Source organism: Erythrolamprus reginae, unplaced genomic scaffold, assembly GCF_031021105.1.
Source record: "Erythrolamprus reginae isolate rEryReg1 unplaced genomic scaffold, rEryReg1.hap1 H_4, whole genome shotgun sequence".
Taxonomy (NCBI): Eukaryota; Metazoa; Chordata; class Lepidosauria; order Squamata; family Dipsadidae; genus Erythrolamprus; species Erythrolamprus reginae.
Genome location: NW_027248495.1, coordinates 1,154,640 through 1,442,997, shown reverse-complemented (window position 1 = coordinate 1,442,997; position 288,358 = coordinate 1,154,640). Strand labels below are relative to the sequence as shown.

The window sequence follows — 288,358 nt, the reverse complement described above, 5'->3', positions numbered from 1 at the left end:
AGGGTTAAAGATAGGTTTAGGTTTAGGGTTAGGGTTGGGATTGGGTTAGGGTTAGGGTTGGGATTGGGTTAGGGTAAAAGTTAGGGTTAGGGTTAGGGATAGGGTTAGGGATACGGTTAGGGTTAGGATTATGGTTATGGTTAGGGATAGGGAGATGGTTATGGTTATGGTTAGGGTTAGGGTTAGGGTTGGGATTGGGATTTTGATTGGGATTGGGATTAGGGTTATATTTAGGGTTAGGGTTAGGTTTACGGTTGGGTTGGGTTGGGATTAGGGTTAAAGTTAGGGTTAGGGTGTGGGTTAGTGTTAGGGTTGGGATTGGGTTTGGGTTAGGGTTAGGGTTCAAGTTAGGGTTAGGTTTAGGCTTAGGGTTAGGGTTAGGTTTAGGGTTAGGATTAGGGTTAGGATTAGGGTTGGGATTGGGTTAGTGTTAAAGTTAGGGGTAGGGTTAGGGATACGGTTATGGTTAGGATTAGGATTAGGGATATGGTTAGGGTTAGGGTTAGGGTTGGGATTAGTGTTAGGGTTGGGATTGGATTAGGGTTAAAGTTAGGGTTAGGGTTTGGGTTAGTGTTAGGGTTGGGATTGCCTCTGGGATTCCATGTACCAGGAAAAGCTAAAACAAACAAGTTGTATAGGAGAATTTGTCTCTGGGACTCAACGTAACAGGAAAGGGTAAAACAGCAATCAAATGAATGGTGACAGAAAACTCTGGATGGCGAGCTGAGAAATGAAAAGCGGTGACACTTTAGGGTTCTACAGGGGTCATTCCAGTCGACATCAGACAACCCTTTGTGATCTGAGCACTCCCCGAGGAGTTTACCCATGCCGTATAGGACAATTTGCCTCTAGGACTCCACGTAACAGGAAAAGCTAAAACGAACGGCAACAGCTAACTCTGGATGGAGGGCTGGGAACTGAAAGCAGTGACACCTTTGCGTTCTACAGGGGTGCAGCCAGTCATAATTAGACCGCCCTTTGCGATCGAGCGCTCTCCGAGGAGTAAACCCACGCCGTATAGGAGAACTTGTCTCTGGGACTCCACGTAACAGGAAAAGCTAACATGAACGGCGACAGCTAACTCAGGACGGAGGGCTCAGAAACTAAATGTGTTGACACTTTTGGTTTCTATAGGGGTGGGGCCAGTTGTAAACCGACCACCCTTTGCAATCTGAGCACATGCCTAGGAGTTAACCCAAGCCGTATAAGAGATTCTACCTTTGGCATTCAACCTAACAGGAAAATATAAAACAGCTATCAAACGAACAGCGACAGATAACTGTGGATAGAGGGCTCAGAAACAAAAAGCGTTGACACTTTTGCTTTTTACAACAGGGGGAGCCAGTCATAATCGGACCACCCTTTGCAATCCAAGCGCTCCCCTAAGAGTTAACCCATGCCGTATAAGAGATTTTGCCTTTGGGATTCAACCTAACAGAAAAAGCTAAAACCTCAATCAAACAAACGGCGACAGATAACTGAATGGAGGGCTCAGAAACGAAAAGCGGTGACACTTTTGGGATTTAAAGGGGTGGGGCCAGTCGTAATCGAAACACACTTTGCAATCCGAGCACAATTTAGGAGTTTACCCAAGCCGTGTAAGATATTTTGCCTTTGGGATTCAACCTAATAGGAAAAGCTAAAACGAATGGCGACAGCTAACTCTGGACAGAGGGCTGAGAAATGAAATGCACTGACACATTTGCGTTCTACAGGGGTGGGGCCAATCGCAATCAGACGTCCGTATGCAATCCAAGTGCTCCCCTAAGAGTTAACCAAAGCCGTATAAGAGATTTTGCCTCTGGGATTCAACATAACAGGAAAAGATACTACAGCAATCAAACTGTGGATAGAGGGATCAGAAACGAAAAGTGGTGACACTTTTGAGTTCCACAGGGTTGGGGCCAGTCGTAATCGGACCTCCCTTTGCGATCCAAGTGCTCCCCGAGGAGTAAACTGAAGCCGTATAGGAGAATTTGCCTTTGGGATTCAACCTAACAGGAAAAGCTAAAACAGAAATCAAACGAACAGCGACAGATAACTGTGGATGGAGGGCTCAGAAACGAAAAGCGGTTACACTTTTGGGTTCTACAGGGGTCAGGCTAGTTGTAATGGGCCCGCCCTTTGCGATCTGAGCATTCCCCTAGGAGTTAACCCAAGCCGTATAAAAGATTTGCCTCTGGGACTCAACGTAACAGGAAAAGCTACTACAGCAATCAAACGAACGGCGACAGCTAACTCAGGAAGGAGTGCTCAGAAACGTAAAACAGTGATACCTTTGCATTCTACAGGGGTGCAGCCAGTCATAATTAGACCACGCTTTGCGATGTGAGCGCTCCCCGAGGAGTTAACCCAAGCCGTATAGGAGAATTTGCCTCAGGGACGTCACTTACCAGGAAAAGCTAAAATGAACGGCAACAGCTAACTCTGGACGGAGGACTAAGAAATGAAAAGTTGTGACACTTTTGGTTTCCTCAGGGGTGGGGCCAGTCATAATCGGACCACCCGAGGGCTCTCATAGGAATTAACCCAAGCCGTATAGTAGAATTTGGCTCTGGGACTGCCTTCTGCTGCACGAATCCCAGCGACCGGTTAGGTCCCACAGAGTTGGCCTTCTCCGGGTCCCATCGACTAAACACAAGCCGTATAAGAGATTTTGCCTTTGGGATTCAACCTAACAGAAAAAGATAAAACCTCAATCAAACAAACGGCGACAGATAACTGAATGGAGGGCTCAGAAACGAAAAGCGGTGACACTTTTGGAATGTAAAGGGGTGGGGCCAGCCGTAATCAAAACACACTTTGCAATCCGAGCACAACAGGAAAAGCTAAAACGAACGGCCACAGCTAACTCTGGACAGAGGGCTGAGAAATGATTTTTGCCTCTGGGATTCAACGTAACAGGAAAAGCTACTACAGCAATCAAACTGTGGATATAGGGCTCAGAAACGAAAAGTGGTGACACTTTTGGGTTCTACAGGGGTGGGGCCAGTCGACATCAGACCACCCTTCGCGATCCGAGCTCTCCCCGAGGAATTAACCCAACCCGTATAGGAGAATTTGCCTCTGGGACTCCACGTAACAGAAAAAGCTGAAACGAACTGCGACAGCTAACTCAGGATGGGGGGCTCAGAAACGGAATGTGGTGATACTTTTGGGTCCTACAGGGGTGGTTCCAGTCATAATCCGACCACCCTTCACCATCCAAGCAGTCCCCTATGAGTTTACCCAAACCGTATAAGAGATTCTGCCTTTCGGATTCAACCAAACAGGAAAAGCTAAAATAGCAATCAAATGAATGGCGACAGATAACTCTGGACGGAGGGCTCAGAAACGAAAAGTGGTGAAACTTTTGGGTTTTACAGGGGTGAGGTCAGTCGTAATCGGACCGCCCTTTGCGATCCAAGCACTCCGCTACGAATTAACCCAAGCTGTGTAGGAGAATTTGCCTCTGGGACTCCTAGTAATAGCAAAAACTAAAACAAACGGCAACAGCTATCTCTGGACAGAGGGCTCAGAAACCAAAAGTGGTGACACTTTTGAGTTCTACAGGGGTTGGGCCAGTCGTAATCGAACCAACCTTTGCAATCCGAGGACTCCCCTAGGAGTTAACCCAAGTTGTATAAGAGATTTTGCCTTTGGGATTCAACCTAACAGGAAAAACTAAAAGAGCAATCAAAAAAACGGCGACAGATAACTGAATGGAGGGCTTAGAAACGAAAAGAGGTGACACTTTTGGAATGTAAAGGGGTGGGGCCAGCCATAATCGAAACACACTTTGCAATCCAAGCACAATTTAGGAGTTAACCCAAGCCATATAAGATATTTTGCCTGTATAAGATATTTTGAGGTCTGGCACTCCCAATTTGGAAAGACTATTACATTGCCGCATCCCTAACTTCGATGAGAGAATGGATGAGTTTATCCAACATCAGATTACTTAGCTTAGAAGGTCACGACCTCCACTCAGGATGGCATTACTATCTTTGGGACGAGAAGTCGAGGACCCATAAATATTTTACTAATCATCTGATTAGGAAATCATTAATAAATACCTGGAAAAAAATTAAGTCTAAACTTTACAAAGGAATCCCCACATGGTATGCCCCATTAGAAGCATATGTGCATCCTAACTTCCAGAAAAAAAACAATATAATAAGGTACAAGGATATATTAAATTCCAATGGTGAAATTAGATCAAGAATAGAATTAGAAAACTTTGGACAAAAAACGGAATGGTGGGAATACTTACAGATACAACTAAATCCAACAAGGATAAAAGTAATCCTGTAATAATTAAAAATGCCCTGTTAGACAAACTCTGTACAGATTCCCAGGAACAATTAATAAAAAAATTCTACTGTTACTTAAACTATAACGAATTGGACAATATTATCACAAAAATTAACGTAAAACAATGGAATCTGGACCTCAAAAAAGAGATTAAAGAAGAGGAATGGCAAATACTTTGGAGCAGAAATTATAAATTGACTATTGCCACATCCTACAAAGAGAAAATGTTTTACAGGTGGCATATTACCCCGATTAAATTAACCAAACTAAATAATAAACTCTCACCTTATTGTTGGAAGTGTCACCAAGAAATAGGCACCTACTTCCATTTATGGTGGCAATGCACAAAAGCTAAAACCTATTGGAATAAAATCGGAACCTGGATTGACGAAATACTTAATCTGACAATAGAAAAAACCTCTGAATGTTTTCTTCTGGGCATCATTAGACAAAAGCTACCTAAATTCCAAATTCATCTAATTGTCCATTTAACAACAGCAGCCAGATTAACCTTTGCGCAGTGGTGGAAGAATGAGGAGATACCGCCGAATGACGCAATAATAAAAAAAAATTACATACTGCGCAGAGATGACGAAATTAACTATATTAGTAAGAAACAAAACTATGGCTACATTCAATAACTGTTGGGATCCTTTCTACAACTGGTTAGGAAAAAAGAGTGAGAATAACCCGTCATAAGATTGATACGTTGGATATAAACACCACCAGTTACAAATCTGGTATATAGCTATTTTATATTTTATATAGTATTAAGAGACTTTATATATATATGGATAGTATCTTCACTACTACTTCTTAAAATCACATAACTTGATTAACTCAACACAAGCTTCTACCAAGCTAGATAAACAAACCGAACCATGGTAACGAGCTAATGAAATAGGAATCAGTTCTCGTTTTTAGTACAGCTCCCCCGGACATTCGCCAATCTTTTATCTTTCCTATCTTTTCTCTCTGTTCTTTCTATCTTTTTCCCTCCTCCTCTCTACCCTTTCCCTACCTACCTCTTTCCCTCCCTCTTTCTAGTTTTTAAGTTTGTATTTTGTTAATTGATATGTTATTTGATTATTCTCTATTATTACGACCACTATTTTCATGTTTTGTATACAATGTTGTATTTTGTATTATTTGCATAATAAAATTTTTTTAAAAATTTAAAAAATAAAAAATAAGATATTTTGCCTTTGGGATTCAACCTAACAGGAAAAGCTAAAACGAACGGCGACAGCTAACTCTGGACAGAGGGCTGAGAAATGAAATGCACTGACACATTTGCATTCTACAGGGGTGGGGCCAATCGTATTCAGACATCCCTATGCAATCCAAGCGCTCCCCTAAGAGTTAACCAAAGCCATATAAGAGATTTTGCCTCTGGGATTCAACGTAACAGGAAAAGCTATTACAGCAATCAAACGGTGGATAGAGGGCTCAGAAACGAAAAGTGGTGACACTTTTGGGTTCTACAGGGGTGGGGCCAGTCGACATCAGACCACCCTTTGTGATCCGAGCTCTCCCTGAGGAATTAACCCAACCCGTCTAGGAGAATTTGCCTCTGAGACTCCACGTAACAGAAATAACTGTAACGAACTGTGACAGCTAACTCAGGATGCGGGGCTCAGAAACGGAATGTGGTGATACTTTTGGGTTCTACAGGGGTGGTTCCAGTCATAATCCGACCACCCTTTGCCATCCAAGCAGTCCCCTAGGAGTTTACCCAAATTGTATAAGAGATTCTGCCTTTTGGATTCTACCTAACAGGAAAAGCTAAAATAGCAATCAAATGAACGGCAACAGATAACTCTGGACGGAGGGCTCAGAAACGAAAAGTGGTGACACTTTTGGGTTTTACAGGCGTGAGGCCAGTCGTAATTGGACCGCCTTTTGCGATCCAAGTGCTCCCCTACGAATTAACCCAAGCTGTGTAGGAGAATTTGCCTCTGGGACTCCTAGTAATAGCAAAAGCTAAAACAAACGGCGACAGCTATCTCAGGACAGAGGGCTCAGAAACCAAAAGTGGTGACACTTTTGAGTTCTACAGGGGTTGGGCCAGTGGTAATCGAACCAACCTATGCAATCCGAGGACTCCCCTAGGAGTTAACCCAAGTTGTATGAGAGATTTTGCCTTTGGGATTCAACCTAACAGGAAAAACTAAAGGAGCAATCAAAAAAACGGCGACAGATATCTATGTATTGATACTTTTTTTTTCTACATGGGTGGGGCCAGTTCTAAACGGACGTCCCTATGCAATCCAAGCGGTCCCCTAAGATTTAACCCTAGCCGTATAAGAGAATTTAGGTCTGGGACTCAATGTAACAGGAAAGGGTAAAAGAGCAATCAAATGAACGGCGACAGATTACTCTGGACGGAGGGCTCAGAAACGAAAAGCGGAGACACTTTTGGGTTTTACAGGGGTGGGGCCAGTCGTAATCGGACCGCCCTTTGCGATCCGAGGACACCCCTAGGAGTTAACTCAAGACGTATAGGAGAATTAGCTTCTGGGACCCCACATAAGAAGAAAATCTAAAATGAACGGTGACAGCTAATTTAGGATGGAGAGGTCAGAAACAAAAAGTGGTGACACCTTTGCATTCTACAGGGGTGCAGCCAGTCATAATCTGATATCCCTTTGCGATCCGAGCACTCCCCGAGGAGTTAACCCTAGCCGTATAAGAGAATTTGCCTCTGGGACTCAATGTAACGGGAAAGGGTAAAAGAGCAATTAAATGAACGGTGACAGATAACTCTGGATGGCGGGCTCAGAAACTAAAAGCGGTTACACTTTTGGGTTCTACAGGGTTGGGGCCAGTCGTAATCGAACCAACCTTTGCAATCCAAGGACTCCCCTAGGAGTTAACCCAAGTTCTATGAGAGATTTTCCCTTTGGGATTCAACCTAACAGGAAAAACTAAAAGAGCAACCAAACAAACGGCGACAGATACTTGTGGGTTCTACAGTGGTAGGTCCAGTCATAATTTGACCACCCTTCACCATCCGAGCATTCCCCTAGGAGTTATCCCAAGCCACATAAGTGATTCTGCCTTTGGGATTCAACCTAACAGGAAAAGCTAAAACAGCAATCAAATGAACGGCGACAGATAACTCTGGATGGAGGGCTCAGAAATGAAAAGTGGTGACACTTTTGGGTTTTACAGGGGTGAGGCCAGTCGTAATTGGACCGCCTTTTGCAATCCAAGCGCTCCGCTACGAATTAACCCAAGCTGTGTAGGAGAATTTGCCTCTGGGACTCCTAGTAATAGCAAAAGCTAAAACAAACGGCGACAGCTATCTCAGGTCAGAGGGCTCAGAAACCAAAATTGGTGACACTTTTGAGTTCTACAGGGGTTGGGCCAGTGGTAATCCAACCAACCTATGCAATCCGAGGACTCCCCTAGGAGTTAACCCAAGTTGTATGAGAGATTTTGCCTTTGGGATTCAACCTAACAGGAAAAACTAAAGGAGCAATCAAAAAAACGGCGACAGATATCTATGTATTGATACTTTTTTTTTCTACATGGGTGGGGCCAGTTCTAAATGGACGTCCCTATGCAATCCAAGTGGCCCCCTAAGATTTAACCCTAGCCGTATAAGAGAATTTAGGTCTGGGACTCAACGTAACAGGAAAGGGTAAAAGAGCAATCAAATGAACGGCGACAGATTACTCTGGACGGAGGGCTCAGAAACGAAAAGCGGAGACACTTTTGGGTTTTGCAGGGGTGGGGCCAGTTGTAATCGGACCGCCCTTTGCGATCCGAGGACACCCCTAGGAGTTAACCCAAGATGTATAGAAGAATTAGCCTCTGGGACCCCACATAAGAGGAAAATCTAAAATGAATGGTGACAGCTAACTTAAGATGGAGAGGTCAGAAACAAAAAGTGGTGACACCTTTGCATTCTACAGGGGTGTGGCCAGTCATAATCTGATATCCCTTTGCGATCCGAGCACTCCCCGAGGAGTTAACCTTAGCCGTATAAGAGAATTTTCCTCTGGGACTCAATGTAACAGGAAAGGCTAAAACAGCAATCAAACGGAAGGTGACAGTTAACTCTGGGCGGAGGGCTCAGAAACAAAAAGCATTGACACTTTTTGGTTCTACAGGGTTGGGCCAGTCGTAATCGGACCGTCCTTTGCAATTTGAGCGCTCCCCGATGAATTAACCCAAGCCGTATAGGAGAATTTGCCTCTGGGACCCTATGTAACAGGAAAAGATAAAATGAACGTCGACAGCTAACTCAGAATGGAGAGCTCAGAAATGAAAAGCGGTGACACCTTTGCGTTCTACAGGGGTGCGGCCAGTCATAATCCGATATCCGTTTGCGATCCGAGTGCTCCTTGAGGAATTAACCCAGGACGTATAGGAGAATTTGCCCCTGGGACTCAACGTAACAGGAAAAGCTAAAACAGCAATCAAACGAAAGGTAACAGATAACTCTGGACGGACGACTCAGAAACAAAAAGCGTTAACAGTTTTTGGTTCTACAGTTGTGGGGACAGTCGTAATCCGACCAACTTTTGCAATCCGAGCGCTGCCCTAGGAGTTAACCCAAGCCGTATAAGAGACTCAACGTAACAGGAAAAGCTAAAACAGCAATAAAACGAACGGCGACAGATAACTGTGGATAGAGGGCTCAGAAACGAAAAGCGGTGAAAATTTTTGGTTCTACAGAGGTGGGGCAATTCGTAACTGGACGTCCGTATGTGACACGAGCACTCCCCGAGCTATTTACCCAATCCGTATAGGAGAATTTGCCTCTGGGACTCAATGTAACAGGAAAAGCTAAAGCATCAGTCAAACGAACGAACGGCGACAGCTAACTCTGGACCGAGGAGGCCTCAGAAACGAAAAGTCATGACAACTTTGCGGTCAACAGGGGTGCAGCCAGTCAAAATCGGACCACCCTTTGCGATCTGAGCGCTCCCTGAGGAGGTAACCCTAGCCATATAAGAGATTTTGCCTCTGGGATTTAACGTAACAGGAAAATCTTTCAGAGCAATCAAACAAACAGTGACAGATAACTCAGGATGCAGGGCTCAGAAAAGAAAAGCAGTGACACCTTTGCAGTCAACAGGGGTGCAGCCAGTCAAAATCGGACCACCCTTTGCGATCTGAGCGCTCCCTGAGGAGGTAACCCTAGCCATATAAGAGATTTTGCCTCTGGGATTTAACGTAACAGGAAAATCTTTCAGAGCAATCAAACAAACGGTGACAGATAACTCAGGATGCAGGGCTCAGAAAAGAAAAGCAGTGACACCTTTGCAGTCAACAGGGGTGCGGCCAGTCAAAATCGGACCACCCTTTGCAATCTGAGCACTCCCCGAGGAGGTAACCCAAGCCATATAAGAGATTTTGCCTCTGGGATTTAACGTAACAGGAAAATCCTCCACAGCAATCAAACGAATGATGACAGATAACTCAGGACACAGGGCTCAGAAACAACAAGCAGTGACATCCTTTGTGTTCTACAGGGGTGCGGCTAGTTGTAATTGGACCGCCCTTTGCGATCCGAGAACTCTCCGAGGAGGTAACCCAAGTTGTAACAGAAATTTTGCCTCTGGGATTCAATCAGGAAAAACTACCACAGCAAGCAAATGAACAGCGACAGATACCTCTGGACGTAGGGCTCAGAAACGAAAAGCGGTGACATTTTGGGTTCTACAGGTATGGAGCCAGTCATAATCAGATGTCGATTTGCAACCCGAGCCGTCCCCGTGGAGGTAACCCAAGCCGTATAAGAGAATTTGCCTCAGGTACTCAACATAACAGGAAAAACTAAAACAGTAATCAAATGAACGGCGACAGATAACTCTGGACGGAGGGGTGAGACACGAAAAGCGGTGACCCTTTTGGGTTCTACAGGGTTGGGGCCAGTCGTAATCAGACAACCCTTTGTGATCCGACCACTCCCCTAGGAGTTAACCCAAGCCGTATAAGAGATTTTGTTTCTGGGACTCCTCGTAACAGGAAATGCTATATCAAACGGCAACAGCTAACTCAGGACGGAGAGCTCAGAAACGAAAAGCGGTGAAACTTTTGGGTTCTAGATAGGTGGTGCCAGTCATAATTGAACCGCCCTTTGGGAACCAAGCGCTCCCCTACGAATTAACCCAAGCCGTATAGGAGAATTTGCCTCTGGGTCTCCTCGTAACAGGAAAAGCTAAAACAAACGGTGACCGCTAAATCAGGACGGATGGCTCAGAAACGAAAAGCAGTGACACCTTTGCATTCTACAGGGGCGTAGCCAGTCATAATTAGACCGCCCTTTGCGATCCGAGCGCTCCTCGATGAATTAACCCAAGACGTATAGGAGAATTTGCCTGTGGGACTCCACGTAAGAGGAAAAGCTAAAACGAACGGCGGCAGCTAACTCAGGACAGAGGGCTCAGAAATGAAAAGCGGTGACACCTTTGCATTCTACAGGGGTGTGGCCAGACATAATCGGATGGCCTTATGCGACCCGAGTGCTCCCCGAGGAATTAACCCAAGTCGTATAGGAGAATTTGCCTCAGGGATTCTACGTAACAGGAAAAGATAAAATGAACGGCGACAGCTAACTCACGATGGAGGGCTCAGAAACAAAAAGTGGTGACACCTTTGTGGTCAAAAGGGGTACGGCCAGTCGTAATTGGACCACCCTTTGTGATCCGAGTGCTCCCCTAGGAGGTAACCCAAGCCATATAAGAGATTTTGCCTCTGGGATTTAACGTAACAGGAAAATCTTCCACAGCAATCAAATGAACGGTGACAGATAACTGTGGATAGAGGGCTCAGAAATGAAAAGCGGTGAAAATTTTGGGTTCTACAGGGGTGGGGCAAGTCGTAACCGGATGTCCCTAGGCAAACCCGAGAACTCCCCAGGCAGTTTACCCAAGCTGTTTAGGAGAATTTGCCCCTGGGACTCAACGTAACAGGAAAGGGTAAAACAGCAATCAAATGAACGGCGACAGATAACTCTGGATGGTGGGCTGAGAAAGAAAAAGCGGTGACACTTTTGTGTTCTACAGGGTTGGGGCCAGTAGACATCGGACCACCCTTTGTGATCTGAGCGCTCCCCGAGGAGTTTACCCAAGCCATATAGGACAATTTGCCCCGGGACTCCACATAACAGGAAAAGCTGAAACGAACGGGGACACCTAACTCTGCACGGAGGGCTGAGAAATGAAAAGCAGTGACACCTTTGCGTTCTACAGGGGTGCAGCCAGTCATAATTAGACCGCGCTTTGCGATCCGAGTGCTCCCCGATGAGTTAACCGAAGCTGAATAGGAGAATTTGCCTTTGGGACTCTACGTACCAGGAAAAGCTAAAACGAACGGTGACAGCTAACTCAGGACGGAGGGCTCAGAAACAAAAAGTGGTGACACTTTTGGGTTCTACAGTGGTGGGGCCAGTCTTAATCGGACCACCCTTTGTAATCCGAGTGCTCCACTAAGAGTTAACCCAAGCCGTATAAGAGATTTTGCCTTTGGGATTCAACATAACAGGAAAAGGTAAAACATCAATCAAACAAACGGCGACAGATAACTGTGGATGGAGGACTCAGAAATGAAAAGCAGTGACACTTTTGGGATCTAGAGGGGCCAGGCCAGCTGTAATTGGCCCACCCTTTGTGGTTCGAGCATTCCCCTAGGAGTTAACCCAAGTCATATAAGAGAATTGCATTCTGTGACTCAAAGTAATAGGGAAAGCTAAAACAGCAATCAAACGAATGGCAACAGATAACTCTGGATGGAGGGCTCAGAAACGAAAAGAAGTGACACCTTTGCGTTACACCGGGGTGCAGCTAGTCATAATTGGACCACCCTTTGCGATCCGAGCGCTCCCCGAGGAGGTAACCAAAGCCATATAAGAGATTTTGCCTCTGGGATTCAACCTAACAGGAAAAGCTACCACAGCAATCAAATGAACAGCGACAGCTAACTCAGGATGGAGGGCTCAGAAATGAAAATCGGTGACACATTTGCGTTGTACAAGGGTGCGGCAAGTCGTAATCGGACGTCCGTTTGCGATCTGAGTGCTCAACGTAATAGGGAAGGGTAAAACAGCAATCAAATGAACGGCGACAGATAACTCTGGATGGTGGGCTCAGAAAGAAAAAGCGTAACACTTTTGGGTTCTATAGGGTTGGGGTCAGTCGACATCGGACTACCCTTTGCGATCCGAGTGCTCCCGGAGGAGTTAATCCAAGCCGTATAGGAGCATTTGCTTCTGGGACTCCACATAACAGGAAAAGCTAAAACGAATGGTGACAACTATCTCAGGACGGAGGGCTCAGAAATGAAATGTGGTGACCCTTTTGGGTTCTACAGGGGTGGGGCCAGTCGTAATCCAACCACCCTTTGCAATCTGAGCGATTCCCAAGGAGTTAACCCAAGCCGTATAAGAGTTTCTGCCTTTGGGTTTAAACCTAACAGGAAAAACTAAAAGAGCAATCTAACGAACGACGACAGCTAACTCTGGACCGAGGGCTTAGAAACGAAAAGCGGTGACACTTTTGGGTTCTAAAGGGGTGGGGCCAGTCGTAATCAGACCACCCTATGCGATCCGAGCGCTCCTCTAGGAATTAACTCAAGCCATATGGGAGAATTTGCCTCTCGGATTCCACCTAACAGGAAAAGCTACTACAGCAATCAAACAAACGGCGACAGCTAACTCAGGATGGAGGGCTCAGAAACGAAAAGCTGTGACACCTTTGCGTTCTACAGGTGTGCGACCAGATGTAATCGTACGTCCCTATGCGACACGAGTGCTCCCCGAGGAGTTAAACTGAGCCATATAGGAGAATTTGCCTCTGGGACTCAACGTAACAGGAAAAGCTAAAACAGCAATCAAGCAAACAGCGACAGATAACTGTGGACGGAGGGTTCAGAAACAAAAAGTGGTAACATATTTGCGTTCTACAGTTGTGGCACCAGTCGTTAGCCGACCAACCTTTGCAATCCGAGCGCTGCCCTAGGAGTTAACCCAAGCCATATAAGAGACTCAACGTAACAGGATAAGCTAAAACAGCAATAAAACGAACGGTGACAGATAACTGTGGATAGAGGGCTCAGAAACTAAAAGCGTTGACACTTTTTGGTTCTACAGGGTTGGGCCAGTCGTAATCGGACCGTCCTTTGTGATTTGAACGCTCCCTGATGAATTAACCCAAGCCTATAGGAGAATTTGCCTCTGGGAGTCTATGTAAATGGAAACGACAAAATGATCGGCGACAGCTAACTCAGGATTGAGGGCTCAGAAACGAAAGGCGGTGACCCTTTTGCATTCTACAGGGGTGCGGCCAGTCATAATCTGATATCCCTTTGCAATCCGAGAACTCCCTGAGGAGGTAACCAAAGCCATATAAGAGATTTTGCATCTGGGATTCAACCTAACAGGAAAAGCTACCACAGCAATCAAATGAACAGCGACAGCTAACTCAGGATGGAGGGCTCAGAAATGAAAATCGGTGACACATTTGCGTTGTACAAGGGTGCGGCAAGTCATAATCGGACGTCCCTTTGCGATCTGAGTGCTCAACGTAATAGGGAAGGGTAAAACAGCAATCAAATGAACAGCGACAGATAACTCTGGATGGTGGGCTCAGAAAGAAAAAGCGTGACACTTTTGGGTTCTATAGGGTTGGGGTCAGTTGACATCGGACTACCCTTTGCGATCCGAGTGCTCCCGGAGGAGTTAATCCAAGCCATATAGGAGCATTTGCTTCTGGGACTCCACATAACAGGAAAAGCTAAAACGAACGGTGACAACTAACTCAGGACGGAGGGCTCAGAAATGAAATGTGGTGACCCTTTTGGGTTCTACAGGGGTGGGGCCAGTTGTAATCCAACCACCCTTTGCAATCTGAGCAATTCCCAAGGAGTTAACCCAAGCCGTATAAGAGTTTCTGCCTTTGGGTTTAAACCTAACAGGAAAAACTAAAAGAGCAATCTAACGAACGACGACAGCTAACTCTGGACCGAGGGCTTAGAAACGAAAAGCGGTGACACTTTTGGGTTCTAAAGGGGTGGGGCCAGTCATAATCAGACCACCCTATGCGATCCGAGCGCTCCCCTAGGAATTAACTCAAGCCATATGGGAGAATTTGCCTCTCGGATTCCACCTAACAGGAAAAGCTACTACAGCAATCAAACAAACGGCGACAGCTAACTCAGGATGGAGGGCTCAGAAACGAAAAGCTGTGACACCTTTGCATTCTACAGGTGTGCGACCAGATGTAATCGTACGTCCCTATGCGACACGAGTGCTCCCCGAGGAGTTAAACCGAGCCGTATAGGAGAATTTGCCTCTGGGACTCAACGTAACAGGAAAAGCTAAAACAGCAATCAAGCAAACAGCGACAGATAACTGTGGACGGAGGGTTCAGAAACAAAAAGTGGTAACACATTTGCGTTCTACAGTTGTGGCGCCAGTCATAATCCGACCAACCTTTGCAATCCGAGCGCAGCCCTAGGAGTTAACCCAAGCCGTATAAGAGACTCAACGTAACAGGATAAGCTAAAACAGCAATAAAACGAACGGCGACAGATAACTGTGGATAGAGGGCTCAGAAACTAAAAGCGTTGACACTTTTTGGTTCTACAGGGTTGGGCCAGTCGTAATCGGACCGTCCTTTGCGATTTGAACGCTCCCTGATGAATTAACACAAGCCTATAGGAGAATTTGCCTCTGGGAGTCTATGTAAATGGAAACGACAAAATGATCGGCGACAGCTAACTCAGGATTGACGGCTCAGAAACGAAAGGCGGTGACCCTTTTGCATTCTACAGGGGTGCGGCCAGTCATAATCTGATATCCCTTTGCAATCCGAGAACTCCCTGAGGAGGTAACCAAAGCCATATAAGAGATTTTGCCTCAGGGATTTTTTAACCTAACAGGAAAAGCTACTACAGCAATCAAACAAACGGCAACAGCTAACTCAGGATGGAGGGATCAGAAACGAAAAGCGGTGACACATTTGAGTTCTACAGGGGTCCGGCCAGTTGTAATTGGACGTCCCTATGCGACCCGCGCGCTCCCTGAGGAGTTAACTTAAGTTGTATATGATAATTTGCCTCTGGGACTCCACGTAACAGGAAAAGCTAAAACGAACGGCGACATCTAACTCAGGACGGAGGGCTCAGAAACGAAATGTGGTGACACTTTTGGGTTCTACAGGGGTGGGGCCAGTCGTAATCCGAGCACCCTTTGCAATCTGAGCGCTGCCCTAGGAGTTAACCCAAGACATATAGGAGAATTTGCCTCTGGGACTCCACGTAACAGGAAAAGCTAAAACAGCAATAAAATGAACGGTGACAGATAACTCTGGATAGGGGGCTCAGAAATGAAAAGCGGTCAAAATTTGGGGTTCTACGTAGGTGGGGCAAGTCGTAACTGGACGTACCTAGGCGACCCGAGCGCTCCCCGAGCAATTTAACCAAGCCGTATAGGAGAATTTGCCTCTGGGACTCAACGTAACAGGAAAAGCTAAAGCAGCAATCAAACGAACGGCGACAGCTAACTCTGGACCGAGGAGGCCTCAGAAACAAAAAGTCGTGACAACTTTGCGGTCAACAGGGGTGCAGCCAGTCATAATCGGGCCACCCTTTGCGATCTGAGTGCTCCCCGAGGAGGTAACCCAAGCCATATAATATACTTTGCCTCTGGGATTTAACGTACCAGGAAAATCTTCCACAGCAATCAAACGAACGGTGACAGATAACTCAGGACGCAGGGCTCAGAAACGAAAAGCAGTGACACCCTTTGTGTTCTACAGGGGTGCGGCCAGTCATAATAGGACCGCCCTTTGCGATCCGAGAACTCTCCGAGGAGGTAACCCAAGTTGTATCAGAGATTTTCCCTGTGGGATTCAAACTAACAGGAAAAACTACCACAGCATGAACAGTGACAGATAACTCTGGACGGAGGGCTAAGAAACAAAAAGCGGTGACCCTTTTGGGTTCTACAGGGGTGGGGCCAGTCATAATCAGACCACCGTTTGCAATCCGAGCACTCCCCTAGGAGTTACCCCAAGCCATATAAGAGATTTTGCCTTTGGGATTCAACCTAACAGGAAAAGCTAAAACGAACGGTGACAGGTAACTGTGGATAGAGAGCTCAGAAACGAAAAGTGGTGACACTTTTGGGTTTTACAGGTATGGAGCCAGTCATAATCAGATGTCGATTTGCGACCCGAGCGGTCCCCGTGGAGGTAACCCAAGCCGTATAAGAGAATTTGCCTCTGGTACTCAACATAACAGGAAAAGCTAAAAGAGCAATCAAATGAACGGCGACAGATAACTCTGGACGGAGGGCTGAGAAACGAAAAGTGGTGACCCTTTTGAGTTCTACAGGGGTGGGGCCAGTCGTAATCGGACCACCCTTTGTGATCCGACCACTCCCCTAGGGGTTAATCCAAGCCGTATAAGAGATTTTGCTTCTGGGACTCCTCGTAACAGGAAATGCTATATCAAACGGCGACAGCTAACTCAGGACGGAGGGCTCAGAAACGAAAAGCAGTGAAACTTTTGGGTTCTAGAGAGGTGGGGCCAGTTGTAATTGGACCGCCCTTTGGGAACCAAGCACTCCCCTACGAATTAACCCAAGCCGTATAGGAGAATTTGCCTCAGGGTCTGCTCATAACAGGAAAAGCTAAAATAAACGACGACCGCTAAATCAGGACGGATGGCTCAGAAATGAAAAGCAATGACACCTTTGCGTTCTACAGGGGCATAGCCAGTCATAATTAGACCGCCCTTTGCGATCTGAGTGTTCCCCGAGGAGTTAACCCAAGCCGTATAGGAGAATTTGCCTCTGAGACTCCACGTACCAGGAAAAGCAAAAACGAACTGCGACAGCTAACTCAGGACGGAGGGCTAAGAAACAAAAAGTGGTGACACTTTTGGGTTCTACAGGGGTGGGGCAAGTTGAAATCGGACCACCCTTTGCAATCCGAGCACTCCACTAGGAGTTAACCCAAGCCATATAAGAGATTTTGCCTTTGGGATTCAACCTAACAGGAAAAGATACTATAGCAATCAAATGAACGGCGACAGATAACTGTGGATAGAGGGCTCAGAAATGAAAAGCAGTGACACTTTTGGGTTTTACAGGGGTGGGGCCAGTCATAATCGGACCGACCTTTGTGATCCGAGCACTCCTCGATGAATTAACCCAAGACGTATAGGGGAATTTGCCTGTGGGACTCCACGTAAGAGGAAAAGCTAAAACGAACTGCGACAGCTAACTCAGGACAGAGGGCTCAGAAATGAAAAGCGGTGACACCTTTGCATTCTACAGGCGTGCGGCCAGACATAATCGGACGGCCGAGTGCTCCCGGAGGAATTAACCTAAATCGTATACGAGAATTTGCCTCAGGGATTCTACGTAACAGGAAAAGATAAAATGAACGGCGACAGCTAACTCACGATGGAGGGCTCAGAAACAAAAAGTGGTGACACCTTTGTGGTCAAAAGGGGTGCGGCCAGTCGTAATCGGACCACCCTTTGCGATCCGAGAACTCTCCAAGGAGGTAACCCTAAGTTGTATCAGAAATTTTGCCTCTGGGATTCAAACTAACAGGAAAAACTACCACAGCAAACAAATGAACAGCGAGAGAGAACTCTGGACGTAGGGCTCAGAAACGAAAAGCGGTGACACTTTTGGATTCTACAGGTATGGAGCCAGTCATAATCAGATGTCGATTTGCGACCCGAGTGCTCCCCGTGGAGGTAACCCAGGCCGCATAAGAGAATTTGCCTCTGGTACTCAACATAACAGGAAAAGCTAAAACAGCAATCAAACGAACGGCGACAGATAACTCTGGACGGAGGGCTGAGAAACGAAAAGCGGTGACCCTTTTGGGTTCTACAGGGTTGGGGCCAGTCGTAATCGGACCACCCTTTGTGATCCGACCCTTCCTTTAGGCGTTAATCCAAGCTGAAAAAGAGATTTTGCCTCTGGGATTCAACCTAACAGGAAACCTAACCTAACAGGAAACCTAACTAATCGGACTGCCCTTTGCGATCCGAGCACTCCCCAAGGAGTTAATTTAAGCCAAATAAGAGATTTTGCCTCTGGGATTCCTGTTCAATGTAACAGGAAAATCTACCACAGTAATCAAAGAAACAGTGACGTCTATTTCTGGATGGAGGGGTCAGAAACGAAAAGCGGTGACACCTTTGGGTTCAACAGGGCTGGGGCCAGTCCTAATTGGTCATATCTTTGAAACCCGAGCGCTCCCTGAGGAGTTAACCCAAGCCGTATAAGAGAATTTGCCTCAGGGACGCCATGTAACAGGAAAAGATAAAACAAACGGTGACAGCTAACTCAGGATGGAGGGCTCAGGATGGAGGGCTTTCAATGGAAAGCGGTGACACTTTTGGGTTCTACAGGGGTTGGGCCAGTCCTAATTGGATGTCCCTTTGCGACCCGAGTACTCCCTGAGGAATTAACCCTAGTTGTATCAGAGATTTTACCTCTGGGATTCAAACTAACAGGAAGTTACCACAGCAAGCAAACATATAGTGACAGATACCTCTGGATGTAGGGCTCAGAAACGCAAAGCAGTTACACTTTTGGGTTCTACAGGGGTGGGACCAGTCATAATCAGATGTCCCATAGCGACCAGAGCGCTCCCAAAGGAGTTAACCCAAGCCGTATAAGAGGTTTTGCCTCTGGGATTCAACCTGACAGGAAAAGTTACCACAGCAAGCAAACAAGCATAGATGGAGGCCTCAGAAACCAAAAGCGGTGACACTTTTGGGTTCTACAAGGGTGAGGCCAGTCATAATCGTACATCCCTTAGCGATTCGAGCACTCCCCGAGGAGTTAACCCAAGCTGTATTAGAGGTTTTGCCTCTGGGATTCAACCAAACAGGTAAAGCTACTACAGCAATCAAACGGCGACAGCTAACTCTGCACAGAGGGCTCAGAAACGAAAAGTGGTGAAACCTTTAGGTTTTATAGGGGTGGGGCCATTATAATTGGATGGCCCTTTGTGATCTGAGCACTCCCCCAGGTGTTAACCCAAGCCATATAAGAGATTTTGCCTCTAGGACTCAACGTAACGGGAAAAGTTAAAACAGCAATCAAACGAACGGCGACAGATAACTCTGGACGGAGGGCTCAGAAATGAAAAGTGTTGACATGTTTCGGTTCTACAGGAGGGTAGCTGATCCGAGCACTCCCCGAGGAGTCAAGCCAAGCCATATAAGAGAATGTGTCCCTTGGACTCAACGTAACAGAAAAAGCTAAAATAGCAATCAAATGAACGGCGACAGCTAAATCTGGAAGGAGCGCTGAGAAACGAAAATCGGTGACACTTTTCAGTTCTACAGGGGTGGGGCCAGTCATAATCGGACCGCCCTTTGCAATCTGAGAGCTCCCCGAAGAGTTAACCCAATCCGAATGAAAGATTTTGCCTCTGGAATTTAATGTAACAGGAAAATCTGCAACTGCAATCAAACGAACGGAGACAGCTAACTCTGGAAGGAGAGCTCAGAAATGAAAAGCGGTGAAACCTTTGAATCCTACAGGGGTGGGGCCAGTGGTAATTGGATGCCCTTTGAGATCCGAGCACTCCCCGGGAAGTTAACCCAAGCCGTATAAAATATTTTGCCTTGGGGATTCAACGTAACAGGAAAAGCTAAAACAGCGATCAAACCAACGGCGACAGCTAACTCTGGATGGAGGACTCAGAAATGAAAAGCTGTGACACCTTTGGGTTCTACAGGGGTCGGGTCAGTGATAATCGGACGCCCATAGAGATCCGAGCGGTCCCAAGAAGTTAACCCAAGCCGTATAAGAGATTTTGCCTCTGGGAGTCAACCCAACAGGAAAAACTACTACAGCAATCAAACAAATGGCGACAGATAATTCTGGACGGGGGACTTAGAATTGAAAAGCGGTGACACTTTTGGGTTCTACTGGGGTGGGGCCAGTCATAATTGCACCGTCCTTTGCGATCCTATAACTCCCTGAAGAGTTAACCCAAGTCGAATAAGATATTTTGCATCTGGGAGTCAACCCAACAGGAAAAACTACTACAGCAATCAAACAAATGGCGACAGATAATTTTGGACGGGGGACTTAGAATTGAAAAGTGGTGACACTTTTGGGTTCTACAGGGCTTGGGCCAGTCATAATCGGATTGCCCTATACTATCCGAGTGCTCCCCGAGTGTTGTGGTTAGCTCTGGCCCAGCTCCTACCCCAAGGAATGTGGAGGTGGATGTGCGGGAGACATCCACATCCCGCAGGCCTGTTTTGCTTCCAGTGGAATCTGCCGACGAAGTCTCCTCTAACCAAGGAGACATGAGTGACAGGGAGGAGGGGAGTTAGGCAGACAGCCCAGGAGAAGATCAATCATCTGTAACATCCTTGGATTCTGAACAAGAATTAATGACACATCCAAGCATGCGTAGAGTGATTCATAGGAAGCAACAACTGAAGGATTATTGCAAGAGAAAATGAGGCCACCTGTGGTTGGGTGGGGCTCCAGTAATTAGTGCTGCTGCTATAAATAGCAGTGTATGGGTTTGGCCTTTGGGGAAGATTATCTGATCGTTGTGTTTCAGGACTGCCTTGCTGACTCCGGACTTTGTTTGTTGATTTTTCACGCCTTTGAAACCAAAGCAGAGCAAAGTGTGTGTCTGTTTCAGTTCATGGAAGAAGAAGCGCTGTGACTTATCTTCACAGCTGCAAGCTAAGTACTTAATGACTGATTAAGGGACTTGTACAAACTACCAGGTTGTTTTGGGATGAGTGCTCTTTGCAATACAAAAAGAGTGCTTAGTTTATTTTGAATTTTGTGATAAAGAACATTGTTTTGAATTTTCAAACGTGTGTGTGTCTGAAATTTGTACCCTTGAATTTTCGGGAGGCTCATAACAGAGAGCTCGGCAGAAAACCGAGGAGTTAACCAAAGCCATATAAGAGATTTTGCCTCTGGGATTCAACCAACAGGAAAAGCTACCACAGCAATGAAATCCCAGAGGCAAAATCTCTTATTCGGTTTGGGTTAACTCCTAGGGGAGCACTCAGAGCACAAAGGCAATCAAACGAACGGCGACAGCTAACTCTGGACGGAGGGCTCAGAAACGAAAAGTGGTGATACCTTTGAGTTCTAGAGGGGTGGGGCCAGTTGCAATCGGACCACACTTTGCGATCCGAGTGCTCCCTGAGGAGTTAACCCAAGCCGTATCAGAGATTTTGCCTCTGGGATTAAACGTAACAGGAAAAGCTACCACAGCAATCAAACGAACGGCGACAGATAACTCTGGACGGAGGGCTCAGAAACAAAAAGCGGTGACACCTTTGGGTTCTACGGGGGTGGAGTTTGAAAGGCATACTCTCACATATGCCTGTGGCTAGCTCCTCATGGAGAACTCAGATCCCCAAATGCTGCCAGTTTCCATCTTCCCCACCCCTCGTGGAACGTTTTGAGGCTACTCTTTTCTGTGTCTGAGTTCTCCATCCAAAGCTAGCTGTCCCCATTCGGTTGAGTTGTAAAGTAGCTTTTCCGGCTCAATGGAGTTTGTAAGGCAAAGTCTCAAATCTGACTGGGGCTACCTTCTCAGGGAAAGCTCTGATCCCAAAATGCTTCCAGATTCCGTCTTTCCCAATGTCCGTGGAATGTAATGAGGGTTCTCTTTTCCATGTCTGAGCTCTCCATCCAAAGCTAGCTGTCCCCGTTTGGTTGAGGAGTAAAGAAACTTTTCCAGCTCAATGGAGTTTGTAAGGCAAACTCTCATGTGTGGAGCTAGCTCCTCAGAGAAAGCTCAGGTCCCCAAATGCTGCCAGAATCTGTCTTCCCCAACACACATGGAAAATAATGAGGCTACTCTTTTCCATGTCTGAGCTCTCCGTGCAAAGCTAGCTGTCCCCGTTCGGTTCATTTGTAATGTAGCTTTTTGGGCTTAATGGAGTTTGTAAGGAAAACTCTGACCTATGCCCGGGGCTAGCTCCTCAGGGAAAGCTCAGATCTCCAAATGCAGCCAGATTCCATCGTCCTCACCCCCCGTGGAATGTAGTCTCGCCTCTGCCTTGGTCTAGCTCCTTAAGGAAAGCTCAGATCTCCAAATGCTGCCAGATTCCATTCTCCCCACCCCCCATGGAATGGAATGAGGCTACTATTTTCCATGTATGTGCTCTCCATTCAAAGCTAGCTGTCCCTGTTAAATTGAGTAGTAAGGTAGCTTTTCTGGCTCAATGGAATTTGTAAGGCAAAGTCTCACCTATGCCTGGGTCTAGCTCCTTAGGGAAAGCTCAGATCCCCAAAGGCTGCCAGATTCTGTCTTCCCCACCCTCCTTGAAATGTAATGAGGCTACTCTTTTCAGTGTCTGAGCTCTCCATCGAAAGCTAGCTGTCCCCATCCAGTTGAGTTGTAAGGTAGCTTTTCTGGTTCAATGGAGTTTGTAAGGCAAACTCTCACCTATGCCTGGGGCTAGATCCTCAGGGAAATCTGAGATCCCCAAATGCTGCCAGATTCCGTCATCCCCATCCGCCGTGGAACGTAATGAGGCTACTCTTTTCGGTGTCTGAGCTCTCCGTCCAAAGCTAGCTGTCCCTGTTCGTTTGAGTTGTAAGGTAACTTTTCTGGCTCAATGAAGTTTGTAAGGCAAAATATCACTTATGCCTGTAGCTAGCTCCTCCGGGAAAGCTCAGATCCCAAATTCTGTGAGATACCATATCCCCACCCCCCTTGGAACATAATGAGGTTATTCTTATCTGTGTCTGAGCTCTCCGTCCAAAGCTAGCTGTCCCCGTTCGGTTTAGGTGTAAGGAGGCCTTTCCAGCTCAATGGAGTTTGTAAGGCTATATCCTCAGGGAAGGCTCATATCCCCAAATGCTGCCAGATTCCGTCTTCCCCACCCCCCCTGTGGAACATAATGAGGCTACTTTTTTCCATGTCTGAGCTCTCCGTCCAAAGCAAGCTGTCCCCGTTCGGTTGAGTTGCAATTTAGCTTTTCCAGCTCAATGGAATTTGTAAGGCAAAGTCTCGCCTCTGCCTTGGTCTAGCTCCTTAGGGAAAGCTCAGATCCCCAAATGCTGCTAGATTCCATTCTCCCCCCCCCCCCATGGAATGGAATGGGGCTACTATTTTCCATGTATGTGCTCTCCATTCAAAGCTAGCTGTCCCTGTTAAATTGAGTTGTAAGGTAGCTTTTCTGGCTCAATGGAATTTTTAAGGCAAAGTCTCGCCTTTGCCTGGGTCTAGCTCCTTAGGGAAAGCTGAGATCGCCAAATGCTGCCAGATTCTGTCTTCCCCACCCTCCTTGAAATGTAATGAGGCTACTCTTTTCAGTGTCTGAGCTCTCCATCGAAAGCTAGCTGTCCCCATCCAGTTGAGTTGTAAGGTAGCTTTTCTGGTTCAATGGAGTTTGTAAGGCAAACTCTCACCTATGCCTGGGGCTAGATCCTCAGGGAAATCTGAGATCCCCAAATGCTGCCAGATTCCGTCATCCCCATCCGCCGTGGAACATAATGAGGCTACTCTTTTCGGTGTCTGAGCTCTCCGTCCAAAGCTAGCTGTCCCTGTTCGTTTGAGTTGTAAGGTAGCTTTTCTGGCTCAATGAAGTTTGTAAGGCAAAATATCACTTATGCCTGTAGCTAGCTCCTCCGGGAAAGCTCAGATCCCAAATTCTGTGAGATACCATATCCCCACCCCCCTTGGAACATAATGAGGTTATTCTTATCTGTGTCTGAGCTCTCCGTCCAAAGCTAGCTGTCCCCGTTCGGTTTAGGTGTAAGGAGGCCTTTCCAGCTCAATGGAGTTTGTAAGGCTATATCCTCAGGGAAGGCTCATATCCCCAAATGCTGCCAGATTCCGTCTTCCCCACCCCCCCTGTGGAACATAATGAGGCTACTTTTTTCCATGTCTGAGCTCTCCGTCCAAAGCAAGCTGTCCCCGTTCGGTTGAGTTGCAATTTAGCTTTTCCAGCTCAATGGAATTTGTAAGGCAAAGTCTCGCCTCTGCCTTGGTCTAGCTCCTTAGGGAAAGCTCAGATCCCCAAATGCTGCTAGATTCCATTCTCCCCCCCCCCCATGGAATGGAATGGGGCTACTATTTTCCATGTATGTGCTCTCCATTCAAAGCTAGCTGTCCCTGTTAAATTGAGTTGTAAGGTAGCTTTTCTGGCTCAATGGAATTTTTAAGGCAAAGTCTCGCCTTTGCCTGGGTCTAGCTCCTTAGGGAAAGCTGAGATCGCCAAATGCTGCCAGATTCTGTCTTCCCCACCCTCCTTAGAATGTAATGAGGCTACTCTTTTCAGTGTCTGAGCTCTCCATCCAAAGCTAGCTGTCCCCGTCCAGTTGAGTTGTAAGGTAGCTTTTCTGCCTCAATGGAGTTTGTAAGGCAAAGTCTCACCTCTGCCTGGGGCTAGCTCTTCAGGGAAAGCTCAGATCCCTAAATGCTGCCAGATTCCATCCTCCCCACCCCGCATGGAATGTAATGAGCAGACTCTTTTCCATTTCAGAGCTCTCCGTCCAAAGCTGGCTGTCCCCGTTCGGTTGAGTTGTAAGGTAGCTTTTCCGGCTCAATGGAGTTTGTAAGGCAAGCTCTGCCTGGTGGCTAGCTCCTCAGGGAAACCTCTGATCTCCAAATGCTGCCAGATTCCATCCTCCTCACCCCTCATGGAATGTAATGAGCAAACTCTTTTCCGTTTCAGAGCTCTCCGTCCAAAGCTATCTGTCCCCATTCGGTTGAGTTGTAAGGTAGCTTTTCCGGTTCAATGGAGTTTGTAAGGCAAACTCTCACCTATGCCTGGGGCTAGCTCCTCAGGGAAAACTTAGATCCCCAATTGCTGCCAGAGGAGGTAGAATGTTTTGGAAGCAGTACTGCCCTGATGCTTTACTATATTGTTCCAGGAGATGGGGGTTTGGGGAAGAGGTCCGCCACCTGACATAGTAACAGCGATAAGGATATGGAAGGAGTGAGAGAGAGAGAGAGAGAGAGAGAGAGATTGGCACCATGGCACATTCCTTGTGCAGAGCCCTAGATCGACTGAAAAAGGAAAGAAGCCAGCATTCCCGTCCCCAGATTGGTACATGTGATGCACTTGTGGTTGTGTGTTGTGAAAATGAACTTTAACCTAAATAATTACGGAAGTGAATTCCAGTGTTGGTATTCACGGCGACGAATCAAGACATCGCTGTGAAAATAAATGAATCTTTCTTTGTTTACACAGCAGTGGATTGGGATTTATTTCTCAGATGCTAGTTGGTTCATTGACCCTGAATACAAGGAGTTGAGAGAGAGAGAGAGAGTGAGAGAGATTTATACCCTCTCTTGGCCTTTGCCCATGTCCTTTCTTTTCCTTGCAAGAAATGTATTTTTGGTTGCTGTCAGACTCCCAGGGGGCTATGCAGAGGTCATAGCTAACATTTTAGGGTGTCTGAATTAAGTTACATTGAAGCTGTGGAGTTATAGAATTCAGCCGGACATAAAACAAGCGGGGATGGTAGAGATAGTGAGTAGTCAAAGGGGAAATTTACTAGATACAACCAAAGATTCCTTTCTTCAAGCCAAGGTCACCATTTGTTCTGCCTCAACTGAAGAGGAGAGGAAGTTGATAAGCCCCTGCACATGGACTGGCTCTCGTGATGAACTTGTGGGTGTGGGGGATGTAAGATGAATCTTAACCTAGGTGGGATTCTGGGAACTATTCAGAATCAGAAGGACAATGGCGTAGCCAACATGGTTCTGTTAATAAATTGAGCTCTGATTGAGAGAATTGGACTGGGATTGATATATTTCTCAGGTGCTATTTGGAACGCTGACAGCAAATTCCGATTCCCATCTTCTTCAGGGGGCCTGAGCTCCTCTCCCTCTGCTACCAGCTACCAGCATAGGAGTAAACTCAGGAGAAATGCAAAAGAAGGAGTTAACCGAAGTCCCTAAGGAAGGAGGGCTTGGAATTTCCAGAACCTCTCCTCCAGATGTAGCAAAAAGAGACTAAGGCACGGGAGGGGCATGGCAGAAGAGAGCTGCTGCTGAAATTACCCCCCCCCCTCAGGATTTATCTCTTATTGGAGCCATGGGAGGCCAGGACCCTCTGACCAAGAGAATTGAGACACAATTCAGTGCCAACTGGTCGCCCCCCCCCCCCCGGATTGGAGATAGCTGAGAAGCCAAGATGTCGACCAGCCTGAATTTGACAGCCTGCAATCGGTGTCCAGGAGCTAGTATTTAGCAGATCTCCCTGACTATTTTGGACATCTGACTGTAAGTGGAACAACCCCTAAACAGAGCCCCCAGTCCCACGGATGGGTCTTGAAAGCGCCAGGGGATTATAATGCTGGGTTAGGGAATGAGACCCGGTGAAGTGAAGAAACCCTTTCTTTCCACATGGCTGTGAGTGAAACCCCTAAAGGTGCTCCAGCAGAATTGAAAACTACCTGGGTGACCCTTCCTTCTGAGCCCAGGCTGGCACCCAGATCTGATGTGGGAGGCCCCAAGCAGGGGAGACAAGAGCCTGGGCAATGCCTTGAGATGAAGACGCCTGGGACTGTGTATATTCCGGGGATAGGATGGGCCCAATGCCAGTGGGGCCCTTACCTCCCCCCTGCTCAGAAATTCCAGCAGCCAAGCGTTTTTCAGTGAAACTTTGAGAACAACTGTCATTTCTTTTCCTCCCCAACCTCCTCCCCCTGTGCCTCCCCCTGCCAGCGGAATGAGACTGAGACAGGAGCCCACTCCTCAGTGCGGGTGGGGGGGGGTAAACCAGTGAGGGGTATGTATCCATTGTTTAACACCCCTTTGCCTGCTGCCTTGCCTGCTGCAGCCACCCCTGGATTGCCTGGCCCACTTTCCTTCCAGGCAAAATATGATGGGGATCTGAAGAAACTTAATTACTTTCTCTACAGAGTTGGGGCATTTGTAAGGCAATACGGCCATTTGTTTCCAACAGATCGTGAGCTGATTGAGCCCATTTCCGAGGCTTTAAATAAAGGGGAAGCAGCTGAATTTATAACTGAACTATTTGATGACGCCACTGCTGAGCTAAACAATGTGGCGAGGTTTGTTGAGTTAATGAGATTGAAATTTCAAGACGTTGCAAGCCAGGTAGATGCAGAAAAACAGATTGGTTTGCTAAAACAAGCAGGCCGACCAGTGAAGGAATTGGTGTGCGAGTTCAGGAGAGCTGCAGGAAAATTAAGGGACTGGCCTGAAATATTATTAATCCATAGTTTAAAAAATGCTCTTGACCCAGAATTAGGAAGGCCATGTGAAATCCGGGGAATCCATTGGGCCGTTCAGAATTGGTACACCACAGTGATTATTTTGGATGAGGTGGTTCGCACTGAAAAGAAACTACCACCCAGCCGGGCCTTTAACAGACCTCCAGGACGTTGCCCTCTCCTTTGCCAGCTGGGGCCTTCTCGTTCAGAGGCCATGAGGGGAATAAATTACTACCAGTGCGGTAAACAAGGACACAGAGCATCTGAGTGCCTGGCACCAGCCCCCCACTCTCTCCCAAGAGCCAAATCTCACCCAATGGCAAGGAGAAGACCTGGAAGACCCTCTTGAAAAGCATTGGGCTTTTCAAACAATGGAGCTATTCCCTCCTGAGGATACTCCTGGGGCCGAAGAAGCCATCCCTTCAGGACCCAGTCCCAACTGGAATGAGGAACCTGCTTGAGAAGATGACCCAATGGTGAGTGAAGCCATTCCCCAATTCTTCCTTAAGGCAGAGATTAAATTAATCACCATTGGGGAGGAGGGGGAAGTAAAGGCCCTGCTAGACACAGGATGCTCCAGATGTCTAATCAGCAAAGCAGTAGTGCAAAGATTAAAAATCCAAACCAAACCTTTAGCCAAATCCATCCAGTTCCAACAAGTGGATGGTTCCCTCGTAGGCAGAACACCGGCCACGCTCCTGGCAGAACTAGTTGAGTTACAAATAGGTGGACACCATGAGTTCCTGTGGTTCATAGTTGCCCCCAAAATATCAGAAGTCATCATCCTGGGTTTGGTTTGGTTGGATAAATGGACCCCTACTATAAAGTGGGAGGATGGATATCGCAAGCTTTTCCTCCGCATAGGGTCTACTCCTCAGAGAAAATGACAGGAAAAGTCCTTTCCTCCAAGAGAGAGCAGATGGCCCCTTAGTTCAGTCTGACACAACACAAGGGGGGAAGATAGGGGTAGTGAGTAGTCAGAGGGGAAAGTTACTAGACACAACCAAAGATTCCTTTCTCCAAGCCAAGGTCACCGTTTGTTCTGCCTCAACTGAAGAGGAGAGGAAGTTGATAAGCCCCTGAACACGGACTGGCTCTTGTGATGAACTTGTGGGTGTCGGGGATGTAAGATGAATCTTAACCTAGGTGGGATTCTGGGAACTATTCAGAATTGGAAAGACAATGGCCTAGCCAACATGGTTCTGTTAATAAATCAAGCTCTGATTGAGAGAATTGGACTGGAACTTGATTTATTTCTCAGGTGCTATTTGGAATGTTGACACCTGGACCGTTATGTATGGATGGATGTTGGACATATTTGCATAGCCACCACTGTGTTTAGCACAGCGACGGGAAATTTAAATGACTATCAGTGGCCGGCCGACTGCATAGTACATACAGCTAGGAGAATTAAAGTGCTGAATTGTTGCTGTGACTTGTTTCCTCATTTACAGGGAAATCTAACATGTTCTATCTTGATGTAATGAGGAGGCTTGTGTTCTAAAAGGATGTCTTACTGGCTTTCCTTATTTGGATATTGACTGAGGGCTGATCCTACCATTCTCTCTTTGTTCAAAATATCTTATCTTGAATGGATTTTCAAATCTACATTTCTAAAAGCTGACCTCAGCTTAGTATCTAACTGAAAGCAGGGAACGGTGGCTCTGAATTTCTGTTTCCATTAATATTTCTATTTCTTTTAGGGGGAAAACAATATTCTGCCTTTTTAAATGTTTCTCAGAATAATTCATTCTTTTAGGAAAGGGTTGGGTGCTAACTTTCTACAGGAGTTTAGGCTATTAGAAAGGGACGACAAAATTTTGGAAGAATATATTGCAAAAACATCATTGGGTAAAAGATCTTTTAATTTTTAGTCCTGAGAGTTCCCCACAAATTTCTATTTCTCTGATTAATTCTGGGCCAGATCTTATAGGATCTTATAGGAAAAGTACAATATCGTCTGCGTATGCCTGTAATTTGTATTCTTCGTCTTTTATCTTAATTCCTTTTATTTCATTATTTAGTCGAATTTTGTTTAGTAGTATTTCCTGGGTTAATATGTATAACAAAGGGGACATTGGGCATCCCTGTCTTACCCCTTTTTCTATTGAAATTAGTTCCGTCATGTCATTGTTGATTATTGCTCTGGCTGATTGTGTTGTATAAGTGTTTTTAATGATATTTTCAAATGTTGGTTCCCAGTTTCAATTCTTTAATTACAGCTATTAAGTATTGCCAGTTGACGCTATCGAAAGCTTTTTGTGCGTCCAGGAATGCCAGGGCTACTTGTTCTCCTGGGTGGACTTCACAATATTCTATGATATCTAGGACTGTCCTTGTACAATTTGAGATTTGTCTGTTAGGTAGGAATCCGTTTTGGTCCGGGCTGATTATTTTATTTAATATATTTTTTAATCTTTCTGAGAGAATTGCCATAAAAATCTTGTAATCCGCATTTAGTAAGGATATTGGTCTGTAATTTCTTGTTTTTTGTTTGTCCAGGCCTTCCTTAGGTATCATTGTGATATATGATTCCCTCCAAGTATTCGGGATTTTAGCTTGTTCCAGGATTTCGTTGTAAATTTCTAGTAGTATAGGTTCAAATAATTCTTTGTTATATTTATAAAATTCTCCTGGAAGTCCGTCTGGTCCTGGCGTTTTATTATTTTTTTGGTTTTTTAAGGCCAATTGAATTTCCTGTAGAGTTATTTTCATGTTTAAAAGTTGTTTATCTGGCTCTTCTATCTTTAGTATATTATTCTCATTTATATATTTGGCAATTTTAGTGCTTTCTACTGATTCCTCTTTATATAAATTTTGGTAGTAATCTTTCACTATTTTTTTTTTCTGCTGTTCATCGTATTGTAATATTCCATTTTTATCTTCTAAGTGATAGATTAGTTTATCGCTTCTCGCTTTTTAAATTTTTTGCAAGAGCCATCTGCCCGGTTTGTTGGCCGATTCAAAGTGTTTTTGTTTTAAATATTTTATATCTTTGGCAATTTCTTGTTGTTCTAAAGTATTTATTTTGTATTTGGCTTCTCTTAGTAGGTTTATTGTTTGATTATTTGTGGGGTCTTGTTGGAGGATTTTTTCCAAATTTACTATTCTATTTGTGTGGTAGTTGTGTTCTGCTCTTTCTTCCTTTGATATTTTGACTGCATATGATATTGTTATTCCTCTCGTGTATGCCTTTAGTGTGTCCCACAGTATTTGTGTTGTAGTGGGTTGTTTCCTATTTTCTTCTAAAAATAATTTTATTTCTCTGTTAATCATCTTTATATATTTCTCATCGTGTAGTAAATTTGTGTTCAATGACCATCTCTTATAACCTTTTTTTGTTCCTTGCCAAATTATAGTAATCGGATTATGATCTGCCCACGTGTTAGGTTCTATTTCCAGGGATTTTATTGATTTATGTAATCTTTTGCTTAGCCAAACCATATCTATTCTTGATAATGAGTGGTGTGGTCCAGAGTGGAAAGTAAATTGTTTGTCTTTTGGATGTCTCACTCTCCACATATCTGTTAAATCTAATTCTTCAGTCATTTTATTAAACGTGTTTGGTAATGTGGGTCTTTTCAGTTTACTTTTTTTCCCATGCCTTGTGGTCCATTTTTGGGTCTACAATTCCGTTGTAATCTCCTACCATACAAATGTTTATATAATTAGTTTCAAGCAAAATTTGATGTATATTTTTATAAAATTGTTTTAACTCTTGATCCGGGGCATATATGTTCACCAGTAGTATTTTTCCCCCTAATATTTCAATTTCTGTCATTGTATATCTTCCTTTGGGATCCGTTTTAATTTCTTTTGGTTTTAGTTCTTTCTTCACATATGTGGCCACTCCCCCTTTTTTTTCATTTTCATCTAATGAAGCATGTAATTCCCCTAATTTGTATATTCTAAGAATTTCTTATGTGCTGATTTAATATGTACCTCTTGCAAGCATATTATTTGTAGTTTCTGGTTTAGGAGTTTGGAAAAAAACTTTTTTCTCTTACAATTGTTATTAAGGCCATTTATATTTATTGAAATCAATTTAATATCTGAAAGCATTTAGTTAAGTATTCCTCCTAGGGAGGAAAAAAGTTGAAGCAAGAAAGCTAGTTTTGTTTATCTACTGCCGCTGCCGTTTGTGATCTAGTCTTAGCCCCTTCTTCCTTCTCCTTTCTTCTCTCTGTTTCCTCTGGTCCTTGCTTTCTGTCTATTTGTCCCTCTGTGTCTATATCCTCTTCCTTGCTTGATTCTAGTCTATCTCCACTTTCTAATTCGGAGTCTAGGGCAGTAATTCGTTCGTATATCTCTTGTGCTTTTTCCGCATTGTCGACTTTCACTCTCCTTCCTTCTATTTTTACCATCATCCCCTCTGGTGTTATCCATCTAAATGTTATTTCCCTTTTGTTCAGGAGGGAGGCTAAGTTTTTATATTCCCTTCTTCGTTCTCTAATCTTTCTAGGGATTTGTTTCAAAATATTTAGTTCTCTGCCTTTATATGTCATTTTCCCTTCTCTAGAGGCTGCATATACCCTGTCTCTTGTGATCTTTCTAGCGAATCTTAAATGTATTTCCCTGGGTAATCGATGTCTTCTGGCAAAATTAGTATTGATTCTGTAAATTTCATCTAATTCATTTATGACTTCCTCTCTGTTAGTCTGTAATATCCCTGAGATTATTGTTGTCATAATCTCCCCAAGGTTTTCATTTTCTGCCTCTACCAAATTTTGAAATCTTAGAAAGTAAGATGATCTCTCTAATTCCAATTGGATCAAGGAGTTTTCGAGCTCTCTGTGGGATTCTATGAGTTTTTGATCAACCTGTTCCAGTTTTTTTTTCATTTTGTTCTGTCCTTTTTTCTACTGTTATTATTTTTTCCTCATTTTTTTGTGTTTCTGCTTGTGCGGATTCCAATCGATTTTCTAGTCTCAGTATATCCATTTTTAATTCTACATGATTATTTGTAATCAGTTCCTGCAGTTTCAACATGGTCTCCTGCATTACTGTTAAAGTCTTGTTCATGTTTTGCATCAATAATGTACTCTCTTTTTCCTTCTCTACATTTAACATCTCATCTATTTGCCTTTGAGAGGCAGGGGAAGCTGTATTTGTTGTTGTGGTGGTTTTTTTACCACCTTTAGGTTGATAACTAGCCATCTCTTTTATGATCTGATTTTGCTTTTCCAATATAGTAAATATTCTATTCCAGATCACCATAGGAGATGAGAGAAAAGTGTTTAAGCAGATTAATAACTCTTGCTGTATTTCATTCACTAATTAAATTTTAACAATCAACTTTCTAGTTTGTAATTAATTAAATTAATTAATTTTCTACTATGGCTTGACTTCCTGGCTCCAATCCTTCCCCGCAGGGAGGCGGAACCAATTAAGATGTTCCGCCCCAGACGCCTGATGGACCCAGAGGGCTTTCAGATGGCGCTTGGGGTTATACCAGAGGCACTTGTCTACAGTTCGGCAGAGTCTCTTGCGGAAGCCTGGAACAAGGCCGGAGCGGAGGCTCTTGACCGGATTGCGCCTTTGCGACCTCTCCGAGGCGCTAGACCCCGTAGAGCTCCATGGTTCAACGAGGAGCTCCGGGAGTTGAAACGCCAGAAGAGACGTCTAGAGAAGCGATGGAGGAAGAGTAGGTCTGAATCCGACCGAACACTTGTAAGAGCTTTTATTAAGACTTACAAAGTGGCGCTCAAGGCGGCAAGATGCGCGTACCATGCCGCCTTGATTGCATCAGCGGAATCCCGCCCGGCCGCTGTTTAGGGTGACCCGCTCCCTTCTTAACCAGGGGGGAGTTGGGGAGCCCTTGCAGAGTAGTGCCGAGGAGTTTAACATGTTTTTCGCTGATAAAGTCGCTCGGATCCGGGCCGACCTCGACTCCAATTGTAAAACAGAGTCGACTGACAACGAGTCAGTCGAGGTGACTGGGGCACGTACTTGTCCACCTGTCTGGGAAGAGTTTGATCTGGTGACACCTGATGAAGTGGACAAGGCCATTGGAGCTGTGAGTTCGGCCACCTGTTTACTGGATCCGTGTCCCTCCTGGTTGGTTTCGGCCAGCAGGGAGGTGACGCGGAGCTGGGCCCAGGAGATTACCAATGCTTCCTTGGGGAGGGGAGTCTTTCCATCACTCTATAAAGAAGCGCTCGTGCGCCCCCTCCTCAAGAAGCCCTCCCTGGACCCAGCTGTGCTTAACAACTATCGTCCAGTCTCCAACCTTCCCTTTATGGGGAAGGTTGTCGAGAAGGTGGTGGCACTCCAGCTCCAGCGGTCCTTGGAAGAAGCCGATTATCTAGGTCCCCAGCAGTCGGGTTTCAGGCCCGGTTACAGCACGGAAACCGCTTTGGTCGCGTTGATGGATGATCTCTGGCGGGCCCGGGACAGGGGTTTATCCTCTGTCCTGGTGCTCCTTGACCTCTCAGCGGCTTTCGATACCATCGACCATGGTATCCTTCTGCACCGGCTGGAGGGGTTGGGGGTGGGAGGCACTGTCCTTCAGTGGTTCTCCTCCTACCTCTCTGGCCGGTCGCAGTCGGTGTTAGTGGGGGGTCAGAGGTCGACTCCTAGGTTTATCCCTTGTGGGGTGCCTCAGGGGTCGGTCCTCTCCCCCCTGCTATTCAATATCTACATGAAACCGCTGGGCGAGATCATCCAAGGACATGGGGTGAGGTATCATCAGTACGCTGATGATACCCAGCTTTACATCTCCATCCCATGCCCAGTCAACGAAGCGGTGGAAGTGATGTGCCGGTGCCTGGAGGCTGTTGGGGCCTGGATGGGTGTCAACAGACTCAAGCTCAACCCGGATAAGACGGAGTGGCTGTGGGTTTTGCCTCCCAAGGACAATCCCATCTGTCCGTCCATCACCCTGGGGGGGGGGAACTATTGACCCCCTCAGAGAGGGTCCGCAACTTGGGCGTCCTCCTCGATCCACAGCTCACATTAGAAAAACATCTCTCAGCTGTGGCAAGGGGGGCGTTTGCCCAGGTTCGCCTGGCGTACCAGTTGCGGCCCTATCTGGACCGGGACTCATTGCTCACAGTCACTCATGCCCTCATCACCTCAAGATTCGACTACTGTAATGCTCTCTATATGGGGCTACCTTTGAAAAGTGTTCGGAAACTTCAGATCGTGCAGAATGCAGCTGCGAGAGCAGTCATGGGCTTACCTAAGTATGCCCATGTTTCACCATCACTCCGCAGTCTGCATTGGCTGCCGATCAGTTTCCGGTCACAATTCAAAGTGTTGGTTATGACCTTTAAAGCCCTTCATGGCATTGGACCAGAATATCTCCGAGACCGCCTACTGCCGCACGAATCCCAGCGACCGATTAGGTCCCACAGAGTGGGCCTTCTCCGGGTCCCGTCAACTAAACAATGTCGGTTGGCGGGCCCCAGGGGAAAAGCCTTCTCTGTGGTGGCACCGGCCCTCTGGAACCAACTCCCCCCGGAGATTAGAACTGCCCCTACTCTTCCTGCCTTCCGTAAACTCCTTAAAACCCACCTTTGCCGTCAGGCATGGGGGAACTGAAACATCTCCCCCGGGCATGTTTAATTTATATATGGTATGCTTGTGTGTATGTCTGTTAGTATATGGGGTCTTTTTTAAATCTTTAATACAGTATTTTAAATTGTCAGATTATTTACGATTTGTTTCCACGTGTTGTGAGCCGCCCCGAGTCTTCGGAGAGGGGCGGCATACAAATCTAAGTAATAAATAAATAAATAAATAAATAAATAAATAAATAAATAAATAAAATAAATAATAAATGGTTCTAAATTCCTTTGCAAATAGCAATGTAAATAACAATGTAAATGTAAAAGATGTTTTGTAGTCCTTCAGAATTTTAAAAAATGAGTTCTGAGAGCAAAACCTTTAAGAAGCACCATTTTAAAAAAGTAGAGGTAGATGATAGCAGAATAGGGAAGAAGAAAAAATACACTGCACAGAGTGAATACAGTGTTGTCAGGGATGGGCTACGGCCTGGATGGGCGGGGGGGATGCAGTGGGGTAGCGAAAATGGAACTCCACCCCAGAGCACCCAATTTGCACTGAAAGATGTTGAAAGAAAATGCAGGGCATTCTGCATAAGCCATGGCCACCGTGTGGTAGTAAAACTTTTGGTAGCCCTTCACTGAGTGTTGTGCATGTCAAGTGGAGAAAGGTTTTCTTTAAATGGCTTTAGGCAGGGTGGAAAACACCAACCCTTGGAATGTCATGCATAAAAACTATAGGTACAATCCAGTGAGGGGCCACACTTTCCTCCGTTTACCAGGACACCTCCAGGCGGGCGGTGATTGTGGTTGCGCAGGCAGGGGTCAGGCACGCGCATCAGTGCGAGATTTGCTTCCTGTGCATGCGCGGAAGCAAAAAAATCACCAAAAATTGCTGAAATCTCATGGTCGCACATGTCCTTGTGCAAGATTTCACTTCCTGCACATGCGCGGGAAGCGAATCTCATACCAGGTATACACGCTCGACCCCCGTTCAGCTGAAGCTGTGCGCACAGCTCCATTTCCGTTACAACTGGAATGACATCCCCCGTCTGGGGAGCAGCCACCCCTGGTACAATCCCTTTCCAAGCAGGCAGACTCAGCCAGGACAATGGTATATCAGAATGACTCTGTGGGGTGATGGAAGAAGAAAATAAGTTGCCTAGGTTGCCCACCCCAAGATTTAGGCTGGATGATAGCAGTGTTAAAAATATTTGAGGGGCTGCCAGTAGTTCTGAGAGCTTTAAAGTCCACAAGTCTTAAAGTTGTCAAGTTGCCAAGTTTGAAGACCTCTGCCCTAGGACATTGTAAAAGTCATAAATATATGCTGTTTCTCAAATGATCCAATTTTTATAATGTGATCATGGGATGCTGTAATTGTTATACGTGTGAGAACCAATCATAAGTCATTTGTTTTCCAGTGCTGATGTCACTTCAAATGGTTCTTAAACAAATGGTTTGTAAATCAAGATTGTAAAGAAATGGGAAATGGTGTCCGCCTAAGAAAAATATGAAATTTCTCTTTGAAATATGGTTTAATGCTAGAGTATGGGAATGCGGCCAAATGTGACAAAGAGAACTATTTAAAAAAAACGTTGGCCTGGAGTAAACTAAATTGCTCCTAGATGGGAGTACAGATAGTTCTCGACTTGTGACAATTCATTTAGTCACCATTCAAAACAGGGGTGGTGGATTCCATTTACCTTTCGCTCCTGGTGTGCATCATGACACGTGATTCTACTTCTGTGCATGCACAGAAGGACATTTCAAGCCAAAATACAACTGAGAAGCCATCTGAACTAGGAAAAAAGCACCAATTTTTTTTTTTGTAAAGATGGTTGTGCACATGGACTGGGAAAGACAGCACCGGAGCCATCATGCCTACACTGTGTAGCAACGCGCTTGCTACCAGAGTGCACATACTGCACTGCACCGGTAGGAACCCACCTGTGGTTCAAAGTTACATCATTGCTGAAAAATGTGACTTATGACCATTTTTCATGTTTATGACTATTGGAGCATTCCCGATGGTCACACAATCAAAATTCAGAGGCATGGCATCTGACCCAGATTTATGATGGGGTAGTCCTGGGGCTTTGTGACTTTCTGACAAACCAAGTCAAATAGGGAAGGCAGAGTCACTTAAGAAGCATGTTACTAATGTAAACATGCAGTAATTCCCTTCACAAGTGTGGCAAGAAAAGTCGTAAAATGGGCAAAATTTCACTTAACAAATATCCCACTTAACAACAGCAATTCTGGGCTCATTTGTGGCCATAAGCCAAGGACTACTGGCAAAAGAATGGGAATTTTCTGAAAGTTTAAGTGCTTCTTCATTTTTGAGAATATTTATTTATTATGTATAACGTACATTATTTATTTATTTATTTATTTATTTATTAGATTTTTATGCCGCCCTTCTCCTTTGACTCAGGGTGGCTTACAACATGTTAGCAATAGCACTTTTTAACAGAGCCAGCATATTGCCCCCACCTCGGAAGGATGGAAGGCTGAGTCAACCTTGAGCCGGTGATGAGATTTGAACCGCTGACCGCGGACCGCTGACCTTCGGATCTACAGTCTTTATTATATAAAGATTATATTATATAAACTTTATTATATAAAGTTTACTATAGGTATGTTATGATAATGTAAAGTTGCATTACATATAATGTGATAGCAATAGTTTGTTTAGTTCCAAATTCCAACTTAACTTCCAACCGTTTGTTTAGTGGCCACTGAAAGTTGCCATGGCACAAGAAACTGATTTACGACCAGTCCTCATGCAACTGTCACAGCATTTGTTAGAATATTCATGAACTGGGAGAGCCCATGGTAACAAGGTCAGCCAATGACAGGTATAGCAACTGAGTCAGTCAATGGGAGATAAACATTTCTGAGTCTGTGCAGATAATTGAAACTGAACTTAGGAAGGCTGGGCATAGCTCTGTCCACTCTGTTCTCAGATCCATTCTGTACTCTCTGTGCTTGTCTGCTCTGTTAAATGAAACTAACTCTCCTGCTTGTGTTTACTTTAACTACATTGAAGAACTCTGCTAATGGTATTTTAAATTCATCTGTTAAATTCATCATAAATTCAGTTAATCTGTTAAATTCATCATAAATTCAGTTAATGAATCCAGCTGAATCAGTCACCTGTGTGTGCTTCTGGTTTTGTTTTTTGGAACAAACGCTGATAGCATTCCCACAGTTGCATGGTCAAAATTTGGTCCTGGCAGGTGTGGCCGAGACAATTGTAGCATCAAGTGACCACTATTTGTCACCTTCTCAGCCAGTTTATGACCCGTGAAGTCAAAAGGAAAAGCCAGGGCCACTTAACAAGTCCAGTGATCCTCTTAACAACCAGCGATCAGGGATGACTCGCTTAGCAACCATCTTGCTTAGCAACTAAAATTCAGCTCCCAATTGTAGTTTAAAGTCCAGGACTACGTGTGTGTGTATGTGTGATTGTGATAGAGAGTGGTGGAACAAATAGAATATAACTCCTTGCCTATTTGTGTTGGCTTCGTGTGGCCTGATAGAAGTGGTGAGCATTCAAAACAATGTTTAAGGACAAAACAGATCCTTCTTTGTAGCTTGAAAGAGCCAAACAAAGTGGACAGGAAGAAGAGGCCTCAGAGCAAACCAGTACACATGTAGACACATGTAGACACATGTAGACACATGTTCACACACAGAGAAACATGCACACACACACACACACACCTGGATGCAGGGCCGCCGATAGACCGGTACTACTGGGAGTGGCGTCACGGGCCCGGCCAAATTGAATAACTCTCCAAAAACTCTCCAACCCGAACTCTGCCTCTGCGGAGCTTCTCCGACCGCGGCCCGCACCTTCTTCCCACCCCCGCGAGGAAAGAAGGCAGGGAGGCCGGCAGATAGGCAGGGAGCCCCAATGGCAGCTGCGGAAGGAGCTCGGCCCTCTGGAAGCCAAGCTCCCCATCACTATGGGAAGCCGGCCGCTTCTCCTGCTGAGCCTAGTCCTGTCCTGGTGGCTTTTGGCTCCTCCCGCCGAGTAGCTGCAAGGCTGGCCCCGGAGCCCCGCACGGCCAGCGTTCCCTCGTGCCCGGCGGGCTCCCCTTTCCTAAACCCCCGCCAGCCCCCTCCTTCCCTTCACGCCCTGCCCTCCTTCCCCGAGGCGTCCCTTGCCCATCATCCCCTGCCGGGCAATAGGGCAGCGGGACTGCTAGATGGGCAGCTCTTCCGGCGAGGGTGGGCAAGGCGCGCCCTTCTCAGCTCTCGGCCTCCATGGCTTCATAACGCAGAAAGCATCCTTCCTCGCACCCAGCGCCAGCCATGGGGGCTTCCGCCGCCGCCTTCCGCAAGGCCCCCCGAGGAGCCGCATGGGTCTCCAGCCTTCTCCTGGTGAGTCACCACGGCAAGGATGCGGGCGAGGGAGAAAGGGAAGAACCCGGCGCCTCGGGCGCTTCCCTCTTGCAGTAGAGGGGTAGGTGGTTTGTGGGGAGCGGGGGAGGGAAGGAGCCGGCATAGTCAAAATCACAATTTCTTTCGTTTCTTTTTCTTTCTTTCTCTATTTCTCTCTTGCTCTTTTATTCTTTTTTCTTTCTCTTGCTTTCTTTCTTTCTCTTGCTTTCTCTCCTTCCTTCCCTCTTTCCATTTCTTTCATTCCCCCTCTCTTTTTATTTCTCTTTCATTCTTTCTTTCCTCTTTCTTTCCTTCTTTCATTTCTTTTTCTTTCTTTCTTTCTCTCTTTCTCTCTTGCTCTTTCATTCTTTTTTCTTTCTCTTGCTTTCTTTCTTCCTCTTGCTTTCTCTCCTTCCTTCCCTCCTTCCATTTCTTTCATTCCCCCTCTTTTTATTTCTCTTTCTTTCTTTCTCTTTCTTGCTCTTTTTCTTTCTCTCTTTTACCTTCCCTTCCTCTATTTCTTCTTTTCTTTCTCCTTCCTACCTTCTTCCCTCCCTCCCTTCCTTCAGTCCTTCCTCTCTTACTCTCCCCTTTCATAAGTTTCCTTCCTTCCTTCCTCTGTTCCTGTCCCTTCCCGCTTTCTTTCTTTCTTTTTTCTTTCTTTCCTTCGCTCCCTCCATTTCTTGCTTTCCTTCTCCTTCCTCCCTTCTTTCCTCCCTCACTCCCTTCTTTCACTCCTTCCTCTCTTACTCTCCCCTTTCACACCTTTCCTTGCTTCCTTTGCACCCTTCCTCTGTTCCTGTCCCTTCCCTCTTTCCTTCCTTCCTTCCTTCCCACCCTCCATCCATTCATTCACCCATTCCTCTCTTGATCGCCCCTTTTACCCTTCCTTCCTTCCTTCCTTCCTTCCTTCCTTCCTTCCTTCCTTCATAGCTCGCCCTCGCCTTTCTTCCCTTCCTTCCAGATGGGAGTGCCCCCTCAAGACACCCGCCCGACTGCTGGTACCCTGCTTTTTCTCTCCCCTCGTCCTTTCCAGCTCCTCGCCGGTGGCTGCCGGGTGTGGGATCCCCCTCCCCTCTCCCCTCGCTAGAAAGCACATGGTTTGGTCAACAAGAAGGGAAAGGTGCCAAGGAGCCATAAATAAGCTTCGCTCCGCCTGACCGATGCCAGGAGGATCTTTCTTTCCCTTGTCACTCCCACTTCTTTCTTTCTCCTGGATGAGTCCACACAATTGGCTTAACCCAGTTCCTGAAATAGCCTATGGCAGTGCTTCCCAACCTTGACAACTTGAAGATATCTGGACTTCAACTCCCAGAATTCCCCAGCCAGCATTCGCCGAGTTGCCAAGGTTGGGAAACACTGGCCTATGGGACCGCCTCACTTGGCGTGAAGCGGGAAATGATCCCCGGGGGATGGAGTGGCTTGGCGACTTAAAATAGTTTTGAAATGGCGGGGGGGGGGCAGATAGTTAGGCTGTATGGGGCCCCAAAATTCCTGATGGTGGCCCTGCCTGGATGTGTATTTGCACACACACACAGAGATACACACTGCCCCTACAGCCAATGCTCTGGGTTGCCCACTTTTTGGCACTAAGGACTGCACAGGAGGATTTCCAAGGTGACAACATCCCAGCACAACAGGAAGCAAGATAAAGGCAGGAGACCTTATCTCAACTTCCCAGGCTTGGCCTTTCCATCCATGAAAGTATTCCAATGGAGAGGAAGGGAGCCAAATTTGCAAGTCTCCTTCCTAAGTGAGGAGTTTTGCAGGGGACACAGGAGACAAAGATGCTGTTTCTGAGCCTTCCTTGTCAGTAATCCTTCCAATATGGCTTCATTTTACGGTGCTTAATGTGCAATTTGAAGGTCCCCCTAAGACATTGAGATCTACTCTAATTCAGATGTAACAGTGGCATTTTCAGCTATTTCATTCGTATCCCCCCCCCCAAGCCAAACAATTTCAATCTGGATAAAAACAGATATATATTTAGATTTTCAGATTTTCTTTCCACTCGCAGCCAAAGAAAATGTACCCTTACAGCAGCAGTCCCCAAACTATGGCCTGCGAGATGGATGCGGCCCACTGAGGCCATTTATCCAGCCCGCACGTGACTTCCAGCGCCATTAACCGTCTGTTGCTGGGGGGCGGGGACCACGGCGGTCGGGAGATTGCTGTCGGGGCAGCAGGGGCCCGCTGACATCAAGCTCTGCTCCTGCCAGCGAAGCCAGCCGCCCAGGGAAGCAGCGCGCTTTTCAAACGCACACTTTTCAAACATGCCGCTTTCCCGGGCAGCCAGCTTTGCTCAGCGCCGCCAGGCTTGACATCAGCGGGCCCCTGCTGCCACGACAGCAATCCCCTGACCGCTGTGCTCACCTTGTGCCATGGGGACGGGGGGCGCCCCTTGCAAGCCCGGCGGCGTTGGGACCGCTTCTAGGCTGGTCCTTCCTGCTAATTAAAACAAAGCAAGCTGACGGGGGGAGGGGACGGACGCCGGGGCAGCCTTTCCTCCCCTCCTCCTTCATGCTTTTTCGGCTGGGGAGACGGGCAAAAGATGGACACGCATGCTCAGTTCCCTTTGGAAGCCAACGAGCTGCCAGGGCAGCGCCGCCTGAGGAGGGAGCCCCCTGGTGGTCAGCCACAGCCACAGCAGCCCCCCTTGCGAGCCTGAGGCAAGAGAGACGTGCCTTTTCCCCTTCTGTGTCGAGAAAGGAAGGGAGAGAGGGAGGATGAGAGAGAGAAAGAGAGGGGGGAAGAAAGAGGGAGAGAGAAAGGAAGGCAGGGAAGGAAGGAAGGGAAAGCGAGAGAGAGAAGTGACTCTTGATTTAAGCATATGGTAAAAAGCACCCAAGTAATAACAGGAAAAAAACCCCAGCCCTCACCTGTTTTTGTAAATGGTTCAAGAGTTCACAGACACACACACACACATGGGGGAAGGAGACAAGGATGGAAAAAGAGAGGAGAAGTGAGAGAGGGAGAAATGAGAAACAAATGAGAGAGAAAAGGGGAAGAGACAGGAGAGGTACCCAGAAATGAGAACAGTGGTAGAAATTTGAGGATGGATTATTGATTATTAAATATGGATTGACTATAGAATATTGGTAAAAGATATATTTAAGTGTTGTTTAATATTAAGAAGATACATATGATAAACAAGAATGCAGCTGCGAGAGCAATCATGGGCGTCCCCAAATATGCCCATGTTACTCCAACACTCCGCAGTCTGCATTGATTGCCGATCAGTTTCCGGTCACAATTCAAAGTGTTGGTCATCACCTATAAAGCCCTTCATGGCACCGGACCAGGGTATCTGCGAGACCGCCTTCTGCCGCACGAATCCCAGCGACCGGTTAGGTCCCACAGAGATGGTCTCCTCCGCGTCCCATCAACTAAACAATGTCACTTCGCGGGACCCAGGGGAAGAGCCTTCTCTGTGGCGGCTCCAACCCTCTGGAATCGGCTCCCTCCAGAGATTAGAACTGCCCCCACCCTCCTTGCCTTTTGTAAACTCCTTAAAACCCACCTCGGCTGTCAAGCGTGGGGGAACTGAAACATCTCCACCTGCCTATGTAGTTATTTGACTATGATATGACTGTATGTATGTTTTTATATATTGGGGTTTCTTGTTTTTTAGACTTTTAAAATGTGTTATTGTTATTTTAGATTCTAACTATTAGATTTGTTATTATATATTGTTTTTATCATTGCTGTAAGCTGCCCCGAGTCTACGGAGAGGGGCGACATACAAATCTAATAAATAATAATAATAATAATAATAATAATAATAATAATAATAATAACAATAATAACAATAATAACAATAATAATAATAATAATAATGTACTGTATGATTTTATGAGTTTGCATTATGCATTTAAAATATACATGGAAATGTAGAAGATTGATGAAAGTTAATAATAGTAAATGCTAAGTGCCTGAAAATTAATTGAGCTTGGAAATATTGAATGAAATTATAGAAAAGTATAATTTATGGAAATATATTAATTGATGCATTATTGTTCTATTGGTATTTTACTTTTTATTGGTATTTTTTTATACTCCGGCCCTCCAACAGTCTGATGGACAGTGAACTGGCCCCCTGTGTAAAAGGTTTGGGGACCCCTGCCTTACAGTTTGCTGCTGTTTGCTGTAAGGAGCCCTTACGTGATGGGAAAACTAGAAACTAGGTATCCTCATCGCACATTTATTGTACCCCTGGGGGACAAGCAAAATATGAACAAAATGTCAATTTTCTTACCAGCAAAGCTCTCTTTAAGTGTCCCCTTTTCAATCCCTTCATACTTTTTATTTACAGCAGGTGGCAGCATTAAGTCAAAGCAGACTGAGGTCTAAGCAGGGAAACCTGTACCATGCAGTTTCTTATACAAACTGTACAAAAAATTGAAAAGCATCTTAAAAAGAGGCCCCAGCAAAGCATATCAAAGAGCCGAGGTGGCACAGTGGGTAGAGTGCAGTAATGCAGGCCACTAAAGCTGACTGCTAGATCTACAGGTCAGCGGTTCAAATCTCATCACCGGCTCAAGGTTGACTCAGCCTTCCATCTTTCCGAAGTGGGTAAAATGAGGACCTGGATTGTGGGGGCAATATGCTGGCTTTGTTAAAAAGTGCTACTGCTAACATGTTTTAAGCTGCTCTGAGTCTAAGGAGAAGGGCAGCATATAAAAAATGAATAAATAAAATAAAATAAATAAATATCTGAATTATCAAGATATTTAACCAGAAACCAGCCCATTTCATAGAGGCTTTATCTTTCATTGTGTCCATGATCTATCTCTATTTATCTGTCATCTTTGTCTCTCATTGTCTCTCTCTCCCTCCTATCTATCTATCTATCTATCTATCTATCTATCTATCTATCTATCTATCTATCTATCTATCTACCTATCTATCTATCTTGTTGTGGTTAGCTCTGGCCCAGCTCCTACCCCAAGGACTGTGGATGTGGGGGAGACATCCACATGCTGCAGGCCTGTTTTGCCCCTGGTAGAATCTGATGATGAAGGCTCCTCTGACCAAGAAGACATGAGTGACAGGAAGGAGGAAAGTGTGGCAGACAGCTCAGAAGGAGATCAATTATCTAGCTCCTCCTTGGATTCAGAACAAGAGTTAATGATACAGCCAGGCATGCGGAGAGCAATGCATAGGCAAAAACAACTGAGAGATTATTATCAAAGAAAATGAGGCCACCTGTGGTTGGGTGGGGCTGTGGTAATTAGTGAGGCTGCTATAAATAGCAGCCTGTGGGTTTGGCCATTGTGGAGGATTATCCAATCGTTGTGTTTCGTGACTGCTTTACTGAGTTTGACCTTTTGTGTGCTGATTTTCCCCCGCTTTGAAACTAAACCAGGGCAAAGTGTGTTTCACTTTGTGAAAAAAGAAGGACTGTGAATTGCCTCACAGCTGCAAGCTAAGTATCACAGAACTGATAAGGGACTTGTACAAATTACCAGTTTGTTTGGAGACGAGTGCTCTTTGCTATCCCAAAACAGGGCTTAGGTTAAGTGAATTTTCATTATAAAGAACATTGTTTTGAATTTTCAAACGTGTGTGTGTCTGAAATTGTATCTTTGCATTTTTGGGAGGATTCTACCAGAGAGCTCGACAGAACACTATCTATCTATCAAACTTATCTTTAATATCTCTCTCACTTTCTTTCATTTAATATTTCTATTTCTACTACCTATTGTTAATCTATATCCATCACATTTTCAGGCTTTGATGCCTTTTTGAAAATTCTGCAGTTCTTCATTGAGAAAAGGGAGAAAAAGGGGGGGGGGACCCTCTCTGCAGCTCATCAACTACTAATTCTACAAGCTTTAACATTTTAACCTATCCATCACATTTAATTCAGGAAGGGACCTAAATAAAACGTAGCTGGGAATCTAGGACAAGGCTGATAAATTTATTTTATTTATTGATTTATTGATTTTGTCCAATACACTATGAGGGTTTTAGTGGGTATACACATAGTAAAATACATGATGAAGGTTATAGAGGATATACTCATAGTAAAATATATCTAAGAAAGAATAGAAGAGAAGATATAGGAACATATCAATGAAAGAATAGAAGAAGAGATATAGGAATAGAAGAAAGGTATAGGAGATATAGGAGAGCAATAGGAAAGGGGACGGAAGGCACTCTAGTGCACTTGTACTTGCCCCTTACTGACCTCTTAGGAATCTGGATAGGTCAACCGTGGATAATCTAAGGGTAAAGTGTTGGGGGTTTGGGGATGACACTATGGAGTCCGGTAATGAGTTCCACGCTTTGACAACTTGGTTACTGAAGTCATATTTTTTACAGTCATGTTTGGAGTGGTTAATATTAAGTTTAAATCTGTTGTGTGCTCTTGTGTTGTTGTGGTTGAAGCTGAAGTAGTCACCGACAGGCAGGACGTTGCAGCATATGATCTTGTGGGCAACACTTAGATCTTGTTTAAGGTATCTTAGTTCTAAGCTTTCTAGGCCCAGGATTGAAAGTCTAGTCTCATAGGGTATTCTGTTTCGAGTGGCAGAGTGAAGGGCTCTTCTGGTGAAGTATCTTTGGACATTTTCAAGGGTGTTCATGTCTGAAATGCGATATGGGTTCCAAACAGATGCGCTGTATTCGAGGATGGGTCTGGCGAAGGTTTTGTAAGCTCTGGTAAGTAGCGTGAGATTGCCAGAGCAGAAGCTACATAGGGTTAGGTTTACAACTGTTGAAGCCTTCTTGGCTATGTTGTTGCAGTGGGCTTTGGCACTTAAATCTTTTGTTATTAGTGTACCAAGGTCTTTAACTGAGTGGGGGTTGTCTGTGATAATTTGATTATTCAGTTCATATTTGGAGTTCAGATTCTTTTTCCCAATGTGTAGAACAGAGCATTTGCTAGTTGAGATTTGGAGTTGCCATGTGTTAGACCACTCAGAAACAGACTTCAGGTCTTTTTGGAGAGTAGATGTGTTATCGGTGGTGTTGAAGAGTTTTACATCGTCTGCGAAGAGGACACAGTTGCTTGTGATGTAATTGCAAAGGTCATTGAGAATGAAGAGCGTTGGTCCCAGTACACTACCTTGGGGAACACCGCTTTTAACTGGGACAGGAGTGGATATGGTACTTCCTATTTTGACCACTTGTTGTCTATTTGACAGGAATACTGTAATCCAGCTGTGGAGGGATCCTGAGATGCCATAGGATTTGAGTTTTAGGAGTACTTTGTCATGGACCACTGAATCAAAAGCTTTGCAGAAGTCAATATAAATTGCATCTATATATTTTCCTTGATCTAGATGAGTTGTCCATATATTTTTGCAGTGGAGGAGCTGCAGGTTGCAGGATAGTTTTTTTCTGAATCTAAATTGTTTGTTAGAGAGCAAATTATTAGTTTCTAGATGGAGAGTAATTGATTTGTTTATAATTGATTCCATGACTTTGCATGGGACGCAGCATAATGATATTGGTCTGTAGTTATCGACAAGAGAGGGGTCTCCATTTTTGAAGATGGGGATGACCATTGCTTTTGACTATAGCTTAGGAAGTGTGCTGGTTCTGAAGGATTTTTCGAAAATTATGCTTAGTGGTTCAGCTATGGCAGAAGAGAGCTTTTTTAGGACGTAAGCACATAGACCATCTAGTCCGACTGATAGAGAAGGTTTAAGGTCATGTAATGGTTTTTCAACTCAGTCTTGAGTGAAGTCTACTTGGGTTAGGTCGTTGAGGGAGTTTGAGGTGCAATTGATGAAATTGGGGGATGAGCCCTTGCTGTTAACAAAGACAGAGCCAAGGAAAGAGTTGAGGAGGTTAGCTTTGGATGAAACATCGTGGTATTCTTTGTTGTTGGGTCCTTTGAGAGGTGGGATAGGTCTAGAGTCTTTGAGTTTATTGTTGACAAAGTTGTAGAAAGCTCTATTAGATTTGGCACGGAGGAGGTTTTCCTCTTGTTTGCTGTAGTAATTAAGGCATTCTGCTTTTATTTGATTGTAAATGCTTTTATATCGGCTTTTGAAGTTGGAAACTTGTCCTTTTTTGTTTTTCCTCCAGAGTGATTTTTTTCTTGTTTGTAATTTTCTTATTGAAATGGGGGTTATTTTTTGTTTGTTTGTGGTACATGTTAGAGGTACATGAAGTCTGATAATAATTTTCATTTCGAGTAGGAATGTGTTGTAGAGGTCATCAGGAGTGTAGCATTCAGAGAATAGAGTTTTCCAGTTTAATGTTGAGAGGTGGGCTTCAATGAGTTCATAGTTTGCTTTTTTGAAATTGAATTTTGGTGTTGTATTATTTTGGTGGATCATAGTGTGGCTTAGGTTGAGACTGACATTTATCATGCTATGGTCACTGTTGGAAAATGGTTCTGTTATTTGTAAGCCATATAGTGCACTTTTGCTATTGCAGAAGATGAGATTCAGACAGTTATCAAGTCTGGTATTGTTAGTTACTAGTTGGTCGAGTCCCAGATAGGTGACAGTATTATATATAGTAGAATGGATAGGTTCTGTGCTGCTTTCATTTAAGGACCAGTTAATGTGTGGTAGGTTGGGGTCTCCGAGGAACATAATGGGGTATGGGCAGTTGGTTGCCCACATTAGTAATGTGGATAATTTGTTTGCATGTTCGATGTCGTAGTCCGGGGCTCTGTAGCAGAGTAAGAAGCAAATTGTGGTATTTAGGGATAAATCACAGACAATAGTTTCAGGTACCAATAAATCCTGTGCAACTTTGAGGATTTTTAGGTTCAGCTATTTTTTGTAGAATATAGCTACTCCACCTCCTCTGCGGGATTCATGGTCTGAGCGAAAAACATGGTAGTTTTTTGATGTGATAATGGAGTCTGGGTAGGAAGCATTTAGTCATGTTTCGCATATAAAAATTATATCGAAGTTGGAGGTTTCAAGTAGAAGGAGGAATTCAGATGTCAGCATTCTAAATAGCATCTGAGAAATAAACCAAGTCCCAGTCCAATTCTCTCAATCAGAGCTTGATTTATTAACAGAACCATGTTAGCTACGCCATTGTCATTCCAATTCTGAATCCTTCCCAGAATCCCACCTAGGTTAAAGTTCATCTTACATCCCCCACACCCACAAGTTCATCACGAGAGCCAGTCTGTGTGCAGGGGCTTATCAACTTCCTCTTCTCTTCAGTTGAGGCAGAACAAAGGGTGACCTTGGCTAGGAGAAAGGAATCTTTGGTTGTGTCTAGTAACTTTCCCCTCTGACTACTCACTACCCCTCCCATCGCCCCTTGTGTTGTGTCAGGCTAAACTCTAACTCCATATGAAGACTTCGGCCTGACAGGCGGCCCCCCCTTCGCAAAAAACCATCTCCTGAAAAATTTGAATAAACACATAGGGGTTAATATCAGTTAAATCAATTAAGACGTTTCATTTAAGTTGCGTAAGTTTCATGAAACCACTTAATTAATCTATCAGCTTTGAGATCCCGGCTCTTAACCCAGGTTGCTTCCGACTGGGGGTACCCTTTCCAATGAATCAGGTACTGCAGTTTGCCTCGGAAAATGCGGGAATCTAATTTTTTTTTTACTTCATAGTGAGTCTCCCCCTGAATCACTGGGGGGGGGGGGGAGGAGGAGGCTGTGCACATGGCCTAATGTTGGACCCAATCACAGGCTTTAGCAGGCTGCAGTGAAATACGGGATGAATCCTCCCTAGGATTCTAGGCAACGTGAACTGCATTGTGACCGGGTTGATTACTTTCACAATTGGGAAAGGGCCTAAAAATTTTGGATCTTAGTTTTTTGCTAGGCAGTTTTAGCCGGATGTATTTTGTTGACAGGAAAACTTTATCTCCCACTTTAAAAGGGGGTTGAGGAGATTGGTGCTTGTCTGCTTGTAAGCTTTTGCAGCCTCTGTTAGCACCTTCTTGGTGTCCTCCCATCATCTCTTCAGTTTCTCCATCCACTCCGCCAATGAAATCTTGTCCAGTGGTGACGTGGAAAGGAGTTAGTCCTGTACTACTGTGTACAAAGTTGTTGTACGCTACTTCCACAAAGGGCAGTAGCTCAGCCCAATTGGTTCGTTGGTAACTCACATAACATCTAAGGTACTGTTCCACTAGAGCGTTAGCTCTTTCTGCTGCTCCATTTGTGGAAGGGTGGAATGCAGAACTAAGTCCTTGGGTGGAACCAATGGTATGGACGAATTCTCTCCAGAACTTGGTGGTGAATTGGACCCCTCGATCTGATATAATCCTACAGGGAACTCCATGCAATCTGTAAATGTGTTTTTAGAATAACTTAGCCAGATGTCTGGCTGTAGGCAGTCCTGAACAAGCGACGAAATGAGCTTGTTTGGAGAACAAATCGACAACAGTCCAAATAACAGTGTTTCCCTTGCTCTCAGGAAGTTCCACAATAAAATCCATTGCTATCTCTTCCCAGGGCCTGCTAGGGTTGGCGACTTGCTGCAACAACCCTGAGGTTTTACCAAGCCTGTTTCCTGGTGGCGCAGGTGGCACAACTTTTCACATAATCTTCAACATCCCAGGCCACCAGAATTGTCTCCGCATTAGGTGCAATGTTTTCAGAAACCTGAAGTCTGGAGTCATGACTCCGTTGGAGAACTTCTATTCGCAGGCTGACAGGCACATATAATTGGCTCCTTTCCAAGCTAAAGTGTGTCAGGATTTCCTTGTGGTTGTTGAACCAGTGGTCAGTCGTTAAGGCAGACTTCAATTTGGTTTCCCACTCCTTGTCTTTGGGTAATGATTGGCTCCTCATCTGGCCTCAAGTGTAGACAGGAGCAGCTTTCTCCTTAGGTTCCAAAGATGAAGGGGAACATGGGATGATTGGAAGGATTTCTTCTTCTCTTCGGCTGTTATACTGGGGTTTACGCAACAAGGCGTCCACAAGAAGATTCTTCCTGGCCGAGATGTGCTTCAGTGTGAAGTCGCATCATTTGAAGTATTGAGCCTATCGTACTTCCCTAGGAGAAAGCTTTTGGGGTTTTTTTAATGCCTCAAGGTTTTTATGATCAATCCACACCTCAAAAGGAATTGGTCCACCCTCTAAGAAATGTCGCCATGCCTCCAATGCCACTCGAATAGCAAAAGCTTCCTTTTCCCATATGGCCCATCTCCTTTTGGTGGGGTTCAGCTTTTTGGACAGGTATGCGCATGGCAACAGCTGTCCTTCACCATTCTCTTGTAGCAACAGAGCCGCTACTGCTATATCACTGGCATTTGACTGAATCACAAACTTTCGTGTTAGGTCCGGATGTTGCAGGATTGGTTCCTTTGCAAAAAGTCTTTTTAGGCCTTTAAAAGCCTTTTGGCATTCCATTGTCCACCTAATTGGCGGAGAAGGTTTGGACTTAGTAGAAGTGGAACCAGTTTTTAGGAGTTCAGTTAAAGGCAAAGCAACTTCAGCGAAAGCTGGAATGATCTGTCGACAGAAGTTTGCGAATCCTAAGAAACTCTGCAGTTGCTTGCACGTGCGGGGAGCTTGCCAGTCAAGCACAGCCTTCACCTTAGCTGGGTCCATCTCTATGCCTTTGTTTGAGATGTGATATCCCACATAGTCTACTGAAGTTTTGTGAAATTTACATTTGGAAAGTTTCACATAGAGCTTAGCAGCCAAAAGGATTTTTCAAGACTTGCCTCACCAATTTGACATGGTTCAGGCAGGTTCTGACTACAGATAAGAATATCATCTAGATACACAAGGATGCCCTCGTAAAGGTGGGCGTGTAATACTTCATTGATGTACTGCATGAATACCGCGGGGGCTCCTTTTAGGCCAAATGGCATGAAACGGAATTGGAAACTCCCCAATGGGCAGTTAAATGCTGTCTTCCACTCATCCCCTTCCTTTATTCTAATGCAATAATAAGCCTCTCTTAAATCCAGCTTGGTGAATATTTTCCCCTTTGCTAGATGATTGAGTAGCTCCTTCATAAGGGGGAGGAGATAAGTGTTCTGTACGCACACTGCATTTAGATTGCGAAAATCTGCTACCAGACGAATGCCGCCATCTTTTTTCTCCTTAAAGAGCTCTGGGGCTGCTATCTTGGAATTTGCAGGCTGAATGAATCCCCTTTTCAGGTTGGTGTCTATGTACTTTCTCAGCTCTTCCATCTCCCTTGGTGACATTGCATACATTCTAGGTCTTGGGAGAGCTGCCCCTGGCTCAAGTTCTGTTGCACAGTCTGTGGGTTTGTGAGGTGGCAATTCATTACAATCGTCCTCACTGAAAACTCTCTCCAAGTCTCTGTATTCAAGGGGTACCTTTTGGAGACCTGGCAGTGTCCTTTCCTTCATCGTTGCTGCTACTGAGGGTCCATCTGCTCTCTCTTGGGGGAAAGGACTTTTCCTGTCAATTTCTGTGGGAGGAGTAGGCCCTATGCAGAGGAAAAGCTTGCGATGTCCATCCTCCCACTTTATAGTGGGGGTCCATTAACCAACCAAACCAAACCCAGGTTGATGGCTTCTGACATTTGGGGGGCGACTATAAACTGCAGGAACTCACAGTGTCAACCTATTTGTAACTCAACTAGTTCTGTCAGGAGCGTGGCCGGTGCTTCACCTACGAGGGAACCATCCACTTGTTGGAAACTGTTGGGTTTGGCTAAAGGTTTGGTTTGGATTTTTAATCTTTGTACTACTGCTTTGCTGGATAGACAATCTGGAGAATCCTGTGTCTAGCAGGGCCTTTACTTCCCCCTCCTCCCCCATGGTGATTACTTTAATCTTCACCTTAAGGAGGAATGGGGGAATGGGTTCACTCACCATTGGGTCGTTTTCTCCAGCTGGTTCCTTGTTCCAGTTGGGGCTGGGTCCAGAAGGGATGGCTTCTTCAGCCCCAGGAGTATCCTCAGGAGGGAACAGCTCCATTGTTTGAAAAGCCCAACGCCCCGGTTCAGAGGGTCTTCCAGGTCTTCTCCTTGCCGTTGCACGATGTTTGGCTCTTGGGAGAGGGGGGGGGGGGCTGGTGCCAGGCACTCAGACGCTCTGTGTCTTTGTTTATCACACCGGTAGCAATTTATTCCCCTCATGGATTCTGAACGAGAAGGCCCCAGCTGGCAAAGGAAAGGGCGGCATCCTGGAGGTTTGTTAGAGGCCTGGGGTGGTGGTAGTTTCTTTTCAGTGTGAACCACCTCATCCAAAGTAATTGCTGTGGTGTACCAATTCTGAATGGCCCAAGGGATTCTACGGATTTCACATGCCCTTCTTAATTCTGGGTCAAGAGCATTTTTAAAAGTATGGAGCTCTCCTGAACTCGCACACCAATTCCTTCACTGGTCGGCCTGCTTGTTTTAGCAAACCAATCTGTTTTTCTGCACCTACCTGGCCTGCAATGTCCTGAAATCGCAATCTCATTAACTCAACAAACCCTGCCACATCATTTAGCTCAGGAGCAGCTTCATCAAATAGTTCAGCTATAAACTCAGCTGCTTCCCCTTCATTTAAAGCCTCAGAAATGGCCTCAATCAGCTCATGATCTGTTGGAAACAAATGGCCATGTTGCCTTACAAATGCTCCAACTCTGCAGAGAAAGTAATTAAGTTTCTTTGGACACTTGTCATATTTTGCCTGGAAGGAAGGTGGGCCAGACAATCCAGAGGGGGTTGCAGCAGGCAAAGCGGCAGGCAAAGGGGTGTTAACCAATGGATGCATCCTCCTCACTGGTGTACCCCCCACTGAAAAGGGGGCTCCTGTCTCTGTGTCATTCCACTGGCAGGGGGGAAGAACAGGGGGAGGAGGCTGGGCAGGAAAAGAAAGAGCAGTCATTCTCAGTTTGACTCAAACGGCTTGGCTGCTGGAATTCCTGAGCAGGGGGGAGGTAAGGGCCCCACTGGCACTAAGCCCATCCTATTTCTGGAATATACACAGTCCCAGGCGTCTTCATCTCAGGGCATTCCCCAGGCTCTTGTCTCCTCTGCTTGGGGCCTCCCCCATCGGATCTGGAGGCCAACCTGGGCTCAAAAGGAATGGTCACTCAGGTAGTTTTCAGTTCTGCTGCAGCACCTTTAGGGGTTTCACTCGCAACCGCGTGGAAAGAAAGGGTTTCTTCACTTCACCGGGTCTCATTCCCTTACCCAGCATTAAAATCCCCTGGGGCTTTCAAGACCCATCGATGTGTCTGGGGGCTCTGTTTAGGGGTTGTTCCACTTACAGTCAGATGTCCAAAATAGTCAGGGAGATCTGCCAAGCACTGGCTCCTGGACACCGATTGCAGGCTTCCAAATTCAGGCTGGTCGACAACTTGGCTTCTCAGCAATCTCCAATCTGCGGGGGGCAACCAGCTGGCACTGAATTGTGTCTTCATTCTCTGGTCAGAGGGTCCTGGCCTCCCACGGCTCCAAGAAGAGACAAATCCTGAGGGGGGGGTTGTTTCATCAGCAGCTCTCTCCCACCATGCCCCTCACATGCTTTCATCTCTTTTTGCTACATCTGGAGGAGGGGTTCTGGAATTTCCAAGCCCTCCTTCCTTAGGGACTTCGGTTAACCCCTTCTATTGCATTTCTCCTGAGTTTACTCCTCCGTCGGCAGCTGGTAGCGGAGTAAGAGGAGCTCAGGCCCCTGAAGAAGATGAGAATCGGAATTTAAATGTCAGCGTTCTAAATAGCATCTGAGAAATAAACCAAGTCCCAGTCCAATTCTCTCAATCAGAGCTTGATTTATTAACAGAACCATGTTAGCTACGCCATTGTCATTCCAATTCTGAATCCTTCCCAGAATCCCACCTAGGTTAAGGTTCATCTTACATCCCCCACACCCACAAGTTCATCATGAGAGCCAGTCTGTGTGCAGGGGCTTATCAACTTCCTCTTCTCTTCAGTTGAGGCAGAACAAACGGTGACCTTGGCTTGGAGAAAGAAATCTTTGGTTGTGTCTAGTAACTTTCCCCTCTGACTATTCACTACCCCTCCCATCCCTCCTTGTGTTGTGTCAGGCTGAACTCTAACTCCACATGAAGACTTCGGCCTGACATCAGATATCTTATTGACTAAACTTCTAGCATTTAATAGTTTACATTTGAGATTGGTCTTGTGTTGGGGATTGGTTTTATGGTGGTTAGAGGAAGTAAGGGTCACGCTTTCCTATTCTTTGTTTGAGGTGGTAGGGATGTCCATTTGTTGTGGGATGGTGGTCTGGCAGGTGTCAGTTTGATGTTGTGAGATGGTAGGTTGGAAGAAGTTAGACTGGAAGATGTAGGGAGGATTATGGGTTTTGGGTTTGATGCATTCTGTGCAGTAATCTATGTAAAGGTTTGTTTCACCAAGTTCATAGCGTCTCTTGAGTTCTGCCCATAGTTCGCGAGAGCGAATACGTTGGAGGAAAGAAAGATCTGGTCTGGATCTGAGTTTGTTGAAAGACTTGTTATTTCTGGCAATGTGGTTAATGGTCTTGATAAATTGCTTTTTTATCTGTTCATTTTTGCATACCACTCTGCAGAAGCGGGGGGCTATTGAGCCATCGTTATACCTGTGCTCAGATCCATTTCTGGTAACTTCCAAAATGTCTTCTGGGGTGATTGTTTGTGCATGTGAGTGATGGAAGTGGATGATGTTTCTTATTTTTGTTATATCTGATTCATGGCTTTCTTCAAGACCAAAGAGGATAGTATTCTGGCGTTTTTGTTCACATTCCATGGCATCCTTGACTAGGGTAGAGATATCAGTGGTAGATTTAGTGGGGTTTGGGAGTATTGGAAGCGGTTGAGTTTGGGGTGATCCTGATAGAGTGTTATCAGGTGGTGGTGAAGTGGTGAGTGGTATTTTGTTGGGTGGATTTGGATTAATATGTGTTTGGATATTTTTCTCCATGGATGAAAGTCTTGATTCAATACTTTCTATGAATGCTTGTTGGGTTTTGATGGCTACTTTTAAGGTGTTAATCTCATCAGACAAACTGCTGAGTATATTTATACACACAATCCCTGCCGGCATCTTTGATGCATTTTATGCATAAGAAAAAATAAACAAAAGCAAAATGATAAATACTGAAATTGAATTGCAAATGTTTCAAGCTTAAAATGACATTTATGACCTGGGGAATTATGTTGGATTTTTGCTTATTCATTCAGGTGTAATCTTTGATTAAGGAAGAGGAAATTTCAGAAGTTAAGTATAGTTAGTCCTGGGAGATGGGAGACTTCTAAAACATCCCAGGGGTGCAGACCTAGACTTGGAAGTTTAAAAGAAATCTGAAAAAGGTCAATTGTCAACTACTTCCATAGCATAGCCAAGGAAATTGCCTAAGTATATCTTAAAGGTCAGATCAGATCAAAGCTCAACTGAAAGATTTTACCCTTTGGACAACCTTCTTAATCTTAACTTCTAGAGCACAGGCCCTAAACAATGGATAGAATAGAGTCCAGGGGTCCCCAAACTTGGCAACTTTAAGATTTGTCGACTTTTAACTCCCAGAATTCACCAGACAGCATAGCTGGCTGGAAAATTCTGGGAGTTGAAGTCGTCAAGTCTTAAAGTTGCCAAGTTTGAAGACCTCTAGAATAGATAGACAGACTAGCATGGTCCTTGCCAAACTGAGTGGCTGCAAAACCTACCCAAAATGGAATTACGGCTACCTGTGGATGGTGGTTGCATGTCTACAGTCCTGTTTTAATTAATTTGAAGGAAATATATCTTTGTTTGGCCTGGATTTCCAAGTTTAAATAGTCATAAAAATGCACTTCACTGGACTTTCAGGTTTGATAATAAGCAGCCAATGAGCAGCTCTCTCATGCTGCTTCAGATCTTTTTTTTACCCGTGGCTGTTTTTGGCAAGGTAATATCAAGGAAGAAGGACCAGTGGTGAGGGGAAGTTGTTGGGCATCGGAGGGAGAAAGGCGATCTCCCACAGGACACCCAGAACATCCTCAGATCGGGTTGGAAAGAAATCGGTCTTTCAATGGCAATCAGCCTTTTCATTTGGAAGTGAAAACAAGTGCGGTTTTCAGATCAAACCTAATGAAGATACTGTCAATGTGGGGAAAAAAATCAAGTTTTAAAATTTAAAATCAAACCTGATAGCGGCGACTATTTTTAGGAGTTTACTGATCGGAGCTAGAAAGGGACGTGGCTGTCAAAATCTAACAAATCGGAGGCGAGTGTCCTTAAGTGTGTATGAAAGAAAGGAGACATTTTGTTTTCCTTTTCCCTTTCTTTCCTCCTTCCTGAAGAGGACTTCTTGGGAACCAGCGCTAAAAGGATTAAAAGATTAAAGAACTGAACTGTTTAAACTTCCCAAACAATGGAACTTTTGACAGGACTGTTTCAATCTTTTTGAGGGGATTGGATTGAACGGGACCAAATAAAACAAATTTAAAGTATTTAAGTAACTTTTTTGGTGAAGGTAAAGCTTCAGTTGTGGACATTTGAATTTGGATTGCAATTTTCAGACTTTGAACTTTTGAACATAAGACTTTGGACATTTTGATTCCAGACTTTGGACTCTGTTTCAAGTGTGCTTGCTTGACTTATTTTGCCTGCTGGAGATTTTGTGTGTGTGTGTGTGCTGTGGCACTGGAAAAACACTGATGTAATTATTTAAACTACTACCTTCGGTTCCTTCCTCCTCCAGATGACAAAAGGGAAGAAAGAAAATATTTGATCTGGACTTTTGATGGTGTCATTTACTTAAAACTGTTTCTTCAGGTGTTTGTTTTCTTAAATTAAAAGCCTGATATTTTTGAATGAATTAACTCTAGTGATTGTTAAATTAGATTGTCCTAGATACTGATCAATTTAATTAGTTGATTATTTGATTTATTAATTGACATTAATACATTAATATATATCTTTAAATAATTAAGTAATTAATTTAGAGTATTTATTAATTATTTATAGTATTAATTATTCATAGTATTTATATTAAAGTGTTTATATTATTAATAACACAAAGTATTTATTGTACTAACAAACATACACAGTATTTAAAGTATATAAAGTATTTAAGTATCTATAGGATCGTGTAGCTTTATAAGATCAATTTCTCAATATATTTTTCTGGAAAATAAAATTTAGTTATTAGTTTAAATAATAAGCATTAGTAACCTATATTAAAATACAGAGTTCTAAAGTAACATTTCCATTAGGCTAGATAATTGTATAACAATGGCCTCCAGAACCTTTACCCAAAACAAAGGAATGAAAAAACAAACTCTGCTACTTACTATCCCTACAAGACAAAATCTCTTGAAAGCATGCTTGTAGAAGAAAAACCCTCCTCTTCCCCTCAAAAATTAGAAGTCACAATAAATACTCTTCAAGAAACCCTCTTGAAAATGCAAGAAAACATTACTAAAAGTATAGATGGCGGGGGGGGGGGGGACAAAATTAGCGAACTGAAGTTTAACATGGAGAAAATGGATGAGAGTTGGAGTCATCCAAGCTGCTTTAACAAAAAACGAGAAAGAAATCAGAAAATTAAGAAGAGGACGGAAGTAACAGAAAGGAAATTAGAAAAAACAGATGAGAGACCAGAGGCTGTGAATCACAACTTAGAAGAAGTGATTCTTCATTTAGATCTCGAGAGATCAACTTTTTACTTATGCATTCAAAATATAAAGGAATTTAAAGACGAAAATCTCCCAGATCTTATGTCAGAAATTTTGGGTCTAGTGTTGTTGTGATTCAGCCTGAGGCTGCTCAGGGACCAGCTGTGTCTCTGCTGGCTCCATGCCCGGAGGAGGATGACAGCGCAGAGGAGGGGGCTGAACAGTCGGACGGGGGAGAGGAGAGTCAGGAATGGGATGAAGGAGAACAGCATGAGAGCCCTGGGGGGGGGGGCTCTCCCCAGCCAGTAGCTTGGAGTCATTAGGTGATGACGCACAAGCTGTCATTGACATGAGACAGAGACGTTCAGAGCAACGAAAGGAGCAGTTAAAGAAATATTTCACCATTGAATTAGAAACAGCTGGGTTTGGGTGTGGTCCTCATCAGCAGGGTTTAAAAGGCAGGCAAGGCCTTGAAGCCATGTGGAGTGTTATCAATTGGAGTTGCGGTGACCTGTTTTGATTCTCAGCGTCTCTGATCTTGGCTTGGGACCTCGCAGTCTGGAAGACTCATGGGAGGCGTCTGTTTGCTATCTACAGCTTCGTCTTGGCAGCAAGAATCTGGTATTGCTTCATGGACTATTCCCTTCATGTATATATTTGCAGTTCCAGCATTTTTCCTGTTTGGAAGGACATTTTCTGTTACCTGTGTTTTCCTTGAATTATATAAACTGCCTTTGCCTTTTACCAGTGTGTCTGGCTTCTCTTTTGGGGTTGGTATTGGCTTCTGGAGTGACCCAGACAGAACAAGTGTTAGATAGACCCAAAGAAGAAATGATGAAAGAAATTGATGAAGTATATCGAATTAACGCAAGCTACTCAAGACGATTCCACTATCCTAGAGAAATCCATTTTAGACTCCTGAAGAGACAATTAAGAGATGAGATCTTGAACACCATCAGAGGAGAATCCCTGAGCTACAAAGGAACTGAGATTCTGATTTTAAAACAAATTCCCTGCAGAATCAGAGACAAAAGAAGAAGAAGGAAATACCAATTTCTATCCACACAATTAAATAGAAATAATATTCCCTTCAGGTGGCTTCTCCCGAAGGGAATGTTTATGTTCTGCCAGGCTACTCAACACGAGCTCCCAATTAAGTTCAAAAGTAGGAATTCAGACACACACAGTTGTAAAGTCAATAGCACTGTTTTATTGAAAGGAAAATACGAGCCAAAAACACTTTTAGTCAGTCAAAGTGCTCACCTTCAAAGCGACAGCCTTGAAGGCTGTGAAGAACAATAAACAAACACAAAGCAGATAAAAGGCAGCTGTAAAGATGTCACAGCCACCCTCCTTCAAGAGTTCTCAAGTCACAAACTTAACTATGAAGTAGTCCAAACGTCCTGGAAACAGTTCAAAGAGTCCTTGTAAAATCCTGATGCAAAGTATACTTCTCTCCTTCACCGAATGGATAAACTTCCATGCCCAGAGGCAAGAACCCTGACAATTTAACAGCAGCCCCATTAGCCTAATTACCCCCAGCCACAGGTGATCTCCCTTATTTCCTGTAGTATTTACGCAGTTACTTTTTCAGTTACATTGCCCTGCATCTGCACACATCAATGAATGCCTCCTCTTCTGAATCCTGTGATGATAATGATGATGAATCACTCATGGGGCAACTATCTAATGGGCTGCCTGCAATTACCTCCTCTGAGGATCCCACTTCACTTTCACTATCTTCTACAGACACTTCGCTGTTGGAAGCAGTCGGAAGCAAAACTGGCCTCTGACAATGGGAGGATTCACCCACATCAACCCCCACAGTCCTTGAAGCAAGAGCTGGCCCAGAGCCAACCACAACAGTTTATTACCTGGAAGGAGAAGAAATTTAAGATGGATTCTGTTGTGGTTCCGTCTGAGGCCCCTCAGGGAACGGCTGATCTTCTGTCGGTTTCCGGCTCAGAGGGGGAGGATGAGGAACAGGAGATGTAGGCAGACGAGGAGGAGGAATCTCAGGCTGAGGAAGAAGGGGGACAGCCAGAGTCCCCCCAGAGGGAGCTCTCCCCAGCAAGCAGCCTGGATTCCTTAGAGGAAAAGGCACAAGCAATAATCGATCTGCGACAGAGAAGAGCAACCCAGCGAAGGGACCAATTAGCTAGGTACTTTCAGCACTTAAGAGGCAACAGCTGGGTTTGGGTGTGGTGCTCTCTGGAAAGGCTAAAAGGCAGATCCACCCTTCCTGGCTTGTGGAGTATTATCTTTGGGAGTCCTGGGACCTGGCTGTGATCTTTGGCGTCTTGGAATTCTGGTTTGTGACTTTGAATACTGAAACCTTGGGAGAAAAAGGTGGGGGTCTTATTCTCTACAGTGGTGGGTGTGCCAGCAAGAAGGCTGCTGTATTGTTTGGACATCAGAACTCTGCTGTAAAGTTTTATAGCCTGTCTGTTGGGAAGAACAGGTTTTTCTCTGTGTTTATTTTTCAAGCTATAAAGTACTTTTGCTTTTACCAGCGTGTCGGGCTGTTTTTTCCAGTTGGTGTTGAGGTCTGGGGGAACCCAGACAGAACAGATTCTCTCGAAAAAGCACAAGAATTCTATGAGATGTTGCTAGCAGAAAACGAACCCTTTAATAAAGAAGAAATTGGAAGCCAAAATATAGAAGGGATCACAATAGAACCTAGAATGGAGGAAGGGGAGGTCAGAGAGTCCGGGGAGATTATGAGAAATGAAAGAGAAGGAGCAAGGGCTAGGATACCAATTGAGACAATGTTTAGAGATGCCCTCAAATCAAATATCCAGTAACTATGCCAAAAGTTGTGAAATAAAAATTTTGTCCATTAAAATTAATGTTTTAAATTCTTTGATTAAAATAAAACGTCTATTATTAGATTTAAGTAAACAGAAATTAGAAAATAGGTATGCAAGAAACCCATATAAAAGAGAATTACAATAAACTGTTGGAATGTCCAAAACTGGGGAAAATGTTTTGTGCTTCAGCACAAGTAAGAAAAAAAAAGGAATTGTCATGTACATTAGAAAGTATTTAAATCCCAGAATAGTTTACAAAGATAAAGAAGGAAGAATATTAATGGTGGAAATTTCGATGGAAAAAGGTAAAGTTTTGCTAGTAGGAATCTGAAACAAAAGGAAATCTATTTAAAATTGCATAAAAATAAATGAAATTGAATGGCAAAATATCTGTATATTATGGGATTTCAACACAATTGCTGACTTAAATTTGGATTATAAAGGGAAAAGCAAAAATCATATTAGATGAAAATTACCAAATTGCTATGATTAAAGAATTTGACTTATATGATGTTTGGAGAAAATTGTACCCTAAAAGTCAGCAATTCACATTACTCACACCCACATAGATCATGGTCCTGCATAGATATGGCATGGTCTAATCTAGCTCTCCTCTTACAGATAACCAAGGTTGAGATACAAAATAATAGGTGGACAGACCACTACTCAATTCTAATGAATATTAAAAATCCCCCCCGCCCCCAAGTAGAAATAGGTGGATGTTAAATCAAAATATCTTACAGGAGAAGGAATACTTAGATAAAATAGAGAAAGAACTAAAATTTTTCTTTAAAGAGAATTTAAATGAGGACACATCTATATACAACATTTGGGACATAATGAAAGCATATGTTAAAGGTATTTCAATCGCCTATCAAATACAGAAAGGTAAAATGTATAGAGAAAAAATGAAAAAGAACTCCAAGACATGGAAATTCTTTGTCAGGAAAACCCAACAGACGAAAACTACAAGGAGACTAGAGACTTAATAAATCATAAAATTAACTTAATAAATCAGGAAGAAATAGCCCTTAACATAAAAGCAATGAAACAAAATTATTTTGAACACGCTAACAAAACTGGGAGATGGTTGGCCTATAGGCTAAGGAAAAAGAAAACAAGGAGAACTATTCAACAATTTGAGGATGATCAGGGATAAGGCAACTGGGATTGGAGGAAAAGAAAATAATAATTCAGATTTTTTACCAAAATTTATATAAAAAAGGAAAAATTAACAAGGCAGAGGTTGAAAACTATTTGTTGAACCAAAAACTACCTATACTGACAGAGGATATGAGAACCAATTTAAATAGTAATATTACACAAGAGGATCTACAAAAAGTTTTACAAAAACAAAAAAATGAAAAGACTCTGGGTCCGGATGGGCTCCCATCAGAAATATATAAAAAGTTTATTAAAATTTATGAGATCAGAATTTTGGAATTGTTTAATAAAATTCTGAAAGAAAGCAAGATGCCTAAGTCATGGGGTGGGGGGAGCCTATATTATATTATTGCCAAAAGAGGGGTTAGAGGACCACCTAATCCAAAACTATAGGCCTATCTCTCTGCTTAATGTCAATTATAAATTTTTTGCCTCGATTATAGCAGAGATTGAAAATGGTTTTAAATGTAATGATACACCCAGACCAAAATGGTTTCCTCCCTAATCATCACATTAGAAATAATACAAGAACAATAATAGACGTACTGGAATATTATGAGGCAAGACTGGACTTTTATTTATTGACCTAGCACTTTTATTTATTGACGCTCAGAAAGCTTTTGTCAACATAAATTGGGATTTCTTATTGATGCAAATCAAATTAATGCAATTCGAGACAAATGTATTCAAATGGTAGAAAAAATTTATTCCCAGCAATTAGTTGATTATCCTGGTTAATGGCAATAGGACCGAGGGAATAAATATTGAAAAGGGCTACCTAATTTCATCCCTATTATACAGCCTCCATATTGAGACATTATTGAAAAACATAGAGCCAACCAAGATATCAAAGGTTTTAAAATTAAAAGTGAACAGTAGAAGACACAAGCTTTTGCAGATGACATAGTCTACATTATCGAAGATCCCCTCTACTCAGGTCCTTAACTTACTAAAAGAGATACAAAAATTTGGGGAGGTAGCAGGACTTAAGATCAACAAAAATAAAACAAAAATGTTAATTAAGAATCTGCCCAAAAAAACAAATAGAAGAGCTAGAAAACCTTATGGCAATAAAATTGGCTAAAAAAGTCAAATATTTTGGAATTTGGCTTTCAGTTAAATGTGTCTCAATAAAAGGGGATAACTATCAAAAATTACTAAAAGATATCCAAAATGATCTTATAAATGATCTAATTTACAAATCTCGTTAATAGGTAGAATTTCAGATATAAAAATGAATGTACTTCACAAGGTTCTCTACCTGTTTCTGCCCCAATTAGGAATGAACAAAAATTTTATAATAAATTAGACAAATTAGTTAGAAAATTTATTTGGAAGGAGAGAAAAAATCTAGAATCAAATATAAACTTTTGCAAGATTGCAAAAAGTCAAGGAGGCCTAGGCTTACCAGATTGGAAAATGTACTATCAAGCAGCCCATAGCTACATAGTTAAAAGAGTGGGTATCTCTACAAATAATAATAATAATAATAATTTATAATTTATTAGATTTGTCTGCTGCCCCTCTCCGAAGACTAAAAGAATAAAAGAATCTTAACTATCGAAGGACATGATCTCCAGTATGGCTGGCAAAAATATTTATCGAATGAAGATGACAAAGTACATAGATACTTTAGGGACCATTATATCAGAGGTATCTTAATACAAGGCTGGCTAGAAATTAGGAAAATTTGTTATACTCAGATTCCAAATGGCTTTCCCCTCTAGAAGCGGAATTTGCATCCTAATTTATTTGGTGCAAACAATACAATTACATATAACAAAATATTAACTAAACAAAACCAACTTAAATCTAGGGGAAAGCTAGCAGAAGAGTGGATAAATATCGACTGGTGGCTGTATTTTCAACTACAAAATAAATTTAAACAGATCTGGAAAAAATTGATTTTCAACTGAATGATCAAGAAATCGATAAGGTCTTAGTGGGCCCAGAAGGGGAAACAATCTCATGAACTTACAAATGCTTACTTAGAAACAAAATGGAGGAAGAGAGAGTTAAAGAAGTAATGATCAAATGGGCCCAAAATATAGGTCATACAATCGATTTGGATAAGTGGGAAAATCTCTGGAGTTATAACTTGAAAGTAACTATCTCTGCTGCCTATAAAGAAAACCTTTATAAAATTTTCTATCGATGGTACCTAACTCCTATAAGATTAGCGAAAATCTATCTGGGTTTCTTTCCAAGCTGCTGGAAATGTAAAAGGGAGCCAGGTACTTTTTTCCACATGTGGTGGACATGTGTAAGGGCCAGAAACTATTGGAGAAAAATTTGGAAGTGGATAAAAGAAATTTTACTAATTGAGATTAAATCTGAACCAGAATTATTATTATTGGGAATGGTCAATATAAACATGAAAAAGTAACCAAGTTGAAAGCATCAAGAGAAGTTCCACTTCTTTCAAATTCACACACCTAAGCAACCCATTAGACTTCTAATTGCATCCTGAAGGCTAACCTTGATTTGTCCCTGTCCATCCCACCCAGGGCCGCCGATAGGGCGGTACTACTGGTACTGGCGTCAGGGGCCCGGCCAAATTGACAAATAGGGGGGGCCCGGATGGTTTTGCCGGCCCCCTGGCGCCCGCAGTAATTTGTGCCCAGTGAGCAGTGCCGACGCCAAGCTCCAGCTCCTCGCAGTACCGGCCCTCTTTTGGAGCGCGCGGTGAAGGTAGGAGCCCCTTCGGGGTGGCGGCATTGGGGAACGAGGCTTGGGTGGCTGGGGCGTTCCCTGTAGCTGTAGGCTGCGCACGCCTTAGCCAGCGCACCCCAAAACGCCCCCCCGGCCCCGCACACTCTTTTCCACGGCCGCCGCCAGTCCCCCCTGCTCCTCTAGCCCCCTCGCGCCCCTGGCTACTCGCCGCTGCCCCCCGCATGCCCGCCCGCCCGATCCACCTCTCTTTCTCCTCCGCCGGCCAAGGTTTTTCTTGCCGAAAAAAAAAGAAAGAAAACCTTTGCCGGCTTTCCCCCCCCTTAATTTGAATGTTCTGGGCGGGCTGGCAGGGACATTGAAAATCACTTTCGCCAGCGTCCGGAGAACGAGAGAGAGTGAGAGCGACAGAGCAAGATAGAGAGAAAGTGAGAAAGAGAGAAAGAGAGAGAGAGAGAAAGAGGGGGGGAGAGAAAGAGATAGCAAGAGAGAGAGAACGAGAGAGAGAAAGAGTGAGAGAAAGAAAACAAGAGAGAGAAAGTGAGAAAAAGAGAGAGAGAGCAAGAGGGGGAGAGATAGAGAAAGAGGGCGAAGAGAGAGAAAGAGAAAGAAAGAAAGAAAAAGAGAGAGAGATGAGAGAGGAAGGAAGAGAGTGAGAGAGGAAGGAAGCAAGATAAAGAGAGAAAGAAAGAAAGAGATGAGAGGGGAAGGAAGAGAGTGAGAGAGAGGAAGAAAGCAAGATAGAGAAAGAGGAAGGAAGAGAGAGAGAGGAAGAAAGCAAGATAGAGAAAGAGAAAGAGTGAAAGAAAGAGATGAGAGAGGAAGGAAGAGAGTGAGAGAGGGCTGTGTTTGACCTCAGAGGGCTGGGGGGAGGGCTTGCCCAGGGTGTGTGGCCATGGTGGGCATGGCACGGGATTTGGGGGCAGTAGTTTTAAAATGGCGGGGGGGGGGGGCAGACACTTAGGCTGTATGGGGCCCCCAAAATTCCTGATGGTGGCCCTGATCCCACCTCTCCACCAGGACAACTAGACTGAGATTCCCCTTAATCTCTGCTTTGATCGGGTATTAGAAGAGGAAGCTCCACTTTCTCCCTTCATCCTCACATAAAAGGGTTTTCCGGCTCCATGGAAGGACTGCTAGCACAGGCACTTCTTTCAAAGTTCCCTGCCTCAGTCATGTGTGAAGATGTGCCTTTTAATGTGCTTTTTTCCGCTTCTTTCACGCCAATGGCAGCTGCTCAGTGTTTACATTGGCGCTTGCAAATCTTGCAGAATGTAACAAAACCAACCTGCCTAGCTGACTGAAGGCCTCCCCTTTCAACAGCCTTAAGTTCTCAACAAAGGGAGGCTTAGCCATGAGACACTCTCACGCCAGCACAGAAGGTGCAGAGACAGCCATCAAAAGCCAAAATGATTTTTAAAAAGAAAGAAAAAAAGAGGAAAGGTAAAGGGGTAAACTAAGAGTGGCTTCAGGCAGGAGGATCAACGTTTTCACTAGAGCTCAGAGCCAGGATAGTACACCAAGTTGTCAGTCTGAGCAAAAGCTGGTGTTTGGCTATGCGGCAGGGAAATGAAAAAAAAAATCCATGGGAGTTGAAACCAGGCAGAGGAGACAGGAGAATTTCCTCCTATTTTTCAATTTAGATGGACCTAAAACAGATGGCCTGAGGCTGATTTTAGCTTGGCTTTGAAAGTCAACCGAAGGATTTTGGCAAAACATTCAGCTGCTGAAGCTGTGATGGAATTGTATTGTCTTTGGAGCAGCAATACCTCGTGGTGGGCTGAACAAGGAAGCTTAAGAACAGAGGAAGTCCTCCTTCCATTGTAGTGGATACACAAGGTAGTTTGACCACATCCTGGTGCTCTCCAGAGATTTGGGCCTTGATGACCATAGATGGCCATGTTAGAGGTTGTGGGGCTTGGAAGTCCAACATAGCTGAGAAGGACTGTTTGAGAAAGGTTAATGTTGTTTAAAGCAGCAGTCACCAACCTTTCGGATCTCAGGGACCGCTAAAGTCATAATTTTAAATCCTGCGGATATGATCTACCTAATGACCAGTTAGATTGGTATGGCTAGATGGCCATGTGATTGGCTGGGTGTGGCCAATTCAATGTTATTCACATTGAGGGGCGCCTTACCAGTCTCTACTCACCCCTCCCTTCCTAGCTCTTCCTCGCATGCTGGCCCAGGCCCCTTAATGCCCCAAAAGGAAGCAGTTGTTGGAGCTAAGCAATTAACATAAGAAAGAGTTGGAAAAACAACTCAGTTTAAATTGGATTTGACCAAGAAGGAGGCTCAGTAGAAGCACCTCAGTGAGGACTACAAGCATAGGCTTTCCAAGCAGATGGAAGACCTGCAGGAGTGCAAGGCCAGGTGCCAGTGCCTGGAAGCTCAGCAGGTTGAGATGGTCAACCAGGTTCAGGCCATGATACAGTCCTACTGGAACAAAACCCTCAGCGGCACTTCCCCCCAGCCTTTGCCCAAAGTCCCACACTAGGAGACTAAAGCAGACCCCAAGTTATAATTTCTGCCCCCCCTCCAACCTACACAAAAAGACCATGAAGGGGGAGACTCTCTGAAGCAACACAAATGCTCATTGCACACATATGTCCCAAGGACCATAGTTTGGGAAGCCCTGATTTAGTGCAATATAAAAACTAGTTTTTCTGTGGACTGCCAAAATTTTCTCATGGCTCACCAGTGGTCCATAGATCACCAGTTGGTGACTGCTGGTCTAAAGGGTATTACTTATTTCACTTTTATTATTTTGATTACTGCCATGAGTAGGGGTTAAATTAGGGGACCTCTGAGGTCTCTTCCAGCCCTGCGATTCCATGTTGTAAGATAGGATGGGCAGGAAAGCACCACTGCTGCTACCGGTTCATTCGAACTGGTAGCAACCTATCACCTATATAGCTATTCTTGATATGTTGCAGGTACATAAAATGAGGCAGTTTTTTTCATCTAGTTCATCTGACATTGATGCAAATATGTCTGCTAGGACTAAAACTCCACTCATCTGTAGATGTACTACCTGAAATGCTTGAAAATTTGGCCTAAGAGGATGACAACTTTTTATTTTACCATGGTTGCCTCTGGGGAAAGTCAAGCAAAAGATGTCATCGCTTCCAAAAAGGTTCTGTAAGGTACATCACAGAAAGGACTAAAAGAAAAAAGAGAGAGAGATGCCGGTTGGTCTCCCAGTCAGCAGGTTTCTTCAGATTATTTATAACTTTCCATCCTTAGGGAATCCTGTCAAGGTTTGCTTCTGATATCTCTAGGTCCCTTTGGTTGTGAATATGTGAGCTATACATAACAAAATGTCAGATTGGATATCTTCTCTTGATCCTTTTCAAGAAACTGTAGCACTTGGGTAGCCATTTAAGAGGTTTTCAGGTTCCCCCACCCCATCCCATCATCTGAGGAAGAATACTCCAAAGACTTTCCAGGTCCAAAAAATTCACATGATGGTTCTAGGCTTTCCCTAGAACAGAGACAAAGGCTGCTATCTTTGGAGGCCAAACCCATATAGTTATGTCCTGTGACTGTTCCAGATACCAGATGCTTTGAGGAGAAGAAAACATAGGGCCAACAGGAGGAAAGAAGTTATTTCTGTTATCACAATGCAAGGCTGAAGAGTCCAATCTCTTCATTTCTTGTAGTGCATATCTTCCATTTCAATCCGGCCCCAGACACCCACTACAAAAGATTCAATCTCACACTCATTGGTTCCTCTGGCAATGCGGAAGTAGCCATGTTCACCCCATGCCTTGCCCCAGGAGTTGGCTGCAATCTGAAGACAAAGATAGAATAGGCTATGAAATGGGTATTGATGAAATGAAAATAGGATTTTGGATGTTTTTTATTAATCACTCATATAAGAAGATTACACAAGCAAATTGTTAGGCATTGATGATATACCATTTGTTTGATGTATAAGACACGGGAATGGGACTTTTTGTCTCCACCAGTTGGATGAAGCTCTTTCCTCCGCAGCAGCTGATCGGCCGCTGCCTTCACTCCCTCGCCCAAAGGCCCCTAGCTCTTGGCCCCATCCCTTTGGCCACAAAAATCCAAATTCAGCCACAGCCTTTTGGCCACATGGGACACTTCGCCACCATCCAATCAGAACGGTTGTTACAAAATGCTACTTTTGGAAGGAAAGAATGGGACAGTTTGCTCTTTCATACACAAACACATTGAATGATAGAGAGGGAAGGGACCTCGGTGGCCATCTAGTCTGACCCCTTCTCATTCAGGAGACTTACATAATGATAGAGAGGGAAGGGACCTTGGTGGCCATCTAATCTGACCTGACCCACCTTCTCATTCAGGAGACTTACAGAATTATAGAGAGGAAAGGGAACTCAGTGGCCATCTAGTCTGACCCCCTTCTCATTCAGGAGACTTACAGAATGATAGAGAGGGAAGGGACCTCAGTGGCCATCTAGTCTGACTTGACCCACCTTCTCATTCAGGAGACTTACAGAATGATAGAGAGGGAAGGGACCTTGGTTGCCATCTAGTCTGACCTGACCCCCCTTCTCATTCAGGAGACTTACAGAATGATGGAGAGGAAAGGGAACTCAGTGGCCATCTAGTCTGACCCCCTTCCCATTCAGGAGACTTACAGAATGATAGAGAGGGAAGGGACCTTGATGGCCATCTAGTCTGACTTGACCCACCTTCTCATTCAGGAGACTTACAGAATGATAGAGAGGGAAGGGACCTTGGTTGCCATCTAGTCTGACCTGACCCCCCTTCTCATTCAGGAGACTTAAAGAATGATGGACAGGGAAGGGACCTCAGTGGCCATCTAGTCTGACTTGACCCACCTTCTCATTCAGGAGACTTACAGAATGATAGAGAGGGAAGGGACCTTGGTTGCCATCTAGTCTGACCTGACCCCCCTTCTCATTCAGGAGACTTAAAGAATGATGGAGAGGAAAGGGAACTCAGTGGCCATCTAGTCTGACCCCCTTCCCATTCAGGAGACTTACAGAATGATAGAGAGGGAAGGGACCTTGATGGCCATCTAGTCTGACTTGACCCACCTTCTCATTCAGGAGACTTACAGAATGATAGAGAGGGAAGGGACCTTGGTGGCCATCTCATCTGACCCCTCTTCTCATTCAGTAGACTTACAGAATATTAGAGAGGGAAGGGACCTTCGTGGCCATCTAGTCTGACCTGACCCACCTTCTCATTCAGGAGACTTACAGAATGATAGAGAGGAAAGGGAACTCAGTGGCCATCTAGTCTGACCCCTTTCTCATTCAGGAGACTTACAGAATGATAGAGAGGGAAGGGACCTCAGTGGCCATCTAGTCTGACTTGACCCACCTTCTCATTCAGGAGACTTACAGAATGATAGAAAGGGAAGGGACCTTGGTGGCCATCTCATTCAGGAGACTAACAGAATATTAGAGAGGGAAGGGACCTTGGTGGCCATCTAGTCTGACCCCCTCTCATTCAGGAGACTTACAGAATGATAGAGAGGGAAGGGACCTCGGTGGCAATCTAGTCTGACCCCCTTCTCATTCAGGAGACTTACAGAATGATAGAGAGGGAAGGGACCTTGGTGGCCATCTAGTCTGACCTGACCCCCCTTCTCATTCAGGAGACTTACATAATGATAGAGAGGGAAGGTACCTTGGTGGCCATCTAGTCTGACCTGACCCCCCTTCTCATTCAGGAGACTTACAGAATGATAGAGAGGAAAGGGAACACAGTGGCCATCTAGTCTGACCCCACATTCCCATTCAGGAGACTTGCAGAGGGGTAGAGAGGGAAAGGACCTTGGTGGACATCTAGTCTGACTTGACCCACCTTCTCACTGAGGAGACTTACAGAATGATAGAGAGGGAAGGGACCTTGGTTGCCATCTAGTCTGACCTGACCCCCCTTCTCATTCAGGAGACTTAAAGAATGATGGAAAGGAAAGGGAACTCAGTGGCCATCTAGTCTGACCCCCTTCTCATTCAGGAGACTTACAGAATGATAGAGAGGGAAGGGACCTCAGTGGCCATCTAGTCTGACTTGACCCACCTTCTCATTCAGGAGACTTACAGAATGATAGAGAGGGAAGGGACCTTGGTTGCCATCTAGTCTGACCTGACCCCCCTTCTCATTCAGGAGACTTAAAGAATGATGGAGAGGAAAGGGAACTCAGTGGCCATCTAGTCTGACCCCTTCCCATTCAGGAGACTTACAGAATGATAGAGAGGGAAGGGACCTTGATGGCCATCTAGTCTGACTTGACCCACCTTCTCATTCAGGAGACTTACAGAATGATAGAGAGGGAAGGGACCTTGGTGGCCATCTCATCTGACCCCTCTTCTCATTCAGTAGACTTACAGAATATTAGAGAGGGAAGGGACCTTCGTGGTCATCTAGTCTGACCTGACCCACCTTCTCATTCAGGAGACTTACAGAATGATAGAGAGGAAAGGGAACTCAGTGGCCATCTAGTCTGACCCCTTTCTCATTCAGGAGACTTACAGAATGATAGAGAGGGAAGGGACCTCAGTGGCCATCTAGTCTGACTTGACCCACCTTCTCATTCAGGAGACTTACAGAATGATAGAAAGGGAAGGGACCTTGGTGGCCATCTCATGTGACCCATCTTCTCATTCAGGAGACTAACAGAATATTAGAGAGGGAAGGGACCTTGGTGGCCATCTAGTCTGACCCCCCTCTCATTCAGGAGACTTACAGAATGATAGAGAGGGAAGGGACCTCGGTGGCAATCTAGTCTGACCCCCTTCTCATTCAGGAGACTTACAGAATGATAGAGAGGGAAGGGACCTTGGTGGCCATCTAGTCTGACCTGACCCCCCTTCTCATTCAGGAGACTTACATAATGATAGAGAGGGAAGGGACCTTGGTGGCCATCTATTCTGACCTGACCCCCTTCTCATTCAGGAGACTTACAGAATGATAGAGAGGAAAGGGAACACAGTGGCCATCTAGTCTGACCCCACATTCTCATTCAGGAGACTTGCAGAGGGGTAGAGAGGGAAGGGACCTTGGTGGCCATCTAGTCTGACTTGACCCACCTTCTCATTGAGGAGACTTACAGAATGATAGAGAGGGAAGGGACCTTGGTTGCCATCTAGTCTGACCTGACCCCCCTTCTCATTCAGGAGACTTAAAGAATGATGGAGAGGAAAGGGAACTCAGTGGCCATCTAGTCTGACCCCCTTCTCATTCAGGAGACTTACAGAATGATAGAGAGGGAAGGGACCTCAGTGGCCATCTAGTCTGACTTGACCCACCTTCTCATTCAGGAGACTTACAGAATGATAGAGAGGGAAGGGACCTTGGTTGCCATCTAGTCTGACCTGACCCCCCTTCTCATTCAGGAGACTTAAAGAATGATGGAGAGGAAAGGGAACTCAGTGGCCATCTAGTCTGACCCCCTTCCCATTCAGGAGACTTACAGAATGATAGAGAGGGAAGGGACCTTGATGGCCATCTAGTCTGACTTGACCCACCTTCTCATTCAGGAGACTTACAGAATGATAGAGAGGGAAGGGACCTTGGTGGCCATCTCATCTGACCCCTCTTCTCATTCAGCAGACTTACAGAATATTAGAGAGGGAAGGGACCTTCGTGGCCATCTAGTCTGACCTGACCCACCTTCTCATTCAGGAGACTTACAGAATGATAGAGAGGAAAGGGAACTCAGTGGCCATCTAGTCTGACCCCTTTCTCATTCAGGAGACTTACAGAATGATAGAGAGGGAAGGGACCTCAGTGGCCATCTAGTCTGACTTGACCCACCTTCTCATTCAGGAGACTTACAGAATGATAGAGAGGGAAGGGACCTCAGTGGCCAACTAGTCTGACTTTACCCACCTTCTCATTCAGGAGACTTAAAGAATGATAGAGAGGGAAGGGACCTTGATGGCCATCTAGTCTGACTTGACCCACCTTCTCATTCAGGAGACTTACAGAATGATAGAGAGGGAAGGGACCTTGGTGGCCATCTAGTCTGACCCCCCTCTCATTCAGAAGACTTATAGAATGATAGAGAGGGAAGGGACCTCGGTGGCAATCTAGTCTGACCCCCTTCTCATTCAGGAGTATTACAGAATGATAGAGAGGGAAGGGACCTTGGTGGCCATCTAGTCTGACCCCACATTCTCATTCAGGAGACTTGCAGAGTGATAGAGAGGGAAGGGACCTCGGTGGCAATCTAGTCTGACCCCCTTCTCATTCAGGAGACTTACATAATGATAGAGAGGGAAGGGACCTTGGTGGCCATCTAGTCTGACCTGACCCCACTTCTCATTCAGGAGACTTACAGAATGATAGAGAGGAAAGGGAACTCAGTGGCCATCTAGTCTGACCCCTTTGTCATTCAGGAGACTTACAGAATGATAGAGAGGGAAGGGACCTCAGTGGCCATCTAGTCTGACTTGACCCACCTTCTCATTCAGGAGACTTACAGAATGATAGAGAGGGAAGGGACCTCAGTGGTCATCTAGTCTGACTTGACCCACCTTCTCATTCAGGAGACTTACAGAATGATAGAGAGGGAAGGGACCTTGATGGCCATCTAGTCTGACTTGACCCACCTTCTCATTCAGGAGACTTACAGAATGATATAGAGGGAAGGGACCTTGGTGGCCATCTAGTCTGACCCCCCTCTCATTCAGGAGACTTATAGAATGATAGAGAGGGAAGGGACCTCGGTGGCAATCTAGTCTGACCCCCTTCTCATTCAGGAGTACTACAGAATGATAGAGAGGGAAGGGACCTTGGTGGCCATTTAGTCTGACCTGACCCCCCTTCTCATTCAGGAGACTTACAGAATTATAGAGAGGGAAGGGACCTTGGTGGCCATCTAGTCTGACCCCACATTCTCATTCAGGAGACTTGCAGAGTGATAGAGAGGGAAGGGACATTGGTGGCCATCTAGTCTGACCTGACCCACCTTCTCATTCAGGAGACTTACAGAATGATAGAGAGGGAAGGGACCTTGGTGGCCATCTAGTCTGACCTGACCCCCCTTCTCATTCAGGAGACTTACAGAATATTAGAGAGGCAAGGGACCTTGGTGGCCATCTAGTCTGACCCCCTTCTCATTTAGGAGATGTACAGAGTGATAGAGAGGGAAGGGACCTCAGTGGCCATCTCATCTGACCCTCCTTCTCATTCAGAAGACTTACAGAATGATAGAGAGTGAAGGGACCTCGGTATCCATCTAGTCTGACCCCCAGCTCAAGCAGGAGAATGAAATGGAATGACAGAGATGGAGGGGACCTCAGAGACCATCTAGTCCAACCCTCTTCGTAAGCAGGAGAATTGGTCTTCCGGTCAAATTCTGGGGCTGCTAAATTGGCTGGTGGAACTCATTGCCTCGCAACAAGCTAATCCTTTAAAAACTAATTTGGGAACCCAATCAGAGCAGTCCTCTCAAAAGAGGTTTGGGAGAGACTGCTAGGTAGCAAAGGACAGAAGTGAAGGCTGGTTGCTGTCTGGGGCCCCTTTATGACCTGCTCCTCCTGCTAATCTTTGGAATTTTTACGATGCGTGGAGCATTTGTGACAAAAGAAAGTGTCAAGAGAGGCAAAAAATTGGGGGCCCGAGACGTGGGGGTAGGGTCCACCCCCGCCCTCCACCCATACACATTTAACAAGAGTTGGGAGGGACTTTGGTGCTCATCCAGTCCCACCCTCTCCTTCCACTCATACACATTTGACAAATTCTGACCTGCTAAATTGGCAGGGGGAACATACTGCTCCCAATGCCCCCTCCCTCTCTCACTTCTGGGGACCCTCAATACGAATGAAGGAGGGGTGAAAAGAGGCATGGGTCCCCAAAGGGGGGGGCAGGGGGCTTTGTGGGAAAAAATTGGGAAGGCTAATGATCCTTTCCTTTTTGCAGAGAGAGAGAGGTCTGTTCATACTCTGGGCATCTAGACGATCCCATGCCTTCTTCTCCGTTCATGTGTGGAGTCCCCAAAGTGTGTGTGGGGCTTTGGGAGCTCTTTCATACACACACACACACACAGAGACACACACATGATCAGCAGCAATGAACTTTTGTTTTCAACAAAGCTAAACTCCAATGGTTATCCCATCAATAGATATGGAATCAAAATCACCAAGTACAGAATTTAGTTATAAAAAAAGGACATGTGGTAAGCTGTTCCTATATCTCCTTGAAATGCTAATTGTTTTAGGAAACTCCTGTTTCTTTGGTGTGATATACACACCCACATCCACACATACCAATTCTACTCAGGACCTCTCCTCAAGCAGGAAACTGACACAGAGTCATAGAGATGGATGGTACCTCAAAGGCCATCTAGTCCAGCCCTCTTCACAAGCAGGAGAATTGGTCTCCCGGTCAAATTTCTGGGGTGCTAAATTGGCTGGTGGAACTCCCTGCCTCACAACAAGCTAATTTGGGAAGCCAATCAGATTGGTCCTCACAAAAGACTGGTGGGTGGGAGAGATAGGTAGGATTCTATTAGCAAACAACAGAAGTGAAGGCTGGTTGCTGTCTGGGGCCCCTTTATGACCTGCTTGTCATGATTATCTGTGGAATTTTTACGATACCTCGAGGCAGATGCAAAAGGAACATTGGCTGGGGGAACACACAACTATATGCTCCTCTATAAAACTCCCTTTGCATTTCTCTCTCTCTCTCTTTTTCTTCAGGGTCCCTTCCAACACCCTTCCCCTCCCCACTTTGTGGACTGTCCACATGGACAGAGGAGGGGGTGAAAAGGGCATGGGATCGTCTAGATGCCCACAGCATGAACGGACCTCTTTCTCTCTCTGCAAACAGGGGGGGGATCATTAGCACTCCAATCTTTCCCCCCCACACATACACATTTTGTGGACTGTCCACATGGAGAGAGGAGGGGTGAAAAGGGCATGGGATCATCTAGATGCCCACAGCATGAACGGACCTCTCTCTCTGCAAACAGGGAGGGATCATTAGCCAAGAAGGGAGTCAGACTAGATGGCCACCGAGGTCCCTTTCCTCGCTATCCTTCTGTGAGTCTCCTGAATGAGAAAGTGGGTCAGACTAGATGGCCACTGAGTTCCCTTCCCTCTCTATCATTCTGTAAGTCTCCTGAATGAGAAGGTGGGTCAGGTCAGACTAGATGGCCACCGAGTTCCCTTCCCTCTCTATCCTTCTGTAAGTCTCCTGACTAAGAAGAGGTGTCAGTCTAGATGGCCACCGAGGTCCCTTCCATCTCTATCATTCCGTAAGTCTCCTGACTGAGAAGAGGGGTCATACTAGATGGCCACCGAGGACCCTTCCATCTCTATCATTCTGTAAGTCACCTGACTGAGAAGAGGGGTCATACTAGATGGCCACCCGAGGTCCCTTCCATCTCTATCATTCTGTAAGTCTCCTGACTGAGAAGAGGGGTCAGACTAGATGGCCACCGAGGTCCCTTCCCTCTCTATTATTCTGTAAGTCTCCTGACTGAGAAGAGGGGTCATACTAGATGGCCACCGAGGTCCCTTCCATCTCTATCATTCTTTAAGTCTCCTGAATGAGAAGAGGGGTCATACTAGATGGCCACTGAGGTCCCTTCCCTCTCTATCCTTCTGTGAGTCTCCTGAATGAGAAAGTGGGTCAGACTAGATGGCCACTGAGTTCCCTTTCTTCTCTATCATTCTGTAAGTCTCCTGAATGAGAAGGGGGTCAGACTAGATGGCCACCGACGTCCCTTCCCTCTCTATCATTCAATGTGTTTGTGTATGAAAGAGCAAACTGTCCCATTCTTTCCTTCCAAAAGTAGCATTTTGTAACAACCGTTCTGATTGGATGGTGGCGAAGTGTCCCATGTGGCCAAAAGGCTGTGGCTGAATTTGGATTTTTGTGGCCAAAGGGCTGGGGCCAAGAGCTAGGGGCCTTTGGGCGAGGGAGTGAAGGCAGCGGCCGATCAGCTGCTGCGGAGGAAAGAGCTTCATCCAACTGGCGGAGGCTAAATGTCCTAAACCCATAAGACACACCTTTCCCCCCCCCCCAAAAGAGGCTGATAATTTGAATGCATCTTATATACTCTGAATGTAGCTTTTAACGATTTCCCCAGCTATTACCTTGCAGGTTCTTTTATTGTTTCTCTCTGCGAAGAATGTTTTCCAAGCCCTAAGTCTTTGGGGGGTTTTCCCCATTGCTCTACACTTTCCAGGTGTTAATTATATTCCTAGCTCTTTACTGGCTTGCAAGCTCTTTCTTTGTTACTCTCTCTGAATAAGGTTTTTTTGAAACCTTAACCAGGGGATAAAATAATGTGCTGCAGCTCACCAGGCTAAGGACACTAGCCAGAGGAAAACCTGGTAAGCATATTCTTTCCCCTGTTTTCTTTCCCAAAATCTAAGGTGCGTCTTATACTCCGGTGCATCTTATACTCTGAAAAATATGGTATGTGTTTTCGTCTATGTATGTTTTTTATGCTGGAGAAAAAAATAAAATTATACCCAAAAAGGGGTTTCCAACAGAAAAGCATTGGTGTTTGTCTAATACTTGAGTTTTACATTTGTATACTTTAAAAAAATGCTTATAACAACCCTCAAGCATAGGTCAATAGGGAACCATCGATCAATAGTGAGAGCCAGTTTGATAACTAATCATCTGAATTGGTCTCTCCACACGTCATCCTTAGTGAAGCATGCAAACTAGTCTGCATTTCTGTGTCGGATGAGGAGAGCACATCTTTCTCCATCTCTCCTGGCCACTTTCTACAGAGACACAATTGGAGAGCATGTTAACAAACTGTTAAATGACTGTTTGTTTTGGTGGCAGCAGTGCCTTGGAGAGAAAGTCAATACAGTGGACTGCATGGTGGTGAGTGGTAGCCAAGAAGAGTATAGGAAGCTTGTTTCCCATTATTCAGGATACTCTTATAAGCACCATTTGTTTAGTCTTCAAAGCATTGTTAGAAAACCCACTCACCCATTTTAGGGTCTGTTTCTGTTGCTTCCCTCTGGGAGGAGGTTTTGAAACATTTCAATTTTATAACTCCTTTGTTCCCTATGCCATCCATCTGGTAAACTCACAAGATTTTTTTTCTCTTGCCATGCACATGTATACATCCGAACTAGACTGTGTTGTTTTTCTGTGTCACGTAATGTAATGTGCAGTCAGGCTGTAGGGAAAGCGAGTAGAATGCTTGACTGCATAGCTAGAGGTATAACAAGCAGGAAGAGGGAGATTGTGATCCCGCTGTATAGAGCACTGGTGAGACTACATTTGGAATACTATGTTCAGTTCTGGAGACCTCACCTACAAAAAGATATTGATAAAATTGAACGGGTCCTAAGTAGGCTATAAAAATGGTGGAAGATCTTAAGCATAAAATATCAGGAAAGACTTAATGAGCTCAATATGTATAGTCTGGAGGACAGAAGGAAAAGGGGGGACATGATTGAAACATTTAAATACGTTAGAGGGTTAGATAAGGTTCAGGAGGGAACAATCTGAGGTTAGTTGTGGGAAAGATCAGAAGCAATGTGAAAAAATATTATTTTACTGAAAGAGTAGTAGATGCTTGGAACAAACTTCCAGCAGACGTGGTTGGTAAATCCACAGTAACTGAATTTAAACATGCCTGGGATAAAAATCCATCCTAAGATAAAATACAGGAAATAGTATAAGGGCAGACTAGATGGACCATGAGGTTCTTTTCTGCCATCAATCTTCTATGTTTCTATGTGAGTACATGCAGATTGACTGACTCATGTTTATGTAGTGTATATTGGTGGTGGTGAAGCTTTGAGAGCTGTATGCAATTAAATTTCATTTTAATGTATGCCAATTAATGTGCATTCAAAGTGACAATAAAGTTACTCTAAGTCTAAATCTAGTGTTTAAGGAAGCAGGATAGAAAATGGTGTCTGTGAATTCTAAGCCCACTTTAGCTATGGAGTTCAGTTGAGTGTCTTCCCCTCTCTCTTAGCTCAATAATATCTTGAGTTATTTGTAAAAGCAATACAGGCAATACATAAATAAAATTAATAAATACATTAGTGTAGCCCTGTGTCTATGAGCATGAATTTGGGCAATTCCAGGAGACAGGGAAGCCTGACATGTTATGGTCTACGGGATCACAAAGAGTTGGACATGCCTTACTTGATTGAACAACAAGAATTAGGTCAAAGGCATTGGCAGTCATCTCAAATGGGGGATCTTGAGTAAGAGGAGAGGGAGGGAAACAATAATAGCATCAGAATGATAATATCATCATGGCATTACTTTGATTTGTAGACCCTGGGACCAATAGTGACATTTCATGATGATGTCACTACATACCTGAATTGTTTTGACAATACTGTAGAGGCTGAAAACATGAGTGCATCTTATACATCTTATACACTGAATGTAGCCCCACAAAGCCACCCCCACACTTTGGCCTCTGCCTCCCAGCAATTTACCTCCTTGCAGCAAACAGAACAGAGCCTGTTAAGCCAAGCAACTGATTATCAGTTTCCCAACTCTCAGCTGATTTGAGACCACCTGCTAAACTGAAAGTGAAACTAGCTGCAAGGAGGCAAATTGCTGGGAGAGAGACAGAGATTTTTATTTTCTGCTGAACTAGATGCAAGGGGGTGAATCAATAACTATAAATGTTTGTAGAATGTTAAAATTATTAGACTTATTTTTTTAAAGATTGCTTTATTATTGTTCTAGACAAAATGAAGAAGCTTTTTAAAATAAATGCTTGATCTGAGAGGCCCAGTGCTATTGTATCTTCTTTTAAATAGCAGAGAATAACGATACTTTCAGAAACCCACATCAATTTTAACAGCATCTGTACAATTATAATCTGAAATGTAACAGTATCCTGTTTAGTATTAAGATAAGGCAGCTGAGTTAAACACTGATATAGTCATGTTTGGAGTAGATCTATTTAAATAATTGGGAGGAGTTAGTGTAACTACATTTAAGAAAACTTTCTGGCTTTAATATACAGTACTGTACTGCCATATTTTCTCAAATTCTTTGCTATTTCTACGGGTCAGACACACATGCACAGAAATACACAGCAAGCAGGATAATAGACCAATTTTTTTCAAAAGTGTAGTAATTTCCAGAGGTATGTCCCCCAACTCCCAGAATTATTAGCACTGCCTGTGCTGGCTAAGGATTCTGGGAGTTGAAGTCCACATGGCTTAAACCAAGATTGAGAAATACTGATCTAGATGGAAAATTCTGGTTGACCTGGTTAAGTGAATTGTGTTGAATCATGCTATTGTGAAATTGACAGAAAGAATATATTTACTATCGTCGTTGCTGGTGACACTCACCCAATATTTCCATTTTGATCCATCCAGCTTCCATTCTTCTCCCCATCTGTGGTTAAAAAAATAAGAGTTTGTTCAACAGCTAACATATCTGTAATGTTGCAAGATGGAGAAGACAACCATGGAAAAAAAGGAAATAGGCAATCTAATATTTTCAAGATAGATATTAGGATTTTTCAAAACTATACATGAAATCATGAAAAAGAAACTGGAATGAACATGGAATAGAAAAATTAAAAATAAATGCTGACTGAATGGATGATATTGATAATGTGCCATCATTACAGCTTCAAATTTTAGCAGCTACATGGATTTTCTTCATGACAATCTGTCCCTAATCTGGTCTTTAGATCTTGTACCCATCAGCCCTATAATAAAGTCCATCCAACTTGCTGCCGACCATCAATTTTCTCCTCTTTCCTTCTGCCTTGAATAACTGACTTCACCAGAGAGCTAGAACTATTCACACAATGTGTTCAAACAAGGAAAATTTGAGCCTAGACACTTGAGCTTCAAGTGAGAATTCTGCAATAATTTTACTATATCCCCTTAAAATGTAGTCATTTCCAGCAAGTTCAGCTACATATACCATATTTTTCAGAGTATAAGACACACCAGAGTATAAGACAAACCTTAATTTTGGGTGAGGAAAATAGGGAAAAATAATCTGCCTACCAGGTATTCATCTGTCTAGTTTTTAGGCTGGTCAGCTTCAGCACATTAGTTTACTGGTTTTGAACCCACATGCTTGCTTTTTATCCCCTAGTTATCCCCTAGTTCAGAGAGAAATTCAGGCAAAGGGACAATTGGTTTGCTAGCAAAGCACAGAAGATTGTTTCATTGCTAGCACTCGTTAGGGCTGAAAAAAGGCTCAGCTGATTGTTGGAGAGAGCAGCAAGGAGAGAAGTAGAAAAATATAGCTTAGCTAGTAAAACACGGAAGGTCACATTAGCACCATGTTAGGGCTTTAAAAAAGCTTAGTAAAGCTACATTCAGAGTAGTAAAGCTACATTCAGCCTCTTTTTGGGGTGGAAAAAAAGTGTGTCTTATACTCTGAAAAATATGGTAAATTCTAGTAATAAACACAGGTAATCCTTAGTTTATGATGGATGGTTAAGAAATAGGAAAAATAAATACATAAATAAAACTATTGGTCATTTAGCAATCATTCAAAGTTTTGACAGATCTACTGGGTGGGGGGGGTACAAAAGTCAGCCTCAACTCCCCCTTACCCATAGTCATGTGATTGCACTTTGAGGTGTCTAGTAACCGGACTGCATTTATGGCCATTTGCATCGTCCCAGGGTCATGGGGTCACATTTTAAAATTGTTTTGCTAAAAACTAACATTTACTTCCAGTTTTTCGCCAAACTGTGCCCATAAGCAAACCCTGGGCTTTCACTTCATGAGTGCAGCCATTTATTTTATTTATTTATTTATTTATTTATTTATTATTTAGATTTGTATACCGCCCCTCTCCACGAACTCGGGACGGCTCACAACAAAAATATAAACAATCGTACAAATCCAAATAAATTCAATAAATTTAAGTATTTAAAATAGTTTAAAAAAGAACCCCACTATATTAACAAGCACACACACAAACATACCATACATAAATTGTACGTGGCTGGGGGAGGTGGGTTTTAAGAACTTTACGGAAGGCAGGGAGAGTAGGGGCAGTTCTAATCTCCGGGGGGAGTTGGTTCCAGAGAGCCGGGGCCGCCACAGAGAAGGCTCTTCCCCTGGGGCCCACCAACCGACATTGTTTAGTTGACGGGACCTGGAGAAGGCCCACTCTGTGGGACCTAATCGGTCGCTGGGATTCGTGCGGCAGAAGGCGGTCTCAGAGATATTCTGGTCCAATGCCATGAAGGGCTTTAAAGGTCATAACCAACACTTTGAATTGTGACCGGAAATTGATCGGCAGCCAATGCAGACTGCGGAGTGATGGTGAAACATGGGCATACCTAGGTAAGCCCATGACTGCTCTCGCAGCTGCATTCTGCACGATCTGAAGTTTCCGAACACTTTTCAAAGGTAGCCCCATGTAGAGAGCGCTACAGTAGTCGAATCTCGAGGTGATGAGGGCGTGAGTGACTGTGAGCAATGAATCCCGGTCCAGATAGGGCCGCAACTGGTACACCAGGCGAACCTGGGCAAACGCCCCCCTCGCCACAGCTGAGAGATGGTTTTCTAATGTGAGCTGTGGATTGAGGAGGACGCCCAAGTTGCGGACCCTCTCTGAGTGGGTCAATAATTCCCCCCCCCCAGGGTAATGGATGGACAGATGGAATTATCCTTGGGAGGCAAAACCCACAGCCACTCCATTTTATCCGGGTTGAGCTTGAGTCTGTTGACACCCACCCAGGTCCCAACAGCCTCCAGGCACCGGCACATCACTTCCACCGCTTCGTTGACTGGGCATGGGGTGGAGATGTAAAGCTGGGTATCATCGGCATATTGATGATACCTCACCCCATGTCCTTGGATGATCTCACCCAGCCGTTTCATGTAGATGTTAAATAGCAAGGGGGAGAGGACCGACCCCTGAGGCACCCCACAAGGGAGAGACCTCGGAGCCGACCTCTGACCCCCCACTAACACCGACTGCGACCGGCTAGAGAGGTAGGAGGAGAACCACTGAAGAACAGTGCCTCCCACCCCCAGCCCCTCCAACCGGTGCAAATGGATACCATGGTCGATGGTATCGAAAGCCGCTGAGAGATCGAGGAGCACCAGGACAGAGGATAAACCCCTGTCCCGGGCCCGCCAGACATCATCCATCAACGTGACCAAAGCGGTTTCCGTGCTGTAACCGGGCCTGAAACCCGACTGCTGGGGACCTAGATAATCAGCTTCTTCCAAGGATCGCTGGAGCTGGAGTGCCACCACCTTCTCGACAACCTTCCCCATAAAGGGAAGGTTGGAGACTGGACGATAGTTGTTAAGTACGGCTGGGTCCAGGGAGGGCTTCTTGAGGAGGGGGCGCACAAGCGCTTCTTTATAGAGTGATGGAAAAACTCCCCTCCCCAAGGAAGCGTTGGTAATCTCCTGGGCCCAGCTCCGTGTCACCTCCCTGCTGGCCGAGACCAACCAGGAGGGACACAGATCCAGTAGACAGGTGGCGGAACTCACAGCTCCAATGGCCTTGTCCACTTCATCAGGTGTCACCAGATCAAACTCTTCCCAGACAGGTGGACAAGTACGTGCCCCAGTCACCTCGACTGACTCGTTGTCAGTCGACTCTGTTTTACAATTGGAGTCGAGGTCGGCCCGGATCTGAGCGACTTTATCAGCGAAAAACGTGTTAAACTCCTCGGCACTACTCTGCAAGGGCTCCCCAACTCCCCCCTGGTTAAGAAGGGAGCGGGTCACCCTAAACAGAGCGGCCGGGCGGGATTCCGCTGATGCAATCAAGGCGGCATGGTACGCGCATCTTGCCGCCTTGAGCGCCACTTTGTAAGTCTTAATAAAAGCTCTTACAAGTGTTCGATCAGATTCAGACCTACTCTTCCTCCATCGCTTCTCTAGACGTCTCTTCTGGCGTTTCAACTCCCGGAGCTCCTTGTTGAACCATGGAGCTCTACGGGGTCTAGCGCCACGGAGAGGTCGCAAAGGCGCAATCCGGTCAAGAGCCTCCGCAGCAGCCGTATTCCAGGCCTCCGCAAGAGACTCCACCGAACTGTGGATGAGTGCCTCTGGAATAACCCCAAACGCCGTCTGAAAGTCCTCTGGGTCCATCAGGCATCTGGGGCGGAACATCTTCATTGGTTCCGCCTCCCTGCGGGGAAGGATTGGAGCCAGGAAGTCAAGCCGTAGTAGGAAATGGTCTGACCATGACAAAGGCAATGGTTCTAAGCCCCTTAATCTCAGACCATTACTCAATTGCTCGGAAAGGAATACCATGTCAGGTGCGTGCCCTCCCTCGTGAGTCGGACCCTGTACTACTTGAGTCAGGTCCATGGCTGTCATGGTGGCCATGAACTCCTGTGCCAACCCAGAGGTTTCGCCGAGTGACGGCAGGTTGAAGTCCCCCAGGACAATGAGTCCGGGGAACTCCACCTCCTCGAGTAGCACAGGCAGGGCTTTTGACACGCAGCTAGGAGGTAGGTACGTGAGAAATAAGCCCACCTGAACCCCTAAGTCCAACTTCAGCAAGAGAGACTCGCAACCCGCAATTTCCGGAGCAATGAGCCTACGCAGGCAAAGGCTCTCCCTGGCTATAATAGCCACTCCCCCCCCCTTCCCTGGGGTCGAGGTTGATGCCATATCTGAAACCCGGCTGGGCAAATTTCAGAGAGAGGAACACCTCCCTCTGGGCCCAGCCAGGTTTCAGTAATACAAGCCAGGTCGGCCTCCTCATCCAGGATCAGGTCCCGGATGAGGAGAGCTTTATTTACCACCGACCTGGCGTTAAGCAGCAGCAACCTGAGTCCAGGGCCAGAGTTACACTCATCACCAGTACCCAAGGTTGGGCTCACAGAGCCAGAACAAGGGACCGTTATTAAGCAACGGTCCCTCATTCCCCTGGAACAGCTAGCTCTGTGGCATTTGCTTAACAACCACAGTGAGTCACTTCATGACTATCACATAAAGATTATAAAATCGGGCGGGTCACGTGACATGCCTGCTTTACAACTGCCATGAGTTACAATCGTGATTGGCAAGCTCCATTACGGTAATAACTCAAGAACTACCTGTAAACCCTAAATCAGAGGTCTTCAAACTTAGTGTTCTGACGGGCTCTCTGGTAGACTTCTCCCAAAAATTCACAGGTAGAAATTTCAGACACACACGTTTGAAAATTCAAAACAATGTTCTTTATAATGAAAATTCACTTAACCTAAGCCCTGTTTTGGGATAGCAAAGAGCACTCGTCTCCAAACAAACTGGTAATTTGTACAAGTCTCTTATCAGTTCTGTGATACTTAGCTTGCAGGTGTGGGGCAATTCACAGTCCTTCTTCTTTCACAAAGTGAAACACACTTTACTCTGATTTAGTTTCAAAGTGGGGAAAAATCAGCACACAAAAGGTCAAACTCAGTAAAGCAGTCACAAAACACAACGATCAGATAATCCTCCACAATGGCCAAACCCACAGGCTGCTCTTTATAGCAGCCTCACTAATTACCACAGCCCCACCCAACCACAGGTGGCCTCATTTTCTTTGATAATAATTTCTCAGTTGTTGTTGCCTATGCATCGCTCTCCGCATGCCTGGCTGTATCATTAACTCTTGTTCTGAATCCAAGGAGGAGCTAGATAAGTGATCTCCTTCTGAGCTGTCTGCCACACTCTCCTCCTCCTTGTCACTCATGTCTTCTTGGTCAGAGGAGCCTTCATCAGCAGATTCCACCGGGGCAAAACAGGCTTGCAGCATGTGGATGTCTCCCCCACATCCACAGTCCTTGGGGCAGGAGCTGGGCCAGAGCTAACCACCACACTTAGTAACTTTAAGACTTGTGGACCTCAACTCTCAGCTATGCTGGCTGAAGAATTCTGGGAATTGAAGTCCACAAATCTTCAAATTGCCAAGTTTGGTGACGCATGCCTATGATTATCACAGGTAGTGTTGTGGTTTACTCACATCCTGCACAAATAATCATGGTGCCAGGCCAAAAGCTGTCTTGTGGGGTTAGAGGCTTTGGCCTGCCACAATACCACAATATTAGGGGAATTGGGAGGGGTAGTTGAATGAGAGGAAAGTTACTATCCACAACAAATTCCTTTCTTAGAGTCCAAGGACATTTTTTTGTTCTGCATCAACTGAAGAAAAGAAGAATTCAATGGAATCCCTACACTTGGACTGGTCCTTGTGATGAACTTGTGGGTGTGGGGATGTGGGGATGTGGGATGAACCTTAACCTAGGTGGGATACTGGAAGGAAGTTAATATCGGAATGGTAATAGTGTGACCAACATGGCTCTAATAATAAATTGAACCTTATAAGAGAGAATTGGACTGGAATCTGATTTATTTCTCAGATGCTATTTGGGGCGTTGATACATGGAGAGAGGATGAAGAGACTGTGGAGGTGTGGCACAGGCATCCTATGTTCTTGGCATCTGAGATTCATAGTGAAGAAGATGAGGGGTCAGGGTCAAAATAACAGCCAGGGCCTGCTGCACTTCCTGGGATGAGTGTATCAGCACTTTCTGTGGGGAATGGTGTTGAAGTTCCTGTGCTGAGGGACTCAGGAGAAGAGAAGGAGCCTTTTCTGGATGCTAGAGTGCGAAGGGCATCTAAGAGACATGAATGGTTGGCTAAGAGGAGATTCACTCAGGAGTAGGACTGCTGATTATTGGGTCATGCCCTCAGGGTATTTAAGAGTGAGCAGAGCCATGCTTTATTGCAGAGAACAACATGCTCCATTCTGGCTTCTAGTTTCATGATCATCCATCTTACATTTGAAAAAACATTCTTGGCTTTCAGAAAAACTCTGAGCTTCAAGATTATTCCTGTGCATCTCTGTTTCTATTTACAGTTGGGTAAATTATTATCGTGCTTATCTCTCTTTCTGGGACTCTTACCAGCTGATAATACTCGCCCTGCTCATTCCAGCAAAGCCTTTTAGACACTTTTACTTTGTTCGAAAAACTTTACTTGTAAATATTATTATTATTATTATTATTATTATTATTATTATTATTATTATTATTATTAATTAGTTTTGTATGACACCCCTTTCCGAGGTCTCGGGGCAGCTCACAACAACATATATAATTCTTGTACAAAGTAAACCCTGGTGGTCTGCATTTGATTCCTGAGTGGCTCAGTACTAGAACATAACAGGTAGGCTCCTCCTCCATAATTCACATTGACTTCCCACTGTGCAAATGGTCTGCTGCAAATCAGAGTTGGTCAAGAACCTTTGGGGAAAATACATAATCCACACACAGACAACTTATTTCTTCACTTCAGAAATGAAGAAAAGCCAAAGTGAAGTCTTGGCACTTGATTGAGGGATTTCCCATTTCATTGCTGTCTGATAAGCTTAAAGAATAGCCTGATTTTTTTCCTTTGGCAATCAGCATGAGACAATAAAGTTAAATGGAAAATACAGCACTGACTTTCTGACCGAGGGCCACAACTCTCCCTGTGCTTCATTGTAGCAGCAAATGAGCAGCACAGCAGGATTTTGATATTCTTGCTAAAATTAGTAACTGGGACAAACCTGTGATTACTCCAACTCAGAAATCAGGATAAAATGAAGCACATGGGGTGCCCGAAGCTAAGGTTTCCCTGGAGCACTCCATTTCAAACATGACTGGGGAATTCTAGAAGTTGAAGTCCACCAACTTCAAGTAGCTAGGTTTGGGAAACGCTGCCCTAAACTCATCCAGGTAGCGTGGTGGTACAAATTGCAGCAGATAAAATACAGAAAATAGTATAAGGGCAGACTAGATGGACCATGAGGTCTTTTTCTGCCGTCAGACTTCTATGTTTCTATGTTTCTAAGTGGCTCAGTTCTCCAGATTAGAACATAGAATCATAGAGTTGGAAGGGACTTCAGAAGTCTTCTATTCCAATCCTGTGTTCAATCAACACCACCCCAGTCAAATGGTTCTGTAGTACATTATATATTTTTTGAGAACTCCAGTGACGGAGCACCCACAATTCTGAGATGTAAACTGTTCCACTTATTAATTGTTGTCCTGGTCAGGAAATTTCTTCTTACTTCAAAGTTGGATCTCCCTTTAGCAAGCCTCCATCCATTACATTTGTGCAAATGCTGAGTGTTTTCCTGGATGGCCTCTGTGATCACCAATGGAGACAATGCAGCTCTGTTTGGGATATTCAGGGAATTGAAATCCACACATCTTAAAAGTTTCCAGGTTTGGGGTAAAAACCTTTGCAGCTTTCCTGATCTGCTGCAATTCAGTTCTTGCCCAAATGGTTCTGAAGCTGAGATGCAAAGATTGCCTTTAAAAGACAACTTGGTGTGTGTGTGTGTGTGTGTGTGTGTGTGTGTAGCAGACATCACTGGAGGAAATTTGGCTGACTTGTGAGGAATCCAGCTGCCAAGAATGTACTCTTGGCAGAGATCCAGAAGGTTTAATCATCTGCACTTCACAGCACAAAAGATTCAAAAAAATTTCCACCACACAGATAAAAACAAGCCAACTCTTCCATCCATGCCCAGCACCAAAATAGAGCTAATACCAGCTTTGGGTAATCCTGCCTGCTTCATTTTCATGACCACATTTGATCTAGTTCTAGCCAGAGAAATTCTCATTTGTGTGGGTTTTTCCCCCTAATGCTCCTCGAAGACCGATTTCAATCAATTAATAATATTTATTCAGAAAATGACCAGCAAAATTTAAAAGAATCAAACAAACAAAATCAAAGTGAAGCAAATAAATATAATAAATCAGCAGCTAGCAAAGACCAATTATATATTGCTTGCACTGAGGCAATAGAACATTTAGCTATTCCACACATAAAAATTGTTTTAGATCCTAAAGGAGAAAGTTCATCTAAAATTGATCTGGCCACCCAGGTTATTTATCTATGATGGGTACAATGTAGATTGATCTAATGTCTCTGTAAAAAGTACAATGTTGTAATATATACGAGGTGGTTTCAATCTCCTTGTCATCACATGGGCTAATAGGATCAGCCACAGGAATTGTACTATATCTGTTCTGATCAGTGGTGGGTTGCTCCCGGTTCGGACCAGTTTTTAGAACTGGTAGTGCCAGTGGCAGGAGACTCTGCCCCCCCACCTGGGACGCTTCTGTGCATGCAAGTGAGCACATTAACTGGTAGCAAAATCATTTACAATCCACCACTGGTTTTGATGAAGTGCAGAGGGAAGAATGTTAAAGCTGACTTTAAAGAATGTGATTCTCAGCTTAGGGAAGGTTAGTTTTACCAAGTAATTTTCTGCTTTTCATGAGCTCCTGTTGATCATATTGAGGGAACCTATTAACTTCAATCTGAAATTCCACATCACTTCTTTTTTAAATAATTAATGCCTTAGCTTGGGGTGTTCCAGGGGTGGGCTACTACCCGGATGGGGTAGCAAAAATGGAGCTCTACCCCAGAGCACCCAATTTGCACTGAAAGATGTTGAAAGAAAATGCATAAGCCATGCCCACAGTGTGGCAGTAAGAATTTTGGTAGCCCTTCACTGGTTGTAACCTAAATGATTTTAAGAATTCTGGAAAAAGCCCAGATGAAGCCAGGCTATGCTCTACCGCCTGCTTACAGGATGAGGTAAAATTATGTTAGAACTAGACAGGGTCAAATGAAATGGCAAAAATGCATTTTCAACCCTTGAAGAAGAAACCTGCAAGCTTGGTGATAGCCTTTGTTTCTTACATGTACCAGCCACATGCCTCTAAAGCCCTTGCACATATTTTCTGGTTATTGATGCTTTGCAAATAGGATTTGGAGACTTCTGTCCCTGAACCAGAGGTGACTTTGAGTCTTCAAGAGTGTTAGTTAGTTAGTTAGTTAGTTGGTTGGTTGGTTGGTTGGTTGGTTGGCTAGTTAGTTATACAGTAGTTAGTTAGTTAGTTAAAATAAGAGAAGAGCCGGGATGGCGCAGCAGGTAGAATGCTGTACTGCAGGCCATTGAAGCTGACTGTAGATCTGCAGGTCAGCGGTTCAAATCTCATCACCGACTCAAAGTTGACTCAGCCTTCCATCCTTCCGAGGTGGGTAAAATGAGGACCCAAATTATGGGGGCAATAGGCTGGCTCTTTTCAAAAGTGCTATTGCTAACATGTTGTAAGCCGCCCTGAGTTTAAGGAGTTTACTAAATAAAATTCTTGACTGTGCAGAACTAGATGCCTTAACATTAAAATTAAAAAACAAAGAAGACTCCGATTATTATAAAACATGGAACATATTTTATGATTGGTTTAAGAGGAGAAATAGAAGTTCAAATTGAATTACGATAATAACGATGCTTTAAGATATGTATTTATTGACAGAAAGATGAAATATGATTCAATTACAATGATTTTTTGTGAAAACAAATCTTTATGTAACTAAATTAATTAATAAAAAAGGGTATGGAAGGCGGTTTAAAAATAATAATAATAACAGAGAAGACATTGATAACCAAAAAGAACAACAGTGAATGCCGATGACTGTTAATCTGTTAAATCTAGACCTTGAAAATGCTGTTCGTCATGAACTGGATCTTTGTTATCTTCTCTCTTAACTTCTTCCCACAAGCTGGAAGAGATGGCATGCTCTGAGTATTATAAATTATATAGTGTCAGCTGATGAGATTCAAGAAGTGGTCCTTCTCAGCTGTAGGATCTCCCTCTTGGAATGATATCTACCTTGCTCTTATTCAAATGAGCCATTAAAACTTGCATCTTTCCCCAAATTTACACCAAACCAATTTGGTGTAGTGGTGAAATAAATGGCCTAGAAACCAGGAGATGGTGAGTTCTATTTCCATCTTAAATATGAAAGTTGGCTGGGTGATATTGACCAATCACCAATAGCAATAACATTTAGATTTATATATTGCTTCACAGTGCTTTACAGTCCTCGCTAAGTGGTTTACAGAGAATAAGCATATTGCCCCCAACAATCTGGGTCCTCATTTTACCGATCTTGGAAGGATGGAAGGCTGAGTCAACCTTGAGCCTACTGAGATTTGATCTGCCAAACTGCTGGCAGCCAGTGATCAGCGCCAAGAAAGGTGGACTTTGGATCACTCACCAAAATGATAGTGAGTTCTAGTCCCAGTTTAGGTACAAAAATTGGCTGTAAGACTTCAGGCTAATTAGCAGGAGATGGTGAGTTCCAGTTCCCCCTTAGTCATGAAAGCCAGCTGCGTGTCTTTTGGCCAATCTCTCTCTCTCTCTCTGAGCCCAAGCTACCTCACAATGGGAAAAATAGGAGGAAGAAGAAATATTAGGTATATTTGATGCAGAATATTTTTTTTTAAAGATAAATAAACTAGAGTCAATAGCAGATTTTTACAGGGGGATTGTAATAATTTTGTATTTAAAAAAAATATTTTTTATTAATTTTTCTTTATGACAAACAAGACAAACAACATTCAACATTTAAAGGAGCTACCATTGCTCCAATAAGCATAGAAGTCTTACTAATACAGAAAAAAAACTAATTATGATTTAGATCAATACAGAAAAATAATTCATAACATACTACTACAGTGTCACATCTACTTCGATATTTCCATTTTAATGTTGTAATTAAAATAATTGGAATAATATAGTTATGTAATTTAAAATCTACTTCTATATTTCTATTTTAACAATATAATTAGGATAATTAGTCAATTAATCAAACAAAGAACCTTATTCTTTAAATTTCTTGATATACTACTATACTATAACATCTACAACATTTTCGTTATGGTTAAGATAATTGAGAACCATTAATAAGGTTCTCAATTATCTTTTTTAACATTCCACCAATTATACACTTTCTCCCAAGTTTTATCTGTCTCATCATCATATCTAATTCTGCACATTCCATAATTTTCTTAAATACATCTTCGTCTTTTGGTATTTCCTTTTCTTTCCATTTTTGCGCAAATGTGATTCTTGCCGCTACTAAAATATGAATTATTAAATAGTATCTTTCTTTTTTGTATTTGGTATCACTAATGCCTAGTAGGAAGAATTCTGGGGTCTTTTTAATCTCCTTATTCGTTATTTCCTTTACCCATTTTTCTACCTTGTTCCAGTAGATCTTAGCTTTAGGGCAGGTCCACCATGTGTGAAAATATGTAGCTATTTCTTTTTTACATTTGCAACAAATAGGAGAAGTATTTGGGAACATCTTTGAAATCCTATATGGTGGAAGGTGCCATCTGCAAAACATCTTAATTTGGTTTTCTTTAAAAGAAATTGATTTTGTTATTTTCCAATTATATTTTTTCCCATGTTTTCAAATTTATTTCTTTTCCAAAATTTTTTACACCAGCTAATCATGTTATCTTTCAATATACAGTCTATCGTTTTGTAATTTATTAAGTATTTAAATAACTTCCCAAATAATTTCCCTTGGTTTTGAATTAATAATTTCCCAAGTATGTTATTATCTTTTTTAAAAATAAAAGTTCTGACATCTTTTTGGTATCTAGAGTTAATCTATGCATACTGCCACCGGTCTATGTCAACGCCTATCTCATGTAATTCTTGTTTAATTCTTAATTTTAATTGATTGTCCAATAGGTCTCTATATTTCCATATCTTACCATCTTTTAAAAGATTTGGGTGTGAAATAGCTTCTATTGGTGAAATCCATTCTGGCATTACTAAGAAGTGATTTTTCCTTATCTCGTTCCAAACGTCTATTAATGCTTTCCTAATAATGTTACTTTTAAAGTATGAGTGAGTTTTAAACTTTTCATAGCATATAAAGGCATGCCAGCCTAGCATTAAATCTTGGCCCTCTAGGTTAAGTAATCTTTGATTTTCAAGAGTTAACCATTCTTTTATTTACGTTAAAGCCGTGGCTTGGTAATATAACTTCCTGTTAGGGAGACCAAGTCCTCCTCTCTCTTTACGGTCTTCTAATGAACTTTGTTTTATTCTTGGTTTCTTACCCTGCTATATAATTTGTTTTGTAATTCTCTTTAATTGTTAAAAAAAAATTGGTCCAGGATCGATTGGGATAACTTGGAAAAGAAATAGTACTTTAGGGAGGATATTCTTTTTAATTGTGGAGATTCTTCACTCATGCCCTCATCACCTCGAGGCTCGACTACTGTAATGCTCTCTACATGGGGCTACCTTTGAAAAGTGTTCGGAAACTTCAGATCGTGCAGAATGCAGCTGCAAGAGCAATCATGGGCTTCCCTAAATATGCCCATGTTACACCAACACTCCGCAGTCTGCATTGGTTGCCGATCAGTTTCCGGTCACAATTCAAAGTGTTGGTTATGACCTATAAAGCCCTTCATGGCACCGGACCAGATTATCTCTGGGACCGCCTTCTGCCGCACAAATCCCAGTGACCAGTTAGGTCCCACAGAGTGAGCCTTCTCCGGGTCCTGTCAACTAAACAATGTCATTTGGCGGGACCCAGGGGAAGAGCCTTCTCTGTGGCGGCCCCGGCCCTCTGGAACCAACTCCCCCAGAGATTAGAATAGCCCCCACCCTTCTTGCCTTTCGTAAGCTCCTTAAAACCCACCTCTGTTGTCAGGCATGGGGGAACTGAGATATTCTTTCCCCCTAGGCTTCTACAATTTATGTATGGTATGTTTGTATGTATGATTGGTTTTTAAAATAAGGGTTTTTAGCTGTTTTAGTATTGGATTGTCGCATGTTGTTTTTACCACTGTTGTTAGCTGCCCCGAGTCTTTGGAGAGGGGCAGCATACAAATCAAATCAAATCAATAAATAAATAAATAAATAAATAAATAAATAAATAAATAGAGATAGCTGTAAATTATTTCATATTTCTAAATCCTTTTTAATTTGTCCTAACAATTTTATATAATTATCATTTTTTAAAGATATAGCTTTGGAGGTGATCCATATATCCAGGTATTTCACCTTTTTTGTTGTTTTCATATTTGTTACATTTTTGAGATATTTTGTCTGTAACCCTGTCATACTTTTTGTGAGTATTTGCATCTTTTCCTTGTTGATTTTCAAACCCGAAACTTTCCCATATTCTTCTATTTAAATCTATTAACATTAAAATTGATGTTAAGGAATCTTCTATTATAAAAACTACGTCATCCGTGAAAACTTGAACATTGTATGTTTCTTTTTTAATCTTCAACCCTTTTATTTCCTTTTCTGCTCTTATTTTTATTAGTAATACCTCTAATGTTAAGATAAATAATAGTGGTGATATTGGACATCCTTGTCTCACTCCATTCTATTTCTAATTTTCCTGATTGCTCATTATTTATCATAATTCTAGCTGATTGATTAGAATATATGGCACCAATTATATTGAAAAATTTAGTTCCCACATTCATCTTATTTAATTGTATTTTCATAAAGGTCCAATCTACATTATCAAATGCTTTTTTGGCATCTAAGAATATAAGTGACATTTGTTTTTCAGAATGTTGTTCATAATATTCTAAGGTATTTATTGTTGTTCTTAGATTATTTTTAATTTGTCTACCTGGTAAAAACCCATTCTGATCTTCATGTATTATTCCATTTATAATGTTTTTAAACCTAGTGGCAAATATCGATATAAAAATTAAGAGAAGAAACAAAACTCAAATTGAAATACAAGAATAACAATACTTTATATCCTTTTTATTGCATATGGAAAATTATAAAAGATTTATATACAATATTTTTTAAAGAAAGATTTGTATGAATTTAAAGAAATTAAACATGAATGAAAGAAGGCGGATAGAAAAAAAATGATTTAAAAAATAGAGATAACCTAAAGGAGAAAACGGTAGACACTGAGGTTATGACACACTTCACCAGAAAATAACTTAAAAATACAAAAATGATTTATAACTTACCCCCTAAAGGGAATTTAAGTACAAACACTATATATTATGCTATATGTTAATTGGTTTTGCTATTATTGTTTAGTGTACTTAAATAAGTAACTATATTATAAGAATTTTTTTAGTTTGTTCTTTTTTGTTTGTTTGTTTTGTTTGCCGATATGTGTTGATTTGGCATTGTTTCAATCTACGATGTATACCATTTATTTTGTTTGTGTAAATGTGTATATATGTAATAAAAAAACATTTCTAAAAAAAAAATTATTATATTTAATAGTGATATCGGTCTATAATTTTCAATTTTTTCCTTCTCAGTTCCCACTTTATGTATTAATGTTATTAAAGTTTCTGTCCATGTTTTTGGTAATTTACCATCTACTATTATTTGATTAAATATCTCTAACATATTTGAGAAAAGTATTTCAATATTTAACTTATAGAATTCTGTTGGTATCACATCTGGACCAGTAGCTTTGTTATTTTTCTGATTTTTAATGGATTGCTGTAATTCTGTTTCTGTAAAAGGTTTGTTTAATTTTTGTTGTTGGTCTTCCGTTAATGCCGGTAGATCTATAGAGCTTAAATAATAAAAAATTATTTCTTTTTCATATAGTTTCCTATAAAATTCTAATGCTATTTCCTTTTTTTCATCTGTTCTATGTCTTATTACACCTTTACTATCTATTAATTTTTTAATAATTTTATTTTCTCTTTCTTTCCTAAGTTTATATGTCAACCATCTTCTTGGTTTATTTGCATGTTCAAAATATTCTTGTTTTGCTCTTTTTATTTGTTCTACCATTGATTCTTGTTCTATCAACCTTATTTTATGTTTTAATACATCTCTCTGATTTTTAACTTTATCATCATGTTCATCTTTTTGCATTTCTGATTCTAGTTTTTTCAATTCATCCTCTAACCCTTTGTATTGCAACTTCTTCTCTTTATTCTTTTTTGCCATATAAGAGATTGTTAGCCCTATATATGCCACGTATATATATATATATGTTGTGTTCCAAAGATTTTGTGGGGTAGTATCATTGTTTTTATTTATTTTAAAAAGGCCTCCAAGTTTCTATTCATTGACCAGTTATTTACTTTTCTCTTAACTTTCCAATATATAACTAACGGGTTATGGTCTGCCCAGCTATTAGTTTCTATCTCAATATCTCTGATCTTTTCCATCGTGTGTGCTGGCGCCCAGGCCATATCAATCCTAGACCAAGTTTTATGAGTATTATAATAGAAAGTATATTCTTTATTTTGTGGGTGGCATTCACGCCATACATCTTTTAATAATAATTCTGTGCTCATTTTCCAAAATGTTGTAGGTAAAATTACCTTTTTTTATTTTCTTCCTTTTTCTGTGTATAATCCATTTGACTATCTGAGATCGCATTAAAGTCGCCTATTATTATCATGTTTTCTGTTGATAGCTCAATTATTTTATCATGCAATTCTTTATAAAATTGTTTTTGGTTGGTGCATATATTGAAATAATTATGAGAGGTTCCATTTCTAGATCTAATTGTACCATTAAAATTCTGCCTTCGCTGTCACTGTATATTTGTTTCAATTTAATTGTTTCGTCAATGTACATTGCAATGCCTCTTTTTTTTTTTTTGCTAAACTAGTATAAAGTTTCCTCAATTTTGAATTATTAAGTAAACTCCTCTGATTTTTTAATATGGACTTCCTGTAAAATATTTATTTGTGCTTTTTGTTTCTTAAGTTTAGACAATATTTGATTTCTTTTCCTGGGGTTGTTCAGGCCATTTAACGTTGACTAAAAAGATTTTCAAGTCGTGGGACATTTCTATTTGTAGTATTTTTTTATTTCTTTCGGTTCACGCAATCTACTGTCTAACACCAATTCTTGTTGAGTTTGTGGTTGCTTCTTTTTAACATCTTGCATTTCTCCCCTCTCTTTACTGGTGGTCCCCCTTTCTTCTTCTTTTTCTTTAGGTTCTATCTGTAGTTGGTCAGTCTTACTCAATCCACTTTGTGCGAAAAATGCTCTTGCCTCATCCACACTCTCTATCTTGATTTTTATTGCTTGCCAGGTCAGAGAAAGCCCTTCTGGTACTAACCATCGAAAAATTATGTTCTTTTTGATTAAAACACTTGTAAGAAAATAATACTCTCTTCTGCTTTCTCTTACCCTCTTTGGGACTTGTTTCAGAATTGTAATATCTTTTCCTTTGTGTTTCCAAGTCTGATTTCTCTCCTGTTTTAAGATGTCATCTTTAATTACTCTTCTTGAAAACTTGATGTGGACTTCTCTTGGTAGGTTATGTTGCCTTACATAGCCAGTTTGAACTCTATAAATTTCATCTATCTCCCTTATATGTTCTTGTGGGTCCGCTTGTAAAATTTCTCCTATTATCTCTGCCATCTTTGCGGATAGATCTTCATCCTTCTCTTCTTCAATATTTTGAAATCTCAAGCCATGTGATGCGGATTGAAGTTCAAGGTTAGTTATTGCTTCGTCGAAGCTTCTGTTGGTTGCGTAATTATGTTCTTCATATTCTTCCACCTTTTGTCCTATATCATGGACATTATCTTCCATTGCTTTTATTCTTTTTTCATTTTCTTGTAGGTTCTGTTGTATTACTTTCATGTTTCCATCCATCTCGTTCATGCTCCCTTTGACTTCACCAATTTCAGTTTTAAGTTCACCAATCTCCTTCTTGAGCTCAGTTTTCAGGGTACTCATTTCATTTTTCATCTCTTCTTTCATTTCTTCAAAGTATTTTTTCACTTCTTCTTTATTTGTATCCATTTGAATTTGTGTTTGTGTTTTCTGCATAAAGTCTTGAATAACCGCTAGGGTATCTTGAATAGTCTGGAGGTTTGATTCTGCTGGCATCTTTTCTTTTTCTTTTTCCTTGACTAAGATTGTTGTTATTGTTCTTTGTTGTAAAGGAGATGATATTGGAGATACCTTTGGAGTGGGAGTGGAAGTTGGAGTGGATGTTTGTTTTTGAGTTGTTGTTGTTGTTGTCACAGAGGTCACACTTTGAGCCCTATACGAACCTTTCATGTTTCAGAAGTTTACAATATATTATGCACTCCCCCACCTAAAATTTGGATGTGTCTTATACACTGATTATAGCCCACCCGCCAAAAATGGGATGCACAGAAGCAGAAACAGGAGCCGGGGTGGCACAGCAGGTAGAGTGCTGTACTGCAGGCCACTGAAGCTGACTGTAGATCTGAAGGTCAGCGGTTCAAATCTCATCACCGGCTCAAGGTTGACTCAGCCTTCCATCCTTCCGAGGTGGGTAAAATGAGGACCCGGATTGTGGGGGCAATAGGCTGGCTCTGTTAAAAAGTGCTATTGCTAACATGTTGTAAGCCGCCCTGAGTCTAAGGAGAAGGGCGGCATAAAAATTGAATAAATAAATAATAAATAAATAAATTGGCTATGGCATTCCTTGCAACCTGAAACAACTGATCGTTGGGAGGCCGATCTAATCAGGTTGTGCTGTGACTGAAAACAGATTGTTTTCTGTTTGCTGTAATTAGGCAAATTGCTGTTAGGCAGAGGCAGATTGCTTTCCCCTTGTGCTAATCAGGTTGTGCTTAAACTGAAAGTGAAACTGAAAAAGGCTGTTTCTTGTTTGCTAGGAGGCAATTTGCTGGGAGACAGAGGCAGATATTTTTTGTGTGTACTAATTAGGCTGTGCTGAAGCTGAAACAGGCTCTTTTCTTTTTACTGCAAGGAGGCAAATTGCTGGGAGGAAGAGGCTCCCTTCTTGTTTTCCTCCTTTAAAAAGGAGATAAAAATTTACTTCTCTAGAAAACAGGAAAATAATTAATTCCAGGGCCAATAAATAATGGCTAGAATGATGAATTTGAGCAAGATTCTGGAAGTCCGAGATACATATTGCTACAAACTTTCAGAGAAGGCCCATAATTTCATATTTGCAGGTAATACTCAACTTACAATGGTAATAGAGCCTGCCCATGTGTCTGATCTTATTTTATGACTTTTTTTGTTGTGGTCATTAAGCAAACACCATGGTTGTTAATGCTATGGTCATTAAGCAAATTCATTGTCACTACAAGGCATTTTTGCTCAAAACTGGAAATAAAATGCTGATTTTAAGCAAAAACACCATAAATCAACTCAAAAACTAACTGTAGTTTTCCTGACACCATTGTCTACTGCTGGAGCCACAGTGCCAAAGCAAACACAATTTTGACATTTCATATTAGACAAAGTATTCATTCATAAAGGGATACCTTGGATTTCTGGGTTTCTCATTGACTTCTAGTGATCTCACTCACCCGGTAATTTTGACGGAATGGGTACCATGTCGTCGGTTCTGTTCTGGCTTCCCAGTTGCTATAGGAGTATGCTGATAAATCCCACTTTTATACACAAAGAAGTCTTCATGCACTTCCATGAGGGCTGCAGAAGAATGGAAAGGAGGTAAATTATGGATCATAAAGCCAAAACTCCCCAAAAGTTCTCTTTGATCTAATCTCTAATTAACATGACTCACTCTGAGTTGGCAGGAAGCCCAGACATTAAGATTTCACCTTCTTAGTTTGTAATTCATATAAATAATCCAAGAGTCAAATCCAAATATTCATTGCTCACATGAGCCGCCCCGAGTCTTCAGAGAGGGGCGGCATACAAATCTAATAAATAATAATAATAATAATAATAATAATATTATTATTATTATTATTATTATTATTATTATTAAAAAGTTGACTTCTGCACTCACTCATCACAAGACTAACCCTTAAATACTCAAAAAGCATGGCCAATTGTTCTAGAGATCTATTCATGCAGAGACTTCCTCCTGCTCAGCCATTCATGTCTTCTGACACTTCTACATACTCTGGCATCAAGAAGAGGCTCTTTCTTCAGGAAAAGTCCTGAGTCACTCATGGGCACCTGTGGAGGTGCAACAGCCCTGGTTGGCTTTCAGCCTCTGACCCCACATCCTCTGCTAGCAGACCTGGGTGCCAGGTACACTGGCCTAGGATACCAGGCCACATCCATGTTGCTATCCTCAGAGTTTGTGATCAGCTGCGCAGGATGCAGACGGGAGATTAAGAAATAGGGCCATCACATATAATAATAATAATAATAATAATAATAATAATAATAATAATAATAATAATTTATTAGATTTGTATGCCGCCCCTCTTCGAAGACTCAGGGTGGCTCACAACAACAATAATAACAATGTTACAATGGAAACAAATGTTAATATTCCATATGGAAGACTCTGTTACTTGCATAGATGGTGGAATCAGGAAAGACCTTGTTATTGTTGTGTATACTCCTGTTCAGTTTGGGGATTTTTCAGATTCTGATTCAGAACGTGGTTATGAATTAGTGGTAGGACCTGATTTAGAGGCAGAAGAAGTAGGAGACCAACCACAGGACGTTTCTATGAGTTCAGATTCAAGTGAAGGAGAAGCAGATGCTAGATGGGTAAATCCTTATTTCAGGTGCTTGCAGAGGTGAAGAGAGCAAGTGTCAGGGAAGAAATATTAAGGAAAGGAATGGGTTAATTAATTAAGTAATTAATTCGTCACGTCCGGGTATCAGGGGGAAGAGTTGAGTTGTCAATCTGCGGTTAAGAAATATGGAGGTTTTTTCAAGCAGCTCCAAATGTAAGCTATGCCTTGTGTGCTTTTAATTGCAGTTTTTATAACTCTGGGCTAACTCTGACTAGCCATAAATCTTAGAATGACTTGTGGAACGTTTTAATGATTTTGATGTTGCCTTACATACCGAAGTTTAAGATAAGAGATTAGCGCTGCGTGCCGAGATGATTCAGTGTGGAACAAAGGAAAGAAAATTAAAGATGATGTGGTGTTTTACAAATAAATGCATTTAGCAATCCTTTATTCCAATTACCAGTGGCCTTAGCTGGAGATCAGAACAGTGTTGATGACTCCATCATAAAGAAAATCAGCCAGCCAGCTCAGGATGGCCAATTTAGCAAATAACATGCAGGCCTTAACACAAACCGTGGCTGCATTGCAGGCACAGCTCTTGGCATTACAGAATTAACCTGCAGCCCCTGTACAACCACAGGTCATCATTCAACCAAGGCCAAATATTTATATAGCTAAGCCATCAGTTTTTATAGGGGCAAGAGATTGTCACCTCATTTCTTCATCAATGTCCAAAAATTTTCAATTCCTCTCCAGAGGATTTTGCTAGAGATGCCACGAAAGTTTCTTTCATTATAAGCTTGTGCAAAAGTGCTGCACTTGAGTGGCCAATGCCTTTCTTAGTACGTCAGGACTGCAAAATTATGCTGCTTTTCGCCAGAGGTTTGAACAACAATCTGAAGATCCCATGTGCATACAAAACACTATTGTTCAGTTGCGCCAATTACACATGGGCAACAAGACCATCTCTGAGTATATCTCTGACTTCTGGAAACTAGTCACACCCCTAAATTGGAATGAGGAAGCCCTTATGGAACAGTTCCAAGATGGCCTGAAATCCAAATTTGTGAATGAGATGACACGCCATCCAACTCCCAACACGTTAAATGAACTCTATCAGACCTGTTTGACCATCAAGACTAATTTGTCATCTGCCCAGAACCATGTCATCAGATACGAAAGCCAGTGCCAGCTCCATGCCAAAGATATCAAAACAACGGTTTCAACTCCATGCCAAGATGCCCCTTCCAGATGCCAACAGACACAGGAAACCGACTGTTGTGGTTCAGCCTGGGACCCCTCCGGGAATGGCTGACTTGCTGTCGGCTTCCAGCTCAGAGGGAGAGGCTGAGGACCAGGAGGTGCAGACTGACGAGGAAGAGGAATCCCAGGCTGAAGACGAAGGACAGCCAGAGGTCCACCAGGGGGAGCTCTCCCCAGCAAGCAGCCTGGATTCCCTGGGGGAAGATGCTCACGACATCATAGATATGCGACAAAGGAGAGCTAATCAGAGACGAACTCAATTGGCTAGGTATTTCCAGCATTAGAGGTCACAGCTGGGTTTGGGTGTGGTGCTCTTGGGAAAGGATAAAAGGCGGCCCCACCCTTCCTGGCTTGTGGAGTTTTATCTTGGAGATTCGTGAGACCTGTCTGTGAACTTTGGTGGCTACAATCCTGGTTTGTGCCTTGGACTATTGAAACCTGGGGGGGTGTGCCAGCAAGCAGCTTGTGGAATTGACTGGACATCAGGACCCTGTTGTAACGTATTGTAACCTGTCTGCTGTGAAGACAGGTTTTCCTTTGTGCTTATTTTTTCCTGCTATAAAATACTTTTGGATTTTACCAGAGTGTCTGGCTGTTTTTTCAGTGGGTGTGGAGGTCTGGGAAAACCCAGACAGAACACCGACCAGCTGTCATCGCTCGAGAGGAACCAATGGATCTAGGTATGGCCAGACCTCGCCTGAGTGAAGCCGAGAAAGCTAGACGTTGAGCGGAAGGCCTATGCATGTATTGTGGAGAGGCTGGACACCTTCTATCTACTTGCCCTCAGAGAAGACGTGTCACTCCCACTTCTACTCCAGTCTCTAACAGCGGGCCTGCGTTACCTTGCCAGGAAATGACCAGAGCCCGGCCTAAAAGAAACCTTCTGCCGGGCAGGCATCAAACCGAATTTCAGTGCTATGGCAGATGAACCGAGACCTTCAAGACACTTGACCTTAGCCACTGAGGTTTACTTTAAAAACCCACCCAAAACCCTTCCTGCTACTGCCTTAGTAGATTTCGGAGCCACCACCAACTTTATGGATGAGACCTTTGCTCGTTTTCATGCCATACCATTGTGCTCAGTCACACCTCCTATGATTATTGAAACTATTGACGGCCATGTTCTCTTGTCTGGACCAATCAAATTTCAGACCCAACCACTTACCTTAAACATCGCACACCACAAAGAACCTATTCAATTTTATGTCACTAAAGGCCTCCACTTTCCTATGGTCCTTGGCTTAGCATGGCTCAGAACCCATGATCCCCACATAGTGTGGTCCTTTCCTAGTCTACAATGTGCCGACCACATCCATCCACCGTTTACTACTCAACTTCCTGCCCAGCTTGCCAGCACCCTCCCAAAGATATATCCGAGTTTGCTGATGTTTTCGATGAGAGAGAAGCAGACCAATTACCCTCCCCAACCTTATGACTGTGCCATTGATCTTTTACCCAATGCCAAACTTCCTAGCAGACGCCTCTATTCAATGTGTCAACCCAAATCGGCCACCTTAAAAGACTTTATTGACAAGAACCACAGGTTTCATGCAACCCTCATCTTCACCACTTTCCGCTTCAGTACTTTTTGTCAAAAAGAAAACTGGAGACCTCAGAATCTGCTGTGAATATTGTAAACTCAATTCCATTACCATTTGTAACTGCTACCCTCTACCTTTGATCTCTGAACTCATGGACCGCCTCCGTACAACACCATTTTCATCAAAAATGACTTTCGAGGCGCTTACAACCTCATTCGCATTTGTGAAGGCGATGAATGGAAGCCTGCCTTCGGCACCCGCTATGGCCATTTTGAATTCACCGTCATGCCTTTTGGACTTACCAATGCGCCAACAGTATTCCAACATTTTATGAATGATATTTTTAAGCACTTTGACCACTTCATGGTTGTCTACCTTGATGACATTTTGATATACTCTCCTTCTAAAGAAACCCACCTACACCACTTAAGACAAGTACTCCAGCGCATCTGACAACATCCCCTTTATGCCAATTTAGAAAAATGCCAATTTTTCCAAACTTCCATCGACTTCTTAGGACATGTCATTTTCTCCCAAAGCATCGCCATGGACACTGGAAAACTTGATCGCGTTGCAAACTTGGCAACCTCCAGCTCGAGCCAAAGATGTCCAATGATTTTGGGGATTTGTCAACTACTACCGAACCTTCATTCCCAATTTCGCCACCTTGACAGCGCCCTCACCTGCCTTCTCCAGAAAGGAGTTCCATTTCAATGGGGCGCCACAGAGCAACAAGCTTTTCTCAACATCAAAAAAGCTTTCATGCAAGAACCTATTCTCCAATACCCTGATCCTGTTGGAGTGGGGGCTGTACTTCTCCAACAATGCCAAGACGGCGGACCTTTATTTCCCTGTGCTTATTATTCTAGGAAATTAAAACCTGCTGAACGTAACTATACCATTTGAGAAAAAGAACTTTTGGCCATCAAGACTGCTTTTGAGACCTGGTGACATCACCTGGAAGGACCCCGTCACCAAGTACAGGTCAGAACTGACCACAAAAACTTGGAAATTATCCAAACTGCCAGGACGTTGAGCCAGAGACAAATCCATTGGTCCTTTTTCTTCGCCAGATTCGACTTCCGCATTACCTACATTTTCAAGTGGGACAACAAACAAGCCAATGCATTGTCTCGCAAACCTGAATACAGTGATCCCTCGATTATCGCGAGGGTTCCGTTCCAGGACCCCTCGCGATAATCGATTTTTCGCGATGTAGGGTTCCGGAAGTAAAAACACCATCTGCGCATGCGCGCCCTTTTTTTTTTTTTTTTTGGTCTGCATACGTAGATGGTGGAGTTTGTGTTCCCCGCCGCCCACGCAAAGGGGAAACCCGATTCGGCTCCTCGCTGCTGCTACGCTACCCAGCAGATCAACTGCTGGGCGGCCGAAGGAATCTTCCCTGGGTTTTCCCCCTCTTGCTGGCGGGCGGCCGAGCGGCGGGCATCAGCGAGGAGCCGGGGTTTCCCCTTTGCGTGGGCGGCCGGGAAGACCCAGGTTGGGGGTTGGGGGGGGTGCTAGCCACCCCCTAGCCAAATGGCTTTTTTCCTGTTTAGCACGGCCGCGCCTCCTCGCCCTGCGCCTGCCGCCGGCCCGATCCTGCGTCTCTTGCTTCTGGGTTGGCAACGTCTCCGGCTGCTTAGCTTCTCCTGTCCAGCCCGAAGCCGAAAGAAAAACGTGGAACAAAGGGCAGAACTTGGTGAACAAAGGGCAGAACTTTCGGCTGGATGGGAGGAGCTAGGCGCCTGTCGGAGAGCTTCCTTGGCATGAAAGCTCTCGAATCCAACAAGGACGAAAACCAGGAAGCTCTCCGAACTTGGGAAGCCGCGCACAATCAGTCGGCTGTGGGCGGGAGGAAAGCGAATGCCACGGGGCTGGGCTCGGTTCCCCCCCTTACCAGCTCAGCAGGCAGCCGCCGCGGAAGGCTCCATTCTGTTCCCTGCCGGCCCGATTGAGGGGGCAGCCGGAGGAAAGCGAATGCCTCTCTTTGCTCGCGCTGCCTGGCTGGCAGCGCGAGATGTAACCGGGCCCACGGGGCCGGGCTCCGTGGCCGCCAGGGAGCAGAACGGAGCTGGGCTGGTAAGAGGGGGAGCCGAGCCCAGCCCCGTGGCATTCGCTTTCCTCCCGCCCGCAGCCGACTGACCATGGGCTTCTTCCCGAGCTCGGAGAGCTTCCTGGGCATGAAAGCTCTCGAATCCAACAAGGACAAAAGCCAGGAAGCTCTACCTGGCGGAGACCTTTGTATTTTTGGCTGGGGGGGGGGGAAACAGGAGGCGCAGGATCGGGCCGGCGGCGGGCGCACTGCGAGGTAGCAGGTTAGCATCCTGGGCGGCGGGCGAGGAGGCGTGGCCGAGCGAACCTGGCTCCGGCTCCGGCTAAACCTCCAGCGAGGATGGGGCGGGCAGTGGGCGCGGCGGCAGCGGTAGCGGCGAGGGTGCGTCCGATTCAGGGCTGGCGGCCCCCGACACAGTGGGGAACATCGGCGCGGGAGGCAGGAGAGGACCGGGCGACTGGAGCAGCAGTGCGGCTTCTTTTTGCCTGGGAGGGAAAGTGAAATGCCGCTCGTAGCAGCTGCTACGAGCGGCATTTCACCTTCCCTCCCAGGCAAAAAGATGCTGGCATTCTGGGCTGATGGGGTCGGACTTCCCAGGCGGAAGGCGTGCCCCTCTCCCCGGCATCTTTTTGCCTGGGAGGGAAGGTGAAATGCCGCTTGTAGCAGCTGCTAGAGCCGCCGGCATTTCACTTTCACTTCCACCCCTTAGCTAAACGGCTTTTTTCGTGTTTAGCGCTCGAACGCCGTGCTAAACAGGAAAAAAGCCATTTGGCTAGGGTGTGGATTCTTGCTTCTTAACCGGGAGCAGTTGCCCCCTCTCCCAAAGCGATGTTCCAAAGCGGTCTCCGGGAAGCGACCAAGGGAAAGGCAGTCGCCTGCTTTTCCTTCAGCTCTAAAGAAGCGGCAACTGCCCTGCCTCCCCCCAGCCGGTTAACTTGAAGCGCTCAGTTAACTGGCTGGGGGGAGGCAGGGCAGTTGCCGCTTCTTTAGAGCTGAAGGAAAAGCAGGCGACTGCCTTTCCCTTGGTCGCTTCCCGGAGACCGCTTTGGAACATCGCTTTGGTTGCTCCTGCCTCTCCTGCAGCGGAGAGAAGCGGCAAATAGCCCAGCCCTTCCCCCAGCGGCTTCACCGAGCGCTTCGGGAAGGTGCCGCCTGTCTTCGCTGTAAGAAAGGCAGGCGCATTCAAAGCATGCGGGGAAGCGGCTGGGGGAAGGGCTGGCCATTTGCCGCTTCTCTCCGCTGCAGGAGAGGCAGGAGCAACCAAAGCAATGTTCCAAAGTGGTCTCCGGGAAGCGGGAAGAGGAAACGAGGCGCAAGGCAGCGCGTCTGCAGGAACGGGTGGTGGGGCGCCGTTGTTGTCTTCATGGCGCAAAGCCACACAGTCCCGGATCGCTTGCTTCCCCGGCCAGCTGGAAGCAAGCGATCCGGGACTGTGTGGCTTTGCGCCATGAAGACAACAACGGCGCCCCACCACCCGTTCCTGCAGACGCGCTGCCTTGCGCCTCGTTTCCTCTTCCCGGAGACCACTTTGGAACATTGCTTTGGTTGCTCCTGCCTCTCCTGCAGCGGAGAGAAGCGGCAAATGGCCAGCCCTTCCCCCAGCCGCTTCCCCGCATGCTTTGGATGCGCCTGCCTTTCTTACAGCGAAGACAGGCGGCACCTTCCCGAAGCGCTCGGTGAAGCCGCTGGGGGAAGGGCTGGGCTATTTGCCGCTTCTCTCCGCTGCAAGAGAGGCAGGAGAGTCACTTCGCCGCTCGTGTCCTGGCTAAACCGGGCGGCAGGATACAGGCTTTGAGTTTTAGCTGCGGGGGGAGGGAGTTAGGAAAGTCCTACTTCTCCCCCCGTAGCCAATAACTCAAAGCCTGTATCCTGCCGCCCGGTTTAGCCAGGACACGAGCGGCGAAGTGACTTGGAGGAATGTGAAGTCCAAACCGCCCGGTTTCAGTTTGGTCTTGGGGTTTCCCCATTGCCCAGGGATGCAATGTATGTAGCACGTTCACGCGACCCCCGTGAGGCGGTGGGGAGAGGTGGTGGGTAGAACCTCTCTCTCCCTCTTCCCCCACCCTCGGAAAAAAGAAAGGAGCCCCAGCCAAAGACGCCCAGCGAGAAAGAAGCCTCCGCGCCGGACTTGTTGCTTCTGCCTGCCAAGAGAGCCGGGCGTGGGCCGCAGCCGAGAAAAGTCGGCCCAGAGGCCTCTTTCTCGCTGGGCGTCTTTGGCTGGGGCTGCTTTCTTTTTTCCGGGGGGGGAGGGAGGGAGAGAGAGCTTCTCCCCGCCACCTCTCCTCCGCCGGAGCTCTGCCGCGTGCGCCCCTTCGCAGCCCCCTCGCTCCTTGTCCTGACAGCCCCCCCCACCCCAGCACTTTGAATCCCGCCGCTTCTGCTGGATACGGGCGGTGGGTGGGACGAGCGGCGCGGAAGCCAGGGCTGTGGCAGCTCGCCCCCCCATCGCCCGTATCCAGCAGAAGCGGCGGGATTCAAAGTACTGGGGTGGGGGGTGTCCCGACAGCGGCGGGCGAACGAGGCGAGCGGCGGGTGAACGGGGCGAGCGAACGAGGCGGGCGAACGAGGCGAGCGAGCGAGGCGAGCAGGGGTGAACGAGGCGAGTGGCGAACGAGGCGGGCAAACGAGGTGAGCGGGGGGTGAACGAGGTGAGCGGCGAACGAGGCGGGCAAACGAGGCGAGCGAACGAGGCGAGCGGGGGGGTGAACGAGGCGAGCGGCGAACGAGGCGGGCGAACGAGGCGAGCGGCGGGTGAATGAGGCGGGCGAACGAGGCGAGCGGCGGGTGAACGGGGCGAGCGGCGAACGAGGCGGGCAAACGAGGCGAGCGGGGGGTGAACGAGGCGAGCGGCGAACGAGGCGGGAGAATGAGGTGAGCGGTGGGCGAACGAGGGGAGCGGCGGGCGAACGAGGCGAGCGGCGGGCGAACGGGGCAAGCGGCAAACGGCGGGCAGGCATCAGCGGGATCCGAGGCGGCGGGGAAGACCCAGGGAAGGTTCCTTCGGCCGCCTAGCAGCTGATCTGCTCGGCAGCGCAGCACCAGCGAGGAGCCGAAGATCTTCGGCTCCTCGCTGCTGCTGCGCTGCCGAGCAGATCAGCTGCTAGGCGGCCACTCGAGAGCAAGAGGGGGAGAGAAAGAGAGAGAAGGAAAGAGAGATGAGAGAGGGAGGAAGAGAGTGTGAGAGAGGAAGAAGCAACATAGAGAAAGAGAGAGAGAAAGAAAGATGAGAAAGGAAGGAAGAGAGTGACCTCATCGGGTGGGAAAAATCGCGATATAGCGTTTGCGAAGATCGAGATGGTCACAATTGCTGAAAAATCGCGATATAGCGTTTCGCGAAGATCGAGATCGCGAAACTCGAGGGATCACTGTACACCCAAACCCAAGAACCTGTGCCGCTTCATGCCATTCTACCTCTCGCGTTGCCCACGAAGGGAAAGGGAAATAAAGATGATGTGGTGTTTTACAAATATATGCATTTAGCAATCCTTTATTCCAATTACCAGTGGCTTTAGCTGGAGATCGGAACAGTTATGGTGAAAAAATGTGACCTTTTGGTGGCAGTTGTGGTATCTTGCCTTCCCCTTCAAGCTACTCAAGCTTAATGACGCTTGACCAGACATAACATTTTATACCCTTTGTTCATGCAGTGGTAGAAAGCTGAAGAGCAGAGTTTAGCCCTCTTAAGATGAATCACAAATAAGCTTCTAAAGATCACCCATAACTGAACCTTAGGGTATCTTCTATCCCAATTTCCAAGATGGCTGGTTTTCCCCAGTTTTTTATTTATTTATTGTTAGAGTTGAAAGAGACCATGAAGGCCATCGAGTTCAACCCCCTGCCCAAGCAGGAACCCTATAGTACACCAGTCAAATGGCAGTTCAATCTTCTCTTAAAAATGTCCAGAGTGTTGGAGTTCACAATGTCTGCTGGAAGGTTGTTCCATTGGTTGATCGCTCTGACCGTCAGGAAGTTCCTCCTTATCTCCATGTTGAATCTCTCCTTGGTCAGCTTCCAGCCGTTGTTCCTCGTCCGGCCCTCTGGTGCCCTGAAGAATAAAATGATCCCCTCCTCTCGGTGACATCCCCTCGTATACTTGTAGACTGCTATCATGTTCGCTCTGGCCCTCCTTTTCTCTAGGCTATCCATGCCCAGTTCCCTCAGTCTCTCTTCGTAAGTCTTGGTTTCCAATCCCTTAATCATCTTGGTTGCTCTTTTTTGCACCTTCTCAAGAGTTTCAATGTCTCTTTTGAAGTGTGGTGACCAGAACTGAATACAGTACTCCAGGTGTGGTCGGACCAGGGCATAGTAGAGTGGTATTAAGACTTCCCTGGTCTTGGAGTGTATTCCCCTGTTGATGCAGCTTAGGATTGTGTTGGCTTTTTTAGCTGCTGCTGCACATTGTTGGCTCATGTTTAGTTGATTGTCCACCAAGACTCCGATGTCTCTTTCGCAATCGCTACTGCTAAGAGGGGTTTCTCCCAGGTTGTATGTGTGTCCAGGGTTTTTTCTGCCTAGGTGAAGGACTTTGCTCTTGTCGATGTTAAACATCATTTTGTTGGTGTGGCCCCACTGTGTTAGTCTGTCTAGGTCTTTCTGTAATTTGAGCCTGTCTTCTAGGGTATTGGCTACCCCCGCCAGCTTGGTGTCGTCTGCGAATTTGATCAGTTGCCCTTCTATTCCCTCGTCCAAGTCATTGATGAAAATGTTGAAGAGCACAGGGCCCAGGACTGAACCCCATGGAAGAACGTAGGCAGGGTTCAGTCCTGGGCCCTGTGCTCTTCAACATTCAACAGTTCAACTCATAAGAACTCAATCTTGGAAAGTTAAGGATGGCCACTTAAGGAAGAGGCACAGAGGGAGTGGATGGGAGGATCACAGAAATATTGGGACTGTTCCAACCTGAAAGTATTAAAATAGCATGCAAGAAACAGCTTTGGGCATCCAGCAGGTTTGAAAGTGTTATGACCTGAGAAGCCGGGAAGTTTTCACTCCCTATTTAAACCCCTGCCAAAAGCAGGCAGGGGCTGATGTTTGCTCACTATAACCAATCAAGAGCTGTAGTCTCACTGCCAGTCTCCTGCCTCTTCAGTATCTGAACCCAACATTAAGTTTGTTTCCCCAATTTCCTTTTGAGTTGCCATAATGCTAGTGGTATTTAACCTTGAGAGGTTTTGGAAGCATGTCTGGACTGTTTCCTGATTCATTGTTGGTCCTGATTACTAAGGCTGCAAATTACTGTCCAGACATAGTGTTGCTCTTTTTCCTTTTCTGGTGACCTCCTGTGCAAGTCCATACAAGTTTTTAATAACAGTACAGAAATGTTTTCTTATTACTTTCTTCCTGGAGTTTTTGTTCTTTTGGCTTCCTTGGCATTTCCTTGGTAGACTGCTCTGGTATTTACCATTTCCTACTGAAATGATAAGCAGTTAAATCCTGGTTAATTTTGAGCCCAACCGAGCCTTGCTAGGTGCCACCACTTTCTTTCCCAGCCTGCTTAAAAGTGGTGTGGAAGAAGCTTTGTGGTTCAAAGGGAAACATTCATAAAGGCTATATTCACATAAATTGCTAAGCTGGACCAAGCTAAAAAAGATGTAAGCTTTCCACACTTGAATGAAACTTAAATTAAATAATCTGGTTAAATGTGGACAGGCCAGCACCACCAGTTCTTGCCAGTTTTTGTAATAATTGTGCTTGTGAAAACTAGAGTGGGAACTTTACTGTGTTTCCGACCCTCCTTATGGCTTCCAGCAAAGTCATGTTTGACTTTTCAGCCAAAATAATTTATTCTTTCATATCGGGGAAAAAAATTACAGCTAGACCAGGTGAAAGGTTTGTTATTGAATGAATTTTGAGAAGCAACCTTGCATTTCAACTTGCTGTATGAATCAGATCCACATGATTCATTTTCTTTGTTCACTACATAGTCTGTGATCATAGCTACTGTTCACAGTCCAACAACCCTACCTTTGTTCAGCCAGGTTCAGGCTTCAGCATGTTGTGGGAATCCAATGATAGCCTGTGATGAGAATGGCTCCATTAAAAGAATGGAATGGCTAACAATGGCTCCATTAAAAAAAAGAGATATCTTTTGACTCCTTCATTTATTTTATATTATGTTGTCTTTTTGGTTTGCTGTTATAGACCAATTCAAGGATATTTCCTTTTGCCTTCTGGAGAACAGAAAAGTGGATTGTTGCTTTCTAAGAAGCTTAAGATTTGAGAGGCCGCTGTGTAAATAGGTAGCTGCAAACTTTTCCATTATAAGTGAGCATAAGTTCACCAAATCATAAGCAGGCTGTTACAAAGAAAATTAGAATGTCTGTATGAAAATAAATAGGTTAAATTTAAAAAAAATATTAGATTCTTTCCATGCACAATTCTCACGGAGTTCTCTTTAGCAAGATTTATTGAGATGAAGCCAATAGATTCCAGCAACTGGATTATTTCCAATTTAAAACCATTATGTTCTAGTGAACATTAGGGCAGAGGCCTTCTGATTTTCTTTCTGGCAACCTTCCTAAGTTTTTGTGAGGGAGATTATTTATTCATTCATTCATTCATTCATTCATTCATTCATTCATTCATTCATTCATTCATTCAATTTTTATGCCACCCTTCTCCTCAGACTCGGGGCAGCTTACAACATTTATTTATTTATTTATTTATTATTTGGATTTGTATGCCGCCCCTCTCCGAAGACTCGGGGCGGCTCACAACAAGTGAAAAAACAATCCAAAACATAATTCAATTAATTAAAATATTATAAATTTAAGAAAATCCCCTATACTAACATACACACACACAAGCATACCATATATAAATTCAACGTGCCCAGGGGAGGTGTTTCAATTCCCCCATGCCTGACAGCAAAGGTGGGTTTTGAGGAGTTTACGGAAGGCAGGAAGAGTAGGGGCAGTTCTGATCTCCGGGGGGAGTTGGTTCCAGAGAGTCGGTGCCGCCACAGAGAAGGCTCTCCCCCTGGGGCCCGCCAACCGGCATTGTTTAGTTGACGGGACCCGGAGGAGGCCCACTCTGTGGGACCTAATCGGTCGCTGGGATTCGTGCGGCAGAAGGCGGTCTCGGAGATATTCTGGTCCAGTGCCATGAATAGCAATAGCCCTTTTTAACAGAGCCAGCATATTGTCCCCACAATCCGGGTCCTCATTTTACCTATCTCAGAAGGATGGAAGGCTGAGTCAACCTTGAGCCGCTGATCTACAGTCAGCTTCAGTGGCCTGCAGTACAGCACTCTACCTGCTGTGCCACTCCGGCTCATCATCATAATGATAATGATAATGATAATTTATTAGACTTGTATGCCACCCCTCTCCGAGGACTCTATTAACATATTTTTCTATATTGATGCTTACCAATGGCCATCATTCTCATCATCAGCCCCTATGATTAGAGTCAGAAGATCGATGCGTGCTATAATACTCCAAATTTAGGGAGTGCTTGGTTAAACTGAAAATCGATATGTAATCATGCTCACTGGCATTGCAAGATTATTTATATAGCAATATCTGGATTCTTAGTACTCTTGAAATAAATCATTTTTTAAAAAATAGTAGCAGATATTGGCCACTAGTAAAGGGGCAATTCAGCCACTGTCTTTCAACACAAATCATTTCTCCCTTATGTGACTTTCCACCCTGCTGGGTGATTTCAGAGAGCCCCCTCACCTTGCACAGGTCCATTTTCTATTAACTCCTTCATGATCTCCTTCTCCTACAAACAAACAACAGACGTTAGATCACCAGAGAATCAAAAGCAATTACAGTATTTATTTCTCATGACTTCTCTCTACATGAAGACATTATGTTCTGGCCAGGTTGACCCTATTAACATATTTTTCTATCTTGATGCTTCCCAGTGGCCATCATCCTCATCATCAGCCCCTATGATTAGAGTCAGAAGATTGATGCGTGCTATAATACTCCAAATTTAGGGAGTGCTTGGTTAAACTGAAAATCAATATGTAATAATGCTGATATTATTTAATAAAGGAGATTACCAAGGACTCCCTTAACCTTCTTCACTTTTCTCCCGAAAATTTCATCACAGATTTTCAGATATACAAAAAGTTAGTTAAGGGGCATTCCAGAGTCCCTTGCTTTGCTGGGCTTAATTAGCTAATTGTCCTACCAAAATAGAGCCTGGTGCATCCCAATCTTAATGGAGTTAAGCCACTGATTACAGGTAGCCCTCAACATAGGACCATAAAGGGAACCTGCCCATCACAGTCGAAATTTGTGATGGTCATAAAGCATGTGACTTACCCAGTGAAGGGCTACCAAAATTTTTACTACCACACTGTAGGTGTGGCTTATGCAGGATGCCCTGATTTTCTTTCAACATCTTTTAGTGCAAATTGGGTACTCTGGGGTGGAGCTCCATTTTCATTACCCCACTGTGTCCCCCCCCCCCCCCCCCCGTCTGAGTTTACTATCTTTTTTGAGGCAGTCATTAAGTTAACACCATGGTTGTAAAGTGATTATTGTGTTTTTTAAGCAATAGCGGTGGTTGTTAAATAACTATCACAGTTGTTAAGCTAACACTGTCATTGTTAAGATAACCTATTCACTATGGTCCAGTTTCGCTAAAAACTAAGAATAAACACTGCTGTTGGCAAAACCTTTAATTAGAGATATTGTTTTATTCCTATTAATTTTTCTTTCTCCATTAGCAAATTGTTGGTGTAAATTAGTTCACATTTTGTCTTTATCACATCTTTTGCTTTCTATATATCACAATAGTGTCTTAAGCAGATCTACAGCCTTTTACCTACTGATACATTTTGTACATTAACTTACAATATTTTCTAATTACAACTGCAACTAGGATTGCTTATGCACAATGTTGGAAAAATTCAAACACACCCACTGAGAGTTTGATAATTTTTTTAAAAATGAATGCCTGGAGATGGACAAATTAACAACAGAACTTAACGACAAAAAGATTGAGATTATTATGTATAATATGAGAAAAGTGGTATGATTGGATTGCCGACAGAAGGATGAAGAGAAAGTGTACGAAGAAGATGTAAAATTAGTTCGCTTTTTTATGATACTCTTCTTATTGTAAAGATTGGTCAAAGATTATAATAAAGGCATTTGATTGGCTGACCACTGCTCTACTTAAATTGAATAGCAATATATGATCTTATTTCCATTTCCCTGACCCCGCTCCCCCAAATTTTACCAGCATGTTATTTTATTTACTTATTTATTTATTAGATTTGTATGCCACCCCTCTCCATAGACTCCGTAGATTTAATAAGAAGAAAGGCACGACTTACATCTGAAGAGAGACGATATGCAGGTGTGGATTGGTAGATCTCATTGGAGTCAGTGTGTGAGTTGGGGCAACGTGCTATGGCTTGCCTCTTCCCCCTGCCAGTGGATCGGGTATGCATCATGCAAGATGGACTGGCAAGGGAGCCCTCCTTTTCCTGGCTGGTAAAGGGATAGCATTCATCAGTCACCACCCTAGAAGACCCAAGGGAGAAAAGAGAATGGTTTGGAGGTGTTTTGGAGTGCAGACTCGTTTCCTTTTTTTTTTTTTTATTGGATGTAATCTTTAAAAAGAATACGAAAAAGTAAAAGTACAAACAAACATTATACAAAAAACACAACCCCCCACCACAAACTAAACATACAGTTTATACATACATTTATACATACATTATTACATTTTACGATACATATATCGACTCTTATTTTATGCTTATTTACTATACTATTTCTTTTGATATTATAGCTTTTATATCTCTATAAAAGCTTTTATAGCTTTTATATCTCTAAGAAACTTAATTATAACATCTAACATCCAAGTCTACAGAGAGGGGTGGCATAAAAATCTAATAAATAAATAAAATATAGTATACTTGTTTCTACAGTATTATTGATATAATACAGTATTACATTCATTTGTCCTTACTATCCTAATATTAATAATAATGCTAGTGTTTAACATATTAATTTCATTTCCTTTATTTCCTTCATACAATAGGTCCCATGTTTTATAGTATTCCAAATCTTCTTTTCCCTTCAATTCAATAGTCAATTTATCTAGCTCTGCACAATCAAGAATCTTTTTTATAATTGTATTTTGGGTAGGTGCCCATCCTTGTTTCCAATGCTTGTTGGTTGAATGTGACATTTTGGGGTTCTTAACTATTTATTTTATTACTGTCTGTTATATTGTTTACTGTTTTGCATTTTATATTGTATTGTTTTATTATGACTGTACGCTGCCCAGAGTCTGCAAGGAGTTGGGCAGCTTAAAAGTTAAACAAACAAACAAACTATTTATTTATTCATTCATTCATTCATTCATTCATTCATTCATTCATTCATTCATTCATTGTATTTATATGCCGCTCATTCCAAAATGGACTCAGAGCAGCTAACAAATAGTAAATAGAATATATAAATATCAGTAATTTAATAAAATAATAATATCGTAAAAGAACCATACACACACTACAGTCAATATAATTCTAGGACTGCCAGAAAAGCCAGGTCTTAATGGCTTTCTGGAAGATCGGTAGGGCAGTTGATTCCATAGGATCAGAGCCGCCACAGAGAAGGCTCTTTCCTGAGGTCTTGCCAACCAACATTGCTTGGCAGATGGGACCTGGAGAAGGCCAACTCTGTGGGCTCTTACTGTCCGCGTAGAGCACAAAAAGAGGAAGAAGGTGTGGGGGATTGATCAGAGTAGGGTGGGGAAAAATGGAGGGTATTGGACACATAGAGCACAGAAAGAGGGAGAAGGTGGATTGATCAGAGTGGGGTGGGGGGGTGGAACCAACTCCCCCCGGAGATTAGAACAGCCCCCACCCTCCTTGTCTTTCGCAAGTTACTCAAGACCCACCTATATTGCCAGGCATGGGGGAACTAAGACATCTCCCCCAGGCTCTCTTATATTTTATGTTTGGTATGTATGTGTTGTATGGTTTTTTAACAGCTGCTTTTTTTATATAATTCTTATTATTAGATTTGTTCCATTGTCTATACTGTTTTTTTATTATTGTTGTGAGCCGCCCCGAGTCTTTGGAGAGGGGTGGCATACAAATCTAATAAATGATAATAATAATAATAATAATAATAATAATAATAATAATAACAACAACAACAATAATAATAATAATAAATAATACATAGAGCACAAAAAGATGGAGAAGGTGTGTGGGGATTAATCAGAGTGGGGTGGGGAAAAATGGAAGGTAGTGGACACATAGAGCACAGAAAGATGGAGAAGGTGTGGGGGGAAATGGAAGATAGTAGACACATAGAACACAAAAGGTGGGGTACCCCTTCCCATTCCTTTTCCTATAAAGCACAATAAATGAAGAACGGGGTGGGAATCTTAAGGAGGGGATATAATTTTGTTTTGGAATCACTGAACCAGAAAAGATTCTATGAAGTAGATATGAGGGCAGCTCACAACAACAATGCAGCTCACAACAACAATGCATAACATACAAATCCAATATTAAAAACAATTTAAAAATCCTTATAAAAACAATCATACAACCAGACAAACCATACATAAATTGGAACAGCTAGGGGTATATCAATTTCCCAATGCCTGGTGACATAGGTGGGTTTTCAGGAGTTTGCAAAAGGCAAGGAGGGTGAGGGCAGTCCTAATCTCCAGGGGGAGTTGATTCCAGAGAGCCGGGGCCACCACAGAGAAGGCTCTTCACCTGGGTACTGCCAGATGACATTGTTTTGCTGATGGGACCCAGAGAAGGCCAACTCTGTGGGACCTAATCGGTCACTGGGATTCGTACGGCAGAAGGTAGTCCTGATGGTATTCTGGTCCGATACCATGTAGGGCTTTATAGGTCATAACCAACACTTTGAATTGTGACCGGAAACTGATCGACAGCCAGTGCAGGCCGTGGAGTGTTGACAAAACATGGGCATTTCTAGGAAAGCCCATGATTGCTCTTGCAGCTGCATTCTGCACGATCTGAAGTTTCCGAACACTTTTCAAAGGTAGCCCCATGTAGAAAGCATTGCAGTAATTGAACCTCAAGGTGATGAGGGCATGAGTGACTGTGAGCAGTGACTCCCTGTCTAGATAGGGCCACAACTGGTGCACCAGGTGAACCTGGACAAATGCCCTCCTCGCCACAGTTGAAAGATGTTGCTCTAATGTTAGCTATGGATCAAGGAGGATGCCCAAGTTATGGACCCTCTCTGAGGGGGTCAATAACTCCTCCTCCCAGGGTAATGGATGGACAGATGGAATTGTCCTTGGGAGGCAAAACCCACAGCCACTCCATCTTGTCAGGGTTGAGTTTGAGCCTGTTGACACCCATCCAGGCCCTAACAGCCTTCAGGCACTGACACATCACTTCCACTGCTTCACTGACTGGACATAGGGTGGAGATGTACAACTGGGTATCATCAGCATACTGATGATACCTCACCCCATGCCCTTGTATGATCTCACCCAGTGGTTTTATGTAGATATTAAATAGCAGGGGGGAGAGGACCGACCCCTGAGGCACCCCACAAGGGAGAGACCTAGAGGTCGATCTCTGACTCCCCACTAATACCAACTGCAACCAACCGGAGAGGTAGGAGGAGAACCACTGAAGAACAGTGCCTCCCACTCCCAACCCCTCCAGCTGGCGCAGAAGGATACCATGGTCGATGGTATTGAAAGTCGCTGAGAGGTCAAGAAGCACCAGGGCAGAGGACAAGCCCCTATTCCGGGCCCGCCAGAGATCATCCATCAGTGTGACCCAAGCAGTTTCCATGTTGTAGCTGGGCCTGAATCCTGACTGTTGAGGGCCTAGATAATTGGCTTCTTCCAAGGACCGCTGGAGCTGGAGCAACACCACCTTCTCAACAACCTTCCCCAAAAAGGGAAGGTTGGAGATTGGAAGATAGTTGTTAAGCATGGCTGGGGCCAGGGAAGGCTTCTTGAGGAGGGGGTGCACAAGAGCCTCCTTGTACGGAGCCAGGAAGGAACCCCCCTCAAAGGAGTGTTAACAATCTCCTGGACCCAGCTCTGTTTCACCTCTCTGCTGGCCTATATCAGCCAAGAGGGACATGGATCCAGTCAGCAGGTGGCGGAATTCAAAGCTCCAATGGCCTTGTCCACTTCATCAGGTGTCACCAGGCCAAACTGCTCCCAGACAGATGGACAAGGATGGGACCCAGTAACCTTGACTGACTCATCAGCCGACACTGCAATCCAATCGGAGTCAAGGCTCGTCCGAATCTGAGCGACGTTATCAGTGAAAAAGGAGTTAAATTCCTTGGCACTACTCTGCAAGGGCTCCCCAACCACCACCCCCAATTAAGGAGGGAGCAGGTCACCCAAAGCAGAGCGGCCGGGTGGGATTCCACTGATGCAATTAAGGTGGCATGATACACGCATCTTGCCACCTTGAGCATCACTTTGTAAGTCTTAATGTGAGCTCTTACAAGTGTTCAATCAGACTCAGATTTGATTTCCCTCCACCACTTCTCCAGATTCTCTTCTGGCATTTCAACTCCCAGAGTTCCTTGGTAAACCAAGGAGCTCTCTGGGGTCTAGTGCCACAGAGAGGTTGCAATGGCGCAATCCGGTCAAGAGCCTCTGTCTCAGCCTTGTTCCAGGCCATGGCAAGGGACTCTGCTAAACTGTGTATGAGTGAATCTGGTAAAACCCCAAGTGCTGTCTGAAAGCTCTCAGGTTCCATCAGGTGTCTGGGGCAGAACCACCTAGTTGGTTCCGCTTCCCTGCAGGGGAGGATTGGAGTCTTCAAGTCAAGCCGTAGTAGAAAATGGTCAGACCATGACAAAGGTAGAATATCTAAGCCCCTTAGTCTCAGACCATTGCTCAATTGCTCTGAGAGAAATATCATGTCGGGTGTGTGCCCCCCCCCTCATGAGTCGGACCCTGTACTACTTTGTGCATGCGACGAGAGTAGATGCTCCCACGGAACGCTCTCCAGATGTGATTAGAGAAAACAAATCTTAATCCTTAACAGCCCTCTCAAACTAGGTGAAAAGTGGACTGAGAGGTAGAGAATTTAAAAGAGACTTGGAAAACCTGCTGGGATCAGCTAAAAAGAGGAGTTACAGACCAGAACTTCACTGTTAAAAAAGTGAGTAAAAATGACACAGGGAAATGGCGACTATTCCAGATCTGGGGGGGAAAATGGATACACTCCTTCAGGCATTTGCAAATGTAGGACAACAACTCAAAGACATGCAATTAGCCATGAAAGAAGTGACAAATGGTATGAATGAATTAAAAGTCCAATCTAAAGATCAGGAGGCAAGGATCTCGAGACTTGAAGCAGATAGAAAAAAACAAGAGCAACGTATAAACAATTTAGAAGACCGGCAAAGAAGATCAAACTTACGTTTGAGCGAATTTAAGCAGGATTTTGCTGAAAATAAGAATTTAATTCAATTGATTTACCAATGGCTCCTAGAAAACAAAATTAAAGTGGATCTGAATGAATTTGAAAGAGCTCATTGTGTCTACGGTCCTCGGAACTTAGGCAATCAAAGAGACATTGTTGTAAGATTTGCCTTGGAGCGGAGGGTTGCAGAAGTTTTTAGAGAGCTTAAACAAACTCCTAATCTCCATTACAAAGGCTCTCCTGTCCATGTCTTGAAAGACCTGTCTGCTCAAACGCTGCTTGCAAGAAATCAGATGAGACCTGTTGCGAACCTGCTTTTTCAGAACAATGTTCGTTTTACTTGGAAACACCCAGCTACGATTCTGGTCTTCAAAGGTACCAAAACTTATCTGGCAAGTTCTCTGGAGGAGGGAATGGAAATGCTTCAACAGTTGGGAATAAATCCGGATATGAATCAGCAGGCAACGTCAACAAAGGAGATAACTGGAGCTGATGTGGGAGAAGGAACAGGAGATGTGACTCGTGATTTATCTACAGGAGATCCTACCAGCCAAGAGTCTGTGAAGGAGGAGAGAATTTTTGCACTAGAAAAGGAACTAGCTTTACTCCGAGAGAAGGGAAAGAAGGAGGAGGGGTGAGCTACACGTCAAAGAAAGAAATAAGCACTGGATGGTATAATTGGCATTGTTGTTCCCAGCTGATTAGCTTCTTGGGTACTCTCTTTCCTTTCAATACTTAATAAGGGGAAAGGAAGGAATAGAGGGGGGGTTGAGGATCACTATTTGTTACTTAAATGGGTGATTTTTTAGAGCGTACTTGAGGGATAGCAAAGCCATGGGTGCCTCTCGGAGCCAATGGAGTTTTTTTCCATTGATTCTCCCTCGGGTGAATGTTGAGGGAGGGGCACCTGGGTGGGGGTTTAAAACTACAAATGAAGAATCTTCCAATATGCTTCGCTTTACAGAGGAGAGAAATGTATCTGAAAGGAATGGGTGAAAGGATTTTGATGTCATTAAATGTGAATGGAATGTCGTCACAGAATAAACAGAATTATGAAACTGGCTAGGGACAAAAAAGTAGATTTCTTATTTTTATCAGAAACACATAAAGGGAGGAAAAGAGAAGATAAATTAATTAATTGTAATGACTGGGGAGGGATATATGAATCTAGGGGGAATACTAAAAGCAGAGGAGTAGCGATATTAATACACCAAAGAGTTCCCTTTGAACCAATTCAGATTAAAAGGGACAAGGAGGGAAGGATGTTGTTTATTAAAGGAAAAATGAATAATAAGGTAATAACATTAGTAGTAATGTATGCCCCAAATGCAAATACAAAGCGATTTATATTAAATACAAAGCGCAAATTGAATAACTTTGCAGAAGGCATAGTGATTCTGGCAGGTGATTTTAATATTGAATTGACAGCAGGGAAACAGGGAAAAAATAATTTGCCTTTAAATAAATTAGGTATGTTGGATCTTCATGCCGAAGCGACAAATAGAGCTACGTTTTATTCAGCTAGGCACAATAAGTTTAGCTGCATTGATTATATATTAATGAATAAAACTGGGAATACATATTTTAAAAGAGCTGAAACTGAAAGCATTTGGTTATCAGACCACGCCCCATTATTAGCAGTGATTGTATTTGATTTAAATAATAAACAAAAAATATGGAGATATAATCCTCTTGTGTCGGTAAGAGAAGAAGATAAATTGAAACTCCAAAAAGAATTGACTGAATATTTTAAAATAAATGATACGGGAAATATGAAGCAATCAATAATTTGGGATGCACATAAGGCCTTTATGAGAGGGAATTGTATTAGTACTGAAATCTATATTTTAAAAAAAGGGAGGTAGAAAGGAAAAAGCTAATTAAAGAAATAGAGTTAACTCAAGAAAGATTGAGAATCACAAGAAATAGGGAGTGGAATAATTTATTAAAAATTAAAAAGAAGCAACTGAGACTTATGGATGAACAACAATGGAATAAAATGAGATTGATTGTAAAGCAGAAAATTATGGGATGGGGGAACAAATCAATGAAACAAATGGCAAATTATTTTTAAAAAAGAAAATAAAAATGTTGCATCGCTGCATTAAAGGATAAAAAGGTGTAATAAAACGTAGTAATGACGAATTGCAAAAAATAATGAAAGAGTTTTATGAAAAGTTATATAAAAAAGATCAAGTCATTCTGCAAAATATAGAGGTTAAGGAGAAACTAACCGAAGAAGACAAACAAATATTAAATGGGAAAATAACAAATGATGAAATTTTTAGAGTTATTAATGGGTTGAAACCTGCTAAAGCTCCAGGCCCAGATGGATTTACAGGGGAATATTACAAGACTTATGTGATTTAATTATTACCATATTTGGAGAAATTATTTAATAACATACTTCAAACCTTTAATATTCCACAGTCATGGAAGACATCCGAGATTATTACTATCCTAAAACCAGATCGGGATTTGTTAGATCCGGGATCCTATCGCCCCATCAGTTTATTAAATCAGGATTATAAAATATTTATGAAAATTATAGCAAATAGGATAGAGAGTATCTTACCAAAAATAATTGGTGAAGACCAATATGGATTTGTTAAAGGAAGGAAAATTTATGAACCAATTAGAAATGTTGTTGATGTGTTACACCATGCTACCACTACCAAAAAGAAATTATGCGTCTTAAAGTTAGATGTGTATAAAGCATTGGATAAAGTTAATCATAATTACCTGTTTCAACTTTGTAAGGAATTAAATATGGGAGAAAATTTCTGTCAAATTATAAGATAAATTTATAAGGATAATACGGCTTACATTAGGGTAAATGGAAATAGAACAGAGAAAGTTAATATTCAAAATGGAACTAAGCAGGGATGCCCACTTTCCCCCATGTTGTTCCCAATGGCAATTGAGGTTCTAGTAAATAAAATTAGAAATTATAAGGACTGGAAGGGTTACCAAATTGGAAAACTTGAATTGAAATTAAATCTTTTTGCAGATGATGCCATAATATTGTCTGAAACCCCCATTGAAATGATGAAAAAAATAATGGTTTTACTTCAAGAATTTAAAGACCAATCAGGTCTTTCAATTAATATTGAGAAATCAGAAATAATTTGTTTAAATACAGGTCCCAAAGAGCAAATCGAGATACGAAAAATTTCAGGATTGAAATTAGGATGTAAAAAATGAAATATTTAGGAATTTGGTTATTCAAAAACCCAAATAAAATTGCTGAGGTAAATCACAATTTAATATGGAAAAAAATGCAAAAGCAAATTAAAAAGTGGAAAGATAAGAGTTTGAAAAAAATGGCCAAAAAAGAGCTCTTAAAATGATGATTATTTCAAAAATGATGTATTTATTCCAAGTTTTACCAGGTACCTTCCCAGGAGTAAAATTAAGGGAATGGGATAACAAAATGAATTTTTGGATTGAAGGAAACAAAAAACCTAGAACAAGGAAATGATGGCTGATTGCCAGAGAAAAATATGAAGGATGGGGGTGTCGGAGTCTAGAATTATATATAGAAGCATTTCAAATAGAAAGATTAATGGAATTACAATTATTGACAGAAAAGAAGTGGGTAAAACTTGAAAGGGAGATTAATAATATTAAAAATAAAGAGATTTTATTTAAAAAAATTGAGTAAAATAGAAATCAATAGATTAGCCGATCGCTTGAAAGCAGCCTTAGATATTTGGTGAAAATGGCAAGGGAAATTAGCAAATAGGAATTCAAAATTATCAACGTTGCATGTTTTGAATATAAATAATTATGTTAACCTAGGTAGAGTTATAAAGGAATTAAATGATAAAGGTATAATGAGAATAGAACAATTATATGAGACAGATGGAAGAGTTAAGAGAACTCGCTTCGAATGGTGGTTGGGACAACAAAAATGGTTGCAGATTAATGCAATATGTAAATATTTGAATAAAAGTGAGAATAAAGCATTTTTGAGAGAAGAAAACAGTCTAGAGAAAATATTGAAAGAAAAGATTAATGATTCAAAAGGACAGGCTAGCAATATTTATAGCATGTTATTACAAGTGGAAGAGGAAGTGATTAAAGGCTAGTAATATTTATAGCATGTTATTACAAGTGGAAGAGGAAGTGATTAAAGGCATAACAAGATATTGGCAAAATGAATTACAGATTAATGAAAGCGAGATGGAAGAAGTAGTAGAAAATATACATAAGATAAAGAAGACAAGAATAAGAGATATGAGAAGGAATATTTTACATAAATGGTATTTCATGCCGGTAAAACTAGCACACTTCCAGAGGAAAGGGAAAGAAATTGCTGGCATGGTTGCCAAATAAAATGAGTTTTTATGCATATGCTCTGGGAATGTATTAAAGTTCAAAAATTTTGGAAGGAAGTACAGAATGAAATAAATAATATGCTAAACATTAATTGGATAATTACAAAAGAATTAGCAATACTAGTTAAATATGGGGAATTACGAGAATTTAAAGAAATCAAAACCGCAGCTTTGGAAAGCGCTCAAGCAGTAGTGGTATTAGGGTGGAAGGATAGCAATAAATGGACAATCCAGAATTGGTACTGGTACATGATGGATCACATCCACTTCGAAATTATGGAAATAAGATTAAATAACTTTGATGAAAATAAATTGGAGAAGCTGATGGCACGCTGGAATAAGGTGAAAAATTAAATTTTAAGTAGAATTTATGACGACAATGCGAAAAATAAATTCCAATCACTTTTTGTATGTAAAGAAATGTAAACCGGAGCTAAGGAAGAAATTGAAACTTATTGTAAATAATTTAACCCCCTAAATGGTGGTGGGGTTTTTATTGGTGTTGGGCACGTTTTCTTTTAATTATTTTTTGTTTGTTGTTAATTTAGTAAATAAACCAATTAAAAAAATTATTTAAAAAAAAGTCAAGCCGTAGTAGAAAATGGTCTGACCATGACAAAGGTAGAATATCTAAGCCCCTTAGTCCCAGACCATTGCTCAATTGCTCTGAGAGAAATATCATGTCAAGTGTGTGCCCCCATCTCATGAGTCGGACCCTGTACTACTTGAGTCAGGTCCATGGCTGTCATTTATTTATTTATTTATTTTATTTGTCATACAAATATAGTATTGTATTGTAATATGTTTAACATAATATAAGTATAAAGTAGAGATAGAAAAGATTAAAAGACATTAGGACAGGAACGGTAGGCACAAAGGTGCACTTATGTATGCACCTTCTGGTGCGTGGGGCCTCCCATTCCAGAACTGCCTTCACTTTCTTCGGATTCATCTCTACCCCTTGGTGTGAGATGCAATAGCCCAAATAGTCAATTTTGCTCTGATGAAACTCACACTTAGATAGTTTTGCATACAGTTCTGCGGCTTTCAGTTTCTTTAACACCTGACTAGGGCCACATGTTCTTCTAAAGTCTCTGAAAACACTAAAACGTCATCTAAGTAGATCAAAACTCCTTTATATAGGTGTTCATGTAGCACCTCATTGATTAATTGCATGAACACCCTGGTGCCCCTTTTAGGCCGAATGGGAACACTTGGAACTGAAAACAACCCAAGGGAATGTTGAAAGCTGTTTTCCATTCATCCCCTTCTTTGATATGAACTAAATAGTAGGCCTCATGCAAATCCAGCTTTGTGAAAAAATTTCCCTTGGCTAAATAAGCCAACATGTCCTTCATAAGGGGACAATATTGTACACACAAATTGTGCTCAGATTTCAATAGTCGACTACCATTCTTAGTGACCCATCTTTCTTTTCCCAAAAGAGAATGGGGGCTGCCATTTGTGGTCTGGCAGGTTGAATAAAACCCCTCATTAAGTTTTTGTCAATAAACCTGCACAGCTCTCCCAGTTCTTCAGGGGTCAAGGAGTACATCTTTGGTTTTGACAGTTTAACCCCTGGCAGTATCTCAAAGCTGCAGTCAGTGGCCCGATGGGGTGGTAATTTATCTGCCTCCTTTTCGCTGAATACTCCTTTGAGGTCCCAATATTCCCTAGGGATTTTTTCCTCTCCTTCAATTTTCTCCACGGCAGGAGAATTCCTCTGGCCCAATTCTGCCAAAACAAACCCCAGTTCCCTTTCCCCTCTGTAAGTGACAGTTACAGTTCCAGTGTGCCAGTTGAGATTGGGGTTGCATTTTTGCAACCATGGTAATCCCAAAATAATTGCATTGTCCATCAGGGGTCCCACAATATTTTGTATAGTCTCCTGATGGGACCCCATTGCCATTATTAAGATCTCAGTCTCATATGTGGCTGGTTTTCCCCCAGCCATTGTCCCATTCAGCTGAGTAAAAAGAGATGGGATTCTTCATGAGACGTAACTTAAGGCCCATAGTCTCTGCTACTTCTGGGGACATAAGATTCCTGGTACAGCCCGAATCCAAAAGGGCTGACATGGTTCCCCTTGTCCCCCCCATTGGGTCCCGCAGTGTAATGGGAATGTATACACATTGGGGGGGGGGGCTTACCGAAACAGTTTCCTCAGGCTCACTGTCCTCGACAAGCAGGCTGGCCGGAGGTCCCAGCTCCTCCCCTTTGGGGGGGGCCACATCTGTGGTCTCCTTTCTCAGTTGCCTGGCATCTGGGGTTTTCTTGAAGTGCTGCTCTGTTTTCTTTCCATCAGTAGCGGTCACCCTCAGCATAGGTTTTGCAAGACACTCTGCTGCACGATGACCTTCTTTCCCACATCGAAAACAGGCTGTAGGTTTCTCTAGCCCTGACCCGCCGCTTCTCCTTGGGCCTCTTCCCCCCCCCGAACGGGAACTTTTCTCATGCTGACCTCCACCTCCGCTGCCAGCTGAAATCATCTGCTGAGATTTCTAGGGGTTGCTCTCACTTTGAAGTGTTGGTAGATCTCATCATTTAGGCCATCCATATAGTATTACATAAGGATCCCTATTGGGTATGTACTCACATAGGCCATCAGCTCACGGAACTTTTGAGTGGAGTCACTCACTGATCTCCTGTCCTGCTTCAGGGTTTTTATCTTGGTTCTGGCTTTCCTCTCCATTAGAGGATCTAGTGGGCTCTGAGGGCTGTCATAAATTCCTCAAAATTGCTCAAGGAGGGGTCCCTCTGTTCGTGAAGCGATATCATCCAGTCAGCTTCTTTTCCCCCGAGAGCTCGGGTCACCACCCTCAACCAGGCCAGGTCGTTAGGGAATTCCCCTTCATAATCCTCCATGTACTGGTTCACTTGGGCTAAGAAATGCCTTAGGCCCCCTGGTGAGCCATCGTATCTCTGCGCTAGGTGGGCCGCATCCGGAATTCTTCGCCTGCGAGCTTCCCCTCCCCCCATTGTGTTTGCACTGGGGGGTTCTGCGCCTGCACCAGGGGGGGTTGGGCTGCTGCTGTCTGCTGCCCCCTCTGTCTCAAAGACCCTGATGAGGCCTCGTCCTCTCCCTCCTCCTCACTTTGTGGGTCTGCTAGGAATCAGTAACTCTTCCTTTCCACTAATTGTAGGGTTTCTCTGATGCCTGTCACCAACTCAGCTAGCAGGAGCCCCTCCTGGCTGACCTCTCCCCGTTCTTTCATTTCTTACGGTGGGTCACATTTGCATCAGAAAAAAGAGGTTCACCTTCAGATGTGCGACTTACTCCGACACCCATAGACCATCTGGGGGCTCTCCGTGGCTGCTCGGTTTGAAGCTGGTCGTCTCCACTCTGACCTGAGTCTTCCTCTTTTTGGAGTATGGGAGAGGGAGGGCTCCTTAAGCTGGTATCTTCTTCTGAGTGCTCCTCTCCACTCTCCTGATGGGAAATTTCTGCTCAGTCCCCGGTAGAAAACAATTCTCCGGGAATGACTGTTCACTGCAGTCTTTGCTTAATGCCAGCTGCTTCAATCGGAATTTAAGAAAAATAAGGCTCAGAGTCCATTTTGAACTTCAAAAGTGAATTTATCAAAAATCAGAACTGAAAGCAACGAAAGTGAAGCAAAGACTGAGAAAAAGGCGCGACACAAGCACATATCAAAGTAGCCCACTTGACCCCCCTTTGGAGAATAGCAAATCCCTAATATCCATATCTGTGAGGTAGATGCATCTTCACAACATGTCAGGCTTATGGAATGCAACTTTTAATGGTCTCCTCCTGGTCACCTGCTTTCAAGGAAAATGAAACTTAACAGAGCCTCCTGAAATCTTCCCCTCCCAAAACCCCAAACCCCCCCCCATTTCTCATGGCAACCGAAGTGTAGTAGGAGTGTAGAAACATAGCATGTAGAACCACAGCAAGGTTGACACCTCCTGGCCCAGGATATCTTGAGGGGCTTGGCTCATTGTCTTCAGAATCAGGCATGACCTGAGGTGGACAAGGATCACTCACACCAGGGTGGAGATATACAGCTGAGTATCGTCAGCGTATTGCTGGTAACTCATCCTATGTCACTGAATGATCTCACCCAGTGGTTTCATGTAGATATTGAATAGGAGAGGAGAGAGGAGAGAGGAGAGAGGACTGACCCTGAGGAATGTCTGGATTGTGCATGTGCCGATTGGAATTCTAGGGGCTTCACTGCTAGCTCCGAACTAATATATTATGTAAAGGGAATTCTTTCCCCTTAAAAATATTATAAATCCTTCTTGAACGAGAATAGGAGGAAAAGGAATCTATGGACATCAAAGAGAAATTAAAGATTTATGGTTTTAAGCAAAGACGGAGATTCTTTCACTATAACGAGGGAGTGATAAGTGAGTACAATAAATCTTAAAATGGCGGAGGGAGGGAAAAAAAGGAAAAGAAGTTTCCAGCTTAGCGAACATTGAAAAAAAACTGGATAAATTGCTGGACATTTGTTCTGGATTTGAGCAGAGATTTATTAAAGTGGAAACAACAATTGGAGATCTGGCTTCAGAAGTTAAATTGATTAAAAAGGAGGAGGAATCTTCTGCTGGAAAGATACATAAAGTTGAAAAACAAGCGAAGGATCATGATGAATTAATTAAACAAATGAATTATAGAATTGCTAATCTGGAGAAGAAGAGAAGAAGAAATTTGCCTCTGCATGGGTTCAGATTCGACTTTGCTTCTGATTCAAACTTAATGGAAGCAGTCTTTGCTTGGATAAATAAGCAAGCAGGCGTTCAAGTCAGCTTGGAAGATATATTGCGAGTGCACTGGGTTGCATCACGAAGAGACAAAAAGGCAAAGAAACATTGTTATGGCCTTCGTCAGTGAAAAAAAAGCAGAGATTGTTTACAAGTCTTTGAAGACTTCTACTTGCCTTAAACACGATGGAAATGAGATAAGTGTTCTGAAGGATCTCTTTTGGGAAACTCTGAGAGCGAGAGCTGCCTTAAGACCAATTTCAAGCCATTTATATCAAAGTGGAAAAAAGTTCACTTGGGGGTTTCCAGCTGCTATTTTGGTGTTCCAAGAAAATAAAATGTACAGGGCATGTACATTGGAGGAGGGAAAGGCTTTATTAGATCAACTGGGGATTAAGTTTGAAGAAGCTGGAGCACAAGCTGGAGCACAAGAAGGAGAGGATTTCTTTTGACAGTCATAGTATCCCAGACGAGGAGGAAAGACAAAGGGAAGAGCAGCTGAAGTAGTTAACTGGGCAGGTGGAGGCCATTAGAAGAGAGCAGAGAAAAACACAATCTCAGCGTGAGAAGAAAGCTAGAAAGTGATATTGTTTGGCGCTCCTTGTCTTTTTGTACTTTTTTTTTTCTTGGAGATGTTGCTGGGATCCTTGTATATTTGTTATTCTGTGGGGGAAGTTTAAAAGGGGGGAAAAGAGGAGGGTTAAAGAAGTTAAAGTTAAAGAAGGAATTAGCTAAAAGAGAAAGGAGGTTGGGAGGGAAATATTCCTCTTTTATTTTAATAAAAGGGGTTGAAAGAGGAGCTAGGTGGGTAGGAACACAATCAAGAGAATGTGCCTCATGAATGGACAAGGGGTTTTCTTGTCCTCACCCACTTGATGGGGGGAGCATGGGGGGAGGCACGTTGGGGGGAATTACAGGGGTAGGGAAAGGGGAAAAATTAATCCAAGGGCAATACAAGAGGGGAAAAGGGTTATTTTGGTATATTATGATTGAGTATAAGATAATGGTTTTAAATGTAAATGGTTTGGGATCGGATTTGAAACGTTTTAGGATATTAAGGATGGCTAAGCAACATAAGGTGGATATTATGATTTTGACAGAAACACATAAAAGACGGGGAGGAAGGGATAAATTGATTAATGATAGAAATTGGAAATGGGTGTTTGAATCTAGAGTAACGCAAAATAGTAGAGATATAGCGATTCTTATTCATCAGAGGGTTAATTTTGAAGAGGTTGGAATTCAGAAAGATAGAGAAGGAAGGTGGAGTGGTTAGATATAGTACTGAGCAGTTAGAGAAGATAATGGGAAAATATTATGAAGATTTCTATAAAGAGGAGCAAGTGAAGATAGGAGTCCTCAAGGTTGGGAAAATAGTAAGTGAAGAAGATAAACGAATTTTGAATGCAGAAATTACACAAGATGAAATTACTAGAGTAATTAGAGGGTTAAAACAAGCCACAGCACCGGGCCCGGATGGGTTTACAGGGGATTTTTATAAAACTTATGTGAATGTATTGTTGCCACATTTGGGGAAACTGTTCAATAATATATTGTTAAATCGTGATATCCCGCAGACATGGAAGCTTTCAGAAATTGTTACTATTCCGAAGATGGGTCGAGATTTAAGGGAGCCTGGGTCCTACCATCCGATCAGTTTGGCAAATCAAGATTATAAAATATTTATGAAAATATTGGCAAATAGATTAGAAAATATTTTACCAAAAATAATTGAAGAGGATCAATACGGATTCGTGAAGGGAAGGAAAATAAGTGAACCGATTAGAAATGTAATAAATGTGATGCACCATGCTACCGTTACTAAAAGGAAATTGGGAATTTTGAAATTAGATGTGTATAAAGCATTCGATAACATTAACCATAGCTATTTATATAAATTATGTAAGAAATTAAATATGGGGGGGGAAATTTTGTGAAATTATAAAAGAGATTTATAAAGGGAATGAAACGTATATAAGAGTGAATGGACAAAGAACGCAGAGTATTAAAATATTAAACGGCACCAAGCAGGGATGTCCTTTATCTCCAAAATTATTTGTAATAGCAATAGAGATTTTAGCTAATAAGATAAGACAAGATTACACCTGGGCAGGATATAGAATAGGGGAATTAGAAATGAAAATAAATTTATTTGCAGATGAGGCAATTATATTGACCCAGACCTCGATGGAGATGATTAAAGGTATAACAAATATTTTACAAGAGTTTAAACAGGAATCGGGACTGTCGGTTAATATGGAAAAATCAGAGATTATGTGTTTAAATACAGGTCCGAGAGAGCAGATAGAAATCAGGAAAGAATCAGGGTTGAAATTAGGACTTTAAAAAATTAAATATTTCGGAATTTGGTTATTGAAAAACCCAGTGAAAATTGAGGAGGTGAATTATAGATTAATATGGAGGAAAATGTTGAAACAGATGAGGAGCTGAAAAGAGAAAAAGCTAAGGAGACTCTCTAAAATAAGAGCTTTAAAAATGATGATAGCTCCCAAAATGATGTACCTATTTCAGGTGCTGTCGGGGGGGGGGGGCTATCAGCATGTAAGTTTAAAGAGTGGGACAAAAAACTTAATTATTGGATTGAAAAGATAAGAGACCAAGAATAAGGAAAAAGTGATTAATTGCGAATGAAAAAGACGGGGGATGGAGAGTTCCTTGTTTGGAGCTGTATAGGGAAGCTTTTCAAATGAAAAGGTTAATGGAGTTGCAATTAGGTGAAAACAAATGGGTGAAATTGGAAAAACAGATAAATGGGATGAAGAATAGAGAATTAATCTTTACAAAGTGGAACAGGAGCGACTTAGGTAAGTTATTAGATCCCATGAAAGGGACTATGGAAATTTGGAAAAAATGGCAGGGGAAAATAGGATTATATAAATCTAAACTGTCATCACTTTATGTAATAAATAGAGATAATGAAATGAATTTAAATAGGGTTATGGGAGAGTTGAAGGGAAGAGGGATAACTAAGATAGAACAGTTATATGAGAAGGATGGCAGGCCAAGTAGAAACTGTATAGAATGGTGGTTAGGTAAGGGAAGGTGGCTACAAATAATAATATGTAAATATATTAATGGAAGGGAGAATAAAGAAGTACTATTGAGGGAGGAGACAGGGTTAGAGAAAATAATAAGAGAAAAAAGTGAGGGTATAAAGGCACAAGCAACCGATATATATAAATTGCTAGTGCAGTCAGATGGGGACACGATTGAAGGATTGACTAAATGGTGGCAAAATGAGATACAAGTAGAGGTACAAGAGATGGAAAATATAGTAGAAAATATAAGGAAAATTAAAAATACAAGAATCAGGGAAATGAGAAGGAAAATATTACGTGTGGTATTTTACTCCCGTTCAACTCACACACTTTCAGCAGAATGACAGGGGTATTTGTTGGCATGAGTGTCAAGATAAAGGAGTGTTTATGCATATGTTTTGGGAATGCTCGATAGTGCAGGAATTTTGGCAAAAAGTGCAAGAGGACATCAATAAAATGCTAAATATACAATGGACAATCACTAAGGAAATGGCAGTACTAGTTAAAAGCAATGCAATGGGAAAATTCAGAGAAATAAAACAAGCAGCAATAGAAAGCGCTCAGGCGGTAATAGTTTGGGGTTGGTAGGATGCAACAAAATGGACAATGCAAAATTGGTATAGGTACATGGTGGACCATATTCAATTTGAAATTATGGATAAAAGGATAAATTTGGATAATGAAACTGAATTGAGACAACTGATGGGACGGTGGGACAAGGTAAGACGATATATGATGAGTAGAATCCGAGACCAAGCTATAAGAAATAAATTGGAATCACTCTATAATATGTAAATAGATATACAGTGATCCCCCGTTTATTGCGTCCCCAACCATTGCGAACAGGGTACTTCGCTATTTTTCAACCCGGAAGTCAAAATACCATCTACGCATGCGTGTATGGGCACGCATGCGTAGATGGCAACCGGGAGATCAGCTGCTGGGCGGCTTTCCTGGGTCTTCCCCCTCTTGCTGGCGTCAGCGAGGAGTTTCCCCACCGCCCACGCAAACTCCTCGCTGCCGCCCGCCCTTCGCCAGCCCACGCCGTTCATTCTCGCCGCTTTCGAGCTGAGTCCGGGAGCGAATTCGCTCCCGGACTCAGCTCGAAAGCGCCGAGAGACAGCGCCAAGGAACGGCTTGTCTCGGCGCTTTTTCGAGCTGAGTCCGGGAGCGAATTCGTTCCCGGACTCAGCTCGAAAGCGCCGATAGCAAGCGCCAAGGAACGGCTTGTCTCGGCGCTTTTTCGAGCTGAGTCCAGGAGCGAATTCGTTCCCGGACTCAGCTCGAAAGCGCCGATAGCAAGCGCCAAGGAACGGCTTGTCTCAGCGCTTTTTCGAGCTGAGTCCGGGAGCGAATTCGCTCCCGGACTCAGCTCGAAAGCGCCGAGAGACAGCGCCAAGGAACGGCTTGTCTCGGCGCTTTCGAGCTGAGTCCGGGAGCGAATTCGCTCCCGGACTCAGCTCGAAAAAGCGCCGAGACAAGCTGTTCCTTGGCGCTTGCTATCGGCGCTTTCGAGCTGAGTCCGGGAACGAATTCGCTCCCGGACTCAGCTCGAAAGCGCCGAGAGCCAGCGCCCCCCGGACCTCCAACCCGGGTTTGGGGGGCTGCTAGGAAGCCCTCCATGCCGGCGGCAAACAGCCGCGCCGCCCCCAATCTTCGGCTCCTCGCTAGCGCTGTGGGAGTAAAAACACCATCTGCACATGCGCAGATGGTGTTTTTACTTCCGCAGCGCTACTTCGCGAAAACCCGCTCGTTGCGGGGGCTCCTGGAACGGAACCCTCGCAACGAGCGGGGGATCACTGTATTGCTCTTGGGTCAAAGTGTATTATATAAGAAACACCCTCAATTGGTGGTGGGGTATGTGTCTGTGTCGGGGTGGTGGGCACATTTCACTATGCACTGTTTTATGTTGTGTGTATATTAAACTTGTTAAAAAGTAATAAAAAATATTATTTAAAAAAAAAGGACTGACCCTGAGGAACCCCACAAACACTGATCGTGATCAGCCAGAGAGGTAGGAGAACCACTGTAAAACGGTGCCCCCCACTCCCAACCTCTCCAGCTGTTACAGAAGAATACCATGGTTGATGGCATCAAAAGCTGCTGAGAGGTCAATAAGCACCAGGATAAAGGAGTGCCCCATATTCTGGGCCCACAAGAGATCATCCATCAGTGCGACCAAAGCTGTTTCTGTGCTGTAATTGGGTCTGAAACCAGATTGAAATGGGTCTAGATCAGTGTTTCCCAACCAGTGTGCTGCGGCACACTAGTGTGCCGCGGGACCTAGTCAGGTGTGCTGCGAGCCCGGCCTGGCTGGAGCTTCCCTTGCGGTGACGGCAAGTGAGCTTTTGGGGCCCGCTGGGAGGGCGCCGGCCACCGTTGCTTCTAAGCTGCGCCGTGGATGTGCGCCCACACAGCTGGTCTAGATCAGCGTTTCCCAACCGGTGTGCCGCGGCACACTGGTGTGCCGCGAGACAGGGCTGGGTGTGCCGTGAAGTTCCAGCTGGGCGGGGCGCTGCCGTCCTGGGACTCCCGCTGTCCCTCGGCTCCTGCTCGATGCCGCGGTTTTCGGCTCTCCTGCTGGGCTCCAAAGAAGGAAGGCAGGAAGAAGGAGAGCTCCATTCTTCGCCTTTTTCCCGCCTTCCTTCTTTGGAGCCCAGCAGGAGAGCCGAAAACCGTGGCATCGAGCAGGAGCCGAGGGACAGCTGCGAGCGGTAGCCCCAGGACGGAAGTACCGGCAGCGCCCCGCCCAGCTGGAACTTCTCTGGCGTCGGCGGCAAGTGTCCTTTGTGGCCTGGCGGGAGGGCACTGGCGGTAGGAGCGGGGGGGGATGGCTGCAGCGGCCGCCGGCAGTCGCGGGGAGATGGCGGCGGCGAGAGGGAGCGCTCTCTCTCTCTCTCTCAGCTGACTGCAAGCGGGAGCCCTGACGGTGGCAGTTGGACGTGCTGCTGGACGTCGTACATGCTGGCGCTGCGGGCCTGGCATATACGGTGTCCAGCACCACGTCCAGCTGCCGCCGTCAGGGCTCCTGCTTGCAGTCAGCTGAGAGAGAGAGAGAAAGAGAGACATATAAGAGAGGCAGAGAAAGAGAGACAGAGCAAGAAAGAGAGACAGCAAGAGAAGCAGAGGAAGAGAGAGAGAGAAAGAGAGAGAGAAAGAGAGACATAGCAAGAGAGGCAGAGAGAAAAAAAGAAAGAGAGACATAGCAAGAGAAAAAGAGAGACTTAGCAAGAGAGGCAGAGAGAGAGAGAGAGAGAAAGAAAGAGAGACATAGCAAGAGAGACAGAGAGAGAGAAAGAGAAAGAAAGAGAGATAGCAAGAGAGGCAAAGAGAAAGAAAGAGACATATAGCAAGACAGTGAAAGAGAGAGAGAGAGCAAGAGAGAGAGAGAAAAGCAAGAAAGAGATAGCAAGAGAGACAGAGAGAGAGAGAACAAGGGAGAGAGAAAGACATAGAGGAAGGGAAGGAGGGAGAGAGAAAGAGAGCAAAAAAGAGAAAGAAAGAAAGAGGGATGGAGAGAGAGAAAGAAGGGAAGGAAGGAAAAGAGAGAAAGAGGGAGAAATAGAGCGAAAGGGAGGAAGAGAGAGGGTTTTTTTGTCCAAACTTTTCTTTAGCCCTCCCCCCCGCCCCCCGCTCCACCCCCCCTTTCAATGTTCCCCAGGATTTTGAAAATATGAATAATGTGCCGCGGCTCAAAAAAGGTTGGGAAACACTGGTCTAGATAATCCGCTTCTTCCAAGTTCTGCAGGAGTTGAAGCGAACTAACTAACTAATGAACTAACTAACTAACTTAGCTAACTAACTAACTAACTAACTAACTAACTACATACATACATACATACATACATACATACATACATACATACATACATAAATATTGTGCGAATACAATTCCCGAGTTCTCGGAGAGGCGCAGCATAGAAATCCAATTATTAAATTCTTACAGCGGTTAAGATGTATTTATAACAGGCTCACTTCTAAAGATCAAACTGTTCATGAGCTAGCTTAACAGTACTTGAAGATCGTGGTGAAAAATAGCAACTGTTCAAAGCTATTGAACCATAGAGTCATATGCTGGCTACCCTCTACCCCAGTGATTTTCAACCTTTTTTGAGCCCCAGCACATTTTTTACATTTACAAAATCCTGGGGCAACACCACCAACCAAAATGACACAAAATGACACTCTAACACAGTACATATTATACATATAGTTAATAATATAGTTTCTAAATGTATTAATACTCACTTAGTGTGAAACCTGGGCTGAGGCTTCATCTAGTGGTGGCAATATTTACCTCCAGTCCCGACCAGGATTAGAAATCGAGACCATGGGGAGGAGTAGCAGCTTCAACTACTCGCTGCGGCCACACAATGACAAGTGCGTGGCAGCCCGAGCGGGGACAAATCTTAGAAGGGGATTGGTCAGTAAGCTTTCCCTGTGCCTCCACTCTTCCTGTCACTGATAGCTGGAGGGATTGTGAGAGGAATGTTTATGTTCGGACGGAGGCAGCTGGGGGTGGGCCGGATGAATGGCCTCCGCGGGCTGTATCCGGCACGCGGGCCATAGTTTGGGGACCCATATTTAATTTCCCCACAGCACACCTGACCATGTCTCACGGCACACTAGTGTGCCATGCCACACTGATTGAAAAACACTGCTCTACCCTATGTTCTCCAAAAATCTTTCTTCTAAATGTCTGCAGGAAACCAAGGATTGTTGTACAGAATACAGAACAACAATGTGGAATGGACATTATAGATCTTCTAGTCCAACCTTTTGTCCAAAGAGACCTTACACCACCCTGGACAAATGACTGTTTAATCTTTTTTGAAGACCTCCAATGATGGAGCATCCCAAAGTCCCAAATGCATGTCCCTCCCTTTCACTATTTCCCTGTTGCTGGTCTCATGGAAAAGTCAAAATTGTCCCAAGCTCATTTACAGAAAAGGACCATTGGCCACTCACCCCCTCCTGCGCAGGTACCACCAGGCTCCATCCACACGGCCTCCATTGCAACCTTGTTGGTGGCGAGTGTTGCAAGACAGCAGGTTCTGGGGGGACAAAGTGGGTGTCATGTGTCCCATGGAGTGGATTGAGATCCGGTCAGAGGCCACTGCTAGAAAGAAAAAATAAACTTGTTGTTAGGAACCTGTTGTGTTTCTGGTATCCAACTCTTCAGCTACAGATTATTATTATTATTATTATTATTATTATTATTATTATTATTATTATTATTATTATTAATTAGATTTGTATGCCGCCACTCTCCGGAGACTCGGAGTGGAGACTCGGCTCCAGGACTAAAGAACAGGAAAAGGGCCAGTAAAGAGAGGGACAAAAACATTGAAAAGCAGGCCCAAAAGCATGAGAAAATGGAATCAGATTGTGCTTGAGAATGCTGAGGCAAAATATATCCATTTTGTATCTCCTAAATCCATGCTAGAGAACTTATGGCACCTGTGCCATAGGTGGCATGTGGAGCCATATCAGAGGACACGTGAGGTATTGCCTTAGGTCAGCTGCAGCATGCATGCACACACTAGCCATCTGATTTTTGATCTTGGGGAAAGGCTGTTTTGTCCTCAGGTAAGCTTCTCTGAAGCTTCCAGAGTGCAAAAAACCACCCAAAGAGCAAATCAGAAGTTCAGAAAAATGGACTTCCAGTTTACCGTTGTGCTGGTTTTTTTGCACTCCAGAGGTTTCAGAGAAGCTTCCTGAAGCCCCAGAGTGTGAAAAACAACCTAATGGGCAAAACAGAAATCAATTTTTGGGAACTTCTGGTTTGCTCATTTGGCCATTTTTTTCACTGTCCTAGGCTTCAGTGAGGCCTGTGCACATGCGTGGGGATGGGGGGGGGGGGGGCTGTGAGCATGCACAAGACAGCACAGGGGCATATGCATGGAGGGGAGGGAATGGGTGTGGGCATTTGCACATGTGCTAGCACAAGCATACACACACTTTTTGCATAAGAACCAAAAAAGGTTCACCATCACTGCTCTAGACCCTGCAGATGCTTAAGAGATTTTCAGAAGCCAATCGAGGCTAAGTAGAAAGACGAAGTGTCCACTCAGTGAAGCAGTGGAAGTAATGTGCCGGTGTTTGGAGGCTGTAAAGGTTTGGATGGATATTAACAGGCTGAGACTCAACCCTGACAAGATGGAGTGGCTGTAGGCTTTGCCTTCTAAGGACAACCCTATCTATCCATCCATCACTTTTTTTGGAGGGGGGGGACTTTTGACTCTCTGCAACTTGGGTGTCCTCCTTGATCCACAACTGACCTTAGGACATCATCTTTCAGCTGTGGCGATGGGGACTTTCGCCAAGTTCACCTGGTGCACCAGTTGCGGCCCTACCTGGACAGGGAGTCTCTACTCACAGTCGCTCATGCCCTTATTGAGGTTCAACTACTGCAATGCTCTCTACATGGGGCTATCTTTGAGGAGTGTTTGGAGACTGCAGGTAGTACAGAATTCAGCCTTGTGAGCAATCATGGGCTTCCTGAGATATGCGCATATCAGTGCAGCACTCCACAGGCTGCACTGGCTACCAATTAATCTTCAAACACAATTCAAAATGTTGGTTATGACCGATAGAGCCCTATGTTGCATGGGACCAGATTACTTATGCGATCATCTTCTGCTTCATACATCCCGGTGGCTAATCAGGTCCCACAGAGTTAGCCTTCTTCAGGTCCCATCAGCCAGACAATGTCATCTGGTGAGACCTAGGGGAAGAGCCTTATCTGTGGTGGCCCTGGGCCTAATGGAATGAGCTGCCCCCACTCTCCCTGCCTTCCATAAAGTTTAAAAGACCCATCTCTGCCAGCAGGCCTCTGGCCATTGAAATTTTAATACCTTGCCCCACCCAATAAATAAATGTCTGATGCATGATGTTTGAATTTGTTTGTTTGTTTGGTTTTTAACTATGGGGATTTTAATTGAAATTTTACATAGATTTCTACCATGTTTATATTACTTGTAACAAGCCATCCCGAGTCACAGGAGAAGGGCAGCATAGAAATCAATCAATCAATCAATCTATCAAACAAACAAACAAACAAACAAACAGACAAACAAACAAAATCAAGTGTCAGGCCAAAAGTCATCATGTTGAGTTAAAGGCTTTGGTCTGCCACAGTAGCACAGTATTAGGGGAATTGGGAGGGGTAGGTGAATGAGAGAATAGTTACTAGCCACAACAAATTCCTTTCTCAGAGTCCAAGGTCATCTTTTATTCTGCATCAACTGAACAAAAGAGGAAGTCGGTGGAATCCCTGCACTCAGACTGGTCCTCGTGATGAACTGTGGGTGTGGGGATGTGGGATGAACCTTAACCTGGGTGGAGTACTGGAAAGAAGTTACTATCGGAATGGCAATGGCATGACCAACATGGCTCTGATAATAAATTGAACCTTCTGTGAGAGAATTGGACTGGAATCTGATTTATTTCTCAGATGCTATTTGGGGCATTGACAACAAATTCCAATACTCCTTTTTCCTCGGGGACCTGAACTCCCATCCCTCTGCTCCCAGCCACAGGCAGAGACTAAACTCAGGAGAAATGGAAAAGAAAGGGTTAACCAAGAAGCCTGAGGTAGAAGGGCTTGGAGTTTTTGACTCCCCTCTCCTGGAGGAACCAACCAGAATTGAAGGTTCAGGGGAAAGCCCCCAGCAAGGGAGATGAGAGCTTGGGGGGGGAGGGGCATGGAGGTGAAGAGATTGATATGGGGGGGGGCATGGAGATGAAGGGTTGATATTCCTGGAGGCGTCTGTAATATGGCAAACGATTTAGCTTTACTAGATAAGTGGTCAAAGCAATAGAAATTGCAGTTTAATGTTTCCAAACGTAAATTAATGCACTTGGGGAAAAGGAATCCTCAATCTGAGTATTGTATTGACAGTTCTGTGTTAGCAAAAACTTCAGAAGAGAAGGTTTTAGGGTTAGTGATTTCTGACAGTCTCAAAATGGGTGAACAGTGCGGTCAGGCAGTAGGAAAAGCAAGTAGAATGCTTGGCTGCATAGCTAGAGGTATAACAAGCAGGAAGAGGGAGATTGTGATCCCGCTGTAAAAAACGCTGGTGAAACCACGTTTGGAATACTGTGTTCAGTTCTGGAGACCTCACCTACACAAAGGTATTGATAAAATTGAACGGATCCAAAGACGGGCTACAAAAATGATAAGCATAAAACTTATCAGGAAAGACTTCATGAACTCAATCTGTATAGTCTGGAGGACAGAAGGAAAAGGGAGAATATGATTGAAACATTTAAATACATTAAAGGATTAAATAAGGTTCAGAAGGAAAGTGTTTTAAATAGGAAAGTGAGCACAAGAACAAGGGGGCACAATCTGAGGTTAGTTGGGGGGAAAGATCAGAAGCAACATGAGAAAATATTATTTTACTGAAAGAGTATTAGATCCTTGGAACAAACGTCCAGCAGACGTGGTAGATAAATCCACAGTAACTGAAATTAAACATGCCTGGGATAAACATATATCCATCCTAATATAAAATACAGGAAATAGTATAAGGGCAGACTAGATAGACCATGAGGTCTTTTTCTGCCGTCAGTCTTCTATGTTTCTGTTTCCCATGACTAATGAATGTTTCTTAGTATGATTGTTGAATGAATTGTTAATGGAAGTTTTTTTAAAATTAGAATGTTAAGGATTGTTTTTTATGTATATTAATTGGATTGTTTATTACTGTTTCTTTTATATGCTGTGAGGCGCCCCGAGTCCTTGAAGAGGGGCGGCATACAAATCCAATTAAACTTAAACTTCCAGTCCTGGGAATCTATGCGCTGGCTGTCACATATGAATCCAAGAATTTCTACCTGCTGTGGAAAAGGCCCATGATCCTGCACAGTTGCCTTGATCGAGAGGCTCATGAATCAACGCAGACCACTTATCAGCAGCATTGAAATGGGAAGGGAGCACTTCATTAGTGGCCATGTTGATCTGGAGAAAACAAAGGAAAAGAGAAAAAGAATGATGATGAACTAATAGAAGAAAATTATGGTATGCACCTAAATGGACAAATTAACAATGGAATTGAAAGACAAAGATGAGACAAATTCTTATAAAATTTGGAGGAGATTTTATCAATGGCTAGAAAACAAAACAAATAAAAAACAGTCAAATAAACTAAACTAATAGAGAAAGAAAGAGAAAGAAGATAATGAAAATGTAAATAATAATACCAATAGTGTGTAATATGGAAATGTCCAATGTTTTTAAATGTTTTGTTTATGTATGTCTATGTTTAAATAAAGAAACTTTTTATTTAAAGAAAGAAAGAGAATGAATTACTCAATAAGCACAACAATTTCCCCAGGAGCCCTAGGAAAAGCATGCCTGGGGAAGAAGGGCTGTGAACATTCTGAGATCCCAGCCAGATCCCCCAGAATAAGCACTGTTATTCCACAAACCTTTCCACAAAATGGTTGTCCCCAGTAATGGGCAGCTAAAATTTTTACTGCCACACTGTGGGTGTGGCTTATTTTGTGGGTGTGGCTTGAGGGACATGTGACTGGGTAGGAGCGGCTTGCCGGCCATGTGACCAGGTGGGAGTGGCTTGAATGATCATCACCATTCAAGTGAACTGTTAAGTCCTCGACTTACAGCCTCACCAGTGTTGCTCGTTGGGGTGACAATTTGCTTCGTGTTTCCCATGCTCTACTTCCTGGGTCGTCCCCTGCCTCAGGCTGGATAGCTTGGTGAACGCATGTCAATCAGCTGTTGAGAAAAGATGAGGGAGGAAAAGGACTCCCCACAACTTCTGCCGGTGCTGGTCTCCCTGCAGCTTTCCGAGGAGGAGGATGGGAGGGGGGGATTTAAAAATATTGGAAAACCAAGGGAGAGTCACAAGGTTATTATTGCTGCACGATGACTTTTTATCTCAGTTGTGGACGGAGTGAGGGTTTCGCAAAGGAAAAAGACTGCAGCCCAGACTGCTTTGGCATGGCACAGCTCGACTTTTATCCCTGCTGCTGCTGCGGTGCGCTCCCCACTTTTTTCCTCTTTCCTCCTTCCTGGCTTCAGGAGGTGGCTGCATGAGGCTGGAGGGGAGTCGGGCAGGAGAGAGGGAAGCTTGTCTGAGGCCAGGACGGAGGAAAGAGGAAAGAGGAAAAAAGCGAGGCGTGCAAAGCAGCAGCAAGAGGGAAGAAAAAGAGAGCCGAGCCGAAACTGGTAATCCAGGAAGTGACTGCCACCAGTCAGCTGGACCTGAGCACGCAGCTTCATTGCCACTGGTGAAACTGTGTTCCACCCTGTCTGCCTGCTGCCCACCCCTAATTCTTCCCCTTTGTGGCAACTAGGAATTATTCTATCCAGACAGGGCAACAATCAAAAATAAAGAGCTACACACGCTGTTCAAAATGTGATCATAGACAAAAATCTATTATTAAAACAAGTCATGCAATCCACTGGTTAATTCTAAGGAATTTCATGCTGGCAGTGTTTCTCTCTAATGGGCTGGAGATAAGAAAGCCCAGGCTGTGAGCCAGAGAGCTATAAATCTTAGTCCTTGAAGTGTTTCTGGAAGCATGGACAAAACGTTTGCAAAACTTTGCAAAACATGATACAGGCATGAAGGAAAAGGATTTGAACTCAGAAAGTCCTCTCGGCTTTGATTCTCCAGCAGTCATGATGAGGAATGTTGTTCATCATGCCTACTTTCACTTTGGCTTTCCCTTATATACTTTCAAGGTGTGGCCAAGTGTCTCATAGATATACTAATGACAAGAACCCCTTTTTTTCAGATATTCATGCCTAGACCATGTTCTCCTGACTCTTACATCTAACAGGGGGTCCTCCTCCTCTAATTCCCCATCGTCCTTTGATTTACTCAATCCCATAACTGGGGTTTTTGCAATCTATGGTTGACCCTCAGTCCCTTACTCTTCCTCAGTCTCCCTCTTAGACTTGGGTGACAAGAACACTGGCCTGCGATGCTAGTGGATTTTGAGGATTTTGATCCTCAAAATCCATGACCAGCTGAGCCGGACATGGACCACTCACAACAGGAATGGAGATTCAACCTTTGTCAATAATGGGAAAAAGAGCAGTGGTACAAGGAGGGTAAAAAGTTAAAGATGAGCAGTCACAACAGTATGATTGAGGCTCCACATTTTTAGATATGTTGTGGAAAAACACATTAAAAAAAGAGGTTGACGTTACATTGCATGAACATTTTTCTACCATCTACCATTTTTCTATTTTGAACCCTACCTTGCAGAGCATCTACTCCAACTTTAATCTGTGAGAACTTTAACTCCCAGAATTCCCCAACTGGCATGCCAGTTCCGGAATTCTGGGAGTTGAAGTCCAGACTGCTTAAAATTGCAAAGGTTGAGAAATACTGATCTGTTCAACCAACAATGTTGTTTTCTCTTGTCCATTTCTCAATGAAACAACAATTTTCAGAATAGATTTAGGACAGTGATGGCGAACCTATAGCAAGGGTGCCACAGGTGGCACGCAGAGCCACATATGCTGGCATGTGAGCTGTTACCCTAGCTCTGCTCCAATGTGCATATGCATGCCGGCCAGCTGATTTTTGGCTCAACCTGTGGCTCTGGGAGGGCGTTTTTAGCTTCCAGAGAGCCTCAGGGGGTGGGGGGGGGGTTACCTCTGGAGTCTGAGGAGGGTGAAAAACAGGCCTACTGGCCCACCAGAAATGGGCTGTTTTACGCCTCCAGGGGGCCTCTGGGGGGTGAGGCCATTTTCACCATTCTCAGGCATTGAATTATGGGTGTGGGCACTTGCACATGCGCGTTAGGACACACACATGAATTTTGGCTCCCGAGGAAAAAAAGGTTTGCCATCACTGATTTAGGATTTAGCAGGAACTTGAGCAAGTTTTGCAATCTTTTTATTGGTGAGAAAGCAGGCTGCAATGTGGCAAAGTGAATTACAAGTAGATATGCAAGAGATGAAGAGTACCGTGGAGAATATAAGGAAAATTAAGAATACAAGGGTCAGGGAAATGAGAAGGAAAATACTACATGAGTGGTATCAAACACACACTCAACTTGCATACTTTCAGCAGAATGTTAAGAATACTTGTTGGCATGGATGTCAAGATAAGGGGATGTTTATGCATATGTTTTGGGAATGCCCAGTAGTGCAGAACTTTTGAAAAGAAATGCAAGAGGACACTAATAGGATGCTAAACATATGATGGAAAATTACAAAGGAAATGGCAGTATTAGTCAAAAGGAATGAGATGGGAGAATTTAGAGAAATAAAATAAGCAGTGATAGAAAGCGCTCAGGTGGTAATAGTCCTAGGCTGAAAGGATGTGACAAAATGGACAATACAAAATTGGTATCGGTACATGGTGGATCATATCCAGTTTGAGATTATGGATAAGAGGATGAATTCGGCCAATGAAACTGATCTGCAGGAACTGATGGGACAATGTAAGAGGATACATGGTCAGTAGAATTCGAGACCAAGCAATAAAGAATAAATTGGAATCACTTTATAATATGTAAATAGATATATTGCTCTTGAGTTAAAACAAGATATACAAAATATGTGCCCATTTTGGTGGAGGGGTAATGAATGTTGTTGGGTGGTGGGCACTTAGAACACTGGGCATATTGTTATATGTTGTGTGTATGTTTTATTGTTATTGGTAAAAATCAATAAAAATATTTACAAAAAAACCAAACCCTAGGGTGCAAGGGGACAAGCGGTGGAACCTACACACATTACCATACCCCTAGGCAGCAGGAGAGGTGGTTGCAGATGCCCAAGGCTGTATCTTATAAAACATCTCAAAGTTCAAAGCATTTTTCTCTTTCATGGGACAGATTCCAAAACATGATATTTTTGTTCCAGATCTTCTTGACATTCCTGTAATTGATTCAAGAGATTACAACCAGTATTCCAAGTTTTGACCCAGATGTAATCTAAGGGACTCAGACTTGGAAGGATTTCAGTTGAATCCAGACATGGCCATTAATAAATCCTACCCAGTGAAAAGCACAGGCGTGGAATTGTTTTATTTCTTGGAATGCCATTTTGGTTCGCTAACATCAATTCCAACTCTCCTCCATTCCGAAGAATGGAACAGAGGGAGTTAACCAAGAATCTGAAGATGGAAGGGATTGGAATTTCCTACACACACACACCCTGTCTGCAGTAGAAGCCAGACAGAGGTCAACATTGCAAGGTAAAGAGGGGAGGAACGAACTTGGAGCGGTAAGAACAAGCCAGAAACAATCTATCTTCCTGAGTGGGGGTGACTGAGATGCCCATGGGTTTCTGAAGATCCCCATGGGCCCCTGAAGTTGCCTCTCTACACCGCAAAAATGAATAATGCAGACTTCCCTCCCAACCCCATCGCTGACTCCCTAAGTGAATTGCGAGATAGAGGCCAGCCGCATGCATATAGAAACATAGAAGACTGACAGCAGAAAAAGACCTCATGATCCATCTAGTCTGCCCTTATACTATTTTCTGTATTTTATGAAAGAGATTCCTTTCTGGGGGAATTTCAAAACCTGCTCGGCCCCCCTTATCCTGCTCCTCTGATTGCAAACAGCAGACTGCTTCCTAAATTGCATAAGGAGAGGGCTTATGAGCCAATTAGTGCAAAAATGAGATCAGAATTTTCCAATTGAAACAGGCGGGCAAGCCTGTGAAGAATTTTATAGAAGAATTTCAAACGATTTCCTATAGCCTGGAAGGGTGGCCATCGGACTGTTTGGTCCACGTTTTCAAAAGTGCCCTTGATCCAAAGTTGAGAGAGGCATGTGAACTGCAGGTGGGAGACAGCTGGGCCATTCAAGACTGGTAGGCCACCACAGTTGCCTTGGGTGATGTAATTCTTGCCGAGAAGGGACCTCCCCTGCCCCATGCAACAAAGGATTTTTCAAGAAGCCTCTTGACAGACTGTTTGATGCCCCTCTCTCCCCCAAAACTCAAGCCATGCCCGGTAGCAGAAAGAGGCTCTGAAGAAGCCCCTCTCTGGGCCTTTCAATCTACAGAGCTGCGCCCTGCTGAGGATTTTGCTAAAGCTGAAAACCCTATTCCTTCAGGAACCAGGCCCAATTGGAATGAGAAGCCCAGTAAAGAGGACGACCCAATGGTGAGTAGGCCCATCCATCCATTTATCATCAAAGCAAGGATTAAAGCAATGACCACAGGGGAAGAGGAAGAAATACGGGCTCTGATAGATACAGGGTACTCAAGATGCCTTATTAGCAAAACCTTAGTGGAGAAGTTAAAAATCCAGACCATGCCTTTAGCAAAACCCATCCGGTTCCAGCAGGTGGACGGCTCTCTAGTGGGTGGAGTTCCGGCTACGCTCCTGACTGAGTTAGTGGAGCTGCAAACAATGTTCCCTCTAATTTTTTTTCGGTGTGGGCGGAAAAGTATAGTGTGTGAGCGGCAGTCCCTTTGGGACTGAGCGGCATAGAAGTATGTATGTATGTATGTATGTATGTATGTATGTATGTATAAATAAATAAATAAATAAATAAATAAATAAATTTTCATGCCTGAGCGCCTGATTTTTTTTCACAGATGTCACCCAAGACACTTTATTGTGTAATTATTTGGGGCTCAGTCCTGGGGCACAATAAGGTCCCTTCCCACTATGTTATTCTGTTATTTTATATTTCAATTAATATCATTATCCTCTTATAAATCCAGATAGGCCATCATGCCTACTCCTCCCTTTTATACATTCTTCTTAAAAGAAACAAAAAACCCTTATACAACTTTTTCCTAATTAGGAAAAAATATTCCCTTCTTTTTTATTAAAAGAAATTAATAATATAACAAAACCAAAATCTATTACTATTAAAACTAAAACAATCAGAAAAACCAAAAACACAACTATTAATAAATCCATGCTTTAAGATCTTCATTTATTAAATATTTATCATAGTATTATAGTAATCTAATAATACTATGAAAATCTATCTGAACACCAATGCATCAATTAATATATTTCCATATTTACTTTTCTATAATTTCATTCAATATTTCCAGGCTCAATTACTTTTCAGGCACTTAGCATTTACTATTATTAACTTTCATCAATCCTCTACATTTCTAAGTATATTTTAAATTCATAATGCAAACTCATAAAACCATACAGTACATATCATAAACCCCTTATTTATCCTATGTATCTTCCATTAATTTTACCTATGTAATTCTATATAGTTCTAAAATTCTAATCCAATTTTACAAATTAATACATCCTAATATTAAACAACAAAACTAAATTAAAAACAAAACATAAACATATATGAATTTCAGACTTCTTCCCCCCTCTAAATAGTACATTCCCATTTTGTTTTTTACTTTAAAATAAGGTATGTGCAGTGTGCATAGGGATTTGTTCATAGTTTTTTTTTTATAATCCAGCCCTCCAGCAGTCTGAGGGACAATGAACTGGCCCCTGTGTAAAAAGTTTGGGGACCCCTGTCTAAATATATCTTTTACCATCAAGAAACCATGTTAACCATGATAAAACCTTGTTTTTATCTTTTTTTTTAATCAAACTAATTTATGAGTGGAAATACAAAGGTATATTTGCTCCCAACTAGTATATTATGTTCACTACTCATGCATTTCTCCCAGCCTTCTCTGTTTACCAAGATTTATGTACTCCCAGCAAAAACAGCAGAAATGACTGTAAAATAACACAGAATGAATTCGCTCGCTTGGGAGTTGAACGGGAATACCTTTAATTTTAGCACTACAACATTGAAACTCCACCCTTCTTCCCCACTGGCCCCCTGACGTACCAAATACATCACTCCGGTATTTAACCCATTCCTCCCCTTAATATCTTCTTCCAAACACCTGTTCCTTACGTTTTTGGACCCTTCTGAATTTAGGATTGACCCAGAGAACGTCTGTTTCTTCCTCGCTAGATTCTGGACTCATAGCAACATCCTGTGGCTGGCCTCCCACCTGTTCTACTACCTGTAACCCCGGGCCTACCACTAATTCATAAATACTATCTGTACTATCTGTATCCGAGTCCTCATGTTCTTTATCATCCTCCAACTAACCAGGAGTATGTACAACACCCCTCATGAAGGACTTACTAAATCATCTAGTCAAGGGGAAATACTTTACCAAGTTGGACTTAAGGGAGGCTTATTACCGCATCAGAATAAAGGAAGGGGATGAGTGGGAAACTGCTTTCAACTGCCCATTAGGGAGTTTCCAATTTTGGGTGATGCCATTTGGCCTGAAAGGGGCCCCTGCCATGTTCATGCAGTACATAAATGAAGTTCTACACACCCACCTCTACAACTGTGTTCTTGTGTACTTAGATGACATCCTTATCTACAACCAGAACTTCCCTGACTACGTCAAGTTGATGAGGCAAGTCTTGAAGAAGCTTTTGTCTGCTAAGCTCTATGTGAAACTTTCCAAGTGCGAATTTCACCAGACATCAGTAGACTATTTGGGATACCGCATATCTAGCGAAGGCATAGAGATGGACCCAACCAAGGTGAAGGCAGTGCTTGATTGGCAAGCTCCCCCCCCCCACACACAAGCAATTACAGAGTTTCTTAGGATTTGCAAATTTCTACTGGCAATTCATTCCAGAGTTTGCAGAAGTTGCCTTGCCCTTAACCGAATTACTAAAGCCACTACTAAGCCCAGACCATCTCAGACAATCAAGTGGATGATGGAATGCCAAAAGGCTTTTGAAAGGCTCAAAAGACGTTTTGCAAAGGAGCCCATCCGGCAACATCCTGACCCTGAGCGGAAGTTTGCGATCCAGTCCAATGCTAGCAATGTGGCAATAGCTGCGGTGCTATTACAAGACAATGGAAGGGGACAGTTGCTGTTTTGTGCATACATTTCCAAGAAGCTGACCCCCACCGAGAGGAGGTAGGCTATTTGGGAGAAGGAAGCATTTGCTGTACATGTAGCACTGGGAACATGGAGGCATTTTCTGGAAGGCGGAGCCATTCCTTTCGAAGTGTGGACTGACCATAAGAACCTGGAAGCATTAAAGAACCTCTCGGAGGCTTTCCCCTAAGCAAGTACAATGGGCCCAATATTTCAGACGGTTCAATTTTACACTGAAACATATCCCAGCTGGGAAGAACCTCATTGCTGATGCTCTGACACGAAAACCACTGTACAATAGCAAGAGAGAGGAAGAAGTACATCCAATCATCCCATGTATTTCCCCCCCTGCTGAAAGTACGGAGAAAGCTGCACCTGTCCTCACCCGAGACCAGACCAGGAGACAGGTTCCACTAGGGAAGGGGGAATGGGAAAACAAATTGAATTCAGCTTTGCCCACTGACCCATGGTTCAACGACCATAAGGAAATCCTAACACTGAGGAAAGGGTTGGCTTGGAAGAAAACCAAGCTGTATGTGCCTGCCAGCCTGCGACTAGATATTTTCCAACGGAGTCATGACTCCAGACTAGGGGCCCACTTTGGGTTCCTGAAAACATTGCATCTGGCATGGAGACAGTTCTGGTGGCCCAGACTGAGAGCAGAAGTTGAAGATTATGTGAAAAGTTGTGCTACGTGTGCCACCAGAAAGCATCGGCCTGGAAAAACCCCTGGATTGCTGCAGCAAGTAGCCAGCCCTAATAGGCCCTGGGAAGAAATAGTGATGGATTTCATAGTGGAGCTCCCCCGTGAGCAAGGGAAACACTGTTATTTGGAATATCATCGATTTGTTCTCCAAACAAGCCCATTTCATGGCAAGTTCGGGGCTACCCACAGCCAGACACTTCGCTAAATTATTCTTAAAACACATTTACAGATTGCATGGAGTCCCCTGCAGAATCATATCAGATCGGGGGATCCAATTCACAGCCAGATTCTGGAGAGAATCTGTCCGCACCATTGGTTCCACCCAAGGACTCCGTTCTGTGTTTCACCCTTCCACAAATGGAGCAGCAGAAAGAGCTAATGCCCTAGTGAAAAAGTATGTTAGATGTTATGTGAGTTACCAGCAGAAAAAATGGGCTGAATTGCTGCCTTTTGCAGAAGTAGCATACAATAATTCTATACACGGCAGCACGGGACTAACCCCTTTCCAGGTTACTAGTGGTCAAGATTTTGTTCCCATGCTGGAACTACCTACAGAACCTCCCTCGTCTATCACGTTGGTGGAGTGGATGGAGAAGCTGAAGAGAGGGTGGGAGAATACCAAGAAGTCGCTGATAGAGGCAGCGCAAGCCTACAAAAAACAAGCAGATAAGCACCGATCTCCCCAACTCCCTTTTCAAGTGGGAGATAAAGTTTTCCTGTCTACAAAATACATTCGGTTAAGGCTGCCTAGCAAAAAGCTAGGCCCAAAATTCCTGGGCCCTTTCCCAATAGTGAAAATAATCAACCCGGTCATGGTGCAGCTTGCGCTGCCTAGAATCCTAGGGAGGATCCAACCTGTATTTCACTGCAGCCTGCTTAAGTCGGTGATCAGGTCCAACATAAGGCCACATGCACAGTTGCCCCCTTCCCGGTAGTGATTCAGGAGGAACCCTACTATGAAGTGAAAAAATTTTTGGACTCCCGCATTTTCTGGGGGAATTTGCAGTACCTAATAATTGGAAGGGGTGCCCTCTGTTGGAGGCTACCTGGGTAAAGAGTCAGGATGTTAGTGCCGATAGGTTAGTCAAGCAGTTCCATAAGAATTATCCGAACAAGCCAAAGGGTCTCGGAGGGGGAAGGTAGGATGGTTTGGAACGGTACTAACCTCTATACTTATTCATCGTTCCAGGAGATGGGTTTTGTGGGAAGGGAGGCCGCCTGTCAGGCCCAAAGTCATTATGTGAAGTCCAAGGTTGGCCTGACACAGCTTTGGAGTGTGTGAGAGAGAGATATGCCACCACACATCCTTTCTCTAGATGCAGGAAGAAATCAGGAATCCTGCATAGGATTGGCCCTCATGACTGCACTTGTGGGTGTGGGGATATGAGATGGGGTTTTGACCTGGATGTAATCTAAGGGACTCAGACTTGGAAGGATTCCAGTCGAATCCAGACATGGCCGTTAATAAATCCTACCCGGTGAGAAGCACAGGCGTGGAGTTGTTTTATTTCTCGGAATGCCGTTTTGATTTGCTAACACAATGTCCCTCTCCTCTCCTTGTTTTATTTGGGTAATTTCAAGGCAGGTTCTTATATTTCCACAATTCACTTACCAATATTATTTAAGTAACCCAGTTTCTGGACTAATGTACTACACTGAATCTTTACATAACCAAAATCAAAGCAAAGTCATACTTCACTCATAGGCCTCATAGACCATATCAACCAATCTAAAAACATAACATGGTAGACTAAACGTGCAGCTTGGTTCTCATAACACAGAAGATCTAATTACGAATTATCCCATTTTCTGAATTTGTATAATACCTAAACCACAAACTAACCAAACAAACACCCATCTACTCTCCCTTCCAAAAACCTTAGCTAAAGTTCAAAAGAACCAATGAATTGCCTGAATGAAACTACTAGATCTTCAAGGAATATGTTGTGTAAACACATCATCCCAGCCTACTTGAAGGTTATAGCTGTAGAGATGAAACTAGAGGATGGATACTGCACCCCAGGTGAAGTTCCTTCTAGAAAAGCAGAATAAATCTAACAAATAAATTAGAAACCACTTACATGAAGCTCATTCATATTCATGACAGATGTGGGAGGCTTGATGGTACCAAGTCGATACTGAATGCCCTCCTCCAGTGTCATTCCCCAGAACTGACTGTAGTTGGAAGCTCTCCAGCTAAAAAAAGACAGAATACAATCTGCTATATACTCAGAATGAGCCATCTCAGGCTGTAACATTTAGATCCTTTGTAGGATGAATTTAGTTTCCTCTTTCCTGGTTGCTAATTAGCTCAGAATGAAAAGCAAAAAGTCCGACTCTTCCGGGAACCTGAACTAGTGAATGGGTTAAATAGCATTAGCATTTAGACTTGAACACTGCTTCAGTATTTTACAGCCCTCTCTAAGCAGTTTACAGAGAGTAAGCATATTGCCCCCAACAATCTGGCTCCTCATTTTACCCACCTCGGAAGGATGGAAGGCTGAGTCAACCTTGAGACTACTGAGATTCGATCTGTCAAACTGCTGGCAGCCGAGGATCAGCAGAAATAGCTTGCAGTACTGTACTCTGACCACTGTGCCACCGAGGCTCTTAAGCATCTAAGGCAGGAGTTCCCAACCACTGGTGGGCACTGAGATATTTGTAACTGAGTCAGAGAAATGGTGGGAGAGCACATGCACATACATGTGCATCCCCACTTGTGTGAGCAGTGGGCAAGCACACATATGCACATTCCATTCACCGGCGCCACTCTGCTGGTCCACAAAGCCAGAAAGGTTGGAGAACCTTCCGTCCCCTGTCCTAATGTCTCTCCTTAATTCTCTCTATATATCTCTCCTATTCCAATATCTTTTCTTCTATTCTTTCATTAATATATCTTATACATATATCTTTTCTTCTACTCTTTCATTGATATATTTAACTACGAGCATATCCTCTGTAAACTTCATTATGTTTTGGACAAAATAAATAAATAAAATTCAAAGAATACAATTTTTGTTCTTACCCATAATTCCCTCTGTTGATGGCATCGATCATGTCCCCATTGATAAGACAAACATGGTTTTCACAGTCCCATTCGCCATGCCCATTGCAAGTACTGTGGAGAAAAGATGCAGAAATGATCATTAAGGACTCAAAACGGAGATGGAGTTTATCACAAATCCAAATCTGAGATCTGCAATTATAGGTAATCCTCAACTTATGACAAAAACTGGGACCATTATTTCCATTGTTAAATCTCCGGGGAGGGGAGGGAAAGGGAAAGGAAAGGCAGGGCTGATCAAGAGATAGCCAAGACTTTGTGCCAAACTACATGTTACACAGAACAGATTTTTATTTGATTTTTTTTCCATCAGCGGCATTCACACTCTCAATCTGTGCCATTCTCTGGCTTTGCACATACTATATTGAGAAGAAGGATGATTGGAGTAAAAGCCACTTTATCATAATGAACTGTTCAAGATGAAAACCAACCAACCAAATCTAGCATATTGTGCCAAGCAGCTGCATGGGTTGACACCAATCTTCTTCAGAGGTTTGAGTAAAACCATACATCATACACAGGGTGGATTGCTAGCACTGGCTGCTACCAGTGTGCTGTGCATGCAGCTTTGGTTGTCCTGTATTTGTGTGTGTGGTATGCAAGTGCATACATGTACACCCCAGTGTGTTTTTGCTTTTGCGCATATGCAGGAAGCAAAAATGCACTAAAATCTCAAAGGGGGACACATGCGCATGGAAGCAAAAAACTGCAAAAATCTCACATGCACAGATGTCCCCTTGTAAGATTTTGCTTCTGTGCATGTGCACAAAGCAAAACTACAAAAAAAGATGGTAGCACCGATAGGACTGGCACCGATAGCAGTCACGCACAAATTGTGCAATCTGGCAGCTGCGACCAGTGCACCATCCCCTAGTGCACCGGTAGCAACCCACTACTTATCATCACCGTTCCCTGTAAGCTGCGCACGTGCGTGCGCGCGCTCCAAAATACCCCCGCGCGCACCTTTTTCCTCGGGCGTGCAGTCCCCATCCCCCTGCCAGCCCGCGGGGTGGGGTGGGGGGGCGGGTGGGGAGGCGCGGGCAGTAGAAGGGAGCCGCGGCCACACCTGCCTCTCCATGGTGCCTCCAGCCCCCTCGCGCTCCTGGCCTCTCGGCCCTGCCCCCCACCCGCCCGGCCTCTCTTTCTCCTCCGCTGCAAGAGAGGGGGGAGGGGCAGGCGTTCTCCGGAGGCTGGCGGGCGTGCGGGCCGGCGCGCGCTCTTCCCATCTCCCTGCCTGCGCACCCGCCCGGAACATTCAAAGTAAGAGCGAAGGGTTTTCTTATTTTGAATGTTCCGGGCAGGTGGGCTGGCAGGGAGATTTGGGGAGCGCGCGCCGGCTGCCCCCCGAACACCTGGCCGCCCACCCGCCCGCCGCTCACTGCCCGCTCCGCCTCTCTTTCTCCTCCACTGCAACACGGCGCCCGGCCACGCTCCTCCTCCCGGGAGCCCAGCTGAAAACAAAACGACTCCAAAAGTCGACTGGGCTCCCGGGAGGCGGAGCTTGGCCGCGTGCTGTGTCTTCGCCTCTGCGCGCAGCCGCCGCCCGGCCGAAAACAAAACGGCTCCAAAAGTCGGCCGGGCTCCCGGGAGGCGGTGCGCGGCTACTTCCTCTTCGCTGCAGAGCAGCACGGAGGCAAAGACACGGCGCCCGGCCGACTTTTGGAGCCGTTTTGTTTTCGGCCGGGCGGAGGCGGCGCGCGGAGGCGAAAACACGGTGCCCGGCCACGCTCCGCCTCCCGGGAGCCCAGCTGAAAACAAAACGGCTCCAAAAGTCGGCTGGGCTCCCGGGAGGCGGAGCTTCACCGCGCGCTGTGTCTTCACCTCCGCGCGCCGCCTCCGCCAGGCCGAAAACAAAACGGCTCCAAAAGTCAGTCGGGCTCCCGGGAGGCGGTGCACGGCTGCTTCCTCTTCACTGCAGAGCCGCCGGGCAGAGGCGAAGACAACGGCGCCCTCCACTCTCTCTCCATCTCTCTCTCTCTCTCTCTTTTTTCTCTGTTGCCGGCGTGGTGAACGAGAGAGAAAGAGAGAGAGAGAGAGAAAGGAGGGGAGAGAGAATGAGAAAGAAAGCGAGAAAGCAAGCAAGAGAGAAAGACAGGGAAAGACAGCAAGAGAGAGAGAAAGAGAGGGGGGATGGAGGGGGATGGAAAGACATAGAGGGAGGGAAGGAGGGAGAGAGAAAGAACAAAAAAGAGAGGAAGGAAGAGAGAATGGAAGAGGGATGGAGAGAGAGGGAATGAAAGATGAAGGAAGGGAGAGAGAAAGGGGGAGGGAGAGATAGAAAGGAGGGAGAAGGGGGTAGTTAGGGAGAGGGAAAAGGAAGGGCTTGGAGAAAGGGGGAAAGAAAGGTAGAAAGGAAAGAGGGAGGGAGAGATAGAAAGGAAAGAGGGAGGGAAAGATAGAAAGAAAAGAGGGAGGGAGAGATAGAAAGGAAAGTGGGAGGGAGGAAAGAGGGAGGAAGACATAGAAAGGATAGAATTATGGATGCAAGAACTTGCTCATGTGTGATAGCGCACGCCCACACTTACTTACTTACTTACTTACTTACTTACTTTATATATTTATACTTATATGCCGCCCAGTGCCAAAGGGACTGCCGCTCAGACACTATACTTTTCCGCTCACCCCGAAAAAAAATTAGAGGGAACACTGCTTATCATATGACAAAAATGAGTGGAAAAGAAGCACCTTTTGGACTACTTTAACAAATGTTCCTCAAACCCAGGACCTTAAAGACACATGGACCTCAGCTCCCAGATTCCACAGCCAGCACGCTGAGGAAACATTGATTTAAACTAATAAATACAAAAAGTAACAGTTTAGGGACCATGTGTGATGTTGCAAGTATTCAGTATGCCTCAACATTCGTAGGCTTCAGAAATTCCTGCACCATTTAGTGACGCCATCTAACAAGATGAAATAATATCCTGCTATGTGTTTCCAGGAAATGGAAGCAGGATGCATGAAAGAGGAGTGGAGAGTGTGAGGAGGGCTCTGCAATAATTAATTGTTTCTGACCTTTGGTGGAGGAAATACATTTTAAAAATAAAGGGATATTTTTAAATCCCCCTTTCCACTTGGATCTCAGCTCCATCCCTTTTTTAAGAGCAGACCGTGGCTTGCTGCACAAGAGGTAAAGTCCTAATTATGAATTGCCCTAAAAACTTATTTGTTTTGTTTGTTTTTTGATTGACTCTGTCCCAAATGCTTAGCTGGCAAAGATACTGCAGAAAAGCTAGAAAGGGAGTACAAAGGTTTAACAGCAGGATAAGTAATTATTATTCCCTACTAATATTAAATATAGAGATAAATAAGAAGCCCCTTGTCATCATATCTATTTATGCCCCTAATGAAAATCAAAAGTGTATGAAAGAGTATAGAAGAGCTTGGAGCAATTTTTTTATCAAACCACAGACGTCCTCAAAAACAGTTACAAAGACAATAAGAAAATTTGCATCAGGGACAGCCCCTCCACTACCAGGTGGGCAAAATAAAAAACAACCCACAGATATGACGGCAATTGAAAAAGGACAGAACACTCTATCCCTACAATCAATGCAAGCATCTTTAGATAAAATAACGGAGTTTATGATTAAATCACAGGAAGCTTTAGCTTAAAATCCCAGAAATAATGGAAAAGCATCATGAAGAAATAAAAGGAAAATTTGAGGAATTAAAAGGAGAGATTAAAAGATTAGAAAAGAAAATAGACAATACCCAAGAAACAGTAAATGTGCATGACTATAAAATTAAAGAAATAGAAGGAAAAATGGAGAAGATTGGGAAGAGACAAGGAACAACAGAAGAAAGATTGAAAGAGGTGAACAGAGAGTTAGAAGGTGCCATAGCTCAATTAGAGCTTGAAAAAGCATCTTATTACTTAAGATTTCAAAATGTAATTGAAGAAAAAGGAGAAAACATTTTGGGCTTAATGACTGAATTTATTGCAGAAATCTTAGAACTGGAAAAAGAAGAAGTTAGTAATAATATAGACGAAGTCTACAGAGTTTCAACGAATTACATAAGGAAATATCGACTATCAAGAGAGGTGCACATCAAATTTATAAGGAAATCAATAAGAGATGAGGTGTACAAGGTCACGAGAAAAGGAAGAATATCATATAAAGGAAAAGAAGTAATAATTCTAAAACAAACTCCAAGAAGAATCAGGGAAAATAGAACAGACTTCGAGTCCCTAACAAGAAAGCTTTTAAGAAGAGACATACATTTTAGGTGGTTAGCACCAGAAGGACTACTCGTGATATGAAAAGAAAAAAAGATTAAAATAGACACCATAGAAAAGGCAAACAAATTTATAGACCAAGAACTGGAAACAGAAGGTGATAGTAGTACAGAGACTGAATCCCAGAGCCAAGAAGAATTAAGTACAGAAGACAGAAGAGTGGGAGAAAGAGAGGAGGAACAGAAAGGAAGACAGATAGAAACCAGAAGCGCAAAAGCGAAGGAGTTAATAGTCCAATAATTTAAAATGGGAAAAGCAATCCAAATTATTTCAGTTAACATCAATGGACTTAATATACCAATCAAAAGAAGACAAACATTTAGTAAATTAAAGCAACAAAATGTAGATGTAACAATAGTGTAGATGACACAAAAGAGAGGGGGACGGGGTCTCGTGACTGCAGCACCGGGATATTTCTCTCTCTCCTGGGAAATGTCCCCAAGTCCCATTGTCCAGGGGTTTTGGTCCTTTTGGACAAGATCGGATCTCTCCTGCAGGGAGAGTGACGCTTGGGATGCTGCCAGAGGCTTGGCAGGGGCCAGCATGCCCCGCTGGGCAAACTGGCTTGTCTCACACCGGCTGTGGTGAAGTCGGACAGGCAGCCATGCCTGTTCTGACACAGCTGCAGAGACTATCCATTGCCGGGAGGATAGCCAAATGATTCCATCTGGAAAGAGAATCAAAAGACTTACTTGCAGAGAGAGGCCAGAGTTTTTCTGTCTATGATGGTAAGTGGGGAGTGCCTGAATGGGATATTAGACCTTTGTTTCTCGCTTGGTTGCTGGACGGGGTTAAAATGGCCTGAGATTGAAGAAGGCAGCTAACTTTGCAACGTGGCATTTCAGCGAAAGCTTTTAAAATAGCAAAATTGCCCATCATTTGGATTATTTTCAATTACCTAATTGGATCTCTTTGAAATTCGCCTTTTGCAATTTGAAATTTTTAACTTTTGTTTTGGAATCCTTACCTTTCCTTTCCCCTATAAACAAAGAACATTGTAAGACATGAAGTACGAAACAGGAAGCTACAGTCAAAGATTCATTTAAAGCTATTCAGAGAAAAGCTACATAAAGACTTGGAGAATTGATCATCTAGCATCATCGTGTGTCCGGAAGAAATATAGCAGTTTGCTACTGGTTTTAAATACAGTATGCTACAGAAGAATGACCAGCCAATGCATTAAGGAAATCAACATTCAAGATGAAATTATTTGAACTGAATTAAATTATTTGAATTGATTCGATTTAATTGGACTGATTGATTGGACTGAAATTACATTTGTCATAGGTTCAAAGACTATTCTTGCTGTGGAAAGACTGATCAGCTAAACCCATGGAAGGAAGATAATGTTTAAGATGAAATTACTTGAACTGAATTAAACTTATTTGAATAGATTTGATCTAATTGGACTGATTGATTTGACTGAAATTACATTGAATAATATAAATTTAAATTAAATACTTTAAAGAATTAAATGTTTTAAAGAAAATTAACATTAAAATACATGTAAGAATATTTGTTACTAGAAGATATTAGCACCTTTTTTCTCTTTTCTCTGTTCTTACAAAGTTATAAATTACAAAAAGAATTGAGTATATTTAATGAATTGGATTTTTTAAATATTTTAATCTTATGGGAGCTTATATATATATATATACAAATATACAAGCAAGTGATATAAAGTGTAAAATGGAAGAATTATATAACAGGAGAAAATTTAAGGGTTATAAATGAAAAAATTGAAAATAGCTTTGATTATTGCACATAATATGGATGAGATATTTGGTAATGATTATGATGATTATGATTATCTTTGAATGAACTTTTTTTCTATTTTCTTCTTTGGTTTTCTTTTTCTCTTTTTCTTTTTCTCTTTTTTATTTTATTATTCTGATTGAATTATAAATTGCTTATTTGATTTATGGTGATAAATAAAGTGTGACAAGTGGAAAAGATAAGGGAGGAGAGTTACAATAACAGGAGTAGGATTAATATGGGATAATAACAAGCACTAATTTTGTTAGGTACTATATAGCAGAGGTCCCCAACCTTTTTTGCACCAGGGACCGGCTTTAAGCTAGACCAGTTTTCCATGGCCCGGGAGGGGGGGGGGGGGGCGGAAGCTAGCTGTCAGCAGCGCCGTAAAAGGGCGATCAAGAGAGGAATGGGTGAATGAATGGACGGAGGGTGGGAAAGAAGGAAGGAAAGAGGGAAGGGACAGGAACAGAAGAAGGGTGCAAAGGAAGCAAGGAAAGGTGTGAAAGGGGAGAGTAATAGAGGAAGGAGTGAAAGAAGGGAATGAGGGAGGAAAGATGGGAGGAAGGAAAAAAAAAGCAAGAAATGGAGGGAGGAAAGGAAGGAAAGAAAGAAAGAAAGAAAGAAAGAAAGGGGGAAGGGACAGGAACAGAGGAAGGAAGCAAGGACACTTATGAAAGGGGAGAGTAAGAGAGGAAGGACTGAAGGGAGGGAGGGAGGGAAGAAGGTAGGAAGGAGAAAGAAAAGAAGAAATAGAGGAAGGGAAGGTAAAAGAGAGAAAGAAAAAGAGCAAGAAAGAAAGCAAGAAAGAGAAAGAAAGAAAGAAAGAAAGAAAGAAAGAAAGAAAGGCAATTTCAAAGAAAGGCTGACTGAGCATCTCTCACTCTCTCTCTCTTTCTATCCCTCTTTCTTTCTTTCTCTTCCTTTCTCTCTCTCCTCTTCCTTTATCTCCTCTCTCTCCCTCTCTCTTTCTCTCCCCCCTCTCTCCCCCTTTCCCCCTCTCTTTCTCTCTCTCCCTCTCTTGCTATCTCTCCCCCCTTTCCCTCTCTCTTTCTCTCTCTCCCTCTCTTGCTATCTCTCCCCCCTTTCCCTCTCTCTTTCTCCCTCTCCCTCTCTTTCTCTCTCTCCCCCCTCTCTCTTTCTCTCTCTCTCCCCCTTTCTCTCTCTTCTTCTCACTTTCTCTCTCTTGTTTTCTTTCTGTCTCTTGCTTTCTCTCTCTCTCTCACTCTTTCTCTCTTGTTTTCTTTCTCACGCTCTTTCTCTCTCTTGTTCTCTCTCTCTTGCTATCTCTTTCTCCCCCCCTTTCTCTCACTCTCTCTTTCTCACTTTCTCTCTATCTTGCTGTCTGTTGCTCTCACTCACTCTCGTTCTCTCTCCGTTCTTCTCAGCGGTGACGCGCGCACGCCCTGCCCGCCTCACCTTTGCGAGAGCACTTTCGTCCCGGGCTCTCAGCAAGGGGGTTGCAGGAGAGGCGGGGGCGGCGAAGGTGATAGTCAATGTCGGGGGCGCACGGGCGGTTGCGCACGCTCCCTATCTCCCTGCTAGCCCACTCGGAATATTCAAAATAAGAAAAACCTTCGCCGGCAAAGGCTTTTCTTATTTTGAATATTCCGAGTGGGCTAGCAGGGAGATAGGGAGCGCGCGCAACCGCCCGTGTGCCCCCGACATTGAATATCACCTTCGCCGGCCTCCACTGAGAAAAACCTTTGCCGGCATTTCCTCTCGGCGTCAAGGAGGCGCAGCGGCGGGCGGAGAGAGGGAAGGGGGGGCAGCAGCGTCCCTCCTGGCCTAGGCGGGCCGCCCGACCCTCCCCACCTCCTGCAAACACGGCCGGCGGCAGGGGGAGAGCGAGGAGCCGGTTCCGGCGGGCGCGGGGCTTGGCTGGCTGGCGGGGGGAGCGCCGCTGGTGGTGTGGAAAGGCCGAGGGGGCCCTGGCGCCGCGGACCGGCTGAAAAACCCCAACGGCCCGGTCCTGGTCCGCGGACCGGCGGTTGGGGACCTCTGCTATATAGGAAAGATAGATGAAACAACAAAGTGTTAAAATCAATAGATTAGGGAAGATTATCATGGAGTTCGATAGTGGAAGACATTTAGAATTAGGGATAATATATAGATTAGGGAAATATATAGATTAGGGAAGATTATGACATTGCATTTAGCAGTGAAAACAATTAGAATAGGAAAGATTATTGCACTGATATGACCTTGACACATAGATTAGGGAAGTTTATTACACTGGGATTGACAGTGGGGTTTATAGATTAGGGAAGATTATCACACTAAGAACGGCAGTGGAAAATATCTAGATTAGGGTAGAATATTAATATTTTAGGTTTTTTTTTAATGGAGGATACTTTTTGTATAAAATAATGGAATAATAATGTTTTATATTTATTTTGATTTGTTAAAGTAGAAATGACATACTGATATAATTTAAAAAGTGAAATAAATTAATTGAGTAGGAAATGTATTTTAAAATTTCTAATAATAACCCTTCCTCCTATGTATAGATTAAGATACGATATGAATAATGTTTTTCTTTTTCTTAGTCTTTTCTGTTCTTCCTTTTCCTTTCCTTTTTTCTTTTATTCTTTTTCTTTCTTTCTTTCCTGGGCTTTTAAAGAGGCGTAAATTTGGATATTTTCTATTGTTAAGGGCAGTTATGATAAAATGAGGGTTTTTTAAAAATGAAAGTAGGAATGTGTTTTCTAAGAACTCTAGAAAGGGACTGAAGCATGATGGCATAGTTAGGAAAAACGGCAAATAGCCAAGAGAAATTTAGATAGCTTTAAATATAAATGAAAGCGAAGAACATTATCTAAAATCCGGATGATAGCATTTGGAAAGGATGTAGCACAGGATGAATGATACCTACCAGAAATAATTGGTGATGATATATAAGGGTGACAAATGACAAAATGATTGGAAAATGAACCTCAACATATTGAGTGAGAACCAATATAGGGAATGGATAGAAAAGGAAATGGAATTTGTTTTAAAAATAAATAAAAACATGGAAACTTCATCACAAAACCTATGGGACACAGCAAAGGCTTATATTCGTGGTTTAACAATCTCCTATATAGCAAAAAGGAATAAAGAGAAAAAGGCACAAGATCTAGAAATAGAACAAAAACTAGGGAGCTTCAAAATGATCCGATTAATGATAAAATTAAAGGGAAAATAAATCTGCTAAAACACAAAATTAGTTTAATTGAACAAGAAGAAACAGTGCGAAAATTAAAAAGGGCAAAACAGGACTATTTTGAAAATGTAAACAATCCTGGACGTTGGTTGGCCAATAAATTAAGGAAGCAAAAAGAATCAAAAATAATTAATAAATTAGAAGATAAAGAGGGAAAGATAAGATATAGTATGGAGGAAAAGATGGTAATAGCATTTGAATTTTACAAACAGCTATGTTGGAAGAGGTTAATGAAACAGAAGTTAAAAATTTTCTAAACTCCCTAAAACTACCTACCTTAACAGATGAACAATCGCAAAAACTGAATTCCCAAATCACAATGGCAGAATTTCAACAAACAAGTAGACACAATAACAAAGCGACTGGCCCGGATGCAATCCCAGCAGAATTCTATAAATTCTACTGTAATTCCATCATGGTGAATATGCTTGAGAATTTTAATAAAATAATCTCCAAAGTAAAAATTCCAATATCCTGGTCTGAAGCCCTGGTTACTCTAATTCCCAAAACAGGAATGGCAAAATAAAAAATAGAAAATTATACACCAATATCCCTCCTTAATGTCAATTATAAAATATTTGTTTCCATAATCTCAACCAGACTTTAAAAAATATTAAATGTTATAATTCACAATGACCAAAATGGGTTTCTTCCAGGCAGACAGATAAAAAATAATATTAGGACAATTATAAATACATTAGAGTACTACGAACAACACCCTGAAAAACAAATGTCCTTAATTTTTTTTAGATCCTAAAAAAGCTTTTGATAATGTTAATTGGAGATTTCTAAAAGCACAATTAGCAAGGATGAAATTCAGTAAATTGATAGATTCCATATATGCTAAACAAACTGCACAAATTATAATGGGGGAAAATAGAAAAATTCGAAATACTGAAAGGAGTTAGACAGAGTTGCCCCCTCTCCCCTCTTCTATTTATACTAATACTTGAAATGATGCTAATTAAAATAAGAGAGAATAGTGAAATTAAAGGTCTAAAGGCCAGAAAGGAAACTTACAAAGTTCAAGCCTTCACTGATGATGTTGTTTGTATCACAGAAGAACCCCTGACCACGATCCCTAAACTAATGGAAGTAATACATGGATTTGCTAATGTAGCGGGGTTCAAAATTAACAAATCTAAAACACATATGATAACAAAAAACATGACAATGGATCAGATAAATAATTTAGAAATCCTATCTAAAATGAAGGTGGCAAAGAAAATAAAATACTTGGGGATCTGGATAACATCTAAAGCCTCCTCTTTAAAAGAAGACAATTATACTAAAATTTTAGCTAAAATCAAAAAAGACTTAGAAATTTGGAACAATCTTCAACTTTCCCTCCTAGGTAGAATATCAACAGTAAAAATGCACATTCTACCAAAGATACTCTTTCTATTTTGGGTAATTCCAATTAACCCAGGTAAGAACATTTTTACAGAACTCACTAAAATTACCAAAAAAATTATATGGTGAGGTAAAAAACCAAGAATTAAATTAAAAGTATTAAATTAAAAGAAGATTGAAAAGAAAGAGGTGGGTTTGGATTACTGAATTGGAAACTGCATTATCAAGCTGCAGCCATGATATGGATAAGAGATTGGCTTACCCTAGAAAATAACAGAGTTTTAAGTTTGGAAGGCCACAAATTAATGTTGGGTTGGCATGCTTTCGCATGGTATGAGAAATATAAAGTGCATAAGTATTTTAAAAACCACATAACTAGAAATTCCTTATTACAAGTTTGGTTAGAAATTAAGAAAGATCATGTTCAAACCGTCCCAGATTGGATCTCACTAATGGATGTAATAAGACTTCCAAACTTTTAAAAAAGTACCGAAGTATTAAGATATGAAGATCTTTTAGATTCCCATTTAGAGTTAAAAACCAGGCAAGCTTTAAATGATGAGGGTAGGTGTTCTGCCTGACTGGGCTCAGGCGATAATTAACGGTCCAGAAAGAAGGTCAAACACACACGTGCACTGCTAATCAGCAAACTTGTATTAAACAGAAAAGAAAAGGCTAAAGAAAACTGTCCTTATGTTCAGGAGTAAAACACAGTTCGAGGTGAAAATTCAGCTAGATACAAACCCCTGACCACGATCCCTAAACTAATGGAAGTAATCCATGGATTTGGCAATGTAGCAAACAAAAAGCAAACAAATACAAAAGTCACGTAGCAGAAACGTTCCAGGAGTCCTCTGAATTCTCAAGGCACGAGAGCAGCAGCTAGTCCCAGAGTTTTCAACTCCCACTTGCCTGACAATGCTGAGTTGAAATCCAAAGGTACAGAGTAGAGGCTTCAAAGCAGGAACCACAAAGCCACACAAACCACACAGATAAACATCCACGGTTTGCCTCTGCCTCTGTTCCCTTTTGTAACTTTAGCCGTCATTATGGGAACCACACCCAGCCCTCATTCTGTGGACCACACCCAAACACAGGTGACACCATAATCACCGTTGATAATCCCTTAATTGAGCCCTGCATTGCATTGCTCTACGGCTACATATATTAATTATCTGTTCAGCATCCGAATCCAAAAAAGAGAGGCTATCCAACGGGCTGCCTGCTAAATCCCCTGGACTATCTGCCAGTTCCTATGGGCTGTCTGCCAATTCCTTTGAACCATCTGCCTCATCCTCTGGGCTGTCTGCCACATTTTCCTGGCTGTCAGCCAGGTTTTCACAATCACTTTGTGACGCATCTCTAACATATGTGGGGGCAACAGCTGGCCCGAACACAACAGTAGGGAGATAGGTTGGGGGACATACACTCAGATCCAAGCAAGATTCTCAGCTGACAAAAAGACTTACCTTTTTCAATGAGGGAAATCGACTTTTGATAAATTAATTATGAAAAATCAAGAAAAAATGACCTGGAAAATATATAAGTATATGATAAGGTCCAAAATAGAAAGTAATATGGTAAAAGATGCCATGATTAGTTAGTGCAGGAACTTTGGGCACTCAATAGATATGGACAAATGGGAAAATTCATGGACATACAATTGGCAGATAACAAAGTCCACAGCATTTAAAGAAAACCAGATGAAAATGTTCCATAGATGGCATTTGCCACCCAACAGACTCACCAAAATGTATCCAAATCTCCAACCAAATTGCTGGAAGTGCAAAAAAGAGATAGGTACATATTATCATCAATGGTGGACCTGCCCTAAAGTTAAATATTATTGGAACTTAATCGAGAAGTGGTTAAAAGAAATAATACAAGAGGAAATAGAAAAGACGCCAGAATTCTTTTTATTAGGAATTCCTACTAAGAAGCATAGTTCCCTCTAAGCTGAGCAAGTGAGCAATCGCTCACTTAAAAATCATCATCAACTCAGAGTTTTCCAAACCTGCCCAGAAGCCGAGAGGGACTGCCGCTCAGACACTATACTTTTCCGCCCACCCCCCAAAAACATTAGAGAGAACACTGCTCAGAAGTATAAAAAAGAAACCCAATATCTATTAATACATATTCTAATGGCTGCCAGGGTAGCCTACGCTTCACAATGGAAAGATACCGAAATTCCAAGAGAAGAAGAAATAATAAATAAAATCACTGACTGTGCTGAAATGGACATGATGACAAGGCGGTTAAAGAGACAAGAAGAATCTGAGTATTATAAAATTTGGCATAAGTTCTATGAGCGGCTGGATAAAAGAATGCTACTGTAAATATTGTAACATACATCAGATGGTTCAAAATTACGTGAACTTATGTAAATAGTAATTAGTGATAGTTTATACTTTTTTCTTCCTTTCATTATTTCTTTTTATTACATTTTCTTAATGTGATCTATAAGACTTGTATTTAAATTTCTTAGACTGAAAAGTATGGAGCAGCTTGGGTTCCTTTTTTATGTTGTGTGTTTTTGTATGTGTCTTTGTCCTGTCTTGGAATTTAAAAAATCAATAAAAATATTTTTTTTAAAAAAGAAGTCTCCCACCCCAGTGAGTATCTGTCAAAGGCTGCAGCAGGCAGGGATTGCCGCTCCCACCGCTACCAGTGTGCTCCACATGCAACTCTGTGTCTCCAGCATGCCTGTGCACACATTCGAGTGAGATTTTGCTTCTCCACATGCACAGAAAGTAAAATCTTGTGAGGGGACACATGCGCGCATGACATTTCAGTGGGTCTTTTTGCTTCCATACATGCACAGAACAAAATCTTGCTTAAACGCATGTGCATGCACGCTGGAAATGTGGAGCTGCATGTGCAGCTCAATTTTCGCTACTGGTACGATGGTGTTAACCGTACCAGTAGGAACCTGCTACTACTGGTCTGTGTGGATGTGGGAGGAAGGAAACAGAGGATAGCCTGGCAACTTCACATGGTGGTTAAAATGCCACTTGTTCTTGGCCAGCATCTTCTGAAGGCTGCAGGGACAGGGTGTGGGGGACAGAGGGAAGCCTAGCAATTTTGCAGAGTGATTAGAAGCCTTCTGCTCTCAGCCATCATCTCCCAAAGGCTACAGGGATGGGAGGAGAGGCAGCTAGGAAACATTTGTGCAGTGGAAGCTTTCTGGTCTGGCATCTCCCTCCTGCCCCTGGCCAGCATTCCCCAAAGCACTCCCCCTGCCACTGCTGTCCTCTTCTGCATTGGGGTGGGTCAGACATGGCACAGCAGCTGGGCCACACAGTTCTTTGCTTGTTGGCCCAGCATCAGCAGCATCATCTACAGCCTCAAGGTCCTTTGCTCAGAGACAGAGTGCACCGAGCCAGGCAGGGCAGGCAGCAAGTGTGCTGCTTGGGAAGCAGAGAGACCTCCGGAAAAGCACACCCATTCTCAGGCTTTGACTGTGATCCCTTGGTGCAGTGTGAGCAAAGGACTGGGTGGCTCCTGGTGTGCTTTGGCACATGCCTCTCCTTGCAATGGTGCAGAAAGAATTCTGGTTCCTCAGCTGCCCCTTCCCGCACCCCAGCCACCACTCACTGGCAATGCAGGGCCTTGCTGCCTGACCTGCACAGCTCAGTGCCCTCTGACTTGGAGCGAATGGCCGTGCAATCTATCACCCTTTACTTAGAATCTAATAACCTACTCTCTAACAAACAATTTGGATTCAGAAAGAAATTATCCTGCAACCTACAACTACTTCATTGCAAAAACATATGGACTATCCAGCTAGATCAAGGAAAATCCATTGATGCAATTTATATCGACTTTTGCAAAGCCTTCGACTCAGTGGTCCACAACAAACTACTCCTAAAATTCAAATCCTATGGCATCACAGATTCCTCCACAGCTGGATTACTGCATTCCTGTCAAACAGGCAACAAGTTGTCAAAATTGGAAGCGCAATTTCCACCCCCGTCCCTGTCAAAAGTGGCGTTCCTCGGGGCAGCGTACTAGGTTTTACCCTCTTCATTCTCTACATCAATGACCTCTGCGATCACATCACAACCAACTGTGTTCTTTTCGCCAATGATGTAAAACTTTTCAAAACCATGGACAACACATCTACTCTTCAAAAAGACCTCGACTTTGTCTCAGATTGGTCTGACACCTGGCAACTTCAAATATCAACCAACAAATGCTCTATCCCCCACATCGGCAAAAAGAACCTGAACCTCATATATAAACTGAATAAACAAAATCTCACAGCCAACCCCCACTCAGTAAAAGACCTTGGAATACTAATATCAAATTTATTTATTTATTTATTCATTAGATTTGTATGCCGCCTCTCTCCGTAGACTCAGGGCAGCTCACAACATACAATAGAACAATTCACAACAAATCTAATAAATTTAAAAAACATTTAAAAACCACATTATTAAACCAGACATACACAAAGACATACCAAACATAAATTGTATAGGCCCGGGGGAGGGGGGAATGCCTCAATTCCCCCATGCCTGACGGCAGAGGTGAGTTTTAAGGAGTTTACGGAAGGCAAGGAGGATGGAGGCAATTCTAATCTCCGGGGGGAGCTGGTTCCAGAGAGTCGGGGCCGCCACAGAGAAGGCTCTTCCCCTGGGACCCCTCAGACAACATTGTTTAGTTGCCGGGACCCGGAGAAGGCCAACTCTGTGGGACCTAATCAGTCGCTGGGATTTGTGCGGCAGAAGTCAGTCCCGGAGATATTCTGGTCCGATGCCATGAAGGGCTTTATAGGTCATAACCAACACTTTGACTTGTGACCAGAAATTGATCGGCAACCAATGCAGACTGCGGAGTGTTGGTGCAACATGGGCATACCTGGGGAAGCCCACGATTGCTCTCGCAGCTGCATTCTGCACGATCTGAAGTTTCCGAACACTTTTCAAAGGTAGCCCCATTTAGAGAGCATTAAAGTAGTCGAATATCGAGGTGATGAGGGCATGAGTGACTGTGAGCAGTGAGTCTCGGTCCAAATAGGGCCGCAACTGGTATACCAGGCGAACCTGGGCAAACATCCCCCTCGCCACAGCTGAAAGATGGTTCTCTAATGTGAGCTGTGGATCGAGGAGGACGCCCAAGTTGCGGACCCTCTCTGAGGGTGTCAATAATTCCTTGAACCAGGGTTATGGACGGACAGATGGAATTTATTTATTTATTTATTTATTTATTTATTTATTAGATTTGTATGCCGCCCCTTTCCGTAGACACGGGGCGGTTCACAACACAATAAACAGTTCATAACAAATCTAATAATTTACAATTTAAAAATATTAAAAACCCCATTATTTAAGCAAACATACATACAAGCATACCATACATAAATTGAATTGAATAGGTCCGGGGGAGATGTCTCAGTTCCCCCATGCCTGACGACAAAGGTGGGTTTTAAGGAATTTACGAAAGGCAAGGAGGGTAGGGGCAGTTCTAATCTCTGGGGGGAGCTGGTTCCAGAGAGGCGGGGCCGCCACACAGAAGGCTCTTCCCCTGGGGCCCGCCAACCGACATTGTTTAGTTGACGGGACCCGGAGAATGCCCACTCTGTGGAACCTAATCGGTCGCTGGGATTCGTGCGGCAGAAGGCAGTCTCGGAGATATTCTGGTCCGATGCCATGAAGGGCTTTAAAGGTCATAACCAACACTTCGAATTGTGACCAGATATTGATCGGCAGCCAATGCAGACTGCGGAGTGATGGTGTAACATGGGCATATATCGGGAAGCCCATGATTGCTCTCGCAGCTGCATTCTGCACGATCTGAAGTTTCTGAACACTTTTCAAAAGTAGCCCCATGTAGAGAGCATTAATGTAGTCGAACCTCGAGGTGATGAGGGCATGAGTGACTGTGAGCAGTGAGTCCCCGTCCAAATAGGGTGGCAACTGGTGCACCAGGCGAACCTGGGCAAATGCCCCCCTCGCCACAGCTGAAAGATGGTTCTCTAATGTGAGCTGTGGATCGAGGAGGACGCCCAAGTTGTGGACCCTCTCCGAGGGGGTCAATAATCCCCCCCCAGGGTGATGGACGGACAGATGGAATTGTCCTTGGGAGGCAAAACCCACAGCCACTCCGTCTTATCCGAGTTGAGTTTGAGTTTGTTGGCACCCATCCAGGACCCAACAGCCTCCAAACACCGGCACATCACTTCCACTGCTTCGTTGATTGGACATGGGGTGGAGATGTAAAGCTGGGTATCATCAACGTACTGATGATACCTCACCCCATGCCCTTGGATGATCTCACCCAGCGGTTTTATGTAGATATTAAATAGCAGGGGGGAGAGGACCGACTCCTGAGGCACCCCACAAGGGAGAGACCTCGGGGTCGACCTCTGGCCCCCCACTAACCCCGACTGCGACCGACCGGAGAGGTAGGAGGAGAACCACTGAAGAACAGTGCCTCCCACTCCCAACCCCTCCAGCTGGCGCAGAAGGATACCATGGTCGATGGTATCGAAAGCCGCTGAGAGGTCAAGAAGCACCAGGACAGAGGATAAACCCCTGTCCCGGGCCCGCCAGAGATCATCCATCAACGCGACCAAAGCAGTCCCCGTGCTGTAACCGGGCCTGAAACCCGACTGCTGGGGACCTAGATAACCCGCTTCTTCCAAGGACCGCTGGAGCTGGAGTGCCACCACCTTCTCAACAACCTTCCCCATAAAGGGAAGGTTGGAGACTGGACGATAGTTATTAAGTACGGCTGGGTCCAGGGAAGGCTTCTTGAGGAGGGGGCGCACGAGCACCTCTTTATAGGGTGTTTTGAAAGGATCCCCTCCGCAAGGAAGCGTTGACAATCTCCTGGACCCAGCTCCATGTCACCTCCCTGCTGGCCGAAACCAGCCAGGAGGGACACGGATCGAGTAAGCAGGTGGCGGAACTCACAGCTCGAATGGCCTTGTCCCCTTCATCAGGTGTCACCAGATCAAACTCTTCCCAGAAAGGTGGACAAGTATGGGCCCCAGTCACCTCGACTGACTCGTTGTCAGTCGACTCTGCTTTCCAATTGGAGTTGAGGTCCACCCGGATCTGAGCGATTTTATCAGCGAAAAACGTGTTAAAATCCTCGGCACTACTCTGTAAGGGCTCCCCAACAGCCCCCTGGTTAAGAAGGGAGCAGGTCACCCTAAACAGAGCGGCCGGGCGGGATTCCGCTGATGCAATCAAGGTGGCATGATACGCGCATCTTGCCGCCTTGAGCGCCACTTTGTAAGTCTTAATAAAAGCTCTTACAAGTGTTCGATTGGATTCAGACTTACTCTTCCTCTGTCGCTTCTCTAGACATCTTTTCTGTTCTGTCTGGGTCCCCCCAGACACCAACACCAACTACAAAGAGTATCCAGACACACTGGTAAAAAGCAAAGGCAGTTTATATATTTGAAAGCAAACACAGGTAACAAAAACTGTTCTTACAGACAGGAACGTTATGAAGCTTCACAGAGGTTTCACAACGGCCAGGCAATAAAACAGGATTCTTGCTGGCAAAAACAACACTGGAGGTAATAAAACCCTCGCCTCCCCCAAGTCTTCAGCCTTCGAAGCCACAAGCCAGGATCAGTGACGCCAAGAATCGAAGCAAGGTCACAGGACTCCCAATTGATAACTCTCCACAATACAGTAAGGGCGGGCCTGCCTTTTCAACCCTGCTGAGGAGAACCACACCCAAACACAGCTGTTACCAATTCAGGGATGGAAATACCTTGCTAATTGGCCCCTCCTTTGGGCTGCCCGTCTCTGCCTCATATCTATGATAGCCTCGACGTCTTCACCTAATGAATCCAGGCTACTTGCTGGGGAGAGCCCCCCCGGGGGTCTCAGGCTGCTCTCCCTCCTGCTCTTCCTCTTCTGCCTGGGCCTCCCCCTCCTGTTCATCGTCCTCCCCCTCTGAGCATGGATCCAGCAGAGTTCCAGCCATTTCCTGAGGAGCCTCAGGCTGAATCACAACATTTTCTGGCGTTTCAACTCCCAGAACTCCTCGTTGAACCATGAAGCTCTACGGGGTCTAGCGCCACGGAGAGGTCGCAAAGGTGCAATCCGATCAAGAGCCTCCGCTGCAGCCTTGTTCAAGGCCTCCGCAAGAGACTCCGCTGAACTGTGGACGAGTGCATCTGGAATAACCCCAAGCGCCGTCTGAAAGCCCTCTGGGTCCATCAGGCGTCTGGGGGGGAACATCTTAATCGGTTCCGCCTCCCTGCAGGGAAGGATTGGAGCCAGGAAGTCAAGCCGTAGTAGAAAATGGTCCGACCATGACAAAGGCAATGCTTCTAAGCCCCTTAGTCTCAGACCATTACTCAATTGCTCGGAGAGGAATACCATGTCGGGTGCGTGTCCTCCCTCGTGAGTCAGACTCTGCACTACTTGAGTCAGGTCCATGGCTGTCATGGTGGCCATGAAGTCCTGTGCCAATCCACAGGTTCCGCCGAGCGATGGCAGGTTAAAATCCCCCAAGACAATGAGATTGGGGAATCCTACTGCCAGCCTGGCCACCTCCTCGAGCAGCACAGGCAGGGATGTTAACACGCAGCTGGGAGGCAGGTACGTGAGCAACAAGCCCATCTGAACCCCTAAGTCCAACTTCACTAGGAGGGACTCACAACCCGCAATCTCTGGAGCAATGAGTCTACGCAGGCAAAGGCTCTCCCTGGCTATAATAGCCACTCCTCCTACCCTTTCCTGAGGTCGAGGCTGATGCCATAGCTAAAACCTGGCTGGGCAAATTTCAGAGAGAGGAACTCCTCTCTCTGGGCCCAGCCAGGTTTCAGTCACACATGCCAGGTCGGCCTCCTCATCCAGGATCAAATCCCGGATGAGAAGAGCTTTATTTACCACGGACCTGGTATTGAGTAGTAGCAGCAGCCTGAGCCCAGGGCCAGAGTTACACTCATCACCAGTACCCTGGGTTGAGCTCACAGAGCCGGAACAAGGGATTGCTATTAAGCAGCAATCTCTCGTTCCCCTGGAATGGTTAGTTATGTGGCTCCCGCCATATCTGCCTCTCCCCAGCAACACTGGAATGTTCCGACTGGAACTGGAATCCCTGGCTCTTCAAATCTCCTCCGACGCCCTCTGACGCCGATAGCAGGCCGCTCCCAACGTTCTGCATCCTCAGTGTCCTTGGCTCCACTCAAGTAACAGATTTGTCCCAACCACCACTCTATTCGCCACTCCATCACCTCGACCCCTGTCACTCCCACTCCTTGGTGCTGCGTGCGGTTTGTGGCAAGATCTTTCTGCCTTAGTTCTTTCTTAGTTCTTAATACTTTCCCTCGGCATCAGGGGCAGCATCAAAGAGTGGCATCAAGGAGCAGCCGCCATCTTCTGCACCCCAGTCAATATTCTTGGCCGGCCTCTCAGCACTGTTGTCCCGGCGCCCCCAGAGCAAATAGCAGCATTTATTTTCTGAGCCCCCAAACGGAGGGCCCAGCAGCAAAAAAGACATGGGCAGCAACCGGCCCAGAATGAGTCATTGTTCGGGGTCCTCAATAGGATCTCAGAGGAATGGCAGATCCACCATCTTCTCGCCACTGAGACCGTAATCAGGGGCATGTATAGTGGCCGCCATTTCTGCTGTTACCGTGTCAGCTGCAAGATCAAAAAAACAGCTCTTTTGCAGGGCTTTTCACTTGGTAGACACACGGATGGAATCCTCTGGCATTAAGGAACCCAGTGATGTAAGTAGAAACCCTGGAACAAACCCGACTAAACTGAAAAATGTTCTACCGTTGTTCTCAGTGGCGGAGCTCTCCTCTTTTCCTCCTCTTGGCTCCCCACTGGAACCGGAAATATTCTTGCTATGACCTAAATGCCAAAGCCCACTGCAACTATATCGCCAAAAAGGCTTCTAGAGTTGTTTAACTGACCCTACGTAGCTTCTGCTCCGGCAATCTCACACTACTCACCAGAGCCTACAAAACTTTTGCCAGACCCATCCTTGAATACAGCTCATCTGTCTGGAACCCATACCGCATCTTGGAAATCAACACTCTCGAAAATGTCCAAAGATACTTCACCAGAAGAGCTCTTCACTCCTACACTCAAAACAGAATACCCTACGAAAATAGACTAATAATACTGGGTCTAGAAAGCTTAGAACTACGACGCCTAAAACACGATCTATGTATTGCCCACAAGATCATATGCTGCAATGTCCTGCCTGTCAATGACTACTTCAGGTTCAATCGCAACAACACAAGAGCACACAACAGATTCAAACTTAATATTAACCGCTCCAAACTTGACTGTAAAAAATATGACTTTAGCAATTGAGTTGTCGAAGCGTGGAACTCATTACCGGACTCAGTAGTGTCAACCCCTAACCCCCAACATTTTTCCCTTAGACTATCCATGATTGACCTCTCCAGGTTCCTAAGAGGTCAGTAAGGGACGTACACAAGTGCACCAGTGTGCCTTTCATCCCCTGTCCAATTGTCTCTCCTTTATCTCATATATCTTTTCTTCCTTTCATATATCTTCTCCTCTATTTTTATATCTTTTCTTCTATCCTTTTCTTTATATATATTACTACATGTCTATTCTCTTCAATTTGTATTGTGTACTGGACAAATAAATAAATAAAATAAAAATAAATAAATAAGTGCCAGACTCTGCCATTGCCATCGCCCCTGGTCTGCCCAGCTCAGCCCTGGATGACACCACACTCCTGCAGGGTAGCCTGAGCATGGTTTTCCAGGAGCTCGGCAACAATGCTCACCTGCCCCACTCTCTCACACTGGAGGGCAGCATTTCAAGCCATGGGCTCAGCTGCAGAGGAGCAGGTCCAGATGAGGCCGTGTCTCCCAAAGCTGGGCTCATCTGGAGCTTTTTTGGAAAGGAGAAAGGAAATGAAAGAAGGAAAGGAAGACGTGAAAAGAAAGAAGGAAACAAAGAGAAAAAGAAAAAGAAAGGAAGGAAGAATGAAAGAAAGAAAGACTTAAGAAGTCTTTGAGCTCAAAATTTTGATTGCTAAGCCAGAGCGTTTTACAAGTTGGCCATGCCCACCTAGTCATCTGACCACCAAGTCACGCCCACCTGAAGCCATGCCCACCTGACCTCCAATCCATGACCACAAAATAAGACATGGCTACATAAGCAGTCAGGGAGCCAAGTAGATTTTTTTGGAGGGGAGAAATAACTTTGTCAGATGAATTGCATCAGCAAGGCTGTCACCTAACGTTTTGGAAAAACAGCTTTCCTGCAAATTTCACCTGATTAAATATAGTTCTACCTATTTAACTTTATTATGGGTCAGAGACACAGAGTACATAAAAGGAAATACAATATTTAATTTGCAATATGGCATACATAACAAAAGGCTGGTAGTTATGCTTTGTCTTCTGTCAATAACATACAAATTCTACAAGATGCAAATATAAACTTGATAAATGAAGAGAACTTCTTGTATTTTTCCCAATCAAACGCATTGTTTGCTTTTTACATTGATTCCTAAGGGAAAATTGCTTCTTCTTACAAACTTTTCTACTTAAGAACCTGGTCATGAAACGAATTAAGTTCGTAAGTAGAGGTACCACTACATTTTTATGGATGAACTAATTTTCAGTTTTGAAGCCTCATTAAGCTTCTTTTGGACTTACACAGTCCTAACAGACCGAACAAAGGAAGGTGTTAGCTTGGGAGTAGATCTGAAAAAGATCCAGTCTAGTGGTTAAGACACTAGAATAGAGACTGTGAGTTCTAGTCCTGCCTTAGCCATGAAAGCCAGCTGAATGACCTCTGTCCCACTCTCTCCCCTGTTGGAAGAAGGCAATGGCACACAACTTCCAAAACCTTTCCCAGAAAACTGCATGGATCTGTCCAGGCAGTTCCAGGAATCAACACTGACTCAAAGGTGCATGTACACACACACACACACACACACACACACACGGATCTTGGTCTCTGGTTTTCAAGAGCTGAGGTTATCAGGAAAATAAAAGAAGTTTTGCTAAAGCAAACTAAGGTATTTACTTAGAAGTTGATCCCTGTGGCAACCAGGTATCTGTTGAGGATGGTAATATTGAGGAAAGGTGCCCCCAGCCCAGAAATACCATTGAAACTGTTGTATCCTTGTAAATAGTTTGGTTCCGTGTGGAAACGCTGTCTGAGCGAGAATCAGGAAGTCGCTCCTGATTGGCTCAGACGCAGCTGCTCTCTCTCTGGCGGGAACCGCAAAGGTATAAAAGGAGCGGTTTCTCCCAGGTAGAGCAGACGAAATGCCGCGGTCCGGAACAAACTCCTCACCGAAGACGAGCCGTCTCTCTAGGCAGTAATCAAGCTGGCTCAAACCGCAGAGGTCACCGACGCTGCTGCCAAAGAGCTGAAGGAGCACGACAAGCGAGAGGTCATCGCCAAGATCGACTCCACGTTTTCCCGCGCTGAGGCCCCAGATGACCTCAGCACACCAGCCCTCGACAAGGACAGCTGTTTCCTGCTGCAACAGGACCAGCCGAGACAACCCAGGTACCCTCGCCCCGTCGCCCCCTGCGCCAGCTGCCGAGGAAACCATCCGCGCCAACAATGCCCTCTCCGGGACGCCAACTGCCGCCGCTGCAACCGACGCGGCCATATCGCCGAAGCCTGCAGAGCACCTTTGCCGGAGGAAGCCTTCTCCACTCCTCGTCCTCAGCGTTTCCAGAATCAAACACCTCAACCGCGCGAAAACCGGTCCTTCCAGTTTTCCGGCCGCAAGAACTACTCAACCGCCAACCGCGACTACTCAAGAGGTAACAATCAATTTTCCGTGAATAACACGGCAACAAAAAATAGGGGCAAGATTGTAATTTCACTGCTTTTAAACAACAAGCCATGCTCTATGGAACTTGATACGGGGTCTAAATACACCATTATGCCGTGGGAGAAGCTTATAATGTACATGCCTAGCCTCTCAAAATCTGAGCTATTACAAACCTCATTGGTAATTAGAGATTTTCAAGGGGGAGTAATTCCTGTTCTAGGCCAAGTGAATGTACCTATTATGTTTAAGAATGTTAAATGTACACTGCCTATGATTTTTGTTACAGGGGCTAGACACTCTCTCCTGGGGTTGGCTTGGATGGAACCTTTGGGAATTGAGATTTCTGGTATTTGTACTATTAACTCTGATAGCATGCCTAACTTCTTACAAGAATTCCCAGAAGTGTTTAGCCCCACCTTGGGATCGTATAAAGGGCCCCCTATCTCATTTTCTATCGACACCAAGGTCCCTCCTGTCCGGCTCAAACCTCGCAGGGTACCCCTTCCGCTCCTCCCCAAACTTGACCTACAGCTGGATAAGCTCATAAGCCAAGGCATTTTAGTCCCTGTAGAGCAGGGGCCATGGGAAACACCCATAGTTACGCCTCTTAAACCAGATGGTTCCTTAAGGGTTTGCGCTGACTATAAATCTACGCTCAACAAAGCTCTCCAACATCACCCTTACCCCATTCCTGTGGTACAACAGCTCCTTCACTCCCTGGGGGAAGGGAAAGTGTTCGCAAAAATCGATTTAGCCCAAGCTTACCAGCAGCTCCCTGTCGATGAACCGACAGCACGCGCACAGACAATTGTCACCCACAGGGGTGCCTTTAAATGTACAAGATTACAATTTGGAGTAAGCATAGCCCCAGGAATTTTTCAAAGCATAATGGAACGGTTGTTATCAGGGATTAAAGGGGCCATTCCCTACTTTGATGACATCTTAATTGCAGGGGAAAACCAATTGCAACTCAACAAAAGAATAAGGGAAGTGCTACAGAGGTTGCAAGATAAAGGGCTAAGAATCAAACCTGACAAATGTGTGTGGGGAACCAGCAGCGTGGAATTTTTAGGATATAAAATCGATGGGGAAGGCATCCACCCCACTAATGAAAAATTGAGAGCTGTTAGAGAAGCCCCAGAACCACAAAATAAGACAGAATTGCAAGCTTTTTTAGGCCTTCTTAACTTTTACTCTGTTTTTTTAAAACAGAAGGCAACAGCAGCAGAGCCTCTACACCGTTTGCTTCAGAAAGAAACCCCTTGGACATGGGGGAGAACTGAGCACGAAGCCTTTGTACAAATAAAGCAGTTGCTAACTTCTAAAAGCGTAGTAGTCCAGTATAGCACCTCGCTACCCATCAGGCTTACGTGCGATGCGTCCCCATATGGCATGGGAGGGGTCTTGGCACACGTTTTGCCTAATAATACAGAGGCCCCAATTGCCTTCTTTTCCAGAACAATGACCAATACCGAGAGAAATTACAGCCAACTAGATAAGGAGGCCCTAGCATTAGTGGCTGGGATAAAGAAATTTCATAATTATCTCTTTGGCAGGAGTTTTGAATTGGTTACCGACCACAAGCCTTTACTAGGCCTCTTAGCCCCCAACAAACCTACTCCCCCATTTATGTCTCCAAGGTTAATCAGATGGGCCCTTTTTCTCTCAGGATACCAGTACGAACTCATTCATAAAGGGGGTAAAACCATCAACCACGCAGATGGTCTCAGTAGGTGCCCCATGGCAGAGTTAGTAGAGGACCCTGCCCCGTCTGCTGATGTCCTAATGATAGAACTCAAAGACAAACCACTAAGGATTCTAATGAATGGGAAATATCCATACCAGGATATACACTGTATAGAAAGGATAGAATAGAGAGAAGGGGAGGTGGAGTAGCCATTTATATTAAAGAAAGTCTAAAAACAACACTAATTCAAAATACGTGTCAAGATCTAGAGACTCTCTGGATTTGCATGCAAAATAAAGAAGGTTCTGTCATTAGAATTGGGGTGACCTATAGGCCTCCAGGGCAATCCGAGGAATATGACAACAAGATGGTGGATGAAATTACCCAAATGGCAGTAAAGGGAGATATTGTGGTTATGGGTGATTTCAACATGCCTGATGTTGACTGGAATATCCCCAGTGCCCTTACATGCAAAAGTAAGAATATAGTAGAGGCCTTTACAGGAGCAGCTCTGGCACAGCTGGTTAAGACACCAACTAGAGGGGAGAATATTCTAGATTTAGTTTTTACGAATGGGAATTGGGTTTCAGATGTCAAGGTGGGAGAAAATTTAGGTTGCAGTGACCATCTATGTTTGTGGTTTGACGTAAAAACTCATTGTGAGCAATCCTATAATGCAACCAAAGTATTGGATTTCAGAAAAACAAATTTTAATGCAATGGGAGAATATTTAGATAATGAATTAAAGGGGAGGGATAAAATGGCAGGAGCGAGCATCCAGTGGACTGTATTAAAAAAGGCCATCTTAAAAGCCACTGGACTGTATGTAAGACAAATAACTAAAGGTAAAAGGAAGAAGAAACCGCTATGGTTTAGCAATGATGTAAGGGCTATAGTAAATGAAAAAAAGGCTGCCTATAGAAGGTATAAAGAGTCTGGAAGTATAGCTGATAGGGAGGTATATAAAATGAGACAGAAGGAGGCGAAACAGATAATATATGCTGCTAAAGCCTCAAAAGAGGAAGAAATTGCCAAATCTGTAAAGAAGGGGGATAAAACCTTCTTCAGATATATTAATGATAAGAAGAAGAAAAACTGCGGCATCACGAAGCTTAGTACCGGGAATAATACATGCATTAATGGGAATAAGGAGATCGCTGACCATTTCAATAGCTACTTCTGTTCAGTTTTCTCAAAAGACACCTTACAAAATAATACTATAGAGGGATATAGCATTGCTTCCAGCTGTACGGATTCAGCTCCAGTGATCTTAGAAGCCGATGTCTTAGAAGAACTTGAACGATTAAAGATAAATAAGGCAATGGGTCCAGATGGCATCCACCCCAGAGTTCTTAAAGAACTCAGATCTGTCATTACTACCCCCCTGACTGATTTGTTTAACCAATCCTTGTTAACAGGAGAAGTTCCTGAGGATTGGAGAATGGCCAGTGTTGTGCCTATTCACAAGAAGGGCAGTAGAGAAGAAGCTGGTAACTACAGGCCAGTTAGCTTGACATCAGTTGTAGTTAAAATGATGGAGACTCTACTCAAAAAGAAGATAAATCAGCACCTAAAAAACAATAACTTATTGGACCCAAATCAGCATGGCTTTACTGAAGGCAAATCATGTCAGACTAATCTCATTGATTTCTTTGACTATGTCACAAGGGTGTTGGATGAAGGTGGTGCCGTGGATATTGCCTACCTGGACTTCAGCAAAGCCTTTGATACGGTTCCACATAAAGAGCTGATAGATAAATTAGTGAAGATTGGACTTAATCCCTGGATAGTTCAATGGATTTGCAGCTGGCTGAAGCGTAGACATCAGAGAGTTATTGTTAATGGTGAGTATTCTGAGCAGAGTCAGGTTACAAGCGGTGTGCCACAAGGGTCTGTTCTGGGTCCTATTCTTTTTAATATATTTGTGAGTGACATAGGGGAAGGTTTGGTAGGGAAGGTTTGCCTATTTGCCGATGACTCTAAAGTGTGCAATAGGGTTGATATTCCTGGAGGCGTTTGTAATATGGTAAATGATTTAGCTTTACTAGATAAATGGTCTAAGCAATGGAAACTGCAGTTTAATGTTTCCAAATGTAAAATAATGCACTTGGGGAAAAGGAATCCTCAATCTGAGTATTGTATTGGCAGTTCAGTGTTGGCAAATACTTCAAAAGAAAAGGATTTAGGGGTAGTGATTTCTGACAGTCTCAAAATGGGTGAACAGTGCAGTCAGGCGGTAGGGAAAGCAAGTAGGATGCTTGGCTGCATAGCTAGAGGTATAACAAGCAGGAAGAGGGAGATTATGATCCCACTATATAGAATGCTGGTGAGACCACATTTGGAATACTGTGTTCAGTTCTGGAGACCTCACCTATAAAAAGATATTGACAAAATTGAACGGGTCCAAAGACGGGCTACAAGAATGGTGGAAGGTCTTAAGCATAAAACGTATCCGGAAAGACTTAATGAACTCAATCTGTATAGTCTGGAGGACAGAAGGAAAAGGGGGGACATGATCGAAACATTTAAATATATTAAAGGGTTAAATAAGGTCCAGGAGGGAAGTGTTTTTAATAGGAAAGTGAACACAAGAACAAGGGGACACAATCTGAAGTTAGTTGGGGGAAAGATCAAAAGCAACATGAGAAAATATTATTTTACTGAAAGAGTAGTAGATCCTTGGAACAAACTTCCAGCAGACGTGGTAGATAAATCCACAGTAACTGAATTTAAACATGCCTGGGATAAACATATATCCATCCTAAGATAAAATACAGAAAATAGTATAAGGGCAGACTAGATGGACCATGAGGTCTTTTTCTGCCGTCAGACTTCTATGTTTCTATGTTTCTAACTACTGCAAGGGAGGTGGCTGCACACGCGCAGCAAGATCCAATTCTAAAAAAGGTAGTAAGCTGTGTACTTAAGGGGTGGCAGAATGACTCTGTGGAACCTGAATTATGTGATTTTAAAACCAAAAGACTGGAGTTGTCGTATGTTAAAGGTTGCCTGTTGTGGGGTGATAGGGTAATCATTCCTGGAAGTCTAAAAACCAAAGTACTCACAATGTTACATGTGGGCCATCCTGGGATTGTCAGGATGAAAGGTTTAGCTAGGGGGCACTTATGATGGCCAGGTTTGGACACTGATATTGAGAAGTGGGTAGCCAAGTGTGATCCATGCCAAGAGTCGCGGCCTAACCCCCCCAAAACAACTCCAGCAGAGTGGGAACAACCTGCAGGGCCTTGGTCCAGGGTCCATATTGATTTTGCAGGGCCAGTGGGGTCACAATATTTCTTAATAGTAGTAGATGCATTTTCCAAGTGGGTGGAAATCATAGCAATGAACAATATACCTACGAGTGCCACCATTAAGGTTCTGCGCCGTTTGTTTGCCACCCATGGCTGTCCTGATATCTTAGTGTCTGACAATGGGCCCCAATTGACAGCCAGGCAATTTGAATTGTTCTTAGATAACTTGGGGATCAGACATGCACTCATCTCGCCTTACTCGCCCTGGGCTAATGGTTTGGCAGAACGCTACGTTCGGGTGGCAAAAGAAGCATTGCGCAAATCAGGCCCTGGAGATGTACAACAGCATTTGGACCAATTTTTGTTAACCTAGCATATTACCCCAAACTCTCACACGCACGTAAGCCCTGCTGAAATACTAATGGGGAGGAAACTGAGGTCACCACTGGATAGGTTACACCCAAGGTTTTGTACCCATAACCCTATGCATGTGAACCCTGAAAGGCAAATGTATTTGGGCCAAAGTGTTTTTGTAAAATTTTTTGATGGGGGTGTAAATTGGATGAAAGGAATTATTGTACAACAGACTGCTCCTAAAACATACATTGTAAAATTGGAGGATGGTCGAATGTGGAAGCGGCACATTGACCACGTACGAAAGCGCATGGAAAACCCCCCGGAGCAAACCGCTGAAACAGACTCTCCCACTCTAACAGACTGTAACGCGCAACCGGATTTAATGGACTTGCAAATGGACTTATCGAGTCAGGAAGGATCCTCCAGTGACGCCGAACCATCTTCATCCTCCGAAGTCGGGGTTGTGCCTGCCCGGTCAACTCAGCGGGCCGGAGCCCAAAACAGGCCCCAGCCGCGCTGGGAAAGCGCAGGCGAACCGACCTCCACCGTCGGTAGCGAGGACTCAAATGAACTGCGCAGGTCGGAACAAGCCTCGCGAAGACCCAGCAGATTGGAGGACTTCGTCACGTGGCTTTTGTGATTGATGTATCCTGACTAAGGAGGGAGGGGTGTTGTATCCTTGTAAATAGTTTGGTTCCGTGTGGCAACGCTGTCTGAGCGAGAATCAGGAAGTCGCTCCTGATTGGCTCAGACGCAGCTGCTCTCTCTCTGGCGGGAACTGCAAAGGTATAAAAGGAGCGGTTTCTCCCAGGTAGAGCAGACGGTATCCGCTGATTGTCACTTACCTTTACGAGCTGAATAAGGAACCGTCTTTCACCTAGCCCTGTCTCTGGGTCTACTTCAGAAACATTAAAACCTTTAATAGATCTTTGCCTTCACAAATTTAGCCAAACCAGTAGCATTTCAATCCTGGTCCTTGGTGCCTCTGAGCTTGATTGTTTTCTTACAAGACATGTCATTACCCAACTAGGTAACAGCCTTAGTGCTATCAAAAGCAGTGCTAGTTTGGGTAATGAAATGTGTTGCAGTATATCAAACTATGTTAAGGATAGGATTTTTATTAATCTGGAATTCTAGCATAGAAATATATATATACTCTGTGTGACCCTGATTCATAAACCCAGGACTAGGGCATCCCTGGGAAAAGGGGCTCAGAATAAACATCTCAAAAGCTTTACAACTCAGGACAGGACATTATAAGATCAAAGGGGGGAAGTTTCATTGCCTGGAAGCTATCAAGGGCAATTAAGAGGGATTAGCCAGAAGAAACCTTCAAAAGAAACTAGGTGCGAATAAACATCTGCTTTTTAGAAAGTTCCTAGAAGATCCTTCCTAGATTGTTCCTTGATATGTGTGGGAAAAGAAGGAACTCAAAGATACGTTTGAAGCTATGCATCATTTTGACATGTATATGTGATTATACCCCATTTCCTTATGTTCCCAAATAAATAGAAGCGCATGGCTCTACACCATGTCACTTCACCCAGAGAGAGAATGTGTCCAGTTTCTACTTTCTAGGATTCGCGTTCGTGAGTGACCCCACTGGCTTGCCTTGCTCTCTGTCCCTTTTGAAGGCATTGCTTTCATTAGGACTCAGCGGCCCTACAAGTGGTGGAGAAATACGGGCAGGTTTATCCTGTTACCTCGGCGTGCCGATGCGATCGTCACGTGCCTGAGACTCTCATCGCTTATCTGCGCATTTCGTCGTTCGTCAGGAAAGGAACGGACGATTTTCGTAAGTATGGGAGTGATTTTGTCAAGGGAAAGGGACCTTCATGTAAAGGAACTTGGGCAAATTCTCAGAGCTTTTGAATCTAAATTAAGAAAAAATTTTCTTTTCCCTACTAAACGTGAGTTACGCCAACTCTTAACTTATGTCTGGAAACATTGTCCCTCTTATCCTCCTCACGGCTCAATAAAGCCTGCCGTTTGGATTAAGATAGGTACTTATCTCCACCAGGAGCCTTGGGCTCCTGTGCCAATTCTTTTAACTTGGAAGGCTGTTCTTGCAGCCCTTCGTTTTCATAACTCTGATTCTTTCTCTCCCTCTGACCTCTCTATCGCTCATCCTGCCGAGCCTTCGGCACCACCTCTGCCTTGTCCCCCCTCCCCTACCGACCCCTTTCCTCCTCAACCTATACCCCCCCAAGACCCCGTGCCTATACCTCCTCAGAATTTCCCTGCTCCCATACCTTTACCTCCCCCTCCCATGCCACCTGCGCCCTCCCAGGCACACCCTACTTCTGCTTCTGCTTACTTTTCCTCTCCTCTTTGCTCAGATCTTTCTTATGGCAGCGCGGTTGTGTGGGGGCTGGCCTCCACCCACGCTGACCCATCCCTTTCTCCAGATGATCTTGAGACCCTTTCTCAATTCCCTGTTGATTTCACGGGCGCTGTCCTGGTCTATGAACCTATTGCTTTCTCAGTTCTTAAAAACTTGAAACAAGCAATCTCTGAATATGGTCTTACCTCTGCTTATCGTCAGACTGTTTTTAAAAATCTTACCACAATCTATAATCTTCTTCCAACCCCAATCTTCTTCCTCAAAATTTTAAACTGGCTGTAGTTGATTTGAAAGATGTTTTTCCCCCCTCTCTGTTCCTTTGCAACTCCAAGACCATTTGTTGTCTGTTTTCAACAATAGTTATCTTACTTCTCACCATCAGTAGAAGGTTTTGCCACAAGGCATGTTAAACAGCCCTACTATGTGTCAGTATGTGGTGCATTCATTGCTAGAGCCCTTTCGCCTCTTTCATGCGAATGTTCTTTTGTACCACATGGATATCTTACTTGCCGCTGATATGCCTCACCCATCCTTTTAACAAATTCTGCTCTTTCTCAATGCGCAGAATTGGCTGCTTCCATCCTAGCCTTTCAGAAATTACCTGATATACCTTTTAATCTTATTGTAGACTCCTTGTATGTTTCCCAGATTATTCTTAATATTTTTGATGCTTATCTGTCCCCAGCAGTTGACAGCTCCTTATTGGCTCTGTTTTTGACTCTCCAGCAGCTAGTTATGGCTAGGACTGCCCCCTTTTTTGTTGCTCACGTACGCAGTCATCAGCCTTTCCCAGGAATGCTAACCGAGGGAAATGACACTGCCGATAAGGCGGCACGGTCACCTGCTGTTTTTTCTCTGTCCTCCCCAACCCCTTGGGAGAGCCACTCCTATTTTCACCAAAATGCCAAAGCTCTCGCCAAACAATTTAGTATCTCAAAATCTGAAGCCTCGGCCATTGTTCAGCAGTGCCCCACATGCAGTCAGCATGCTAACTCCATTCCCATGGGGGTCAACCCGCGTGGTCTTGAGGCTTCACAAATTTGGCAAATGGATGTTACACAATTCCAACCTTTTGCGCCCTGGAAATATTTACATGTTTCTGTTGATACTTATTCTGGCTTTATTATGGCCTCCCCACAAAGAGGCGAGACCACGAAACATGTTATCAACCATTGTATTCGCACCTTTGCAACGATGGGACGCCCTAAAGAACTCAAAACGGATAATGGACCCGCCTATAAAAGCTCAGCTTTTGCACAATTTTGTAATACTTGGAGCATCAAGCATAAGTTTGGCATAGCCTTTAACTGTAGGGGGCAGGCTTTGGTGGAAAGGGGAAATTTAACCGTTAAACGGGTGCTAGAAAAATTAAAAATGGAGAAAATCCCTCCGGGCCTCCCGTCCTTGCAAAACCAATTAAACAGAGTACTTTTTACTCTTAATTTTCTAAACTTAACTGGGCCCTCCGCTCTCTCTACTGCTGCACAGCGACATTTTGCCACGCATGAATCCTTGCCCCCCCGGCCCCCCGTTTATTACAGGTTACTTCTAGATCTGACCTGGAGAGGCCCCGCAGATCTCATCACCTGGGGCCGAGGATACGCTGCTGTACAATTGGAAGGTCGTGTTCTTTGGGTCCCTGGCCGGCACGTGCGTCCCTTTTTGCCCAAAACTAAGGAAAAGAAGCAATCCCTCCCTGACCTCTCTGAGTGCTGTATCCTTGATCAATGATGTCCACCTCACCTACAGAAGCTGTTCCCACGCCCCTCCAGGAATCCGGACTGCATCAGCCTCCACCTTATGATGAAGTTTTTCCTGACCCTCCAGGACACTTTCCTCCACGAGGATGCCCTGTTTTGCGCATTCACAAACGCGCCTCCCATTTCACTCTATGGGATAAATTAAATGGACCGGTGTCATGTACGCCATTTTTTCTACACATTTTTATTTTTCTATTGTGTTTTTTGTGCATATTTTTTATTATTGCTTTTCCTACCTGTTCCCGTGCTCCCACTTACACCCGCCCCAGACGTTCTATGGACCTGCAAGAACGGATGGAGTATAATATTTGGCTACGTCTGGCAAATATTTCCAAATTGTCTACATTTTGTTTGTCGCAAACTGTTGATATGCATATGGTTCTTGGGCATTGTCTGATTCCTGTATGCACCCCCCTTCCTGTGCTCCTTAATGATTCCTCTTTGTCAATGTTTTTAACTGCCCAGGAACTACATTATGCCCGGTATTATGAATGGGGTCCCAAGTCATATCGTCTCCCTTCTGGAGCAATGTCATTATATACCCCTCACGTTGCCATAGGAGCAGATGTGGCATGTGCCCGTATTGTTAACTGTTCCACCCATCAATCCCACCCACGCTGCTTGAAATTGTCACCTGCCATGTGGAAGCGCAATTGCTCAACCATTCAAAATGTATCATTTGCCTATGGTCATGTTCTGCTTCCCACAGGATGGTTTTTTACATGTGGTGACAGGACCTTCAACTATATTCCAGCAAACCTATCTGAAACCGTATGTAGCCTGACCCGCCTAGTTCCTGTTCTCCCCTCCAAGCAAGATGTACTTTTGTCTCACCATTATCGGCAACGCAGAACTGTTATTCCCTTGGATAACACCTGTGATGATAGCATTGTCTTATTGAACAAAGCTGAATATATTTCTTTAACTGCCTCACTTGTAGGAGTGCCCGCTTTGGCAGCGTACAATCAGCGTTTGATAGGAAAGCTTGCTTGTACCTTGGCAAAAGATATTAACAGAACCTCCATCGCCTTGACTGGTTTAAATGAAGAGCAATCTGACCTGAGACATGCGATATTAGATAACAGGGCTGCCATTGACTTTTTATTGTTACTGCACCATCGAGGCTGTCAGGCAGTTAAGAACATGTGTTGTTTCAATCTCACTGATAACTCTGCCACCATTGAAGAACAGATTAAAGGGATGAAACAATTGTTGGACAACATGGGCACAGACATATTACCCAATTGGTGGAATGCTCTATGGTCATGGCTTCCTGATGGCTCTTGGTTAAGGGTAATTTTTATGTATGTGATAGGTATCATTTCAGCTGCTATATTGTTATGTTGTTTTATCCAATGTATTCCTTCCTTGTTTTCTATGTGTCGTTCTGCCTTTGTTCACGATGTATTGTATGAATCTACTCAGCCTCTTAAACCCCCCCTAGGACTGTTTTGTGAGGATCCGATGGATATAATAAGAACAGAGCACCGACATAAGGTGCTTGCATTCAAATAAAAAAGTAGGAGATGTTGCAGTATATCAAACTATGTTAAGGATAGGATTTTTATTAATCTGGAATTCTAGCATAGAAATATATATATACTCTGTGTGACCCTGATTCATAAACCCAGGACTAGGGCATCCCTGGGAAAAGGGGCTCAGAATAAACATCTCAAAAGCTTTACAACTCAGGACAGGACATTATAAGATCAAAGGGGGGAAGTTTCATTGCCTGGAAGCTATCAAGGGCAATTAAGAGGGATTAGCCAGAAGAAACCTTCAAAAGAAACTAGGTGCGAATAAACATCTGCTTTTTAGAAAGTTCCTAGAAGATCCTTCCTAGATCGTTCCTTGATATGTGTGGGAAAAGAAGGAACTCAAAGATACGTTTGAAGCTATGCATCATTTTGACATGTATATGTGATTATACCCCATTTCCTTATGTTCCCAAATAAATAGAAGCGCATGGCTCTACACCATGTCACTTCACCCAGAGAGAGAATGTGTCCAGTTTCTACTTTCTAGGATTCGCGTTCGTGAGTGACCCCACTGGCTTGCCTTGCTCTCTGTCCCTTTTGAAGGCATTGCTTTCATTAGGACTCAGCGGCCCTACACCGTCTTTCACCTAGCCCTGTCTCTGGGTCTACTTCAGAAACATTAAAACCTTTAATAGATCTTTGCCTTCACAAATTTAGCCAAACCAGTAGCATTTCAATCCTGGTCCTTGGTGCCTCTGAGCTTGATTGTTTTCTTACAAGACATGTCATTACCCAACTAGGTAACAGCCTTAGTGCTACCAAAAGCAGTGCTAGTTTGGGTAATGAAATGTCTGCAAGAAAACATCCAACTTCAGAAAGCACCAAGGAACTCTCACTTCAAGCTACAAATATTCTCCTTTATTGGTGCAGAAATGAATTTTGCAGAATAATGGCATGGAAATTCTGATGTGATAAAAATATCATCGCCTACGTCTGCCTTCTTTTGAATGGCACTGTCTAAATTTGGCTTTGCTGAATGGCTGGCTGGGAAAGAGAGTCATGGTCCAACACATCTGGCAAGGTCCAGATTGGGGGTGACAACCGTGGCATCTGGGGGATGGAGCTGTATTTAAATAGCAACCTTGGCCATGTGGAATACAACCCTCCCTTTCATAGAAGATTAAGAAACACTGAATAAAAAGTTTGTGCCTCTTTGACAGGGAGCCACAAGCAGTATTTGTGCAATGCTTGGCATTTTTGTTTGGTCCAAAAATCCAAACCCTCCCCCGCTTCCCTCCCCCTAACCCTCTAGTGACAGCAAGTGCTTCTCCTTTTATGGTTAGGGTTAGCAAAAGCAGCTCATATGTTTCTGAGGGATGGTCCTGAGAGAGGCCGGTTTCTGGCAGCATCCCAAGGTGGGAAGTCCTTTAAGGAAATGCCAGCTGGAAATCAGATTTTCTGAAGGTATTTCTTGTGTCAAGAGAGGTCCAGCTTGACCAGTTGGTGGCTGCAATTCTGTCTTGCAGATGAGAACTCTCCTAATTTGATACCTGCTTCCACGAACAGCCTCGGATTCAACAGGAAAGAATTTCTTATCCTTCATTCTGAAAGAATAATCCCACCTTTTCTACTGGTCTTCTGTAAAGCCGTGAAGACCTGGTTCTTCTGGCAGGCCTGAAACTGCTGAGTGAGAATGAATGTATGTATGTTCAGATGGGGTTCTTATTAATGTTTTTATGTTGTTTTATACATTGTTCCTATTTATTAGAAGCCACCCAGAGTCCTTCAGGAGTTGGCAGCATATAAGCTTAATAAATAAATAATAAATTAATAAATAAGTTATTGTTGACAAAATAAGATTGTTTCCGTTTCAACCACTTTAGTCTGTGCTGTATTCACACCAGCCTCTGTTGGTTTTCACTTAGATTTTCTTTTTTAAACGCAACTGAATGGTGGTATGAATCGAGGCTGTTCCTTGATTTAACACAGAAATTAGTTCCTCAAGGAACTATATTGAGCAGGTTGTATAAAAGGCATTCTCAGTGGGAATGAGAAGGATGCAGATGAAACTCCGGTTTCAAGGCTTATATACCCAGTTCTGTTCCGTGTATCTGTGTGGCTTAGAGTAGTCAGGAGCTCCAGGCATATACACATAATTCAAATTCCTCTTCATTCCAAAGTTTCTTGCCTTTGCTCCCAACCATAAACAGACCCACATGCCCTACTTGGAAGAATGCCCCACTCTAGACCATTAAGGCAATCATTGGCATCTTGGCCTTCATTCCTTTTATAGAAACTCTAAGCTCATTTTGGATGAGGAAGGCAGTGCAAACTAGGGTGGGCAAGAGATGGAGAAATGGGAGAATGGAAAGAATGTAAAAAGAGACAAGCTGTGCCTTGCCTTCATTTTGTCTTTTTTAAATACCATGGAACTACAACACCTGGAGTCCCCATTCTTAAGTGTTGGCAGGCAATTCTCAAAACACAACTTCCAGATTTGCAGTTTTGCAGCCCTTCAAACTCCTGGTCATCACACTGATTTTAGGAGGACTGTCCCTTCTACACACAGTACTTGCCAGGTGTATTACGTTACAGCTCTCATTATTCTTCGGCCAGCAGAGTCACTGAGTGGGTGTTATAGTCCAATACCTCTGGAAGGGATTCCAATTAGAAAAGGCTGCTTCAAACTGCACATTGACTCATCAACCCACAACAAGCTCAAGGTTAGAATCTGGTCTCTCTAAACAGATATTTGGTTGAGTAAAGTCCTTGGACAAACAAGGTTTGTTGCTTCTCTTCAACTCCCTATTTGACTGCGAGGTGGGAAGTTACCATGTTAAATACCCCAGAGCAGCGTTTCCCAACCGGTGTGCCGCGGCACACTAGTGTGCCGCGAGACACAGGCAGGTGTGCCGCAAAGCTCCCCGCCCGATCTGCCCCCTCTCCTCCGCCGCCGCCCCCTGCCTTGGGGCGCGACTTCTCTCGCCGCCGCCGCGGCTGCAGCTTCAGCTCCTCGGGACGAAAGCGCTCCCAGCCCTCTCTCGCAGCCCCCTGGCTGGGAGTGCTTTCACTGCGAGAGAGGGCTTTCTCCATCCGTTTCAGGAATGCACGCTCCGCCCCTCTCTCTCGGGCGCCGCTCCCCTTTTCTCTCAGCCCTCCCTGGCTTCGCTTCTCAATCCCTCCCTCCTTCCATCTTTCCTTCCCCTCAGCCATTCTGTCTGGGGGTCTCCCGCTCTTCCCTTCCCTGCCTCCCAGGCTTTGCCTTTGCCACCCCCACCCTTTTTTGGTTGACGAGGCCGCTTTCCCTGGCTGCGCTCGGAACCGACAGGGGCTGCTCTTTCTCTCTCTCTCTCTCTCCCGTGAGGCGGGGGAAGGGGGAAAAAAAGCAAAAAACCCCTTCTTGCAGCATGCCCACGCTCGTCCCTTCAGCAGCGAGGGAGGGAAGTCAGAGGGCGAGGGAGCAAGCGAGCGCTCTTGTCCTCGGTGCCCTCTGCAGCCTGCCTTCCTTCTTCTTTGCCGCCGCTGAGGGATGGAGAGAAAGATAGAAAGGAAAGAAGGAGGGAGAAATAGAAAGGAAAGAGGGAGGGAGGAAAGAGGGAGGGAGAGATAGAAAGAAAAGAGATAGAAAGGAAAGAGGGAGGGAGGGAGGAAAGAGGGAGGGAGAGATAGAAAGGAAAGAGGGAGGGAGAGATAGAAAGGAAAGAGGGAGGGAGACAGAGTGAGAGAGAAAGAGAGACATAGCAAGAGAGAGAGAAAAAAAGAAAGAAAGAGATAGCAAGAGAGAGAGAAAGAGATAGCAAGAGAGAGAGAGAGACAAAGAGATAACAAGAGAGAGAGAGAGAGAGAGAAAGAGACATAGCAAGAGAGACAGAAAGAGAGAGAATGAAAGAGAGATAGCAAGAGAGGCAGAGAGAGAGCAAGGGAGAGAGAAAGACATAGAGGGAGGGAAGGAGGGAGAGAGAAAGAGAGCAAAAAAGAGAGGAAGAAAGAAAGAAAGAAAGAAAGAAAGAGGGATAGAGAGAGAGAAAGAAGGGAAGGAAGGGAGAGAAAGAGGGAGGGAGAAATAGTGAAATGGAGGAAGAGATATTTTTTTTGTCCAAACTTTTATTTAGCCCCCCCCCCCCCGCGCCCCCCCGCGCCCCCGTTCAGTGTTCCCCAGGATTTTGAAAATATGAATAATGTGCCGCGGCTCAAAAAAGGTTGGGAAACACTGCCCCAGAGCATGCAGTTGTCAGGCCACTAGTAGTTTCTTAAGCACTTACTGCATGAGTTTTATGTGCTTTTCAAGGTTCTCGCTGAATATGATAATATCATTTAGGTAAACTAGGATCCCCTTATATAAGTGATAAAGACTGTGGAGGGTTTCTTTCATTGGGGGTGTTATTTGGAACCCTGACATTAGCATCACATAACTCCAAGGCATGATAGGAAATTAAGAATAGAAACATTTCAATTAGAGGTGTCCAATCTTGGCAACTTTAAGACATATGGACTTCAGCCCCCAGAATTCTATCCTGGCTGCAGAATTCTGGGAGTTGAAGTCCACAAATCATAAAGTTGCCAGGGCTGAACACCCCTGATTTAAGTGATGACTTTCTAATCACTTTGCCATTTCCTCTGAACATCCAGTAACATGGGGTGCCACAACCACCTCCAGAGCTGGCCCTGATCCAGAGTGTTTGAATTTTTAACCCCAAGAAGTCCCTTTCTATTTTTTCAAGGAAGTGCTGAAAAATTTCTTCTGGTTCTGTTATGGGATTCTGGCTCTCTCTCTCTTTTGGCTCTTTTGGAAATACAGTTAGTCCATGACTTAGTAACATTTCTTTAACAGCCATCCACAGTTACTATAGCATTGGAAAAAGTGAGTTATAACCAATCCTCATGCTTACAGCTATCATAGCATCCCTGCAATCGCTGATCAAAATCCAGCACTTGGCAACTAGTGTGTATTCACAACAGGTGCAGCATCCTGTCTGACAGCAAAAAAGAGAAACAGACTGAGCTTTCCAAACCCAAGACTTACCAGAGATTGCAATTATCATGATAAGTTGCTCCAGCATGGAACTTGACACTATTGTGAATGCAGCCTGGGGGAAAAATACAATAGAACAAAGAGGGTTAGTCTTTATAGCTCTATATATCGTAAGATGGCTCAGCATTTAGACTAGAAGTGTCCAACCTTTGCAAATTTAAGACTTATGGACAATGTTCCCTCTAATTTTTTTTCGGTGTGGGCAGAAAAGTATAGTGTCTGAGCGGCAGTCCCCTTAGGACTGGGCGGCATAGGAGTATAGATAGATAGATAGATAGATAGATAGATAGATAGATAGATAGATAGATAGATAGATAGATTATAGTTAAATAATAGATAAATAGATAAATAAATAAATAAATAAATGGATCCCTTGTTTTTTATTAAAAGAAATTAATAAAACAAAACCAAAATCTATTACTATTAAAACTAAAACAACCAGCAAAATCAAAAACATAACTATTAATAAAAACAGGTGAGGGCTGGGGGGTTTTCTTTCTGTTATTATTTAAGTGCTTTTACCATATGCTTTAAATCAAGAGTCACTTCTCTCTGTGTTTCTCTCTCTTTCCTGTCATTCACTGCCTCAATCATTTTCTCATTTCTCTTTTTTCCCCCTTTTTTCTATCATTTCTCTCTCTCTCTCTCTCTCTTCCTTCCACTCTTCTCGCTCTGTTTTACTTTCTCCCTCTCTCTCAGTCTTTTCCTTCCTCTCTCCTCTCTCTCTCTTGCTTTCTTGCTCGCTCTCTCTCTTCCTTCCTCTCTTCTCTCTGGCTTTCTCTCTCTTTCTCTCCCTCTCTCTCCCCTCTTGCTCTCTCTCTCTTTTTCTCCCTTTCGGTCTCCCTCTTTCCTTTCTATCTCGCTCTGTCTATTGCTCTCTCTCTCTCTCTCTCTTGTTCTCTTTCTTTCTCTGGTTTTCTTTCTCTCTCTCTCTCTCTTGCTTTCTCTCTCACTCTTTCTCTCTCTCTCTTGCTTTCTTTCTCAAACATTTTCTCTCTCTTGTTCTCTCTCTCTTACTATCTCTCTTTCTCCCCCCTCTTTCTCTATCTCTCTCATTTTCTCTCTATCTTGCTCTTCTGTTGCTCTCTCTCTCTCTCTTGTTCTCTCTTTCTCTCTCTTTCTTTCTTCTCTTCGGAGGTTTTTCTTAGGTTTTTTAAATAAAATATTTTCATTGATTTTTTAAAATAAAATATTGTTATTGATTTTTCAAAGACAAACATTACAAACATAACATAAAACATAAATAGGAGCTACTATCGCTCCGTTCAGAGTAGAAGTTTTCATATACAGAAAAAAGGATAACTTTGTTATTTGGTCAAACCAGAGAATATCTAAAAATATCTATAACTACACTCTGTTATAAAAAAGAGTAAAGTAGAAAGAATAATAAAAAAAGTAAAGAATGACATGAAAAAAAACATGTCTAGGAAAATATATATTTAAAAAGGAGATTTATACTAGATTTCAATCTAAAAAAGATAAAGTATCTATAGTAACTCACTATTATAAAAACACATCTAATCATATGTAAAAAATATATAATTTTACCAATACTAAGACAGCTTTATAATTTTTTTGTTCTATCCCACCAAATATATACCATCTGCCATATGTTATAAAATTCTGATTCTTCCTGATTATTTAACCTCCTCGTCATCATATCGAGCTCAGCACAATCCAGGATTTTCTTAAGTATTTCATCTTCCTTCGGTGTCTCCATTTCTTTCCATCTTTGTGCGAAAACAATCCTAGCAGCTATCAATATATGGACTATTAAAAAGTGTATGTCTTTTTTGTATTTATAAATCGAGGTTCCTAACAAAAAAAATTCTGGTTTTTTTTTTTGCTTTATGGCAAGTCCACCATGTATGGTAATAAGTACCTATTTCTGTTTTACATTTCAAACATAGAGGGGATTTATTTTGAAACATTTTCGAAATTCTATTGGGTGGTAAATGCCATCTATAAAACATTTTAATTTGGTTTTCTTTGAAAGACGTTGACTTAGTTATTTTCCAATTATAGGTCCACACCCTTTCCCATGTATCTACGTCTATTTCTTTGCCAAAGTTTCTGCACCAACTAATCATGTTGTCTTTTAAGATCCAACCTATAGTTTTAAAATTAATTAAAAATTTATATGTTTTCCCTATCAATTTTACTTGATTTGTGGTCAATAGTTTGCCTAAAATATTATTGTCCTTTCTAAATGTGTAAGTTTTTATGTCTTTGTGGAATCTTGACTTAATCTGTGTGTATTGCCACCAATGTACCGCAACACCAGTTTTGTTTTCAAATTCCACTTATTATCTAATAGGTCTCTATATTTCCATATTTTTTGTTCTTGTATTAAATTTGGGGGGCATATGGCTTCAATCGGGGATATCTTTTTTAATATCAATCCAGACCTCTAAGAGCGCCTTTCTAATTGTGTGGTTCTTACAATACGAATGTGTTTTATATTTTTCATACCATATAAAAGCATGCCAACCTAACATCAAATCATGGCCTTCCAAATTTAATAACCTTCTATTTTGTAATGTGAGCCAGTCTTTAATCCAAGATAAGGCAGCTGCTTGATAATATAGCTTCCAATTTGGGAGGGCAAGGCCTCCTTTTCCTTCATGTCTTCTAATGCGCATTGTTTTATTCTGGTTTTTTTTCCTTGCCATATTTTTTTTTGTTATTTTCGTTAACTCTTTAAAAAAAACCTTTCCTGGATTTATTGGGATTACTTGAAATAAAAACAAAACCTTAGGTAAAATATTCATCTTTATTGTAGATATTCTACCTAAAAATAATTGGAGATTATTCCAGGTTTCTAGGTCCTTTTTAATTTGCTTTAAAATCTTCAAATAATTATCTTCTTTCAAAGACATAGACTTTGCTGATATCCAAATACCTAAATATTTTACTTTTTTGTTATCTTCATTTTTGATATTTTTTTCTAGCAGTTTCATCTGTGGTTCTGTCATATTTTTGATTATTAATTGAGTCTTATTTTTATTAATTTTTAGGCCCGCTACTCTACCATATTCTTCTATTACTTCTATTAGTTTTGGTGTTGAAGTTAAGGGATCTTCTATTATAAAGGCTATATCGTCGGCAAATGCCTGAAGTTTGTAGGATTCTTTTTTAATTTCTAAGCCTTTAATACTTTTATTTGTTCTTACCTTTATTAATAAAGTTTCTAACGTTAATATAAATAACAATGGTGAAATAGAACAGCCCTGTCTAACTCCTCTTTGTATTTCAAACGTTTCTGTTTGGTGATTATTTAAAATAATTTTTGCCGTTTGGTTTGAGTATATTGCGTCAATTATATTAAAGAATTTAGTTCCAAAGTTCATTTTATTTAGTTGTGGTTTCATAAAGGACCAATCTACATAATCAAATTCTTAATTTGAATGTTCTGGGCAGGCTGGCAGGGGGATGGGGAGCGCGCGTGCACGCACGCCCAACATTCAAACTAACCTTCGTCGGCCTCCGCTGTGAGAAGAATGCCTGCTCTGCCTCTCCTGCAGCCCCTTCACTGACAGCCGGGACAAAAGCGCTCTTGGTGAAGGGACTGCAAGAGTGATGGGGCAGGCATTCCAAAAGCGCTTGGAGAGGCTAGCGGCCGGATCTGGAGGACTAGAAGCCACAGCCGTCAGCGGTGCTGCAGCCACCGCTGCAGAAGGAGCCACGCCCCAAGGCAGGAAGTGGAGGAGGAGAAAGAGGGGTGGATCGGGTGGGCAGGTGGGGGGAAGCAGCGAGAAGCCAGGGGCGCGAGGGGGCCGGAGGCATTGGGGGGGGGGGCTCCTTGCGTGGCCTTGGAAAAGGGTGAGTGAGGGGGGGGTTGGATGTGCGCTCGCCCGGCTGTGCACCTCTCAAATCACCTCTCAAATCACTCAGCCAGTTATGCTGGCTAGGGTATTCTGGGGGTTGAAGTGCACAAGTTTTAAAATTGTCACAGATGGACATTCTGATTTAGACTGAATTTTTGAAGAGGCAGCAAAGTCTGGTCTATTATTAGCCAAAATCATGGGTATGTGCAAAGAGGAAAAGCCCATGGCATCGCATGCATCATGCAATGACACAAGTGGCATGAATTGTGTTGTTGACATCAGCTACAAGGCAAATTACATCATCTGGATGACTTTTGCAATGATATCACAATGCGAGTGAGGCCACCACAGTTAGTCCCAAATGCTTATGATACAATGGCTTGCAGAAAACTTGGTTTATTGGTGATCTTTCGTTGAAGGGAACTAGAGATTGGAGACTTCTCCCTTTGGTGGTGAATCTCTCCCCTCCTGCATGTGGAATGCACTGTTCCTAAGAACAGTATTTGTGCAGGTGGTAGCCTCCAACCCCTCTTTGGGCTATCACTTCCAGAATACCCAATCACAGGCCTTGGACATTCCAGAGGTTGCAATCCCACACATCTGGATTGGAAAATTCAGAAAAAGGTGAAAGATGAAATGAAGCAGCACCAAAACCTTTAGAATTACAACCATGCAAGCTTGAATTTTTAAGAATACACTACCGGAAAGAGAGAAGAGAGAAGAAGGAAGAGAGAGGAGTACTGAGGTTGAGAGGACTGAGCTGCAATTGCTCTTTTGAGGAGTGCAAAAAGAAAGGTGCAATTGCTTTAACTGAACTATTTACCCTTAATCAAATTTTATATATGCTTATGATACAATGGAAAGTGATTTTGGGCAGTGCACAACATTATTATGCTTCATATTTTTTTCAATAAATCAGATGGTACAAACCTAGCAACATGATCCCTGGAAATTATTATTATTATATTATTATTTATTAGATTTGTATGCCGCCCCTCTCCGAAGACCCGGGGTGGCTCACAACAATAATAGAAACAATATAACAGTGAAACAAATCTAATATTAAAAGTAAAACATATATCAAACCCCAGCAATTAAAACCATACAACACATACATACCAAACATAAAATATAAAAGCCTGGGGGGGGGGGGGTGTTTTGTTGTTCCATTTGCAGGCAGTTAAAGGATCATTATGTTTTTATATGTGCAAGATAACACAATGTATTCACAAATATGCCCCCTGGAGATTTTCTCCCACTCCCTTTTTCCTCTGAACAATTACTTATAGTTTCAGGACCCCACTCCCTTATAAATATACATGGATCAGAAAAATGCCTGACTTTTAACCTATCCAAAGGGTGGTGGAAGCTTGTAAAAGTTAAACTGTATTAAATCCACCACCATTATTCAACCAAGGTTGGGTGGAAATGAATCCAAAGAGATCAAAGTTTGATTTTATCCAGATGTCCAGCCAGAACACATGTTGGTAAAATGAAGACCCAGATTGTTGGACTAAAATGCTGACTCTGTAAACCCCTTAGAGAGGACTATGAAGTGGTATATAAGCACTTCCTGGCGCACATGCACAGAAGCCGAATCTCACCTGAGGAAGCATGATTTCTGGCTGAAAATCAATGAAAATCAGGTAAGTTACCACCACCACTCCACCGCCCACCCTGCTCATTTGCCCACTTGCTACCCACCACCTGCTCTGCTGCCTGCTCTGCTGCCTGCTCTGCTGCCTGCTCTGCTGCGAGTGGTGTCCCCACCACGAGCAGTCTGTTTGCCCAAGCGTTCTGCCATCCGCCACCTGCCTTGCCTTTCATTCCGGTGGTTACGCGATGGCTTCTCCCTCGCCATGCCAAGGAGATGGCATGTGACATGGAGATCAGGCCAAGTGATCCCGAGCTCAGGCCGCACAGCCTGCTCTCTGCTTTCCCATGCCACAGGCTTCTCTCATCACTGCTCCCAAAGGCTATGACTTGCTTGAGGTGCTATCACCGCATATGTTGAGGAATGCCTGCAGCGCGGGAGAGCAGAGAGCAGGCCGGATGGCCAGAGCTCAGGCCTGCTGCTGTTGCTCCTGGCCTCAGCTGCCACTCTAGGCGCCACAATGAGATTTAGATGCTGCGCATGTGCAGCAGCTGAAATCTTGCACAAACATCCTTCTGGCAGCGAGTTTTTTGCAAAAATCCCCAATTTCTTTGTTTCTGTGCATACTGGAATTGCATTGGTTGCATGTACGTGGTTGCACATGCTCTCAGATTGCCTTGATGTTTCCCTGACTCCTACCCCGCCTCCACATCTGATTTGGCTGCTGCAGGGGCTAGCAGTCAATGACCACAACATGAAGAAAAGAGCAAGAAAGAACAAGAATTGGTCAGCAAGGAGAGGGGTGCGGTCAACGGTCGTGGCAACACGGGGCTCCCTCGCTCTCATGAGGGAAGCCCTGAATCCCCACCACCCGAGGGTCCCAGAACTTTTGAACTGGGCCCAATCCTCCCTGCAGGAGAGGTGATGTAGGGGACGCTACTGGAGGCTTGGTTTGGGGCTGGCATGCCCCACCAGGCGAACCGGCTTTGTCTCGTGCCGGCGGCGGTTTCATGGAAGCGGAAATGTCTGGAATTCATGTGGAAGGAGCTGATCGGCTATGGGGTGATTAGCAGAAAACTTTAAAGATATAGCAAACTGCCCAAAGTTATTGTTCTTTTTTTTTTGAAGGATTTCGAAGGAATTTAAAGATTTGGAGCTTGAATTGAGATTTTTTAAAAAATTTATTGAAGTATTTTTTTTTCTGCTTGATGATGTCACTTCCCTTTATAACAACTACCAAGAATGATTAATTGTGATTTTTTACTGCCACCCTCAGGTCAGAGGAGGAGGAGTGTTATGATGCAATTAGTACCAGATGGCTCTTTTTTTTTTTTTTTGGAAAGATGAAGCAGTTTGATATCTATGTATACTGCTGAAAAAAGACTGTCCACGGGTTTGTTTTGGAACATGGCTAATTGGAAGAATTGTTTTTTTTATGTAACTGGGAGGAGACATTGGACACAATCTAAAGGACATATTGGACACATCTGGGCAAGTATGGAGCAAGAACATAAAATGGAAATATAGAGGCTGACTGGGTTTTCAAAGAAGAAGATTTATACTAAAGGACATAAATAGACTTAATATTTTTTAATTGGACTATTAATTTAAACTAGATTCTAATTGGACTTTAAATGGACTCTATTATATGGAAAGCTTAATGAAATTGCAAGGAAGAATCTGTTGTGATGGAGGAGGGACTAATTTAAGACTATTATTTTTAATTGATTGATTTATTTATTTATTTATTTATTTATTTATTTAATTATTTATTTATTTATTAATAGAGTTGAAAGGGACCGTTAGGTCATCGAGTCCAACCCCCTGCCTGAGCAGGAAACCCTACAGCACCCCAGCCAAATGGAAGTCCAATCTCCTCTTGAAGGTGTCCAGAGTTGGGGAGTTCACCACCTTCCCTGGCAGGCAGTTCCATTGGTTGATCGCTCTGACCGTCAGGAAGTTCTTCCTTATTTCCAGGTTGAATCTCTCCTTGGTCAGCTTCCAACCATTGTTCCTCGTCCGGCCCTCTGGTGCCCTGGGGAATAAAGAGACCCCCTCCTCACCGTGGCAACCCCTCAAGTATCTGTAAACTGCTATCATGTCCCCTCTAGACCTTCTTTTTTCTAGGCTGTCCATGCCCAGTTCTCTCAATCTCTCTTCGTAAGTCTTGGTTTCGAGTCCCCTAATCATTTTGGTTGCTCTTTTTTGCACCTTCTCCAGAGTTTCGATGTCTTTTTTGTAGTGAGGTGACCAGAATTGGATGCAGTACTCCAGGTGGGGTCTGACCAGGGCGTAGTAGAGTGGTATTAGTACTTCCCTGGTCTTGGAGCGTATTCCTCTGTTGATGCAGCTTAGGATTGAGTTGGCTTTTTTGGCTGCTGCTGCACATTGCTGACTCATGTTTAGTTGATTGTCCACCAAGACTCCAAGATCTCTTTCGCAGTCACTACTGCTGAGTGGGGTATCTCCCAGGCTGTATGTATGTCTAGGGTTCTTTTTGCCGAGGTGGAGGACTCTGCATTTGTTGGTGTTGAACCTCATTTTGTTGGTATGGGCCCACTGTGAAAGTCTGTCTAGGTCTTCTTGTACTCTGAGCCTGTCCTCAAGGGTGTTGGCTACCCCCGCCAGCTTGGTGTCATCTGCAAATTTTATTAGTTCCCCTTTTATTCCCTCATCCAGGTCGTTGATGAAGGTGTTAAAGAGTACAGGACCCAGGACAGAGCCCTGTGGTACTCCACTGTCTATAATTTAATTAATTATAATTGAGTGGCATACGTATTATTGATTAATTAAGATATTTGAGACATATAAAATTACTCTGGTGGGAAAAATTTTGGAATAATGAAATAATATTATTAAAAGTAAAGGATTTAAATGAGGTTTTTAAACTTTTAAGTGGATTTTTAAAAGGAAATTGACTTTAAATTGATTTTAAATTAGACTTTATTATAAGAGTGTGTAATAAATGTAATGAATTTTTAAAGAATAAATTGTTTTAATGGAGGAGGATCTAATTAAAGATTTAGATTTTAATTGAGCTGAATTGAATGTTTAACTAAGATATCTGAGATTTTAAAAAAATATTTTTTGCTTTTTTCTTTTCTTTTCTTTTATTTATTTATTTTAAAATTTTTATTATTAAAACAGGGTACAGAACAGCAAAAGGGATATATACAATATACATTCTAACATTTACAATTTACTTATATAGTACACGTAGGAGAGGGAGAAAAGAAGAAAGGTAGGGGGTTGGGGAAGAAGGGAAAGAGATATAAGGGGAAGGGGGATAGGAAATTGGAGGGGAGTGGTAAGAAGAGAAGGCCAGCGTTAGAGCTGGGGCTTTCATGCTTTGCGGCCTGTGGTTTGAGCACATAGATGGTGTAAATTTCCCTAAAGTTTTATCCATATGTTTTTGATGTAATTATTAGTGCCAATACGTATCAGTGGTTTAAGGGTTTGTTTTCTTTGTAATTTAAAATTCGTGTCAATCGATGTTTACAGTTTGTCGTTTCAATTTGATGTTATGATTTGTGATGTAGGTTGCTAGTTTTTCAAGTTGTTTTTATTGGATACTTTTCTTGATGAATAATTTTTAAGTAATTTCTTTTTTTTAACCAGAGGTACCATTTGTCCCATGCTTTGTAGAAATCTGTCTCATCCCTGTTTTGCAGTTCCATTGTTAGCTTGGACATTTCTGCACATTCCATTATTTTAATCAAAAGTGATAGAACGGTTGGGTTTTTTTCTTGTTTCTAGAGTTGTGCATATAAAATCCTTGCGGCTCTAGTAAGATGAATTATAATATATCTGTTTTCTTTACTAAAGTTTTGTCTTATGATTCCTAATAAGAATAGTTCGGGTTTTGCATGGATGATCTGGGAAGTAATTTGTTCTAGCATAGTTTTGATTTTATACCAATATTTTTGGTAGTGGTAGTATGTACTACCAGATGTGGTAGTATGTACCTGGTTTTTCCCTGCACTTCCAACATAGTGGTGATAGGTTTGGATACATTTTCGCAAGTCTCGCAGGTGGCAAGTGCCATCTGTAGAACATTTTGTAATGATTTTCCTTATATGAAGTTGCCATCGTTAGTTTATAGTTAACAGTCCAAATTTTTTCCCATTCGTTTAAATAAATTGTGTACCCAAAATTTTGTGACCACGCTATCATAGTTCCTTTAACTATTTCTTCTACAGTATCGTGTTGAAGGAGGATATTGTATATGTTTGATATTTGTTTTTTTTTGTGGACCAAAAATTATCTTGTCAAGAAGATTGTTTTTTTGAAAGCCTAATTTGTTCTTATCTTCATTATATTTTGATTTAATTTGTAGGTAGTGTAACCAATCCACTTTAATACCTTTTTCCATGAGCTTTTGTTTAGGGATTAGATCATTATTTTCGTTTAACAGTTGGTCGTATGTTATAATTTTGTCAGGGGTTAATGCATTCGGGTATATAATTGCTTCTGTTGGGGATATCCATTTTGGGATACAGAGGTAATGGTTTTTTTTAATAAAGTGCCAGGTGTTAATTAAGGTTTTTCGAATGTAGTGTGATCTGAAGTATGTTGGTATTTTACCTATGTCTGCCATCAGAAACTTGTGCCACCCGGATTGAAGGTCATAGCCTTCGAGTGTTAATATTCTAGAATTTTTAAGTGTTATCCATTCTTTCAGTAAATTTGCAATTGAGGCATGGTAATATAGTTCCATGTTTGGTAACCCAAATCCACCTCTTGACCTACAAGCTTTTTTCTTTTATTTTAAAGGGCATTATTATAAAAGAGGGTTTAAAGTATATATGAAAATTGATATAGAGGAGATTTTTGAGAAAATTGAAACATTTTGATCTAATTAATTCAATGTGATTAAGAATAGTAATAGCCTAAAATGTATACAGTAGTACCTCGAGATACGAGTTTAATTCGTTCCGGACCTGGGCTCTTAAGTCGAGCAGCTCTTATCTCGAACGACTTTTCCCCATAGGAATTAATGTAAATAATTTCAATTGGTTCCAGCCCTCAAAAAACTCACAGTTAGTCTAAATTATGCAGAAAGACATGTTTTTAATGAAGAAATGTACATGTACATATAAATGAATAATGAAGTTTCTTTCACTTAACTTGTAAACTTTCTTAAACTTTTAAATTTACATATGTTCAACTTCTCTGCCACCCAATCCTGTAGGACAGAGGTCCCCAACCCTTTTTGCACCAGGGACCGGCTTTAAGCGATCAAGAGAGGAATGGGTGAATGAATGGACGGAGGGTGAGAAGGAAGGAAGGAAAGAGGGAAGGGACAGGAACAGAAGAAGGAACCAAAGAAACTTATGAAAGGGGAGAGTAAGAGAGGAATGAGTGAAGGGAGGGAGAGAGGGAAGAAGGTGGGAAGGAGAAAGAAAAGAAGAAATAGAGGAAGGGAAGGTAAAAGAGAGAAAGAAAAAAAGAAAGAAAGAAAGAAAGAAAGAAAGAAAGAAAGGGGGAAGGGACAGGAACAGAGGAAGGAAGCAAGGAAACTTATGAAAGGGGAGAGTAAGAGAGGAATGAGTGAAGGGAGGGAGGGAGGGAAGAAGGTGGGAAGGAGAAAGAAAATAATAAATAGAGGAAGGGAAGGTAAAAGAGAGAAAGAAAAAGAGCAAGAAAGAAAGAAAGAAAGAAAGAAAGAAAGAAAGAAAGAAAGGGGGAAGGGACAGGAACAGAGGAAGGAAGCAAGGAAACTTATGAAAGGGGAGAGTAAGAGAGGAATGAGTGAAGGGAGGGAGGGAGGGAAGAAGGTGGGAAGGAGAAAGAAAAGAAGAAATAGAGGAAGGGAAGGTAAAAGAGAGAAAGAAAAAGAGCAAGAAGAAAGAAAGAAAGAAAGGGGGAAGGGACAGGAACAGAGGAAGGAAGCAAGGAAACTTATGAAAGGGGAGAGTAAGAGAGGAATGAGTGAAGGGAGGGAGGGAGGGAAGAAGGTGGGAAGGAGAAAGAAAAGAAGAAATAGAGGAAGGGAAGGTAAAAGAGAGAAAGAAAAAGAGCAAGAAAGAAAGCAGGAAAGAAAGAAAGGCAACTTCAAAGAAAGACTCACTGAGCATCTCTCACTCTCTCTCTCTTTCTATCCCTCTCTTTCTCTCTCTCCCCCCTCTCTCTTTCTCTTTCTCTCCCCCTCCTGGACTCCTGGATCGCTCGCTTCTCCGGCCAGTAAGCCGGCTGCCCGGAAAAGCATTGCGCCTTTTCAATGCCCTTCCCTGTGCTTCGGAAGCCGCCGAACGCCATCAGAGGGGCGCGTCAGCGGCTTCCGAAGCACAGGGAAGGGCTTAAGCCGCTGCCCTTTCCCTTCCCCGTGGGAGCAAACATGCTTTGGGGGTTTGGCTGGGGGGGAGAAGTAGCACCTTCCTAACTCCCTCCCCCCAGCCAAACCCCCAAAGCTTGTTTGCTGCCACACGATTTAGCCAGGACAGGAGCGAAGTAACGTGGAGGATTGGGGAGCTGAAACCGAGCGGTTTCAGCTTTCCAATCCTTCACGTTACTTCGCCGCTAAATCGTGTGGCAGCAAACATGCTTTGGGGGTTTGGCTGGGGGGGAGAAGTAGCACCTTCCTAACTCCCTCCCCCCCAGCCAAACCCCCAAAGCTAACTCCTGAGGCGCGGAAGTTCGCCTTTGGCGTTTGGCTTCAGGGGTTAGCTCGCAAACGGCGCGGCTGTTTTAAAACGTCGCTGCCGGCCTGGGGGGCTCCCTAGCTCCCCACCGAACCCGGGTTGGGGGGTTTCTGGAAAGCCCCCCAGGCCGGCAGCGACCTTTTAAAACAGCCGCGCCATTTGCGAGCTAACTCCTGAGGCACGGAAGTTCGCCTTTGGTGTTTGGCTTCAGGGGTTAGCTCGCAAACGGCGCGGCTGTTTTAAAACATCGCTGCCAGCCTGGGGGGCTTCCTAGCCCCCCACCGAACCCAGGTTGGGGGTTGGGGGGTTTCTGGAAAGCCCCCCAGGCCGGCAGTGACCTTTTAAAACAGCCGCGCCGTTTGCGAGCTAACTCCTGAGGCGCGGAAGTTCGCCTTTGGCGTTTGGCTTCAGGGGTTAGCTCGCAAACGGCTCGGCTTTTTTAAAACGTCGCTGCCGGCCTGGGGGGCTTCCTAGCTCCCCACCGAACCCGGGTTGGGGGTTGGGGGGTTTCTGGAAAGCCCCCCAGGCCGGCAGCGACCTTTTAAAACCGTGGCTCTGCATCAGCGCGGGAAGGAAGGAAAGTAAGCCAGCCCGGCTCTTCTCGGCTCGTATCGCGGATTTGAGCTCGGGAGACGAACAAAAATGTCTCTCCTCTCCCAGCTCTTATCTCGAGTAGCTCGTAAGTAGAGCAGCTCGTATGTCGGGGTTCCACTGTACAGTCTTTTTTTTACTTTTTTTTACCATATGAAGAATTGGAATAATTATTTTTTGGTCCAGAAGTTAAATTGTAAGGCGGTGGCATTGGTTAATCTGTGTATACCGAATTTGCAAAAATGATGTATTGTAAATTAATTTGAAATTAATGGGGGGTTTTGTATACGTGATTGGATAAGAAAAATAAAATAAATGCACACACACACACACACACACACACACACACACACAAAAAAAGAATTGGTCAGCACTAGGTAAAGAGGAACTGTGCGGCTTTGGGGTTGAAACATGTGATTGGTCTACACAAACTCATTGCTGAACAGTTTGATAAGTGAATCACTGTAGTTGTGAAGTTTGTAACATGGTTGTTAAGTGAATCTGGATTCACCCATTGACTTTGCTTGTCAGAAGTTTGCAAAATAACAGCAACCATCATAAATACATGTCAGTTGCCAATTTTAACACAGGACCAGGGGGATGCTGCAACAGTTATGAATGTGAAAATGGCCATAAAAACAACCCTGAAGGAGGCATAAAGCAGATTATAAATAAAGCTCTCCTCATCCAGGATTTACACCTGGAGGAGGAAGCCGACCTGGTATGTGTGACAGACCTGGCTGGGCCCAGATGGAAGAGTTCAAAATACAATACAGTCACATTCCTCTCTCTTTATCTTTAGCAATTAGATCACACAAACTTTCCTCCATGCCTCCTCCCTTATCTTAAGATTTATGTCTATACAGTGAAGTTCAAAAGCACCAGGAATAGCTGTGAAATAATAAGGAATAAGCTAACTTACTCTGGAGCCAAAACGACCCATGCCCATGATGGATGACAACATTGAAAAACTTCTTCCCCGCTGGCATCCTGACGTGACGAATACATCACTCCAGTCATTAACCCGTTCCTCCCCGTAATATCTTTTTCCTAACACTTGCTCCCTGCGCCTTTGAACTCTTCTGAAGTGAGGGTTTAACCAGCGATTGACTGTCTCTTCTTAACTGGAGTCTGGACTCATAGCAACATCCTGTGGCTGGCCTCCCATAGCAACATCCTGTTCTGATACCTGTAACCCAGGGCCTGCCACTAATTCATAAACACTATCTGTATCAGAGTCATCAACCTCTTCAATATCCTCCAACTGACCAGGAGTATGTACAACAATGGTCAGATCATTTTCTGCTACAACTTGATTTTAAGGCTCCAATCCTCCCCTACAGGGAGGCAGAACTGATTAGGTGGTTTCGCCTCAGATGCCTAATGGACCCAGAAGGCTTTCAGAGGGCGCTTGAGGTTTTGCCGGATTCTCTTGTACACAATTCGGCAGGGTTCCTCGTTGCAGCCTGGAATACTGCAGCAGCAGAGGCTCTTGACTGAATTTCACCATTGCGACCTCTTTGTGGCAACAGACCCCAGAGATCTCCTTGGTTTACTGAGGAACTCCAGAGGATGAAATGCCAGAAGAGACATCTGGAGAAGCATTGGAGGAAAAGTAAATCTGAATCTGATTGAACACTTTTAAGAGCTTATATTAAGACTTATAAAGTGGCACTCATGGCTGCAAGATGCACGTACCATGTTCCCTTAATTGCATAAGTGGAATCCTGCCTGGCCGTCCTGTTTAGGATGACTCGCTCCGTCAGGGGTGGTGGTGATTGATGAACCCTTGCAAGGTAGTGCCAAAACAAGATTTTTGCTCAGGTTCGGACAGACCTTGACTCCCATTGGAATGCAGTGTCAGCTGACAATGAGTCAGTCGAGATGACAGGGGTCCATCCTAGCTCACCTGTGTGGGGTAAGTTTGATCTGGTGACACCTGATGAAGTGGACAAGGCCATTGGAGCTGTGAGTTCCGCCACCTGTATGTTGCACCCATATCCCTCCTGGTCTCAGCCAGCAGGGAGGTGACATGGAGCTGGGTCCAGGAGATTGTCAATGCTTCTTTTTACTCCTAGGTTCCTCCCTTGTGGAGTTCCTCAGGGATCAGTTCTCTCCCCCTTGCTGTTTAATATCTACATGAAACTGCTGGGTGAGATCATCCAGTTGTACATCTCCACTCCGTGCCCACTTGGTGAAGCAATGGAAGTGATATGCCAGTGCTTGGAGGCTGTTAGGGTCTGAATGGGTGCAACAGACTCAAACCTGACCCCAACAAGACAGAGTGGCTTTGGGTTTTGCCTCCCAAAGACAATCCCATATGTCTGTCCATTACCCAGGAGAGGGAATTATTGACCCCTTCAGAGAGGGCCCGCAACTTGGGTGTCCTCCTCGACCCGCAATTTATGTTAGAACACCATCTTTTGGCTGTGGCGAGGGGGGCATTTGCCCAGGTTCGCCTGAGGCACCAGTTGTGGCCCTATCTGGACAGGGAGTCTCTGCTCACAGTCACTCATGCCCTTATCATCTCAAGGTTCGACTACTGCAATGCTCACTACATGGGGCTACCTCTGAAGAGTGTTCAGAAACTTCAAATCGTGCAGAATGCAGCCGTGTGAGTGGTCATGGGTCTTCCCAGATATACCCATGTTTCACCAACACTCCACGGACTGCATTGGTTGCCGATTGGTTTCTGGACACAATTCAAAGTGTTGGTGATGACCTATAAAGCCCTGCATGGCATTGGACCAGATTACTTATGGGATCGCCTTCTGCCGCATGAATCCCAGCGACCGCTTAGATCCCATAGAGTTGGCCTTCTCTGGGTCCCATTGGCCAGACAATGTCATCTGGTGGGGCCTAGGGGAAGAGCCTTCTCTTTGGCGGCTCTGGCCCTCTGGAATCAGCTCCCTACAGAGATTTGTGCTGCCCCTCCTCCTCACCTTTTACAAGAGTCTTAAGACTCATTTTTGTCGCCAGGCATGGGGCAATTAAATCAGGAGAGGGAGAGAGAAAGGGAGGGAGGGAAGGAAAAGAGAGAGAAAGAAAGGGGGAGAAAGAGAGGAAGAGAGAAAAGGGGGAGACAGGGAAGGAGAGAGTGATAGCGATAGGAGGAGGGAAGGAGGGGAGAGAGAGAGAAAGAAAGAGGGAAGAAGGGAGAGAGAGAGAGAGAAGAGAGAGAGAGAGAAAGAAACAGAAAGAAAGAGAGGAAGGAAGAGAGAGAAAGGGGGAAGAGAGGAAAGGAGGAAAGAAGAGAGAAATTAAAGGGAGGAAGAGAGAAAGAAAAAGAGAGATGGAGGAAAGGAGGGAAGGGAGAGAGAAATAGAGGGAGGGAGGAAGAAGGAAGAGAGAGAGAAAGAGTGAAAAAGTGGAAGGAAGAGAGAAGGAAAGAAAGGGAGGAAGGAAGAGAGAGAAAGAGAAAAAAGAGGAACGAAGAGAGAAAGAGGGAGAGAGAGAGAAAGAGAGAGGGAGAGAAAGAAAATCACAATCTAGTTTGAAACTAGCTTAACTATTTAAATGGCATTTTGATACTTAGCAGAGTTGCCCCATTCTGAGGTCACTGTTGAACTCACTATAGACTAATTTGGAGGGAATAAGCAGTCTACAGCAATAAAACAGTCAGATTACCCTGTACTGTTACTCCTTTTTTTTTACTCTCCTCTTTTTGTTTGTGTCTTTGCATTCATTTGCCACTGTTTGCCATCATCTATCTATTGTTCAAACTTCGATCCCTTCGATTTTTCCTTCACTAACTTTTGGATTTTTGGATTTCCCCCCGCTCCTTTTGCTTTCTTTTTCTCTACATTGGAACCCTCGGAATACGTACGATCAGAATATTTAACTTTCAACTTCCTACTTTCGACCCGGAACTCGGACCTCAGATTAATTACATTAACATTCTATACTATCTACAAACTATTATCTATCAAGATCAATTTGGAATACTTCGATCTACACAACACTGACTTTGATTGTCTTTGCCTAAGACACTATATTTAATATTTTATACAACAACTGAAAAAATACTAAAAAACTATTGGAAACTATTAGGACTCATTTGAAATTGGTATAACATATTTTGAACTGTGCTATGAACTAACCTTTATATACAAATGGAGCATCTGATCATCTGAATTGTACATGATATTCTGACTTATTGATTTATGAATTTATTGAACTAAATTCCTGACTTATATATATTGCTAATTAAAATTATAATCAAATAGAAATTGTAGAAATTAAATATTTGAATAATTAAGTAATTAAGTGTTCTATCTGGGTCACTCTGGAAGCTAAGACCAACCCAAAAAGATAAGCCAGACACACCGGTAAAAGGCAAAGGCAGTTTATAGAATTCAAAGAAAACACAAGTAACAGAAAATGTCCTTACAAACAGGAAAATGCTGGAACTTCAAAGATATACAGGATTCTTGCTGCCAAGACGAACCTGTAGATAGCAAACATACGCCTCCCACGAGTCTTCCAGACTGCTAGGCCACAAGCCAAGATCAGAGACGCCGAGAATCAAAGTAGGTCACCGCAACTCCAATTGATAACACTCCACATGGCTTCAAGGGCTTGCCTGCCTTTTAAACCCTGCTGATGAGGACCACACCCCAGCCCAGCTGTTTCTCATTCAATGGTGATAATATTTCTTTAACTGCTGCTTTCTTTGCTCTGACCGTCTCTGTCGCATGTCAATGACAGCTTGTGCATCATCGCCTAATGATTCCAAGCTACTGGCTGGGGAGAGGGGCCCCCCCGGGGCTCTCATGCTGTTCTCCTTCGTCCCATTCCTGACTTTCCTCTCCCCCGTCCGACTGCTCAGCCCCCTCCTCTTCGCTGTCCTGCTCCTCCAGGCATGGAGCCAGCAGAGATGCAGCTGGTCCCTGAGCAGCCTCAGGCTGAATCACAACACCATCCTCCTCGGAAGGCCCCTCCCCACCGGCCAGTGGAGAGGACGTGGTTTCTGGGGAAACCGGGCGTGATAGTCCCGAATGAGCCTGGGAGCGTCCAGCAACGCTGCTTCCACCCAGGAGCAATCATCGGGGTCCCCCTCCACCCATTGCACCTTGTATTGGACATGAGCATCTACCCAACGGGAATCCAGAATGGCATGCACCATGACATCAGGGAGGTGGTCACGAACACACGGGGCAGGAAACACGGGAACGTTGGGGCGGAGCAGACAATTGGGAGGGACAGGGAATAACAGGGAACGGTGAAACACAGGGTGGACCCGAAAGTTGCCTGGCAAGGTGAGCCGGTAGGCCACCGGGTTGATAACCTTTTCGACGGGAAAAGGGCCCAGGAACCGGGGATCTAACTTGTGCCTAGGTAATTCGGCAGCTATGTATTTCGTGGACAGCCACACCTGATCCCCCACCACCAAGGGGGGCACATCCCGTCTGGAGCGGTCAGCCACCCTCTTATAGTCCTCCTTGGCCTTATTGAGGTACCTTTTCACCATCTCGTGGACTGCCTGCAGCTCCGAGAGGAAGTCCTCTGCAGCAGGCACCGGGGAATCTAAGAGGGTCAAGGGAAAGAAGCAAGGATGGAAGCCATAATTTGCAAAAAAAGGACGTGAGTCGGGTCGAGGAGTGGCGGGACTTGTTAAAAGCAAACTCCGCTACAGGGAGGAACTGGGACCAATCAGACTGGCGATCCGCCACTACACACCGCAGGTATTGCTCCCGTATCCCTATGACCTTTTCTGTGCCTCCATCGGTCTGGAGGTGCTGCGTCGATGCGAGGCACACGGACACATTCAGGGCCAACATCAATTCTCGCCAGAAACGGGCTGTGAATTGGGTTCCCCTGTCAGAGACCACCCGATTCGGGAGCCCATGCAACCTAAAAACGTGGCTGATAAACATTTGGGCCGTGAGTTGGGCAGTGGACACCCTAGTGCAAGTGATAAAATGAACCATCTTGGTGAGCATATCCATCACCACCATGACTGCCGTGAAGCGAGCAGAGGAAGGCAAATGGGTCACGAAGTCAATGGACACGGCACCCCAGGGTCTCTCGGGCATGGGCAAGGGTTGCAGTAGTCCTGGCGGGGCTTCAGTCACCCCCTTGGTCGTACGACACCGGACACAGGTGGCCACACAGGAACGCACATCATCTTGGATGTGTGGCCACCAGAATGTCTGAGTGACCAACTCTAATGTTTTGAAAAGGCCAAAATGCCCCGCCACTGGACAGTCATGACACTGGGCCATAATCAGGCCCCTCACTGGGCCTGCGGGAACATACAGCTCCCCCGGTACCAGAGCAGACCGTCTTGGAACGTCCATGGGGAATTGGGTGTTAACTCCCGCACCCTCTGCGCTACGAACCCATCCCCCCGCTGCGCCTCCCGTAAACAGCGATGCAAGTCCACTGGGTCCTGGGTCGTAGCCAAAGCTGCAGGGGGAAGGACCGTCTGCAGAGGAGCCGGCTCCTTCGGGTGAGTGTACTCCAGCTTGCAAGACAATGCGTCCGCTCGAGGGTTCTGGGCACTGGGAGTGTACCTGATGCGGAAATTGAACCGCGCGAAAAAGAAGGACCAGCGGATCTGTCTCTGGTTCAATTTCTGAGCCGTCTGGAGATACTCGAGGTTCCGGTGGTCCGTCCGTACTTCAATCTGGTGACGGGCCCCCTCCAGGTAATGCCACCAATGCTCAAAGGCGGCCTTAACCGCTAAGAGTTCCTTCTCCCAAATTGTATAATTTCTCTCCGAGGGTGACAATTTGCGGGAGAAGTAGGCACAGAAGTAGGTAAACGCTACGTCCGAGGCATCTGTTTCCATCACAAACGGCTGAGCGGGATCAGGATGGCGCAGAAGCGGTTAAGCCATGAATGCTACTTTCAGGGCATCAAAAGCCCATTGTTCCGCCTCCCCCCAATCAAACGGGACTTGTTTCTGTAACAACCGAGTCAAGGGTGTGGTTAACGTGGCATACCCCGGAATAAAAGTTCGATAGTAGTTCGCAAACCCCAAGAGACGTTGTACGTCTTTCACCTGGCGTGGAGGTTGCCAAGACTGAAGTGTGGCCACTTTGCCCAGGTCCATGGAAATGCCACCTGGAGATAAAATGTGCCCGAGGAATTCGACGGTAGTCTGGAAGAATTGGCACTTCTCCAGCTTGGCATACAAATGCTGCTCCCGTAACCGGAGCAGGACCCGGCGCAAATGGCCCAAGTGCATGGCATGGTTCGGGGAATATACCAAAATGTCATCCTGATAAATCACAACAAAAGGGTCCAACATGTCCCGGAACACATCGTTCATCAGATGTTGAAATACGGCCGGGGCGTTGGTGAGGCCAAAGGGCATCATGATGTATTCAAAGTGGCCGTAACGAGTGCCGAACGCTGTCTTCCACTCATCCCCGGCCCGCATCCGGACCAAATTGTACGCACTGCGCAAATCAATTTTGGTGAACACCGTTGCCGTCCGCAACCGGTCCATGAGTTCAGGGATCAAGGGCAAGGGGTACCTATTACGCACCATGATGGCGTTAAGGCGCCGATAGTCACAGCAGAGGCAAAGATTGCCCGTTTTCTTCTTTATGAACAAAACGGGCAGACAAAGGGGACTTGGATGGCCGAATAAATCCCTTGGCCAAATTCTTCTCAATAAAATCCTTGAAAGCCACAAGCTCCGGCTCTGACATGGAGTACAAACTGCCAGCCGGGAGCTTGGCGTCAGGGATCAGGTCTATGACACAGTCATACTACCTATGCGGTGGTAGCCGATCCGCCTCCTTCTCGTTGAAAACATCGGCGAACTTCGCGAGGCAATGGGGTAACTGGATCACGGGAACTACTGGGCCGTGGGCTGCGCACACATGTTGGTGGTGGTCCACACACTGCAAACTGGAGAAAGTTACAAGGTTCTGGGACCACACCACATGCGGGTCATGCGCGCGCAGCCACGACAACCCCAGCACAAGGGGAAAATGAAGCCCCTTGGTGACATAGAACTGCAGGGCCTCCTCATGAGTTCCGATGCACATCCGCACTGGCAGGGTCTGGAAACGGATGGGACCAGCCAGCAACACCCGCCCACAATGGTCTCAACAGTTAACGGCGGGATGACAGGACAAAGGGGCAAGGAATGGCGTTGGGCAAAGGCTTCGTCCAGGAAGTTCGTCGTTGCCCCCGAATCCACGAGGGCCAACGCAGGATAGGTCCAAGTCCGTTGGGCAATATGCAGGGTCACAGAGAGCGTCAGGTGTCGAAACGGTCCGGAGTCTGTAGCCACAGAGTTGGGAGAAAGTGGGATCCCCGCCCAACCTAGTGTTGCCACCAAGCCGGGGGCCCCTCGTTTCCCGACCACTCCGGTGACTGAGGACGGCCAGACAAAGGACCCGCCATCAGAGAGTCCATGACAGGGACAGTGGCAGAAGGGGTTGTCTCCTGGAACTGAACGGGGGAAGCCACTGGAAGCAGAGGAGAGCTGGAGGGTACTGGAATGGCACAGCAAAATGTCCTGGGCCCCCGAAATGGAAACACAACCCGGACGCCTGCCGACGCCCCCGTTCCTCCGGGGTCTGGCGGGGTCAGGCGTAACTCACGTCCATCGGCTCCCCGGCGGAAACACGATCCATCAGGCATGGAGGCAGCGCTGGTTGAAAACGTCGGGGCGCAGGGGCCGGAGTCAGGGTTCCTACGATTGACAACCCCCGCTGAGGAACAGCTGTCGGCAGGACGCCTGAAGCACGGGGGTTGGACTGTCCCACTCGACGGGCTTCCCTGGCCAATAGCCTGGCCTCGATTGCCAGGCAATGCCGCTCCAAAGCGTCTAGAGTGCTGGGCAGCACCTCATGCACCATCTCATCCAACATAGTGTCCGATAATCCATCCTGAAAGGCCTCGAGCAGGGCAGCCTCATTCCATGGCCGTCTGCTCTTGCAACGGGTCCACGAATTGATGACGCAGCTGGTCACAGAAAGCAGTAAAGTTCTGAAGTAGAGGGTCATCTCTAGCCAGGTAAGGTGCCACCCACGACGCTGCAGGGCCAGCCAACAAGCTACAAAGAAACGCCACCTTGTGATCATCTCCAGGAAAGTGTACCATCTGGGCGTTTATAAACAGCTGCACTTGGCTCAGGAATGCAGAAAACAGCCGCCGGTCCCCCCAGAACTTTTCTGGCATCGTCACGTAACATTTCCACCTCGGCAAAGATGCTGGAGGAGGTACCACGGGTGGCGCCTGGGTGGGGCCGGCTGGTGGGACAAATCCTCCACCTGGCGTTGTAACACCAAGACCGTCTGGGTCAACTGCGCAATGTTCCTTCGCAACTCATCAAACACAGCCTGCATGTCAGCTGCAGAAACTGCCATGGTGTAAGGCAAAAACAGGAACCCAAAAAGCAAAAATGCCAAACAAGGAACAAGCAGCAGATAGCAGGAAGAAAAAACAAACAAACCACACCCAAACTGTGAACCAGGTGTGTCTGGTGGTTGGTGGAGTGTTATACTGTTCTGTCTGGGTCACTCCAGAAGCTAAAACCAACCCAAAAAGATAAGCCAGACACACCGGTAAAAGGCAAAGGCAGTTTATAGAATTCAAAGAAAACACAGGTAAAAGAAAATGTCCTTACAAACAGGAAAACGCTGGAACTTCAAAGATATGCAAGAGTCTTGCTGCCAAGACGAACCTGTAGATAGCAAACATACGCCTCCCACGAGTCTTCCAGACTGCTAGGCCACAAGCCAAGATTAGAGACGCCGAGAATCAAAGCAGGTCACCGCAACTCCAATTGATAACACTCCACATGGCTTCAAGGGCTTGCCTGCCTTTTAAACCCTGCTGATGAGGACCACACCCCAGCCCAGCTGTTTCTCATTCAATGGTGATAATATTTCTTTAACTGCTGCTTTCTTTGCTCTGACCGTCTCTGTCGCATGTCAATGACAGCTTGTGCATCATCGCCTAATGATTCCAAGCTACTGGCTGGGGAGAGCCCCCCCCCCCGGGGCTCTCATGCTATTCTCTTTCGTCCCATTCCTGACTTTCCTCTCCCCTGTCCAACTGCTCAGCCCCCTCCTCTTCGCTGTCCTGCTCCTCCGCTCATGGAGCCAGCAGAGACACAGCTGGTCCCTGAGCAGCCTCAGGCTGAATCACAACATTAAGTAATTTATGTGATATTGTGATATTCTATCAACAAACATTGACCTACCTTAGATAAAATATAGACATTGCTACTTTCAATTAAGTTAAAGATAGAGATAATAGACATTAACTATTTAAATATCTAAACATTTTGAAATAATAGATAATTTATTGAACTAAATTTTTGACTTATATATATTGCTAATTTGATTTATAATCAAATAGAAACTATAGAAACTATAGAAACTATAGAAACATAGAAACATAGAAGTCTGACGGCAGAAAAAGACCCCATGGTCCATCTAGTCTGCCCTTATACTATTTTCTGTATTTTATCTCAGGATGGATATATGTTTATCCCAGGCATGTTTAAATTCAGTTACTGTGGATTTATTTACCACGTCTGCTGGAAGTTTGTTCCAAGGATCTACTACTTTTTCAGTAAAATAATATTTTCTCATGTTGCTTTTGATCTTACCCCCAACTAACTTCAGATTGTGTCCCCTTGTTCTTGTGTTCACTTTCCTATTAAAAACACTTCCCTCCTGGACCTTATTTAACCCTTTAATATATTTAAATGTTTCGATCATGTCCCCCCCTTTTCCTTCTGTCCTCCAGACTATACAGATTGAGTTCATTGAGTCTTTCCTGATACGTTTTATACTTAAGACCTTCCACCATTCTTGTAGCCTGTCTTTGGACCCGTTCAATTTTGTCAATATCTTTTTGCAGGTGAGGTCTCCAGAACTGAACACAGTATTCCAAATGTGGTCTCACCAGCATTCTATATAGCGGGATCATAATCTCCCTCTTCCTGCTTGTTATACCTCTAGCTATGCAGCCAAGCATCCTACTTGCTTTCCCTACCGCCTGACTGCACTGTTCACCCATTTTGAGACTGTCAGAAATCACTAACCCTAAATCCTTTTCTTTTGAAGTATTTGCTAACACAGAACTGCCAATACAATACTCAGATTGAGGATTCCTTTTCCCCAAGTGCATTATTTTACATTTGGAAACATTAAACTGCAGTTTCAATTGCTTTGACCATTTATCTAGTAAAGCTAAATCATTTACCATATTACAGACGCCTCCAGGAATATCAACCCTATTGCATACTTTAGAGTCATCGGCAAATAGGCAAACCTTCCCTACCAAACCTTCCCCTATGTCGCTCACAAACATATTAAAAAGAATAGGACCCAGAACAGACCCTTGTGGCACACCGCTTGTAACCTGACTCTGCTCAGAATACTCTCCATTAACAATAACTCTCTGATGTCTACGCTTCAGCCAGCTGCAAATCTATTGAACTATCCAGGGATTAAGTCCAATCTTCACTAATTTATCTATCAGCTCTTTATGTGGAACCGTATCAAAGGCTTTGCTGAAGTCCAGGTAGGCAATATCCACGGCACCACCTTCATCCAACTCCTTTGTGACATAGTCAAAGAAATCAATGAGATTAGTCTGACATGATTTGCCTTCAGTAAAGCCATGCTGATTTGGGTCCAATAAGTTATTGTTTTTTAGGTGCTGATTTATCCTCTTTTTGAGTAGTGTCTCCATCATTTTAACTAAAAAAGAGGATAAATCAGAAATTATAGAAATTAAATAACTATAGAAATTAAATAGTGAATAATTAAATAATTTATGTGATATTGTGATATTGTATCAAAAAATGTTGACCTACCTTAGATAAAATATAGATATTGTTACTTTCAATTAAGTTAAAAATAGAGATAATAGAAATTAACTATTTAAATATCTACGCATTTTGAATAACCCTGAATAATAGATACATATACATATTATATATATTCTCAAACATTTGGCAAACTATTGTAATATTGATTAATTGACTTTGTCTTAATTATAACTATTTTCATATTTTATATACATTATATTATTATAGCAACTTTGATTAATTGATATTTAATGAATTAGTAATATGGTGATTTAAGTTCTTTAAATTTTTATATTCTTATACTAACAACTCTTTATATTACCACTTTATACATCTTTATAACCCACATATTTTACATATTACACATATTTATATATTTCATACATTTGATTTATAATCGATTCTTAAATTTTAGATGAATCTTTACCACTGAATTTTTCAGTCAGCTCTAATATTATCTAATTATACCCTTATTTCTTACACCTACATCTCTTTCAATTGCTGGCCACCCACACATAATTTAAATATCTCATACTTTCACGTCGGATTTTTCTTGAACTACTATCAAGATGTCTACGCCAAATCAGTCAACCTTAATAAAATCATGGAAGAAAAATACTAACCAGCCAACAACTCCAGCTCAACAACGTTCTGCAGAGACCGCCCCATCTGAAAAAACAACTGCTGCACAATCTTCCCAGCCAACCCCGATAATCACATTAAACTCCCTCTTTGAAATGATGATCAAAATGCAAGACTCAATAGACAGAAACTTTGAATCCTTGAGAGGAACAATAGGAGTAATAAAGGAAGATATTAAAAAAATTCAAGATCATGCGGGTCACCTCGACGAACACATGGGAAAGTTAGACGACTGGATGGAAGGTGTTCAAGAAACCATAATGCAAAATTCCCAAAGAATAACAAACATGGAAGAAACTACCGATACAATTTATTTATTTATTTATTTATTTATTTATTTATTTATTTATTTATTTATTTATTTATTTATTTATTTATTTATTTGATTTGTATGCCGCCCCTCTCCGTGGACACTAGACTACAATTTTCTGAAGCGAGAGCAGAGTACATTAACAAAACCTTAGAAGAATCGGTGATAAATCTCGAATTAGAAAAATCAGCCTTCTTTCTCCACTTTCAGAATATCACTGAATCAAAACACCAGGATCTTCCCAATAGAATGGCTGAAATACTGGCAAGCATCACTGGTAAAACCCCACAAGAAATGATAAATCAGATGGACGAAGTATTTCTATTTATTTATTTATTTATTATTTGGATTTGTATGCCGCCCCTCTCCGAAGACTCGAATTTCTACTTCTTATGCAAAACAACATAGGCTTCTGAGAGAAGTACATATTCAATTTCTCAAAAAACCAATTAGGGATGAAGTTTACAACATGTCCAAAGAAAACTCAACAACGTACAAAGGTAGAAACATTGTGGTCTTACACCAAATCCCAAGACTCTCCCAAGAGTGAGAGAAAAATGGAAGCCATATCAAACATTAGCAAATAAATTGAATAAAAACAATATACAATTTAGATGGCTTATAGCTGAAGGTATGATGGTCTCCCTTATTGACAAGAAATATAAAATCATCTCACTGGAAGAAGTGAAAGAATTTCATGATCATATTCTAAAAACATCTGAACAGACCAAACCGAAGGAAACCGACACCGGAGAGATACTTTCAACAGAAGAACTAAGCTCTGATGACAATCTACTGGGAAAAGACAGAGAAACAAAAAAATTAGACGATGAATACATTGGACAAGGACCAATTTCCCGAGCAAAGACTGAAGCTCGAAGAGAGAAATCAAAGGAATCCATACTCCAACAATAGACAAAATAAAATCACATTATTCTCTACTAACATAAAAGGTTTAAACTCGCATAGAAAGAGAGTAAAAATCTTCCACAAACTGTCTAATTTTAATTAGGATATAATATCCCTACAAGAAACTCACATCAAAAAAGATGAGACTACCTTATTACATTTCCCAAAATTTGAACTCTTCTGTTCATCTGCATCTGAAAAAAAAGAGGTATAGCTCTATATGTAAAAAAACCCTTCTCCCCTAAATTAATGTATGCCGATGGAAATGGCCAGTTATTGATAGTTCAACTAAAACTAGGAAATAAAAAATAACCATAATAACAATATACGCTCCATCTACCAAACAATCTACTTTCTTTAATAACCTACATAAGAAAATATTAGAATTGAATTTGACTAACTTTTTAATAATTGGAGATTTCAACAGCATAGTCGATAAAATCAAAGATCATAAGGGCAATACTAAACACCACTCGCGCAATACTTTACCCTCCACTTTTAACCAAATAATATATGAATTCGCCTTAAAGGACATATGGAGGTATTATTATCCAGATAGTATACAATATACCTTTTTCTCTCCCCCTCATAAAACCTGTTCCCGCATTGACATGGCTTGATCTAATCTTGAAATTATAAATGAAATTACAAATATACAAATATTAAATGCAACCTGGGCAGATCATAACCCCTTATTGTTAACAATCAAAGATTCTAATAATAAAACCTTCCATAGATGGTCTATGTACCAAACAATTATCAACCAACAAGAATTTCAAAATAAAATACAAAATGATCTCCCCCCATTTCTTAAAATTAATTTAAATGGCGAGACAACTAATCAAACAGTATGGGATGCTACTAAAGCTTATATCCACGGCATCTATATTTCCTATTCTGTAAAAAAAAACAAAAGAAAAATATGCTCAACTACAAAAATTAAACGCATCACTACAACTTGCTGAAAAAATACTACATAATGATCCCCAAAACAACGTAATTTTAGTTGAAATAAAAACAATTAAACATGAAATAAACTTAATAACACAACAACAAATCTCACAAAAAATAAAAACCGCAAAACAAACTCATTTTGAATCTGCTAACAAACCAGGCCGATGGCTAGCTCTCAGGTTGACCCATCAAAAGCTTGACAGGAATATTTATGCCCTAATTGATGCTTCTGGACACTTAAAAACAACCAATCTTGAAAAAAAACAAATAATTCAAGATTTCTCTCAACATCTTTATAAAACTTCAACAATAGACAGTGATCTATTGTTGAAATATCTACAACAAAATAAAAAAAACATTAATAAATGATGATCAAAGATCTTCCTTAAACAACCCAATTACAGAAATTGAATTTGCAATAGCAAAGCAAAAATAATAATAAAACCCCAGGTCCTGATGGAATTCCATCTGAATTTTACAAACAACATTTAGACATGATTTCACCCACACTGTTAGACATTTACAATGATGCACTTATTTATGCAAAGTTTCCTACTTCATGGTCCGAAGCATATATAACGCTCATCCCCAAAGATAATCAAAGTAAGCAACATCTAGAAAATTACAGACCTATAGCACTACTTAATACAGACTACAAAATATTTACTTCAATCATTGCAGACCGATTAAAGAAAATATTAAACAACATTATTCACTCCGATCAAAATGGATTTCTTCCACTAAGAAACATAGCAACAAATACTAGAATAATACTAAACACTATTGAATACTACGACAAATATTACGACAAACCAGTCGCACTAATATTTATGGATTTTAAAAAGGCATTCGATAGTCTTCAGTGGCATTATTTCATAAATCAAATTGAATACATGAACTTTGGTCCAAAATTTCTTAATTTAAAACCCTGCTGTTCTGTTCGAAAAAAGTTCCTAATGTTATGTTCGGGTCACATACGACCCGGACCGAAAAAAATTCATTTGAAGTGCTTATGTTTGGTCAATTTGAAAACTTTTTTCACTTGGAAAGTAGTCTGAACATTTCTGCACACAATGATATGAAAATTGAAATGAAAAAATTAATCCTTATTGGTTTATTTTGCACATAAATGTGCCGCCCCCCCCCCCGTTTTTGTGAATTTTTTTCAATTTATGGATAGTTTTGCTTGCAAAATCCATTCTATTTTACTAAAGTTGGTGTGGGATTGGTAGATTGAACCTTTCTGAACATAATGATATGAAAATTAAACTGAAAAAAATGATCCTTATTGGTTTATTTTGCTCATAAATGGGCCCCCATGCTTATACTCAAATAGGCTTATACTCGAGTAGGCTTATACTCGAGTATAAAACAGTACGGTCTTATATTCAAAAATAAACCAATAAGAATAATTTTTTTCAGTTCATTTCTATTTTTCTTATGTTTAGGATTGTTCAATTTAGTATATCAAAACTTTTGGGGGAATATTCCTTAGAGATTTGTAGCCTAAAAAAATATAAATTGACACGAAATTCAGAAAGGATGGGGGGAGGGGCTTTTTGATCAAAATAAAAATATAAGTCTCAATTTTTCCAGTTCAATTTTCATATCATTATGTTCATAAATGTTCAAACTAGTTTTCCAGTTGAAAAAGTTTTCAAAAAGATTAAATTCAAGTACCTAAAAAAAATATTTTTGGTCCGGTCATATACGAACAGAAACAGATTTGAAGTTATGATTTTTTTTTGCCCAGAAAACAAGTAGGCACCACCCCAAAAATATTTTTTGATGATCAGCATTGTTAAATTGAGTAAATGAATGCCTAAGATTTTAAAGAATATTTCGGATTTGGAGCATAAAAAAATAAAAACTGAAAATGATTGCAAGCAGCCGAGGGGGGGAGGCCTTATTTCTGATGTTAAAAAACCAGTAAGAATCATTTTTTTCAGTTCCTTTATATTTTTCTTATATTCAGAAATGTTCAAGCTACCAATCCCACACCAACTCCAGTAAAATAGAATGGATTTTGCAAGCAAAACTATCCATAAATTGAAAAAAATTCACAAAACCGGGGGGGGGGCGGCACATTTATGTGCAAAATAAACCAATAAGGATTAATTTTTTCATTTCAATTTTCATATCATTGTGTGCAGAAATGTTCAGACTACTTTCCAAGTGAAAAAAGTTTTCAAATTGACCAAACATAAGCACTTCAAATGAAGTGTTTTCGGTCCGGGTCGTATGTGACCCGAACATAACATTAGGAACTTTTTTTGCCCAGCAAAAACTAAGCCCCCCACCCCCCAAAAAAAATTCTCATAGAGAGAACCCCTGAAATGATGAAAAGTCATGAAATTTCAAGTTTCAGATATGCAGGGAAATTTTTTTACAGGGACTCAAACTTGGCTTCGGGTCACATACGACCCGAACAGAACAGCAGGGTTTTAAAGCTGTTTACACAAATCAATCTGCTAAAATTCTTTTTAATAACGACATCACGGAAAAAATACCCATAATAAAAGGTGTTCGTCAGGGATGCCCACTAGCTCCTCTTATTTTTATCCTAGCGATAGAAACATTTTTGAAAAGCATAAGAAACAACACTTTAATTCAAGGCATTACTATTAGAAATGAACAATATAAGCTGCAGGCCTTTGCAGACGATGTTGTATTTATAACCCAAGACCCAATACAAACTGCTCCCATTTTACTGAATGAAATAGACAAATTTGGAGAAATATCTGGTCTGAAAATTAACAAGACAAAAACCCTAATTAAAAACGACAACAAAACAAACTGCCCTTCTTGAAAATTTAATTAATATAAAAGTTGCCAAAAAAATCAAATATTTGGGCATATGGATGACCTCAAATTATAGCACCATAAAAAAAGACAATTATGATCACCTGCTCAAAGATATTCAAAAAGATTTGTCCAGATGGTCTAAATTGAAATTATCTCTTATGGGGAAAATATTTGCCATTAAATCTAATATTTTGCCAAGATTTCTATATCTTTTCCAAGTAGCCCCAACAAATTTGAACAAATCATTTTTTTGAATCATTGCATAAAGAAATAAGGAAATTCATCTGGGCAAAGAAGAAGTCGAGAATAAAATTGAAAAATCTTCAGGATCATAGAATTAGAGGTGGCCTTGGACTCCCAAACTTTTATACATATTATCAGGCAATGATCTTAACAATGATAAGAGATTGGGTGATTCTTAAAAATAGAAGACTCCTAACCATAGAGGGCTTTGATCTTCTTGCTGGATGGCATGCATTCTTAATAATGGATTATCATAAAATACCTAAATACTTTAAAAATCATTACCTCCGAAAAACTTTAATAACAATTTGGTACTCGATAAAGAAGAACTACTACACCTCAATACCTAAATGGTTATCCCCAAACGAATTAATTACCTATCCTAAACTTTTTCCCCCTACCAAAATATTAAGATATCATCAGCTATTAGACAAAAATGACATTTTTCTACCCAAACAACAATTACAAGACGGAGGGATAAATATACATTGGCTATCATATCTACAAATTTTATCAAAATATAATGAACATAAAAACCAATTTGGATTTCAAAATGACAATGTAATAGATACAATCTTTTTTGGCCCATTAGCAAAAATGATTTCCAAATTATATAATTATCTATTAATGCAGGACAACTGTGACGAACAAGTTAAAGGATGTATGATAGCCTGGGCCCAAAATTTCGGACACACGATTAATCTAATAGAGTGGGGGAAAACCTGGACAATAAATTACAAGATGACCACAGCAATATTCCACAAAGAAAATCAATTAAAAATGTTTTACCGATGGCACTTGCCCCCAGCAAGATTATCTAAAATGTTCCCCAATTTCCCCCCCAATTGCTGGAAATGCAAAATAAAACCAGGAACATACTATCATGCATGGTGAACCTGCATATATGCTAAAAATATTGGACAAACATCAAAAAATTAATAGACCAAGTCATGTCAATCAATTTATTATTTAAACCGGAAACATACCTTCTTGGTATATTTAGGAAAAACCTTACACAAACACAAAAATATCTTATCTTACAAATTCTGACTGCAGCAAGAATTTCATATGCCCTCTTTTGGAAACAAGAAAAAGCCCCATCAATATTGGTAGTCATTACTAAAATTATGGAGTGCGTGGAGATGTCCAAAATAGCAATGGAAATAAAAAAGACTCAGACTACTATAAAAAATGGGATAATTGGTACAAATGGGTCATAGCAAAAAAATATCAAATTTTCATATCATGAAAGTAATAAGCCTATCTCATCTTTGACCGTTCTAAACCGAAACAAAACCAACCTTCAAAATAATTCCAAAACCAACTAAACTGAAATCCAATTTGAAAATGATTTTATATCATATCTCTCTTTATTCGTCTTTAAACCAAATAGAAATTTTTACACACCACATAATATATCAATGCAAATACTCATCAATTCCTATATCAATTCTTACATTTTTTTCTCATACAAAATACATTTATTACACCTTACATATACACCCCCTATTATTTTACTATACCATGTCGTACCACCTAAAAACGTCTGCGTCACACGCAGATTTACCCCCCTCAATACTTCTTAATCTTTTCTTCTTTTCACAAATCACTTTCTACTAACCTATATATATATATATATATATATATATATATATATATATATATATATGCATTGGAAATTAAAGGTATGAATTACAAACATAAGATACAAATGGTAATAACAAGGATATTGTCAACCTGCGCTGCCTGCTGCTGCATTCTTTGCTTGGCTGTCATAGAGATGGGGAGGGGTAGATAATAAGGGGGGTTGGGAAGTGTGCAGGAGTAGAAAACTTTTGTTAAGTTTCGATTTCCCAGGGGTCGGCGAGACCGTTAGATGGGCAAATTCCTGAGAAGCCCGGGAGGAGCATCTTGGACCACCTGATGCGTCTGGACAATGGAGATTGGGTGCATGCCCAACAGGGGGGTGGAAAAGGGGGTTTGAGTATAGGGGTTACACGCCATTTCCTTCAGACTTTGCTTTGCTTTTGATGCTTCAAGTTCTGGGTATGGGTTTACCAAATTGGAAGATATATTACCAAGCGACTAAGGCCTTATGGTTAAAAGACTGGGTAACTTTGGAAAATAAAAGACTCTTAACTATTGAAGGCCACAACCTGCGATATGGGTGGCACAAATATTGGTGGAACAACAAAGAAAAAATACATAGATATTTTTAAAATCACTATATTAGAGGCATATTGATACAAAATTGGCTAGAATTTTTTTTAAAAAAATTTAATATTCCAAAATGGCTTTCCTCCTTGGAGGCAATAATATATCCAAATTTAATTGAGATAAACAATACTATTATCAAAAACTGCTATTAGATCAAAATGAAATTAAATCAAGGTCAGAGTTAGCAGAAGAAGGCATAATTATAGATTGGTGGTTACAGAATAAGCATACATTTGATCTCAAAAAATTTGGTTTTCAACCCAGAGAGCAGGAAATTGATTTAAAAAAATTAAGCCAAGAGGGAAAAGCAATTTCAAAGTTTTATAAATGTTTGTTAAACAAGGAAATGGGGGAGGAGAGAGTCAAAGAAGTGATGATAAAATGGGCACAGAATATAGGCCACGTGATAAACTTGGAGAAATGGGAATCCCTTTGGAGCTATAATCTGAAACTGACTATTTCGGCTGCTTATAAAGAAAATCTTTATAATTTTTTTTACCATTGGCATCTTACACCAGTTAAATTAGCAAAAATCTATCAAGGAAAATCTCCAAACTGCTGGAAGTGTAAAGATGAGATAGGAACATACTACCATATGTGGTGGACTTGTGGGAAGGCTAGACATTTCTGGAGGAAAATATGGAAATGGGTAAAAGAAATTACTTTAGTTGAGAAAAAATTTGAACCAGAAATTTTTATATTGGGAATGATTGATAGCAACATTAAAAAAGTGGATAAATACCTTATTATACACTTAATTACTGCCGCTAAAATATGCTACGCCCAAAATTGGTAAAAGGACCACATACCCACAAATGTACATATTATAAATAAAATAATGGAATTGGCTGAAATGAATACATTAACTATGCAGATTAAAGACAGAGAAGATACAGTCTCCTACAAAATTTGGGACAAATGGTATAATTTGCTACAAAAAATGAGAAGAACTGAGAACAACAAGCTTTTGCCCACATCGCAAAAAGGAATTTTACCAAAATTAAAATTAAGACCTTTTTTTCTTAACTCAGTCATTCCATAATCTTTATAGGCTAGAATTGTTTTTTAGTCCTTTATCTTTTGGTAAATTAGCAGAGTTAATAAACCGTTTATCTATAAGAGATGAAAAAAACCCCACATTTCTAAAATAAGTTTAAAATTTTATACTACTCCCCTTTTTTATTAAGATTATTATTGTTTCTATACTTTCAAAGTTTTTATGATATGTTTTTATTGTAACTTTAAAATAGAAAGAGATATTAAAAATGTTCTGTTCGTTTTTAAAAAATATAATTTAGGAAAGCGTGAAAAATATAGAAATGGCATTCCGCAAGTTAAATGTTATATTGTAAATTTACAAAATATAATAAGGAAAGAAGGAGAGAGAAAAATATCTCTCCAATTGTTACTTTATTTTACTTTTGATATTCTAAATTTCTTTTTGCTTTTCACTTTTTGTATTTTCTTTTCTTTTTTTTTCTTCAAATGTGTTCATATCTGCTTTTGATTTCAGTTCTGTTTTGTACATTAAAAAAAGTATAAGTATTTTAGCTATTGAAATAATATAATATCAGTACAATATGTCCAAATATATAAAATGTGAGGTAACTCAAAAAAAGAAGATGCAATGATGTAACAATGCAGAATCACTTATTATATTTATTGTATTATTGTATTATTGTTTTTACAAAGGAGACTGAAAAAAGTTAATAAACTGTATTCATTATTTTTTAAAAATCTCATGGGGGTATGTGCGCACATGCAAGCTTTTGGTGATTTTTTTTGCTTCAGTGCATGCACAGAACCAAAAAACTGCTGAAATCTTGCGTGCATGCATGTCCCCTCATGAGATTTGGTTTCCTGCACAGGCACAGAAGCAAAAATACACTGGGAGGTGTGTGTGCATGCAGGAGAATAGAAGCTGCATGTACAGTGCAACTTTCACTATTGGTGCTCCGTCCTCAGCCATACCAGCAGGGCCATCAGGAATTTTGGGGGCCCATACAGCCTAAGTGTCTGGGCCTCCCCCCGCCATTTTAAAACTACTGCCCCCCAAATCCCATGCCATGCCCACCATGGCCACACATCCTAGGCAATCCTTCCCCCGGCTCTCTGAGGTCAAACACAGCCCTGATGTGGCCCTCAATTAAATTGAGTTTGACACCCCTGACCTAGAGGCTAAATCCTATGAACAAGGGCTAAGAGAACGAATATGTTTAGCTCAACAAATAGAAAACTGAGGGGGAATATAATAGTAGTTTCCCAATCTTTAAAGGGCTGCCACAGAGCAGATGGCATTTATTTATTCTCCATGTCACCTGAAGGTAGTACAAGAAGCAATGGGCGGAACCTCACCAAGAGGAAATGCAATCTGGAAATAAGGAAAAACATGGGACTGGGCGGCATATAAATAAATAAATGAATGAATGAATGAATGAATGAATGAATAAATAAATAAAATAAATAAATAAATAAACAAACAAACCCCTTCTTTTTTATTAAAAGAAATTAATAATTTAGAAAAAACAAAATCCATTACTATTAAAACTAAAACAACCAACAAAACTATTAATAAAAACAGGTGAGGGCTGGGGGGGTTTTCTGTTACTATTTAAGTGCTTTTACCATATGCTTTAAATCAAGAATCACTTCTCTCTCTGTTTCTCTCTCTTTCCTATCATTCTCTGCCTCAATCATTTTCTCATTTCTCTTTTTTTCTATCATCTCTCTCTCTCTCTTCCTTCCACTCTTCTCTCTCTCTTTCTTCCTCTCTCTCACTCTCTTCCTTCCTCTCTCCTCTCTCTCTCTCTTTCTTTCTCTTTCTTTCTTTCTTTCTCTCTCTCTCTTTCTCTATCTTGCTTTCTTCCTCTCTCTCTCTTCCTCCCTCTCTCATCTCTTTCTTTCTTTCTTTCTTTCTTTCTCTATCTCTCCCCCTCTTGCTCTCTCTCTCTTTTTCTCTTTCCCTCTCTTGTTTTCTTTCTCTCTCTCTCTTGCTTTCTCTCTCACACTCTTTCTCTCTTCTTTTCTTTCTCTCACTCTTTCTCTCTCTTGTTCTCTCTCTCTTGCTATCTCTTTCTCTTCCTCCCCCTCTCTCTTTCTCACTTTCTTTCTATCTTGCTCTGTCGCTGTCATTCTCTCTCGTTCTCCGGAGGCTGGCGAAAGTGATTTTCAATGTCGGGCGTGCAAGCTGGCGCGCGCTCTCCCCATCCCCCTGCCATCCCACCCAGAACATTCAAAGTAAGAAAAGCCTTCGCTGGCTTACTTTGAATATTCCGGGCAGGCTGGCAGGGGGATGGGGAGAGCGCGCACCGGCCCGCACGCCTGACATTGAAAATCACCTTCGCCGGCCCCCACTGTGAGAACACCTGCCCCACCTCTCCTGCAGCCCCCTTGCTGAGAGCCCGGGACAAAAGCGCTCTCAGCGAAGGTGGGAAGCCGAGGAGAAAGAGAGGCGGATCGGGCGGGCGAGGGGCAGCGGTGAGTAGCCAGGGGCACGAGGGGGCTAGAGGCGCGGGGGGGCGGGGGCAGCTGCAGCTCTGTGTACGCCCTTGGAAAAGGGTGCTTGGGGGGCGTTTTGGGGTGCGCTGGTGCAGGCGTGCACAGCCTACAGCAGGGGACGGTGCTGGGCACAATGACTGCTACGGGCGCCAGGGGGCCGGCACACAGTGGTGGGCCAAAACTGCCCCCCCTATTTTTCAATTTGGCCGGGCCCCTGATGCCAATACCAGTAATACTGGCCTATCGGCGGCCCTGCGTACCGGTAGCAACCAGCTACTGCATCAGTTGGTCATAATCCATCCCTTATTCTGATTCAGCAGGAAATTCCTGCAGTAGCTTCAAATCAGATGTAAGTTCAGATCCACAGCTTACCTTTCTGCACTGGATATGGTGGGTCAATGCCCAAACAGTATTCCCAAAAATCAGGGCAACAGTCAGAGATGGTTCGGTTGCAGAAGAGGTCACAGTAGCAAAGGGTATCAAAGTAGGGGACGGTGCAGGCATCATCCCTGCCGTAACAACAAGCATCTTGCTGGCCACAGTATGAGCCTTCTGCATCCCGTATCCCTTGTTCATGCAATCCAGGTACCAGTTCCCTCCGTGTACGATGCATCTGAGCAGGAAGAGTCTCACCCATCAACAGCAAGGTGCACAGAAGAATCCAGCTTTCCATGGCGTCTTCTGATTTACTGAATCCCAGATGTCCTGGAGAGAGAAGACCAATGAATCAGGAAGCACATAGCACAACGTCTGCCTAGCCCAGTCTGCTAAGAACAGATATGAATTGCCCACAGGTGAACTACAATGTCTTGGTAGCTATTTTTCCCCATGTCCCTCAAGACCATTTCCTCTTTCCTCTACCCCTGGCTTTCACCTGGATTAGAAATTCCAGGACAAAATATGGTTGCCTGGGCCCAAAATTTGGTTATTTTGATAAATCTATCAGAATGGGATAAAATCTGAGCCCAGAATTACAAATTAACTATAGCCTAACTTTAGAGAAAACATCTACAGGATGTTCTACCGCTGGCACCCTCCTCCAGCCCCACTATCTATAATGTTTCCAAGTACAACTCCTTTCTGTTAGAAACGTAAACAAAAAATAGGGACCTATTACCATCTCATTTTTGCCCAGAAACCTGGACATTTGGGGCCCTGGACTATCAATCAGGGTCTCATACTAGACTTTTTTTGAACTTAATAATGATTAAGATCTGATTTTATATTATCAATATCAATATTAGCTTAATATAAATTTTTCTATTTTTATTTCATATTTATATATTGTGATATATTTTATTAGTGCTTTTAATTACTACTAATTTAATCTATTTTTAATATTATTGGGGGGATTCTTAATTAATGGATGACTGGGATGGATGTAATATTGTGCATGAGACGAATGATTGGTATGATTGGGATGGTTGGGGTGGGTGGGGTTACGGTATGGATGAGATGAATGGTAACAGTATGAATGATAGATTTGGCCCACCTGACGCTCGAGAGGCGGGAGGGGAAGGGGCACCGATCTCTGGGGTGGCAGAGGGTCGGAATATTCCGGTATTGCTGGGGAGAGGCAGATATGGCAGGGGCCACGGAGTTAGCCGTTCCAGGGGAACGAGGGACCGTTGCTTAATAACGATCCCTTGTTCTGGCTCCGTGAGCCCAACCTTGGGCACTGGTGATGAGTGTAACTCTGGCCCTGGGCTCAGGTTGCTGCTGCTCAATGCCAGGTTGGTGGTAAATAAAGCTCTCCTCATCCGGGATCTGATCCTGGATGAGGAGGCTGACCTGGCATGTATTACTGAAACCTGGCTGGGCCCAGAGGGAGGAGTTCCTCTCTCTGAAATTTATTTATTTATTTATTTATTTTATTTATTAATAGAGTTGAAAGGGACCGTTAGGTCATCGAGTCCAACCCCCTGCCTGAGCAGGAAACCCTACAGCACCCCAGCCAAATGGAAGTCCAATCTCCTCTTGAAGGTGTCCAGAGTTGGGGAGTTCACCACCTTCCCTGGCAGGCAGTTCCATTGGTTGATCGCTCTGACCGTCAGGAAGTTCTTCCTTATTTCCAGGTTGAATCTCTCCTTGGTCAGCTTCCAACCATTGTTCCTCGTCCGGCCCTCTGGTGCCCTGGGGAATAAAGAGACCCCCTCCTCACCGTGGCAACCCCTCAAGTATCTGTAAACTGCTATCATGTCTCCTCTAGACCTTCTTTTTTCTAGGCTGTCCATGCCCAGTTCTCTCAATCTCTCTTCGTAAATCTTGGTTTCGAGTCCCCTAATCATTTTGGTTGCTCTTTTTTGCACCTTCTCCAGAGTTTCGATGTCTTTTTTGTAGTGAGGTGGCCAAAATTGGATGCAGTACTCCAGGTGGGGTCTGACCAGGGCATAGTAGAGTGGTATTAGTACTTCCCTGGTCTTGGAGCGTATTCCTCTGTTGATGCAGCTTAGGATTGAGTTGGCTTTTTTGGCTGCTGCTGCACATTGCTGACTCATGTTTAGTTGATTGTCCACCAAGACTCCAAGATCTCTTTCGCAGTCACTACTGCTGAGTGGGGTATCTCCCAGGCTGTATGTATGTCTAGGGTTCTTTTTGCTGAGGTGGAGGACTCTGCATTTGTCGGTGTTGAACCTCATTTTGTTGGTATGGGCCCACTGTGATAGTCTGTCTAGGTCCTTTTGTACTCTGAGCCTGTCCTCAAGGGTGTTGGCTACCCCCGCCAGCTTGGTGTCATCTGCAAATTTTATTAGTTCCCCTTTTATTCCCTCGTCCAGGTCATTGATGAAGATGTTAAAGAGTACAGGACCCAGGACAGAGCCCTGTGGTACTCCGCTGTCTACTTTTTTCCATGTGGATTTGGTCCCGTTGAGGACAACTCGTTGGGTGCGGTTGGTCAGCCAACTGTTTATCCATCTACATGTGTAGTAATCTACTCCATTTTTTTCTAGTTTGTGGATTAGGAGATTGTGGTCGACTTTATCGAAAGCCTTACTGAAGTCCAAGTATATGAGGTCCACTGAGTTGCGTTGGTCAACTGACTTGGTTATGGTGTTGAAAAAAGATATGAGATTGGTTTGGCATGATTTGTTTCTGATGAATCCGTGCTGGCTATTGGATATGATCTTGTTTGTTTCTAGGAAGTGGGTAAGTTGTTTTTTGATTATTTTCTCCAGTATTTTTCCAGGTATAGAGGTCAGATTGATTGGTCTGTAGTTACCTGGGTCGGTCTTTTTGCCTTTTTTGTGGATGGGGACTACGTCAGCTCGCTTCCAGTCTTCCGGTAGGTCTCCAGTGATCCAGGATATTTGGTAGATGAGGAGGAGTGGTTCCGCTATGGTGTCTGCCAATTCTTTTAGGACTTTGGGGTGAAGTCCGTCTGGCCCTGGTGATTTGTATTCGTTGAGTTCCCTCAGGTAGTCCCTCACTGTGCTTTTGTCTATGTTGAGTTCGGTTCTGGGGCAGTTTGTTGCAGTTAAATTGCAGATTGGTTGGAGGGAGGTTCCCTTTTGTGTGAAGACTGATGCAGAGTAGGCGTTGAGTAGCTGTGCTTGGTCATTGCTGTCTGTGATTTCTCTACCCTCTTCGTTTTTTAGTGTGACGATTGTTTCTTTGATTTTCTTCTTATTGTTGATGTATTGGAAGAATCTTTTTTTGTTGTCTTTGACTTCCGCTGCAAGGTGTTGTTCATATTGTGCCTTTGCTGTTTTTATTTTTTGTTTGCAGGAACTGGCTGTTTGCTGGTATTCCGCTTTGGTTATGAGTCCTTCTTTCCATTGTTTGTACTTAGCTTTTTTTTCCTTTTATGTCATCTGCGAGGGCTTTGTTTAGCCATGCAGGTTTGATTTTGGTTTTCCTGTTTTTCCTTTTCATGGGGATTGCGTTGTTTTGGGCGTCTATGATGCTGTTTTTTAGGATCACCCAGGCTTCCTGAGTGGTTTTTCCTTCTAAGAGTTCATTCCAGGGGCATTGTTCAAGGTTCGCTCTGAGCTTGTTAAAGTCCGCTTTTCTGAAGTCTGGGACTGTAGTGGTGTTGGGTATAGTAGCTAGTGATTGCACTATGTTGAATTTGAGGATGACGTGGTCGCTCTCTCCCAGTTTCCCTTCTTCTTCTGTTCCCTCTATTGTTTCTTCCCTGTTTGTTAGTATTAGGTCTAATATAGCATTCCCTCTGGTTCCTGTTTCGACTTTTTGGGTTAGAAAGTTGTCAGCTAGACTGGAAAGAAATTTGGCAGACTTTCCGCTTGGTGCTGAGTTAGTTTTCCAGTTGATGTCTGGGTAGTTGAAGTCCCCCATTATTGTCGTGCTGTGTTTGTTGCATATGTCTGTTAGTTGGCATGTGAAGAGGTCGTCCATTGTATTTGCCCAGCCGGGTTTCAGATATGGCATTAACCTCGACCCCAGGGAAGGGGGGGGAGGAGTGGCTATTATAGCCAGGGAGAGCCTTTGCCTACGTGGACTCATTGCTCCAGAAATTGCGGGTTGCGAGTCTCTCTTGGTGAAGTTGGACTTAGGGGTTCAGGTGGGCTTATTTCTCACGTACCTGCCTCCCAGCTGCGTGTCAAAAGCCCTGCCTGTGCTACTCGAGGAGGTAGCCGGGTTGGCGGTGGAGTTCCCCGGACATATTGTCTTGGGGGACTTCAACCTGCCATCACTCGGCGAAACCTCTGGGTTGGCATAGGAGTTCATGGCCACCATGACAGCCATGGACCTGACTCAAGTAGTACAGGGTCCGACTCATGAGGGAGGACACGCACCTGACATGGTATTCCTCTCCGAGCAATTGAGTAATGGTCTGAGACTAAGGGGCTTAGAAGCATTGCCTTTGTTATAGTCAGACCATTTTCTACTACGGCTTGACTTCCTGGCTCCAATCCTTCCTCGCAGGGAGGCGGAACCAATTAAGATGTTCCGCCCCAGATGCCTCATGGACCCTGAGGGCTTTCAGATGGCGCTTGGGGTTATTCCAGAGGCACTCGTCCACAGTTTGGCGGAGTCTCTTGCGGAGGCCTGGAACAAGGCTGCAGCGGAAGCTCTTGAATGGATTGCGCCTTTGCGACCTCTCCGTGGCGCTAGACCCCATAGAGCTCCATGGTTCAACGAGGAGCTCCGGGAGTTGAAACACCAGAAGAGACGTCTAGAGAAGCGATGGAGAAAAAGTAGGTCTGAATCTGATCGAACACTTGTAAGAGCTCACATTAAGACTTACAAAGTGGCGCTCAAGGCGGCAAGATGCGCGTACCATGCCGCCTTGATTGCATCAGCGGAATCCCGCTCTGTTTAGGGTGACCCGCTCCCTTCTTAATCAGGGGGGAGTTGGGGAACCCTTGCAGAGCAGTGCCGAGGATTTTAACACATTTTTCGCTGATAAAATCGCTCAGATCCAGGCCGTCCTCGACTCCAATTGGAAAACTAGAGTCGACTGACAACGACTCAGTCAAGGTGACTGGGCCCATACTTGTCCACCTGTCTGCGAAGAGTTTGATCTGGTGACACCTGATGAAGTGGACAAGGCCATTGGAGCTGTGAGTTCCGCCACCTGTTTACTTGATCCGTGTCCCTCCTGGCTGGTCTCGGCCAGCAGGGAGGTGACACGGAGCTGGGTCCAGGAGATTGTCAATGCTTCCTTGGGGAGGGGATTTTTTCCAACACTCTATAAAGAGGCGCTCGTGCGCCCCCTCCTCAGGAAGCCTTCCCTGGACCCAGCCGTACTTAATAACTATCGTCCAGTCTCCAACCTTCCCTTTATGGGGAAGGTTGTTGAGAAGGTGGTGGCACTCCAGCTCCAACGGTCCTTGGAAGAAGCCTATTATCTAGGTCCCCAGCAGTCGGGTTTCATGCCCGGTTACAGCACGGAAACTGCTTTGGTCGCGTTGATGGATGATCTCTGGTGGGCCCGGGACAGGGGTTTATCCTCTGTCCTGGTGCTTCTTGACCTCTCAGTGGCTTTCGATACCATCGACCATGGTATCCTTCTGCACCGGCTGGAGGGGTTGGGGGTGGGAGGCACTGTTCTCCAGTGGTTCTACTCCTACCTCTCCGGTCGGTCGCAGTCGGTGTTAGTGAGGGGTCAGAGGTCAACTCGGAGGTCTCTCCCTTTTGGGGTGCCTCAGGGGTCGGTCCTCTCCCCCCTGCTATTTAATATCTACATGAAAGTGCTGGGTGAGATCATCCAAGGGCATGGGGTGAGGTATCATCAGTACGCCGATGATACCCAGCTTTACATCTCCACCCCAAGTCCAGTCAACGAAGCAGTGGAAGTGATGTGCCGGTGTCTGGAGGCTGTTGGGTCCTGGATGGGTGTCAACAGACTCAAACTCAACCCGGATAAGATGGAGTGGCTGTGGGTTTTGCCTCCCAAGGACAATCCCATCTGTCCATCCATCACCCTGGGGGGGAATTATTGACCCCCTCGGAGAGGGTCCGCAACTTGGGCGTCCTCCTCAATCCACAGCTCACATTAGAGAATCATCTTTCAGCTGTGGCGAGGGGTGCGTTTGCCCAGGTTTGCCTGGTGCACCAGTTGCGGCCCTATCTGGACCGGGACTCATTGCTCAGTCACTCATGCCCTCATCACCTCGAGGTCCGACTACTGTAATGCTCTCTACATGGGGCTACCTTTGAAAAGTGTTCGGAAACTTCAGATCGTGCAGAATGCAGCTGCAAGAGCAGTCTTACCTAGGTATGCCCATGTTTCACCAACACTCCGCAGTCTGCATTGGCTGCTGATCAATTTCCGGTCACAATTCAAAGTGTTGGTTATGACCTTTAAAGCCCTTCATGGCACTGGACCAGAATATCTCCGAGACCGCCTTCTGCCTCACGAATCCCAGCGACCGATTAGGTCCCACAGAGTGGGCCTTCTCCGGGTCCCGTCAACTAAACAATGTCGGTTGGCGGGCCCCAGGGGAAGAGCCTTCTCTGTGGCGGCCCCGACTCTCTGGAACCAACTCCCCCCAGAGATTAGAACTGTCCCTACTCTCCCTGCCTATCGTAAACTCCTTAAAACCCACCTTTATCGTTCAGGCTTGGGGGAACTGAATCACCTCCCCCGGGCATGTACAATTTATGCATGGTATGTTTGTGTATATGTTTGTTTAGTAAATGGGGTTTTTAAAATATTTTAAATTATATTTAGATTTGTCATGAATTGTTGTATCCTGCTGTGAGCTGCCCCAAGTCTGCAGAGAGGGGCGGCATACAAATCTAAATAATAAATAAATAATAAATAAATAAATAAATAATTAAATAAATAAATCTCTGGCTGGACATGCCCCAAAGCTAGAACCTTTTGGCTAAAGATTAAAAAATACCCTGATCAAATTACCAATCCCCAATCAAAGAACCAATCCCCTTAAAACTGGAATTATTGCTCCTAGGAATAATTAGACAGTGATTAAATAAAGGTGACAGGCTGGTAAACATTCTAACTACTGCAAGAATAATATTCGCCCAAACTTGGAAACTGGATCACACCCCATCTACCTTAAATTTTATTAACAAAACTCACAAATGTGCTGAGCTGATGAAAATGACTCTTGAACTACAAGACAAAGAGGAATCAGAGTTCTACAAAGTGTGGAATAAATGGTACATTTGGCTGCAGAAAAGACAACATACAACTCCATCATGATCCTCTTAACCTTCACCCAAACAACTATCCCATGAACCCATAAAATAACACTACGAATCATTGATAAAAGGATGAACAAATTCAAAACAATAAAAATTTAAACTCTAACACAAGTTTAGAAACTTAAAATTTTTATTTATACAGATAATAAAGATCTTAAATGCTGTGGAGTAATCGGGTCAACAGATAAATTGACATTATTTACGACATCTGATAAATTTATAGATATGAATTCACCTCTTCTTTTCTTTCTTCTTTCACTTCTCTTTTATTTCTCCCTTCTTTTACTTTCTTTCTCTTTCCTCTTCCTTTTTCTTGCCTTCTCTTCCTTTTACTTTAGTTTTTCCCCATATATATATGTGTGTGTGTGTGTGTATACTTTGACTTATAATGTATACTCAAATTCATATATATTTGTACCAATATTTGCATAGTGCTTTTGCTTTATGTATTCCCTCCCTTATTTATCTTCAATAAGGATTATATTTTCTTTTTTAAAAAGAAAAGAAATTCCAGGACAACAGGCGAACCAATTACCTGAAAGGCCAGAGACAGGTTCCTGCCAGTTTGGACCGGTTCTATAGAATCGATAGTGGGAATTTCACCCTGCTCACTGAACTGGCAGCCATGGTCGGCTGGACATGCCCCTGAACTGGCTCTCTTGGCAGTGTTGTAGAAGCCACCATCTGGGTTTTTAATACTGCACATGCATGCATGCATGCGCAAAGTGTGAGTGCAATAAATATTGTAAAGCCAATAGAAACCCGCCACTGGTGTCAACTAATCCAAAAGGAGAAAACTACAAACATAGATTGCCCAAATAAACCTTCTTTGGGGAAAGGTGCTCCTACAGAAGAAAATCTGGGCTTTAAGCCCTGTATCCCCTGTTTTAGTAGCCTTTTGCCAGGTAATCACCATCTCCACCCCTTTCAAAGGGAAACCCCTCCTGCCCTGCAAACTTCCCCAAACCTTCCCCTCCTAAGGAATGAAAACCTTCTGGATGATCTCAGCCTGCAGCAATGCAAGTAAGGTCACCATTTCCAAAAGCAGAGGCATTTCCTCTGCCTTTCCCGTCCACCTTTTACTTGGTCTTCCGGGAGGCAGGGGCCATCCCACCCATGTAGCTTCAAGTTTCATTTTGATTATCTTTACTCCCTGACCTCATTCAGCAAAGTCCAAGGTAACTGAACTTTTGCTTTTATACACATGTGCCTTATCTGCCCCGACCAGCAGTGTGAACTGTGGGATCTCTTGTTTCAGAGGTATGTTCCAGCTCAGAAAGGATTCATTTCTTTCTTTTGTTTCATTTCAGAAGCATTTTGACAGAGGCAGCAGGAATCTGCAAGGATCCCAGACGACATTCCCGATCTTCTATAGACCTCCAAAGTCCCTCTGGTGAAGGACCTGGGAAGTCTCTACTAGAGGAAGGTTCATAGAGTTGTGAAAATCTGCCCTGGTGGCATCTAGTCAAAAGGTCTGTTGCTGCCCCACCCAGCTACACCAGAGGAAGGAAATCTATGCCTGGCCAGCCACTCAAATGCAAACATCAGTAGCATGTTTTAATCTGAATATATGTGAATCTGTCTAAGTGCTCAGAGTCCACCTCTACTTGAATGCTTAACTAATATGTATTTAAAAAAACAATTCTGAAGTTTTAAAATAGCACTGGAAAAAATTGCTTACAAAATAGGGAAATGCCCTTCTAAAATGCTTTGCATGCCACTTCTGTTGCCTTGGGTCAGAAGGTACACATATTCTTTCCAAAATGATTTTCTTAACCTTAAAAAAAACAAACCCTTGATGAGCTTCCTCTGGCAGAAAAGGGATAAAAATCAAGGACATCATCATTTAGGGTTGATGAGTGGAATGATTGATCAATCCATTATTTTATTTCAGTACTTCCTGAGTCTTAAAGAAATGCATGGGGTATTTTTATTCAGTAAAGGAGAATATTTGTAGCTCAAGGTTGAAATGAGCTTGGTCCTTGGTGCTCCCTGAGCTTGGCTGCCTTCTTGGAGAAGTTTCATTACCCAAACTAGGTAACAACACTCACTGCTGATATTACCTAGGTTGGGTAATGAAATATCTGCAAGAAAACAGCCAAGCTCAGGGACCACTAAGTACCCCTTGTTTTAGAAATGCCTTTTTTCCAGTATTGTACTGGCAAATAGCATTGCATTCTTTCTTGCTTATTCTGCATTTTAATCACCTGCTGTGTCCATTTAAGCCAGTTCCGCTTTCACACACTGCCCTTTACCTCCTTTCAGAATTAACCCATTTTTCTGGAAGGAGAATCACCCAATGCACTAATCCTGAAATGATCCAAAGTGTCACACAAAGCTATCTCAGAATACTAACCCTTCACATTCAACAAGTTTGGCATACAGCAGAAAAAGCAAATGTAGGGTGTTTGTTTGCTTTTTAAAAAAGTGTTGTGGTTAGGCATGTTTGACTCCAGCCAAGACCACACCTTCAAAGCTCCAGAAGGATTTCCGCTTTGGGGGTCCAGATCAAAAAACCTTTGCAATGGAAAAATCAGGCCAATTTTTTTTTTAAATTTATGAAAAGGCACCAGCTCTCCCCTCACTTCATCAGATGCCTCTGTGAGGGGCAGCTCCTAAAAGTTTGTGCCACTGAATAAAATTTGCCTTGCAGAAAACGGTGCTACTAGACATCCTCAGATGTTTCTTGCTAGGTAAATTAAGAGTGATCTCCTGGCTAAGGAGTTCTCTTTTCATATTCGGAAGTGGATAAGAAGATAGACGCAACCCCATTCTAGCCCACGTCCAAATCTCGGTCGCCCTACATTCCTCTTTCTCCCGACTCCTGAGCCTGCAATCCTCATTATTCCGCTCCCTCCCCAGCCCTAACCTGCCTGTAAGCATCAGAGGAAGCAAGGTGGAGAAGGCGAAAGAAAGGAAAGTGAAGTGGGAAGAGGGAGGGAGAGAGAGAATTTTGCCCAGCCAAAACGCTTGTACCTGGCACGTCTCTGCGTAAACGGAGCAGTCGGTCTCTCCGCCTCTGCCTGAGCGCGCCGGGCCAAAGTCAGACGTCGCAGGCGCGCGTCTCTCTCCCCTGGCCGTCCCGGCCCTCGCCCTTATATGGAGTCGGGGACTCCCAGCCCAACTCCCTTCCTCCGGGCCCTCCCTTCCTGCCCACTCCGGAGCCCCGAGAGAGGGAGCCAGGTAGGGCTGGCTGTTGGGCAGATTGATTGGAATCGCTCCTGAGATCCAGTGGAAGAATCTGAGGCTCACTCCGGGGCGCGGCTCGGTGCCAGCCTCGCCCGCTGGTCTCGAAGCAGCCGCTCTCTAACTTCGGCTTTTCCTAGAAACTCCTAGACTGCGATAAAGCTACTGAGGATATGGTCAAAAAAGTCAGGATGGCGACCGCAACGGTTTTTCTATGCATAGCATCTTACAATAGGAAAGAACATCGCGTGAGCCTTCGCAATGAGTCGTTGTAGACCACTAGGCGTATCCAAAGCACCCGAGGGCAGGACAAGAAATAGTGGTGCTATTTATTTATTTTGTCAAACATGTACAAGATAGTAGGTATTGATATAAACATAAACATTAGCAAAATAGGTACAGATAAATTAGACAATAGGACAGTAAGACAGGGAGGGTAGGCACGATGGTGTGCTTACGCATGAGGGCGACTGTAAATAATCTAAGGTTAAAGTTTTGGGGGTTTGGGGAAGAAACCAGAGTTAGGTAGTACATCCTAGGCATTGATCACTCTGTTGCTGAAGTAATATTTTCTGCAGTTGAGTTTGGAGTGGTTTAAATTAAGTTTGAATCTACTGTGTGCTCATGTATTGTTGAAGTTGAAGAAATCATTGACAGGTAGGACATTGTGATAGATGAATTTATGAACTACGTTTAGGTCAGATCGTAAGCAGTGAAATTCTAGGCTATCTAAGCCCAAAATTTCAAGTCTGGTAGAATAAGGTATTTTGTTGCAAGCAGAGGAGGACTCTTCTTGTGAAATACTGTGTCTGTGGACTCTTTCAATTGTATTAATGTCTGATTTGCCCTGCGGGTTCCAGACAGGTGAGCTGCATTCAAGAATTGGTCTAGAAAATGTTTTCTATGCTCTGGTTAGAAGTGTAATATTGCCAGAAAAGAAGCTATGCACGATTAGATTAATCAAAGAGAGAAGCAACCTGGAAGAACAGAAGTTGCCTTCAGAAACCATGGACACTCCATCCCTGGATTGTTTTTAAGAAGAGACAGGACAGTCACTTGTCCATTCTATTCTATTCTTCTTTGGAGACCCACTTAATAAGGAAGTGCAGAATGAAATAAATAAAATGTTAAATATTGTGGATAATTACAAAAGAAATAGCGATATTAATTAAACAAAGAGAATTAAGAGATTTTAAAGAAATAAAAACTGCAGCACTAGAAAGCGCTCAAGTGGTAGTGGTATTGGGTTGGAAAGAGTCTATAAAATGGACATTACAGAACTGGTACTGGTACATGGTGGATCGCATTCACTTTGAAATTATGGAAATAAGATTAAAAAACTTTGATGAAAATAAATTGGAGAAGCTGATGGTACGATGGAATAAGGTAAAAGGTTACATGCTGAGTAGAATCTGTGATGGAAATGTGAAAAATAAACTCCAATCACTCTTTTAATAATAACAAATGCAAAGTAGAGCTAAGGAAATATATATATTTTATATATATCAACTAGTAAATATTTGAACCTCCCGCAATTGGTGGCGGTGGTGGTGGTATTGTCAGTCGGGTGATGGGCACATGCACTGTGCACTGTTTTATGTTTGTCTATGTAATTTTATGTGCAAAACCAATAAAAATATATTAAAAAAAGAGACCCACTTAATTACACTGCTAATGAGCCCCCTCCTTCATAATTGCATTATGACGGCTCCTTTCTCTGAGTTTACTTCACAACAACCACCCTGTGAGGTCACTTGGACTGAGGATGAGTAGCCCAAAAATCATTTAGCTGACTTTTTACCTAAGGGGGATGGGACTTTTTGCCTCTGCCAGTTGGATGAAGTTCTTTCTTCCGCAGCAGCTAATAGGCCGCTGCATTATCTCCCTCACCCAAAGGCCCCTAGCTCTTCGCCCCACCCCTTTCATCACAAAAATCCACATTCAGCCACAGCCTTTTGGCCACATGGCACACTTCACCACCATCCAATCAGAATGCTCCTAACAAAATGCTACTTTGGGAAGAAAAGAATGGAACAGTTTGCTCTTTCACACACACACACAAGTTGAATGATAGAAATGGAAGGGGCATCAGAGGCCATCTACTCTGACCCCCCTTCTCATTCAGGAGACTTACAGAATGATAGAGAGAGAAGGGACCTCAGTGGCCATCTAGTCTGACCCCCATTCTCATTCAGGAGACTTACAGAATGATAGAGAGGGAAGGAACCACAGTGGCCATCTACTCTGACCCCCCTTCTCATTCAGGAGACTTACAGAATGATAGAGAGAGAAGGGACTTTAGTGGCCATCTAGTCTGACCCCCCTTCTCATTCAGGAGACTTACAGAATGATAGAGAGGGAAGGGACCTCAGTGGCCATCTAGTCTGACCCCCCTTCTCATTCAGGAGACCTAGAGAATGATAGAGAGGGTCTCCTGTTTCTCAGATGTAGCCTCATTTTCAAATGTCGAATTCTCTTGCGATGGTGTTCTCCGACGCCCCAATCTACCACCATGCTGTGTTGTTCTTTCTCCAATTCTCCTGCTCCCTTTAATCATCACCACCACTCCATCTCACCGTCTCGTACTGTTTGGCGTGCCACAGGTCACACCACAGGAATCACAGGAAAACGCAGGGGATCACAAGGAGTTGACACCCCACTTTCTTATGGCTCATCTCGGCCTTCCAGTTTCTGCTCTCCACTCTCTCCTCTCATGTCTTATTTCTCACAGGTTGCCCGTCATTTACTTCCGCTCACCATCAAATTCTGCCTTCTTCTTCTTCTCTTCTCTCATGCACTTGCTCCACACACAACAATCGCCACCTTTCACAATCAGGAGACTCATGATTTTCCAAATGTCACTAATAATCACACGTTTGTTCATTTCAGGTAAGTGGATTTCAGTTGTTTTAGTAGTTTGCTGTTGCTACCGTTTACCCTCCTTTGCTTCCCAGTTGTCACGCTCGGCGTGCTGGGCCTATGGGCTGAGAGTAAATCTCAGCTCTTTCCCTCGCCTCTCACAATGGGGGCTTGCACCTCCACCCACTGCTCAAGACTTCCCCTTAAATAAGCTCTCCCCCGTGGAGGACTGTCACCGTTTAAATGGCTTCAAACAAAGAATTTCGGGTACAGATCAGGAGCCCCTAATCTGCACGTTGCGACGGCTTTGCCCCACCCCTGGAAGTCCCTCCTTGTATTTCTTAGCTGGGTAGGAGATGGTAAGTCCTCTAATACAGTGTTTTTCAACCAGTGTGCCATGAGACATGGTCAGGTGTGCCGTGGGGAAATTAAACATGGGTCCCCCAAACTACAGCCTGCATGCCAGATACGGTCCATGGAGGCCATTCATCCACCCCGCTGCCAGCCGCCTCCATCCCCTCACATTCCCTCCAGCTATCAGTGACAGGAAGAGTGGAGGCACAGGGAACGCTCACTGAACAATCACCTTCTAGGATTCATCCTGACCACTAGCAATGAACCAATAGCAGGCCACCTCTCATCCACACCCAGGAAGGTCCCCGCTCGGGCTGCCGCGCACTTGTCATTGTGTGACCATGGTGAGTGAGTATAAATACAATTAGAAACTATATTATTAACTATATGTATAATATGTATTGTGTTAGTGTCATTTTGTGTCATTTTGGTTGTTGACATGAGCCCCCAATTAAATGTAAAGATAGAAAAAGCAGACACACACACATGAAAAATAGAAGCAAAACACCCTTTTGGTAGTCAAAGGGCTCACCTTCAAAGCAAACAGACTTGAATGCAGTGAAAAAACAAACAAAACAAACTCAAAGCAATTAACAAGTAACTATGAAGTCGTCACAGCTACTCTCCTTCAAACGTTTTCCAACTCACACATTTGACTATGGTTTAAGTTTAGAGTCCTGATATCAAAGCACAGGGTCCTTGGAGAATCTGGAGAGTAAAGCCACATCCACTATCACAAACAAATAATCTTCCACACTGAGAGGCAAGCACGATGCCCATTTAACAGCAGCCCTAATTAGTTGAACCACACCCAACCACAGGTGAACTCTCTTATCTCTTGTAATACCTACGTAGCTGCTCTTTTCTATTCATGGCCCTTCGCCTGCGTACGTCAATAAATGCTTCTTCATCATAGTCCAGCGAAGATAAGGATGATGATGAATTGCTTCCTAATGGGCTGTCTGCCATGACCCATTTCACAGTCACTCCCTGCTTCTGACGATACTTCGCTGTCTGAAGCAGTCGCCAGTAAAACAGACCTCTGACACTGGGTGGAGTCCTTGGGGCAGGAGCTGGCCCAGAGCCAACCACAACAGTGGTGTGCCCCAGGATTTTGTAAATATAAAATATGTGCCACAGCTCAAAAAAGGTTGAAAATCACTGCTCTAATATATGATTTGAGAGTATCCCAAAGTATCTGTGTAGTGGTAGGTTGCCTTTTATTCTCTTTTAAGAATAGTTCTATTTTCTTATTAATCATTCTTTCATAATTTTCATCTGAAAGTAGTTTTGTGTTGAAAGTCCATCTCCTGAAATCTCCCCCCTCTGCCATTTAATTAAAATAGGGTTGTGGTCTGCCCAGAGATTTGGTTCAATCTCTATAGAGTTTAATTTGTTATTTATTTCTTTATTAATCCAGGCCATGTCAATTCTTGAAAAAGAAGTACCGTATATACTTGAGTATAAGTCGGTCCGAGTACAATGATCCCTCGATTTTCACGATCTCGAACTTCGCGAAACGCTATATCGCGATTTTTCCCACCGATGACGTCACTCCCTTCCTTTCTCATCTTTCTTTCTCTCTCTCTTTCTCTATCTTGCTTCTTCCTCTCTCACACTCTCTTCCTCCCTCTCTCATCTCTTTCTTTCCTTCTCTCTCTTTCTCTATCTCTCCCCCTCTTGCTGGCGGGCGGTGGGCGGCGGGCGGGCGAGCGGGGGCATCAGCGAGGAGCCGGGGTTTCCCCTTTGCATGGGCGGCGGGGAAACCCCGATCTTCGTCTGCTCGCTGCTGCTGCGCCGAGCAGATAAGCTGCTGGGCGGCCGAAGGAACCTTCCCTGGGTCTTCCCCCTCTTGCTGGCGGGCGGGCGGGCGAGCGGCGGGCATCAGCGAGGAGCCGGAGTTTCCCCTTTGCGTGGGCGGCGGGGAAGACCCAGGGAAGGTTCCTTCGGCCGCCCAGCAGCTGATCTGCTCGGTAGCGCAGCAGCAGCGAGGAGCCGAATTGGGGTTTCCCCTTTGCGTGGGCAGCGGGGAAACCCCGACCTTTGGCTGCTCGCTGCTGCTGCGCTACCGAGCAGATCAGCTGCTGGGCGGCCGAAGGAAGCTTCCCTGGGTCTTCCCCGCCGCCCACGCAAACTCCACCATCTACGCATGCGCAGCCATAGAAAAAAGGGCGCGCATGCGCAGATGGTGTTTTTACTTCCACAACCCTACATCGCGAAAAATCGATTATCACGAGGGGTCTTGGAACGGAACCCTCGTGATAATAGAGGGATCACTGTATAAGCCGAGACACCTACTTTTGCCACAAAAACTGGGAAAACTTATTTGACTCGAATATAAGCCCAGTGTGGAAAATACAGTGGCTACTGGTAACTTATAAAAATGGAATATTCTTCTATTGTAGCTTCTTAAAATTGTTTTTGTAGAAGAATAAAAAAAACATATGAAGAACGGTTGCAAGAACTGGGTATATCTAGTTTAATGAAAAAAAAGGACCAGGGGAGACATGATAGCATTCTTCCAATATCTCAGGATTTGCCACAAAGAGAGTCAACCTATTCTCCAAAGCACCTGAGGGCAGAACAAGAAGCAATGGGTGGAAATTACACAAGGAGAGAAGCAACTTAGAACTAAGGAGAAAATTCCTGACAGTTGGAACAATGAATCTATGGAACAGCCTGCCACCAGAAGTTGTGAATGCTCCAACACTGGAAGTTTCTAAGAAGATGTTGGATATCCATTTGTCTGAAATAGTATAGGGTTTCCTGCCTAGGCATGGGGTTGGACTAGAAGACCTCCAAGGTCCCTTCCAACCCTGTTATTATTATTATGTAACTTTTTTCCTTCCAAAATGTTTTTTATTTCTTGCATCTTTCTTCCTCCCCTTCCAAAATCTTTCTTTTTCTAAATTCCAAAACCCTCTTAAAATATCTTTAGGAATGTTATCTTAATCTTAAAGCCTGTTATCTTAATCTTCATTACAATATCATTATAATTTTCTTAATAATTGAGATTTCATATATTCTTTCAAAACAATTGCTTAAATCAAACTTCCATATAATAAATATTCAGATTTTCCATTTAAAACATATTTCATAAGTTAAAATCATTACTATCTCAATAGATCAATAAATAACAATTGTGGGTTACTCAATCATTAATTGTAAAATCTTTCTTCTACATGATATTTAATCTTCCGTAAGGAGAAACCATACTCTTAAAAAAGGTAAATCTATTCATATTAATTATGTAGAACAAATGATTAATGACAAAATTCATACTATTAATAATATTATCCTAATCTTTGTATTGTTTTAAACAAGTCAGAATTAACAATCCTCTTGGGTATAAATATAGTTGGAAGAAAAAGTTTAATTACACAGAATTATCTCCATTTGAAGCAACAATTTCTTACAAAATAACCTATCCTGTTAATCAAATTTAAATGGGTAACTTACATTTTACTTGTACATTTTATTTACTTGTAAAATATTGTTGTTGGCTTGATCAGAAGAGAAAGCCATGGTTCCTTCTTTCTGAAAGTCTCTTCAACCCTCCCGCCCCTTCCCCCAGTGTTTCCTGTAGAGGAGGAGCTGTGATTGTTACAGCCTGCTGCCAATCAGATAGCTCTCTCAGTGCCTCCTTTCTGTATAGAGGAGGATCTGTGATTGGTTCAACCTGCTGCTAATCAGCCAGCTGAGGGGTATTGCCAAGAGCAGAAAGAAAAAAAAAACCTCATGTTGCCAGCCATGAGGTTTCTTTCCTTCCTGCCTTTCACATCAGAACTGTGGAGCTTTGGAAAATGCTGCAGGGCAGTTTTCAGGTCAGTGAAAGTCAGTGACTCTAGTATAAGTCGAGGTTGGATTTTTTGGCACATTTTTTTTGTGCAGAAAATCTCAACTTATACTCGAGTATATACGGTATGTGGTTTAGAGTGAAAAATAAATTGTTTTTGGGTTGGGTGTCTAGATCTCCAGGCATCTATTCAATCTAGTTCCTCTACCATTAGATCAAAAGTCGTGGGTAAAACAGATCTTTTCATATTGTTTCTTCTTACAGCTTTATAGTCCATAATGGGATTTATAATTCCATTGTAAACTCCAACAATACAATATTTTTTACAATTTAAATCTGCCAGTATCTCATGTAATTTTCTGAAAAAACATTTTTGTTTTTTGTTTGGGGCATAGATATTTACGAGAATCATTTTCTCACCCAAAAGCTCTATCTTGGTAATAGAGAATTTTCCTTTTGGATCTGTAGATATTACTTGGAGTTTTAATTCTTTTTTAACATATGTGGCAACTCCTCTTTTTTTTTTGTTTCATCCAGTGATGCACATAATTTGCCTAATTTGGCGTATACTAAATATTTTCTATGAGTTTGTTTTATATGGACATCTTGCAAACTATTTGAGCTTTTTGCTGGAGTAGTTTTGTGGTTTTTCTTCGTTTGATGGGGTTATTAAGTCTGTTAATGTTGATCAAAATTAATTTCCATTCTTGTTGCATTTTGCCCTGAGATGTTTCTTTTTAATTCCTCGCTGCTGCCGCTGTCTGTGATCTGGTCCTGGTTCCCTCCTTCTTTTCCTTCTCACTTGCCCTCTCCAAATTCGATGTTAGCCCACTAAGTTCTTGTCTGGTTTCTTTCTCTTCCTTTTTACTTGCTTCTCCTCGGTCTCCATCTTCTGATTCCAGGTCTAGGTCTAGATTAGTAAACTGATCATAAACTTCTTGTACGCGTTCCTGCGTATCAACTCTGAATCTTCTACCTTCTAAACCTATTAACATACTGTCTGGAATCAACCATCTAAAAGTAATTTCTTTCTTATTTAGTAGAGAGGCTAGTTTTTGTAATTCATTCTCCTTTCACGCACTCTTCTTGGAATTTGTTTTAAAATAATTAATTCCTGGTAGAAGCCTCACGAAAATTCAAGGGTACAAATTTCAGACACACACACGTTTGAAAATTCAAAACAATGTTCTTTATCACAAAATTCAAAAGAAACAAAGCACCTTTTTGTATTGCAAAGAGCACTCTTCCTCAAAACAACCTTGTAGGCTGTACAAATCCCTTAATCAGTCCTTAAGTACTTAGCTAGTAGCTAAGGTTTCTCCTCCACGGGGTGCTTGTTAGTCCACTCCTATTGTTTTAGGTTTTAACTCCAAACGTCTTCCGCGTTTTCCAGGTTTCTCAGTAAATTTTTTTTTTTTAGTCTTTTCTCCCCCACCGCTGAGTAGCCGCTAACCAACTTTGGTGGGTCCCACGCTGCTGCTCTCTCTTAACTTAATCTTCCATTAATTTGACTATGTATATTTTTGTTATCATACTTGGGTTCTTCTTCTTTGTAAATAGGATTGTAGTTACACTCTCTTGCTTCCTCTGTTACGCTGGGCTGTCACAGCACTAACGTCACCATGTTGGTTGGTGACTCTCTTGCTTCGAGGTTTGCGAGGTTCTCACTCCTGCACACGGGGTGCTTGCTTCACACCTCCATGCTAGGAGGAACCCTCGCTACTTCAGCCACCTCTCCAACATGGTTGCGTCGAAATTCAGCCAAATTTCAACCCCCCGAACTGCAAAATCAGGCTTGGGAGAGCAGAGCTCTACTCTCGCACGCCTGCTCGCTGTAGACCCGCCCCCGGAAGTCAAAAGTAATTTCTTTCTTATTTAGTAGAGAGGCTAGTTTTTGTAATTCATTCTCCTTTCACGCACTCTTCTTGGAATTTGTTTTAAAATAATTAATTCCTGGTAGAAGCCTCACGAAAATTCAAGGGTACAAATTTCAGACACACACACGTTTGAAAATTCAAAACAATGTTCTTTATCACAAAATTCAAAAGAAACAAAGCACCTTTTTGTATTGCAAAGAGCACTCTTCCTCAAAACAACCTTGTAGGCTGTACAAATCCCTTAATCAGTCCTTAAGTACTTAGCTAGTAGCTGTGAAGAAACGTCACAGCCCTCCTTCTTCCAACGAAGTGAAACACACACACACTTTACTCTGCTTTGGTGTCAAAGGCGTGAAAAATCCACAAACAAAGTTCAGACACAGCGAGGCACGATCCTGAAGAACTGCGATCAGATAATCTTCCACAACGGCTAAACTAGCACGCTGCTATTTATAGCAGCAGCTCTAATTACTGGAGCCCCATCTAAACACAGGTGGTCTCTCTTATCTCCTATACTATTTCCTCAATTGGTCTCTTTGATGCATAATTCTGTGCCTGCGTGGGTCTAACACTTTGTCATCCAAATCGACTGAAGATAATGGAGGTTGGCTTCCTGGGCTGTGTGCCAAGCCCCCCTCTTCCAAGTCACCCCTACCTTCTTCGTCGTCCGAGGAAACTGCACTCCCTGACTCTGCCGGCAACAAAACAGGCCTAGGACATGTTGATGTTTCCCCTGCCTCCACCTCCACATTCCCTGGGGCAGGAGCTGGGCCAGAGCCATCCACAACAGAAGTAGACTTTTTTTTCCTTCTGAAATGATCTAATCAACAAAAGTTTTTCTTTTTTTACCATGGAGACTTCTATTCTGAGTGAAGCGATTGTAGCTCCTTTTTTGTTATGTATTTTGTTTTGTATTTTTATGCATGTATGTTGTGTCTTGTTTTTTAAAAATAATAATAATTTTTTAAAAAGAAATAGTTACATAGCTGGCTGAAGAATTAATAATAGTAACAACAACAACAACAACAACAACAATAATAATAATAATAATAATTTATTAGATTTGTATGCCACCCCTCTCTGAAAACTTGGGGCAGCTCACAACAACAACAACAATACAATACAATGCAAATCTAATATTAAAAAGAACAAGTTAAAACCCATTATTACTAAAAACAACCAATGCTACACAATCACACCACACTCAAATGCTACAAGTCAGAAGGGGGGGATTAGTCCCCCCATGCCTGGTGACATAAATGGGTCTTCAACATCTTGCAGAAGGCAAGGAGGGTGGGGGCAGTTCGAATCTCTAGGGGGAGTTGATTCCAAAGGGCCAGGGCCGCCACAGAGAAGGCTCTTCCCCTAGGTCCCACCAGACAAAATTGTTTAATCAATGGGACCTGGAGAAGGCCAACCCTGTGGGATCTAATCGGCTGCTGGGATTTGTGCGGCAAAAGACGGTCCCATAGGTATTCTGGTCTGATGCCATGAAGGGCTTTATAGGTCATTACCAACACCTTGAATTGTGTCTGGAAACTAATTGGCAGCCAGTGCAAGCTGCGGTGTGTTGACGAAACATGAGCGTATCTTGGAAGGCCCATGATTGCTCGCGCAGCCACATTCTGCACGATTTGAAGTTTCCGAACACTCTTCAGATAGGGCCGCAACTGGTGCACCAGGTGAACCTGGACAAATGTCCTCCTCACCACAGCTGTTCTAATGCTAGCTGTGGATCAAGGAGGACGCTCATGTTGCAGACCCTCTCCGAGGAGGCCAAGAATTCTGGGAGTTGAAGTCCACAAGACTTGTTTCAGAGGAGAAAATAAAACAGGATTCATGCATATAACATACTCAATCTAATCCTATTTCTTTAATGTCCACATAACATTAAAGCATAAATTGATCCAGTTGGTTAGTTCTTATAGTGCTCTAAACCACAAAAACACAGTTAAAATGAAGAACATAACCTAACTAAATTTGAGATCCAAGTAATCCTCGATTTAGAACTGGTTGCTTAGTGACCATTTGAAGTTACCATGGACACCCTCCCCCCCAACTTAAAAGCCAGTTCCAAACTTCCAATGGCTGCCCCTTCCTGTCCATGGTAATGTTATTGCATGTTGGGTACTCAGCAACTGGACTGCATCTATAGCCATTGCAGCATCCCACATTACATGGCCACATTTTATGACATTTTACTGAAAACCACAATTTACTTCTGGTTTTCAGCACAAACAACATATAGCAAACAATGGGTCAACTTTACAAGCATAGTGTTTGCTTAATGACCACCACAGAAACATATTGGATTTGGCAACACAACAGAGTTGGTCTTCTCTGGGTCCCGCCGACTAAGCAATGCTGGTTGGTAGGGCCTTCTCTGCAGCAGGCCTGACTCTATGGAACCAACTCCCCCCACCCCAATGTCTGTACTTCCCACACTGTTGGCATTCCCACACTGTTGGCCTTCCGTAAGGCTACAAAGACCTAGCTTTACCAGCAGGCCTGGGGGTCATGAATTTACATCTTTCATGGCCAAATCATATTGATTGGATTGCCAAGTTGTGAGTTTTTAATTTATATTGGACTTCTTTTTATTGTTAACTTTTTATATTTTGTTGTAAGCTGCCCTGAGTCCTTTGGGATTGGATGGCATAGAGGTCTAATAAAAATAAATAACTAGACAAATAAATAAATAAATAAATAAATAAGTAAATAAATAAGTAAATAAATATTCTAAAATTGGTTGGTCACATAGGGGATCTCCTTTACAACTGTCATGAACTATGACCATAATGGGCAGGCTCTACTATGGTTGTAAGTTGAGTTTGTCCTACTGTTCATCTACCCGACTCACTCTTGTCCAGGGTTGCCCAACCTTAGCAGCTTTATGACTTGAGGACCTCAACTCTCAGAATTCCCAGCATGGTTGACTGGTGAATTCTGTAAATTGAAGACCACGTGTCTTAAAGTTGCCAAGGTTAGACATTCTTGTTCTAATTTCTTGGGAAGATAACAGTGTTTTCTTCTGCATGACTTGGAATAGATCTGCCAATGCCCCATTGTGCAATTGCAAATGTAAAGTTCCTATTGCAGCAATGTTTCCCTTGCACAACAGCACAACTTTCACTTTTGTGTTACGAAGGAGAAATTAAGGAGAACTGAAAGCCAGCTTTCATAAAGAGCTGGAGGAACTATTTTCTAAGAAGAGGGCAAAGGAAGCCACCCATTCTGATTAAATCATGATGGCCCAGCCTTAACCAGGCCGGCGAGTCTGAAAAAAAATGCAAAACAGCATCCCTGAGTCAACCCTTGAGGTCAGTTCTAAACAAATGCAAGACTTGCCTGTCCCTTTCCGCTTCCATAGCATCACTTCCCTTCTTCTCTCTCTCTTTTGCCAGACAAAGAAAGAAAATGCAGAACACAAAAGTCAGAAGTGGCTGAAAAAGGCAGTCAGGTGAACCTTTGAAATTTTTCCATTTACTGAGTGTGCAACATGCTGAATTTGCTTACTAAACTAACCCACTTTACAATACGTGGGATGGTAGTCATCAATCATGCTGACTCCATACCCTGAGGCCACAATGATCCCAAACTGATGAAACTGTTTAAAATTCACACTAAACTATAATTTAAAAGGAAATGTTTATAAATGTTTATTGTATTAAACACTGGATATGTTATCTAGAATATACTATATAAAGGAATTTCAAATGAATGTTGGAAATATAAATGCCTTTTATCATTTATGGTGTACATCAGGGGTCCCCAACCACTGGGCCGCGGACCAGTACCGGGCCGCGGGGCATGTTGCACCGGGCCGTGGAGTCAGCAGCTGCTGTGGAGCTGGCAAGTGCCAAGGGTTGATCCAGGACCTGCTAGCCGGCTCCACAACACTGACGCTCATCGGGATAAGGTGCGGGGTTGAGCTGGGACCCGCTGTATGTCCGGGATTCTAGTACTATGCACATGACATGCAGTGGGTTTTGGCTCCACCCCGCACTCATCCACCAAACTTTGGGCAACTACATTACATGTCACTTGTCCCTGTGATGTGTAATGTAGCAGCTACATTACAGTCACAGGGACAAGTGGAGAGAAGCAGAAGCATGCTTAATCCTGCCCCCAACCACACCCCTTTCCACCCCCACCGGGCCATAGAAAAATTGTCTTGCTGAAACTGGTCCCTGGTGGAAAAAAGGTTGGGGACCACTGGTGTACATGGTGATAAAATAAAAGAACTTTTGGAGCAAGGTTCATATTTTAACACAGAAAATTCTTAGATCTGAAGATAAGATGAAAGAATATAAATACTTTTGTTGTTATACAGAGACCGCTTCTGGACTTTATGGTTAAGGTAGAAAAAAAATTGGACTTTGGGTTTTACTGATTAGATAGATTTGTTGTTATAGAAATAGTTATTTTAAATTATTGTTTTTTTTATTTGATTTTTATGCTGCCCACTCTCTAGGGACTCTGGACGGTTAGTTTATATTATTATGGAAAAGTAAAAAATTGGGGTTAGATGTTAATGTTTTAGTCTACTGTAACAGAGGGAGTCAGAAATCAACACATTTTCCCTCTTTCCCCCTTCCCTCCTCATTTTTCTTTCCCCTTCCCCTTTCCACTCTGTCCTACTATTTGCTTTTGTAGTTTTTGCATTTTATTCTATAATACAATAAAATGTTATTTAAAAAATTTTGTAAAGAAGAAAATGGATGTAGTGACAATGCACTTGCATGGATCATCACAGTTTGCCCGCCATGTACATTTGATCATCTGCTGTTCAATTCTATCCTATGTCCTCCAACACATCTTTCTCTTGGGCTTCTACAGGAATACAGCATAGCAAAGTGGAAAAGACATTCAAAGTCTTTAGTTCAACCTTCTGCCCAAGCAGAAGATCCTATGCAATTCCGGACCAGTGATGGAGCACTCACAACTACCGAAAGTAAATCGTTCTACGGATTAATTGTTCTTACTATCAGGAAATTTCTCTTTGGTTTTAGATTGGAGCTCTTTTAAATGATCTTCTATCCATTACTTATTGTCCTGAGGTGTTTTGGAGAATTGGTTGAACCTCTCTTTTTTGTGACAGTCCCTTAGATATTGGAAGACTGCTATCACATCACCCCTTGTCATTCTCATTGCTAGGCTAGATATTCCCAGTTCCTACAATCGTTCTTCATATGTTTTAATCTCTAGACACTTAATCATCTTTGTTGCTTTGTGCAAGATTGTGTGAATGTATTCCTTATAGTGCCCAAGGGCAGAACTAGATAACGTTATCAGTGTTACAAGGAAACAACCAAGCTCAGAATGCTCCAAGGATCCCACAAAAAAAATTCCAACATTCCCATTGATAAGTTAGGCTTCCGTCCCTTGTCTGAGAGAGATTTTCCTGGGATCTGTACATTGCAAAGAGCCGTTAGTTGCACATATGAATTGTGTAGGGCACTAGCTTTCATTTTTGACCATCATTTTAACGGACCGTCAGTATGGATCTCTTCCAAGCTTAATTTGCCTTCATCTTTTTGTTTCTGTTTATTTATCTACACTCTTTGCTGGAGTCCTGACTGCCTTTCACGCTACAGGGAAGATGCTTAACAAAACATTTTGAGAGCGCCTAAATGAAAGCTTCTAAAGGAGCAGAAAACTGGCTTTGTTGCTTTGTCAGCAAGATGGCATGGGTGGTATCTTTATTTTCTTTTCCTGCCAGGCAAACACCACCCACCACCCACATTCCTTCTTCATTATTTCAGACCCAGCTCAATTTCTAATAGCCAAATAATTTATTATTTATTTATTTATTTATTGGATTTGTATGCCGCCCCTCTTGACCAGAAGGCAATATATGTTCTATGGTTTTCTCCACCTTGAACCTATTTATTAATTGCTTGATATTTTTATTTTATACTCATATTCTTCAATTTAAAAAACCAGACATCTCCTGATTCCAAAAGAGTTTATTTACTGGGTAGTTTAGAAAGATTATTCTTTCTAAATAGAAAAAAATAGAAAGGTATTCTGTCAGTGTTGCACAAACTTACTTTTGAAATGTTAAAAATTTTCTCTAGCATAAAGCAGAAATTTAATGTAGGATATCCGACCTGTGCACTGCAAGCTAACATATTTTTTAGATGCACCTGAGTATAAGATGCACCTTAGTTTGGGGGGAGGAAAATAGGGGGGAAATCTACCTACCAGGTACAGTGGTACCTCGAGATACGAGTTTAATTCGTTCCGGACCTGTGCTCCTAAGTCGAGCAGCTCTTATCTCGAACGACTTTTCCCCATAGGAATTAATGTAAATAATTTTAATTGGTTCCAGCCCTCAAAAAACTCATAAAGTTAGTCTAAATTATGCAAAAAGACATGTTTTTAATGAAGAAATGTACATGTACATATAAATGAATAATGAAGTTTCTTTCACTTAACTTGTAAACTTTCTTAAACTTTTAAATTTACATATGTTCAACTTCTCTGCCACCCAATCCTGTAGGACAGAGGTCCCCAACCCTTTTTGCACCAGGGACCGGCTTTAAGCGATCAAGAGAGGAATGGGTGAATGAATGGACAGAGGGTGGGAAGGAAGGAAGGAAAGAGGGAAGGGACAGGAACAGAGGAAGGAAGCAAGGAAACTTATGAAAGGGGAGAGTAAGAGAGGAATGAGTGAAGGGAGGGAGGGAGGGAGGGAAAAAGGTGGGAAGGAGAAAGAAAAGAAGAAATAGAGGAAGGGAAGGTAAAAGAGAGAAAGAAAAAGAGCAAGAAAGAAAGAAAGAAAGAAAGAAAGAAAGAAAGAAAGAAAGAAAGGGGTGAGGGACAGGAACAGAGGAAGGAAGCAAGGAAACTTATGAAAGGGGAGAGTAAGAGAGGAATGAGTGAAGGGAGGGAGGGAGGGAAGAAGGTGGGAAGGAGAAAGAAAAGAAGAAATAGAGGAAGGGAAGGTAAAAGAGAGAAAGAAAAAGAGCAAGAAAGAAAGAAAGAAAGGGGTGAGGGACAGGAACAGAGGAAGGAAGCAAGGAAACTTATGAAAGGGGAGAGTAAGAGAGGAATGAGTGAAGGGAGGGAGGGAGGGAAGAAGGTGGGAAGGAGAAAGAAAAGAAGAAATAGAGGAAGGGAAGGTAAAAGAGAGAAAGAAAAAGAGCAAGAAAGAAAGAAAGAGGGGTGAGGGACAGGAACAGAGGAAGGAAGCAAGGAAACTTATGAAAGGGGAGAGTAAGAGAGGAATGAGTGAAGGGAGGGAGGGAGGGAAGAAGGTGGCAAGGAGAAAGAAAAGAAGAAATAGAGGAAGGGAAGGTAAAAGAGAGAAAGAAAAAGAGCAAGAAAGAAAGAAAGAAAGGGGTGAGGGACAGGAACAGAGGAAGGAAGCAAGGAAACTTATGAAAGGGGAGAGTAAGAGAGGAATGAGTGAAGGGAGGGAGGGAGGGAAGAAGGTGGGAAGGAGAAAGAAAAGAAGAAATAGAGGAAGGGAAGGTAAAAGAGAGAAAGAAAAAGAGCAAGAAAGAAAGAAAGAAAGAAAGAAAGAAAGGGGGAAGGGACAGGAACAGAGGAAGGAAGCAAGGAAACTTATGAAAGGGGAGAGTAAGAGAGGAATGAGTGAAGGGAGGGAGGGAGGGAGGGAAGAAGGTGGGAAGGAGAAAGAAAAGAAGAAATAGAGGAAGGGAAGGTAAAAGAGAGAAAGAAAAAGAGCAAGAAAGAAAGAAAGAAAGAAAGAAAGGGGTGAGGGACAGGAACAGAGGAAGGAAGCAAGGAAACTTATGAAAGGGGAGAGTAAGAGAGGAATGAGTGAAGGGAGGGAGGGAGGGAAGAAGGTGGGAAGGAGAAAGAAAAGAAGAAATAGAGGAAGGGAAGGTAAAAGAGAGAAAGAAAAAGAGCAAGAAAGAAAGAAAGAAAGAAAGGGGTGAGGGACAGGAACAGAGGAAGGAAGCAAGGAAACTTATGAAAGGGGAGAGTAAGAGAGGAATGAGTGAAGGGAGGGAGGGAGGGAAGAAGGTGGGAAGGAGAAAGAAAAGAAGAAATAGAGGAAGGGAAGGTAAAAGAGAGAAAGAAAAAGAGCAAGAAAGAAAGAAAGAGGGGTGAGGGACAGGAACAGAGGAAGGAAGCAAGGAAACTTATGAAAGGGGAGAGTAAGAGAGGAATGAGTGAAGGGAGGGAGGGAGGGAAGAAGGTGGCAAGGAGAAAGAAAAGAAGAAATAGAGGAAGGGAAGGTAAAAGAGAGAAAGAAAAAGAGCAAGAAAGAAAGAAAGAAAGAAAGGGGTGAGGGACAGGAACAGAGGAAGGAAGCAAGGAAACTTATGAAAGGGGAGAGTAAGAGAGGAATGAGTGAAGGGAGGGAGGGAGGGAAGAAGGTGGGAAGGAGAAAGAAAAGAAGAAATAGAGGAAGGGAAGGTAAAAGAGAGAAAGAAAAAGAGCAAGAAAGAAAGAAAGAAAGAAAGAAAGGGGGAAGGGACAGGAACAGAGGAAGGAAGCAAGGAAACTTATGAAAGGGGAGAGTAAGAGAGGAATGAGTGAAGGGAGGGAGGGAGGGAAGAAGGTGGGAAGGAGAAAGAAAAGAAGAAATAGAGGAAGGGAAGGTAAAAGAGAGAAAGAAAAAGAGCAAGAAAGAAAGAAAGAAAGAAAGAAAGAAAGAAAGAAAGAAAGGGTTGAGGGACAGGAACAGAGGAAGGAAGCAAGGAAACTTATGAAAGGGGAGAGTAAGAGAGCAATGAGTGAAGGGAGGGAGGGAGGGAAGAAGGTGGGAAGGAGAAAGAAAAGAAGAAATAGAGGAAGGGAAGGTAAAAGAGAGAAAGAAAAAGAGCAAGAAAGAAAGAAAGAAAGAAAGAAAGGCAACTTCAAAGAAAGGCTCACTGAGCATCTCTCACTCTCTCTCTCTTTCTATCCCTCTCTCTCTCTCTCTCCCCCCCCTCTCTCTTTCTCTTTCTCTCCCCCTCCTGGACTCCCGGATCGCTCGCGTGTGGCAGCGAATACGCTTTGGGGTTTGGCTGGGGGGGAGAAGTAGCACCTTCCAAACCCCCAAAGCATGTTCGCTGCCACACGATTTAGCCAGGAAAGGAGCGAAGGAACGTGGAGGATTGGGGAGCTTCCAATCCTTCACGTTACTTCGCCGCTAAATCGTATGGCAGCGAACACGCTTTGGGGGTTTAGCTGGGGAGGAGAAGTAGCAACTTCCAAACCCCCAAAGCATGTTCGCTGCCATACGATTTAGCCAGGAAAGGAGCGAAGGAACGTGGAGGATTGGGGAGCTTCCAATCCTTCACGTTACTTCGCCGCTAAATCGTATGGTAGCGAACACGCTTTGGGGGTTTAGCTGGGGAGGAGAAGTAGCACCTTCCAAACCCCCAAAGCATGTTCGCTGCCACACGATTTAGCCAGGAAAGGAGCGAAGGAACGTGGAGGATTGGGGAGCTTCCAATCCTTCACGTTACTTCGCCGCTAAATCGTATGGCAGCGAACACGCTTTGGGGGTTTAGCTGGGGAGGAGAAGTAGCACCTTCCAAACCCCCAAAGCATGTTCGCTGCCATACGATTTAGCCAGGAAAGGAGCGAAGGAACGTGGAGGATTGGGGAGCTTCCAATCCTTCACGTTACTTCGCCGCTAAATCGTATGGCAGCGAACACGCTTTGGGGGTTTAGCTGGGGAGGAGAAGTAGCACCTTCCAAACCCCCAAAGCATGTTCGCTGCCACACGATTTAGCCAGGAAAGGAGCGAAGGAACGTGGAGGATTGGGGAGCTTCCAATCCTTCACGTTACTTCGCCGCTAAATCGTATGGCAGCGAACACGCTTTGGGGGTTTAGCTGGGGAGGAGAAGTAGCACCTTCCAAACCCCCAAAGCATGTTCGCTGCCATACGATTTAGCAAGGAAAGGAGCGAAGGAACGTGGAGGATTGGGGAGCTTCCAATCCTTCACGTTACTTCGCCGCTAAATCGTATGGCAGCGAACACGCTTTGGGGGTTTAGCTGGGGAGGAGAAGTAGCACCTTCCAAACCCCCAAAGCATGTTCGCTGCCACACGATTTAGCCAGGAAAGGAGCGAAGGAACGTGGAGGATTGGGGAGCTTCCAATCCTTCACGTTATTTCGCCGCTAAATCGTATGGCAGCGAACACGCTTTGGGGGTTTAGCTGGGGAGGAGAAGTAGCACCTTCCAAACCCCCAAAGCATGTTCGCTGCCATACGATTTAGCCAGGAAAGGAGCGAAAGAACGTGGAGGATTGGGGAGCTTCCAATCCTTCACGTTACTTCGCCGCTAACTCCTCAGGCGCGGAAGTTCGCGTTTGGCGTTTGGCTTCAGAAGCGGCGTGGCTGTTTTAAAACATCGCTGCTGGCCTGGGGGGCTTTGCAGAACCCCCCCAGGCCGGCAGCAACGTTTTAAAACAGCCACGCCGCTTCTGAAGCCAAACGCCAAACGCGAACTTCCGCGCCTGAGGAGTTAGCTCGCAAACGGCGGGTCTGTTTTAAAAGATCACTGCTGCTCTGGGGGGGGGGGTTTCCAGCTACCCCCGAGCCCCCAACCCGGGCTCGGGGGTAGCTGGAAAGCCCCCCCAGAGCAGCAGCGATCTTTTAAAACAGGCGCGCAGCTTCTCCGCTGACTCCTAAAGCGGGGAAGTTCGCCAGGAGTCAGCGGAGAAGCTGCGCGTCTGTTTTAAAAGATCGCTGCTGGTCTGGGGGGGCTTTCCAGCTACCCCCGAGCCCGGGTTGGGGGCTGGAAAGCCCCCCCAGACCGGCTGCGATCTTTTAAAACAGGCGCGCAGCGTGCAGCGCCCCTCTCACAGCCCTGTCAGTTCCGAGCTGCGAGAGGGGCGAGGCGCGCTTTCCCGAAAGGGACGGAGAAAGCCCTCGCAACGAAAGCGCTCCCAGCCAGATCCCCCCACCCCCAGCAGAGAGCGTTCAGATCCCCCCGCCCCCAGCAGAAGCCAAGGACCCGCAGAGTGGGGCGGCAGGGGAGGCGACCGCCTCTCCACTCACCAAGTGCCGGGATACGAGCTGAGAAGAGCCGGGCTGGTTTTCTTTCCTTTCTTCCCGCGCTGATGCAGAGCAAAGCGTCATGCCCCCCTGACGCTTTTGGTGGCAAAAGAGCCCAGCGTCGCTTCGGAAGCCGCCGAAAGCATCAGGGGGGCGTGACGCTTTGCTCTGCATCAGCGCGGGAAGGAAGGAAAGCAAACCAGCCCGGCTCTTCTCAGCTCGTATCCCGGATTTGAGCTCGGGAGACGAACAAAAATGTCTCTCCCCTCCCAGCTCTTATCTCGAGTAGCTCGTAAGTAGAGCTGCTCGTATGTTGAGGTTCCACTGTATTCAGCATATCAGTTTATCCCCTGGCTAGGGCTGGGGAAAAATCATCTTCAAAGGGAGTAGGAATGAAAACAAGCCTGCAAAGACTTAGGGCCAGCATTCCCCGTAAGCTGCGTGCGTGCGCACACGCATGCCCCAAAATACCCCCCCGTGCACCCTTTTCCACGGGCGCGTGCTCCCCATCCCGTTGCCAGCCCGCGGGGGGGGAGGCGCCGGCAGTAGAAGGGAAGGGAGCAGCGGCCGCCTCTGCCTTCCCCTGATGCCTCCAGCCCCCTCGCACCCCAGGCCTCTCTGTCCTGGCCCCCGCCCGCCCGATCCGCCCCCTCTGTTCCTCCGCTGCCTCCTGCCCTGGGGCACGACTTCTCCTGCGGTGGGGGCCGCGGCTTCTCCTTCTCCATTTCTGCGCTCCCAGCCAGGGAGCTGCAAGAGACGGTTTTCTCCACACGCTTCGGGAATGCCCGCCCCGCCCCTCTCGCAGCCCCTTCGCTGGGAGCGCTTTCATCCCAAGCTTTCAGCAAGGGGGCTGCAGTAGAGGCAGGGCAGGCGTTCCCGAAGTGCTCGGAGAAAGTGCTCTCGCAGCCCCCTCGCTGACAGAGAGGGGGGGGGAGAGAAAGTAAGTGAAAAAGAGAGAGAGAGAAAGGGGGAGAGATAGCAAGAGAGAGAAGAGAAAGAAAGCAAGAGAGATAGAAAGAAAGAAAGAGTGAGAGAGAAAGAAAACAAGAGAGAGAGAGAGCAAGAGGGGGAGAGAGATAGAAAGAGAGGGAGAAAGTGAGAAAAAGAGAGAGAGCAAGAGGGGGAGAGAGAAAGAGAGAGAAATGACTCTTGATTTAAAGCATATGGTAAAAAGCACCCAAATAATAACAGAGAAAAAAAAACCCAGCCGTTTGTGTGTGTGTGTATGTGTGTGTGTGTGTGTGTGAACTCTTGAACCATTTCCAATAGCTCACCTGTTATTGGAAATGGTTCAAGAGTTCACACACACACACACATACACACATACACAAGGGGGGAGGAGACAGGGATGGAAAAAGAGGAGAAGATAGTAATAATAGTAATAGATTTTGGTTTTGTTTTATTATTAATTTCTTTTAATAAAAAAGAAGGGAATTGTTTTCTTATTTGTTTGTTTGTTTGTTTATTTATTTATTTATTTATACTTCTATGCCGCCCAGTCCCAAAGGGACTGCCCCTCAGACGCTATACTTTTCCGCCCACACCGGAAAAAAATTAGAGGGAACATTGCTTAGGGCTCGAAAAATGGAGGGAGTAGGAATGAAGAAATCCTGCAAGCCGGGAAGATCATTACCATCTCATTAGGCTGGGGGAAAAAGCTTCAAAAAAGCTACATTCTGAATATAAGACGCACACAAATTTTCAGTCTCTTAGCAAGGGGTGTGTGGGGGGGGAGGTGTGTTTTATACTCTGAAAAATACAGTAACAGCTTCCTTTGCTCTACCTGGCTTATTTGTTTAGAAGATGCTTTTAAAAGCAAAAGAAAGTATTAAAACTTCAGCTTTTAGCTCTGTTTTTATTTACATAGATTTTCTCCAGTGGCTCCCTGGACATCTTAGGAAATGTAACAGCTGGATGATGGGAACCAAGAGAGGGGCGGCATATAAATCCAATCAATAAACTGTTGGTATATAGAACGTAACCTACTTGGGTGTTAACATACAGTAGCTATCTATGCTAGCTTATAAATATTTGTAAAAATGTAAAGACTTTACCTTTAAGAAAATATTACTGGTTGGCCATAAGAGGGCGCCAACACCGTTCCCTTTGGAGGGAGTTGCTTTATTAGAGATATATTTTGCCATGACCTGTATGGTTCTTTTAAAACCATACACATACAATAGTCAACACAGAAAGCCAGGTCTTTCTGGAAGATCAGTAGGGAGGAGAATCTCTGGGGGCAGTTGATTCCATAGGGACGGAGCTGCCACAGAGAAGGCTCTTCCCCCGAGGCCCCACCAACTAACACTGTTTGGCAGATGGGACCTGGAAAAGGCCGACTCTGTAGGTCCTTCATGGCCGCAATGAGGTATGAGGGAAGAGGCAGTCCCGTAAATAGTCTGTCCCTGAACCATTTGGGGCTTTAAAGGTGATAACCAACACCTTGAATTGGGTTCGGAGACTGACTGGTAACCAATGCAGCTCGCATAGTGATGGAGTAACATGTGCACTTCGAACACTCTTCAAGGGTAGCCTCATGTAGAGTGCATTGCAATTGACAGGCCGGGCACCCTTAGCTCTCAGCTGACATTTGTGTCGGTGCCGGATTACCGACTTCCTAGTTAGCTGGAGGTCTCGCGCAGCAGCATGAGACCTCCCAGCATCCTCCATGCGGCTCCATGTGGCTGGAAGGGAAGTGGGGGGAGCGATCAGCCTTTTAAAAGGCCTGCAAGCTACTCAGCTCTCCCCTTCTTGCTGCCTGGCTGCAAGCAAGTGCAGCCTTCAAGAGCAGCAATCCAAGGCTCCCCCCAACACCTCCTCCTTGCACGGAATTCAGAAGCTCCACCAGGAGCAAGCCTTCTCATTGCCCCACACTTGCTTTGGTTCCCGCCAGCTGATGCTGCCATTGCTGCTACTGAGCAGACAGGAACGAAGCTCATGGGGTCACCCCCCTTTTCCTCTTGGATGGCACCAAAGAAGAAGGAGATGAGAGCGCCAGAGCCCCTGGGATTGAAGCGATCTCCAGGGCCCACACAGGCTTGCTGGAAGGAAAGGGCAGGTGGACGGAGGGCAGCAAGGTGATTTTCCTGGTAATGGAGCCTCCAAGGATCCAGGAAGATGGACAGCTTCCCCTTCCCCTTGGCGATGGAGTCACAAAAGGTCCCTGGGATCATAGTGATTGCCAGGGTCTGTCTGTCTGTCTGTCTGTCTGTCTGTCTGTCTGTCTGTCTGTCTGTCTGTCTATCTATCTATCTATCTATTGTTAGAGTTGAAAGGGACCATGAAGGACATCGAGTTCAACCCCCTGGCCAAGCAGGAACCCTATAGTACACCAGTCAAGTGGCAGTTCAATCTTCTCTTAAAAATGTCCAGAGTGTTGGAGTTCACAACGTCCGCTAGTAGGTTGTTCCGTTGGTTGATCACTCTGACCGTCAGGAAGTTCCTCCTTATCTCCATGTTGAATCTCTCCTTGGTCAGCTTCCAGCCGTTGTTCTTCATCCGGCCCTCTGGTGCCCTGGAGAATAAAGTGATCCCCTCCTCTCTGTGACATCCCCTCGTATACTTGTAGACTGCTATCATGTCCGCTCTGGCCCTCCTTCTCTCTAGGCTATCCATGCCCAGTTCTCTCAGTCTCTCTTTGTAAGTCTTGGTTTCCAATCTCTTAATCATCTTGATTGCTCTTTTTTGCACCTTCTCCAGAGTTTAAATGTCTCTTTTGAAATGTGGTGACCAGAACTGAATACAGTACTCCAGTTGTGGTCAGACCAGGGCGTAGTAGAGTGGTATTAAGACTTCCCTGGTCTTGGAGTGTATTCCCCTGTTGATGCATCTTAGGATTGTGTTGGCTTTTTTAGCTGTCGCTGCACATTGTTTAGTTGATTGTCCACCAAGACTCCGAGGTCTCTTTCGCAGTCGCTACTGCTAAGAGGGGTTTTTCCCAGGTTGTCTGTGTGTACAGGTTTTTTTCTGCCTAGGTGAAGGACTTTGCTCTTGTCGATGTTAAACATCATTTTGTTGGTGTGGCCCCACTGTGTTAGTCTGTCTAGGTCTTTCTGTAATTTGAGCCTGTCTTCTAGGGTGTCGTCTGCGAATTTGATCAGTTGCCCTTCAATTCCCTCATCCAAGTCATTGATGAAAATGTTGAAGAGCACAGGGCCCAGGACTGAACCCTGTTCCCCACTGCCTACGTTCTTCCATGTGGATTTGGAACCGCTGAGGACAACTTGTTGGGTGCAGTTGGTTAGCCAGCTATTGATCTATCTGCATGTGTTGTAGTCTACTCCGCTTTTTTCTAATTTGTTGACTGGGAGATGGTGGTCGACTTTGTCGAAAGCTTTGCTGAAATCAAAGTATATGAGGTCCACCGTGTTGCGGTGGTCTACTGATTTGGTTATGGTGTTGAAAAAGGATATGAGATTGGTTTGGCATGATTTGTTTCTGACAAACCCGTGTTGGCTGTTGAATATTATCTTGTTTGTTTCCAGGTAGAGGCACAGCTGTTTTTTAATTATTTTCTCCAGTATTTTTCCAGGTATTAAAGTCAGGCTAGTAGGTCTGTAGTTGCTTGGATCCGTCTTTTTCCCCTTTTTGTGGATGGGAACTACATCCGCTCGTTTCCAGTCTTCCGGTAGGTCTCCAGTGGCCCAAGATTTTTGGTAGATGAGGAGAAGAGGTTCCGCTATGGTGTCTGCCAGTTCTTTTAGGACTCTGGGGTGGAGTCCGTCAGGTCCCGGTGATTTGTACTCATTAAGCTCCCTCAAGTAGTCCCTAATGGTAGCTTTGTCTGTGTTGAGTTCGGTTCTGGGGCTGTTATTTGCAGTTAAGTTGTAGGTTGGTTGGCTGGTAGTTCCTTTATGTGTGAAGACTGATGTAAAGTATGTATTGAGCAGCTGTGCTTTGTCTCTGTTGTCGGTGATTTCGTTACTATCTTTGTTTTTTAGTTTTTTTCTTGTTTATGTGGTGGAAGAAGCTTTTTTTTTGTCGTTAATTTTTGTTGAGAAGTGCTGTTTGTGTTGAGCTTTTGCTGTTCTTATGTTTTCCTTGCAGGTTCTGGCTGTTTGCTGATATTCCATCTTGGTTATGAGTCCTTCTTTCCATTTGTTGTATTTGGCTTTTTTTTCTTTTACGTTGTCTGCAAGGTCCTTGTTTAGCCATGCTGGTTTCATTTTAGTTTTTCTGCTTTTCTTTTTTGTGGGGATTGAATTGTTTTGGGCTTCAATGATAGTGTTTTTTAGGGCTTCCCAGGCATCCTGTGTGGATTTACTCTTAAGAAGTTCCTTCCAGGGTTTATTTTTCAGGTTCGCTCTGAGCTTGTTAAAGTCCGCTTTTCTGAAGACTGGGACTGTAGTCAAGTTGGATGTTGTAGTTAGTGATTGCACAATGTTGAATTTTAGGATGGTATGGTCACTCTCACCTAGCGTCCCTTCTCCTTCTATTCCCTCAACCATTTCTTCCCTGTTTGTTAAAATTAGGTCTAGTATTGCAGTCCCTCTGGTTGCTGTTTCCACTTTTTGAGTTAGAAAGTTATTGGCGAGGCTGGTGAGAAATCTGTCAGACTTTCCACTTGGTGCTGAGTTTGTTTTCCAGTTAATGTCGGGGTAGTTAAAGTCCCCCATTATTATTGTGCTGTGCTTGTTGCATATTGCTGATAGTTGGGTTGTAAAGAGGTTGTCCATTGTATCTGTTTGGTTTGGGGGCCTGTAGTAAACTCCAATTGTAATGTTGTCCTTTTTTTCTTTTATGTTAACCCATATGGTTTCAAGGGGGTTATCTTCTTTGGATTGACATAGCTCAGTGGTGGTGTAGTGGTCTTTTATGTATAGTGCAACTCCACCTCCTTTCTTGTTTGACCTGTTTTTCTTGAAGAGATTGTAGCCCTTTATCTGTGTGTTCCAGTCCTGTGATTTGTCCCACCATGTTTCTGTAATACCAATTAGATCGTATTGGCCCTCGTGCATTAGTACCATATTTTCCGGCGTATAAGACAACTGGGTGTATAAGACGACCCCCTAACTTTTCCAGTTAAAATATAGAATTTGAGATATACTCGCCGTATAAGACTACCCCCGGCGGGGAGAGCAAAGGTGGCAGCGGGAGTAGCGGAGGCGAGGCGGAGAAGAAAGAAGCGGCGGAAAAATATAGTGTCTGAGCGGCAGTCCCCTTGGGACTGGGCGGCATAGAAGAATAAGTAAATAAATAAATAAATAAATAAATAAAACCTCTACTTTTTTATTAAAATAAATTAATAATAAAACAAAACCAAACTCTATTACTATTAAAACTAAAACACCCAGCAAATCCAAAAACATAACTATTAATAAAAACAGGTGAGGGCTGGGGTTTTTTTTCTCTGTTATTATTTAAGTGCTTTTACCATATGCTTTAAATCAAGAGTCACTTCTCTCTCTATTTCTCTCTCTTTCCTGTCATTCTCTGCCTCAATCATTTTCTCATTTCTCTTCCCCCCTTTTTTCTATCATTTCTCACTCTCTCTCTCTTCCTTCCTCTCTCCTCTCCCACTCTTTCTTTCTTTCCCTCTCTCACTCTCTCTTCCTTCCTGTCTTCTCTCTTTCTCTCTCCCTTTCTTTCCTTCTCTCTTCCTTCCACTTTTTTCTCTTTCTCTTTTCCTTTCTTCCCCTCCCTCTCTCCCTTTATATTTATCTCTTCATCCCTTCCTCTCTTCCCCCCTTTCTCTCTCCCTCTCATTCATTTTTCTCTCCCTTCCCTCCCTCCCTCCCTCCTTCTTTCCTCTCCTCTATCCCTCCCTCTCTTTCCTTTCTCTCCACGTCTCCAGCTTTGCTGATATTATTTGGGTCAAACTGGGAAATTACAGGTGGTGGCCGGCCGAAGTCTGCCATCCCAAAAACGTGCCCCCAAACATTCAGAAAATTAAGCATGAGATTGGAGAGTTCCCTGTGTTCTTCTTTGGCTCCAAAGACTACTACTGGACCCATCAGGCTCGTGTCTTCCCCTACATGGAGGGAGACCGGGGAAGTCGATACCAAGCCATCAAAGGCATCGGGAAAGTCTTCAAAAATGCTTTGCAAGATACAGAAACGCGCTTCCGCGAGATAAAATTTCAACGGGAAGCCAAAGAAACTCAGGAAAATGAACGCACAATGCACAAGGCTCAAGCCAGCTGCCTGGAAAAGCCATGAAGGTCCTCCTGCCCCCCACCCCCAGCAGAAAACACAACGGAGGTCTTCCGGTACCAGCTTGAGCCTCGCGTTGCTCCACCCCGCTTCGCCTGTCATCCTGGACCTCCGTTGTGTTTTCGGGGGGGGGGGAGTGGCGGGAAAACCCTGTGCTGGCCAGGAAGCCGGGTTTGCTTTCCGTGAAAGCAGCGCGCCTTTTAAACACGCTGCTTTCTTGCAACATTTTCCTGGGTGGGTGGGGGAAGAGGCCACTCCCCTCCCCCCCCAGGAAAGAGGTCCAGGAAAGCAGCGTGTTTAAAAGGCACGCTGCTTTCACGGAAAGCAAACCCGGCTTTCCTGCCCAGCACAGGGTTTTCCCGCCCCCCCCCCCCCCCCCCCGAAAACACAACGGAGGATGACAGGCAGGACGAAGCAGGGTGGAGCAATGCGAGGCTTAAGCAAGCAGCTTCAGTGCGTTTCTTTCGGTGGAAGAGGAGGCAAGGGAGCGGATCAGGCGGGGGCAGCGCCTTCTACTGTCGGCGCCTACCCGCCCCCGCCCCCCCATGGGCTGGCAGGGGGATGGGGACTGCACGCCCATGGAAAAGGGCGCGCGGGGCGGTATTTTGGCGGTGCTGTGGAATCAGTACCCGGCGTATAAGACGACCCCCCACTTTGGGAAAGATTTTCAGGGGTTAAAAAGTCGTCTTATACGCCGGAAAATACGGTATTTCTAGTTCATCTTGTTTGTTCCCAAGGCTTTGTGCATTAGTGTACAGGCATTTTAGGTGTTTGTGTCTGATTCTGGGTGTTCTGTCTGGGTGCCCCCAGACTTCAACACCAACTGAAAAAAGCAGCCAGACACGCTGGTAAAAGCAAAAGCACTTTATAGTTTGAAAAACAAACACAGAGAAAAACCTGTTCTTCCAAACAGGCAGGCTATGAGGCTTCACAGCAGAGTCAGGACGGCCAGACAATACAGCAGACTTCTTGCTGGCACACACACCACTGTAGAGAATAAGACCCACGCCTTCCCCCCCAAGGTTTCAGCCTTCAAGGCTACAAGCCAGAATCAGAGACGCCAAAGATCACAGCCAGGTCCCAGGACTCCCAAAGATAATACTCCACAATACAGGAAGGGTGGGTCTGCCTTTTCAGCGTTTCTGGGGAGAACCACACCCAAACCCAGCTGTTGCCTATTTAGGGCTGGAAATACCTGGCTAATTGTCCCCTTCGTTGTGCTGCTCTTCTCTGCCTGAGATCGATGATGGCTTGTGCATTTTCATCTAAGGACTCCAGGCTGCTTGCTGGGGAGAGCTCCACCCCGGGGGACTCAGGCTGTTCTCCCTCTCCCTCGGCCTGATATTCCTCCTCCCCGTCTGCCTGGGCCTCCTCCTCCTCCTCCTGTTCCTCCTCCTCCCACTCTGAGCATGGAGCCGGCAGAGGTTCAGCCATTCCCTGAGGAGCCTCAGACTGAATCACAACACTGGGTAGGCATTTTTTTATCCTCTGAAATGTTAGTGGGCTTAATTTGCACCCCTTTCTTATTTGGTTCGTCGTTCAGTCTCTTACTTTGCTCACCCGCCACTCTCAGATCTAGTTTAAAGCCCTCCATCTGATAAGTTGGGCTAGTCGGTTTCCAAGGAGGTTCTTTCCAGCTCTGGTAAGGTGTAGTCCATCTGTTGCTAGGAGCCCTTCTTGAAGGTATTGTAGACCGTGGTCGAGGAACTCAAAGTTGTTTTGGCGACACCATCTCTTTAGCCAGTGGTTTATTTGTGGGATTTTGCATTCTCTGTCAGGAGGCTGTCCTCTTGTGGGTAGAATAGAGGAGAAGACGACCTGTGCCTCTATCTTTTTGACTGTATTGCCCAAGTGGTCGTAGTCTTTGGTGATTTGGTTCATGTTTGTTCTTGGATGGATCACTAGTAGAGGATAGTAGTCAGTGGGTTTTAGGATTTTAGTGAGGTTTAGCGCTATGTCCGAGATTTTGGCTCCAGGGAGGCAGCTCATCTCTCTGGACTAATTGTCACATCTGCAGATGGCAGATTCAGTTCCCCTGAGAATTGAGTCACCAATTATCACCACTCTCCTTTTCTTTTTGGTTCGTTTGGGGAGAGGGTCAAGAGGAAGGGGTGGCTGGGATGGCTAACTCCAGAGGCGAGGCGGGATGTGGTGGTGGGAGAACCTACTGTATCTCGTTGATTTAAACCTGCAGCCATGAGGGTATTTTGAAGCTCCTCAGGTGCTCGGTACAGGGAGATTTGGGAGCCGCAGCATCAACAGGGAGCAAGCACAGGTGAGGAGGGCCTCTTTTCATGCACCTGCAGCAATATTATGGCCACCTCACCACATTGTAACCTTACTTACTAAGGTTTTTTCTTCAAATCAATGTGGTTGGATGCAATAATTTCAAGATTAAAGCCAAAGTCTGAATCTTTATTTTTGTAGCTTCCAAATATGGTTGGGGTTAATATTAGGCAAAAAGACAAGAGCCAACAAGGTCACTTTTTAGCTTTCTTCTAACGCTGAGCTTGTGTTTTTCTCTGCTCTCTTCTAATGGCCTCCACCTGTCTGGTTAACTCCTTCAGCTGCTCTTCCCTTTGTCTTTCCTCCTTGTCTGGGGTACTACGACTGTGAAAGAAATCTTGTCCTTCTTCTGCTTCTTTTGTGTCACCCATAGTTCCTTGTGCTCCAGCTTCTTCAAACCTGATCCCCAGTTGATCCAATAATGCCTTTCCCTCCTCCAATGTATGTGTCTTGTACATTTTATTTTCTTGGAACACCAAAATAGCAGCTGGAAACCCCCAATAAACCTTTTTCCACTTTGATATAAACAGCTTGAAATTGGGCGTAAGGCACTCTCAAGGTTTCCCAAGAGAGATCCCTCAGAATTCTTATCTCGTTTCCATCTTGTTTAAGGCAGCCAGAACTTTTCAAAGACTTGTAAACAATCTCCGTTTTTTTTTCACTGACCAAAGCCATAAAAATGTCTCTTTGCCTCTCCCTATTTCTGCTTGGGGCAGCCCAATGTATCCGTAATATATCATCAGATATATTACGCTTGCTTATTTATCCAAGCCATTACTGCTTCATTTAACTGTGAGCCTGAAGCAAAATCTGATCTGAACCCATGCAGATGTAAATTTCTTCTCCTTTAACGGTCCTCCAAATTAGTGATTCTATAATTCATTTGTTTAATTAATTCATCATGATCCTTCGCTTGTTTTTCAACTTCTGAATCTTTCCAGCAGAAAACTCTGCCTCTTTTTTAATCAATTTAACATCCGAAGCCAGATTTCCAATTGTTGACTCCACTCTAATAAATCTCTGCTCAAATCCTGAACAGATGTCCAACAATCTATCCAGCTTTTTTTCAATGTTCGCTAAGCTTGAGTCTGCTCCTCCCTCCGCCATTTTAAAATTTATGTTACTCACTTATCACTCCCTTGTAATAGCTAAATAATCTCCGTCATTGCTTAAAACCATAAATCTTTAGATTCTCTTTGATGTCTGTGGATTCTTTTTCCTTCTGTTCTTCTTCAAGAAGGATTTATAATATTTTTAAGGGAGAGATTTCCCTTTACATAATAAATTACCCCGGAACTTGAGGTGGAACACCTAGAATTCACTTCGGCACATGCACAATCCGAGGCCGGGCACCCTTAGTTCCTGACCAACATTTGCTTCGGTGCTGGATTAGCATGGCACTTGAAGTAGACCCAGAGACAGGGTTAGGTGAGAACGGTACCTTTATTTCAGCTCAGAAAAGGCATGTGACTTCAGCTAGTACCGTCTGCTCTACCTGGGAGAAACCGCTCCTTTTATACATTTGCGGTTCCCGCCAAAGCAAGAGCAGCCGCGTCTGAGCCAATCAGGAGCGACTTCCTGATTCTAGCTCAGACAGCGCTTCAACAAGGAACAAACTATTTACAGAGATACAAGGTAGCCATTACAGGATACAACACCCCTCCCTCCTTAGTTTGGATACATCCATCACGAAAGCCATGTGACGAAGTCCTCCAATCTGTTGGGTCTCCGCGAGGCTCGCTCCGACCTGCGCAGTTCAGTTGCGTCCTCGCTACCAACGGTGGAGATCGGCTCGCTGTTGCTCCCCCGGCGCGGCTGGGGCCTGGTTTGGGCTCCGGCCTGCTGATTCGGCCTGGCAGGCACAACGCTGACTTCGGAGGAGGAAGATGGTTCGGCGTCGCTGGAGGATTCTCTCTGACCCGATAAGTCCATTTGAATGTCTATTAAATCGGGTTGCGTGTTAAAGTCTGTTGAAATGGGAGAGTCTGTGTCAGCGGTTTGCTCCAGGGAGTTTTCCATGCATTTCCGTACGTGGTCAATGTGCCGCTTCCACATTCGACCATCCTCCAGTTTTACAATATATGTTTTAGGAGCAGTTTGTTTAACAATAATTCCCTTCATCCAGTTTACACCCCCATCAAAAATTTTTACAAACACATTTTGTCCCAAATACATTTGTCTTTCAGGGTTTACATACATTGGGTTATTTGTACAAAACCTTGGGTGTAACCTATCCAGTGGGGACCTTAGTTTCCTTCCCATTAGTAACTCAGCAGGGCTTACGTGCGTGTGAGAGTTTGGGGTAATGTGCTGGGTTAACAAGAACTGGTCCAAATTCTGTTGTACATCTCCAGGGCCTGACCTGCGCAATGCTTCCTTAGCCACGCGAACGTAGCGTTCTGCCAAACCATTAGCCCAGGGCGAGTAAGGCGAGATGAGTGCATGTCTGACTCCTAGATTATCTAAGAACAATTCAAACTGCCTGGCCGTTAATTGTGGCCCATTGTCAGACACTAGGATATCAGGGCAACCATGGGTAGCAAACAGCCTGCGCAGCACCTTGATGGTGGCACTTGTGGTTATGTTGTTCATTGCTATGATTTCCACCCATTTGGAAAATGCATCAACTACTATTAAGAAGTATTGTGACCCCACTGGCCCTGCAAAATCAATATGGACCCTGGACCATGGCCCCGCAGGTTGCTCCCACTCTGCTGGAGTTGTTTTGGGGGGGGGGGGGTTAGGCCGTGATTCTTGGCATGGATCACATTTGGCTACCCAGTTTTCAATATCAGCATCCAAACCTGGCCACCATAAGTGCCCTCTAGCTAGGCCCTTCATCCTGACAATCCCAGGATGGCCCACATGTAACATTTTGAGTACCTTTACCCTTAGGCTTTTAGGAATGATCACTCTATCCCCCCACAACAGACAACCTTTTACATATGACAATTCTAGTCTTTTGGTTTTGAAGTCACACAATTCAGGTTTCACAGAGTCATTTTGCCATCCCTTAAGTACACAGTTTACCACCTGTTTTAGGATTGGATCTGGCTGCGTGTGTGCAGCCACCTCCCTTGCAGTAGTTAGTGGGTTGTCTTCGAGTTCTATCATTAAGACATCAGCAGATGGGGCAGGGTCCTCCACTAACTCTGCCATGGGGCACCTACTGAGACCATCTGCGTGGTTGATGGTTTTACCCCCTCTATGGATGAGCTCGTACTGGTATCCTGAGAGGAAAAGGGCCCATCTGATTAATCTTGGGGACATAAATGGAGGAGTGGGCTTGTTGGGGGCTAAAAGACCTAGTAAGGGCTTGTGGTCGGTAACCAATTCAAAACTTCTCCCAAAAAGGTAATTATGAAACTTCTTCACCCCTGCCACTAAAGCTAGAGCCTCCTTATCTAGTTGGCTATAATTTCTTTCAGTATTGGTCATCGTTCTGGAAAAGAAAGCAATTGGGGCCTCTGTATTATTAGGCAAAACGTGAGCCAAGACTCCTCCCATGCCGTAAGGGGAAGCGTCGCACGTGAGCCTGATGGGTAGCGAAGTACTATACTGGACTACCACACTTTTAGAAGTTAATAATTGTTTAATTTGTACAAAGGCTTCATGTTCAGTTCTCCCCCATTTCCAAGGGGTTTCTTTCTGGAGTAAGCGGTGTAGAGGCTCTGCTGCTGTTGCCTTCTGTTTTAAAAAAATGGAGTAAAAGTTAAGAAGGCCTAAAAAAGCTTGCAATTCAGTCTTATTTTGTGGCTCTGGGGCTTCTCTAATGGCTCTCAGTTTCTCAGTCGTGGGGTGGATACCTTCCTATCGATTTTATAACCTAGGAATTCTACACTGTTGGTTCCCCAGACGCATTTATCAGGCTTAATTCTTAACCCTTTGTCCTGAAGTCTCTGAAGTACTTCCCTTATTCTTTTGTTGAGCTGTTCTTGGTTTTCCCCTGCAATTAAGATGTCATCAAAATAGGGAATGGCCCCCTTTATCCCAGATAACAAACGTTCCATTATACTTTGAAATATCCCTGGGGCTATGCTTACTCCAAACTGTAATCTGGTACACTTAAAGGCACCCCTGTGGGTCACAATTGTTTGCACGTTTGCTGTCGGTTCATCGACAGGCAACTGTAGATAAGCTTGCGCGAGATCAATCTTTGCAAACCTTTTTCCTTCCCCCAGGGAGTGCAGGAGTTGTTGTACCACTGGAATGGGGTAAGGGTGATGTTGGAGGGCTTTATTTAGCGTAGATTTATAGTCAGCGCAAACCCTTAAGGAGCCATCTGGTTTTAGAGGTGTGACTATGTGTGTTTCCCATGGCCCCTGCTCCACAGGTACTAAAATGCCTTGGCTTATGAGCTTATCCAGCTGCAGGTCAAGTTTGGGGAGGAGCGGGAGGGGTACCCTGCGAGGTTTGAGCCGGACAGGCGGGACCTTGGGGTCAATAGAAAACGAGATAGGGGGCCCTTTATACGATCCCAAGGTGGGACTAAACACTTCAGGGAACTCCTGTAAAAAGTCAGGCATGCTATCAGAGTTAACAGTACAAATACCAGAAATTTCAATTCCCAAAGGTTCCATCCAAGCCAACCCCAGGAGAGAGTGCTTAGCCCCTGTAACAACAATCATGGGCAGGGTACATTTAACATTCTTAAACACGATAGGTACATTCACTTTGCCCAGAACAGAGATTATCCCCCCTTGAAAATCTCTAATTACCAATGAGGTTTGCAATAGTTCAGATTTAGATAGGCTAGGCATGTACAATTTAAGCTTTTCCCACGGCATAATGGTGTATTTAGACCCCGTGTCAAGCTCCATAGAACAATGCTTGTTGTTTAGTAGTAGTGAAACTACAATCTTGCCCCCATTTTTTGTTGCCGTGTTATTCACGGAAAATTTAGTGTTACCTCTTGAGTAGTCGCGGTTAGCGGTTGAGTAGTTCTTTCGGCCCGAAAAACGGAAAGGTCGGTTTTCCCGCGGTTGAGGTGTTTGATTCTGGGGTCGTTGATGGCGCGGGAGTGGAGAAGGTTTCCTCCGGTGCAGATGCTCTACAGGCTTCGGCGATGTGGCCGCGTCAGTTGCAGCGGCGGCATATGGCGTTCCGGAAGGGGCAACGTTGGCGCTGATGGTTTCCTCGGCAGCCAGCGCAGGGGGCGGCGGGGTGAGGAAATCTGTGTTGTCTCGGCTGGTCTTGCAGCAGGAAACAGCTGTCCTCGTTGCGAGCTGGTGGGCTGAGGTCGTCTGGGTCCTCGGCGCGGGAAAACGTGGAGTCTATCTTGGCGATGACTTCTCGCCTTTCGTGTTCCTTCAGCTCTTTAGCAGCGGCGTCGGCGACCTCTGCGGTTTGTGCTAGCTTAATCACTGTTTGTAGGGTCGGTTCGTCTTCGGTGAGGAGTTTGTTCCTGACCGAGGCGTTTCTCATGCCGAAGACTAAGGCATCGGTGAGGCGAGCTTCCGGGTTGTCAAACTTGCATTTCGCAAGCACTGTTCGAAGTCGCGTTGCAAATTGGTTGATTGATTCCGCTTCACGCTGAGCCATTCTGGAGAACTGGTGCCGGAAAACCATGGCTGGTTTTGTTGGCTTGAAATGGCTCGCGAGCTTGGCTTGCAGGACGTCCCAAGTGACGGATCTTGCTGGCAGCGGGTCGGTGAGAGTCTGGGCGAGGGCGCAGATTTCTGCACCGCAGTAGTTTAGGAAGATGGACCGTCTCCGATTGGCGTCGGCGTCCCGTATTCCTGCTGCCTCGAGGAAGATCTCGAAGTTGGCTAAGTAGTCGTCCCAGGAAGTCTTCTCGGGATCGAAGAACTCAGGAGCCCGGCCGATTTGGAGGTTGTTCATGTTGCACGCGTGGTTTCTTTCGTTCGTCGTCGCCAGTGAAGTAGACCCAGAGACAGGGTTAGGTGAGAACGGTACCTTTATTTCAGCTCAGAAAAGGCAAGTGACTTCAGCTAGTACCGTCTGCTCTACCTGGGAGAAACCGCTCCTTTTATACATTTGCGGTTCCCGCCAAAGCAAGAGCAGCCGCATCTGAGCCAATCAGGAGCGACTTCCTGATTCTAGCTCAGACAGCGCTTCAACAAGGAACAAACTATTTACAGAGATACAAGGTAGCCATTACAGGATACAACAGCACTGACTTCCAGTTGCTTGGCTGGATGCATGCACAGGAAGCAAAATCTCATGAGGGGATGCCCACACATGTGAGATTTTGGTTCATGCGCAAAAGCAAAAAAAAAATATCACAGAAATCTCACACATGTGCATGTCCCCTCAAGAGATTTTGCTTCATGCTGGGACATGTGCACATGCAGTAGAAGCAAAGCTGTGCACGCAGCACACTGGTAACAGAGGGAATTGAAATCAACCCCTAGCGGGGTGGAGTGGGCAGGACTAGCCAGGAGTGGGATTTTGGGCTTTTCCAAACTTCACAGAATCTTAGCTAGAGGTTCTCCTGAACCCCTGCAAACCCCCCAGCAGCCCACCTCTGCCTGTAAAAGATTCCTCTGGAAGTGGTCCATTTTGAAAGAAAAATAATTCCTCTCATAATAATAATAATAATAATAATAATAATAAGTAGTAGTAGTAGTAGTAGTAGTAGTAGTAGTAGTAGTAGTATTTATTAGATTTGTATGCCGCCCCTCTCCGCAGCCCCATGCCCCACTTGCCCCAGCTTTGAAATAGTTTCAGTCACTGTTTCCTGAAAACAGGAAAGTTATACAGGAAAACCATTCTTTTAAGACAGAAAGTGCTGAGCCAAACAAGGGAATCTTCCCTGAGCTTAACTGTGTCAGGACCAATTGGAAATTTCTGACAATTGGGGTACAAGACTTAGATCAGGTTTCACTGTTTGCGTTTGCTATCAAAGAACTTTTGATCTTATTTTCCAACTGAGAATTCCAGGAGCGTTAAATATTCACCAGAATGACTGGTTGTTAGAGCAAAAAATAAAATAAAATGTACAGAATGCCAGGAAATCTGACTCATCGGTGAAGGGTAAGTGCTTCTTAGACATGCTTATCTGCAAGACCACTCAGAATGGGGTGGGGGTGAAAAAGGGCCTTGGTTTCTTCCTCCCATGTTCTCTGTGCCAAGTGTGTGCCACATGAACTCAGTCATAATTTTTAGTTGTTGGTCCTTCAAAACCTTCTCAGGCATCTTTCTAGTTTAAACAATTTAAAAAATCCTGGTTTCTGGATTATTTTGACGTCTCTTCTCCATATTTACTCTATTAAAGAAGCACTTTTTATATTCATTTTTGACCTATGAACCTGTGGTAGCTGGGCCCAGAGTTCCTGGAAAATTTGAATAGTCAGCCACAGATTCATGTGAGCCATCTCAAACTATTTAAAAAGACAATGTGGTACAATCCTGCCTTCCTATCACTTATATGTGAGCGTCAAATATGGTATCAAAAGGGAGGTGTGTGATCTTTAAGAATTAAGCACATGTTGAGATTTGACAAAGTTCAGAGGAATTTTTTATTGTTTTATTAATAAATATTAATAAATATTAATATTTTTATTGTTTTTCTTTAAACAGACAAGACAGACAACATTTAACATTTAAAGGAGCTGCCATTGCTCCGCTCGTCATAGAAGTCTAACTAAAACAAAAAGAAAAATCTAACTATAATCAGATCAATACAGAAATACAATTTATAATATTTTATGTTCTTATTAAATTTACCTCTATATTTCCATTTTTATGTTATAATTCATATAACTCAAGTCAGTTCTCATATCTATAAATTTTTTCGATTTATTTCTAAAATATCATTTTGATAGTATGATTAAAATAGTTAATCAATTAATTAAACAAATAAGAAAAATTGCATTTAAAATTTCTAAAAATATGAAAATACTCTATGATTATACAATTTATAATCTACTTTATATCTATTTTAACAATATTATAAAATAATTAAAATCACTTATTCAATCTAAAAACCTTATCCTTTTAATTTCTTAATATTCTACTATATATGTATTTAATTTAATAAATTCAGATACTTTTAAATTTATTCATATATAATTTTAAAACTATTTTTTAAGATTCCACCATTTATACACTTTGTCCCATATTTTGTAAAATTCTGTTTCCGTTTGATTGTTTAAACGTCTTGTCATCATATCTAATTCTACACATTCCATGATTTTTTAAAATACTTCTTCATCTTTTGGTATTTCCTTTTCTTTCCATTTTTGCGCAAATGTAATTCTTGCCGGAACTAGAATGTGAATTATTAAATAATATATTTCTTTTTTATATTTCATATCTGAGATACCTAGTAGGAAGAATTCTGGAGTCTTTCTAATCTTCTCGTTCCTTATTTCCTTTAACCATTTTTCTACCTTATTCCAATAATTCTTGGCTTCAAGAAAAGTCCACCATGTATGAAAGTATGTGCCAATTTCTTTTTTACATTTCCACCAGGTGGGAGAGATATTAGGAAACATTTTTGAAATCCTATATGGTGGGAGATGCCATCTATAAAACATCTTAATTTGATTTTCTTTAAAAGAAATTGATTTTGTTATTTTCCAATTATATACCCATACCTTTCCCCATATTTCCAGATTTATTTCTTTTCCAAAATGTTTGCACCAACTGATCATATTGTCTTTCAATATCCAACCTATCGTTCTATAGTTTATTAAATTTTTATATACCTTTCCAATTAGTTTCCCTTGATTTTGAGTCAACAATTTACCCAATATATTATTTTCTTTTTTAAAAATATAAGTTTTGATATCCTTTTGATATCTAGAACTAATCTGTGCATACTGCCACCAATCCAAATCAATACCTATCTCTTGTAATTCTTGTTTCGTTCTTAATTTTAATTGGTTATCCAATAAGTCCCTATATTTCCATATCTTCCCATCTTTTTAAAAGTTTGCGTGCGAAATGGCCTCAGTTGGTGAAATCCATTCTGGCAATACTAAGAAATGATTTTTCTTTATTTCATTCCAAATGTCTATCAGTGCTTTTCTGATAATATTACTTTTAAAATATGAATGGGTTTTCAACTTTTCATACCATATAAAGATGTGCCAGCCTAACATTAAATCATGGCCTTCTAGATTAAGTAATCTTTGGTTTTCAAGAGTTAACCATTCTTTTATCCATGTTAGGGCAGTAGCTTGGTAATATAATTTCCAATTTGGGAGGCCTAGGCCTCCTCTTTCTTTATGGTCTTCTATTTTCTGTGTCTCTGTCATATTTTTTGTTAGTATCTGTGTCTTTTCTGTATTTATTTTCAAACCTGCGACTTTCCCGTATTCTTCTATTAAATTTATTAACCTTAAGATTGATGTTGAAGCATCTTCTATAATGAAAACTACATCATCAGCGAAAGCTTGTACTTTATAAATTTCTTTTTTAATCTTCAACCCTTTTATTTCCCTTTCTGCTCTTATTTTTATCAATAAAACTTCTAATGGTGTTATTGGGCAACCTTGTCTCACTCCTCTTTGTATTGCTAATTTTTCTGTTTGCTCACTATTTATTATAATTCTAGCTGATTGTTCAGAATATATAGTGTTTATTATGTTGAAAAATTTGGTTCCTACCTCCATCTTATTCAATTGTATTTTCATAAAATTCCAGTCTACATTGTCAAATGCTTTTTTAGCGTCTAAAAATATAAGTGACATTTGTTTATCTGGATGTTGCTCATAATATTCTTTTTTAAAAAAAATAAAATTTATTTATTTTTTCAAATATAACAAAAAAGACATAAACAAAACATATACATGCAACATTTGGGAAACAAAAGCTTCCCCACTTCTTTTTTGAATGTTCGATCAGAGAATTTTCCTTCTTTCACATAGTATTAATTATTTTATTTGACATGTTGCTTTGCTTGAATTTTAATTATTTCTTTGTTGTTCTTTCCTTTAACCAGTCGTAAAATTTCCCCCATATTTTATAATAATCTGAATCTTCCTTTCCCTCTAATTTTTTGGACAACCTGCCCATCTCCGCACAGTCCAATATTTTTTTAATTACTATATTTTCTTCTGGTGTTTTGTCTATTTTCCATTGTTGGGCTGTTGTTAATATATGTATAACTAAGTATCTTACTTCTTTTTTCATTTTTTAAAATTAAAAATACCCAATAAATATAATTCTGGGTTTTTTTTTCAAATTCTTCTTTTATTATTTCTTTTAGCCAATCTGTTATTTTATTCCAATTTTTTTTTGCTTGTACACATGTCCACCATTGATGATGCAATGTGCCTCTTTCTTTTTTGCACTTCCAACATAATGGGGAGGTTTTTGGGAACATTTTTGAGAGTCTTTCTGGTGGTAGGTGCCACCTGTAAAAAAATTTTAGTTGGTTTTCCTTGAATGCAGCTGATTTTGTCATCTGCCAATGATTAGTCCATAATTTTTCCCATTTTTCTAGTTCAATTGTGTAGCCAAAATTCATTCCCCAGCTTATCATATTTTCTTTTACAATTTCCACTGGTGGTGACGCAACTGTGCTAGGAAGTGTCAGAGCGGGACTCCGCTGGCACACTTTCCTTTTTGTCATTTGAAGTAACCCTTTTTCAGTGTGATCAGGCTTGGAGGGTCCAGATTGTTGAAGGGGAGTATCTGAAGCCCACAGGGCAACCCGCCATTGCCCAGGGGGGAGGAATATACCCCAAAAACTTCATTTGAAAAGAAACGGCACTTCGGCGGCCAGCCAAAGCAGCAGCGCCCACAAAGCAGGAAGACGAAGAGTGACAGAAAGTAGATCAGAGAAAACAAGATACATAGAAAATAATCAAGATTCCACAGAGATCGAGTAACCCCAGGTACTGTTTAAACTTTAATACTAAAGGCAAAAAAGAATAGCGAGATCGAAGTGACCGCAATTGTTAAAATCCCGAAAAAGACAAAAGAGCTTTAAATCGCATGCTGAGAAACTGTCAACAAGCTAATCATTTAGCTTTCCATTTTATTTTTCTTGTTCCTTTTGCTATTACTTTTCCCATCTCTCCCTTGGTGGATTATAAGTAAAGAAAGAAGATTTATTTATTTATTTATTCATTTATTGTTATAGTTGAAAGGGACCATGAAGGCTATCGAGTTCAACCCCCTGGCCAAGCAGGAACCCTATAGTACACCAGTCAAGTGGCAGTTCAATCTTCTCTTAAAAATGTCCAGAGTGTTGGAGTTCACACCGTCTGCTGGTAGGTTGTTCCATTGGTTGATTTCTCTGACCGTCAGGAAGTTCCTCCTTATCTCCATGTTGAATCTCTCCTTGGTCAGCTTCCAGCCGTTGTTCCTCGTCCTGCCCAAATTTAATAATTTATAGATTTATTTTGGGAGAGACTGAATATTCACAGCAAGAAGTGGAGACTGGAAAGAAGAAAGGGAAAGCTGCAACATAATTACAGCAAGAGAGTGACTGAGCAGAAAACGAAAGTTATTGGTATAAGTAGAAGAAAGTGAGATCGAGTTTCAGAAAAATGCAAAAAATATAGAAATTTTTTGACAGAAGAAGATATTAAGAATTTCATTTTTTTTCTTTTTTCACTTTTTCTCTGGATTAGATAACCTTTTTTTCAATTAATCCCCCATCTCCTTTTATCTCTCAGTTGAAGCTTTTTTGAAATTCTATTGGACTAATTAAACAAAGACTGAAATATATTTAAAATCTCCCCCCCTTTTTTCCCCCTTTCTTTTTTTTCTTTTTTCCTTCTTTCGCCTTTTTGGATTTTTTCATTTTGATTCTTATTTTTGACATTTTTTGAATTGGACTTTACTTATTTTACTCAGATATTAGTTAATTTTTGGACATCATAATATTTGCCCTTCATTTTTAAATTTTATATTGTTTTATATCTTTCCTTTTTATTCCTTTTTTCCACCTTTCCTTCCACTTTCCTATCTTCCCATTCCCACTTTTCTATTCAATCTTATTTTTCTTTTGGCTTCTTCACCTTTTCTTTCTCCTTTTCTTCTTCCTTCTTTCCATTTTCTCTTTGAATATTTATTCTTTGTATTTCTGATATGAATAATAATTAAAGATCTCCTTTCTCCTCCCAGCTTGATTTTTTTTTTTTAGATTAACTTTGCCTTGAAATTCCTTATGAACTGTCCTTTTTTTTGATAACTATTGCCATTAGGAAAATATTATATACTATATTCATTATATTATATTTAGTAAAAAGTTACATTAGTTTAAACTAGTTAGTATTTCAATAAGTAAATAGTGAAATAAATTAAGATTGTTTATTGTATACTGATTACTTATTAATATTAATTAATTATATGCAAATGTATTAAATATCTTCTTATCAACTAGAAAACTTATAAATTCAATATTGTAATTAATACTTCCCTCACTATCCCTTTTTATCTGTTCTCTTTCCCCTTTCTCTTTTCTTTATTGCAAGTATTTTGAAGTTGTATGTAACGTTTATAAGATAAAATTTTGACTATAAGTATATGATATTGTGGAAAAACTTAAGAAGCTTGTTAAGTATAACTAGTATAACTACAACAATGAAGACTACCAAAAAGCAAAACGTAGATTCACCAATACACCAAAAGACACTAGATACTATGTTAACAAAAGATAAATCAGGTTCTGCAACTAGCCTATAATCAATACAAGATATGATAATACAACTACAAGATACAATGACAAAAGCACTAGAAGGCAATAGAGAAGAAGCTAAAAAACAACACAAAGAATTAAAGACAGAGATGGGAGAAGTTAAAGAAAAGATTAAGGGAATGGATGAAAGAATAGTAGACATGCAACGAACACTAAAGGAAAATATACAAAAAATAAAGGTAATAGAAGAGAAGGTAGAAAAGGTAGAAACGAAGGTAGAGAGGAAAGAAGAGAAAAGAAAAGTGAGATGACAACTAAAAATATAGAAATGCACAACTGGAATTAGACCACTCTTCGTACAGTTTACGATTTCAAAATATAATCGAAGAGAAAGATGAGAATCTAGGCAAAAATATGATAGAAATTTTAGCAAAAATTTTACATAAAGATCAACAAGAGATGGCACGGGAAATAGACGAATTATATCATGTACATACGAATTATGCAAGAAGGCACCATCTACCGCAGGAAGTACATATTAAATTTACCAGATGGATAGTTAGAGATGAAATATATAAATGGTTCTGCAGCCAATCGATAGCTTACAGAGGGAAAGAAATAATAATTCTGAAACAAGTGCCATGTAGGATTCGTGAAATTAGAAAACAATATCAATTTCTAATATCGATCAATGTAAATGGACTTAATAACCCCAATAAAAGAAGATTAATATTTACAAAACTAAAAAAATTAAAAATGGACGTGATTGCTTTGCAAGAATTGCACATACGTAAACAAAATGTGGACCTATTAGAGAAAAAGAAATTAGGAACACTTTATGCTTCCCTAGCGGACAAAAAAAAGGGGGGGTGGCAATATATGTGAAAAAATGATTAATTCGAAAGAAATATATAAAGATAAGGAAGGTAGAATTTTAATAATAGAATTAGAAAAAAAATCAGAAACCCCTAACATTAATAGTAATATATGTACTGAATGAGAATCAATTTGAATTTTATAAAAAAACTACATGAAAAAATTATTGAATTAGATTTAGAAAATATAATTTTGCTAGATTTCAATGTGGTATCAGATAAGAAATTGGACTACAAAGGGAACAGAAATATTTTAAAAAAGAAAAATCTCCCCAAAACCTTTTGGGATATAGTTAAAGAGCTAAATTTGAAAGACTCTTGGAGAGAAAAACATGATAAAGACAAACAATATACACATTACTCAAATCCACATCAGAGTAGGTCGCTTATAGACATGGTTTGGGCAACACCACAGATAAATAATGAAATTATAAAAATAGAAATAGAATCAAATACTTGGGCGGATCACAATCCAATATCACTAATTTGGAGAAAGGGAAATAACAAAAAACAAATAAAATGGATTATGGATAGAAAAATAATAAAGGAAAAGCAGTACATTGAAATGTTAGAAAAAGAATTACAAATATTTTTTGAAATAAACAAAATGGATGACATTACACCACAAACACTTTGGGATACGACAAAAGCTTATATTAGAGGTCTAACAACATCATATATGGCAATGAAACATAAACAAAAAAAATTAAGCAGGAAAAATTGGAACAAGAATTAAAACAAATAGAAACAGAATTACAACTAAATCCAAAAAGTAAAAAAACTAAGGTGAAAAAAGACCAAATTAGGCATGCAATTAATCTTTTACACCAGGAAGAAATAGAAGAAAAAAAATAGAACAGCCAAACAACTATACTTTGACCAAGCAAACAAAACAGGTACATTTTGTATTTTTTGAATTCAAGGAGGTGGGGCAGATATTACTGGCTGTAAGGGACAATTTTATTGGCAGTTTGTGTTCAAGCACAGATCACTCACAGATTAGACTGGGGCAGGACTAGACTGGGAAGGATAAAAACGAGTGGAAAGCCATTTTAAATTGCACTTTCAGATCACTGAGAAGGAGAGAGAAAGGTACTGCTTGTTACATTTTGTATTTTTTTAATTCAAGGAGGTGGGGCAGATATTACTGACTGCAAGGGACAATTTCTGGGAAGGATAAAAACGAGTAGAAAGCCATTTTAAATTGCACTTTCAGATCACAGAGAAGGAGAGAGAAAGGTTTATATATAACTATAAATCAAAACCAGCAAAGTTTGGTAGCAATAGGGGTTGTTGATTTTCTTGCTAAGAACTTGTATTTCAATACATTGTTAAGATGACTGGCTTGGTGCAGTGTAACAGTTGTTTGGCTGTTGTGTTCCATAGTACCTTGTGGAACTTGGGGTGCTGCCCCCTTTGCATAAGGACATCTAGTTTATATGGCGAGATCTCTAAATTGCAGTCCTTAGTTTGTAGCTTGCAGTCAGAAGTGGAAAGATTGTCCCAGCCACATGCTGTAATGCAGCCACGTGTGCAGCCTCCACTTCCACAGCGCCCCCCAAGGAGGAGGGCTGTGTGGACAACTGTTGGTTCAGGAAGATTACGTGCAGTCGAGCAAAAACATAGCAATTTTGGTCTCTCTGTATCAAATTCCTATAATGTTCTTGCAGATTTAAATAGTAAGGATATTTTAAGTATTAGCAAGGCCCCTTAGGCAGAGAATGAGGGGATGTTCAAAGGAGAAGTTGTTGTAAATGAGGTGCATAGTGTCACCAAACCATCAAGTGCAGTTAGTAGAAATAAAAAGAGGACACATTTTCTTGTGGGTGACTCGACTGTTAGAGGTGTTGATTTGGGACAGAGTAAGGATGTGGTGAAGGTGATGAGGTGTCTTCCAGGGGCCACTGCCAGCAGGGACAGGAGGCGGATTACAAACATTGACAAGGCTGTGAGTAAAGGTAATAACGTTGATGTGGTGGTGCAACTTGGCACAAATGATTTGTCCCAGAGAAATGTTAATGTAGTAAAAAGAGATTTTCAATGTCTAAGTGTGGAGCTGGGTAAAATAACTGATTCAGTGACTTTCTCAGAGGTGTTACCGGTTTGTGGCCTGGAGGATAAAACAACTTGTATCAGAGAATGTAATGTGTAGTTAAGGCAGTGGTGTAAAGCTGAAGGTTTTGGCTATGTAAGTCATGATGTCAGTAGGTGGTCTAATAGGGAGTTGTTTAAGAGGGATGGTTTGCATCCATCATACAGAAGTACCCAGGTGCTCGGTGAGGAGTTCAGAACTTTTTTGGACAGGCATTTAAACTAGGTAAAGGGGACAGAGATGTGGATGATTTCTGTCCCCGACCAATGAGGATGAATCAGTTTCTGGAAGCTTATGAAAAGGGAGCTGTAAATAAAAGAGATGTAGTTGTTGATGATAAGGGGCAAACTAATAATGAAAATAATGTTCTTCGGGTAATGTGCACGAATGCTCGAAGCTTGAGCAACAACTCTGTGAGGTAATGGCCATAATATCTAGAGATAATTTGGATCTGGTTGCCATAACTGAGACATGGTTTAAGGATTCTAATGAATGGGAAATATCTATACCAGGATATACACTGTACAGGAAGGATAGAATAGAGAGAAGGGGAGGTGGAGTAGCCATTTATGTTAAAGAAAGTCTAAAAACAACACTAATTCAAAATACATGTAAAGATTTGGAGACTCTCTGGATTGCATGCAAAATAAAGAAGGTTCTGTCATTAGAATTGGGGTGATCTATAGGTCTCCAGGACAATCTGAGGAATATGACAACAAGATGGATGAAATTACCCAAATGTCAGTGAAGGGAGATATTGTGGTTATGGGTGATTTCAACATGCCTGATGTTGACTGGAATATCCCCAGTGCCCTTACATGCAAAAGTAAGAATATAGTAGAGGCCTTTACAGGAGCAGCTCTGGCACAGCTGGTTAAGACACCAACTAGAGGGGAGAATATTCTAGATTTAGTTTTTAAGAACGGGAATTGGGTTTCAGAGGTCAAGGTGGGAGAAAATTTAGGTTGCAGTGACCATCTATGTTTGTGGTTTGATGTAAAAACTGATTGTGAGCAATCCTATACTGCAACCAAAGTATTGGATTTCCGAAAAACAAATTTTTATGCAATGGGGGAATATTTAAATAATGAATTAAAGGGGAGGGATAAAATGGCATGAGCGAGCACCCAGTGGACTGTATTAAAAAAGGCCATCTTAAAAGCCACTGGACTATATGTAAGACAAATAACTAAAGGTAAAAGGAAGAGGAAACCGCTATGGTTTAGCAATGATGTAAGGGCTATAATCAATGAAAAAAAGGGTGCCTATAGGACATATAAAGAGTCTGGAAGTATAGCTGATAGAGAGGTGTATAAAATGAGACAGAAGGAGGCGAAACAGATAATATATGCTGCTAAAGCCTCAAAAGAGGAAGAAATTAGCAAATCTGTAAAGAAGGGGGATAAAACCTTCTTCAGATATACAGTATTTTCCGGCGTATAAGACGACTTTTTAACCCCTGAAAATCTTTTCCAAAGTGGGGGGTCGTCTTATATGCCGGATACTGATTCCACGGCGTGGATAAGAAGGACTCCTCAGCCGGCGGAGGAAGCGCGGCGGCAGCAGCAGGCTCCGGAGGGAGCTCGGGCGGTGGCGAGAAGACGGGATTCTGGGTGCCGAGCGCCACCTGCCCGCCATTCCAGCGCCTCGGCCTGCTCGCCCGGCCTCTTGCCCGGCAGGGAGAGCAAAGGCGGCGGCGGGAGTAGCGGAGGCGAGGCGGAGAAGAAAGAAGCAGCGGATAGCTGGTGAGGCGCCGGCTAGAGGGCTGGACCCCGCCGCTTTGCCGAGCACCTTAAAGGGGAGAAAGAGCGTAAGCGTAATGACGAAAGCGACTCGTCGCTATCTGTTGGCGAAAGCTTCGACGCTTAACGTAATTCCGGGCGCGCCTGTTTGAGCTGCGCTAAAGAGCGTTCTTTTTCGCGGGTGGGAGGTGGCGGGGAAAGAAGGTTCGCTGATTTTGCTGAAGAAAGAAACGGGTCTTTTTTTTTTTTTTGACTGAGAGGGCGAAGCCGCCGGGATGTTCATGGCGCGAAGCATCGCAGCTGATCACCGCGACCTCATCCACGATGTTTCTTTTGACTTCCATAGACGGCGCATGGCCACTTGCTCTAGTGACCAGAGTGTTAAGGTGCGGAGAAGGCGCAGGGCGAAACGCTACACTCTTTAAAAAATAATAATAATAGGAAGATGAGTCAGCCAATATGCTCTTTCAGTCTAGTCGGTAGTTTTCCTACAGGGTCCTTTCGCGCCAACTGAGTTTGGTAGAGAATGCAATGGCTGTGAAGGGGATAACGGACTTGTTACATTGACAACCACAATTTCAGGTCAGCATTTTAATAAGTAGAGGAGAGACCACTTTGGCTGGTTTTGTACAACATGCTAAACCTGTGGACTTCAACTCCCAGAATTCCTGAGCCTATCATGCTAGCTCAGGAATTCTGGAAGTTGAAGTCCACATGTCATAGAAGAGCCAACTTTGCCTACTGGTACATGTATAGGGGAACAATTGTATAATTCTTTCAATTGTTAGTCACAGGTGCAGTCTCCAAACTGCATCTTTATAAAGTTTATGAAGCAAATAACACAGCCAATTTAACATGTATGTTACAATGCAGGATTCCAATGTTTTCAAAGCATTTAACATTTGATTTTCATCATGTTTGGTTGGATTAATACAGGGTAGGCAAAGTTGGCTCTTTTATGACTTGTTGAATTCCCAGAATTCCTGAGCCTATCATGCTAGCTCAGGAATTCTGGAAGTTGAAGTCCACATGTCATAGAAGAGCCAACTTTGCCTACCCGCGAACTGCTCCGACGCCTCCGACACCAGCCGGTAGCGCGTCAGGAAGTCGCCGCCGGCTCCGGCGCCTGAAGAGGCCTCGCCCGGGCCGAAGCCCGAAGACGAGCCGGCCTCGTCAGAAGAGGGGTAGTCTTATACGGCGAGTATATCTCAAATTCTATATTTTAACTGGAAAAGTTAGGGGGTCGTCTTATACACCCAGTCGTCTTATACGCCGGAAAATACGGTATTAGTGATAGGAAGAAGAAAAACTGCAGCATCAAAATCTTAGTACCGGGAATAATACATGCATTAATGGGAATAAGGTGATCGCTGATCATGTCAATAGCTACTTCTGTTCAGTTTCCTCAAAAGACACCTTACAAAATAATACTATAGAGCAGAGGTCCCCAACCTTTTTTGCACCAGGGACCGGCTTTAAGCTAGACCAGTTTTCCATGGCCCGGTGGGGGGGGGGTCTTTGGTCATATGGGGGTGGGGTTATGGAGGGGTGGAGCCAGGGCCGCCATCAGGAATTTTGGGGCCCCATACAGCCTAAGTGTCTGGGGGCCGCCCTACCCGCCATTTTAAAACTACTTTATTTTGCGACATACCAATTATGTATGAAATTTACCTTCTTTGGGGAGGGGTGAAAGGGGAGAGTAAGAGAGGAAGGAGTGAAAGAAGGGAATGAGGGAGGAAAGAAGGGAGGAAGGAAAAGGAAAGCAAGAAATGGAGGGAGAAAAGGAAGGAAAGAAAGAAAGAAAGAAAGAAAGAAAGAAAGAAAGGGGGAAGGGACAGGAACAGAGGAAGGAAGCAAGGAAACTTATGAAAGGGGAGAGTAAGAGAGGAAAGACTGAAGGAAGGGAGGGAGGGAAGAAGGTAGGAAGGAGAAAGAAAAGAAGAAATAGAGGAAGGGAATGTAAAAGAGAGAAAGAAAAGAGCAAGAAAGAAAGAGAATGAAAGAGAAATAAAAATAGAGAGGGGGAATGAAAGAAATGGAAGGAGGGAAGGAAGGAGAGAAAGCAAGAGAAAGAAAGAAAGCAAGAGAGAGAAAAAAGAATGAGAGAGCAAGAGAGCAAAAGAAAGAGAGAAAGAAAGAAAGAAAGGCAACTTCAAAGAAAGGCTCACTGAGCATCTCTCACTCTCTTTCTATCCCTCTTTCTTTCTCTCTCTTCCTTTCTATCTCTCCTCTTCCTTTATCACCTCTCTCTCTCCCTCTCTCTTTCTCTCCCCCCTCTCTCCCCCCTCTTTCCCTGTCTCCCTCTCTTGCTATCTCTCCCCCCTCTCCCTCTCTCTTTCTCTCTCTCCCTCTCTCTTTCTCCCTCTCCCTCTCTTTCTCTCTCTCCCCCCTCTCTCCATCTCTCTCCCTCTCTTGCTATCTCTTTCTCTCCCCCCTCTCTCCCTCTCTCTTTCTCTCTTTCCCTCTCTTGCTATCTCTTTCTCTCCCCCCCCTCTCTCTCTCTCTTTCTCTCTCTCCCTCTCTTGCTATCTCTTTCTCTCCCCCCCTCTCTCTTTCTCTTTCTCCCTCTCCCTCTCTTTCTCCCTCTCTCCCCCCTCTCTCCCTCTCTCTTTCTCTCTCTTCCTCTCTTGCTATCTCTTTCTCTCCCCCCTCTCTCCCTATCTCTTTCTCTCTCTCCCTCTCTTGCTATCTCTTTCTCTCTCTTTCTCCCCCCTCTCTCCCTCTCTCTTTCCCCTCTCCCTCCACTCACCCATCCCGGGGGTCTTTTTCGGACTTCCCAATCCAAGTCACGCAGCCTTGCGGAGCTCCTGGTAGTCTCTCATCCCCGAATCAGCCAGGTAAACACGGCCCCCTCTTCCCTGGCCCGAAACCAGCGAAGGTTGGGGGAATTTCTGTGCAACCCCGGCCACTTTCGGGGTTAAATTCCTCTCCCCGCCCTCTCCGCACCTCCGAAGGGAGCAGGGCAGCGTTGCTGGGCTGGCCAATTCTGGGCAGGGGGCGAATTTCTCCCGGGGGGGGTGGAGGTGTGGATGTGTGCGTGCGCCCGGAAGGCGTCCGAACTTTGCCCGGCGGAGCTCTGCAAACACGAGGCAGGGAGGGAGGGAGGCCGTTGGCCGGCCAGCGGGCACCAAACAGGGCAGGGCTCCATGGGAGGGGAGCGGGCGCCCCGCGTGGGACCCCCCCGGCGGGCTCCGTCCGGTCGGGAAAAAGGGGGGCAGGGGTCTCTCGGCTGGGGCGGCGCTGGGGGTGCTCTGCACACGCTCAGGGGGCCCGAAGCTGTGTGTGAAAGGGAAGGGGAGGGGGCACCTCGCGGCTGGGGGCTGCCTGGCTTTGAGTTTTTGGCTGGGGGGGGACTTAGGAAGGTCCTACTTCTCCCACCCCAGCCAAAAACTCAAAGCCTATCTGCTGGATACGGGCGATAAGTGGGACAGAGCGGCGCGGAAGCCTCTTGCAGCAGCTGCCACAGCCACCGGCTTCGGCGCCGCTCGTCCCACTCATCGCCCGTATCCAGCAGATAGGCTTTGAGTTTTTGGCTGGGGGGGGAGAAGTAGGACCTTCCTAACTCCCCCCCAGCCAAAATCACAAAGCCAGGCAGCCCCCAGCCGCCAAAGGAGCCTCCGGATTCTCCCCGCCCTGCCTGACGCCCCACTCTGTCCTGCATAATGTCCTCTGCCGGGAGGGCAGCGGCGCCGCGGACCGGCTGGAAAACCCCAACGGCCCGGTGCCGGTCCGCGGACCGGCGGTTGGGGACCTCTGCTATAGAGGGATATAGCATTGCTTCCAGCTGTACGGATTCAGCTCCAGTGATCTTAGAAGCCGATGTCTTAGAAGAACTTGAACGATTAAAGATAAATAAGGCAATAGGTCCAGATGGCATCCACCCCAGAGTTCTTAAAGAACTCAGATCTGTCATTGCTATCCCCCTGACTGATTTGTTTAACCAATCCCTGTTAACAGGAGATGTTCCTGAGGATTGGAGAATGGCCAGTGTTGTGCCTATCCACAAGAAGGGCAGTAGAGAAGAAGCTGGTAACTACAGGCCAGTTAGCTTGACATCAGTTGTAGTTAAAATGATGGAGACTCTACTCAAAAAGAGGATAAATCAGCACCTAAAAAACAATAACTTATTGGACCCAAATCAGCATGGCTTTACTGAAG

At 43.5% G+C, this 288,358-nt stretch overlaps 1 protein-coding gene across 1 annotated transcript; it reads right to left on the bottom strand.

Annotated features, from left to right (window-relative positions):
- Window positions 1-67,557: 67,557 nt before the first annotated feature.
- Window positions 67,558-237,528, bottom strand: LOC139155656 (tubulointerstitial nephritis antigen-like). The gene is made up of 12 exons (XM_070730880.1): window positions 237,431-237,528; window positions 227,192-227,524; window positions 190,789-190,852; window positions 151,535-151,627; window positions 150,591-150,705; window positions 139,802-139,925; window positions 135,929-136,079; window positions 113,758-113,947; window positions 112,142-112,187; window positions 98,469-98,592; window positions 79,745-79,790; window positions 67,558-68,256 (listed from the first exon to the last, which is right to left on the bottom strand). Exons 2-12 carry the CDS (start codon window positions 227,490-227,492, stop codon window positions 68,113-68,115), a joined length of 1,398 nt encoding a protein of 465 aa, XP_070586981.1. The 5' UTR covers window positions 227,493-227,524; window positions 237,431-237,528; the 3' UTR covers window positions 67,558-68,112.
- Window positions 237,529-288,358: the final 50,830 nt, after the last annotated feature.

Coding starts and splice junctions, on each gene's coding strand:
- LOC139155656 (XM_070730880.1), bottom strand. CDS start 227,492: ATGGAAAGCTGGATTCTTCTGTGCACCTTGCTGTTGATGGGTGAGACT. Junction 190,853..227,191: donor ACCATATCCAGTGCAGAAAG/GTAAGCTGTGGA, acceptor TTTTTCCCCCAG/GCTGCATTCACAATAGTGTC. Junction 68,257..79,744: donor GATCAAAATGGAAATATTGG/GTGAGTGTCACC, acceptor CTTTGTCTTCAG/ATTGCAGCCAACTCCTGGGG.